Source organism: Panthera onca, chromosome F1 (assembly GCF_046562875.1).
Source record: "Panthera onca isolate mPanOnc1 chromosome F1, mPanOnc1 haplotype 2, whole genome shotgun sequence".
NCBI classification, from domain to species: domain Eukaryota; kingdom Metazoa; phylum Chordata; class Mammalia; order Carnivora; family Felidae; genus Panthera; species Panthera onca.
The window spans coordinates 50,141,391-50,408,743 of record NC_138355.1 but is presented as its reverse complement, the minus strand read 5'-3'; the positions used below and the strand labels follow the sequence as shown (position 1 = coordinate 50,408,743).

The following is a 267,353-nucleotide window of genomic DNA, read 5'->3' as shown; positions in this document are numbered from 1 at the left end:
TTTAGTTGGACTTCAGGCCTAGGGGTTTTTGGAAACACTATTCTCAGACTTTTCTGAAACCTAGAAATGTGCAATTACACCTTCAGTAAAGAAAATTAATAAATATAATCCTTTCAGTGTAAAGAATACTTGTCCATGGAACATGTAATTGCTTTTTATTCATCAGGCTACACGGGATAAGACGAAATCCAAGTCCAGCATTGGCTTCACCTGGTGAAATGAAGATAAAGGACAAAATGTCTTTTGAAGTACAAATAGAGTATTCATTTTTAATTCATGCTTTCTGCAAATACATTATATTTTGAAAGGTTTTCATGCCAGTTGGACTAAGAACAATTCAAGTTTGATCCTGTATCTGTTTTTTGGTTTTTTTTTTTAATACTTACACTAGCAACACTTTGACTTTGTCCTCACAGTTTGTTTTGCTACTTTTCTTTACAGTCTTTTTAGGGGAGAAACTCAGGAATTTTGTTACAGAGTGATACAAAATGAATGATACCAATAATCAGGAAAGAGAAGGCATAGGACTCTGTCACCAATAATTTTCTGAGTATTTACACATTGGTCAAATATTACATTTCTCTATCTCTCAAAATAAAAAAATAAAAATAGTTTAAAAAAGGCACCTGCCTGGGTGGCTCAGTACGTTTATGTCTGGCTCTTGATGTCTGCTCGGGTCATGATCTCACGGTTTGTGGGATTAAACCCTGTGTTGGGTTCTGCACTGACAGTGTGGAGCCTGCTTGGGATTCTCTCTCTCCCTCTCTCTCTGCCCCTCCCTGGCTCACTTTCTCTCTATTTCTCAAAATAAATTAAAAAATTAAAAAATAGTTTAAGTATTGTGTTTATACCCTGATCAGTTATCTTTGTGTTGGTAACTGTATTAGCTTTCTACCACTGTATAACAAATAGCCCCAGGCCTTGTGTTTTCTTTCTTTCTTTCTTTATTTAAAAAAAAATTTTTTTTAACGTTTATTTATTTTTGAGACAGAGACAGAGCATGAACGGGGGAGGGGCAGAGAAAGAGGGAGACACAGATTCGGAAGCAGGCTCCAGGCTCTGAGCCATCAGCCCAGAGCTTGACGCGGGGCTTGAACTCACGGACCGTGAGATCGTGACCTGAGCCAAAGTCGGACGCTTAACCGACTGAGCCATCCAGGCGTCCCCCCAGGCCTCGTGTTTTAAAAGAAATAGTTATCCCACAGTTTCCTTTGATCAAGAGTGGCTTAGCTAGGTGATTCTGGCTTGAGGTTTCTTGTGAGGTTGCAGTTAATATGGAGGTTGGGGCTGCAGACATCTGAAGGCTTTGCAGGGCCTAGAGAGCTGATTCTAAGATACTGATTTGCATGGCTATTGGCAGGAGGCCTTAGTTTCTTGTCAAGTGAATTTCTTTATAGGATTTCTTGAGTATCTTCATGACACAGCTGCTAGCTTCCTCCAAACTGAGTGACCAAGGAAAGCAAGGTGGAGGTCTTAATGTCTTCTATGACCTAGCTTGGGGGTCCCATTCTGTCATTGCTGCAACATTCTATTGGTTACCAATGTCTGTTCTGTGCAAAATGTGGGAAACTATATAAGAGTGTGAACACTAGGAAACAGAGACTGTTGGGGGCCCTTATGGAGGCTGGTCATCACAATAATGAAAACTATTTCTTAAATGTCCTCCTGGAGTTTGTAAATTCCATTAAAACTGTCATCACCACCACTATCACCAGCAAGCATGCTGCTTTATTTTTCCCCAGTTTTATTGAGATATAATTGTCATTTAACATTGTATAACTTTAATATATACAACATAATGATTTGATATATGCACATATTGTGAAATGATTACCACATGAAGTTTACTTAGTATCTGTCACCCTAACATGCTGCTTTAGAGCTTTGCCAAAGATCTGCTCAATCGCTAATCAAGATTGAGACACAGTTAGGTCTTGGAATACAGTTGTTGTCGATAACATCACTTTAGTCACGAAGAGGAATAGTACCTATGAGCTTTTGCTTCCATATGTAACAGAGTGACCTCTAAATCATGAACCTTAGGTCTCATCATGAGTCAGCATTAATGGATGGTAGGACCAGGTAAAGTTGGGGTTCAGCAGAATAGTTAATGGATATTATTTTCAGTAGATTGAATTTGGCAAGGTATCAGTTGCTTTTAGTCAAGAATTTCTCCCCATGAGGATTAAGCCTTTGGTTCATGAAAAATAATCACTCCATACAATCTATAAAAGGCTAGTCTATGAAAAGTATTTATGTACAAAGAGTGTCATAACCCTTTCAAAAGTCTTCCATTTCTCCTCCTTATTTTTGAGGGCTTCCAAAAATGCCATTCCTTATTCAATCATGACTCAATTCTAAGACAAGTTGTACCAAATTGTAAGCTTAGAATTAATGTAGGTTGTGAACTTAACAAGATGCCTTTTGAATGTCCCACTAATGGCTAATAAAGACATGAAGTACATAGAGGAAATTCAAAATAGAATGTGGTGTAGGTCAGTGTTAGACCTCATTCTCTAGTCTCTGTCTAGCAGCTCCTTCCTGTAGCTCCGTGGGGCTTCATTCTGTAAATGTGGGAGTCCATGCCACTAACTGTGGGCATGTATGATCTTTCAAACAGGGTGGATTCCATCCTTCTGGATCCAGGGGAGGAAGTTAATTAACATGAGAGTGTGTGGGGCTGCTTTCTGAGGTCATGGCTAGCCTTTATGTTACTGACCATTAAGGAGTACTCTTTTGAAATTTAGAAAGGAATCTTGGTTATGGTCGTGTCGTAGCTTTTTGTTCTGTCAGAGGACTCAAGTGCTAGTTATATTGGAGAACAGTTTGATTTTACCACCTGAGGAATAAATCAAGAAGAAGGGAAATTTAAAATGGGCTATCTAGGGGGAAAAGCAGGCTTAACTAAATCACTAACACTCCAGTGACTCTGCTTGTATTGATTCTGAAAAGCAGAGCTGCAACTAAATTTGCTTTAACTTCAAATTATTATACAGAAATTCTTACCTGTTTTTATCCCTTTATTGATAAAATAATTCAAATATGCCTCTTAAATTCTAATGGGAAACGGAGCCTCTCTTTGAAGAATTTACTGCCCATCTTGTGGATAGGATATTTGTATAATTCTCAGAAAATGTCACCTTAGTGATTCTTAGAGCATAAGTAGAAAAGTGGCAAACAGGAGCTCTCCCACCTGTACCTGCAGGTAATTTGATCAAGGTCACATATACTAATAGACAAGAAACTGCATGAGTTAAATATTTGTTGAACGAACAGATAAGATCTTTAGAGCAACAGTTGTCTAAAAAAGGCAAATAAGAGATGTGCAAAAATACTTCTAAGTGCTAAAAGATAATTATAAAACTTTATGATAATTTCCCTGAAGAAATAATTTCTTTCAGTTGGAGAAATCTGGGAATGATTCAGATAGTTTGGGCATGTGGAACATTTCTCCTGTAATATTCCATAGCTAAAAGCATTGATACATCCTTGCCCTTTGGAACCCAGGATATTTCCCAAGGTTGGATGAAGTCAATACGGTGAAGTTCAAGGCCTGCAGATTCCAGAGCACTAGTGACAACATCACCAAAAAGGTTAAGATCCAAAGTGGGTAGAAAGGGTCTCAGAGGGTGTGGGGGATGGGAAACAAATTCAGGAAGCTACTTACCTCCCAGCCGTGCCTCATCTGTCAAATGGGTCTAATAACGGTGATGGATGTGAAAGCACCTGGAGTAATGCTGGTCAAATTGCCATGCTTAGTGATGGAATCATGCATAAATTAATAAATAATTGGCTTTCAATCAATGTTGGGAATCTGGAAAGGGTTAAGAGAGTGGAAAAATAGAGAAAACCAAAGGAACACATGCCATTATGAGTGAGAACACGGTTCACAAAGTGAGCCAGTGGAAAGGATCAATAGAAGGTGTGGTCCTTTCAGACTTTTTCTTTCACACATTAGACCTCTTGTGACCTGACTCCTCCTTTTCACTAATGCTTTTCATTCTCTCCATAATTCTTACTGTACATAAATCTGATGCCTGGCTGTACGCACACTCACCTTTAGAAGACTACTTTCCGGCAAGCTGTGACGCATTTGCTTTCCCCATTTGAACTGTCTGCCTACAGAGGGTGTTGTTTTTCCCCAAATCTGTTTATGCCAGTTGCACCTGAAATTATGTAAGTTATTTAAACACAACGTAAACTGATGAAATATAAAGGCAAAAAGATGAGACTGTATTTCCATGAAAATTTAAGTTGAATGATGTGTAGAGATGCAATAAAATTTAATTGCTAAAAAAAGATGGCTCTCCAAGTAGATGTGGGTGAGAGAAACATAAAGAACTGAAAAAAAAAATTGAAACATCCTGCATTTGCATTTGTTTTGTTTGTTTGGTTTTGCATGAGGCAGTATCATGGTGAGGATACAACCATGGACTCTGGAGCCAAGCCTGCCTGAGTTGAAATCCACTTCACCCACTAGGCAGGTGGGCGATACTCAGTGCCTCAGTGGCTTCATCTATAAAAATAGGGATAATAAATAGCCTGTTCATTAGGTTGCTTTGTGGCTGCAATGATATTGTACGCTAACTACTGGAGTTAGGCCAAACTTCACAGGTCAATGGCACAGTTTTTCATAAGACTCCTTCTCTGACTTCAGACACCAGCCATAAGTTCGGGATCCCCAGGCCACCCTCACTTCTGAGTAGCTAGCTACAAATTGAGGATTTCTGCTAAAGTTTCTCTCACGTTTGAGAGTTTGCTAGAATGGCTCACAGAACTCAAGAAAGAGCTACATTTATGACTATGCTTTTATTATAGCAGAAGGATACAAATCAGAATGTGCTGAAGGGAGAGATGCCTAGGGTGAGGTCTGGGAGGAGTCCAAATACAAGGCAGATTCCAAGCATCTTCTCTCTGTGGAGCCCCATTGTGCACATCCATGTGTGACAGTACTCAGCAATATGGCCAACTAGGGAAGCCCACCTGAGCGGCTTTGCTGCCACAGTTTCACTCAGGGTTTCATTACAGAGGCATGACTAAGTAACGGCTGCACTGTTGAACTCAATCTCCAGCTCCTCTCTGCTTCTCAGAGTTTGGAGTACTGTCACCTGGCTCAAAGCCCCAACCCTCTAATCACGTGGTCTTGGTGACATGGCCAGCCCCAGTTCTGAGTCATCTCCTTAGCAGAAACTAATCTGGGGTCCACCATGAATCACCTCATTGCCATTAACTACCAGGGCCCACCGTAAATAATAAGGACATGCCTCTCACTGGGGATAATTCCCAGGATTTGGGAGCTGTTTCCCAAGAACCAGGGACAAAGACCAGCTGAATGCTCTGTCAGACAAGGGCTAAAAGAGTTACTGTCTGAAACACACTTAGAACAGTGCCGACATATGAGAAACACGGTATACGTGTTCACTAAATAATATATTCTCACTCCACTTTGAAGATGCCAAGCCGAAATTCATATGTTCACTGAATATTGATATCTTTTTAACATAGCTATTGGGTATAATAGCACCGGACAAAGGACTTTTGCTGTATTCTTTGTGTTGTTTTCTTTTAGGTCCTTTTCTTTAAATCTGAGAAAGCATCATGGACTCTAATTTTATGCCAATGAACTATCTTGGAAACTATGTACAGTGAAACCTACCCTACTAGATTGGTTGCCAAGAGGTTTGGATTCTAGTCCTTGCTTGTTCTTGATTAGTTGGTTGACTTCAGGAAATCCCCAACCACCTTGAACCTCAGTTTTATCTGGCATTGGTCTACTTGCTTAGGGGTCATTTGGCACTAAATTCTTTCTTGGATGAAAAATACATTTTCCCCCTTATCTCTACATTCTTTCTCTCTCCTGCCTCCTGTCCACCATGTTTTTCTAATTTAAATTTTTTTAAAAAAAATAATGGACTTCATTTAGATCAGATCTAAAACATCATTTTGTGGGAAAGTCAATATTCTGATTCATTTGGTGTTATTACTCATGTTATTAGTATTATGATTATTCAGGTCACTGAAGCCTTCAAGGAAGGAATAGTAATCACAGCATCATTATGATGGTGGTAAATTTTGAAAGAGATGGCGAAAACGCCACGAACAGGTAAAATTTCATGGCTCAAACATGTTTTTATCCTGTTTTCACTGTTTAAAAAAATGGTTTGTCCAAATATTTGTTATTCAGTGCTGACTTAATATAAATTTGTAGCTAGCACTTACTAACTGTAAGATATATGTCAGACTCTATTCCCAAAATAGAGCAAGACAGAAACCTAATATCTGTATCTACATCTATAACTAGATCTATATTTATATCTGTGTCTCTCATCTATTTAGCTATCAGCAGCTAGATAGTTATTAACAGTTATATATATAAAGACCAATGGGATGAACAAAGTATGAAAAATTGTATAAAGCCTGATGATAATGAAAAGATGTTACTTCAGTCACAGACATTTCTATGTTCTTTAAAAAGACATTTATATGTTCTATAAAAAGTTTCTAAGGCATCGGTAGTGAAGTGTGTTTTTATTTTTCCTTCATAAAGAACATAACATTAAAAATATTCGTTACTATCTCAACTTTTTATATCCTTTATATCCAGAGGTTGGTCTTGCAACAAGGTCATACTTGTAGAAGAGCGTTTCTTGCATGGTTCTTGTGAGATAGGAAAGTGTCCCGCAGTCAGATATATTTGGGAAATACTGGAGTACTTTTCACAGTTAAAGAAAAAAGAAGCTCGCATGTCTTGCGAATATTCAAGGTTAAGACATATGCAGCATTTTCCAAATGTATTTACCCATGTAATTCTTTCTCAGTGAAATACTCATTAATGCCACAGGGAATACCAAACAGGGCAAACAAAATCCCAATAAACAAACAAGGAAACAAACAACCCCTCTCCCCAAACATGTCTCAAAGTAGCCCTTAACCAAAGGCAAACAATGTACTTTTGATCTCACACAGAAAGAATTTGACTTCTATTTTCCAAGTAGTCCTTAGTGCATTGGTTATTTTATTACCTGGTTAATACTTTTTAAAAGAGCCATGTAGAATAGATGTTAGTTAGTTTGAAATAATTATAGAAAGCCAAACTATCAGCAGATCTTAACAAGACTGTAATGCTGAATGAGGAAGCAGAAATATAAAAAATGGATATAAACAGGATATATAACAGATGTTCATAGTGTGACTGTGGCATTAAGGAGAACTTAAATTATGTTTATGATCTTTGTATAAGAACACATTTTTTGGCAAGGTATCTGTATAAAAATGATTTTAAAAACCCTTTGTTTAAAATGTTTGTTTTATTGGTAAACTTCTGTTATCTGGAAAATTAATTTATACAAAACATCTCAGTGCCAGGTCGTGGAAGGAAAATGTAGCTATGACTTGAACGAAAAAAGCACTATCATCAGGAAACTGAGTCACTTAGCAATTTTGCTACATTGGATACAGCCTTTAAATTTCTCTGAATCCAAGTTTTCTAAGATGTGAAAGAGCGATGGTGAAGTCCGCTTCCCAGGATTATTGTGAAAATAAAATGAGACCCAATATATGGAATCATCTAGTACTTGCTTACAAAACAGGAGGCTATAATAAAGGTTCTTTAAACATAATTTACTATTGTTATTTGAAATCTAAAAAGCCTCAGAACTGTTTAATTTTCCTCAGTCTTTATGTGTTGATGATCCGGTAGGTTTTGAGTTTTTAGAAAAAGCAAAGTATAGTTAACAGAGCCACACATCGAAGGAGGTGGGGAGCATTTAGCAACTGTTGATAATTTTTGAGAGGCAATTTCACGAGTTGTGAGGGTGGAGGCCAGAGGGCAGGCATGTGAGTATCAACAGGGAATTCCTTCAAGAAGTTAGGCAGAGGGGCACCTGGGTGGCTCAGTCAGTTAAGTGTCTGACTTCAGCTCAGGTCATGATCTCTCAGGTTCGTGAGTTCAAGCCCCACATCAGGCTTGCTGCTGTCAGCACAGAGCCTGCTTCAGATTCTCTGTCCCCCCACCTCTGCCCATCCCCTGCTCATCCTCCTTCTCAAACAAAAGTTGGGCAGAGAAGAGAGGGAGAAGCCTGAAGGGTTTAAGTAAGGAATTTTTTTTTTCTTTTTCCAGATTAGGAGGAGATGATATCCTTAAATTTCTTAAAGGTCAGCAAAATAAAGAGGATGAATGGAAAAGAGTATAGCTATAATAATCAGGTCTGTTTCAAGGGCAGGCTCAATCACTAATTCACAGTGTTACCTTGGGCACTATACTTTGCCCCTCCAGCTCCCTGTGAAATACCTTCCTTGCCTCCTCCGTGGCTTTGGGGTGAAGATCATTCGAAACAAAGCCTATAAAAGTACCTTGAAAGCTACAGGGTATGTTATCATAAAAATTAAAGTATAAAATCTTTTCAGAAGACGGTCTCTCTGTGTCCAAGATACTTACCTTTATGGCGGGCGCTATGAAAATGTTCTTTGGCTGCTTATGAAGGGCACTCTCTCAGAGAAGTGTTTATTGAACTGAATTGCACTAACATGGCAAATACGTTTTTAGATTACTAGGCAAATCACTCCTCCCCATTTATACGCTAAGAGCCCTTCCCTGGCTCTCTTTGGACATTCTACCTCGGATCTTGTTTTCATTACTTACCAACTGCTGTGTGGCCTGTCAGTTCTGTGTTCTTCATCTCACACACTTTAACCATATCTCTCAGCAATTTTCTGTCTGGAAAAATTGCCTGCTCTTTGTTTTCATCGAGGTAAAACGGTAACCACTTAAGGCCCATTTACACAAGGAGGGAAAAAGACTGTTTAGAAACCTAGTGTCAAATATGGCTTTTTCAAACCATGCTGTGTTTTGAACACAGTAGTATCGACAGAGTCAAAAGTTAATTTTTTTTTTTTTTTATTTTGAGTACACAGACTGCGAAAGATCTTCTGGAGTCTGAGCTTTAAACATAACCCCTTAAATTCTGATTGAGTTTATTCTTCAGCTTTCGAATTTATTTTTGGCACAGTATGTACTATGTGGGGCCAAGAAAAAAAGACATTTGCCAAAACTTGTAGATCCCCAATAAGAATGTAAGCACCTTAGAAGGAAAAACTCCACCAAGATTTTCAGTTTGTTCTCTGGAAGATTTATTCCTCAACCAGGCATCATTCTAGACCTGGGGAGTAAAGATGAACAAGGCATTATATTGTTCTTTTTCTTTTAAGTTTATTTATATTTATTTTGAGAGAAAGAGCATGAGCAGGGGAGGGGCAGAGACAGAGAGACAGAGAGAGAGGGAGTGAGAGAATCCCAAGCAGACTCCACACTGTCTTGTGCAGAGCCTGATACGGGGTTTGAACCCATGAACCATGAGACTGTGACCCGAATTTGAGGCAAAATCAAGAGCTGGTCGCTCAACCGACTGAGCCACCCAGGTGCCCCAGCATTATATTGTTCTTAATGAACTTTGGCATTTGGGAAAGTAACCACCATGGGGATGGTGAGTGTTATGTGGGTGTTGTGTATACAGTCTAGTGGGGGCATAAAGGACCATCCCAGAAACCTTGTAGGGGAGCAGAGATGGTCAGTGGTCGGTTGTGAGAATTACATGGTGGCATCGGACACCCTGATTGTCGGATCAGAGGCTTGTAACAAGTTGCCAGCTACCGCCACTGATATAAGTGGGGGAGCCCAGAAGAGGACTTTTTATTTTGTTGTTGGGCTTTAATCTGTATTTATTTTTCCTTACAGCTTGATTGGAGTAAAATTGACATGTAATAAGCTGCACATATCTAGGTATTTTTGGACATATTTATGTACCTGTCCAATCATCACTACCATCAAGGTAACGAACACGCCCACCACCCCGCACATTTCCTCGTGTCCTTTTGTAAGCCTTCCCTTTTGTCCCTTTTTTCTCCCCTTCTCAAGGAACCACAGATCTGCTTTCTGTCACTTTAGATTAGTTTGCATTTTCTAGAATTTCATATAACGAGCATCATACAGTATGCCCTCATTTTTCCGCTGGCTTCTTTCACTCACCATAATTATTTTGATATTCACCCATGTCATTATGTGTGTCAATATTTCATTTTTTAATTTCTTTTTCATCCTTTCTTCCTTCCCTTCCCTTTCCTTTCCTTTCCTTTCCTTTCCTCTTTCCTCCTTTGTTTCTTCTTTTTTATTATTATTTTTTTCCTTAGTAGTTTCACTCTTGGATATGCACACTTTGTTTATCCATTTACTTATTGATGGACATTTGAGTTGTCTCCAGTCTTTGGCTATTGAATCTAAAGTTATTGTGAATATTCCCATACAAGCTTTTATAAGGGCATATACTTTTATTTCTCTTAGGTAAATACCTGGAAGTGGATTCAGAAGATCAAAAGGCATATATAGGCTTAATTTTTTAAAAGAGTTTATTTGTTTTTGAGAGAAAGAGAGAGAGAGAGAGCACGCACGTGCACAAGTGGGGAAGGGGCAGAGAGAGAGGGAGACACAGAATCTGAAGCAGGCTCCAGACTCTGAGCTGTCAGCACAGAGCCCGATGTGAGGCTCAAACCTACAAGCTGTGAGATCATGACTTGAGCTGAAGTTGGTCGCTTAACTGACTGAGCCACCCAGGCGCCCCTAGGCTTAATTTTTAAAGATATTGCCATGTTTTCCAAAGTGGTTCTACCTTTTTACATTCCTACTAGCATGGTATGAGACTTTTAGTTCCTCCATATCTTTGCCAACACTTACTATGGGTTAGTCTTTTTTAAAATTTTAGTCATTCTAATGGACGAGTAGTAGTATCTCATTGTGGTTCTATTTTGCATTTTCTTAATGTCTAGTGATATTGAATATCTTCTTATGTACTAACAGGCATTCATACATCTTCTTTGAAGTGCCTGTTCAGATCTTTTGCCTATTAAAAAGATTAGGTTATTTCTTATTTCTTATTATTGGGCTTTAAGAGGTCTTTATATATTCTGGGATATGTCTTTTATCAGACATATGATTTGCAAATAGTTGTTCCTGGTTTGTGACTTTTCATTGTCGTAATAGTGTCTTTCAAAAGCAGAAGTTTTTTTTTTTTTTTTTTTTTTTTTAGTGTCTATTTATTTTGAGGGAGAGAGTGAGAGAGAGAGTGCGTGCATGAGTGCAAGTTAGGGGAGGGGCAGAGAGCTAGGGAGAGAGAATCCCAAGCAGCCTCCATGATGTCAGCACAGAGCCTGATGTGGGCTCGATCATTAGCCATGAGATCATGAACCAAATTAAAATCAAGAGTTGGAAGCTTAACCAGTAGAGCCACCCAAGTACCCCTCAAAGGGCAAAAGTTTTTAATTTTGACCTAATTGAATTTATCCGTTTGTTCTTTTTTAAAAACAGCTTTATTGAGGTATAATTGACAAAGTTGTACGTATTTAATATGTACAGTTTGATGAGTTTGGACACATGTAAACATCTGCTGATACTATCACCACAATCAAGGTGATAAGACATATTTAACATCTCCTGGAGTTTCCTTGCGTCCTTTTGTTTTATGTTGTTTTGTTTGTGATAAGAACACTTAACGTGACATCTAGCCTCTTAACACATTTTGAAGCTCCCAATGCGTTATCACTGAGTACAGGCAGTGTGTTGTACAACAGATCTCTACAACTTACTCATGTAGCCTCATTGAAACTTTATACCCATTGAATTACAGCTCCCCATTTCACCCTCTTTCCAGTCCCTGGCAACCACTGTTGTAATCTCTGCTTCCATGAGTCTATTTTAGATTCCTCATATAAATGGAATCGTGCAGGTATCTTCTGTGACCAGCTTATTTTGCTTACTCTATGTCCTCCAGGTTCATCCATGTTGTCACAAATGGCAAGATTTCCTTCTTTCTTAAGGCTGAATAATATACCGTTGTATGTATATATTGTATTTTCTCTATCCATTCATTCACCAATGAACATTTAGCTTACTTCCATATCTTGGCTCTTGTGAATAACGTTGCAGGGACCATGGGAATGCAGGTATCTCTTCAAGATACTGATTTCAATAATTTTCGATGAATACCTGGAAGTGGAGTTGCTGGATAAACAAGTTCTATTTTTAAGTTTTTGAGGACGCCTCGTACAGTTATCTATGGCTGCTGCAAGTTTGTTCTTTTAAGGATTATGGTTTTTATGTATGTAAGAAAAAGTTTGCCTAAGCCAAATCACAGGGGTTTTACCTCATCTTGTCTTCTAAAAACTCCGTAGGTTTAGGTTTTAAGTTTAGGTTTGTGATCCATTTTGAATTAGTTTTTATGTTTGTTGAGGTATGGATTGAATTATTTTTTTCCATTAGACATCCGATTGTTTTTTTCCTATTTATTGGAAAAGACCATCCTTTCTCCACGTTCTAACATGGAGAGGGGAGAAGAGACTATAAAATATCCTCCAAACTGAGAAGTCACTTTGAGACTGAAAAATGAAAGAGGCAACTTCGTAGAGTTTACATAGTTTTATTCAGGGTAACTTACTGACAGGGAGGATTGGACAGATGGCAATCCAGACCTGTGCAGCTATTCTCCACAAAGTCCAGACCTTAGTCTATAGATTTTATGGGCTGAAGGGATGCCCAGGAGGGCACTGTAGTGAGATCAAAAGGTTTGTATGCACCTAATTGATGGCTAACATTTAGTTGGATCTTGTGGTGCCCCACCTGTGCATCAGGAAGGGGAAAGACTATGTTCTCTCTAACAGATTCATGCAAGCCTTCCTGCATTCCAGCCCTGGTTGGCATTTCTAAGATACGTATATTAATTTCCAAAGACCCAGAACACGTAGCCCTGAGAGAGGTCCTTGACTGGACAAGAACAAGATGGAAGGCGAAAATGGAGTCAGTGTTGTCAGCATTCCTACACTCCACCTCTGACATCTTTATGGCCACTACAGTCTTTTACATGCCATTCTCCTGTGATGACCCTGGAGCCACATGTCAGGAGGTGACTTGCATCCTGATGCTGCAGTAACAAGACAGCAATGTGACATTAATTAATTAATTAATTAATTAAGACAAAACACTTTGGTTTGAGATTTCAAGCCCCGCATCTGGCTTGCTCCAGTCAGTGCAAAGCCTGCTTTGGATGTTCTGTCCCTCTCTCTCTCTGCCCCTCCTCTGCTTGCACCTGCTCTCTCAAAAATAAACATTTAAAAAATTATTAAGAAAAAAAGGAGGTGAGCCATCTAGTGAACACATCAGCAAAAGAGATCTTCATGTGATCAATATCCTTTTGCATATGAGACTCTAAGTTCAGCATTCTGTAGACCCAGCAGTCAGAGTGATTGTGACTTTCAACATAAGTGGTGGGCCATGACAGGGAGATGGTTACCTGAGGCACCAGGGAGGGACATCATCAGTGTGGGGCCAGGGATAATAAGACAAATGTTTTAAAGGACCAATAGATATGGTAAATCTTCATTTAGTAACAACACAGTAGCTGTTCGGTCTCCATGAACCAATACCACCCTTGGCTTTTCACCATTACTCATTCTGGAGGGATGGAGTGATAACCACTCTAGCTACTTCCTACTGAAAAGGGGCACAGGTCAGGATTTGAGGATGGAAACTGGCTTGCATCCAATAAAAGAGCCATTGTTTTAGAACTCTCATGTATAGTCTTTTTAAAAAAATTTTTTTTTAATGTTTATTTCTTTTTTGAGAGAGAGACAGAGAGAGTGACAGAGCATGAGCAGGGGAGGGACAGAGAGAGAGACGCACAGAATCTGAAGCAGGCTCCAGGCTGTGAGCTGTCAGCACAGAGCCCGACACGGGGCTTGAACCCACGAACTGTGAGATCATGACCTGAGCTGAAGTCAGATGCTTACCCAACTGAGCCACCCAGGCACCCCTAGAACTCTCATATATAGTCTTAGATAGCATCTCATTTCATTTTATAACGAGGTCACTTGGGTTAAACAGTTGTCTCATTTCAGGAGCCAGTCCCACAGGTGAGCTTTCAAAATTGGGCCTATAGGCAGAAAATTAGCCAGATATGCAAGGAAACTAAAAGAATTCAGGATGCAACCCAGTTTTATCGGTAAACAAGACACATTCAAAGACAATTAATTGTAAACAAGAAACATCCAAGTACAATTAATCAGAACTAGAATCTAACACCCATAAAGGTGTGTTACTAAAACCCAATTTTTTTCTCTCTAAAATCACCCTCATTTCCATCCATTTCCAAAGATAGCCAAACTAAAACTAATCTGTTTGTGAGACAAGTCCAGTTTTCACAAACTTGGCCTAATAATTTACATAAGTACAGCAAAAATAGTGGCTGGCCATATAGGTTCTTTTAAATCTGCTTTGCTGGAACTTTCCATAAGGAATTTCAGATTGAGTGTTTAAACAGCCTTTTAAGGCTAAGAACCAAGCAAAACATTCGCCACCAGACTTGCCTATAACACCTATACATGTGGGTTACTTCCTCTCTTCTTGAGGTCCACCAAATATTCTGAGATTCCTGAGCCTGCCAGAAAGTGACCTTCTTTACTCACCTGTTAAGGCTCCTAGGGACTCTGTAAGCAAGGTACCAAGCCAATTTTCCCAAAGGGATTCACGAATTCCAAAAAGTCAACTTTAGCTCCTTAAAGCTATCTGGTCTGAGTCTATGCATATCTCTCTCAAATATGACATTTTAGTCAAAGCCTTGGTAATATGACCAATGTTTCCAATGGTGTCCTGTTATAAGGAGTACAAATTCTTACTGAACACATGCAAGTACTTATAATTGCCATGAGTGTAAAAATGCCCACTGAGGATTTCCAAATTTTGGAGGGATCAGGTAGGGAGAAAAAGATAACTGTTTCCTTAAATCTGGAAGACCAAACCTTAGAGAACCGGTAATGTTTTAAGTAAGAATGATAAAAAACTATAATCATTTTTTTCAATTCATTCAGACTCATGTTAATCATTCTTGCTCTTTTAAATTCAGTTTTTCCATTAGTTCCAGAAATTCTTACTCAGCTTAGTTTTATGATCTTAAGGGTATAAGAAACCTGTATTTGTCGAAAGTTCTTTCCATGAATCTTCTTGAAAACGAAACACATTTTGCAAAAGCATCCGAGCAATAACTGCAAATAACAAAAGACCCAAAAATGGCCATGGTGAAAGCTCTGATGAAAATCCATTGTAGTGCAATTGACACGAACATTTGGTTATTTCTATGACATACAACCCTTCAATAATTAGAATTAGAAGGGATGACATTGTAGCGGGACATATCAAAATCTTAGAATTTTATATCATTTCTGGAATAGTTATAGCATAACTATAATATAACCTAAGATGATATAACCAGAGAAGGTTTATCATCACTTATTTGACATTATTTCCCATGTAACTTAACATACTGAGCCTAATTAGCTGAGAACTTCACTCAGTCATTGTATTTGGGAAAGTTTGTTAAAAATGTCAGAAGGTTTTAAAGCACATGCCTGAGTAGGAGCACAAATCATTATAAAAATTAAAACTCAGTTGCCTAATTAACCAACGTGGCAATAAGAGATTCTTAAGGCAAATACATAGTTGTTAACAAAACTTAGTTTTTTAATATTGGTAAGATTCAGTTTTCTTAAGTATTTGAAGACCTGATAAAAAAGAAATACAGAAACTATTGTTTTGTTTTTTTCTGGGGAAAGAAAAAAATCTTTGTTTACAATTTCTTATCAAGAATAGACCAATAATCTAAGAAAACTTTACCTTAATAGAGAAAAGCCAAATTCCAATCTTATACCAGCGTACTTTTAAATCTCTTTCATTTCAGTCTTCGTCCTGACCATGCATAAAATTCTTTTCCAAAGATTCCTATTTCACAAACTTTCTACAACTTTCTTTTTTATTTAGATTTTGTCCTAAGTTTTCCCTCCAAACAACCAGTCTCATTTTAGGACAAAATTACTTTCTTTTCCCTCAACAAAAATGTATTCCCACCTCTTATCCCTTTCTTACCAAAAACGTATACCTTACTTTCCTTGCATACAGAGTTGTCCCCCTTATTATTTCTAGTAGTCTTCATTACATTTATTAGAATTCTTAATGCTTAGAAACCTTACTTTCTAGTGAAAACTAAGTAGTAAGCAATGGTGAACTGCCTGTTACACCAGAGTTCTTTGGATTGGCAAATTTATAAATATATTTCATAATTTCTAGAAACATGCTTTTTAATAATTTTAATGTTGCTTGTAACTGCTTGCCTTTAAACCACCTAAACAGATCTCTTTTACAAATTAATTTTAGCAATACCATTTGGAGGCAGAAAAATATCTCACACTTACAACACACATATGTGGGTACACACAGAGACAGATGTAAAGACCCTATAGTTGTGGAGAAGATTTCCAAGATTTGTATTTGTCCCTGGAATTAGTCTTGAGGTGACTGTGCTAGAGTTTGGACACAAGAGCCATCTTAGCAGTTTGGTTTTTTTAAAAGCATTCTCCCCACCCCCACCCCCACCCACTTTTTTTGTTTCCTTCAGTGACAGGTGATTGTAGGCTGTGTTTGCAATTCCAGGACCCGACAAGTTGTAGAATTTAAGATGGAGAAAGAATGCAAGTTTTCCTGAAAAGGACTTTGGTTTCTCAAAGCCAATAATTTACAAGCCTTTAAGATAAATAGGGGAGGCTTTGGGATCAGTAAAGGAATCGGTGAACTCTGGATTGCCTCCAGAGTTGCCTTTCTAGCTTTGTAAAATTTTGTAAGATAAGCAAAACTGCTTTCACATCTTCAAAGAACCGGGCTGCAACTCAAATGACATTGTAGATTCATCTACTCATCTGATTCTACTTTCCTCCATTTGCTTCTTCCCCTCGGGTTACATCTTATTTCTTAGTTTCCTGCATGGATAGTATCCTGAAGTGTTTTTGGAAGCTTCAAAATACCAATCAAAATATGCATCCCAGTCAGATTGTTTAGTTTAGAGGCCGGCTTTCTCAAGTTGGGTCCACAAATGCAGGAATTAGGTATTTTAAAGGATCCTCATTTAGGCCACTTGAGAGTTAAAATCATCTGTGGTATAATCCTTTTAAAACCTTTCCTGTGACCTCCTTCACCTGGGGATTTCTAGGCTCAACAGGAACAAACATTTAATCCCACATCGCCTTTTACTGAAGGGGTCTTTCTCAAAACATTTCCCCAGAGTGTTCCTTTAGTCTTTGGATTAACAAAGCGGAGAGCACTGATTATCGTGGGGGAGCCAAAGCTCATTTAGCTGTCGGTCCCTTCAGGTGCTGAACAGAGGGTGTTCCGGTGGCTACTTCACCCCTCAGGTCACGGGGTCAGTGAGCTCAGAGTCACCAGGGGCAAAATGGAATGGTCCTAGTTGAGAACCCAAGGTGACAGTTGTCCAGAGTGAGTAAGCACTGAATGAGGTCTGCTGCCAGCTGCTTTGCTCCCACTCTCAGACCACCCAGGCACACAAACCGCCCACAGGTCTCGCCTGGGTCGCCCAAAGTTATAACCCAACTTAAAGGGTTCGTCATTTGGGGTACATTAAATTGGACATAACCCAAAGGAGTGTTGAAAGCGAAGAACATTTTATTATGTAAGCAGGGAGATAGGGAGATAGGTCTCAAAGCACTCTTTACTCATAATTCTTTTTCTGTGGAGTCTTGTAACGCACAGAGCAAAGGCTGGGGTTACTGTTGCAATAGCTTAATCACTTACCCTTTTCCATTTCCTTTCCCCCACCTTTGGGCTATCCAGCAATCCCTTGGATGTTTTCAGGGAGCTTGCTTACTGGTCTCAAACGCTCAAAGACTTGGCCAACCCTCCTGACATGAAGGTGGCTGGTCAGCTTGGGATTTCCCCCACAGATACTGGGCTTTCCCTGCACAGCCCCCGTTACCCATGCTTATTTCTGTTTCCATCTCCTGCCTGGTTGGCTAATTGTTAGAGAGTGGAAGAGGGGAGGGACTGTGAAGCAGCCTCCAAACTGATAAGACAATTTGAGACTGAAAAAGCAAAGCAGGCAATTCCATACAGTTTACATAGAGTTTTGTTCAGGGTAACTTACTGGCAGGGAGGGTCAGATGGATGTCAATCTGGAGCTGTGCAGCTATTCTCCACTCAGTTTAGACGTCAGTCTACAGATTTTATAGAGCAAGGGGATGCCAGGAGGGCATTGTAGTGAGAACAGAGGGTTCCCATGCCCTTCAAAGGGTTTGCATGATCTTAACTGACAGCTAACATTTAACTCGACCTTACAGTGCTACCTGTTGTGCATCAGGAAGGGGTAAGACTGTGTTATCTCGAACAGATTCACAGATGGCCAAAGCAAGCGTCTCTACATTTCAGCCATGGTTGGCATTTCTAAGGTATGTGTACTCATCTTCAGGGGGCCTGGAGCACATAGCCCCAAGAGAGGTCATCCTGAACAAGATGGTGGCCCAAGGATGCAGTCAGTATTATCTGCACTCCTATATTCCACTTAATTGCCTTTGCAGGTACCTCTGTCAACATTCAGTTGTCCATATATGTGTGCATATATTTCTGGATTTTATAATTAGTTCCTTTCATTTATTTGTCTGTGTTTATGTCATTACCACACTATCTTGATTACTGTAGTTTTCTAAATAGGTCTTGAAATGAGACAATGTTAATCTCCTAACTTTGTTCTTTTTAGAAGTTATTTTGGCTGTTCTAGGTTCTTTACATTTTCATATAAATTCTCAAACCAGTTTGTCAATATCTACAAAAACTTATGCTGAGATTTTGGTTTTGATTGTGATGGGTATACATCCATTTGGGAGAACTGAAATATTAACAATATTGAATGTTCCACCTTGTTACATGGTATATCTCTCTGTTTACCTAGATCCTTAATTCCTCTCAGTGGTGTTGTGTGGGTTTGTTTTTTTTTTTTTAATTTTTATTTATTTATTTTGAGAGAGAGTGAGGGTGGGGGATGGGCAGAGAGAGAGGGAGAAAATTTCAAGCAGGCTCCACATTCAGCATGGAGCCCAATGCAGGGCTCAATCTTACAACCGTGAGATCATGATCTGAGCTGAAACTGAGTCAGATGCTTAACTGACTGAGCCACCCAGGTGCCCTTTGATTCCATCTTTAAAAAGAAGAAGAGTTTTTTTTGTTTTTTTTTTTAATGAACAATTTTAGGTTCATAGCAAAATTGAACAGAAAGTACAGGAGTTCTTATATACTCTCTGTCCTCACATATGCATATTCTTCCTCACCATCAACATCCCACAACCAGAGTGGTACATTTCTTACAACCGATGAACCTATACTATTACATCATAATTACTTACAGTTCACAGTTTATACTAGAGTTCATTATTGTACATTCTATGGATTTTAGCCCATGTATAATGACATTTATTCACCATTATACTATCATATAGTAAGTTTCACTGCCCTACAAATTCCTTATGCTCCACAATTCATCCTTCCCTTCCCTCTAACCCCTGGCAAACATTGATCTTTTCACTGTCTATAAGTTTTGCCCTTTTTAGAATGTCAAATATATTGGAATCATACAGCCAAATCAGTTGACTATATTTGTGTGGGTCTTTCACTTAGTAATTGGCTTCTTTCACTTAGTAGTACATACTTAAGTTTCCTCTATATCTTTTCATGGCTTGATAGCTCATTTCTTTTTAGTGACAACTAATATTTTATTGTCTGGATGTACCTCAGTTTACTTATCTATTCACTTACCAAAGGACATCTTGGTTGCTTCTAAGTTTTGACAATTATGAATAAAGCTGCTATAAACATCTTGACAAAGGTTTTGGTGTGGACATAAGTTTTCAGCTTCTTTGGTTAAATACTAAGGAGCATGATTTCTGAATAATGCTGTAAGAGTGTGTTTAGTTTTGTAAGAAACACAGACTGTCTTCCATTGTGGCCATACCATTTCGCATTCCCACCAGCAGTGAATGAGAGCTCTTGTTGCTCTACATGTTCTCCAGCATTTGTTGTTGTAAGTGTTCTGGATTTTTGCCATTCTAATAGATGGGCAATGTTTTCTTGTTGTTTTAATTTGCAATTCCCTAAAAATGTATCATGTGGAACATCTTTTCATATGCTAATTTCCCATCTGTATATCTTCTTTGGTGAAGCGTCTGTTCAGATCTTTTGCCCATTTAAAAAAAATTTGCTTATTCTTGAGAGAGAGGGAGAGAGCTAAGGTGGGAGAGGGAGCAGCAGAGAGATAGAGAATCCCAAGTGGGCTCCTCATAAGCCCAGTGTAGAGCTCAAAGTCATGAACATTGAAATCATGAACTAAGCCCAAGTCAAGTGTTGGATGCTTAATTGACTGAGCCACCCAGTACCCTTCTTTTGCCCATTTTTTAGTTGAGTTGTTAGTTTTCTATTATGGAGTTTTAAGAGTGCTTTGTGCATCTTGTATAACAGTCCTCTATTAGATATGTGTTTGGCAAACATTTTCCCCAATGTGTGGCTTGTCTTCTTGCTCTCTCTGCAGTATCTTTTGCAGAGCATGTTATTTTATTTTATTTTATTTTATTATTTTATTTTATTTTATTATTTTATTTTATTTGAGAGAGAGAGTAGGGGAGGGGGCAGAGGGAGAGAGAGAGAGAATCTCAAGCAGGCTCCATGCTCTCAGCATGGAGCCCAGGGCAGGTCTCCATCCCACAACCCTGGGATCATGACCTGAGTCGAAATCAAGAGTCAGACACTCAACCAACTGAGCCACTCAGGTGCCCCTACAGAGCATAAGTTTTTAATATTAATAAAGTCCAGCTTATTAATTCTTTCTTTCATGGAGTATGCCTTTAGTGTTATATCTAAAAAAGTCATCACCAAACCCAAGATCCTCTAGATTTTCTCCTATGTTTCTCCTTAGAGTTTTGTATTTTACATTTAGATCTATGAATCATTTTGTATTAATTGTTGTGAAAGGTGGAAGGTCTATATCTATAATCATTTTATGCAAATGGATATCCAGTTGTTCTAGTACCATTTGTTGCAAAGACTATCTTTCCTTCCCTGAATGGCTTTTGGTCCTTAATCAAAACTCAGTTGACTATACTTGTGTGGGTCTGTTTATGCACTCTTCATTTTGCTTAACTCATCTATTTGTCTGTTCTTTTGCCAATACCACACTGTGGGTTATTGTGGGTTTATAGTTAGGTCTTGAAGTGGGGTGGTGTCAGTCTTCTGACTTTGTTCTTCCCTTCAGTGTGGTATTGGCTATTCTGGATCTTTTGTTTCTCCATATAAACTTAGAATCGGTTTGTCAATATCCACAAAATATCTTGCTGAGATTTTGATTGGGGTTGTAGTAAACCCATAGATCAGGTTAGGAAGAACTGATATCTGACAATATTAAGTCCTCCTACACACGAACATGAAATATCTACTTAGTTAGCTCTTCTCTAATTTCTCTCATCAGAGGTATTTATACACAGATTTTGTTTGTATTTTGTTAGATTTATACCTATGTAGTTCATTTTTGGGAGTGCCAACGTAAATGGTATTGTAATTTTAATTTCTAATTCCATTTGTTTATTGCTGGTAATAGGAAAGTTATTGACTTTTGTGTGTTAACTTTGTATCCTGAAACTTTGCTATAGTGACTTATTAGTTCCAGGAATTTTTTTTTTTTGGGTCAGATTTTCTACATAGCTAATCATATCTGCAAACAAAGAGTTTTATTTCTTCCTTTCCAATCTGTATATCTTTTACTTCCTTTTCTTATCTTACTGCATTAGCCAGGACTTACTGTGTGATGTTGAAAAGAAACAGTAAGAGAGGAAATCTTTGCTTTCTTCCTGATTTTAGTGGGAAAGCTTCTAGGTTTTCAACATTAAGTCTGATGTTAGCTATAGGTTTTTTGTAGATTTTCTTTAACAAGGTGAGAAAGTTCCTATCTATTTGTAGTTTGATGAGGGCTGGTACTATAAATAGGTATTGAATTTGTCAGTTTTTTCTGCATCTATTAATACGATCATGTAATTGTTCTTCTTTAACCTGTTGATGTGGATAAAATATATTAATTGATTTTTTCTTTCTTTCCCCCAGCTTTATTGAGGTGTGACTGACAAAAATGGTATATATTCAGGTTGTACAAAATTTTTAATCATGTGATGATTTAATATACATGAGTATTTTTAAATGATTACCACAATCAAATTAATTAACATATCCATCACTTACACAGTGTGTGTGTGTGTGTGTGTGTGTGTGTGTGTGTGTGTGTAGAACATTTAAGATCTACTTTCTTGGAAGATTTCAAGTATATAATACAGTATTATTAACTATAGTCACTATGCCATATGTTATATATCCAGAAAGTATCCATATTGCATAACTATATAACTTTGCATGACTGTATAACTTGCATAACTGCATAAACTTTGTATCTTTTGACCAACACTTTCCCATTTCCCTCACCAGCAGCTCCTAGTAACCACTGTTCTACTCTCTGGTTCAATGAGTCTGCCTTTTTTTTTTTTTTTAGATTCCAAATATAAGTGGAATCATTTGGTATGTGTCTTTCTATATCTAGCTTATTTCACTTAGTGTAGTGTCCTCTATGTTCATTCGTGTTCTCCTAAATGGCAGAATTTTCTTCTTTTTTATGACTAAATAATAATATGTTGTTTTGTGTGTGTGAGTGCACGTGTGCCTCTGTGTGTGTGTGTGTGTGTGTGTGTGTGTGTGTGTGTAAAAGAGAGAGACAGAGAGAGAGAGAGAGAGAGAGAGAGAGAGAGAGAGAGAAACATTTTAAAAATCCATTTATCTACAGATGAACACTTAGGTTGTTTCCATTATCTTGGTTATTATGACTAATGTTGCAGATGAACATGGAGTGCAGATATTTCTTTGAGATATTGATTTCATTTCCTTTGGATATATTCCCAGAAATGGGGTTTTGGATCATACAGTAGTTCTATTTTTATTTTTTGAGAACTTTCCACATTGTTTTCCATAATGCCTGTACCAATTTATATTTCCACCAGCAGTATACAACAGTTTTTCTTCATACCCTTGCCAACACTTGCTGTGTCTTGTCTTTTTGATAACAGCCATCCTAACATTATAAAGTGATACTTCATTGTGGTTTTGATTTGCATTTCCCTGATGATCAGTAATTTTGAACACCTTTTCCTGTACCCATTGGTCATTTGTGTGCCTTCTTTGGAAAAATATGTATTCAGATCATTTGTGTATTTTTAAGTCAGGTTATAGGTTTTTGTTGTTGTTGTGGGTTTTGTTTTTGTTTTTGTTTTTGTTTTGCTTTTGAGTTGTACCAGTTTCTTATATATTTTGTATGTTAACTTCTCATCAGATACATGATTTGCAAATATTTTCTCCCATTATGTTGGTTGACTTTTTGTTTTGCTAATTGTTTCCTTTGCTGTGCAAAGCTCTTCAGTTTCATGTAGTCCCACTCCTTGATTTTTGCATTCATTGTGTGTACTTTTGGTATCATATACATTAATTGATTTTTGAGTGTTGAACTGGCCTTGCATACCTGGCATAAATTTCATTTGGTCATGGGGTATGATGCTATATTTTTAAAATGATAAATTGCAGTTTCTAATTGTTTGTTGGTGGTATATAAAAATACATTAGATTCTTGTGTGTGGATCTTGTGTTTTGATCCTGTTATCTTGCTAACCGGATCTATTAGTTCTAGAACTTTTATGTAGAATCCACTGGATTTTCTATGTAGACAATCATGTCAGTATTGGTGAGTATGCGGCTGAAGACTTGAGGAGGACCCTCTGTAATCTTCAGAGCTCTTTGTGTGCATCTGTCTAGTTTATAGTACTCTACCCTGTGAACTCTAGGGTCTTTGACTTCCCAGGCTTTCAGACCTTTCTTCTTAACTCGGGGGAACTAACTAATGGGCTCTATCTGGGTACCCCAACTTTGTACCTCAGCTTGGAAATGTTTTGCAATAAAGTCATAAGTTTTGTTACCTATCTCTCAGGACCATTGTCGTTCATTGCATAATGTCCCATGTCTTGCAAATCATTGTTTCGTATTTTTTGTCTGTTTTTTGAGTTGGTTTCTTTGTGGGGGGGGGGGCAATGTAAATCTTGTTTCTCTTACTACATCTTGGTCAGAAGCTAAAACTTGAAGACATCTTCCTATATAGGAATGTTTCAATGTGTTTCAATTTTTATTAAAGGAAGCACTATATTTTGTGTTTATGTGCTGTAATTTATTCACTATTTTCTTCTTGAAGGGTATTTCAGTTGTTCCATTTTGTTTTCTTTACAAATGAGATGTAATGCATGTTGTTCTCAATATTATCTGAACTGCACTGAATTTTGCATGAACAATGAATACTTACTGAGATACTTCAAATTGTACATTTATCAGAAACATTGAATGCCTAGTACTTGGCCAGAATTATATTAAACAATGTGTATGATCCTATTGAGAATTCTTATTTAAAGACATTGATACTTAAAAGAATTAGAGCATAAAGTGAAATAACAAGACTATGCAGCCACGTTCAGTTTATCCAGAGTCCTAGGGGAATTAGGTGTTCTGTGTAAACTCCATTTATGGACATCTTTAAGGTTAAAAAATGAGCTAAAAAATTATTTGAACTCAACCTAATCAAAATCCTGAAAACTGTATGATATACTTCCTAACTTTAGCATAAAAAATATATTTAAATAATTTAACCACACCTTGATGATCCAAAATCATCCTTATTAACACAAATGCTTATATGTTGATGTCGAAGATGTGAGACATTGAAATGAATCAGTACTGGCAACTGCTGTCAGGGTTAAGGAAGTAGAATGGTTATGCGTTTTAGCTGACTTCATCATAGAATACATCTTGTCTTCCCAGTACTTTCATAGTGCATATTTTATCTTAGACCTACTATATCAGTTATTAGCACGGTTTGTGTTTGTATCTTTTTATTCTGCTAGATTTTTAGCTCATGGAAGGCAGGAACAACTTGTTCTTCATGTTTTTAAACCCCACAGTTCCTCAGTAAGTATTGGATAGGATTAATTAAATGAGGTATGCAAAGGACTTAGGAAAGTAAGAAATTTCAAACTCTATTTGGATGAATTGGGATATAAATAAATACGTAAGTTGAAACAACAATATTGAAAAGGCTAACAGTCCACTATTATAGCAAGACAAATAGTCTGTATCTTAATCTAAAATTTATCTCTGCACATGTTGAGAGTTTATTAATGTGTATGTGGACCAGCAAGAATACACAAAGAGAGTGAACGATGAATAAATTGGAAAAAGGAACCTCTCCAGTAACTCTAAGGATAAAAAATCTTAACCTTTTTGCTTCTCAGAAGGGAGAGGAAACAAGCTTAGTTTGGGTGTTTTGTGTCTTCTTTCCCATCTAATGCACTGTCATAAGGCCAGTGAGACAGGGAAATTCTTGGGTCTAATATATTAATTAGTTAATTAGTTAGTTGAACAAATGTATATATTGAGCACTTATTATTCAGTTCTCACTTTGCTAGCAAAATTTGGAATCCACTTTTTAGGTGTTTACTAACTAGCCATTATTTTTTATTGTTTATTTCTTCTGAAATAGAATTTTTCTTTGGGGTCAAGAAGACAAACCCTAACAAGGATGAATTGGAAATTAAAACATAAGGCACTTCTCAACGATTTTCCTTTACACTATGAATAATTCTTGCTTTGGCCATATGAAAAGTAAATACAGAAAAAAGATAGCAAGCCTAGTTTGAGAAAGATAACCTTTAGGAAGATTTTGATATGCCTTGACAAAGTTACCATCTGCATTTTAAACTTTCTTCATAATTTATGATTGCTACCCTTGCCCACTTTCCAAGCAAGGTCTGAACTAAGAGGGAAATATTTTCCTTTCTCTTTTTTCTTAACTTATGTGTATTGAAACAGTTGCATTACAAAATTAAAGAGCATAGAGCATAGCCGAATCTCTTTTTTTCCATGGGGATTGCTTACACATCCCAGAGTGTGGTGCGAAGTAGACTATAGGAAAGATGTATTGAAGAAGAAAAACAGCATAGTTAGAAGCATGTTGATATTGGTTCCAAGTTTTTAACCATGTAATTTGGAGAAAAAAAATGATCTTAGAAAAATAATGAAGAACATATTCCTGGCTCATGATGGTTCAACTTACAACTTTTAGACTTTACAATGATGCAAAAGCAACATACGTTCTGTAGAAACCATAAATTTTGAATTTTGATCTTTTCTTGGGCTAGTCATATGTGGTAAAATATTCTCCTATGGCACTGGGCAGCTCTCAGTCAGCCACATGATCATGAGGGTAAAAAACTGATGCAAACATGACAGTTCTGTGCATACACAACATACTGTTTTTCACTTTCACTGTCTTTCACAGTATTCAATAAATTACATCAGACAGTCAACACTTTATTATAAAATAGACTTTGTGTTAGACAATTTTGCCCAACCGTAGGCTAATGTAAGTGTGCCAAACTCATCTAAGGTAGGCTAGGCTAAGCTAGGATGATGGGTAGGTCAGGTGTATTAAATGCATTTTTGACTTATGATGGATTTATTGGAATATTGGGATGTAATCCCTACCATAAATTGAAGTAGATCTGTACTGAATTCAATACTCTTTTTCTGATCTGCTGACTTCTAAATGCAAAAGATTCTATTTTAGGACAAATCCTTCTCTGACAAATTTTTTTCCTGCTACATTTTCGTATGTGGTTAATTTTGTAGATTATCTAAACTGTAACATTTTTCTATTTTACGAACTCACTGAATCAGTTTTGTAACAATTGAATCAAGGCCTGAATGAAAGGATAATAAAAGATAAAGTAGATTATGAATAAGTGCTTCAAATAATGGAAATGGGTTATTTCAACGTGTTCGTTTTTTGCCACAACACACTCGAATGGGTACGTCTGGATGTTGACCTTCTGAAAAAGTTATGGCAATATAAAGCAACGAATACTATGCACAATTATACCGTTGTACCTTTGACTAATGTCTCCCCATTTTCGCCTTCCCAACCCCTGCCCCTGCAATCACCCTTCTATTTTCTGTTTTTATGAGTTTGACTCTTTTACATTCCACATATAGGTTAGGTGAGAACATGATGTATTTTTCTTTTTGTGTCTGTCTTATTTTACTTAGCATAATGTCTTCCAGGTTCATCCATGTTGTCTCATATGGCAGGTTTTCCTTTTTTTTTTTTTTAAGGCTGAATAATAGGCTGAATAATATTCCAGTGTGTGTTTGTGTGTGTGTGTATCACTGTGTGTATCATCGTGTGTGCATATATATATATATATATATATATATATATATGCACATTTATATATCACATTTTTTTTTATTCATTCTGTTGTTGGTCATTTAGGTGGTTTCCATATCTTAGCTTTTGTGAATGATTCTGTAATGAACGTGGGAGTGTAGCTATCTCTTCAAGAAGGCACTATTATTAAATATATTTTCTTGCTAATTAAGAATATTTATGGATTTTGGGGGCACCTGGGTGGCTCAGTCGGTTAAGCATCAGACATCGGCTCCAGTCATGATCTCATAGTTGGTGAGTTCGAGCCCCACGTCAGGCTTTATGCTGATAGCTCAGAGCCTGGATTCTGCTTCAGATTCTGTGTGTCCCTCTCTCTGCCCTTCCCCCATTCACGCTCTGTGTCTCTCAAAAATGAATAAATGTTAAAACATTAAAAAAAAAAGAATATTTGTGGATTTTTAACCCATCATATGATGAGCATCATGGCTAGTATCACCACCATCATCATTTGGTCTTCACTTGTTGGTCATTTGAACTGCCAACCAATGTCAACAGCATCACTGTGGCTCACTTATCAAGTCAATGGAGATCACTGGTTTTAAAATGTTCAGTGGAATCCTGGGGTTCCATGGATGTGCCTCAGGCATCAGCAAAAGGGAGTAGCTAGAGGTTAAGTAGGCAGCCTGGTCCCCTGCCCAGGGTTTGGATCAGAGCAATTTCACATTTATCTGTTTTATATTTTGGGATTCTACAAAAGTCTCCCTTTGAAAAAAGTTTCCTTTTTCCTTTACAAAGAAGATACTTGAAAACTTCTGCTATAAATGCCTTGCTATGTTCTTTTTATCTCTCTTTTCTTAATAAAAATTTATCCATGGGTAAAACTAAAATGAAAATGGAACCAAACACAAAATCAGCACCAAGAACACTATAATGATTCATAATTGCTGTAGTTATTAATGGCATATCATTAATGATGGCTCACTAAGGGATGTGGCAGAGGAAAAATAAATTGCAGGTTATGTCTAATTCTTTCTACCTGCAACTTCAACTATTTCTTCCAATTTTAGAAAGCAGGTAGGAAAGCATGTGAGTGAGAGAGCAGTACTATATACTATAACCTTGACTCTATTTTGATTTAGAAGAGAAAGTAAATCATTTGTATGATTGACATTCTAATTATTACTATTAAAATTATTTCAACACCCCTCATTACTAATGACATCACACTGGTTGAGGATTTTCTAGGGTAAGGAGCTGAGAGCAAGAAGTTACTGCACTGATTTTAAAATATGAAATTTTTGGATTGTAAGGGATACATTCTGTTGAGGACACCCTAGATTTTTGAGGTGTAACAGCTCTTCTTCTGTATTTATTATTCTCTTTTTTTATCATAATATCAACAGAAGATAGTCTACGAAGCAAGAGAGAAAACACCCTTGGAAGATGGCTAGTGAGTTCGCCTCATAGGATTGGTGTGAGATTCTCATGAGGTCCTCTGTGAGTGGTGCTTATAAGGAAACAGTTCTTAGTCTACTGGGATGAAAGGAAGGAGGCATAGCTCAGAGAACCACTGTAGCCAGGAAGAGTGAGGGATAAGTTAATTGAAATGAAACCCAACAGCTTGTTTGTAGTAACATAATCCTCAAAGCACAGTTTTGTGGGAGATTTGGATCTGTGTGGAAAAGTGAGATTTATGAAAGGAATATAATCAAGAGGGTAAAAATCTGTCTTATTACTAGAAATTAGTAGGCCAAGGCTGTGCATGTTCTCTTTAGGAATAATGCATGGTTTTACAGGTGACGTGTTTAAAATAAAACCGTCACAGACTAACTGTCCTAGTGAGCTGTGCCAGCCGTGAGTGTGGGCTAGGCCTGGGGGCAATTACACATGGCACATTGTAAACTGGAGGATGCCTTCAATAACCCGATCCACCTTCCTTTATTTTGATGGTGGGTTGGGTGTAAATGGGATGGATGGGAGCTGGGTATGGAAGGATCCCTAAAGGAAACTATTAAGAGGTGAAAGTGTTGAAGAGAAAAGATGCTTCTAGCCCTCCTTTCTTCACGACCAGGATTTCTGAAAGCTTTCTGGGCTGCTACTTTCAGTGGCACATGCAGAAATCCAAATAACCAATCCAACAAAATTAGATATGGTACCTTATCTGTATCCTTAGAAATCAATACTTGTTCCAAATTATTAAGGGTTGACAAACTAGGAGCCACTAGTATTACTAACAGAGATTCTAAGACTTTATAGGAATTTTGGCTCAGAGTCTGAGGAAAATTGCCTAAGACATGGTTTACTATGTGCCAGGTGTGACTTGAAGGGCGGAAAAGAGCTGACAGCACCAGAAGATCAGAGCATTCAAAGAACATGCTGAAGGAGTGGGGTGAGGCAATATTTGCTGTGTTTGAATCCAGAAAAAAATACCTCCAATTAGATGCGTCATTGCTCTCTCTAATGGCAAAAATTATGGTTCAAGTTGTGTCTCTGCCGTCACACAAACTTAGGGTTGAATTCCTGATTGGTCAGACACTGGTGACCTTGGATAAATTATTTAACCTTACCAAGACTCACTTTCCCTATTTCCTTTTCTTTTCTTTTTTTTTTTTTTAACATTTCTTTCTTCTTCTTCTTCTTCTTCTTCTTCTTCTTCTAATGCTTATTTATTTTTGACAGAGAGAGAAAGCACAAGCAGGGTTGGGTGCAGAGAGAGCAGGAGACACAGAATCCAAAGTAAGCTCCAGGCTTCGAGCTCTGAGCTGTCAGCACAGAGCCTGATGCAGGGCTTGAACTCATGAACTGAGAGATCATAACCTGAGCTGAAGTCAGATGCTTAACTGACTGAGCCACCCAGGCGCCCCTCACTTACCCTATTTTCAAAGTGGCATAATAATGATAATCTTCTCATAAAATGGGATTAAATTAACACTTGCAAAGTTGCTGGTAACTCTTCTTATTCCAATTATTATGAATAACAACCAAATGATATGCAGAATCATATAAAGCAATCACAAAATACAAATGTGACCCCCACCATTATTCTCAGGGGGTTGTGGAGAGGGAGGAAGTGTAAGAGACCACAGGCATGAAGAGGGCTTTCTCTAAAGATAAGCTCTTGTCCCCCTCATCAAGGATACATGTCAAATTTGGGGAAAGTGGTCACATCAGCTTAGATTTAAGACAATTTTAGGTGATGTGAAAAACTAGTAGAGCTAATTGCTGGAGGTCTATTTGCATGAAGTGGGAGGGGGCTTTTAAGAGAGGAAGAATGAAGGGGCAAAGTATGGTTCATCCGACCTAATGCAATGTTTGTCTTTTGCTAGTCAGATTTTGCATTTTACTCTTGAGAGACTGGCTATAGAAACAGACAGTGGCTAAAGCATATATGACAATAGAACTCTGACCCCTGTAGGAAACCTGAATGCCAAACCACAATATCTTTAGCAACCAGTTCTGGAAACCAACACAACCTGTGCAACAGACAGCTCAGAATGGTGAGGACTGAGTAACTGTCAAGTTCCCTGTTTTTGCCTCCACTTCCAACTCAGGACCAGCCAGATAAAGCCAGATACACTCTACCAACCAATCACATAAGATGACCCACTTGCTTTTAATTAGTTGCTTTACCACAGCAACAACCTCCAACCAGAGCATACCTGAAGTCTTCCCTTTTTCCACGACAAAGCTTTCCCACATCCGTGCCTGCTTTTGGGTTTCTACCAAACTCAAGTGATGGGTGCTGGCTTCCTTGTTATAACAAGCTCTGAATAAATATCCTCTGCATTTGGGTTGTTTTCATTTATTACCAATTTCTATAGCATATATGTTTGTTTTCATGAAACAATAATGTTTAACATTAATGTTTGAAATTATTGGTGAGTAAAATGAATGTTTCAGTGTAGCACTATGTTTAACCCTGTACCTCTGAGTGTTCACAAGCCCTGGTTTGAGGATTTTTTTAAATGGTATTATTCAGTGATATATACTAAAAAATCTATATAATTCAACCATTGGAAGGGTTCTCCCAGTCTGTGTTAATATTTTATTTTTTTAATTATATCTTTTTTTTTCTTTTTCTTTTTAAAAAACTCTATCTTTGGAAGTGCAAGAGTTTTTCATTTTGATGAAGTTGAATTTATCAACTTTTTCTTCTCTGGGTTTTATGTTTTGTGTCGTTTCCAAGACATCTTTGCCTAACTCAAGGTCAAAAAGATTTTGTGTTATGTTTTCTTCTGGAAATTTTATAGTTTTAGCTCTTATACTTTGGTCTACGGTCCGTCGAGGGTGATTTTTGTGCATTGTGTGAGGTTAAGGTCTAGGTTTATTTTTTTTGTATATGAGTATATAAGTACTTTTTTGTATATGAGTATTTTTTGTATATGAGTATCCAGGTGTCCCAGCACCATTTGTTGAAAATGTTATTCTTTCTCCTCTTGAATTGCCTTGACACCTGTGTTGAAAATTAATTGACCATAAATATGAGGGTTTATTTCTGGATTTTCTATTCTGTCCCATTGATCTATATATTGCACTGTCTTGATTACTGTAGCTTTATAGTAAGTTTGAAATCAGGTAGTCTAAGTCCTCCAGTGTTTTTTTTTTTTTTTTTTTTTCAAAAATGTTTTGGCTATTCTAGATCCTTTGTACTTCCATATGAATTTTGGAGTCACTTTTGTCTAATTAGCCATAGACCTCCATGCAGCTTAGGAGCTGAGATGAGTCAGGGCTTGGTGGTGCAGGCTGGCAGAGTCCCTTTTCTCTAATTCATTTTAGCAGATACTATGTTGAAGTGAAATATTTCTTCAGTGAAATTCACCAGAAGGTCTTAGAAAGCTATTTCTTTTCTTAATTCTACATTCCCTACTAACATCTTTGATTTTTCTAAAGAATCATTTCTCTTCATTCTCTGAAATGTTCTTTTCTGTTTTATCCTTTAACATGGACATTCTTCAACATCATATAAGCGGGTACATCTGCTAAACTGTATCTCCAAATGTTTCATTGAGAAGAACAGGAAAAAACTAGGATTATCCCCTCACTAAATAGGAATTTATTATTTGTGTAACCTGAAAATGGGAATGTTGAATATAGTGATATATATACCTATACATTAAAACCATAAATAATAAGGACATGCTTCTCACTGGGGATAATTCCCAGGATTTGGCAGCTGTTTCCCAAGAACCAGGGACAAAGACCAGCTGAATGCTCTGTCAGACAAGGGCTAAAAGAGTTACTGTCTGAAACGCACTTAGAACAGTGCTGACATATGAGAAACACGGTATACGTGTTCGCTAAATAAGTAATATATTCTCACTCCACTTTGAAGATGCCAAACCAAAATTCATATGTTTACTGAATATTGATATCTTTTTAACATAGCTATAGGGTATAATAGCACTGGACAAAGGACTTTTGCTGTATTCTTTGTGTTGTTTTCTTTTAGGTCCTTTTCTTTAAATCTGAGAAAGCATCATGGACTCTAATTTTATGCCAATGAACTATCTTGGAAACTATGTACAGTGAAACCTACCCTAACAGATTGGCTGCCAAGAGGTTTGGATTCTAGTCCTCGCTTTGTTCTTGATTAGTTGGTTGACTTCAGGAAATCCCCAACCTCCTTGAACCTCAGTTTTATCTGGCATTGGTCTACTTGCTTAGGGGTCATTTGGCACCAAAATCTTTCTTGGATGAAAAATACATTTTCCCCCTTATCTCTACATTCTTCCTCTCTCCTGCCTCCTGTTCACCATGTTTTTCTGATTTAAATTAAAAAAAATAATGAACTTCATTTAGATCAGATCTAAAAAGTCATCTTATGGGAAAGTCTATACAGTAAAATCCTGGATTGTGAGTAACTTGTTCTGCAAGTGTTCTGCAAGATGAGCAAACATTTCTAGTAAGTTTTAACTTGATAAATGAGTGATGTCTTGCAATACGAGTAGCATGTGATGCCGAATGTCATATGATCACAACTGAGCCAATGGTTTCTCTCTTTCTCTCCCTTGTGCACTGCAGGAGTGTGGGTTATCCTCTCCCATGCTCAGATGCTTGATCTCAGGCCATGGTGTTTGGCAGAAATCAGTGATTTTTCAGAATGTTGGAAGATGCCACAACTGGCACTAGTGTGTTTTTTGTCACTTGAAAGCACCTACGGACGGTCCTTTGCTTTTCTATACAGAGGAACCTTACGAATGCTTTGCTTCATTCTAGGTCAGGCTGCCTGCAGATATAGATCCTTTCCTCTGCTGCCTTATTGCCAGTTACATTAAATAGTATATGAAAAGAATTAATACCCTACTATAGCCAACATCCATGTGAGCATATACAATGGCCTCCATACAGCAAAAGATTCCATTGAGCAATAAATAGCAGTGATTCTGTTAGTGTAGTGAAAGTCGTCCTACACAATAGCCCCCTTCTCTCCTGTCTCTCTTACACCAGCCACGAAGGTTTACAAAGGTAAGTGTAGGTTAATTTGTTTATTTTTCTTTACATTTTGTTCTTTTGTATTTATTTTGTAGTATATTACAGTATTGTCATTATTTTTATATGAATATTTTTGGGTTGTGGAACGAATCATCTGAGTTTCCATTACTTCTTATGGGGAAATTTGCTTTGATATATAAGTGCTTTGGATGACAAGCATGTTTCCGGAACGAGTCATGCTTGCAAACCAAGGTTTACTGTATATTTATTTTTGCAAAGGAAGTAGTGGTAGAAATTATCTTCTGTATAAACATAGATGGTGTTCAGAGTAAAATGGCTCCCTTTATGAAGAAAAGAAATGTATACACAATATAACCATTTATGAATATGGGAGAAAAAGTGATTCTGGGATTGCCTAACAACTCACTAACTAGCTAGTCTTTAAGGCAAGTGGTAAGATATGCCTTTTTGAGCTTACCTATTAGAAGTCTCAATAATGTATAAGAGGCTGACTTTTGTTTTTCTTATATTGCTGCTATTTAAAATATTAACACATGAATTTATTTGTATTGATGTTTCTAACAAAATGCAGAACTTATAAAAGTGGAAAAATTTAAAGCACATTAGCATTAGTAGAGCACCTTAAATGTAGTAAGCATTCAATGAACATTTAGAGCTGATGATATAATAGCATTTATTTTACTTTCCTTTTTTTAGTTTAAAAAATATTACATACATATCAGGGCATATTTTACATAGTATCAATATAAATTTTGTACCAGAAAAAGTAAATGAAAAAGCATTCAAACATTCTACCAAAATGTGTCTATGTATTGTTAGGAGAGCAAAAACAAATAACCTCAGGGTTAAAAAAGCAATTCTAGGAATTTAAAGATACTTTCCTTCAGCAGAAATAAAGTAACCAACTCTCCAAGCATGTTATTTTATTCAATTCAAAGAAGCAAATTCAAAATGTGTGTAAACCAGTCTAGTTGAGTACAAAGTAAGCAGAGTGACTTTATATTTAGTACGTAATTGTCTTGACATCTTTTATTACTTAGTGGGGTATCAGTGCTGATTGAAGGGGACTGGCAGAAGTTCTACGCTTTGAAAAAGTTGAGCAATTTTCATCTAATTGCACTATACATATATATAATATATAATATATTACTGATATATACATATCAGTAATATTAATACTTATCAATTAATAGGGATTTCTTGAGTTTACGTGTAGATATCTATACATTAATAAGTACATATGTAAATGAATGTATTAAGTAGCTAAGTGCTTTCTTAGAATAGTGCTTGACAGATAGTAAGGAGTCAATATGAATTAGTTATTATATGGACGTATTAGTGTTATTGATATATTACTTCACTGTATGTTTATTAAATAACTAGAGGAAATTCCTGCTCTATTAGCTTTATTTATTTATTTACTTATTTATTTTTTATTAAATATAATTTGGTGTCAAATTGGTTTCCATACAACACCCAGTGCTCATCCCAACAGGTGCCTGCTTGTCAGTATGAACTTTTGATGCTGGTATTGCCCATCTCAAAAGAGAGCATGTGGCTGAGAACCGTTAAATGCTGAAAGGTCACCAATTCTCTCAGCACTAAATGTTAATTTTGACATCATCTTGCCAGGGAAAGGAAGAAAGCGATACAGACGACTGAAGTAAAGAACCAGAAAGAATGATCCTGCAAAACTGACGTCTATTTTATATTATCAACTAACTTTTCTTTCTCCTTTGGCTGAAGTTTAGACTCTTTGCTAATTGTGTCGGTTGGCTTTATTGTAAAACAAATCACTTTCTTTTTCATCGTGACTAACAGGGAGTCATGATTTAATATGTGTTAATTACAGGGATACAAGTATTATTCAGCCTATTCCTTTTTATAACAAAAGTGTCGAGTGAAACTGGTAGGCAGCTTCTGACGTGCCTTCCAATGAACTCTACCTCCTGGTATTCACACTTTTGTGTAATCCCTTTGAGTGTGAGCTGGACCTAATGACTTGCTTCTAATAAACAGAACATGGATAAATGGGTTTGGATTGCTAGCATTCTCTTTCTTGAACTCTCTCTTGCTACTGCCATATTGTGAGCTGCTCTGTGGAGACGCCTACGTGGCAAGGAACTGAGGGAAATGTCCAGCTCATGAGACTCGATGCCTGAGTCCAACAACCTGCTGAGATCTGAATCCTGAAACCACGTAAGTGTGCTGGGAAGTGAATCTTTCTTATTAGGTCTTGGGATGACTCAAGTCTTCCTTGAGTGATGCGCAGAGTACTTCCCTAAGACATGCCTGTGTTCTTGGTCCAGAGAAACTGTGAGATAATAGTAAATGCTGTTTTAAGCCCTAACATTTTGGGGTAATGTGTTACACAGTAATACATAACTAAAACAATGGATACACTGAAAAGCCGAATATTTACTCAGTGAATTTGAGTTGTGGAGATATGCAATTTGGTTAATTTGATGCCAATTATTGGAGATATTTATAAAATGTCTCTTAAGAGTTAAAAAGAATTAGGGGTGCCTGGGTGGCTCAGTCAGTTAAGCATCTGAATCTTGATTTTGGCTTAGGTCATGATTTCATGGTTCCTGAGTTTGAGCCCAGTGTTAGACTCTGTGCTGACAGCAGGAGTCTCCTTAGGATCCTCTCTCTCCTTCTCTCCCTGCCCCTCGCTGCTTGCGTGAGCTCTCTCTCAATCTCTCTCTCTCTCTCAAAATAAATAAATGCACTTTAAAAACAGAATTATACAATATTATTACCATACATTATTTTTCTAATAATTTTTCCTCCTCCCATTCCACATCCAGCCTGAGCTACATGATCTATTTATTTCACACATATACCTGTGATATTAGAATATTTCCTTATGCATAATTACTCACTAGCCAAATGACAAAAATAAAGCAATTTGACAAAAATGCTTTGTGTGTAATGGCTCTAGGCCATATCATGTCAAGGAACGTAAAATATAGCATTTATTTGTAATACATTTATTACCCATGAAAAACGTTACTTCCCATGGGGTATTCTTGGCAGAGTGCTTCTTTGAGATGCTCTGCCTGGATTATACCAGTCAGGACGCGTCGCATCATACAAGAGAATGAGGATTGCCCTGTCAAGTGCAGTGCCAGACGGAAATTGTCAAATAAAATTTTCTTCAAGCTTACATGATACACATTTTTCCGTGCTTATCCTCACCCTATGTAATTTGTAATTCAAACGGCATATGGTAGGCAGGCAGAATTTTGAAAACAAATATGATTAAAGATATTGTGTCAGATATATGTGCTGTGAGTTAGCCATATTTTCTTCCTACAACTTTGGGCTAATGTATCCAGACGAGGAAGTATGTAAGGAAAGTCAGGCTGAAGTTTATGGAGTCAACTCACTTTGCCAGACAAACTAGATGAAACTGAGTGGTGTTTGTTCTAGTTTCGCTTTATTCCAGGTCTAACCATGGTTTTTGTGCAGGTTTGACGGCTCTGGTTTGAAGTTTTTCAGTTAAAGTGTTGTAGTTTTCATCTTCTGATGAGTATGGCTGATTCTAAATAATTTAGCTGTTAGCTTAAGGGCAGTTTTGGGATGGTACAGATTCTTTTCTTCTGGGTCTGTATTTAGGGCACTCTAATTAAGCGTTTCAACCCAAAACAGAAGGCAAGCTTAGGTTATTCTGCAGTTTGGCTTACTGGCTGTTTTGATAAAGAGGGTCAGTGGAGGAGGAAGTTGGATTTAAGAAAAAAACATCTAATTTCAATGATCCATATTAGCTTGGGTCCTGTTAACAAAGAAATCAAATTACTTGGTTTTAAATTTCAACTCCTGCTGGATCAGTACAACTGGTCAAAATACAATAGAAAAAAAATTATTCACGAGGATGAGAATTTACCCTAATGATAACTGTTTTGTTGTTCTGTCATTAAATGTTATAAATACTCTGTTAACATTATTGTTATGGACAATTGGATAAACATAGCCTGTTAAGTCATGAGTCAAATTTACTAACTTTCTGGGTATCTGCTGGTCTGTTTAGAGAGAAATAGATCTTGATTATCTGTTATTTGCTCAGATTACTTGTAATCAGCCAGGTGTAGCAAGTATTTCTGCATCCAGACACATGTAATCTTAAGAAAGTCTGCTCTTTGTTCAGACGTTTCTACTGGCGGTTGTTCTCAGGAGCCTTGAAGAAATCATTCTTTTCAACATTACATAAAAGATAAAACACATGCTCTAAGTAAGTTGGCAATGATGGGGGAGAATGGTCGATTATTTTTATATATTTAACTTTAGAGGTATTACCCTATTATAAAGTCACCTAAATAAAAACTCTTTATTCTTTCAAGAATAAAAATAAATCTATAGCATGCTTTCTTGTTTCATAAATTAAGGTGTGGTTTGAAAAATAAAACTCTAAGAAAAAAGTGTGCACAGGATACTGGATTATCTTTCAACTCCTTAGAGGGAAAGAAAAAACATGTCAGTCAGTCAGTCAGTCAGGAAGATTGTCCTGAGGATATTTGCAAAGTCTGTCATAGATATGAATGGTTGGATCAGGGAAAATGCTTCTTTATTAACTTTTGTGTGAGATTGGCTATAATGTCATGGATTAACATTGTTCTATGTATATTAATTTTCAGAGAAATATATTCATTATTACAAAACAATACTTATTTATTATAGAACAAAGTAGAAAATTAATTTGTCTAAGAAAGCTACAATTTCTCCAATCAAATATTAACCTTTAATCCTCTGGTTATTTATTACATACCTTCCAGATAAACACACACGTAATTTTTGAGCCAAGATGGTATTGAGGATTATGCTATTTTGCCCTGATTTTAACTTGCTTTTTAATTAAATATTATTTTGCTAACACATTTCTTTTCAAGGAATATGTGATCATTATCATTCTCGATGGTTGCATTAGTATTTCAGTATATGGATATACCATAATCTGTTTACCCAGTTGACGCTGCTGACCATTACAGTCTCTTGTTAAGGAAACCTGAAATAAACTTCCCTATTCCTTGTCAAATTCTTTCTTTAGGATACATTCCTAAAGGTAGAATTTCAGGATTAATGGTATGCATTTTAAATGTTTTGATATACTCTCAATTTATTTTATCAGCTGAAAATTTCTGATACCTTTAAAGGACATTTTCAGGATCCTTCTTATTTGATCATTTTGCACTTCATAATATAAATAACTCTAATTTCACATGCCAATGTGTGTCTTGGGTGGCCATTAGAGGTCATCTAGGAAACTAAGTATCCCACCTGCAACTCAAATTTTTCAGTCAGGAGTTGACCTTTATGTAAATCAAAGAGAAAAATAATCTTGAGTTCATGCTTGCTAACTCTAATACCATTAAATATTAAAGTCAAATCTCTTTCTTCCACACCACCACCTGCTTTAAGAAAATGACTTCATATTTGTGGAAGACTCAACAGCATTTGATGCTATTTTCTTTGTGTTTGAGAAGTAGGCTGTGGCCTTTTGTTGGGCACGTGTTTCCTTTTCACAATCTTCCTTTGGTATATTTTGCTCTTTTATACTTACTTGAAATAGTTTATGTCAAATAGTGGATCTAAGAAATTTTGGAGTCAAAATGCCTGGTGTAAAGTATTTTGACCCTGTTTTATTAAAAGGGGCAAGTATTTTTACTACTGTATTCTTCCCACCCCTCTATTATGATGTAGGTTATGTATGGATGTGCCAGACTTTGTTTAGCAAATTTGTATTTTTTTGTTAATACATTTTCATCTTGATGGATGAGTCATCATTATTGTCATTCTTGAAGGCTTTGGTTTTACACTTCTTAACCATTAGCACTGGTCTAAGTACGTGAGAATTATTTCTTTCTATGCTCTACTATTCTCTACATAGGGTAAATAAGGCAGAAAAGATTTTAAAAAGCCCCAAAATACACATAGTACAAATTGAAAAAAAATTTGGTCTAAAAATGTTCTATGGTTACTTTGCTGATAAACTGGAGGGGACAAACACCATCTAAATATACGCATGTTCTGGGTAGGGATAGAAGTTTGTGTTGTGAACATTTAGCTAGCTACCCACACATCAAGGAAGTTGTCACACTGATCAGGTGAACCTCCTAATTTCTTCTGTCACCTGTTTTTATTTTATTATCTATATCTATCTCATAGTATATAACACATGCTGTGATATATAAGAGCAATTATATACAATTTCGTTATGGTTACATGTTTGTAACTCACATACGTGTATACCTTTTTTTAAATTAAAGGCTCATCACAGTTTGTGGCAAGCTAAGCTCTTCACCCTCTTTCAGTATATCGTGTTGAAGGAATTCCTTGATAATCTTTTAAAATTTGAAGTCCTGTTAAAACACACACAATAAAATCTCATGATGGAAGCATTCAACTTCTCACTTCCTAATTCATATTCCATTCTACTCCCATCCAATTTTTAAAAACCACAGAGTATCACCTGGCAATAATCTCTTGGAAGTTCTGTCATCATGGAAAAATGCCCTCGGTTTGGGTGGAGGCAGTGATAAAAAGGACATTCAGTTTCAGGGTGCCCAGATAACTGTCTAGCTAAATTAGCTGCTCATTGAAAACCGCTCCTTGTATAATCTCATTTTCTCACCTATGCTTTTGTGCTGACAATGTCACAAATACTATGAGTGTTCTTCAAGGTTCTCAAACTTTTTGTTCTTAGGATCCCTTTAGACTCTTAAAAATTGAGGCCCCAATGCACTTTTGTCTATGTGTTATGTCTAGAGATTTTTTTGTATATTCAAACTTAAAACTGAAGAAATTTTTGAAAGATGTATTGATTATTTAAAAATAACAAACTCTTTACATGGTAACAGAAATAACATTTTAATGAAGACTAATCTTATTTTCTAAAACTAAAAATAAAGAACTTAAGCAAGAAGTCTGGCATTGCTTTATATTTTTGCAAGTTTCTCTAATGTCTGGCTTAATAGAAGACAGCTGGATTCTTCTATCTGCTTCTGCATTCAATCTGTTGTGACATCACAGGTCATATAGCCTCTGGAAAACTTCACTGTATGCTCATGAGAGAATGAGAATAAAAAGGTAAATAATGTTTTCGTATTATTATGAAAATAGTTTTGACCTCACGGTCTCCCTGCAAAGGTCTTGAGGACCCCCAGGAGTTCTCAGATCACACTTTGTGAAACACCGTGCTAGATTATAAAAATATGGGTGCCCTTGTACATCTTTATTGCAGAATAAAAACATTTATGGGAACTACTATTGCAGAGTGGTATTGGAGTGTTACAGGCTAGATTTAAAGAGCAGCTCTGCCGTTGAGTTGCTTTGTTATCTTGGGAGCATTAAACTTCAAAACCTCAGTTTTCTCTCGTGACACACAAGTATAATAATGTTTACCTCAGGGGATTATTTTTAAGGATTGGCATTCCTAGTTACAATCTCTTGCAGTTTTAGTTATTATAAAGTTATTACTGAGAACCTGGTGGACTCCAGGTGGATTGACAAAGACCATTTTCTGGTCTTGCAAAGTGGAGAACCCGGCTCTGTATTGTGTATTGTGGTAAAATCAGAAAACAAATGGCGAAAAGATGTGATATCTGTATATAAGATTAGTGCTGCTGCCAATAGTATTATCCCTGTGTTTGAGTGAAGACACTGACGTCCCCAGAGGTCAGGTCGCTTGGGCAAGGCCAATGCCAACAGAAGTGGAATGGAAATCTGTGAGTTCACCGGTAGAGTCCACATCCCTAACCAGTACATCCACAGCCTCTCTGGGTAGTATTTTGATTGTCATACTCCAAATTAGTCAAATCTGGAGTCTGATTCTTCTGATATTCTGAGTGCGTCTTACATGATGGAAAAGTTATTACAATTTACACCCATCGTTAAGTTAATCATGGGACCATTGCTATAAAATAACAGGTGCCTAATGTGAATTTCTTCTTGTACTCAGTGCTTCATGCAGTTATGGATATTACCGTATTCACGCTAGGTATCATTGCTTTTCTCTGCATCTTGTTTGACTTTGTCAGAATTTCATGTTACTCATTGTGTAGATGTCTTATGATGTTCATTCTATAGAGCTTCTCACCCTTGACTGTGTAAGGAATAATTTTCAGCATGATTACTATCCAACTGAAATGTGTTTTTAAAACTTTCCAAGAAAGAGAACTTTATTACTTTAAATAAAGAGCACTCTCATTTGTTGGATTTCATGAATGAAACATTTCAAACATTTTCTCTTCACTCAATTTAATTAGTCTTTAACTGTACTAGACCATCCAATGTATCAGTGATGTCATTCTTCAAAGCAATTGAAATTAGAGTAATAAGTTTGAGTAGGTTTTCTCCAACACATATTTGATACAAAAATTATGTTCTCATATTTATGTAATAATTATATAGCTGATTCAGATCTCAATGTCAGAGGATAAGATTAATCTTTTCTGATGAGTGTCCTTTCTTTCATCAGTGAAGGAACTTCTGTATAAAGCTGGGCTGCTAATATTCATTGTTTTTCTTGGATAAAACTATGTGGCACAATTTAGGTGATATGTGCAATTTAATTTGTGTTAATAAGGGTCAGCACTGCCATCTGGACTATAAAATAAGGCTGCCTCTTGAGGAAAGAAATGATCTAATTTCTAAACTCATTATAAGAGTTTCCTTTTAACAACATTTATTTAATTATGATACTGAAGGGAAATTTCATTCTCTGCGAGTCACATTAAAAAAATACTTCATAATGTTGGCCCCACTGCTATGAAGTCACATGGTTTCAGCAGTTTGAAGAAAGCTCTGAATGAAGTGTGAGAAGCTAGAGATTGATCTTAGTTCCTGTGTTTGTGGCTCCTATTTCTCTAAAAATTTCTGGCTCTCTTTGCCACCCCATCTCCTGTAAGCATTTTGTTTTTAATCTCTTTTTAACCCTTAACTGTGTAAGTCTTGCCTCTCCAGGGTTTCTCAGAGATCAAAGGCATCAATATCTTTCTTCCTCTATACTAATTCTCTCTCAAGCAGACACCCCCCTACCAGGCTGAGTTTATCAGGCTTCCAGATCATTTGTTGTGTGTTTCCATTTCCCTCTTCTGCACCCTTTCCTGCCCTACTCCCAGGGCATCTCTATCTATGCTAGCTATAAAGAAGAAGATTCCTCTTGTGTCAGATTAAGTTAAAACCCAATTTAATAAGGTAGTTGTTTTTTAAAAAATATTGCAGCTGGAGGTACAATTCATTGTTGTTTGAAACAATAATCCTCCTGATGGCTCCCAAATTAATCAGGTGACATAAAATTTTTTGTTTCAGCTCTCATAACTTGGTAGAATGATTATATATCATTTTCATACTTCTGGGGATTGTTAAACCAAACGTGTTTTTAAATAATTTCAGACATAAGTGATTTTGAATAGAGTAGATCTAAATATTCAGTTTAGAGACACATTGGAAAAACTCCCTCTGATGGTTTGGCTTACATATTGGTGATTGGTTTTAATTCTAATTAATTATTTTAGCCCCAGACTAGATAATAAGGAAGAAAACACAAATTGTAGTAGACAAGAGACAGTGGGGGATTAACAGCATTGTTGGTGTCTTGCAAGGATTGCTCAATTTACACCTGGAAAAATGACTAAGATTTTAAAGATCTGTTTTCCCAGGGATAGCAAGAAGAGCTGCTTTTAAAAGAGCCACATTGAAGGCAGGGATTTTAGGATTTCTCCATTGAAATCCCAGGGGGGATAAAGGGCCCTAAGCACAGTTCTCTAAAAGCTGTAGTGCAGTTACAAAAATCGTGTTTAACACAGAATCCCATGTATGAGGTTCAATGTCTTTAGTGATTACAATTTCAAACTGTTTATACTGTCAGATGAATACATTTTACCATAAGGTGGTATACCACATTTTTCTTTTAGGTTCCCCTTGAACTTGCCCTGATAGCAAAGGTCTATAATAGGAAGGAAATCAGAATCGTCACATAAAGACTGAATGGCTCAAGAAGCAATTGTAGTCAGTGTACTTCCGGATTCATAAACTCTTTTGAGATACAAGGATGTTCCAAGGGGTCCTCTCCTCATCTCCAGTCCAGATTTGTATTGAGAGGATCCTTGAAGGAAACGCTGACTCTTTTTATGGAGGCAGACAGGGGGAATATCTATTGTTTGGTCATCAGGTAATCCACTCTTTCAATCAGCAGCCAGCTAGTGAGCATCCCCTGTCTGCCAGGCATTCTCCTAGTGCTGGAAGATAAAGTAATGCATGACAAACACTATCACCCTCTTCTTTTGGCTTAGTTGAGGTGAATGGCTGCATGATGGAAGAAAGACAATACATTGAAGTAATTTCAACAAGCAGTAAAGGTAGTTTTGAAAGTAAAACAGAGCAACAGGATAGAGATTGACTGAGGAGACTACTTTATTGAGATTTCAGGGAAGGTCTTTTCCTGAGAAGATGATTTTTGATGTAAGACTGGCCTGGAGATAGAATTGAACCTGCATGGATGTGGGGCTTGATTCCAAGCAGAGACAGCAGCATGAGCAAAGGCTCTGTGGCAACAGACAGCTGTGTTTAAAAACAGGCAGTATGGTTGTAGTGCAGGGAGTGAGACTGAATATTGTAGGAGCTGAAGTCACAGAAGAGGGCAGGCCATGTAGAGCCTTGTAGACCATGCTAAGGATTTTATTTTATTCCAAGTAATTGGGGGGGGGGGGGTTAAGCAGGAGACTAATATAATACGATGTATATTTTCTTTAAAAAAATGATTACCCCATCTGCTCTGAGGATTATGGATTGTAGAAAAGACACTGTATTGGCAATTTAATATATTATTTTTAATCTTCATTATGTACTGATGTAGGAGATATTACTATGGTTTTCATATAAAAAATGAAAAAAAAACTTAGAGAGGAAACATGTGCCAATTCACACAGCTTGTAAGTCAGAGAGCCAGGACTTGCAATCCATTCTATTTCTCAAGTCCCTGCTCTTTTTCAAAGATGCACAGTTAAGGGCGCCTGGGTGGCTCAGTCAGGTAAGCATCTGACTTTGGCTCAGGTCATGATCTCCTGGTTCATGTGTTCAAACCCTGCGTCGGGCTTTGTGCTGACAGCTCAGACCCTGGAGCCTGCTTCTGTTCTGTGTCTCCCTCCCTGCTCCTCCTCTGCTTGTGCTGTCTCTCTCTCTCTCAAAAATAAAGAAACATTAAAAAATTAGCAAAAAAGATGCACAGTTAAGATAATAAAGTGAGAAACCACTGAGGAAAATGAATTTGCACAGTTGCTATGTCAGAAAAGTTTTCTAAGTAGAATTATTTTATTGTTGTGTAACATGCATTCGGAAGAAAAGGGCACCATCATCGGTTCACAGCTCAAGGAAGTGTGACAGAATGAACACACCTGTGTCTCCGTCACCTGCTCAGGAAGCTTCTTTGTCCCTCTTCACAGGTGCCAGCACTCCACAAAGGTAACCATTATTCTTATTTCTGGCACCAGAGATTGGTCTTGTCTGGCTTTAAACTTTACATATAGGGAATCATTCTTTGCTGTCGGGCCCTTTTGATCAACACTGTGTTCTCGATTTTCACCTGTGAGGTTGCATATGGCAGCAGTCTGTTCTTTGTTGAATATTATTCCGTTGTATGCATACAGCACAACTTATTCATCCCCCTATACGTGAACATTTGGGTTGTTTCCAGTTTCTGGCTTTTAACAATTTTGTTGCTATGAAAATTCTTGTAGATAGCTTTTGGTGAACATATATATGCGTCTTTGGGGGGATTATAATTAGGAGGAATTTTTCAGGGTTAAGGTGAAGATTCAGCTCTAGTCAAAGGAAAGATGGAGTAGTCTGTACCAGTTCACATGAATCTATTTCACACATCTCTGCTGAATCTGCTGTTCAGTGATGTCACATTAGTACTTAAAACTGGCCATCAGAGGAGTTATACACCATGGATATAGGCAAAGGCTACAAATCAGACCCCCTCACCCTCCCCTGAGAATCCGTTGTTAAACATTTACAGGCACATTACTGGCTTTTTTAGTTATTAGTTATAGTTTCCCAAGTTTGTTTGTTTGTTTCTTTCTTTCTTTCTTTCTTCTTTCTTTCTTTCTTCTTTTCTTTCTTTCTTTCTTTTCTTTTTTTTACCAGTTTACAAATTTATGCTAGCATCAACAATATGAGAGTTCATTTGGTCTACGTTTTCACCAACATTTGCTACCTTGGTTTTAATTTTAGTCATTCTGGTGGGGATGTAGTGGAATTTCATTTTGAGTTTAATTGGTATTTGGAAAAAGTCTATTCAAATTGGCATGCTACCTGCATTTGTGAACCCAGACATAATTTTTTTTAAGAGTTTATTTTTAAGCAATCTCCACACCCAATGTGGGGCTCAAACCCATAACCCTGATATCAAGAGTTTCACCCTCCACTGACTGAGCCAGCCAGGCACCCCCGCAGCCCCCCCCCCCCCCCCCCGCCCAGACATAATTTCTGTGGGCAGATGTTTCTTAGTGGAGACAGGACCAGTTGAACAAATAAAATTACTTACCTAAAACTCACACTATCGAGGAAATTCTTTTTTTCTGTAGAAGGTTAGAAATGCTTCTAAAGTTTAGATGGTTTTTGGTCAATTTAAAAACATTTGAAACTTTATTTAAAACTTTCTCAACACTGCTTTCAATTATAAACTTATCAATTAATTTTGATACCAAATGAAATTTATCAATACCTGTAAATTACAAAATGACATTGTGTAACATCAGCATAAAGGATGAATTTCCTCTCATCTCCTACTTGCGTGGTCCAGTGGGATGACAGAGGGCATGAAGCCACTGTAAACTATTAGCTTTAACACCACATCAGCTTCTTCATGGAGTTTTTTGAGGGAGGGGAGAACTTTCCAGCCTGTATCACTGCTGCAAGCAGCCTTCTAACTGGTGATTTGTGGTGATTGCTCTGGCCGCTCCAGCTTTATCTAAGTTACATGTTCTTTCACATCAGGCAACTGACTGATGGTAGCAGTGATTTGGATTTGAAAAATTAAGAACTCTTTTATACTAAAACAGCATTTGTGATTGTATTTGAAAATGACCTACCTATCCAGTTGGACAAGGCAGGGTAATATGATTTATTTTAAATCTCCTATTATTTCTTTCTTAATTCAACAATGGAAAGTAAATGAAGGGGGTATAGGAATATATAAATACACATTTTAAGAGAACAGACACATTTTGTAAAGCATTGGGGATATTATGCTCATGAAATGATTTGAATGCCACACTGATCTGAAAAGTGGAAGTGCCATGGATGGAAACATGAATATCAAACCTTGATAATATAATAAAAAGAACTGAGGAATAATGTATGGAAAACTGCATGTAGTGATTCTGGGTTTTGCCTCTTTCTGGAGGAGGGACCACCTCTAATTCATCTTTTGTTCTAAGATGTTTCACTTACCACATTATGTTATATAAACAAAATTGCAGGACTATCTGTTAAAAATAACCTCTGCTTTGGGGGCACCTGGGTAGCTCAGTCTGTTAAGTATCCTACTTTGGCTCACTGCATCAGGCTCTGTGCTGACAGCTCAGAGCCTGGAGCCTGGTTTGGATTCTGTGTCTCCCTCTCTCTCTGCCCCTCCCCTGCTCTCTCTTTCAAAATAAATAAATAAACAAACAAACAAACAAATAAATAAATGTTTAAAAAATTGTATAAAAATAACCTCTGCTTTGGACTGGCAGTGCAATATTTGCAAATGTTTGGGTATTTAGAAAAAAGATCAGTTATTTCAATGAAATTCTTAAGGATTTTAAAGCGGATAAGATGTGTCAATAGTTTAAATTGAGAGAGTTTCAGGAGGAAAAGAGTAAGTGAACTGGAAGGAATAGCTCAGAGATTCTGAGGTCATGTGGAGATGAGGGGGGTAGAGGAGAGTGTCAAAGTTTCTGCAGAGAATTTCGCACTTTGACCCGTATCCACACAGTCTCTTTTCCTACCCTGTTTCTGCTCATATCCAGTCTTTTGCTGATGCTCTGGATCCCATCCATGCTTCTCATCAAGTCTTCCTTCCCCCCCCCCGGACCATTCCCAATCCTATTAGCACAAGAACATGCTCTGGTCTTTTCTATATTTGGAAGAAAACCCAAAACCTTCTGAGTCCCCATATTCCCTCCAGCAATCCTCCCATCCTCTGCTCCGCATTCATAGCCGAATTTGAGAGAGAGAGAGAGAGAGAAGTATGAGTGTCTCTTACCTGCTTTCTCTCCTAATCATGCCAGCTTGATTGTGAATCTTACTATTTCACTGCATCTGCTCTGGTTAATGTCACCCATCATACTGCGGTTGTCAACTCCGCTGGACATATTCCTGTCCTCATTTTTCTCTACTTTGTGTCAGCAGCATAGCTCAGAAGGTCCTCATAGTCTGAGCCCTGCCTCTTTCTCCAGCCTCATCCTTTGCCCCTCTCTGTCCACCATGCTCTGCTCACACTTGTCTTCTCTTAGAGCTTTGAACACGTCTAGCTCTTTCCTTCCTTGGAGCCTATGTGCTGCTGGTCTTTGCAGGAGGAAGCTTGTCTCCACCCTTTGCAGACACAGTATCTTATTCTCAGGTCTAAAATTTAATATCACCTTAGAGATGCCTCCTCTAATCATTTTATTCAAGCTTACCTTCTAATTCTTCTCTATCTTAGTCACTTTTCTTTCTATTTGGCACTTACAATGTTTATATAGTTGTATATTTATAGTCACGTGTTTACTTCTTTTTCCTTCATCTCCCTTATTAGAATATAAACTCTATAAGACAGAAACCCTGTCTATGCATTGTTCATGGCAGTATCTTTTTTACCTAGAACGGTGGTAGGTCTTATTTATGAATGAGTAAAAAGGGACCAAATTGATTACGGTTATGTTGATCTTACCATGCTTTAATTCCAATAAATAGGTCTTGGTTTTTTAAATTTTTTTTTTTTTATTTTGAGAGAGAGAGAGAGAGCTTGTGAGAGTGGAGACGATGCTCAGAGGGAGAGAGAATCTTAAGCAGGCTCCATGCTCACTGCAGAGCCCAATGCATGACCACGCCCAGGTCATGATCCCATTCTCAAGCATTCTTTTTAACTTTCATTTTTCATATATATGATACTGCTATAAAGAAATCACCTCCTCATTGAATTTTCATCCAAAAGTTTTAGGTAACATTGAAAAGGCTTTATATTTCACCCCACTTAACTGACTCTGACCACTTGGATTCGATTTAAATTAAGTCAAGGATGCACCTTTGTGCAGTATCGAAGATGCTAAATCCCCCCCACTCTTGGATCTACTCCCCACTCCGTGAGTTTGAAGTTTTGCCTTCCCCCAGAGCTTTAATGTCACATGATTTGGGATACTCTCCTCTTTTTAGCTTTTGCTTCCCAGTATAATTGCAGCCAGAAGTGCAGAGCAATTTGAATGCTTTTGACGGGGTTAGCTTTGGATAATCTTTTATTAATGTAATTAGCTTGGCTTAATTAAGGGTCAAAGCTGAGGGTTCTCCAACCATTGCTATCCTCTACCCCACAGTAAATGTTTTTAGTTTTACTCAGGGTAATTCCATTCCAGGACAGATAAAACCCAGCAGGACATTCTGACCTGGTTCTGTCCCCAGTACACACACACAGATAAACCCCACATCAGATCCAAGGTCCTTGTGTTTTTGACTTGTTCATCTTTTCCAAGTCTGCATTGCACAGAGATTGCTTCTCTCCTGCTTTCATTTTATCCTCTCTCCTTAACCCTCAATTTTCCTCTCTTTTTAAAAAAATACCAGAATCAGTGCATTCTCTTAAAAAAGCTGTTGCTAACTACTTATATGTGCGGGAAGAGAGGCAGCCTCTGACCGTGACATATGGCTTTTCCATATCTCCTCTCCTTTAGCATAGAAATTCCTGCAAAAACAGTTTATCACTTAGAAATTATAGTCGGCAGAGAGAATTAAAGGATAGGAAATAAAAGATGTTCTTCACTGCAAGGGGAAAACTAGGGGTGCTGAGCAAAGGAGGGCACGTGGGGAGGGAGTCCACTGTGAACAAGTGTTCAAGGGCAGTGAATTAACAGGAGGGCTTGGAAGTGATATGCAAGGTGAAAGCACTGCCTCAGGGAAAATCCTGAATATATAACATACTCATCCTTGCAGTTGTCTGTATGTTGGGTTTTACTTCTACCAAATACCTGTGAATGTGTGGATCTCGTCCAACTTCAGTGGAGGGCTTTTTAATTCTACCGAGAGGACACTAATGAATGCACGGTCCTGATGAAATACTCCTTGATTTCATGTCCTTTCCCTTCCAATTCATTTTGAACTGTGACTCCAGGTTTCTTTCTTTCTTTCTTTCTTTCTTTCTTTCTTTCTTTAAAATGTTTATTTGATTTTGAGGGAGAGCAAGTAGGGAAGGGGCAGAGAGAGAGAGAGAGAGAGAGAGGGACAAAGGATCTGAAGTGGGCTCTGCACTGACAGCAGAGAGCCCGATGTGGGGCTTGAACTTGTGAACCCTGAGATCATGACCTGAACGGAAGTCTGATGCTTAACCTACTGAGCCACCCAGGCACCACTTTCCATTTCTTAATACATGCCTTTCACCATGTTTCCTTACGAATCAAGAATCTGTGCCTCCTTATTGCCCATTGTAAACAGTCTAAACATTTCATCCCCTACTTTAACCACATCCAGCATGACTTCCCACTGCTTCTCCACACATGCTCTTTGCTATCTCCCCTTACTCCAGCCTATTTCCTGGCTCTGTATTTTAAAAATTCATTTCTATGGAATACATATATTTTAACAAAAGGAAGACCAGTGCTCCCCTATGGTGAATGATGCAACTATGAATAAGGTATGTTTAATAATGTCATGGTGGGGGTGGGGGAGCCTAAAACAAAAACACAAATAACTATCTTATATAGTTCTTTGATGGGAAAGACTTTCTTTTCTACTTATTATGATGATGATGTAAACTCATAATGTTTACAGTTTCCTATATGACATCAGTGCTTCTTAAACTTTAGTGTGGGTGAAGAATCACCTGGAGAACCTGATAAAGGAGAGATTTGGGGGCCTCTTTTCTAAGTATTCTGAGTCAACACGCATGGATTGGGACTCTAGAATTAGCATTTCTAACAAGTTCCCCGGTGATATTGATGCTGAAGCTTCAGGGATCATACTCCTTTTTTTTAATGTACATTTTTTTATTTAGAGAAGCAGAAAGACCAGAGGGAGGGGTAGAGAGAGAGGAGAGAGAGAGAGACCCCCAAGAAGGCTCTGTGCTGTCAGTGCGGAGTTCGACTTGGGGCGCAATTTCACAAATTGTGAGATCGTGACCTGAGCCAAAATCAAGAATCTGACAGCCAACTGAGCCACCCAGGCACCCCTAAGGGATCACCCTTTGAGTAGTTTTAGTGTATCCAACAGCCCTAAGAGGTGGATAGAATTACTTCTAATATATGAATGGAGAGAATGACACTCAAAGGAGCATAGTTGACTAATCTATGGCCCTATGACTAGTGAATGACAACATTGGGATTTAGGTCCTCCAAGCTGTGATCAAGTGTCATTGGTCTTGTATCCCACTGCCTATGTACAATCTGCACAACTTTGAATGCTTTAACTCAATTCTTATTTCAGCCAGGCAAAAAAGTGAGGACTTTTGCTCGTAATCTTTTATGACACTCAGAGCTCACATCAGTACTTCAGTACTTCTCTGTGGACATCAGTCCCTAGAGCCTGCGGGTCCCTGAAATCCTTTCTGAGTGTCTTCAAGGGAAAAATTATTTTCATAATAATAGTAAAATGCAATTTGCCTTTTTCCTCGGGCGACATTTGCAAGTATGTTGGAAAAGCGACGGTAGGTAAAACCGCTGGCACGTCAACACGAATTGAGGCCGCGGTCCCAAATTGTACTGGTAGTCATTGAGTTTTCATTGCCATACACTCGCAGTTAAAAAATGCCAGTTACACTTCAGAATATCTTTATAAAGAAGTAAAGGTTATTAATTTTATTAAATCTCAGCCTTTGCGTGCACGTCATGTTAACGCTCTGCATGACAAAACAACAGAGTGGTGGTTGTGAGGGGTCGGGGTAAGAGAGGGGGAACGTGGGTGAAAGTGGTCAGAGGATACAGACTTCCAGTTATCAGATGAACATGTTCTGAGATGTAATGTACAGCCTGATGATTGTAGTTAACAAAACCATATTGTCTATTGGAACGTTGCTAAGAAGAGTAGATCTTAAAAGTTCTCAACACACACACACACAAACACACACACACACACAATTTGTAACTATGTGAGGCGATGGATATGTTAACTAACTTTATTGTGGTAATCATTTTGCAATTTATACATATATCAACTCACTACACTGTATATTTTAAACTTACACAATATATTAACATCTCAATAAAACTGGGCAAAAATAAAGTGCTTCGGTTGCATACTGAACTACGATGGCTGTCTTGGAGAAAAACGTGTATATTTGACCTATATGCTGAAAAGCCCCTTTTTTTCATGGAACATCATATTTAGTTGGAACTGTCAGGCAAACTAGGGCTATTCTGATTTATTTGGCAGATATTTTCTTGAAACTCAATGAAGTGAGCCGATCATTTTAAAGAAGCAACTGACATTATTTGTTGCCAGTGAAAAAATTTGAGCTTTCGCACAAAAATTCAAAATTTGGAAAACTTGTATTCACCACCATGAACTAGAGAGTTTCCTAATACCTAAAGACTTTTCTAATGAGAATAATGATCATATTGATGAATGTGATTTTTTGACATTGTATAATGAATGGGTTAGCATTTGGAAGATCTGAATACCTCAGTTGATCAGTGATTTTCAAGTGACTAATCATGTGTGGTTAACAAAAAGTTCCACTCAAAGTGCAAGATAGACCAAAGGCTTTTAATGTAACAGACTACAAAAAGTTCATGGATATGGTTTCTGATTTCACATTTTGGTGTAGAATCAATGAATAACTATAATTATCTGAAAAAACTGTTAAAGCACTCCTTACTTTTCTAACAACATATCTCTGTGAGGCTACTTTTTTTTTCATGTATTTTAACTGAACAGCATATCACAAAAAACTGAATACAGAATCAGATATAAGAAATGAAAGGTCTTCTAACAAGCTAGAAGTTTGAGAGAAATGAAAACGTTCAATAATGCTGCTCCTCTCACTGAAGGTATTTTGGTTTAGAAAACATGACTTTTTAAAAATAAAAATGTGTTATTTATGACAACATTTATTATTGATAAGTGAGTTGATACACAAATGTTTTTTAACATCTGCTTTATTTTCTAATGTAGTCAATATCATTAACTAAAACCTACAGAAATTTTAAGAGTGAAAAGAAGTCCTTAGACCAAAGAGTTTTCAAATTGCTGGCCAAGTCTATGAATTTTGGCAATTGATTACATTCAGTATATTAGTAACATGGAAATAGAAATGTCTTAACTTAAAGAAATTACTTTGATTTAGCCTTTGTGAAAATTAAAAGCAATTCCTAGTTGCAATGATAAGTGTCTGGAATAAATTGTTCTATGTAAAGTATTTTAAATTATTTTTAAATTTGTCTTTTTAATCTAATAATACATACCCATTAGTTAAAAAATAAAATTATATATTAAGCATCCTATCCCAATCTGTACAACCCCTAATTCCCTCTTTTCTGTGAGAGATTCCATTTAGTTCTTATAGTTTCTTTCTTTCTTTCTTTCTTTCTTTCTTTCTTTCTTTCTCTTTCTTTCTTTCTTTCTTTCTTTCTTTCTTTCTTTCTTTCTTTTGTCACCTTCTTTATCAAACACCTCTTATGCGTATCTTCAGAGTCATACAATCTCACTTGTCTCTAGAGAGTTTGTTTTGCCACCTGTGCAGTGACCAGCTCTGTGTGGGCTCCAGAGTCATGACCAAAGTGGCTCTCCACCTCCCGTGCCTCTTGCTTCACATCCAGGGCTTCCCTATTGACACTGAGCTTTGCCTGGCACTTGATGACTATGTTTGTTTAACTCAAAAATATGAAGTGAAACTTTGACCAATAAGATATGGAAGCTTGTGGCTAAATCTTCTCTTTACTCCCACTATAATGGACTGTCTCAAGTCACAGTCATTTATATAGCCTCTCACAGGATGGTCTTGTGAAAAGAAGCCATCAGTAGTGCTTGATATCAAGAGTGGCTGGCTTGGTTTACAACTTGACAGTCACCTTTGATTAGTGCTTCCCCTTTATTCACTTCACTCCCCTCATATCTCTCTCATTCTTCTTCTCTGTCATTGAAGTTTGTAATAAAGGCAGTGTATCAGCCTTTGCCTCAGGCTCTGCTTTCTGGGGATCCCAGGTTAAGGCTCTCCATATTTCCCAATAGTGTGTTTAAACTGTTGTCTCTCAATTTTTCAATTTAAGACATTATCAGTTGACTTTTTTTGTATGTGAAAGATGAGGATTTTGTGCTCTTACATTTCCATTCCCTACCAACCCCATACATTTTTCACTCTCTTTCCCTCCACGTGTTCTGTCACAATTTTTCATTAAATGAACATTCAGTGTTTATGTTATTATAACTGCCTTAATATAATTTATAGATGAGTCACATAGTATACTGTAATATGTTTCTTTTCTTTTCAGTTACTTAATTTTTATGTACCTATCACTAGTTAAACCCCATACCCTCTGACCAAACATTAAAACTTCTTCAATAGAGTCAGACACAACAAGGAATCTATGAGTTTAATGTGTGTGTGTGGTGGGGGAGGGGGATGGGTGTGGTGGTCAGAGTGGGAAAGCTTATCCTTTCTGGAATCCATCTTATTGCTCCATTCAGAACTCGCTGTCTAGGTTTGCTGCCCAGCTGTCACACTGGAGTATCTTTTCACCACCATTATTGGAATTCAGTTCATTTCACTTTTAGTTTTTAGACCTTCTGTTTTCTGCATTTTATGTCTTCCTCTTTGTTGGATTCTTCCCTTGCTTTTGTAGAGCACATTTCTGGTAACTTCCTGAGGAAGTATTTGGGAGGTAAATCTTTTGGGATTGCCCAAGTCTGCAAAATCTGCCTCCTTTTACATGTCAGTAGTTTGCTAGGTATAGGATCCTAGGGTGACCCTTATTTTCTCTTGTGTAGACTTTTTTCCATTGTCTTTCTGTCTTCTTTTTGAGAAATTTTGATGACATTCTGATTCCTGTTTTTTCTTTCTTTCTTCTTCTTCTTCTTCTTCTTCTTCTTCTTCTTCTTGTAAGTGCCTTGTTTTTCTCTCTCTGGAAGCTTTTAGAAACTGCTGTTTATCTCAGGTGATTTGAAATATAGTGATATGCCTTCATGTATGCCAGTTGTGGCTAACTGTCCACCAAAATCCATTCTTCTTTTCTGTGGTATACAGCGGAAGCTGGAAAGCGGATAATAGATGAGGAACCACAGTTTCCAGGTCTTTGTGCAACAGGATGTGGCCATTTAACTAATTCTCACCAATGTAATTAGCAGAAGTGATGTGTACTGTTTTGGGACCAATGCTATTGTGAAACAGGTGTGCTTCCTCTGTATTTCTTTCCCCTTCCACAGACTGGATGCAGATGACAGTGACGAACTAGGGGATGGTAGGGCCACCATATGGAATGATCATGGACACCTGAATTATTGCATGGAAGAGATCTCCTTACCCTCCTTGAGCTCCCATATAATGAGATATAAATTTCTATTGTATTTGAGCCATTACATATATGGCTCAGAAACATAAATGTATATTCAGTTCAAAGCTCTTCTTGGGATACTCACTCAATGTGAAACACAGAGCTCTCCTTTAATCTCCTTGGAAAGTAACATTAAACTTTAAGACATTAAATTCTTCACTTAATCTATAGATTATAGAGCTCATGAGTTGGAAACAAAATGTGTTAATCAGATCCATCACTAAGTAAATCACTTAAATTCTCTGTCAGTTGGAAAAACTTCACACTCTTGGGCCTAGTTTTTCTCCTACCTGACAATTCAAATTAAAGAAGAAAAATGTTGGGTCTGGTGGATTAGAACCCAAAACACGACTGGAAGCCTAAATGCTGTTTTTATATTTTTTTATGTCTTTTCTATGAATTCACATTAAATTATTGAGGCAGAGGCTATGTTACGTACTTCTTTTGTGTACCCTATTGGCTCTTCAGGAATAGTTTTTAAAGTTTTTTTCTGACTAACCAGTATCAGAATCTCCGTCAAAAATGCACATCTATTGAATCAGAGTCTCTGTGGGAGAGCCTTAGAATCAGACTTTTAACAAGCATCCAAAGGTTATTCTTAACACTTTAAAATTTGAAATCTACTGCCTCACAGTGTGCTAAGTAATTTAGACTCTTATGCATCTTTTTAAAATTAAGTAGTTAATACTATAACATATATCATTGAAATTTATTTACTTAAAAAGAGCATTATGACAATAATAATTAGGCTTGATAAGCAGAATTTCCAATGAAGTTTGTATAATGATTTATATAGCCGCAGAGAAAATTGTTCCAAAATTGGGGCAGAACCATTTTATAAGGTGTGAATAATCTTGATGTTTTAGTGTTATCCATTCTTTTTTTTAAGTTTATTTATTTATTTTGAGAGAAAAAGAGAGTGTGAGCAGAGGAAGAGAGAGAGAGAATCCCAAGCAGCCTCTAGGCCATCAGTATAGAGCCCAATGTGGGGCTCAATATCACAAACCATGAGATCATGACCTGATCCGAAATCAAGAGTCGTACGTACACTTAATGGACTGAGCCACCCAGGTGCCTTTAGTGTTGTCCATTCTTAAATTCAAAGTATTCAATATGAACGATCCCAGTCCTCTATTTCCTTTTGGACTATTTCCAATATTTTGCTGGTATTGCTGCTCTGGCTATATGTTGCTGGGTCATAAATCAACCCAGACTTAGTTGTAGAGAAAACAACCATTTTATTATGCTCATAGATTCTAAGAGCAGGACTTTGGATAAGGTAGAGTGAGGTGGATTTAAAGAAAATCCATGACAGAGGCAACTGGAAAGACTCAGAAATGGCTGGGGTTAAGTCATGTGGGTGCTCTTTTACGCACATGTGTGAGCTGACAAGTTTCAGAGCCTGGGCTCAGCTGAGCCTATTGACCAAAGCGCTGGCCTCTCATTGTGCGTTGGGCTTCTATGGCATGGAACTGGGTTCTGAGAGGCAGCATCTCCAAAAGGAGTATGAGGTAAGTACTTCACGAGAACCAGGCAGAAGCTGCATGGCCTTTATGACCCTGACTGCCACTTCTGCCTTCCTGCAGAGTTCAAAACAGCTACAAGTCCACCCCAATCAAGGTGGTGGAGGGCGATATAGACACCATATCTTAATGGGAGTAGTATAAAATAATTTGGGGGCCATGATTTAAAAGTACCACAATTACTGGAGTACCTGGGTGGCTCAGTCGGTTAAGTGACCAACTTCAGCTCTGGTCATGATCTCTGGGTTTGTGAGTTCAAGCCCTGCATCAGGCTCTATGCTGACAGTGCAGAGCCAGCTTGGGATTCTCTCTCTCTCTCCCTCTCCTCTGCTCCTCCCCCATTCACTCTCTTTTTCTCTCAAAATAAATAAATAAACTTAAAATAATAAAAGTATCGCAATTACTAAATTAAGAAGCACTTCTAATCATTTAATTTCTAAACTTCTTTCTTAGCTCTTTGATCTTTATAATTTATAAATGATAATATTTCTCTGCTTTTCTGGTGAAGACAAATATAGCCAAAAATCTATATATCTATAGGTCTTACATGTAAAATCCATATATTCTTATTCACATAGGTAATTTTCACAACCAGTCTATAACATTGGTATTATCATCACCATTTAACAAGTGAAGACACTGATATGTTGAGAGGTTGAGTAGCGTGGCCGGGGTCACACAGCTGGGGAGGTTCTGACTCCAGAGCATAGGCCCTTAACAACTAGTGGGTAGCATTTTCATATTCATGTGAAATCTTCTCAGAGCAAATCCAGGGAAGTTTACATAATCTAAATGTCATTGGCGAGAGCTGAAATAAATTTATAATCACACTCTATCAAATATCCTAAGCCTTTTGAAAAGTTGCTTTTGGCTAAATGATGGCTGGATCATAAACCTTATCATCTTATGAAAGCACTCAGGGGCTACAAATTTTTAAGGTTTTCATTTCCTGTGGAAAAAAGAAAATGTTCTTTGTTGCACTCTGCTGCTGAATTTTGACCAGGGAGTAAAAGACGCCTTTCTCTGTGGAAAAGGGCAAGACACTTCCATTTGTTTTTCCCCGAGGGACTGGCTATTTGGTCTAATTTTTGTGATAAGCTGACTAAGGGTCAGGGAATGTCAAGAGCGCAAAAGGCAGCAGAACCTTGGACAGGAAAAAGGCTGGTATCAGGTGGAGACCATAAATAATAGAATGCCTGCCTGGGAAGGGTCTGACCCAGGAGACATGGAGTTAACTATCTTAAATCAGTTAAAGCTAGACTCGGAATCTACATAACGGGTCAGGTCAAAATTTGGTTAATGAAGCTGAAGTTCAAATCAGAGAAAGAAATTTAAGCTGAGGAAGCTGTAAAAGTCACATTTAGTGAATTAAAAAAGTGAGGATATGCCAACTTGCACCTTGTCCTCACCAAGGCCTGCTTAATAGTTGATGGCAGAAGAGGTAAGACAGGGGGTGGGTGTTCAGTCTGCTAAAGGTTTGCTTACAATTTATAGAAAGAAAAACAATAAAGTCCTAATAAGACGTCTGGAAGCAAGAAAGAACAAGGAAACAGTCACAATCATTTTAAGTTCCTGTTGGGAAATTTAAATTTTCAAATTCCTGTTGGGAAATCGATTTTTATTTCTATGGAGAGAAAATGTGGTAGTCACTTCATCCTTAAGGATATGGGAATGGCTTTTCTTGACATTAGGATATTCCCAAATCCAGGAGTTATATGTTTTCTTACTTCCTACTTTCTGTATGTTGCTTAAATTTTTAGACTCAAATCATAGATCATTATTACCCAAATCCCTTGCCATTCTGAATAATGTAAATAATAAATATTACAAAGCTTCAAGTCAACCAGTAATTTATTTAGCACTACCTCCTCCCCCAGTATCACACTAAATGAAAGGATAACAGATGCGCGACTATGTATATCCTCTCTTTGTCCATGGAAGAAATTCTTAATTGGTCAAGACACACAAAACTTGACCTTGGATCTTTTTCAACATGTGTTTCAGGTGATTATTCACATTTAACCTGAGTTAATACTTGAGGTGAAAACTAAGGTACTATTAAGTGCTAATAGTGGATAGAAAAAAAGTTATCAATTTGGACTAACTTTGGGATAGATCAGACTGACTTAAAGAAATGAAATGTATGGTAATAAGATATCTAATTACAAGTGGAAGCCAACTCTGAACTAGGTATAGCAGATGCCGTTGACAATCTGCCAATGTCTCTTTGGCTACCTGAGTTTTCTTGCAGTTGTGGAAAACTCCCACCCCGTGATAGTTTCCCACCTTAGGTACACCTGCATTCTCCCCTTTCTCTGCCTGAGGGTTTCCTCCAGTGTTACTAGAGCTTACTCACTTGAAAGCTAAACCAGAAAGCTTGAGGGAGCTAACCTTCTGGGAGGCAACCTTCAGTCAATGGTGACAGGAGTGGTAGACACATGCCCCAGACTCCCTGTTCTTTGGTGGGAGGGTCCTGATGTTTGTCTCACAAGGTTTCTCAGAAGGTCTCCAGCAAGACTAAGCCCCTCTTGCTTTTTATTGGCACTTCTCTCTTCCCTGTCTCATGTTCCTAACTTCCTAACATGTCTTCCTGGGTTTACCTTCCAAACAATCTGTCCACCTCTAAGTCTTTATTTCAGGGTCTGCGTTTAGAGGATCCAAAATTAAGATTCCAGGCTAACTAAATATTATAGGAACCATTTTATAAGTGAATAATTTTTATAATCAATATCACTTTTTAATGTATATAGGGGAGTCATTGATATTATTCACTTACTCTCCTTGTGGGAAGATTGTACAACCCTACTCTGTTGAATTTAGGAGTGGCCACAGGACATGCTTTGGCTAATGAATTGTGGGTGGAAGTGGCACCACTTCCTAACAAAGGTTTGTGAGCTAGCTCATGGTTTTCCATATCTCTTTTCCCTCTGCCATAAGGCAGTCAAAGTTCCAGATGAAGCTACTCTATCAGCACTGAGCCCAGGTATGAAGATGACAGATATGAGCAGAGTTTCCACTGAACTATGATGAACATATACAATGAATAAGAAATAGACTTTGTTCTTGTAAATCACAGAGATTTTGGAGTAATTTATTGCCTTAGCATAGCTTAGGTTAAATTGGCTAATAAAGAATTTTTTTTTTAAAATAATGCAGTCCAGTGGTTCTCAATCTTGGTTAATCATAAGATTTACTGGTACATCTTTTCACTTATAGATTTAAACTTATTATAATTCAGTAGGCTTGGGTCAGAAAGTTAAGGGTACTTTGTATTTTAAAATCTCTCCAGATGGTTCTAATGATCTCACTGTTTGAAACACAACCATTTTGCTTAGTTTATTTATTTTTTCATTTTGCTTATTTTAAAGGAGGAGACTGACAGCTTGAAAAGTTGTCTATTCTTTTAAATAATAATTAAAAAATACTATGTGATACAGGTTGGAGTTTGAGTTATTTATAAAATCTTTTCTTCTAAAGAGCAAAAGAGCAAACTTAATTGTATACCTGAATAAAGGCAAAATCTGAATTAGTATTATCCAAATTAATAAAGTTTAATTGTGTGTCATATATAGGCCATCTGGGTTCAAACCTAATCAAAAATTATAAATGCAGCATGTTACTAAAGCCATTAGTAGGCCAGAAAGGCTAAGAGTAGTAGGGTTTTAATAACTGAAAGTAAATTTGTTGCATAGATATGCACATAAAAATAAAATCTTTGTCCTTGCTATTAACAGATTATGGGTCCACAAGGAGAATTTGCCTTGGAGACTGAGAGATCAAGTTAAAGGTGGTTCAAAAGCATCTGATGAAATTTCTAGCATCACACCTTGCAACTATGTACCATTCACTTGTCTGGGTCACTGTATATGTTTAAGCTGTAGAAATTACTTATATAATTTTACTTTTTAAAAACATTTATTTATTTATTTTGAGAGAGAGCATGTGTGTGCACAAACAAGGAAGGGGCTGAAAGAATGGAAGAGAGAATCCCAAGCAGGTTCTGCTCTGTCAGTGCTGAGCCCAATCTCATGAATGGTGAGATCACGACCTGAGCAGAAATTGAGTTGGACGTTTAGCCAACTGAACTACCTGGGCGCCCCAATTCAATTTTACTTTTTACCTCATATGTATTCTGGGGAAGGCATTTTGCTGCTGGTATCATAAATTCCAAGGGGGAGATGGTGGAGGTAAAATATTGGCCCATATATGATGGTAATATAAGGCAGAATATAGTAATTATAAGAAAGGAGCACCCTATATACCAACGTGGGTTGCTCGCTAATCTTCTGCTGCAAGGGAACTTCAGTCTTCAGGGACTCTCACGTCATTGTTCAACTTAGATTTCATAGTCAAGGATATTGTTGAATGTGTGCCATAGGACCCACAGCTGCCTGGGAGTTCTATTCCCATCTTACTTTCTCACTACCACTCATATTAGCTCCTTGCAATCTAGCATTTCATACTACCTTATTTCTCAGACTGACCTCTTCAAAGTTCACCAAGGATTCACACAATTCTTAACCCCTCCAGCTTTTGACACTATTGACAAATCTCATCTTGAAACTTGTTTGTTTTAGATTTTACAGTACTGTGGTATTCATTACATGTCTATCACATATTCGCCTTGTGCTTTAGGGATATAACAATAAGAACTTTCATTTACTGAGCACTTGCTACATTCCAGGGGCTATCTATCTTTCTATCTCTCCATTTATCTACCCAGATATACAAGATATAGATATAAATAAAACTTTATTTATTGATTGATTCAAAACTTACAATGATCCACTGAAGCAGCTATTATCTCCACTTTCCATGTGAGGAAATTGATATTTAGAGAGGTTCAGTTTTATGCATGGTCACACAAATAATTATCAGGGGTAAGACTCAAACCTGTGTTGCATTCTAAACTTGTGCTCTTTAACAACACATCGGGGTCTCAGGATCTCTTACTCTTACAAAGTATTAACAAGAGGTGCCTGGGTGGCTCAGTCAAGCATCCAACTCTTGACTTTTGCTCAAGTCATGATCTCACAGTTTGTGAATTTGAGCCCCACCTTTGGCTTTGTGCTGACAGCACAGAACCTGCTTGGGATCCTCTCTCTCTCCCTCTGGCTCGTGCTCTCTCCCCCACCCTCACTGGCATGCGTGCACATTTTCTCTCTCAAAATAAATAAATAAACTTAAAAATAAAGTATTAACAATCTCAGGGGTTTTGTTTATGTTATATCTTTTTGATACTTATAATAAAGCTTAAAATGAAAATTTAAGAATATTCATTAATTCATTTAAAAATAATAAACCCATTATGCATTGACATATTGTTATGGAAAATAACTCTTCCTAAACAAACACTGTAGTGAAAAAAGTGGCATTGCTTCACATTTTTACAACTCTTCTTAGTGACTGGTTTAATTGAAGATAGTTGGATTCTCCTATCTGTTTCTGCATTCAGTCTGTTTCTGTATGATGTTTTGGTTGAAGTATATGAAGATAGGCTAGCTTCACACAGATATGTAGATGGAAAAGTGAGGAGTAATGTAATAGCATTTTCAGATAATTGTGGATTTCCTCCTTTAATAGTACACAAACATTCAACAAATGGAGGTTTCTTAAAGGTTAGCTGCTATGTGGCATCTGAAACTTCTTGTGCTCTTTTATATTAAAATGCATTGGCCTATTTTGCATTTTGAATGGATCTTTTACCTGTGTGTGAAGCTGGTCCAAGACTTCACTTACACCACTGCCCTTTCTAACATTGCAAAAAAACAAAACAAATTATGAAGCATGAAACTAAACACAAATTTGCTTGAAAACAGCTAGCAAGTTTCTAAAGTAAATTAATGAGAGCTGATGATAAAACTGTAGACAATTTAAGGAAATTTCTGACTTTTTAAAATGATTTATTTAGTTTTGAGAGAGACAGAGAGAGCTCGAGTGTGGGGGGAGGGCAGAGAGGGAGAGAGACAGAGGATCTGAAGTGGCTTCTGTGCTGACAGCGCAAAGTCCACTGTGGGGCTTGAACTCACAGACTATGAGATCATGACCTGACCTGAAGTCAGACGCTTAACCAAGTGAGCCACCTAGGAATCTTGGGAAATTTCTGGTTTTTATGCTTATTAAATCAGATCGTGGACTTGGAACCATCTTGATGGTTCTATGAGGCTGATAACATACTATTTCCTAGATGCTGATGTATTCACTATATTTGGGTTAAACATAAATAGCTGTTCATCTTTTGCCATTAACCATCTAATCTTTATTGCCATTGATAGTTTACAAATGCTTCAGGTCAAGGCTATCGAGTTCTAATTTTATTTTGGCAGCATCTTAAAAATCTAACTTTGCCCATCTATGGCTGCTTTCCACCAAGCCATTCAGCCTAGGTGATAGTTCTCTTCTATAGTTTCTCTCTCTTTCAGAGAATGGAGACTTCTTCATCCTCATTAATACTGTTAAAGCTATTGAAGATAAATGTTTTCCTACAATGGAGCAAATAATTTTTATTTTATTTATTTTTTTAATTAAAAATTTTTAAAAATTCATTTGAGAGAGGGAGAGAACATGAGAGCAGGGGAGAGGGGAAGATGTAGAGAGAGAGAGAGAGAGAGAGAGAGAGAGAGAGAGAGAATCTTAAGCAGGCTCCATGCTCAGGGTGAGCCTGACAGGGGGCTCGATCCCACCACCTTCAGATTACGACCTGAGCAATCAAGAGTTGGATGCTCAGCCGACTGAGCCACCCAGGCATCCCCGATTTTTTTTTAATTTAAATGATATATATGTCATGAGTAAATGTAAATTTGATAAGGGCTGAAGCCCACACATTAATGGATTCCTACCGTAGGGATAAATTTATGACCATTTTTTATATCAGAATATTTTCCACTCTCTAATTGTAAAGAAATTAAAGATATAGTTTTCAGCAAGATATCACATGTATTGACCAAAATATAATAATTGCTCGTGAAGAGGTAAAAGCATGCTACAATTTCTATGATTTGGTTAGTTCTTATATGCCTTATTTTGACTCAAGAGACAAATGTCTGTCATCTTTATGTATTCTTGGGGCTTGACAATGACAAAAGGGGACTGGTTTTATAACTAACTTGCAAAAGTGCATAAAACACAAGACATGTATAGAGTGTTGTTTACCTTTGAAAACATTATGTGTTCAATGTTCTCTCAAATGTGTATATATGTGAATCAAGTCCCTCCTTTCACTGTGAGTTGATCAAATTCATCCCCTCCCATCCACAGTTTTGCTTTCTGCAGTTTCAGTGACCAGGATCAGCCACAGTCCAGAAGCAGTTCATCCTCTTTCTGATGGAGCTTCAGAAGGTCAATAGTAGCCTAATGCTGCATCACAATGCCTACGTCATTTCCTCACTTCATCTCATCATATTTAGATATTTTATCATCTCACATCATCACAAGAAGTACCATATAGTAAGATACTTTGAGAGAGACCACGTTCACATAACTTCTATTACAGTACGTTGTTTTAATTGTTCTATTTTATTATTATTTATTGTGTTTTTATCTCTTACTGTGCCTAATTTATAATTAAACTTTATCGTAGGTATGTAGGCATAGGAAAAAACATAGGATATATAGGGTTCAGGATTACCTGTGGTTTCAGGCATCTACTGATGGGAGTCTCAGGAAGTATCTCCCACCAATAAAGGGGACTACTATGTATGCAAAACTCTCTACTTCTTTGTTCTTTAGCAAGGCACAACTCTGAATATGTTTATAAAAACCTCTCTTGCTGGCCTCTGTGGAATTAGTAAATCATGTTGATAGCAGAAACTTTACATTTTCAAGATACTTCATAAACCTCTCAGTACCCTTGTTTTTTCTTTAGGTGGTAAACCCAGATGGAACCAAATAGGGAGATTTATTTGAACAGAGAATATTGATCTCAGCTTGTCCAAGACTTTTCTTACACCTCTGCCCTTTATGATGTTTCCATGAGCTCTTTGGTGAATGGGATTGCATAGGAGTCCTTGCTTTCATGACTTCAGATGCTTTCTACTGTCATCTTTTTTCTAAGGTTCTTGAGGAGCCTTTAAAGGTGAGAAGGAATGCAGCCCATTGAAGGGGTAACTCCTTCGCCCTTCTGTAGATAGCTAACTTCAGATCCTTTTTAAAGACTGCTCATATCTCACCTCCTCCAGGAAATCTTTTACTGTCATCTCTCCCCTCTTCTGCTGAGCTATGTCCCTCCGGTGGCATCTTTCACCTGTCTCCATGATAGCAAAACACTTACACTGTGGGAAAATACATCATAATTGTCTGTCTTTCTGGATCTTGACAGAGAATTTTCCTTCATTTGTTTATCTCTGGTGCCTGGTGACATGTCTGGTAGTCAGTGATATGATTCAGTGGTGCTAAGGTGATCTCATAGTACCAGTTGAGTAGTCTGTTAAAAGTCATGGCTTAGACTTTGTGTTTTCAGAAAGTTCAGTGAGGTAATGCTGGAGCTGGGCTGAAGGAAAGAAGGAAGGTAAACAGTTTTTTAGTGAACCTAATACTGCCTAAATATTTGTGTAGCAAAGTCTGTGGGGGAAAAATGTTAGTTGCTAGGATAGATGAATTCAATTTCATACTTCAAGGTAAGAATATCTTGGTGGGGCAATGGGGTTATATATTATCCGATACTATTTTCTTACATCAAATGTTCTATTTCAGCTCCATTATATACAGCCTATTTATTATGGTAATAAAGCATAAAAAAATCTCCTTTAGATTGCTATCAGTTTTGGAAGGACTAGGGATGGGGGAGTGGATTTTTCCATTATGTCATGGTAGGAAAGAAGTATATCACATATACTTGAATCTTCAGGCTCATTGAGAGGCTGCTTCCTGGTATTCTTTCACACCCAAGTAAAGAGCTTGTTTGCCACATTTATAATACTATAGTGAAATCTGGGATTTACATTTTCTGCTTTTATAATACACTGTTGGCTTTTAAGAATTATTAAATAAATATAAATTTTAAATATTGACTTCTTGGGAATGAGTACAATAAGAAGCACATAGAAAGTGTCCCATAAATACTTATCAATATTTTTTTTAGAGATTTACCCAGAGCAGACATATGGTAGTTCTTTTTCTCCAATGATTAATGGTAACTTTTTCTTCTTATATACCCATCTCGTCATCCAACACTATCTTAAAACACTGCATTTGGATAAGATCATTTGGAAGATCTACACTTTTAACAGCTTTCTTTTGTTCTGGCTGCTTCATATGGGTTCTTTATTCTTAGAGTAGAATCTCAGGAAATCTGTGGATATAGCTAAGGCTGAAAGACTTTCAAAGAATAATCTTGTCTACATATTGGCAATGAGGAGGAGCTCATCAAAACCAAATTTAATGTGACCAATTCCAAAGAGGTCACTTGATAGTTCTTTTCACTTTGGGTAGGCATAAACCTAGTCCAGGTATTTCCATCTTCATCTCATTGCCTCAGGCAAATTCCTTGATTTGATTTGATCTTTCATAAATATGATATGTCTGTGGAGAAAGGTGAGGGTTGAGGTCTTAAGCAACACACTAGGGTGTTGGGATGTTAAAACTATATACCTCAGACAGTGGTTTGACTTTGAAGAGACTATCATGAAAAGATTGGAAAAGTGGTTGAAATCAATTTAGTTATTCTTTGTTCTGCAGTATAGAATATACAGTTCACAGTACTCTGGTAAAAATATTTTGAAATAAGCAGTTTGTTAGGAGTGTGAATGACACTTAGCACTAAGTCATAAAAAAAAATCTAAAAAAAACCCAACCCAAGAAAAGTCACCCCAATTTAGCCATAAGTCATGTAAGCACTGAGGTGCAACTATTTTAAGAATAGATATGCATACTGAATTTCTTCTCACAGATCCTCTTGTGCATTAAGCTCTGATATCTCATTTTTAGATCTTGTTTAAGCTGGCTTAACACTAATGAGTAAAAGTGCTGAACTAGCTTTGTATGAGTATTCTCATTGTGTATTTCCTAGGGCAGTGCTCTATATGAGATTTTTACAACAAAACGGTTTCCATTTGGGTGCCCACAGAAACAGATTCTGAGACCATTTCCTAATACAAAGTAATTTATTTGAGAAATGTATGAAACACCAGTTTGGAAATGTGGAAGTGAGACAGGGAAGAGAAGGCAGCCAGTGTTAGGTATTATCAAGTCATTTACTACTAATGTCTGCTGGCACTTAATCCCAGAGGAAAATCTGGGAAATGGTATAGAATATACATCCCAGAGATCTCTGACCCCAGGGATGTGGAATATCTCTATCTGCATTGGTCAGCTTGGGCTCTCATAGCAAAATATCATAGACCGGGTGGCTTAAACAAGGGGAATTTGTTTCTCGCAGTTCTGAAGGCTGAGAAGTCCAAGATGAAGGTGCAGGATGATTCAGTTCCCCAGTAAGGACCTGCTTCCTGCCTTGCAGATAGCCACCTTCTCACTGTGTGAGGACAGAGTGTGCTGACAGAGAGAGAGAGAGAGAGAGAGAGATAGTAAGCAAGCTCTCTGGTGTCTCACATAGGGTCACTAATTCCATCATAAGGGCCCCATCCTCATGACATTATCTAAACCTAATTACCTTCTAAAGGTCCCATTTCCAAATATTATCACATTGGTGTTTAAGGATTTAACATATAATTTTGCGTTGGGTTGGTGGGGGTGGGGGGGACACAATTCAGGCATAATAATATCCCTAACTCTCTCTTTCTATCTCTATACATCTCTATCTTTATCTCTATCACATCTACCTACCTACATTGTCTCTCTCTTTCTCCCTCTTTACCTCTCCCTCTTTCTCGAGGGAGCTGTGTATTAATTCTCCACTCCCACCAGTCAGTGGAGGAAGGCTGCTCCAGAGGTTAATTCCAGAGACTCCTGTCTCACTCTTTGCTCAGGCAGAATGGGCTCTCATTAGCTTCAGAGAAAAGCCGTTAGACAATGAGACTCAGACAGGTAGGTGAAAGTTGGCCCACAGACACTGAAAGTGCCAGCGTAAGTTGTTACCCCTGTGGGACTTACTCTGCATTTACTATACTAACTGGTTTCTGAGATGGCATTCTTATGTTACCCATTCAAAGTATGAAACTTAAAGGTTTGTGTTTTAAAATACAAGTAAATGTAAAATGTGCATTTTGTTTCATAATATATTTAGAATTAATTATAAAAATAATGTTAAAAATTACTTATAAGTTGAATAAAGTTAACTTTTTCCTTCAACATAAAAATTCTTTGAAAGAAAAAGAATGTCTTAGCCTGGTTTCCCTTGAAAGCAGAGGCTAAGACAAGTCTTGCCTGTAAGTAGTTTATTTAATTGCAGGAGCCAGAGAGATGTGAAATAAGAAAGGAAAGCTAAAATAAAGGTAAGTTATCAAGTTGGCTATTGGTGTAGGTTGACTGGTGATTATCTCGCTGGGATTTTCTGAGGAATGAAATACCTTTCAAAACTGTCCATGCAGGACTGAGAAATGGAAGTCTTAATCCATCATCTCTATGGTCAATTGTAGTCCCATAGGGACTAACTGTGTTCTCCTCAAGGTAGTACATGCCTGAGCCATGATCAGGTGCAGAAAAGTCCTGGGGCAAGAGCAAGGGGTAAGAAGTACAGGCTAGTGGGTCATTCTTAGGTTACATTTGAGGAAGTTGGTTTCTGGAAGCCTGAAGAGAAATGATTGCTGTAATAGTGGCTGAAATGAGGATGTGTGTGTGTGTGTGTGTGTGTGTGTGTGTGTGTGTGCATGTGTGAGTGGGGGTGGCTAAGAAGATGTGTAATGGTGCACATGAAGTGCCAATACAGTGATGCTTCAGGAACATGAGACTAGGAGTTGGGGACGTTAAAGAGCATGCTCTAGGGTGTTGTGTGGAGTTATTGATACATCATCCCTTTGCCAAGATCCAGGACTCCTTTGCTGAATTCAGATGCTTTCACACTGTGTAGTTTCTGTCAAAAAAAAAGGAGGGGTTCAAATGCATTCTTTCCTTCACAAATACCTATTAATTTTATATTGTTATATAAATTTAATTTGTTAGTCCCTCAAAGTTATTTATTAGAGTTGCAATAATTACGACTATTTGGATTTGTTAATAAAGATTCAAAATATAAAAATCATTTTTCTTTCAAAATATAAATTCTCATTAATATTATGAAAACATATAGGTATATGCTATATAAAACAGAACAGAAAATCTATTTATAAGTAGTCTTCAATTTGAGTCTTTCCGCATCATGCCCACATCTTTCACTATTTGTTGGTAGTGGAGTTCTGCTTTTTCATTATCCACATAAGGAGAGATGATGAAGAGATAGTCTAACCCGAGCTCTGCCAGCAGCTATGCTCCTTCCAATCACAGATTCAGAGGGAACCAGGAGAACCATTTATTAGAGTGAGTATTTAATGTATTTAAAGTAATCAATCCCACATCAGCTGCTATTGTCCATCTTAGTAATCTGTGCAATGGGCAGGCACAATACTGGACCCAGTGGAAATGGAAGGAAAGCCACTGATCAAAGAATGCCTTTTTTTTTCATTACAGAAATTAATAAAATGCACATAAATATACATTTAAATATTTGATTTAATCATTTGGTTTTGTTGCTGTAAATACATTTTGTGTTTCATTACATCAAGCACAGAAGCCTTTTTAAATCAAGATTCTAGAAAGGCTTTCAACTTGTGTGATTTGAAGAAAGATACTGGTACTGTTTTTAGTCATTCCTGATAATTATTTCTATTGAGTTCTAGTGAAGAGAATTAGAAAATATCCCCTTACTTGAGGCTGCTTCAAATCAGAAGGTATATAGGACTTCCTCATCCGTAAAATAGGTGTAATAATTGTGTCTTCGGTTTAATATACATAATGAGATTAGAGCAATACTTGGCACTTAGTAAGCTCTCAGCAAATGTTAGTTATTAATCTTATTATGTTTGTGTACTACAACCTAGGCTATTGAATACTTATCTAAATCTAGGTAGTAAAAACATCCTAACATTCCAAGAAAATAGCAAGCTACATAAAGATGTCATTAACAACACAATAACTGTCTTTAAACCCAAAACTTTAAAATCAAGGATAATGTACAATTGAAAAAACTAATAGGGCAATTCTAGGACATAGCCTCAATAATCCTTCAGCTATTCTCAAAGTGTGTATTCCAAATGAAACTTATCAGGTACCAAATCCTTCATTTATTCAGCAGTTCTTTAGTGAGTTCCTACGATGTGCCCAAGCATTAGATGTAGAAGATTCATCAGTAATTAAGACAGATTCTCTGACATCAGTGACCTTAAACTGTAATGAGAAAGAGAAGACAATGAAAAAATAAGTAAACATAAAAACAAGGTAATTATGGACTGTAATAAGGATTTAAGAAAAACAGAGTGATGATATAGACAGTAGCAGTAAGAGGCCATTCTAGATGGAGATCAGGGAAGCCTTCTCTGAGGTGGTGACATCCATGCCAAACTTTAAAGATAAGAACAAGCCAGTCAAGTCCAATGGTGGGGGCAGAGAGGAAGGACTGGAAGAATTTCAAGTAGAAAGACCAGCAACTGCAAAGGCTTAAAAGTAAGAAAAGGTTTGGTGTGTTCAAGCAATAGTAAGATCATGTACTTGGGCTATGGTGACTAAAGGTGAAAACTGGGTAGAGGGAGGTTGAAGAGGGGCACGAGCGCATGGTTAGGAATTTGGCTTTATTTGGAGAGAAATGGGATGCCATTGGAGGGTTTTAACTGAGAGGTAACATAATCTAACTTATGTTTTAAAATATCTGGCTGTTTTAGGGAGCATGGGTAGTTGCTGTTGTCAGAAGCGAGACGCAACAGAAAAGCAACTCAGAGACTCTGGAAGTGGTCCCAGGGAGAGATGGTGGTGTCTTGCAATATGGTGATAATACAAATGTAGAACAGTGAACTGACTTGAGATGTATTTTGGAGCTGGAACCAACAGGACTTGTAGACAGATTAGAAGGAATGGGGAAAGGAAAAATTCATTGATTCTGGCTTTAATGACTCAGTGGATTGTGGTTCTGTCTCCTGAAATAGGAAAGAGTTGGAGGAAGAGCTATGTTTTTGTGTTGTGAGAGGCCCAATACATGTTCAAGAGGAGTTTTCAAGTAGGCATGGTGAGGTCCAGATTTAGATCTAGGTGTACATTTGGAAGTTGTTACTGTAGATGGGATTTAAAAGTGTGGGACTAAATGTGACCATCAAAGGACGCTGCTGAAAAAATAATTGTAATAAGAACATAAAAAATGAGCAAGGGCTTGGCAACAAAAGTTTTTGGTGACTTAATAGATTGGAAAGTTTGCAGAGAGAATTGAAAATAAGGAAGCAGATATAGATGACTCATTCAAGGAGTTTTGCTGTGGAAAGAAGGAGAAAATGAAAGTGTTTGCCTGGACTGGGGAGTATGTGGTCAAGGGAGTTTTTGTTTTTTTAAGATGGGAGATAGAAAAAATATTTGCATTCTGATGGAAATGATCCAGCAGAAATAGTGGATGGATAGCAGTGCATGAGGAGATTCCTAAAGCTACAAAATCCTTGAGAAGGTGAGAGTGTTGGAGCAAAAGCACATGTGGAAACAATTGTTTTTTAATAGGCATAAAGACACTTTTGAAACTGAAAACAGGAAGCATGTGTAGAGTTGATGGTGGCACTATGATGGAACTCCAATCTGGTAGTTTCTATCTTTTTCAATGACTTTTAAGAAAGATCCTTATCTGAGAGGGTTTGAGAAGAGGTTTGCTGAGAAAATTAGGTAATTTTAGCAAGAGGGGACATGAAGTTATTTGGGAAGGGTTGTAAAGTTGTTGGGAACAGATGACTGATCATTTTAGGTTTGTTATCATGAAGTTAAGGTGAAACCAATAAGCCAGTTTATGATATTTGCTAGCACTAGCTAGCCACTGTGTGGCAGGCAGACAAAAGGAAGAGAGCAAAAAAGAATTGTTTCAGTTAAATACAATAAAGATATGACAAGGAATTTGAGAGAGTTTCCAGGAGTGTGATATAGTCATAGACCATGGGGTCTAACTTGAATGAGAAAGAAAGTGAAGACAGAAAAGACGTGATAAAGTAATGAGGCCATGGATGGAGATCACAGTGATGTAGAAGAATTGATGAAGTGGATGTTTTAGAGGGATTGACCTAGAAGAGAATGATCTGAGTTGACTGTTTTGAGTGGAGATTTTGGTGGTGATGCATTTACAGACAAATGCAAGGTCTCTGTTGTAACAGTAGGAGTGGATGGCTAAGGTGGAAGACGGGCAGATGAAAGTGAGATCAAAGACCTGGTCAATAAATCAGAGTTTTTGATGAGTCATCCACATGGCTGCTGAAATTCCAAGGAATGATGAATGGTGTAGGGATGGAAGGAATGTAGGTAGTCAAATAAAAATGTCTTCAATAAATGAGAGGTCCATATAAGTAGGACCATAGAGGAGAGAAACAAGAAGGTAGGTGGCATAGCATGATGGCATAGCTTCAGAGGAACTGTGGTCTTTAAAAGCTTTTGGAGAAATACATGGTTTAGAAGTAGCAATATGGATCAAAAAGGACACAGAGGTGTTTAGGCTTCTTTCCTGTCCCTGAGACAACCACAGGGAACAATTTCAAATTAGCATATGGGCAAAGGGGCATTCAGAGAAGAGTGTGAGTGAGTTTGTTATAGATCCAGAGTTTCAGAAGGCACAGTGGGTGGGTGAGAAAGGGAGAGGAAGGGGTTAGTTAGGAGATGTAAGATATGCTGTCGGTCTTGTGGACACTGGATGTCTTGGGTTTTAGATAGTGATGGTTCTCTTATGAGACCCTACTGTGGTGATGGAGAACACAAATGTGTCATTGGTCCAACTGTTAGACCTTGATATACCTACAAAGAAAATTTATGTAAAAACCATGCTGTGACACAGAAGACTTTCATACACGTTTGAAAAGTTTGAACTACTACTTGTACTTGTGTGTATCATGAAGTGTTTGAATGGTAAAGTCTTAGGTTATGGCACTTAAGGAATCTCATAGGACTCCTGCTTCTCTCCTGTAGGGGATCAATTTTTAGGTTGAAGTCAACTTGGAAATTTCTCTTCTCACCAAGAGAAGTTGGGTTGAAGCTTAGAGAATGAAATTTTCAAGTTAGAATAGAAAGCACATTTCTAGCAGCTGCTTATAAACTTTTTTTTTTTAAGATTCCATTGTAGAGGGCAAAATATGTCCTTAGAAAACAAGTGGGAGACAACTCTGTTATACTGAGTCTGAATTCTGAGTTTTTGTCGACATAGAGCCTGTATAAGCACTCTCATACAAGAAATTGGCCACATAACTTGCATGGGGAAAGAACAGCATGGGGTCAGGAAACAAAATGGACAATAAGAGAAAGAAGCAAGAGAGGTAAGAGGTTGGGGGCTTCATAAATTCTTAGTGAGGGAGTTTAATATTAGAATCTCATTGTTTATTTACAGGTTTTTTTTTTTTTTGCAATTATGCTAATGCATGTACAATAACCTTTTAAATTTTGATTTCATAATGTTGGGTTCAGTTAATCTCAACCACTTTTTGCTTTTCTTTCCCCCCTAGAGACTCAAGACAAAGAATATCTCCCGATACTGTTAAATATAGATATCTGGACTGAATTGAACTTACATGACAATTGCAGTCAAGATTCTGGAACTCAGAATGGGCAAACCAGGTAAGCCGTGCCAATTTTAGAATGTTGTTTTAATAAGGCTTATTCCTGTCTGGGTCGGCTGCATTTTACATATGCAATCTACTCAGGCTGTGAGTATGAAGAGTTATTGCCATGACAACCAGGACTGACTGACTTGTCTTTCAGAAATGGTAACAATTCAGCATGTTTGTAGATGATACCCGTGGTTCTCAAAGACTTTCTGGAAGGTCAAACAGTTTTGACAATGGTTCTCAGTGATGTAGAAAGACCACTCATAAGGAAAAATGTGAGTTAAGTTCAAGCCATGCCTCTCCATGAGCCAAATGTGGAACTTCAGGCAAATCTATAGAGGCTTCAGTTTCTTCACCCATTTAATAGGAAGTTGGAGGCTAGATTATATAGTCTTTAAGGTTGTTTATAGTTCTAAGTTTCTCTCATCCCCTAGATTTACCTATTATGAGAATATGGAGCTAGATAATTTATCTACTTACTCTGTAATCAAGTCATCATATCTAAACATTTTGTGGACTCTTTCTTTGTCTTACCTTCAGAACCGACAACCTTCTCTCTGGATTTTGATTTAAAAAAGAACAAATTAAAACTCTTGGGGGTTAAAAAAAAAAACAACCTCTTGGGGGTTAAAAATAATCCATGAAGAAGACAATTCTAAAAATTTTTTGAGCAATTGCAGCTGTATTGGTTAGAAAGGATAATTTTTTTCAAGGTAATAGACTTGAGTGGTTCAACTAATTTGATATAAATGTTTACACTGGAATTATTTTAAACATCAAAGCATGTACTTCAACCAGAAATTGATTATTTTGATTATTGTTCACAACAGAAATATGAAGTAACCCTGCGTTGGGAATTTATTCTTTGTTTTTCCTGGTTGTGTGTAGTGGCTGGCAATCCATTTTAGCTATCAATTATATAGCAGCTATCTAACTCCTGATTTTTATGTAATATAAAGCAATATTTCATAACGAATAGTTTTGTCTGTTTGCGTTCAAGTGCCCTATCTTTTCATTATTTGCAAAGCTAGCTGTGACAGTGAGGGAATTTAGTTTCAATAGTCAGATATCCTCTTCATTCCAAAAAATAGATTGATCCACCTTTGATGTTTTTTTCTTCTTCTTCTTCTTCTTTTTTTTTTTTTTAACATTTATTCACTTTTTGAGAGACAGAGACAGAGTGTGATGAGGGCAGGAGCAGAGAGTGAGGGAGACACAGAATCCAAAGCAGGCTCCAGGCTCCAAGCTGTCCGCACAGAGCCCGACTCGGGGCTCAAATTCACGAATGTGAGATCATGACCTGAGCCGAAGTCAGACGCTTAACTGACTTAGCCACCCAGGAGCCCCAACCTTTGATGTTTTCTTGCTCAAAGGACTTTGAAAGAACTTTTCCATAACACTTAGTCATTGACCTTTTTACAATCCCTCCTCCCCTGGCTTCTAATCAGGCTTCCTGGGTAATTGGAATTATCCTTTTCTTGGAGTGAGGGCACACAGTACCAACTTATTTGTTGCTTAATATGGAGACTCAAATATGAACTTGCTTCTTTTGGTCCATATTTCTAGTGTGCCTTTGGCAGATTGGGTTGACTCAGGTTTGTCTTCTTCCTTTTGTCCTTCTTATCTGTTTCTTTCGTCTTAATTTCCTATTTTTCTCTCTCTATTCCCTGCTGTTTCCTTAATCTAATACCTTTTATCAGGTCTTCCATTATTTCCTTTCCATTCCCTTAAATATTCCTGGACTTTCATCTGAATTTATGTGCTTGTCTTTATTCTCATTTTACTTACAAGCTCACACCTTCATAATCACAGCAGGTTTCGTAGGCATGAGACCTGTGCGGTTATATGGGTCCCACACTGAGAGGGCCTCATGCTTGGTGTAATGCTCTGCTGTTACCATCTTGAAATTTTTAATAAGCTTTGAACAAGGACCTCTGCCTGTTCTTTTTGTAATGGGCCCTACAAATTATACAGCTGTTGCTTATTATAGCGATTTTTTTTCCCTTTCTGGTTGGGTAAGTGGTTTTGTTTTAGTTCATCTCTTTTTCATTCCTCATCATATTTTTTTATTTATTGCCTTCCTGTGGTACATCATTTTGACTGCTATTTTAATATAGCCATATTTAGCTCTGTTTATTTCTCACATCCGTCAGGAACATTTAGCATTATATAAAAATAGTATATGGTCAACTTTTGATTGGCCACCCTGACTAAAGGAGAAGGGAATGAGAGAATCAATGAAGATTACAATTCATATAGGGAGTAATCATTTTGGAGAACATTGTGTGGTTTTTCACCTTTCAGGGACATACCTTTTAATTCATGTTTGCTCAGGTTAATTGTTTTGAACTCCCTGAATACATGGTAATTGGTGGTTGGGGAGCCTGCTGAGTGTCATAGGCTAGCTAACCTGAGGTTAAATATCTCCTAATAAAGGAAATTGATTGCTCTTGTATTTTTTTGTTTTTAGACAGGAAAAATGAATTCGTTTTTGGTTTTTACAAGTTTACTTGAAGGGGTTAGTAGGAAGTAAAGGATTTTTTAATAATATTCCAACACCTTTTTTGGTTTTGACAAACCAAAAGGCCAAGTCTTATCTTTTTACCTGGTGGCAGAATGACTCACTTTACTCTGTGATACTGTCTGCCCAGAAGCGTTGAAATAGTAATGAAGTCTGATGTACCCCCAGGTTAGCCTAGCTGTTTAGGTGTTACTTATCTTGGTTTGCTTGCTTTTTTTTTTTTAACTTTATTTATTTATTTTGAGAGAGAGAGAGAGCATGAGCAGGGGTGAGCAGAGAGAGAGAGAGAGAATTGGCACAGAGCCCAACATGGGGCTCAATCTCACAAACCATGAGATCTTGACCTGAGCTGAAATCAAGAGTCCAACACTTAACCAACTGAGCCACTCAGGCTTCCGTGTTTGTCTTTTTCTTTCTTTCTTTCTTTCTTTCTTTCTTTCTTTCTTTCTTTCTTTCTTTCTTCTCAACACCCCTTCTCAAAATCCTTATTAGGTGCCAATCACTGTTTTTACCACTTTAAAAATGCAAACTCATTTAATCCTAGAAATTAGGTACTATTAACTATCCCCTTCCTATAGTTGGAGAAGCAGATGCACAAATTAAGTTATATAACTTTCCCAAAGACACAGTTATTATGCACTAATGTGAGGATTTGAACCCAGGCAATCCATCTAGGTCTCAATGCCATGTTGCTGCATGACCTGTTTAATTTTATCCATTCAGACCCTAAGAGTTGGAAACCTGGGCGATTGATGAAATAAAATCTTATCGTAGTAAAGGACTTCCTAAAAGTCTCTTATTTCTTTAACTTTTCTTCAGATGGCAATATCTACTAACAAGTAAGTGAATGTGTAAAAAAACCCAGGCAGACCTAAATATTAAAAGTGCTTATGACTCTAAAGTAGATATGTCTGAGATACCATTCTGGATCCTACTGAGATGAATACTTGACAGTATATTCCTGGGAACTAACATTACAGAGATGCTTCACTAACTGTCACAATCCCTTTTGGAAACTTGTGATCACAGCTGGTGACATTGCTGACATCTTTTATCTGTTGCCATACTTTTTCTTTTGGCTAGACATTACAGAGTGCGGAGTTAGATGGCCAATCAATGTGCTGCATCAGAATCGATAGATCTCAGTAAGCATTCCATTAGGCCCAGGAGCCTTTCCATTTCTCAGTCCTGTCTAGGTTTTGCACACTCTTTGGTGAAAAAAGAGAGTTTGGGGATTATTTTCTCTACCTGTAGCTTCTCATGGACAAATGCATCCCCTATTATTGTAGAAATCTAGTCAATAAAGCTGTCAGAATTTTAAAAATATTGACAGTAGAGCCAAGTTCAGTGTACTTAACCTCTGTAGTAAGTTCTGGGAGTGAAATATAAGAGAGGGAAATGATATTTATAAGAAAGTGCCTGAAGTTTAAAAATAAGTTAAAAATGTTAGATGATAGAAAAGAATCCCTGGCTTGAAGTTGGAGAGTTTGCTTTTTGGCTTGGTTCTGTCACTAAGAATCGTGGGCAGTTAATGAAATCCCTGAAAAGTGAGAGGACTTAATCTGATATTTTTTTACTGTCCATAACAGCTCCAAATACTAAATTTTTCTGACTTCAAAGAATTTTATTCCCACAAATCCATTTCAATCCTAGGTGGATAGGCACCTATGGAATTTATGTGAGAAATGGCATATGGCTATTGTTATTATGATCTCTATTTTTTCTTTTTTATGCACCTAAATATCTCTTCCTTCTACTTGCCTTCTCACAGTCGGCCCACCTCCCTGCTGATAGCAAGTCATAACCCATATGATAGCTTTGCCTCTATTTCAGAACTTAAGAAAATTTTCTCTGACCTTTTTCTTTGGGCAGATGGGGCTAGAGTGGTTAGCTTTACCTTCTACACATCTTAATTTCTCTCTTAGAATCCTGGAAATCATGCCCACCTTCAATAACACTTTCAGGGGCGCCGGGGTGGTTCAGTCAGTTGAGTCTCCAACTCTTGGTTTTGTCTCAGGTCATGATCTCACAGTTTGTGGGTTCGAGCCCCACATTTGGGATTCTGTCTCCCTCTCTTTCTGCCCCACCCCTGCTCACTTTCTTTCCCTCTCAAGATAAATAAACACTAAAAAAATTAACACTTTCATATGAGTTAGGTTAATGCTAGCAGCTGTAACAGATAAATGTCAAGCCTCAGGTGGCTTTACACAATTTGGGTATTCTTGACCAACTGGTGGCTTTCTTTCAAGTACCTTCCTCTTATCCTGTGGCTCCACCATATTCCATACAAATCTTTCAGGATCAACATTACCCTGCAACAGGACAAAGGAAGGGGAAACATGGATTGTAATTAATGGGAAGTTTTTATTAATATAATCAGGAAATAATGTCCATTGATTTTGTTCATATTCCATTGGCCATGTCCAAAGTGTCTGGGAAATGTGGTCTATCTAGTTCTCTGCCTAGGAAGAAGAGGGAACTGGTTTGATATGCATCTGGTCCAGTGGTTCTCAAATTTTAGTATACATCACCTGGAAGGAGTATAAAAACCAAGTCTGTTGGACTCCAGTCCCCGAGTTTCTCATTCAGGTCTGGAATGGGCCTATGAACGTGCATTTCTAATAAGTTCCCAGGAGATGCTGATGCTGCTGATTCAGGGGCAATGCTTTGGAATCCACTGAACTGATGTATGTTTGCTACACTTATTAACACATAACATAAGGACTATATTTCTTGAGAACTTCCAATCTTTCTTGGAGGGAGAGGAGAGAAAGGTTAGTTGACAGAGAGCCAGAAACTTGGCTTGTAACGAAGTGGGGGCTCCGGAGTACAGGTGACCTGAATTCTGGTTTTGACTCTACTTAGCTGTGTGACCCTTGCAAGTAACTTCATCTTTCTTAACCTTAGTTTCCTGTGTATGAAATGGGAATATAATAATATCAATTCTGCTTAAAACAAGGCACTGTTGAAATCAACTGAGAGAAATAATGCGGTAAAACAATGATCTTAAAAGCGGATCTGAAATCGCCTTTGGGTAAGAATTGTATTTTGTAAGGAAGATATCTTGACAATTCCCTCGGGGGTGGAAGTGTAAGGTCTGAAAGGAGAAAAAAAGAAGTAAAACTGCTCTGAAAGAGAAATGGCTGGGAGTTTGGAACAAGTGAGCACCACAGAGAAGGGAGGGAACCAAGCAGAAGGGGCAGTGGTTTTCCCAAGCACCTTTTTGAACAGGGATAGCTACTGCTCAATTTTCAGTTGTTTGTGTTTCTGGCCGTAAAGCTTCTCTGTCTCCCTAAACTTTCAGGAAAATTGTAGCTGTTTTGTGGGTGGAAATCAGTGAAGAGAAGATGAGTTCTGTGTCTGGCTCGGTTCAGAGCAGAGACAAGAGGATGCCTAAGGTATAGGGGCAAGGCATGAAAGCCAAGAATGTGGAAGCAGGAGCTCCACGCTGGAGTCTGTCACGGACACCTAAGCCCCTGAAAACGTGGAAATGGCTCTATCTACAAAGTTTCATGAAGTTAGCATCTCAGACATTTGTGTAGGAAGGGCCTGGCACGAATGCTACAAATATATGATTAATTATTCTTGGACATGCCAAAGGACAACTCTAATGATGACATTTAGAGTGGTATTGCTTACGTTTTCAAGTATCTTCTTATTCATTCATATATTATTTACATTATTATGCTCTTCATTATACTTTCATCGGGCTTTTAAATTTTATTTTAAGTTTAGGTATGGATGAATTTTCTAAAAACTACAAAATTACCCAAATAGGAAAGATCGAATTTCAAGGTTAGGAAGTTCTTCTGATAATAATTTATGGCCCAAGTACAATGTGATGAAGTAAGGTATTGTGCATGTAGGTATCAACCTTGAGACTACTTTTGCCGAGTGTTGGATCAAAAATGGGGAAAAGCATTTCTAGCTTTAGTTAGAATTGCTCTTAGAATGTATTAATTATTATTTCTAAAAAATGGTATATTGTACGGGCACCTGGGTGACTCAGTTGGTTCAGAGTAGGACTTCTGCTCGGGTCACGGTCTCACGGTTCGTGAATTCGAGCCCCGTGTTGGGCTCTGTGCTGACAGCTCGGAGCCTGGAGCTTGCTTCGGATTCTGTGTCTCCCTCACTCTTTCTGCCTCTCCCCCGCTCACACACTGTCTTATCTGTCTCTCTCAAAAATAAATAAACATTAAAAATTTTTAAAATAAAAGAATGGTGCATTGTATATATTTCTCAGTGTAATGGCTTAATTTGGAGAGCTTCCATCTCATGTAAGATTTTTCATTTCCTTCTGAAATTATAAGAGCCTCTCCCTTAGTTTCTAAGACCATTATAACACCCATAATGGTATAATTTATGAAAGGGTGTATATTTTGCATTTTCACCTTTGAGAGTTATTTTTCCCCAAGCTTCTCCTTTTTGGAGTGTTTGCAAAGCTCTGCAAATGACAAGCGCATCCACAATGCAAAGAATAATCTTTCTGTTGGGCTGTTCCTGGGGTAGTGATTAGCAGTATCTTCACTGAATATTTAGCTTCTTCAAAATTGCTTATCTGTGCTGGGGATCAGTGAAGGATCTGGGTGAGCTGTCACTACTTTACATAATTAAGTTTTTCTCACTGAAAAAAGAAAGTAACAAAATATGGAGTGAAAGAAGCCTAAGGTTGGGCTTTTAAAACATTTTCCTTTATGTTTGTTCCCCATTTAAAATAACCCGAAACAAAAGCAAAATAGTTGAGACTGAGGAGGAATTTTATGCAGATCAGTGAGGCTGACAGCTCACATTTTCTTGCAAAACCCTCAAGAATTTTCCTACGCAGACCCCTCCGCAGTCGGTGATAAACAGTAAATGCCATAAAGAAGACTATTTCCCATTGTTCAGTACTAACTGGTTTGGTGTGTGGGTGAGGGGAAGGACCGGGTAGAGGGACTTCCATTGCAGGGAAGCTGAAGTCAGACAGAGACAGCAACTCAAATGTACTGAAATGATAGATAATTCAAGCTTCTCATATCACTTTAAATTAATACAAAATCATAGCACAGGATTTCTGCTTAATCTCATTTTTACTATGCAGAAAATAAGCGCCAGAATTAGAATGAAATATACTCTTAATGCTTAGATGGGATGTCCAGTCACTGAGAATGTGTGGATGAACACTGACTTTGCTTGCTTAGCTGTGCATAATCCCTATTTGCCTCTCATTGGAGTGGGCTAGTGGGCCCAATGGGATCCCCTCCCTGGTATTTATTGAGCTCACTAATGTCTGGGGGGTGTCTTTCTCTGGTTACTGTAATAGGGAAAATTGCATTTGCTTATCTATCACAAATGAAAATCACCTGGGGAATAGAAAGAGTATTTTCAATTCTGCTACCATTATTTCAGAAGCAATCAAATGCAGAGGAATGAAAGTCAAACATAGAGAAAAACACTGATAGATTGGGCAATCTGCATGGCTCTCTGGGCCCATCATTATTTCAGTGTTCAAGAGGAAAATGCACATTTGAAAGATGGTAAATTCCATCGTATGCAATCAATCATTCATCTCCTATAGCAAAAATAATTGTGGAGGAGATAATAGTTCAGAATTTAACTATGGAGCCACCCCTGCTTCTTTGTTTGTTTGCTTGTTTGTTTCAAAAGATACCAAATGTTCTCTAACATTATGTGGACATTCCTGTCCCATTAGAATATGGCTCCTAGATGATTTTCAAATATTGGTATTCAGTCCCAATCAGCTGCGAATGATGAGGTCAAAGTAAATCCCGCAGCCACAAAGAGCAAGATGCTTGACATTGCCTTTCTTCTAGGACATTTTGCCCTCTTATTCCAGACTTTAAAAATAGGTTATCTGTCTGCATTTTGTGCATTTTTTCTACCTTTATAATCTGAAGGTGATTTTATTAATACAGTAAATCTTGGTTGACTGATACTTTAGGAAGATGCTTTTTCTGGGTAAACTAAAAGCCTGACATGGCTCTTCCTGATGTTCTTAAATATTTTATTAGCAATGTCTCTCCACCCCCTTCCTATTCATAGTCTCCTTCAGTTTAATGATATAAAGCAGGTGGTAGGGTTGTCAAAACTAGGTTTCCATTAGAAACAATCTCTGAGAATGTGGTGTGTTTTCTTCCTTATTTTTCTCATTATTAGGTGTCTCAGACTCAAAAGGCTTATATGGCAGTTTAGTGAAATATACATCCTGCTTGAAACCAATGTTCTGAGAGTTTTCAAGCCATGAAAATCAGATATCATAGATTTTACATTTTTTTTAACTATTCAGAATGTAGATTCTGGGTTTCTTTTTCTTCCCAATTCTAACAAAAAGCCCAATTTGCAACACCACCTCCCTCTCTTCCCCTTCTGGTACTGGATGGAACAGCATAAGTAAGGAAAGAACTTTGTTGTGATGTTGAGGCAAATTTACCCATCAGTCTTGATGTTTGGAGAAAAGCTATTTAGTTACTGACAACTTTTTAAATTATTGGTGGGTCAGAAATTTTATCATTCTTAACTTTCTTTGTAACCCTTTATCCCAAATAAATTGAGGTGGGATATTCAAATTATTATTTAGTAGAGGAAACTAGAAATAGCTTTTCCTGCTTTTAGCTTTTTTTGCAGGAGAGAATTAAAGAAAAGAAGGGGAAAGAAAGGTAGGAAGGTATAATGGGGATATGATACTTCAGGATCCCCTGCCTTGGAATGGGACAGAGAGTTAATAGGAGTGAGGAGAGGGCTATTCACTGCTTTATCTAAGGTGACCTAAAAGTTCCCATTCCCCCTCTTTCAAACCTTTTATTGACTGTAATTATGTACAGAAAAGGGCACATGTTGTTTAAGTACGTAGCCGGATGCATTTTCACAAATGATCACACCATGTAATCAACACCCAGAACAAAAAACAGACTTAACAGCTCCAGAACCACTCCTCATACATTCTTCCGGTTACCACCCCTCACTCCCAAGGGTAACTACCACTCTAACTTCTAACAGCACAGGTTTGCTTTGCTTGATTTTGGTTATTTAATATAAACGGAATAATACCCCATGTACTCTTTAGTCTGGCTTCTTTTACTCAGTATTGTGTCTGTGAGATTCATCCATGTTGTTGCACGGAGCTTTAGCTCACTCATTCACCTGCTACCTTTTAACTATCTTAATTTGATACTATACTTGTGAATAGCCATTTTCTCAGAGAGAGGAGTGTGGTTAATTAAGAGCACGGAATCTGAAACTAGGATGTTTGTGATAAAAACCCAGTTCTTCTATTTGTTAGACATATCATCTCAGGTAAGTTACTCAAGCATTGATTACCTTAATACCTTTACTTGTAAAATGGGGATAATAATACTATCTTCCTTACGGGGTGAGTCCTTAATGAGGTAGATATTAACTTGCAGTAAAATATTTACAGTATTTATCAGAGTGCCTAGCAAAAGGAGACAACATTTGTAGGTCTAGGCTATGGCTAGTTCTCCAAGTCACACTTCATTTTCCTCCTTCTGTGTTGCTTCAATTCTCCACGCACAGAGTGGGGGAATAACATACGCTAACTGACCAAAAGTAGAAAAGAAGTGACTTTGATAGAAATAAAAGACGTTCTTGATATCATTTACCCTTTGATCCCACTCCATAATTTTTAAATTTGTTTTTTTAAGTTTATTTATATTGAGAGAGAGAGAGAAAGAGAAAGGGGCAGAGAGAGAAAGGGAGAAAGAAAATCCCAAGCAGGCTCTGCACTGTCCGTGTGGAGCCCAACACAGGGCTTGAACTCATGAACCGTGAGATCATGACCTGAGCTGAAATCAAGAGTCAGATACTTAACCAACTGAGCCACCCAGGTGCCTCTCCATTAATTTTAGACCTAAGTACCTACATTTAGCTTTCAAAGGTTTATTGTTTAATTAAAAACTCTAATTACTCACTGGAAATCTAATAAATAATAACATTGAGTGTACAGTGATGAAAATTTAATTTGCTACAAAAACTTTTCTAATAAAATGATAGAGAAGTATTAGCTATAAGAAACTTCATAATGTTATGCTTTTATTTACTTCTCTGGCCCATTACTTACAGTTAGCATGAATAAGCTAATACTGCCTTTGCAGTATTTGTGATTTGGAGTCTTTTATGGGAGGGTAGTGGTGGGGAAAAGGTGGTACCACAATCTGAATGATTGGAAGTAACAAAAAAAATTTTCCATCTTTATTTCTCTACACTACTTACCTTCCTCTCCTTCTATTTCCACTTCCTTATGCCCACGTCTAGGAAGAGCTGGGAACAATGGTGCAGTATCATTTAGTGTAAAAAAATACATTAATAAATGCTAAATTATTTATTTCTTCTTCTTTTCTCTCTCTCTTGGTATTTCCTCTACTAGCATCAGACTCAGGAGAGAGAGTCTCATGGACTTGAAAAAGTGTGAAGGCAACTGTAATGCTTTTTCTAAGAAAGACTTTAGAATATGTATACATATTTTATTATTTAAATTGGACATCAAATTTCCTCAGTATATTCCTTGTGTTTTGTTATTCCTAGCAACTTGGACCTACAAAAAAACGATGTTCTAAATGCCATCAGGTATTCTGTTTTCCTAAGAAAGAAGTTCAAGAAAGTTCAGACAAAAATTACACTGTTCTGTTTATTGCCTTAATCTAAAAATTCTTTGTATTTCCCACTTCATTGATATATAGTGTGTGAACCCAGAATTTCTAGAAGATATAGGACACAGATATTATAAAGTTTTAAGGGTAACTATCTTACAGAAAAAATCTTGACCTGGTTCTAAAATCTGATGTTACAGTGTTTCAATATTATAGTTTACCTTGAAATACAAATCACTGAGCATTTTGGTCACAGTAAATAAGTAACTACGTTGGTCTCATGAACTCCTCCTCATGTCACAAGGTAGTAAGTGTGTCTATAGACACACGTGATGGTAGTAAGCTTAGTTTTGAGTAAGTTTATCTATATTGAACAAATTTTCAATATTTGAATAAGTTTCCTGGAAATCAACCCAAGGGTTGGGGGGGGGGGGAATAAAAATACAAATTAACTGTGTCATGTAATTGTATAGAACTCCCATGATCCTAGGGTCCCCTTTAGTATTTAAAAATGAAATTTGATCAGTGATATTAGAAGCATGTTTTGGGGTCATATATTTTTGTTTTTGCTTCACACACTTATACCATTATCCATTCCTTTCAAAGTTTCTCCTCAGCTAATATTTATGTGTATCTGTTTGGGTGGACAAAACAATGTACGGCCTTTCCCACACTAGTGGATTAGCCCTAAGGGAATATCACTGGAGCTATTTCAGAGAAATTAGGGTGGGTGACCCTGGTGTTCCTGGGATGGTCCAATTTGGGCACTGAAAGTCCCATGTCCTGGGAAACCTCTTGGTCTGGGAAAACTGGGATGGTTGGTTACTCTGAGATCTTCTTACCCTCCAACATCTCTACCACTAGCCTGTCACAGAGTCTGAAATGGATCCTTTAGACTGAGTGCTGTGTTTTCAGCAATCTCATGTTAAAATGTAAATATACCAAGATAACTGATTAATATTGGTTTTCATCATTTATTTTTTACCGAGTATATGTTTATCAGCCACATGGCTTCCACTTCAGAGAGCAGAGAGCTGAGCCAGGCAGAAGAGTAATTATTCATAGGGGGGAGAAAAGGAAAAGAACAACCATTTGTTAAGGACCTACTGCATGCTGAGGAGTTTGGTGGGCTCTTAATGGAAACAGAAACAAGGCAATAGCCTCTAAAGTGGATGCGATATTGGGTTGGAGAATGGGAAAGATGAAGAGCGAATCCTCCAAAAGAAGAAAGTCATTACTTGCCTGAGTGAAGATACACCTGTGGTTGAACATAGATCTGCTCATGGGCTCCGCATCTTTCTGACAATATAATTGGCACCCAAAGTTTTAACCTCCAACACTGAAATCCTCATCACTAAAACTGGGATATGATACTTTCCTAATAAGATTCTGTGTTTTGTGAAAATTAAATGATATAAAGCATGTAAAATACTTAGGGTAATGCCTACTACCTAAAAGAGCAGTATATAAATAGAAAGTGTTACTTTTGTTGCTGTTAGTGTATTTGCTCAGGGACACCCTGCTCAAAAAGCTGTGGCTTCTGAGTTGGTGACATTCATGGCCACTTTCAAGAGCATATCATTCCTTTGTCTCTGTGACATCTAGGCTATTTGATGCCTTTGCTGGAAACTGCTGGATTTATTGTTCCATATGTGTGGATATGGGTATACAAATAGGAAAAAAAAAACCTGCACAGCAAAAAGCAATTGGATTTGTTTATAAAGTCATAATCACAGGAGCATTGTTTCTCTTCTATGCCTCATTCTGGGTCCTATTCTATTAAATTTCTCTCAGGCATCAATTCATTGCCTTCAATTTTTATGGGTTTTAAGTCATATAGAAGGTGCTCTATAAATGCGAAATAATAAAGAAGGAGAACAATTTTGGGCATTTCCATGTGTACACTATCAAAAGTACTGCAAAAAAATTCTTCATTTTCCTCCACAAAGCTCTGCCTGAACATTATTTATGGTAGTAGCAAAATAGTCAACATGGAATGAGAATTCGCCCAGCTAAAACATCTGAGTTATTCATAGGTGAACCAATGGCCTAAACTGTCATTACATTTCACGAGCAGCATTCCAGTGATAGAGTCATACAAAATTGAAATTGTAATGAAATGTAACTTTCCATGTATTCATGGATTTAAAGGGAAAAAAAGAATACCATTTCCTCCAATGGGTGTCGATTTAAAGTACAGTTTCCTATTTTTTTGTTTAGGTACCTACTAAAGAGAGTACAGTATCTGTGACAATATGAGAACTTTCTTAATCTACTTTTATTCCCTAAATAAGTATAGATGTGAACACTTGAAATTCATCTTTAAAGTGTTGATATAAATGTAAAGAGCAGAAAATCACACATTGTCAAATATGTGAGGTATAGCAAAGCATAGTCAGTATGATCCCCTCATATTACAAGTGAGAAATTTGCTTTGAGTCTGCATACACAGATGACACATCTAATTTTTTAATTTCAATTCTTTTTCCATTACATTTTTTAAAGGAAAAATCTCAGCAAACCGTATTGTAATAGGTTCTAAGGAGAGAGGGGGGAATAGAGAAGTGCCTTCCAAAATGCTAAAAAGGTCCAATAGTTCTGATAATTTTAAAATGCTGGTAAAATATAGATATAATCAATATTATCAGGATGACCATAAAGAGGATGAGCAAAGTAACTTTTGGAATAGATTCCAAACTGCCTAACAATCACCTTCTATTCAACCCTGGCAAAAATTCTAAGGAAATGATGTATTACATTATTTACCTGGTAAACTATGGGGATACTGATTTTTTTCCCCCTAGAAAACAAAGAAGTAAAAGCAATGATTAATTAAGCCTCATTTATTTCTGGTTACTCACCCTAGTTAGTTTAGAGTTTCTCAGAATGAGGTCTCTAGACCACCAGCATCAAAATCAGTGTAGTGCTTGTTAAAAATGCAGGTTCCTGGGCCATTCTTCAAACCTAGTGGATTGTAGTATCTGAGGGATGGGGCTTGAGAATCAGCCTGTTAGTAACTTCCCCGTATGATTTTGAAGCAATAATACTTTAGAGCTATATCTAAGTATTACTCTTTTATGTCTGATTAATGGTTTGATGAAGTAAAAGACGATCTTATGCATTACTTAGGGTTAGTGCTATTTGAAAAGGTGGCTGTACTAAGTGTTCTTTGCAGGGGATTTTGGGTTCTATTGTTATATGGAATAAATATTTCATTTTATGTGGCAGCATCTGAAAAGCCTACCAAAGAAATTTCTTGGAACACAAAGGTTGAGACTATAAAGTGTGGCACTGTTGAGGTAGTTCTTTTGCATAGACCACTGGGATTTGAATAATGGACATCATGTCTGCTAGAATTTGTAGAATCAATAGGCTTACTCAGAGATGGAAAAATGATGCCATCAAGCAGGAATTGGCAAATTTATTCTGTAAAAGGCCAGATAAATATTTTAGGCTTTATGGGTCATACTATCCTGTTGCAACTACACAACTCCTTTGCCGTAGTATGAACACAGTTATAGATTTACATAAATGAATGAACATGACTATGTTCCAATAAAACTTTATTTACAAAAGTTTTATTCACTGTCTGTATTTGGCCTGTGGACCATACTGTGCTGATCCCTATCAGAGAACATTTAATGTGCAATTCAATCAATACTTATTTATTAAAATTTTTTAAAAATGTTTATTTATTTTACAGAGAGAGAGGGACTGAGCATGAGCAGGGGAGGGGCAGAGAGAGAAGGAGACACAGAATCCAAAGCAGGCTCCAGGCTCTGAGCTGTCAGCACAGAGCCTGATGCGGGGCTCAAACTCACGAACTGTGAGATCATGACCTGAGCCAAAGTTGGACACTCAACTGACTGAGCCACCCAGACACCCCTAATTCAATCAATATTTAAATTAAGAAAGCACAAAGCACAAATATTGAATAAATTTTGATAATCTGTATTTATATGAGAATGTTGATAAAATAGGTAAAATGAAAAATATGGATATGGCATTTCTTTTGCTTTCTGTCCTTATTTGTGATCCATTGTCCTTTTCATGGGTAATAAAACAATTTGATAGGTTCTAAATATAGCCACAGACTGACCTATCATCAAGAGGTGAAGTCTGTTTCCACAATTCTTTAAATTTGACCTGTGATTTGCTCTGTCCCATAGAATGCAGCAGAAGTGATATTTTTCCACTTCCAACCCTAGGCCTTGAGAAGTCGTGAAGCTTCCATTCTCATTCTAGAAATGATGACAGAGAGTGAAAATCCATGTGGATGGGGCGCCCAGCTGCCTCTGCCTTCCCAGCCATCTCAGTTGAGGCCCACACCTGCGAGTGAACCCAGCTGAGAACACAGTAAACACAGCCCAAATTACCAAGTCACAGAACAGTGAGTTGAATCATTGTTCCTGTTTTAAGCTGCTACCTTTCAGTATGTTTTATTAAGCAGCAGTAGATAACAGATACAAATAGGAGCAAGATCATGAGCTGAGTGTGAAAGATGGAGGCTGTGTTTGAAGGTTAAAGAGAAGCCCGAAATGGAGAGGGTTTGAGATGGTGTATCTATGTATCCTGGGGAAATATAGTAGGGCTGCTGGAGAGCATGAGGACTTCATCTGAGGTGAGTGAACTCAAAGTAAGGTCTATTCGAATGGTTATGTGTTTTTTTTTGTTTGTTTGTTTTTTGGTTTTTTTTTTTTTGTTTGTTTTTTTTTGTTTTTGCAGTAATAGTCCAGCTGTGCTGGTTCAGGCAACAAGTGGACAGTTGGATTTAATTGTGTGTGTATGTGCGGTGTGTGTGATGTTTGAGCAGGTGAGCATGATGAAAAGAGAGAGGAAGGTGAGATATGGGTTTATGCAAGGGGGTGATACCAATAATAAACTGGGTACAGAGGAAATGAGGATATAGTGACTGTGAGGCACCTTAAAAGGATCGCTGGATTATGGGACACTTTAGAGTGGTAGCAAAGAACTGTTGGGAGAGTTCTAGAGGTAATGAGCTGGAAAGATAGCAGCTGGTTTCCAGGGAGTACCTAGTTTAAATTAAAACTATGGGAGGGGGGGGATGGTGGTTTTTCAATGAGCCAATTTGGTCCAGCTGAACCACCTTACCTTCTGGCGTGTTTGTATTTAGGGGGATGGTGGGATCAAGGCAACAGTCATCTTGTTTCTATGCTCAAAAACAGGGTGTGTGCTTTGTAGCTCATGTACATTGTTGCCTGTTTGCTGGGTCATCTCATTGCTTTGGGCAGCAGCTAGACTGCCACCACAACACCCCCTGGATTCTCCTTCAGCTTCTCCATCCCTTGGGTCAGGTATGTGTCTCACTCCTTCATGGAGGGCCTCAGTATCTCCAGCAGCAAGGTGCCCAACTTAAGGTTGGAAGTGGTGAGAGACTGAAATGGCTTCCCATCTGTCCTTGTGGGTTCTAATTTGTTTTCTCTCCATTTTTATATTCTTCCTTTTTAACTGCCTGCCCTGTGGACAGTTCTAGCATTGGACATGAAGATAACAGCCTTACCGAAGGTGAGTAACCAGCTCCCATTTCTGTTCTATTTGTTAAATTTTTAGTGGTTCTGTTTCTCTGGTTGTTACAGACAGCTTACGGTTTCAGTTTTTGGTATTGCTCAGTTCTCAGGTATGAACACCTGAGTGGATGGGTAGACAACAGGATCCTTGAAAGAGAGGTCCTGCAACTGAAATGAGCTTTGTGGATATTGAACTCTCTAAGAATTAGGACCAAAATAGTATTGGAAAGAATGGTATGGACCCAGAAGCCAAAATCCTCGAGGACTGAGCAAGCCTCCCTGAGACTGTTTATAGCTGCTGTTAGGAGGTAAAATAGTTGGTGCCATCTGATGGCATAAATGCTCAAGGTGAGAGGGCAAGCACTATGTCACTGATGTAGACTACACACAACCCAGTGTTGGAGGAAACTTACAGTGAAAATGGAAGAGTAAACGTGTTGCCAAGTCCTGCCCCTCTTTTCTGTGAAGTCCCTTTCTCAGCAGATTTAGCACTTCTCTGTTCAGGTTGTACTGAGACTTTAATTATTCGTCTGGAGGGGAATTTGGGATTTACTCCCAGGGTAAGGTGAATCTAGATAATAGAAAGTGAAGCAGGAGAGGTATTAGGTAATTTTGAGACCAGCTGAATCCAATGAGAGGTGTATGCGGGCATCTTGCTTCAAGAGGGTAGGGGACTATCTATCCTAACTTTCCAGTTCCCTGTACGTTAGTCAAGCCCTCTGCACTGTCCTGTGTTTCCCAGTTCCTTACAGGTGCTAATCCTGAGAGCAGTCCCTAGGAAACCTGCATGCACATGTGTTTCTTAGAGAAACTGACTAATTATCCCCTTTTTGAAATACTCCCTTCTCTTTGCTGCTGGGATACCATTCTCTTAAGTCTTGCCCTGCCACACTAGCTGCTCTTAAAATTATTTTCAATTTTTTTTTCCTGGTCTCTCTGGCTTTTAAACATTAGATCTTTTTTTTTTTTTTCCCTGCACTTACGTGAAGTGATCTCATCCTGACTCACAGTTTTAAATACTTTCACATATATATATATATATATATATATATATACACACACACACACACACGGGACTGAAAGAACTTGGATTTCTATGTCAAGGCTAGGAGTCCACTTTGGAGGTTAACCATCATGAATTTAAAATGAGACCAGTTGGCAAGATTATGTATTTTTTTCCCCTAGCCATATGATCAGTTGTCTGATCATACATAGGCATTCATTCACTTATGTATTTGTTCAATAAGTACTTGTCTAGTTTCTTCTTTGTGTCAGGCATTTATCTAGGAAGAAACAACAGGGACCAAAATAGGCTAAAACCCCTGGCTTTGTGTAATTTATTTCTGGCACACAAGTTCCAGTCCTCAAAAGTCCTTATTGGCTAGTGGGTGATACACTAAAATTCCTTGAGTCTTAGTTTTTGAAACTGTTGATTGGAGAGAATAATCATCATCTTCCAGGTGTGCTGGGAAGATTAAATAAGATAAGAAAGTGCTTAGAATCTTGTTCTACACATAGTAGTTCAACAAGTGGTGATCCCTTTTAAGCAATACCTTGGCTCATACCTTGTTACGGTTTTAGAAAGATTTAGTTGCCTCTTACAACTCTGAATTGGGATTTCAAATGTCCTTAACCCATGATATTTATTTCACCGTAATAATAAAAAAGATGAGTTCATTCTATCAGTAAATATTTAATGAGCCCTTACTTTGTGCTGGGCACACAGTAACAGTGCAATTTTTTATTCTCCATTTCTTGCTGCAGGTGGATTGACTAGTAAAGATGCGTTCTACCCTAGAGCATGTTAAAAGAACACCATTCTCGACATTTGATGATTCTTTTTCCTGTAACTGCCCTTGAATAGCCAGTTATGTTGAAAGAGGTTTCTTTTCCTGAACTCTCTGGAATTTACACAATCTGTACTTCAAATCTCAGCCTTATCCTAATCTTCTCCCATCCAGAGCCTAAGATCTTAAAATTCGTATCACTCTCTTTTGAGGTAAAATTTAAAATAACATACAGTTTCACTGTGGTTTCAAATTTCTGGGGTTATTTTCAACTAGTTTTTTGTAATACTAGTTGGTAAACAAACCTAAACTGCTTTTGGGTTAATCCCTTCTCTCCTTTTATTTTTGCTTTTACTTCCTCCTCCTCCTTGCTTCCTTTTGGGGATTTTCCATAGGTCCTTCTCTGTTGTTTTTCATTCCATCCGTTCCTGCCTCCCCAGTGCTGTTTTTCCCTCTTTTCACAAATCTGCTTTTCTACTAAATTTGTTTCCCAATCCCATCTGTTTTCCAGTCAGCTTTCTGTCTTCGACTCTGGGTATCCAGCTCATTCTTGCTCATGTTCTTTACCTGCCCCGTGGCCTACTCTCCTTTTCTTTTCTCTGGTCGCCCTTCCTCTCTGTCCCTCTTTCAATTACTGCTTTTAATTAGGGCTACTGTATTGCAGAGGGATAGGAAAGTATGAAACATGGACACGAAGGAGCCTTGGGTTTTTAAGCTTTAAAGCTTTACTCTTTTATTTATCTTTGTCCTTTGGATCTGAAGAGTCTGCTTCTACTTCTATTTTCCATGGGTGTGAATATCCACCTTCTGCTCCCTTTGCTCTGTGGAAAGGATCTGAGCTAAAGTCTCCAAAGACTTCTTTATTGCCAGAGGTAAAGGTCATTCCTCCTGAAGATCGTGCCACATTTTCAATAGTTCTTCTAGCATCCTCTTAATCTCTGTGCTGTCCTCTTTTTTACCTTGTTTCTTCCTGCCTTGACTCAAACTGTAATTTGAATACTGACAACACCCTTGAGCTATAGGTCAGGATTTCCATATTTATTAACATTTCTGTTTGAAACAGTATGATTTCCTTTTGGTTTAGACCTAATGGCTTCTATAGGTTACTCTTTAGGCTTTGTGTTAATTAGTGAGTACATAATGCATGTAGCTGAAATCTCTAGGACATTTTGCTGGTTTTTGTTTTTGTTTTTTTGGTGACTTTTATGTTGAGTTTGTAACTTATCTTACAGCAAAATGCATGGCAGTGTTAGCTTTAAGGACAGGGCTGGGGCCAGCGTGTAAGCAGAGAAGGAACTGAACTAATGATTCTCTATTGTTTTTTCTTTTCTGATAATCTGGATCCACTTTTTTTTCTCCAGGAGATGAGAAAAGAAGGAAAAGGAAAAAAAGAGAAATAGAAAGATGGACAGGCAGGCGGCTGTAGGAGTTTTTCAATTGTTCAGATGAAGGGGGTAAATAGATTATAAATAGCTAGTCCACATTTTCCTTCCCAATGTGCTACCTCAGTCCCTTAAAAGGATTCTTTTAGTGCCAACCCCTTCTAAGGGCATGTTGGCCCAGAAACCACCACCTTTCATGGAAAAAACATGGTCTCTACAAGTGAGATTAGGGACCAAAATTTAGAGTTTACTAGCTACATAGATAAAAAAAAATAGACTTTAAAATGTCTAATTGCCTAATCATTTGCTGTTAGATAATTGGAAACAGATGCTATAGCTCCAAGGTGGTCCTGTATCTTCCTTATAAAAGTCAGATGAGGGGCGCCTGGGTGGCGCAGTTGGTTAAGCGTCCGACTTCAGCCAGGTCACGATCTCGCGGTCCGTGAGTTCGAGCCCCGCGTCGGGCTCTGTGCTGACAGCTCAGAGCCTGGAGCCTGTTTCAGATTCTGTGTCTCCCTCTCTCTCTGCCCCTCCCCTGTTCATGCTCTGTCTCTCTCTGTCTCAAAAATAAAATAAACGTTAAAAAAAAAACTTTATAAAAGTCAGATGAGACCTGCATCATAGGAGTACCTAGAAAGCAGGTGTATGATCTAGATGAGAAGGGGCTGTGTAGAGATTTTTGTCAGCAAAGTATAAATTTATGACAGCTGATGGGAGATTGTTGATTCTTAAGTAGATTCGAACTGCAGAATTTAAATACTGATAGTTTTGACTACTCAACAATAGAAACCAACATTTAACCAAAGCAATGAAGCAGGGAAGAGGTTAAAAAAAAATCATTAGCTTTCGTTTGGTCCTGGGTTAGCAAACTTCTTTCCCAGCGGGGTAAGCCAGATAGTTAATATTTAAGGCTTTGCAGATCATGTGGTTTCTGTCACAACTACTTAAACAATATGCACATTTGTAGAGTTCTTAGAACATTGTAAATTTCAGATTTTATTATGAGTATTCTGGTGGCAGCTAATACAGGCAAGTTACTCGGTTTAAAAATGAAAAGCCTTCCTAGGGCATTTCTTTACACATTAATTTTTAAAATATGTTGGAAGCTACCTAAATGAATGGGCTGCTCTCTTCAAATTTGGGATTTCCTTGGAAGAGCCATATGGAATAGAATGTGCTCCAAAGAACTTTCTGAATAAATGATTCCTTTTCCTATACCTATCAGAATGTTCCTCTGTAATTGGCTATGTTACTTCAATATTGAAGGCCAAATCAGGAGATTGTACTGTTTCATTTTCATACGAACAATATGGATCATGGTTTTTCATGGCGTCCAGCTGTTCCGGGGGGGCATTTTCTGGTGACTTTTAAAAAGTATACTTGAGTGTTTAACTCTCATGCTTAAAAAATTTTGGGAATAACCTAAAAATGTGATTCACAGATCATGACCCTTAGAATTCTAATCAGGGGCGCCTCGGTGGCCCAGTTGGTTAAATGTCTGATTTCAGCTCAGGTCATGATCTCATGGTTCCACTGTTTGAGCCCCATGTCAGGCTCTATGCTGACAGCTCAGAGCCTGTAACCTACTTCAGATTCTGTGTCTCCCCCTCTCCCCCCTCTCCCCCCTCTCCCCCCTCTCCCCCCTCTCCCCCCTCTCCCCCCTCTCCCCCCTCTCCCCCCTCTCCCCCCTCTCCCCTGCTCCTCCCTCATTTCTGTCTCTCACTGTCTAAAAAAAATAAACAGTAAAAAATTAAAGAATTATAATCAAATTTATTTACCATATGTAGAGTCATTGGTTAAATAGGGAAAATAAGATTTTTAATCTAAATGAATTTGTCAAGAACTCTGCTTTCTAGTGCAGAACAATGCACAGGACTATAAGGGCTACTGTTCTATATGCTAACTAAGATGTAAATTAAAAAAAAAACATGATTTCTCTTAAAAAAAGAAGTGCTACTGTTGGCTAAGGGGAAGGAAACAAATTCAAAATTTTCTAGGACCTACTCAAAAGGTACTGTTTTAAAGATTCTATCTGTGTCTACCTATTTAAATTCTTACTACTGTGTCATACTGGAAAGAAAGTTAAAATGTGTAGTAAAGTTTAACATGGTGCTAATTCCATTTTTCATGTGCTGTTTCCCCCCCAGGGAAAGTCTACCATTTTATGATGAGTCTTCAAAGGCATCCAAACACAGGTACAGTGAAATCACTTCTTACCCCTCCAGCCCCCAGCTAGCCACTACTCCCTCTTCCAACCTGGACTGAGGTCTGGGAATTGTGGCTGGTCAGTGTTCTAGTGATATCTATTTTACTGACTACTACTTTCAGTTCTTGAGCGTTGGCTATTTGTGCTTGCTTTTGTGCATGGGTATAAATGAAGGAGCAGTGAGGGTTGATCTAAGGGAAGGTATGAAGTACTTGGTGTGGCCTCAACTCCCTTTTTAGTTGCTTCTTTCAACTGTTCCTGGAGTGTTTGTCTACCCTCTCCCCTCCCCCACAAAGTCTTGAATTGAAGGACTAATTCTCCTTACCATTGGAGAATGGTAAGGTTTCAAGCTGCTGTTGGAGCAAATTCTGGAAGGGTGTCCTTTCTCAGGCTCTAAATAAATGTGGTCACTTGAGTTGATGTTAATATTGCTTATCAACATGACAGGCAGGAATGTGGTCTTATCTTCAAAGTGGCGTGAAAAGTCCAACCTGTTTTAAGAGTATAGATTTATTAGCTTTTTGACTTTTTTGACTTGTAATATGGTTTTTTGATCATTAGAATTTGTGATATATTCTCATTCAACATACCTCAATGATCACAGGTGAATTATAATAATTACACACAACCTCCTTGATTTAGACTTAGTCTCCTAAACAGAGAAAGTTAGGTCTCAATTGATTCAAATGAGGAAATGGTAATAATGAGTTTTAGAAAAGCATAATGAAGCATCTGCAAAACACTTAGTACAAATAATGGGCTAAATAATAATGTATCTTACCAGTGCTAGGTATAAATTATAAAAAGATTTGACCAAAAAAAACACCCCACAATGTTTTATAGTTTTGTTATCTTAATGGAAACCACTTATAGCAAATGACTACAATTTGCATTTTGGTTCCAATGCTATAAAGTGACTTATCAAGAAGTAAGAATGCATTATTTCTCTTAAATTCAGTTTTTGTATTTGTGTTGTAAGCAGCCCACAAACTTTCAAGCAACAAACGTGCAAGTTGAAGAGAAATCATTTTTTTTTCCTGTAGAAAATCTAAATAATGAACTCTCAAAAATGCAGATATGCCTGCACTCACAAACTTTGCTCCTTTCCCTATGCAGTTTCTCTTCTTCATGGGGCCTAATGATGAAAACTGAAAGAGAACCAGATCTTTTTTACAATGTTAAATGCCAAGGCACATCAATAAATATTAAATAATAAATGCCTAAATGATATTGTACTAGACAGCATTCCATGAGGGAAAAATGATAGGTCAAGCATAGTGCTTGTCCTAAAATAGGTACAGAAGTAAATAACAATACAAGTTAATATAACTTCTAGCTAAAGGCAACAGAGAAGAAATGTCCTTAGGCAATTATAATTTATAATTAATACCCAGTTGAAATCTACAGATAATTTCTTACCAGAATTAAGTCTTGTGGCTGGGTTATTCAGATTTGAATTTCTAGATGTGAGAACCTTATATCCTTGCATTATGTGGAGATACCAGAAGACGAGGTTCGTATTTTTCTGTAAAACAGGCTTCTCTGTTCTGCTGTGTGGCTGAATGACGCTTCTTTTCTTTGTCTTGGTAGATGCAGGAGATGGGCTTTATTCCTTTAAGGCTTCTCATGTTATTTATTTGATGTCAAGGTATTGCAGGAATGCCCACCCTACCCCCACCATTTTATTGCCACTGTGAGCCCCTTGGGCAGGATCAGCACTATTTCCCCAGGGTGCTGCTGTCTTCTGCGGATGCTGGCCTGTGCCCCGCCTGCCATCCCTGGAGGGGCAGCAGGGACCCTCATAGAGGCAGACAGGCCTCCTAGGGGTCAGAGATGGGCAGCTGGCAGCCCGTCCCGTCCCCAGAGGGCCCGCAGTGAAGTGGGACCAGGTAGCAGAGGGGAGGGCAGGGCTACATCGTAGTGAGCCCGCAGTGGTCTTGGCCGTGCGCGAGCACGTCAATGCTGCGGCTGCGCAGGGTGAGCGTCAGCCACGTGACCGGAATGCAGTCGTAGCCCCAGCTCAGCATCCCCGACCAGGAAGGCCTAGAGGTGGAACATGCGCAGAGGGATGCTCACCAGGTACTGGTAAAAGACCGCAGAGGCCGGGAGCACCCCAGTCATGCCACGCATTCGCTGCCGCCTTGGAGCCTGGGCTTGGGAGGTGTCCGATGTGCTTAGTAGCGCTAGTGTGCACGCGGACAGTGCAGTTCTGCCAGATGCAGGTGATAGGCTGGGAGTCCCACCGTTCCTGCGGCTGGAACTCCTTGTTGGTAGTCTGAGCTCGGCCTTGGCCTTCTGGAAGGCGTAGAGAAGAGTCACGGTGAGCCAGATGAGGCGGTCGGGGATTGCCAGCTTCAGGAGACGCTCTGTGATGGGTGAGTAGTCCATATTCTTGAAGGGCTTCATGGAGGGGGAAATGGGCTTTTGTGTCTATTGGGTGGAAGCAGGGCCTGATTTGTCTTTGGAAGATGATACCTGGCTTGCCCCTGGTCCACGTGGCCTGGGTGGGACAGATCTGCCTACAACTCCAGGCCTAAGTCCGTTCAACCTCGATCTTTTGGCAGTATCGGGGAAAAAGTGTGCTCTTTCTGCTGGGCTTGCTGAACTGGTGATCTGTGAGCTTGCAGTTGTCATTAATCTTATTCTCACCTTGTTGGGAAGGTCCACTTAATTGTAGTGGACACCAGCGGAGAGGTGGGAGACGTGTTTCCCAGCATACGGACCTCTAGACTGACCCACTCTTGCACTTGTTAAGTACATAGTGAACAAATTTCTTTTAAAATAATCTGGTGTTTAGGGATAGGGTTTCTGTCACTTGCAATTTATCCATTTTAGAGCTCTTTCTTTAAAGGTTTAAGGTGGAAATTATGCTCTTACTCGATGAATTATTTTGATGCCCTGTGGGAGACAGACATAATCTTAAATCCTAGAATTTATGTGAGTTCAGTGTGAAATTTTAGATAAGCTGAACACTATTTTAGAAATTTTTTCAAACATTTATATATGGAGTAATTGTGAATAGATGTGTTTTGTACTTCCTACTCAGAAGTGGAAATTTTGTTCAAAACTCCTCACACTGTAATTCAATCTAGTTCTATTGGTGAGAAGTATACAAAAATTATTCTAACAAGCTTATAATTTCTAGTTACACATTTCAAATCCTCTTTCTCACCCACCTCATTATATATAAACTATTGTGAGAAAATAATTTTCTCAAGCTTAGCACAGATACTTTAGTATTTCTCTCTCTATATTATGCTGATGTGAATATAAGCACATTAATCCTTTCAAAAGATATTTAAGTTATCTAAACTTGCCTGAAAAGGAACATTTTTCAGGAAATGTTTTAATGTCAAAAATAAGTTCGGTATCTTATTTAACAATAGGCATCAACAATGTAACATTTTTTAGTAAAGAAAGGGAAATAGAGTGACTTTAAAATACCTTCATCTGTCGAGCATTTAACGGAGGTTTGATGACTGAATGTTTTATATAGGATTCTACTGTCGATTTATCTTTGAATTTTCTCAAATGAAAAATCTAACTTCAGAAATGTGACTCAGGTCATCCTGGTTAAGTGGCAAAATGGTTCTGGTAAGCCATTCTGGTAAGGGAGGTAGGGGACAAGTTTTTAGGGTCACACATTGGATTTCTCTCTCTAATTACCGTAATGCAGCCTGTGGTGGTGAATTGGAGGCGGGGTGAGAGGAGACAAAGGGTGAATGAAGTGAAGGCAGCAAAGCTGATCGAGCATTTGAGTACACCGTGTGAGTGCTTATGAACCCATATTGGATTTGGAAACTTAGTTCAAGTGTGCAAGCTTTTACTTGGAAGCCCTGTTTTTATAGAGATGGAAGGGTCACCTGGGTGTCCCAGTCGGTTGAGTGCCTGACTCTTGCTTTCCGCTCAGGTGATGATCCCAGGGTTGTGGGATTGGCCTGTGTGCTAAGGGTGGAGCCTGCTTAAGATTCTCTCTCTCTCCTCTGCCTCTCTCCTGTCCCTCTCTAAAGTAAAGTTTAAAAATGGAAGAATCAGGAGCCTCTAGATTGTTTCCACAGGTGACTTCTAAGAGAAGCTAGGAGCTGGAGCAGCTTGGTTTAATCTTCTGGTGGGAGGCCTTCTAGGGAGACGTGCTGTTGAACCCATCTTGCCTTGGAAGCTGACCTGCTTAGTGTGGTCTAAAGGCTTGCAACCTATTTAGATGGTTACATTACAAATTAGCAAAGAATGAATTAAGTAGATAAGGATACATAATTGTAACCTGGGAGAGATCCCTAGAATGTATTTAAGGTTTTTTTTTTTTTTTTTTTAAGGCATAGGTCTGTTCACTTTTTCTAAACAGACAATTTTAATGATCAGTTACTCCATTGTCGACTTTGTAATGTTAAAGAACTGTAGTGACTATCAAATAAGTTCATCTTCCTTATATATACTGCATATTTACTGCACACAGGTAAAATAACTTTGTAAATAATCATAAACAAGAATTTTGGCTCACATTTTTTTAAGCTGTGTCTGTAAATGAAATATTCTTCTCAACTGGCATAAATGGTCCTTTTCAGAAAACAGCAGTCTTCAGGAATGTTACAGGGTGTGGATCCAAGTTTGTGAAAATGACTTCCAATCTAAAAGTGTTATAAGCGCTTCCTTTATATGGACATTTGGATTATTTTCATGCCTTTCAGATCATTGGCTGAGTTGTGTCATAATGGCAAGAATCTTATCAGAGCAGTGGCTTAGATAGGATAGAAGGAACAATGCATTGCGTGGTTTAAAAAAATCACATGGAGACATTCAGTGTATTCAAGATTTCTTCTTAAGGTTTTAGCATTTCAGCACCTGTTGTGCACTGATTCATATTCTGACAGTCATATTAGGGCCTACATCTTTTTTTTTTTTTTTTTTTCCTGCTTAAAGCCTAAGAAATGGTAGTTACATAGCAAAATTGGAAAGCTAAAATTTTCCACTAAATTGGCAACACTATTGGTTAGATGTGGGATGTAGTGCTCAATATTTACTCTCTGAGGTAGAATTAAGACGATATTGCCAATTTATTTTAATGTCTGTCCTATTTGTGATGAAGCATATATAACTTAGTATTTGGAAAGTGAAATACCATGTGCCTGATGCATAACAAATTCTAAGTTCTTGGCTCTAGCTGATAGCTCCATAATGTTGTTAGAATGTGTTTATCTGAAGGTATTGTTAACAAGTCTAGGGATAGCTATCAGGTACTGGCATTCTCCTTGGAAAACAAATTTGTGGAGCATTTTAGTCTGTGCTGAATGCTGACTCATTTCTGTCTTCTCCCTGACTGGTTGTGGAGGAGCTCAGTAGGGCAGCCAAGTGACCTGCTTTCTAATGGACAGAGCTGAATAGACACTGCAGGAAAACATTTTTAGTGTTGCATGAATGAAAATCCGCCATGAGGTCAGTACACGTCCTTACAGGAAAGATTTCCTGATGTGATCATGCAAATTCAAACTCCTCAGGCATGTCCTCGGTTAGGAACCATATACAGATTTCAGGCCTGAGCTGTAACAAGGGTTACTGTAGGGAAGAAGTACGGGTAGTGAGCATCTCAGAAAAGTGGTTTTGAAACAAAAGCCAATTTCTGTAGTACCTCAAGGGGAATATCTAAGAAGATATGACAAGCTTTTCTGTCTTAGGTAGTGGTAAATGAGCTGTAATCCCTATAAAGTCTTCCCAGAACGTGTATATATTTTAACTTGCCCTGTGTGTGTGCACACATGTGTGTGCATGTCTGAGGATTTGGGGAGATTTTTTTTTTCTTTGTGTAAATACAACCTGACTTCTGAGGAGCTGGGTCTTTTATGTATTACAGATGTGCTGCAGGGCATACCCATTATTCAGGAGAAATTTGCTTCCGATACAGCCATAAAAGTTAAAGGAATTGCAGTATCTGCATGAGATGAGGGGTCTTTTGGGGGCCCTTACTTAGGAATCCTGAGTTACAGAGCTAAGATCTAGGTTGAGCCTTTTTTTCTGTCCTCCAAATTTGCCCTAATTTCTAGGTCTATGTTGTTTTTGTAGTATACAGTGATGCATAGTAAACTTGGAATTCTTAGGGTTGAAAAAGAGGAAAATAGAGATTTAGAGTAAATACGGATAAGAACTTTGGGTGATAGGGTAGAGCAGTTTGAAGGGAGGAGAGGTCTGGAGATTAGACACAGTGTGGAGAGAATGGGGCTCCAGAGAAACATGACCCACAATCAGGTGGCATCCAAGTGGTGGGATTTAAGAGACCTCGCTGGGATAGGAGTGTCAGCAAGAAGTGACCTGGGGCCCAGCAATTGTTGGCATGACAAGAACAGGGTAAGGACTAGTAAAACCCATTTTACCAATTTTCTGTCTGGCCTGAGAAGTGACTTCATCTCTGCAGTCTCTGTTTAGTATGAAATGGTTTTATTTTTCATCCACAGCCCCTGTTTCTATTCAACTGCGTTCCCTTATAAGGGCATCTTGGGATGGTCTGCTTCCCAGTTGTTTTTAGTCTAGTTCTGCCGTTTAGAGCTGGACTTTTTCTTGAGTAGAGAGTACTGCTTAAGAATATAGACTTCTGAGAGCTAGACACTTTTTTTTTTTTTTTTTTTTTTTTTGGCTCATAGCTGTGTGTAAACTAAATCTCTACCCTATTGCATAAGGACACTAATTTCCACCTCCTAAAACTTGAGGATGAAATTAGAACCTGTAAGGCACTTAAGAGTTCCTGGCATATAAATGCTACATGTGCTTGAGACCATTAGTATTGCTATTATAGGATTCAAATCTCCCCGACCCCGTTGCCCCCACCGGCTGGGGGATCTAGGGTGGGGAGGCAATTTGATCTGCTTTTTCTCCAACTTTAGCAGCTAGGAGTTGAGAACAGGTAGTGCCTGGTTAAGAACATAGTAAGAACATAGGTTACCACTCTCACTTCTAGTTGTCATAGTGTGTGTGTGTGTGTGTGTGTGTGTGTGTGTGTGTGTCTGTGTCTGGTGAGGGAGGTATGTAGCATTGTCCTGCTGCTGGTGACCGGTGGGCATCCTCCTTTATTAAACTTTTAATTTAAGTACAGTTGACAAATAATAGTTTCAGATGTACAACATAGTGATTTGACAACTGCACATGTTACGAAGTGCTCATGTTAAGTGTAAAAGTTAAGTTGTCACAGTTAGTACAGTATTGACTATATTCCCTATGGTGTGCTTGTCATCGTTGTGACTTGTAACCAGAAGTTTGTTACTCCTAATCTCCTTCACCTATTTCTGTTATCTCCCTTCTCCCCCTTCCCTGTGGCAACCACCAATTTGTTTGAAGTGTTTGTCTTTTTTTGAATTTTACATTCCATATATAAGTGAAGTTATGTGGTATTTGTCTTGGTCTTACTGATTTCACTTAGTGTAATATCCTCAGGGTCCATCCATGTTGTGAATAATGGCAGGATTTTATTTATTTTTTTTAATGGCTGAGTAATAGCCACTTGTGTATTTATGCCACATCTTTGTCCATTCGTCTACCGATGGACACGGAGGGTGCTTCCATATCTTGGCTATTGCAAATAATGCTACAGTAAATGTAGGGATGCGTGTATCTTTTCAGATTAGTGTCTTTGGTGTTTGGATAAATATACAGAAGTAGAATTGCTGGATTGTATGGTATTTCTGGTTTGAACTTTTTGAGGAAACTATGCTTTTTTTCCATAATGGATGTGCCAGTTCACAGTCCCCCAACAGTGCACAGGGGTTCAGTGGGCATCCTTCTCAAGCATCTTGCCTAACTCCTTCCCACCAACTGTAAGTCTTAAGTGTTTGGAATCTTAAAAATACCACCTTTAGAAAATCTGTCTCAAAAGTCCGAGTCTTCTGTTTTAGACTATGAAGACCACTTTAACTGGAAATAGTCAGAACAGCTCCCATACAGTGCCACTCATGCATGCTGAAGATGTTGGCCTAGGCTTGTTTTTAAAAGGATGATGTCTTCCTTTTAAGCAGAGGACTGCTTCTGAGGGATGGTTAGAAGGTGGGGCAAGGTAACCTCATACTCTCTGGCCAGACAGGACATTACTTAAATTAGCAGGAAAGCAGGTGAGAGAATTCTTGTGAGAAGATCTCCAAAGAACTCTGTGTTCCATGAGAGAATATCTACTTGAAATACCATCTGAGCCCTGAAGCTGCTTCCAGATCATGGTGGTACCAGACAAGAGCCATCATGGACCCTCAAGTTTCCTATCTCCTCCTCCCTTCATGCTAATGTTAGAGAGGCAGAAACCTACAGTTGGTTCTGAATGGTGGAGAAGCAGCCCAAGCCTTGGGAACGGAGGCACTAATTCATCCGTGCCTTTGCTATTGTTGGCTTCTGGCTCAAAGTGGGCAGAGCCAGGCACGTTTGGGAAGAAGCTGATCTTTAAATGAAGTTGGTGGTTTTGATGATTACATGAGACTGGAAAATGCAAATACTGACCTGAGAATATCCCGTGTGTCAGGTGGAACTTCCCTGTTGCTCAGGAGTAATCCAGATAGTTTTGGGTTTTACCTGAGATTTCATTCAGCATTAGGGGGAAGTGAGCAGTTGTAGGAAAGGCTATGCTGGTTTCTATATGGTGGCCCCCTTCGGTGTTCTGTGTGTTCACCATGATGGTTACGTGCCCCTAATTTTTAAGAGTGGTTAAGATGTCGCTGATGTTTTTATTGCTGATAGTTGCAGTGAATCTTAAACATGAGTTTATGAGTGGGATGATTGGCATGTAATTAAAAAGATGCAACTAAACTAAGTCATTGATGACTCTTTGATAAGAGGCAGTAAGATCAAGAATACCTTTTTAGACTTTTGAGGTTTTTCTGAGCTGCTGACATAGTTCTTGGTTTTCCTTAAGCATTTCTTTACCATTTTTGGTCCTTTCTATGCTAGCCCTGGTATTTGAGGGAAACTCTTAGGTTCCCTGGCCAGCAGGGTTCTGTTTTCTGCCAATGAGAAGCATTCTCAAGAGATTTGTAAGACAGAAGACAAACCCATCGTGCTGGCAGTTGCAGCTGATGTGTGCTTCGGCAGATGTTTATATTTAAAATTTCTTCTTCTAATAGGCTGTCTTGCTGGTGTTAGATCCAGGTTTTGTGGAGCTTATACAATTTTGGCAATCTTTAAGAAGAACACAAAAGTATTGGTTAAAAATTACTTACAAAATAGAATGTTGTAACTAACTTGGAGTCAAAATAAAAAACAAGACACAACAGTGCTTATTTGAAATAGGTAAAAGGAATCCCAACAAATATCTATGGCTAGGTATGAAATTCTTGATTCATACTTTAATGCTTCAGGAATCTGTGTGACTTATCCCACTGTCTTCTAAAGTTGAATATTTCTGTGGAAAAGGCTGGCTAGGCTGATTTGGTTATCCTTCTAGGTCACTTGGGCAATGTTTGCTTGGCTGCTCAAATGAGTCTTTGAAGTACACAAACTTCACTAGACTATTCCTGGGATTTGCTGTTCTGGGTTAATTTTCTTTGGAACATGAAGTACTCTTTCAGTATAGCTTCGTTTTTTTTTTTTTTTTTTTTTTTTTTTTTTTTTTTTTTTTTTTTCACTTGAAGACTTTATTTTTTGCTAGGTCTCTAGGTGTTCTTTATTGTTCATTTCCCCCACTTGGGTAGCAAGTTATACATACACTGTTCCTCAATAACTGGCATTTTATTTCTAAATTACTTTAAAATCTTGGATTTATTCTCTCTCACTTTGTATCTCTTTCTGTATTTTCAACTGTTTGTTCTCTGTGATTCTTTTAATTTTGGTTTTCAATCATGGTTCTATGACTTTTCTCACTCCCCTGCCCCCTCAATGTTTTTTAAACTCTGCTAGTCCTGTTTTATCTCTTCATATTTTTCCTCCATTTCTACTGTGAGATCTTTCATCTCTGCATTGTGCTCTTGTTTCATAGAAGTAATTACTTTTCTGAGTTTTAAAAACTCACGGTAGAAGGTTTGGTGACAATTTATTTGCTTCATGGTGAAAGGTTTCCAGTGAGGATTATTTCTTGTTTTTCTTCCTTCCAGTACCTTCCAATAGATCCTGTTTTTCTTTCTTTCTTTCTTTCTTTCTTTCTTTCTTTCTTTCTTTCTTTCTTTCACTTATTTTTGAGAGACTGTGAGACAGAGTGTGAGTGGGGGAGGGGTAGAAAGAGAAGGAAACAGAATCTGAAGCAGGCTCCAGGCTCTGAGCAAGTGGTCAGCACAGAGCTCAACGTGGGGCTCGAACCCATGAGTTGTGAGATAATGACCTGAGATGAAGTTGGATGCTCAACCAACTGAGCCACCCAGGTGCCCCCTGTTTTGCTTTCTTTGATTGCTCATCTTTTGAAACAGGTATTTCCTGGACCAGATGTCGAAGGATGATTAAGTTGGGGATGGGTAAAGATGAAATTTCTTACCTAGCATTTGTGAGTTTGCTCTAAGATGAAATTTCTTCCCTAGCACTTATTGAGTTTGCTTTGACTCAACTTGTCCTAATCAAAGTAAATAGGCAGTTACCAAACTTTTTCACTTTCCAAAGTTTCTTTTTTCTCCTCTGGTGGCCACTGAGTTTTGCAGATAAAGCCCATCTAAGGGGCTCCGTTGTCTGCTGACAGCCATATCCAGTCCAGTGAACCTGCTGGTGCTTACTCATACACCCTCCTCTTCCTTTGCAAAACAAACAAAAAACCAACAAAAACAGATTTTGCACCTCAATGTGTATCCCTTAGCTTCAGGAGGCAGATGGTGATGGCTAGCTTGAGCTCTTTCTCTGCTCTCCATTTCACTTTCTTAAACACTGCTTTACTTGATCACCACTGCTGATGGCAGTCCTTCAGTACAGATTTAAAATTTTGGGTTTTTCTGTGCTCTGGTTACACTGAGCATCAAGTTCATGGTTTTTCTTTTCTCCTTTATTGAAGTGTTACTCAAAGTACAGTTCTCAGACCGTGTGCATTTTAATTACTTGGAATGCTTATTAAAAATTCAGATTACTAGTGTCCTTTCCAAGTCCTGCTAAATCAGAGCCTCTGAGGGTGGCTTCCTAGATTCAAAATCTTTACCCATTATAACTTTTATATACATAGAAATTGACAACCACTCTTGTGGTGAGTGAATCAATACTTAGTTTTAAGGAGTTACTTTTATCCATCTGATAGGATATAAAGTTTTGTGAACTATAATACATTTCATAGTATAATTTCTACACTGTTGTCTTGATATTGCTCTCTACTATATATAACAGAGGTTCATGTGATTGTTTATCTTACAAGTCTGTAAAACTCTGCAGGACTCCAATGGGGGTGTCAGCCTATATACCATGTAAACTTTTATCTTGCTTATTATCTGCAATTAAAGTTTTCTTACGGTCTTAATCCCTGGTGGGTGATGACTTCAAATATAAATATTGGCAGCTGTTAGAGCTATATAACATATTCAGGTCTCTTGAGCACCCATTAAAGAACTTGTAGGACTTACTTGATGCCTATAGAAGTCTTAATTCTCCTTAATTCTCCTTGGATGGCCAGCTTACTGGAGCTATGAAAATGGAGAATCCTTTATTGAGAGTGAAGGGGAGTCTGTAAGTTGCCTTTTACCTCCTTCTGTCCACCATTCCAAACATGACTGTAAGAACTGGGAATTTCAGAAGTAGAGAAGGTGCCTTTTTGGGTTTCAGATGCCTTGATTTTTGTCAGTTTTTTGTGATTTGATGAAATGAAAAGAAATTTGCCATCTTGGAACATAGGTACTTCTTCAGAGATGCGGTAGATGCCCTACATGTATTTTAAAGTAATTTTTAGCTCTTGGGCCAAATTGAGCCTCATAATGGGCTTACTAGCAAATGTGCAGACATTTTTCTTTAAAGGTATTTTAATTTTCTTTCTGGATCTGATGGGTAGAGGGTTTTCTCCTCAGGGTATTATTCCCGTGGATGAATATTGATCTGAATATTAACTCAAAAACCATATAGGGGTCTTTGGAAGGGTGTGTATTAGGTTAAAATCTTAGATACCAGACTCAGTGTTACCCAGGCTGTAGCATAATAAAAAGCTCTTAATTAAAAAAAGGTCTTCCTCCAAATGGTTGTCAGTTTATTTCCTTTTCCTATTGGGACTCACTGTCTCGACTCTTGGTGAATGTAGTCCGTGTGCTGCAGAGTTTCTGGCTTAGCCAAAGTTTTTGCTAACTGGGGAAGGGAACAGGGCAGGACCAAACCTTGCAGATGGAGCAGTTTCCCCTAAAACATCTTTTTAAGTGACATTGTGTTGAAGGTAAATGCTGCTGCCCATTGCCAGCCACTCTTGAGTAGAGCAGTGCAACCCTGACTTACAGATAATGTTTAAGTTAAAACAGAATTTTAGATGGAAAGATTTGGGACAACCATGCCTTGGGCCAAGAAAAGCAATAACTTGAGCAACAGATGGTTCTTTTGCTGATGGCAGTCAGGGTTAGCATTCAAAGAGTAGTTGTTATTGGATTTGTTCTCTTATGCACAAATCACAAAAGGTGAGTAAAATAATGGTGCTCATATTTAGAACCCAGCAATGTCCCAGGCACTAAATCAGCTTTTCGTGTTTCACCATTTACCATCATAGTTGCAACAACCATTTGATATTACCATTCAGATTTCAGTCATGTCAAAACAGACTCAGAGGAGTTAAGTTGCCAAAGGCCACTTAGGTTGTGAGTGGCAGAGCTGTAACTGGAATTCAGGCAGGACCGGAGACCAGGACGCTTTGCGCAAACTACATTGTGCATTTGGACAAATTTGAATGGATCAAAATACACTGAACTCTTTGCAACTTTCTGCATATTGGTCATCTTTGTTTTTCTTTGACAAGAATCCTAATAGAAGCTACGTAATCCATACATGTACGTTTGTAGGAAATCATGGTTAGTAGAGTTCTTACTGTGTGGATAGTAGAAGGATTCTGTCTTAGGATTCAGAAAGACTTGGGAACTGTGCCCTTGGGCAAGTTACTTAACAAACTTCAGTTTTCTGTTCTGTAAAATGGAGGCAATAATAGCAACCTCTTAATACTTTTGGGATGGATTAGAAATAGTATATGTGAATATACTATTTATATACTAACATACTAATATATACTCTAGTATGGTGTATACTAATATATAGACCTATATATTATAATATAGAATATATTATATATTCTATATATATATATATATAGAATATATATATAGAATATATATATATAATATAGAATATACTAATATATACTCTAGTATGGTGACTGGAGTTAAGATGCAGTAAGAGTTAAAGTGGAGTGAGGTATTGATATATGTTGAGGATACATTTGTTGAACACTTGGCTGCCGTGCTCATTATTGACAATGATGGTTGAGCTTAATAGTCTGTATTGATCCCTGTGATCACGCTGTAAATATTCCCAAGCAAATCAGTTGGGTATGGTAACAGTTCAAGTATTCTTGTAAGTCAGTCATAATTTTAATAGAACAATTTAGATGGCTGTAGATACTTAGATTTTATAAGAATTCAGGTAACTTTATAATAATTAAACTTGGTCAGTTTCAGGAAGAAATTAGTTTCATTAAATTTTTTTGAACATTTCAAGTAGGCATAAAAGTCACTTTAATATAAAGAACAACACCTACTCATCAACGAGATTTATCTGGTCAAGATTTTACATTTTACGTACTTTTTTTTTTTTTTAACATTTGAAGTATGTTAAGGAAAATTCCAGACATGTTATTCACTCCTAGGTCTTTAAAAATGAATCTAAGGACATTTAATTACATACCCTGAGGATATTCTAGTATACCTAACAAAGCTAGCAATAACTCCTTGGTAATGCTGAATACCCAGTCCATAACCAAATTGTTACAGTGGTCCCAAAGGTGAGGGAAATAATGGCTTCACTTAAATTCCATGAGTTTCATTTAGTTAAATCCCTGAAGTCTTCTTATTGATCTAGAGTAGACCCTTTTAGACCCCCCTTTCATGGCATTGATTTGTATAGAAAATGGGTCCATTGTCTTGCAGAATATTCCACAGTCTGGATTTGTCTCTACTTCCTTGTTTAACTTTTTCCTGTTTGTTACAAGTGTAAATTAGCTGTAGACTAGGGACTTGATTATACCTATGTTCATTTTGTGGCCAAGAATATTCAAACATGTTACAGAGTGTTTCACAAAGAGGCTACAATGTCTTGGTTGGTCTGTTTTTAGTGATGCCGAAATGGAGTAATTCCAGGTGCTGACAGCCTTCTGTTGATGGGGACTGTCTGATAATTTATTAGGGGTTACAAGGTGGTATATTCCTATCATTCCTTTTTAAAAAAAAATTATTGAGATATAATTGACATATAAACTGCACACATCTAAAGTGTACAATTTGAAAAGTTTGACCTAGGTACATCCATGAAACCATCACAAGCAAGAAAATGAACCTAATCCTCACCCTTTGGTTTCCTTGTGCCTTTCTATACTCCTTCCTTTGGTCCCTCTCTGTTCTGCCCTCATTCCCAGATAAGCACTGATCTACTTGCTTTCACTATAGATTAATTTTTACCTTCCCTGTTTTCTTCTAATGCCCGTCCTCATGAAGTGAAAGAATACTTGTTTGCAAATAATAATCTTAAAAGTTTTTTGTAAATCAGCATAATTCTAAAAGTTAATAAAATTTTCCACTTTGTTACATGTGAAAAACACATTGAGCTTCCTGTTAATTGGGTAATGTGTGACTGACGTAGCCATCAGTGGAAGAATTAAATGGTTCCAGAGCTTCCCAGAACTTCTTCATTAACATTTCCTCAAGTTATTTGACTAACATTTCTTTTCTCCCATATAATGTTTACAGATCCACAGGATCTGAAAGATAATAACAGGACAGGGATTTATTCATTTCCCTTTATTGTGTTAACTACCCAGGCTTGGCTGCTTACATTACAATAAAATATACAGGATAATTGCTGGCATCCACACAAAGCATTTTTCCTCTTTATTGAAACTGTAAGCAGAGTAAATTGTTCTTTCCCTTCCAGTTCTCAGATTTCAATTCATTCTTAACTACCTAATGAAGAGCAGAGTATAGTGTGTCTTCTTTCTTCTTTATTTGGCAAGCAGTTGAACTGTGGAGAGTAAAGCTACCTGATTCAGCAGGACCAGTGACTTTCAGGCAGCTCATGTAGATTGGTGTCTGTCTTTCCAGGGTGGCGCACTTGGTGAAAGGCAAATAAAATGCTACGAATACTGGAAAAGATGTGACAGTGAAATAGGAAACAATTTCAAAATGAGTGCAACATGAATATGACCCCTTAGTTGTATAACTTTCCCAAGACTCTGCTTATAGACCAAAGCAATTAGAATAGCCAATGAAAAAGCTGTGGGTACATCAGTGAATTCTTTCCAACCCTCAGCATGTGTGGCTCAACTACCAACAGCTGTGAGACCTGCACAGGCTAAATCGCCGCAGTGAACAGCAAGAAGTGAAAAGGCAACAGTGCTAACACACTTGTGTACTTTGTGTGATTAGATAGATCACACAGCGACTATCTAGCTCTGGTAATGCTTTGTTTTGTTTTTGTCTTCGTCTATTTTGTTAATATCATTTATCAACTTCCTTTTGGTATTTATCTAGTACATCCTTCATTCTTAGATTTTTAATATTTTACGTGTCTGTTTTAGAGATGATATATGAATAAAGCATATGACTGGACTCAGGGCCGCTGCTTGGTGTGATCCCATATGGGCACACTGGACATGACCAAAGTTCTGATTTGTTGGCAAATGCATTTCGACTAGTCAGTGCCTATACCACACCAATTATTATTAAATAGTTGCATTATCATTTATAGCTGGATTCCATTTTTAATGCAATGATAATCTTTGTCCTTCAACTAGAGTGCTAAATCCATTTATATTCATTGTGGTTAAATAGGATTTCATTTTATACCACCTTATGTGGTTTCTGTATCTTTCTCCTCTCTGCTTTTTTCTTTATTTTTTGCCCGATTGAATTAGTGTCCTTAATCTCATTCCATGTTCTTGCTGTGATTTTTAAGGAACTTTGATTTTGTGTCTATCTTAAAGGGGCTTTCTTAATTATCTTAGCATGCATATTTAGTCTAAGTTACCATTTTTGAATCCAGGACTCTCAGATCACCCTCTACCAACATGACACTTATTTCCCACAATATTGTACTTGTATCTTGACCCACTGCCCCCAGATTAAAACACTAACGATAGTAAGATCTACATAGCCAGTAGTAGTGTCTCTAGCCTCCCATATTTCCGACTTCATCGGCTTACTTTTTCTTACACTTTAAATGTTCGGTCTGGAATCCTATTCCGTCTTTACTTGGAAGATTTTTTTTTTCTTGCCAACCACTTTTAAGATCTTTTTTCTGTAGTGCTCTTCAGTTTTACTGTTGTGTATCTAGAGACTGATCTTTTTAACTCTCTGGCACTTATTGTTAATATGAGTATTTGTATTAAGGGTCTTAGAAAACTGAGGCAACATCTTCATATAGTGACTCTTCTCCATTGTATTTACTTTCTTAAACTCCGGTTAAGTGAAATTATTCATCTGCCTCTTAATCACTTTTGTATTATCTTTGAGTTACTTTTTGTATAATCTCTTCAGATTTTTTTTCTAGTTTACTGTTTTCTCTTCATCGTGTTTAATCTTTTTGATACATCCACTGAGTTCTAAATTACATCTAGAGTTCCTATTTTTGTTCTTTAAAAATTTGCTTGGATATACTTTATGGCCTCTTAATCCTTTTTCATATCTACAGGATTCTTTTGTACATAACATATTACATATGATTTTATAATCAGATTTTTTTTCTGAACTGATGTTGCTGAAAGTTGTGTCTTGTAGACTTTGATTTCTGGTGTTTCGTTTCTTTTAATGTTTGTTTTTGAAAGAGAGCGATGGAGTGTGAGCGGGGGAGGGGCAGAGAGTGAGAGGGAGACCCAGAATGTGAAGCAGGCTGTCAGCACAGAGCTGGTTGCGGGGCTTGAGCTCACAAACCGTGAGATCATGACCTGAGCCAGAGTTGGACGTTTAACTGACTGAGCCACCCAGGTACCCCACTTCATTTTTTGACTTTGGTCTGTAAGTTGCTTTTCTCAGATGTTTGCTAGAGTAATGGTTAGAGCCATGAGGTGATGTCCAGTGCTCCAGAGAGGATGTGCATTTGCTACTGCCAGTCAGCTGTAGCCGCTACATACTTAGGACCACTTTCAACTAAGCGCCCGTATTTTGGGCAATACAGATACAGTGAATTCAAGTTGCAGACCATTGTGAACACCAGTAAAACTCAAAGGAGGCTTTTCCTCGATGAAACTGCAGATTTTATTTTGAATGCCTTGTAGTAGACTGGATAATAACGTATACTCCAAAATGTCCTTGTCTTCATCCCTGGGACCTATGAATGATACCTTATGTGGCAGAAGGGAATTAGCAGATGTAAACCTGTTAAGGATATTGAGATGAGGGACGCCTGACTAGCCCAGTCGGTTAAGTGTCTTACTTTGGCTCAGCTCATCATCTCCCAGTTTATGGGTTCGAGCCCCGCGTTGGGCTCTGTGCTGACAGTTCAGAGCGTGGAGCCTGTTTTGGATTCTGTGTCTTCCTCTCTCTCTGCCCCTCCCCTGCTTGTGCTGTCTCAAAAATGAATAACCATTAACAAAAAATTTAAAAAGGATATTGAGATGAAAAGATTATCCTAGATTATTAAGATGGGTCCAATGTAAACACAAAGCTATCTATACGAGAGACACAGGAGGAATCAGAGCTAGAAAGCTAGAATGGTGCTAGAAATAGGAGATTGGGGTGATGTGAGAAAGGGACCATAACCCAAGAAATATGGTAAGTGTCTAGAAGTTGGAAAAGATAAGGAAGCTTGTTCTTCTCCCTTGAAACCTTCAGAAGGAACTCAGCCGTGGCAACACCTTGACTTTACATTTGAGACTTCCACACTTTTAAAATACTCAACTTGTCTCATAAGCAACTAAGTGTGTTGGTATCTTGTTACAGCAGTAATAGAAAACAAATTATACCTCTTGTCATTAATTTTTGTGACCTTGCAATGAGGGATGAGTGACCTTTTGGTATTCAACTTTTCCAGATAGTCTTTAAAGTTACTCTGGGTGAGCCCCAGGCTTGGATTTCCCTTGTGGTGTCCTGTGCAGCCATCAGCAGGAAGTTGTAGGGTCCAGAGCTTAGCAGAACCTTTATGGTAGAAAGTGGCTTTGATACTCACTTCCTAGTTACATTTTATTTTTGGTAACTGAGGATTTGTACCCCTTTCTGCCCACTCAGCAATGCTTTTTGCAAAATGTGTTTTAAATATTTTATCCAGCCTTTTAGCTGTTGCAATTAGGTGGGTTTTTCAGGGTATGTAGTCTGTCAGAATGCCGGAAATAGAAATTTAGGGAGACTTTTATAATTACTTTAAAAAATCATCCCCCCCCCCCCCCCACTTGCCCTTAAGGCAGGATACCCACGATTCATTTGAGATCTTCCTCCCTGGCCTTCTGGAGCCTGGAATTTATAAAGTCAGAATTTCTCAGTGAGCCTCTATCTAGGAAGAGTGAGAACCTAAAAACTAATGACTTATATCATGGGCTCGTTAGAGACTGTTTTTCTCAACAATTCATTATCTGCTACTCGCAAAATATTTCCTGGGATGGAAGAATTTGGCAGCCACGTTGCACTTGAGTAAATGATTATTGAGACTGACCCTGTTTATTCACATGTATCATGGTTATTTGGAGGGTAGTTTTTAAAAGCTTCTGGTTTCTTTTTTATCTTTTAAATGCAAAAGAGTCTGCAGTAGGGACCTGAATTGCACCTGCTGTTGTACCTCGCAGCTTTTTCTTTTTCATTGTGTGTGTTCTCTGCTAATTTATATAGGACTCTTCTATGTCTAAATCTGTCGGGGCAGGTGGGGGGGGGGGGGGAAGAAACCTTGGAAATCATCTAAGGAGATGTGAGGCAGGGATGGGGATGAGGAGCAGCAAATAAATCAGGTAGATTGTTTTTCTAATCCCACCTTGAATCATCTCCATTAGTAAGGAGAACTTGGTTTCTTTTCATATTTAACTTCTCTTAAAGCCAAGCATAACACTACTGAGAGTTAGGTTTCAAACATTTGTTTTTCTTTTTTCCCATAATAGTATCAGTTTGGTAATGGTATTTAATAAGGTCACTGTGGTTGAGTCACAGATAATTTTTTTTTTAAATGCATTATAAGAATGTCAAGACAGGCCACTAAAATACTTGAGAAATGGAAGATGAAACCTATTAATACTGAGAGTGCAAATGTTCCCATTTTTTTAATACAAATGGCAAAAGCCAGATGTGCGGTGGTATTAGATTGCACAGTTTAGTGACCTAAATTAGGAACATGGAGACAATAGAAATGAATATACTCAGATGACCTTGGTGAACTCTAAGGGAATTTCTCTGGGAATTTAGGTGATTAGAAGACATGTTAAAATGTGTATATATCAGTGAAATTTGGAGTAAATTCGAGGTTATAGCTTATGCTTCATAATCGTGGGGGATAGTGACTACATTTTCAACTTACTGTATATTGAAGTATTTTGAAGAAAAAATCATTGCTGTAGCACCTATGTATAGCTCTTTAAAACACTATGATTAATGACTTTTAATCTTGTTCCACGTTGAATATAAACAATTACATAAAAATTTTGGTTTTCAAAGGCATAAGTTAGGATTTAAGCTCACTGAGTGAGAACCCTTAATGGAAGAAATTAGTTGTCTGTATTTTCTATTTATTTATACTTAGTTTTTAGGTTTATTTCTCAAGTAGCTCTATTCCTCGTATTTCACAATGCTGAACACAATACTCCTAGTTTTTTTACTGCTGGTTAAAAAAAAGTTTCAGTTGTCATGTTATTCAGGTTTTGAGGCAATCACAACTGAAGGCAATAGTCAGGAAAAGGCTTTAGATAATTTGTGTAATTATTTTACTATTTTTTGTATTCCCTCCTTACTACCGTTTAAGTTTTAGTTATTTCTGAGCTAGTTTTGTGCACTGAACCAAATATATTTTTCTGGAGCTGGTGCAGCTAATTCTGAACTACAGTTCAGATGTAAGATGAATTACAGTTGAATTGTTCCTTCTGACCTGCATTACTACTTGGTGAATTTCAGCTAATGGTAACTTTCTGAAGATAGTGCTGATTCCCACCCTCACTATCTCAGTGAATCCGAGTAACTGAGAAAGAGAGCACCTTAACCAAACTTGCCTTACCTAGTCTTTTGGCTTACCCAGGGTTTGTTTTTCCATAGGGCACTGTTTGATGCCCTTAGATGCTGACCCCTTAAAATTAGTGCAGTGTAACAGTATATTTACTTTTCATAACCGTGCTTTCATATTTAACAAGAGTCAGTTTTAAGTGAAATTCCTGAATTTCTAGGCTAAAGAGAGGTTATTTTTTTAAAGAGAAAAACCTATGACTTACAGAGGAAATACAATTGTTCTAGCATTGGGCTTTGCTTTCTTATCTACAACGTGGGGAAAAAAAAAACACCTACAGAGTGTTGAAAGGAGAGGCCTGGAATTCAAGAGTCTTACATACTCCTAAGGTAGCACGGATCTAAAGGGTAAATGAATGTGACCTTTTTGCACATACAGGGATTTAGAAGTACCACGAATCCTAAAGAAAATACATGGGGTTGTAATTTAATCAAATGATGATTCAGAAGAACTTTCAAGATAGAGGAAGAGAGGAAAGCATTGTGAACGAGGACTCTGGCTAAACATATGATTGAATCTAAATTGGGCATTTGAAATAGAGGTGTTAACATGAGAATTCTTGAAATATCTAAGCTTATACTCTAAGGGAAAGAGTATAAGATTCTAGTTAAAAAAAAAAAACAACAAAAAACTCTGCTGAGCTATCAGCACAGAGCCTGTTGCAGGACTCTAACTCCCAAACTGTGAGATCATTACCTGAGCTGAAGTCGGACTCTTAACCAACTGAGCCACCCAGGCACCCCATCACTAAATATTTTTAAAGCACTATATAGTTTGAGACATTGAGGCAGACAAGTTCACTGTTTCATGGTATATAAATCCTCGTAGGAAACAGACCTATTGACAGGGAAATTAGAAAAATTGAGTATTAAGTACTCTGAAGGAGATAAATCAGGGTAATCATAAAGTATTTGAGAATTGCGGGTAGCTGCTTTTAGAAAGGAATAGTTAGGGAGTGCTTCTTTAAAGGCAATGACTTCTGATCTGAGACTTGAATGACCAGGAGGAAAGAGAACATGCTGGGAAAAGGATCATCTGGTTCTGATGCCCTTATCTTCCAACTATAAACTTCATACCTATCTTGATCTTGATGGTTGCTGTAACCTGTGGGTAGCTGGGTTTAGTTATGACTTGGACTCTCAGAGTACTTGTGCAGAATTCTTTCCAATGGACCAAACTTATTCTTGGAGTTGTAAAGCTATTGCATATGGGGAGCTTGGAATTTCATGGTTTCCCTGATCTTAAGAGGTCAGGAAGGATTATGGGATGGGCTGTCTTTCTTGCCTCTTGAGACTGGAGTGTAGGAGACCAAAGAGCATGAAAGACTCTTAGCAGAGGACTGAGCCTGCTTTTATACCTCAGGTCCAATGGGGAATTCTTTCACCCTCTTCTGCTTGCAGGTTTTCTGTTTTCTAGGATACTTAAAAAAACAAAACAAAACAAACTTGTCAGTGAGCCATTGGAGAAATAATTATCCAAAGGAGACTCAGAAGCCAGAAACATAAGTGGAACAATCACGTGGTTGGTGTTCATAGTTGTTGAAGGACATGATTAAAACTTGAATTAAACACTTCAGATTCAAATACAGTGGGGACAAACACTTTTTGGATCTAAAGCCATAATTTTTCCATCTATATCCTTTAGTTACACCTCTAATAAACGGGAAGGTAAATTTCAGCAAACACATCAAAGCCCAGAGGAAAAATAAAGTGAGCATTTCCATGAGGAGTTGTAACCTGGATTAGCAGTTCTAGGGGATAAAAATAAAAGAAGCAATAATTAAATAAGGGACTAAAACTTTCACAGACAGAACAGATATCTTAGAATCAGACGGAGATATAACTTCTCATATGTAATACTGGAAGTCAGAAAAGCATAGAATAAGGTTTACAAATGACAGAGTAGGGGGCTTTATCAACAAGTTTAGACTCAGCCAAGGAATCCTTCACCTGTTAAGGAAAAAGAAAGCTACGGGGAACTGTGGAAGGTGTCAGAGTGTTTGTGTCAATCAGGACTGTCTTGTCTAAACTGTGCTACCAATCTCCAGATCTCCCAGGCTTAACACAAAAGCTTATTTCACATTCTTGCTATACATCTTGCATGGGTTAGTATGAGTCTCTGCATAGGGACTCAGGCTAATGGAGGATCTGTTTTAATGCATGCTTTCATGATCACCGTAGTAATAGGAAAGGAGTGATCCTGAAAGAAACCTATTACTTCCTGTTACATCTTATTGGTCAAAGCCAGTCATGTGGCCATGACTCACTTCTGAGGGAACAGGGAAGTGTAATTCTATGATGTGTCTGGGAGGAAGAAAATCCGAATATTTTTGAAAAAGCATTAATGGCTACCACCATAATCACCCATGTATTGTGTCTGAGGCAAATAAAAGTTGAATCAAATGTATCCATAGACCTCAAGTTGAAGAAAAAGATGATGAAAGTCAGCAGTGCATGTTAGGTGTCTGCTTATGTGTGTGCACATGCATGTAGTTTTGTTTGTAAGTTAAATGTAAATGGGTGACGAAAACCATAATTGCTTAAAAAATTACTGAGATTAAAGAGGCATTCTAGTGGAAATTTTAATAAGCACAAACTACCTCTGCAAAAACCTAGTGTGTGGGAGTGAGGGCAGGAAATAAAGAATTTCAAAGCACGTAGGAGAAAATGAGGGAAAGAAAGGAGTCATTTTATTAAAGTAGGGAAGTGAGGATGGGAAAAATGGACCTTGTGTGGGCACAATGTATACATTGCATAATGGAGGAAAGAGTTGATGTTTCAAGTAATTATGGACTTCCATGTATTTGATGGATGCAGAGTAAATAGTCACCAAAATAAAGCCAAGATTTCTGAAAAGGAAAAGGCTAGAATTATCAGCCGTCTGATCAAACCAGAAAAAAAAAATGAAGGGAAGGAAAAAGATGAAATAATACTAAAAATAAACCTGAAATGGAAGCATAAAACATTTCACATGTGGCAATACATGTGAATGGATCAAATTTTCCTGTGAGCTATGGTTGTAAGAGCTCAAAACTGTGCTATTTACAATCCACTCCCCCACCCCCATTGGTAGTTTAACAGTAAATAGGGAAAGAGTGCCGGGCATTTTCAAACTGAAAGACACTGATAATGCTAATAATAAGTGTAAAACCTACGATTAAAAGCATTAAAAACTGACATTATAAAATGACAAAAGGCAAAATGTAGAATGAAATTTTTATTTATACGACATTGGTAGAAACGTAAGGCAAATTCTTAAAGTCCATAAATTGTGAGGAGGAAAAAAGCCAGAGGGGAGAGGAAGCTGGCGATAATGCAGATACTGCTCCAGGGGTAGCTGCTGATTCTGGATTGTTCATAAATTACATGTATGACAAGAAGCAAATTGGAGGTTCATACAGGATAGGAGTACATCAAGATACAGGTGGAACCCACAAAAGGTGACATCAGTTAACTAGGAATGAAAAATATCTGACCCACAGAGGGAAATAGTAAAGGGATGACTTTTTTTTTTTCTCTCAGCTTTGGTTCTGAATGAAAAAAAAGTCACTTCTGCAGATTCCTAACTAAAAGCCAGCCCTTGCAAGAGTATGGGGTCAAAGTTTACTCTGTTGCTCAAAAAAGTCTGAACCTGGAAGCTTAGCTTAAAGTGGGACTGGGCTGTAATAAGTTAGAAATGAAGCATCTTAGTTTCTATACTACTTGGAAGTTGATATATTATTCTGCCACAGATTTTTTTTTTTTTATATAGATACTCTGAAGGGAAAAATAAAGACTCTGGATCAGAAAAAAGATCACTCACAAAACATCTTAGCACTGGTTTTCTAAGCCATGATTTCCACAGGGGGACATGATAATAGCCTGATACTGCCCTGCAACACTGGAGGACCTCAATCAGGAGACTGGAAGCTTATGTAGGATGGCTGGCACATCGGCCCATTCTTTTCTAGGTAGAGAGAGAGGAAGGGGTTAGAGGGATAGGGGGACCTTTACTCTTAAATGTAAGCAAATGGCTCTGGAGGAGATAAATCTCTAGATGTTTCTGGAACAATACAGTATCTGTAGCTTGCAAGACATGTTTGCTATTCTGTTATCCTTCAATAAAGTGTACCAGCGTTGCATCAGAAAGCCCAGACCCTGCAGAAATGTGGGAATACTCATGGAAAATTTTCTTGAAATGGACTGGTTATGCTCTGATGTGTATAGGAAAAACAAAACATTTCTTGAGGAATGCACTTCAAACCCAAACCTCAGGAATATTCAGTGATGATTTTCCAAATAAGATGAATTTGTAATCAATTATGGAAGTACAGAGGAGATACAAACTGTCACCAATTAGCCCCAACAACAAACTATGAATGACAACCACAACGTTTGCAGATAATAGAATTCATATACATGCAGTATAAACTGTGAATGTCTAACATTTAAAGAAACAAAATAGATTTAAGATCAAAGAATAAGAAGCTATCAAACAATGACCAGATGGAAAGATAGCCATGTAGAGTTTATGAGAAACTTCAATAATGGAAATGAAAATTTTACTGGATAGTTTAAACAGAAGTTTAGACATAATTGAAAGATTTAATCACAAATAGAATTGCCAGCAGAGAGACAAAGCGATGGGAAATCTAACTTCTACAAAAGAGAAGTTAGTGTATTAACAAATGCAGAAGGAACAAATGAGAACAGGAGCAACAAAATATTAGACAAACTAATGACGACATTTTTCTAGAATTGCTGAAAGATACCTTTTCTGAGACTCACAAATGGGGAAGGAAGTAGATCTGTAAAACTAGACATTGTGCAGAAAAACTACAGAGCAGCCACAGGGAGAAATAAGGGGCTTGGCTTGGCTTGGCTTGGCTTTGCTGTTGCAGAGTACAAAAATAGCTTCAAAGGGAAGAGGAAAAAAAGATAAATCAGTAAGCAAACCACTTTCCAGGAGCAAGGGCAAAATATTTTAAAGAAATAAAATTGGATGTCTGTACCAATTTTTAGCATATCTAACACTTGTACTTCAGAAAGAAACATAATTACTGCAGAAGCAAGCATCAGGAACACAAAAAGGAATGCCTAGGAAAGAAATCTGTAACTAAATGGTAAATATAAACAAACACTGACTGTATAAGGTAAACATGCTTGATTTTTGTGAGTATTAAAAACTAGAATTAGAATATGGACAGAAATAACCTATTGGGTAAAGAGGTAGACCAGAGCTAAAAGTTATAAAACATTTAAAGGTTGGCATACCATGTAAGAAAATGGATAAAAAAAGTCTAAATTCGTAAAAGTAACCCGTGGTTACTGAATTATTTTAGGGCAACTCTGAGAGAACAGAAACATAATAAAAATTAATAGAAAAATGAATTGAAAGGCATAACTCAAGCTAAAAGATGACAGGAAATGCAAAAAAAAAAAAACAAAAAAAAAACCCCAGCAAAAGAACATCAAATAAAAAGCATGATGTTAGAAATCCATTTTTAGTAATAACCATATGTATAATTCCTTATTTGAAGGACAAAAGTTGGACTAGATTTAACATTTTTTTTAATGTTTGTTTATTTTTGAAGGAAAGAGCATGAGTAGGGGAAGAGCAGAGAGAGGGAGACACAGAATCCGAAGCAGGCTCTGGGCTCTGATCTGTCAGCACAGAATCCAATGCGGGGCTCGAACTTACAAACTTGTGAGATCATGAGCTGAGCTGAAGTCAAGACACTTAGCCGACTGAACCACCCAGGCGGGCCTGACATTTGGCTAGATTTGAAAGTAACTCCAGTAGAGCTCTTGTTGACAAAGCTGAAACGTTGGGGTACAGAAAGGTTTGAAGTAAAAGGAATGGAGAAAGATAGTAATTAAAGCTGCTGTAGTTATTCAAATATAACAATACAGCCTTTAAAATATTAGAGATACAGGAACATATTTCATATTGATGAAGGATTAAAATTCATAGAAGATCTAACTCTAAATGTATCTACAGTTAATAGCTTTAAAATATGAAAAGCAAAAATTGACAGCAGGAAGAAAATGATTTTGACCATGATAGTGGGAGACTCTAATAAAACCATTTCAGTAATTGTTAAGCAGACGGTCTATCAGGATATAAAATATTGGAACAATGCAATTAACAATATTGATCTGGTAGATGTATATGGAACACTGCACAAAACAATTGAATACATATACTCAAACACACAGGAAACACATAAAATGACCATTTAGGAGGCCTTGTGCCATCGATATATTTCAAATGATTGAGACTACAGAGACCGCAGTCTCTGACCACGATGTAATTAATTTAAAATGGCTAACATAAAGATAACTAAAAACTTCCATGGCAGAGAATGCTAATTATTTCCCCCGTATCCAGTCCCCCTTCTTAGTCTGTGAGTAGAACTCACTGAGCCAGGAACATGGTGGTTCTGCCTGCCTTGCAACTGGGTCTGGAGATTGCTTTCAGGTTGAGGTGCTTGGTGCAACTTTGTGGGGACCTGATTTAGAAAGGAAATGGGTTTAAGAAAATTCTTCCCTGTCCATGGGCTGGAATGTAGATGGAGGTTAGTGAAGCAATTTTCCTTTGCAAAAGACGGCAGCACCCTAGGGGCTGGGATAGCACAATAGACAGACTCCTCCAGCAGAGCAGTCCCTACAGGCTGGCTTACCCACCTACCTCTGAAAGGAGAATCCACTTTTTTTTTTTTTTTTTTTTTTTAGCTTATTTATATTTAGGTTATGGTATAGCAGCTTAGTTTATGTCATAATTCAAGTTGGCACATATATGGAAACTAAACAAACCACATTTCTAAACAATTCATAAATTGGAGAAATTCTAATGGAAACTAGACTATACATAGGAGTAAAAAGTCAGGAAGAAAATAGGTATACTTTCCTGAGTGTGTGGGATGCCACTAAACCAGTCTTTAAAGTCTTTATAGTCTTCAGTGCCTGTGCAATAGAAAAGAGAGGCTGAAATGGAGTAAATCCTCCTCCTCGGATCACCTCAGTTGTCTCAGTCTGACACATTGTGCTGGACATGGCAGTATGTGGATACCCTTTTCATGTTGCTGGGACTCTGGCTTTTTTTTTTTTTTTTTTTTTTTTTTTTGAGCTGCCTTGGATGTTTTCCTTGCTCAGCTTCACCTTATGATTTTAGCACTGGATTGTTTACAATGGGAAGGGAAGGGGAAGGAAGGAACAGGAGAAGGAAGAGCAGTGAACCCAACTCTGTCTTCCTTCATCTCCCCTCCCTACCCCCCCCCCCTCCCCGGGCCAAATAAACTCTTAGCAAAGTCTGACAAAGATGCTAGAAAATAGGAAAACTGTAGGCCAGCCCCTCAAACACAGATGCAAGATACCTAAATGAAATATTAGAACTTGAATCAAAATGCTATTTTAACAGGATAGATAAATAGATCGTGACCAAGTTGGGTTTATTTTAGGAATTCAATATTCACTTGGTATTAGAAAATGAAGTCTGTGTAATGCATCATGTTTATAGAATAAATGACAAAAATCATATAATCCCAATGGATACAGGAATAGCATTTGTCATAGTTAAAAGTTGTCAGAGTAAAAAGTTAAACTAAGAATAGAAGTGAGCTAACTTACCCTATGACCCAGGAATTACCAATTGCACTACTAGGTATTTATCCAAAGGATACAAGAATGCTGATTCTAAGGGGCACATGCACCCCAGTGTTGATAGCAGCACTATTGACAATAGCCCAAGTATGGAAAGAGCCCCAAATGTCCATCAACGGATGATTGGATAAAGAAGGTGTGGTGTATATACACACAATGGAATACTACTTGGCGATCAAAAAGAATGAAATCTAGCCATTTGCAACAATGTGGATGGAACTGGAGGATATTATCCTAAGCAAAATAAGTCAGAGGAAGACCAATATCATGATTTCACTCCTACATGGAATTAAAAAACACAAACAAATGAACATAGGGAAAGGGAAGCAAAAATAAAATACAGAGAGGGAGACAAACCATAAGAGACTCTTAAATACAGATAACAAATTAAGGGTTGCTGGTAGGGTGTTAGGTGTGGGGATGGGCTAAATGGGTGATGGCCGTTAAGGAGGGCACTTGTTGTGATGAACACTAGGTGTTTTATATATATATATATATATATATATATATATATATATATATATATATATATATGATGAATCACTAAATTCTATTCCTGAAATCATTATTACACTGTATGTTAACAACTTGGATTTAATTACAAAAAAATGAACTACCTTAATCTAATAAGACTACAAAAATTCTATAGTGTACCAAACACACGAAAAGATGTTCAACATCACTAATCATCAGGAAGATGCAAACAAAAATCAGAATGAGATCACCTCACATCTGTCATAATGGCTAAAATCAAAACCACAGGAAGTAACAGGTATTGGCAAGGATGTAGAGAAAAAGGAATTCTTATACATTGTTGGTGGGAAGGCAAGCTGGTGCAGCTACTGTGTAAAACAGTATGGAAGTTGCTCAAGTTAGAATTCCTATATCATCCAGTAACTTCACTATGATCTGGTAATTTCACTATAGGGTATTTACCCAAAGAAACACTTATTGAAAAATATACATGCGTCCCTATGTTTATTGCCAAGATTTTTTATTTACAATGGCCAATATAGGGAAGAAACGCCAGTGTCCATAATATGAGTAGATGAAGATGTGGTATATATACAACGGAATGTTACTCAGCCATACAAAGGATGAAATCTTGCCGTTTGCTACAACATGGATGTATCTAGAGGGTATGCTAAGTGAAATAAGTCAGAGAAAGACAAATATACGATTTCACTTCCGTGGAATAGAAGAACCAAATGAACAAAGAACAAAAACCACTCTGAAATAGAACAAACTGGTGGTTGGCAGAGATGAGGTGGGTGGGGGAAAGGGTGAAACAGGTGAAGGGGATTAAGAGTACACTTCTTGTGAGAAACAGGGAGTAATGTATAGAACTGTGGAATCATAGTTTCAGGTATGCAGTGTAATACTGTATGTTAATTATAACTGAATGAAGAAATTTAATAGACACGATTAGCTGGAAGAGCAATGTCAAATACGTTTTCTCTGAATTCAAGCATGAGACAAGAATGTCTCTTGTCACCATTTGTGTACATCATTATATGGGAAGTCCTAATCAGTGACCAAAATAAGAGAAGTCAGAAAAGTAGGCAGGAGCCAGGATATATTTTCTAAGTATCTGATTTTTAATGTCTTTAAACATATTTATACCACTTAATTTTTGTGTGTGTAAGATATCGCAAATCCTTTAGAGGAATAAGGTAGATGGAGGAAATTAAAGATGGCTACAAGTTCTTTGTTTTTACTCTTAAGAGTCCACTTCCTCTACCCTGGAATCTGGGCTGGCCTTAGTGACTTCCTTGACCAGAATATGATAGAAGTGACAGACTGGGACTTTTGAGCCTGGGTCATAAGAAACCTTGCCAGTTTGGCTTGTGCCTCCTGGACCGCTGTCTCTGGAAGCCCCAGCCACAGCATAAAAGTCCTTCTGTTGAAGGCCCCTGAGACCTTCAGTACTGGAGAGGACACGGAAGTACTCAGGTTAATGGTCCAAACTGAGCCAAGTCTAATTATCTGTGTCAAGGTGTCAGACATGAGAGTGAAGCCATCTTAGACTGTCTTGATCAGCCCCATCACCCTGCTGAATTCTGTTGAGTAACTTTTGTTGGTTTCCCATGGAACCAACTGCTGATCTGAGCTTTGCCTGAATTCTGCACCCGCAGGACAATGAGATAAAAGATTAAGTCACTAATTTCTGTAATAATTCATTTCACAACAAAAGATAACCAGAATAGGTGTAACAAATAGTGCAAAAAAAAATATAGCTTCTAAATAGATACATGGGCACTTTCTCTTTTAATTTTATTGTGCCTTTCCTCTTAGTTCTTTGTGAATTCCTATATATTTTTTTAAATTCACGTTTACTCAGCTGTATTGAATTTTATTGTATCAGTGTGGCAGACTTAAAATAATTCTTCCAGAATGACGGTGTGTTTCTATTTAAATATTTTCCCCGGAAAAGGTTTCAACCTAGAGTTTAATAAGTGTTCCTTGATTAAACTCACTCATTGTTCATTTCTTCAGATGCTAGGTTAGACTGAACAGAAAGACGACATAAGCATGATAATGATTTCTTACGTTAGAAATGATTTAAATTAGTTCATCTGTAGGATCCACTAAGGCTGTGCTTGTTAAGATAAATGGGTCTCTAATTATGTGTTTAGTATCCTAGACAGTATGCATTGACCTCTCTGTCAGATAATTTAGCTGAGTATGTTGTTCAGACATTTCCCTTAAAATACGGAGTATCCAAGTTAAGAAGTAAAGCATGATAGATTTTGAAGCTTGGTAAGATAAACAATGTTTATTTAATTTATTCTTTAAAATATTCAGATTAGCTGAAACATGAAAAATGACTTTCTATGACAGTGCTGGGACTTATCAGATGGAAATACTCAAAGTTCTTGGAATAAAGTCCAGTTTGATTATAATTATAGATGTCTTTGGACGGAAAGCTCCTTTAGAGGTTTTGTATATACAGCCTGGTATAGCAAAAAAAGTCCAAGTCTGAGGGTCCAGGTGCCTTGGGCTTTAGTCTTTCTCTTCTCCATGTTATTTGGCTTTCCCCACCTTCCCTGGTTTTAGTTTTATCATCTATCAAATGAAGAGGGTTAGGTTAGCATCAAAAAAAAAAAAATTGCTAGACCTGGAAGGAAGCTGAGGAGCCATCTAGTTTAACTTCATTTTATAGGTAAGGAAATAGAATGCACTGTCTCTTGTAATAGAAACATCTTAACTTTTTTATTAAAAATTGTAAAAATGGTGGACCTATAATATCACTCTACCAAAAAACTTATCAAAAATAAGTTTATGCCTACAAATGTATGTGTACATTAAAACAGTAAAGAGCCTTCATGTTTATAATCTAAATATTAGAACTAATGAGGGTGCTTGGGTGGCTCAGTTGGTTAAGCATCCGAGTTTGGCTCAGGTCATGATCTCAGAGTGTCGGGGTCTGTGCTGACAGCTTAGAGCCTGGAGCCTGCTTTGGATTCTGTGTCTCCCCCTCTATTTTTTTTCCCTTTCTCCCACTTGTACTCTGTCTCTCAAAAAATATTTAAAAAAATACTAGAACTAATCAGGATAGTCTTGGTATATATTTAATCAGTTTCTTAGCTGAATCTCTTTTAGAAATTATACCATTTGTCTATTTAAACAATTCCCCCTAAATTGTCGTATTTTTAGTTTTGTCATAAAATTGAGTTGCATTTTAAAGATAATAGATTTTATAGATGGTCGATACCTTCATTTGTCCCTTCTATAGATCTTACTTTCAGTTGGGTAGCTTCTCTCCATAGGTGTTGGGTAACCTGAGAATAAATACTGCTAACTGAAGATATTCTCAATTAGATTTTTATAGTAATAGTGATTACTTTAGCCCAAATATTTTTACTAGTAAGGTCTTTTTGCCTTCAAAATATTTATATATTTATATATATTTATTTTTTCCTTATAAATATTTTCACAAGGCATATAGTTCTTTTAAAAATTTAGCTCTATATGATTAAAAAGTTGTTCCAAATTTAAATACCGTAGAATTTAAAATATAATAGCTTTCTGTAGGTGCAGATATCAAAATTTGAAAAAGTATGTTCATTGAAAGATTCCTCCTATAGCGTGAGATAATTTGAAGCACAATTTGTAAATTTCTAAGTTAAACCTTGCTCTCTATTTGAGCTCTTATTTTTTTCAGCCCTTCCTTAATTTCATAGGGCCAATCTAAATTCTTACTGTAAGATTTGTTTTTGATAATGAAAATTAACTAAAAGCTTCAAAAGCTGAAATTTCTTGATGCTCCATTTACTAGTACTTTGATTAAATATTTGCAACTGATTTAAAGAAAATCTAACTGAAAATATAGATGACTGGGAAAAAAGTCACTGTTGGATATATCATTTAATGTACAAATTAGTTCTTTAGTGGTATAATTATTACTAAAACCTGGTTGACGATGGTCAGCAAAAGAGAGAAAGCATGTACTGCCCTGAACTATATTTTTGTGTTTAACATAGGTGATACTAAAAACATTTTGAGTTTCAGTATGTCTATCTTCAGAGTCAGCCAACTTTTTCTGTAAAGAGCTAGATACAGTGTCTTAGACCCAGTGGGCCATATGGTCTCTGTTGCAATTATTCAGCTTTGTCACCATAGCAGGACAGCAGCCATAGACCACAGTAACCAAACAGGTGTGGTTGCATGTATTAGTTTCCTAGGACTGCTCTAACAAGGTACCACCGACTGACTAGCTTAAACCAACAAATTTGTTCCCTCACATTCTTGGAGGCTGTATGTCCTAAATCAAGATGCTGGCAATGTTGGTTCCTTCTGTAGTTTCTGAGGGAGAATCTGTTCTTTCTCCTAGCTTCTGGTGGTTGGCAATATTTGGCATTCCTTGACTTGTGGTAGCATAACTACTCCGATCTCTCTCTATCATATGGTGTTCTCCCTGTGTGTCTACCTTGGTATCTCTGGGACTGTGTTCAAATTTCCTTCTTAGAAAGATACCAGTTATTTGTTTAGGGCTCACCCTAGTCCATTGTGACCTTATTTTTGACTTGATCTGCAAAGATCTCCTTTCTAAATAAGTCCACATTCATAGGTGCTTTTGGATTAAGACTTGAGCATATGTTATTTTGGGGAGGGGGCACACAATTCAATCAACTACACTCCAGTAAACTTTTATTTACAAAATTAGATGAAAGTACAGTTTTGGCCTGTAGCCCGTAGTTAGCCTTGCTCTAACTGAACTTTAAATATAGTAGTTTAAATGTTCACATCTATAGATTTTATCCTGGTTGGTAGACTATTTATAAATGATCTATACATTACAGCTAGTTTCAGGTATATTTCTGTTCATAAGTTTCTCAATTTAGTAGTGTTTATTATAACGTGTTTCCACTAAAATTTGTTTTCACGTTATCATGGCAAAAAATACTTGCGCATGTATTCACCAACTTTTAAGTGAATTTCAATAGCATTCATAATTTCAAATGTTTTATCTTTTTTTTTTTAATTTTTTTTTCAACGTTTTTTTATTTATTTTTGGGACAGAGAGAGACAGAGCATGAACGGGGGAGGGGCAGAGAGAGAGGGAGACACAGAATCGGAAACAGGCTCCAGGCTCCGAGCCATCAGCCCAGAGCCTGACGCGGGGCTCGAACTCACGGACCGCGAGATCGTGACCTGGCTGAAGTCGGAAGCTTAACCGACTGCGCCACCCAGGCGCCCCTCAAATGTTTTATCTTTTATGGAATGAATCACTAAAAGATTTTCTTACATTGTTTGAATTGGATTAAGAACTTGAACCATGAGTAGAGTCAATTTTTTAATTTGTAAAATTTTTTTAAGGTTTGTTTTTCAGAGATAGAGTGTGAGCGGGGCGGTGGCGGGGGGTGGGGGGGAGAGGGAGACACAGAATCCTAAACGGGCTCCAGGCTCTGAGCTGTCAGCACAGAGCCTGACACGGGGCTGAACTCATGGACGGTGAGATCATGACCTGAGCTGAAGTCGGACACTTAACCGACTGAGCCACCCAGGTGCCCCATGATTTTTAATATTTTGTATTAGGGTGATACATTTGTACCAACTGATACAACGGTATTGATAACTGTCACGAACTGTAGCATATGGTTTACATTAAGGTTCACTTTTTGGGTTGTATGATTCTTTGGGTTTTGACCTCTACATAGCGATATGTATTCACCATTGCTGTCTCTTGCAGGATAGTTTCATCATCCTAAAGATCTCTGGTTCTTAGTCTTTTCTTTCCTTCCCGCTGTTTACCGATTTTTAAAAACCATCTAATGATCTTGATGTAAGACTGGCATCATTCAGTGGTTTACATTATTCTTCTAGTGGAACTAAAACATGAGTAGCTACTGTTTCAGTGTTATTTTTGCACAAGAAAACTTGGAATTGAAAATAAGGAAAATTTATATTAAAAGAACAGCATTTGACCTAAATGAAAAATCATGCTTCTCAGAGTGATATCTAAACTCATCTTGTGTAGCTGAATGTGTTAAGTTATAACCTCTGGTCACAGCTTTATTGAAATAGTTATTAACTTTTGAAGTTGACACTGGTTCTTCACATTTGTCTTCTGAGTTTTCTAAGGTTAGTATTATAGCCCTTGTGGGGGACAATAAATGCTGATATTTTATGTATATTACTCTTGATAACTAGTCTTAACAAATGGAAATTTAATAGTAAACTTGTATTAACCGTGTACTTTTTAAAAAATAATTGAGGCTGAAAAGATTAACTGAAGAAAAGCTACCAAACAAAAGAAGCAGTCCTACATTTATACTACACAGTAAATAATAAAACCACATAGCAAGAGCATATTCAGGTTGCATTTTTTGTTTATATTTCATTTCAATTCTAGTACAGTTAACACACAGTGTTATATTAGTTCAAGGTATACATTATATTGATTGAACAATTCCCTATATTACCCAGTGCTCATCACAAGTGCCCTCCTTAGTCCCCATCACCTTTTCCCACCATCCCTCCACCTGTCTCCCCTCTGGTAACCATCACATTCTCTATAGTTGATAGTATGTTTTTTTAGCTTCTTTTTTCCCCTTGTTTGCCTGTTAAATTCCAAATATGAGTGAAATAATACAGTATTTTTCTTTCTCTGACCTATTTTGCTTAGATCTAGATCCATCCATGTTGTTGCAAGTGGCAGGATTTCATTCTTATGGCTGAATAATACTCCATTGGGTATATATACCACATTTCTTTATCCATTCGTCAATCAAAGAACACTGGGGCTGCTTCCATAATTTGGTTATTGTAAGTAAAGCTGCTATAAATATGGAGGTGCTTGAGCTAGTGTATTTGTATTTTTTTTGGGTAAATAACCAGTAGTGTGACTGCTGAATTGTTGGGATAATTTTTAGCTTTTTGAGGAGACTCCCCACTGTTTTCTACAGTGGCTGTACCAATTTGCATTCTCATCAACAGGGCATGAGGGTTCCTATTTTTCCATATCCTCACCAACACTTGTTTCTTGGTTTTGATTTTAGCTATTCTGACAGGCGTAGGGTGATAGCTCCTTATAGTTTTGATTTGTATTTCTCTGATGATTGATGTTGAGCATCCTTTCATTGTCTGTTGGCCATCTGCGTGTAGTGTTTGGAGAACTGTCTTTCTTCCCACTTTTAGCTTATTTGGTTTTTGGGTTTTGTTTGGGTGTTCAGTTTTAGGAGTTCTTTATATATTTTTATCCTAACCTTTTATTGGCCAGGTCATTTGAATATACCTTCTTCCATTCAGTAGGTAGCCTTTTAGTTTTGTTTCCTTTGCTGTGCAGATGCTGCTTATTTTAATGTAGTCCTAATAGTTTATTTTTGCTTTTATTTCCCTTGGCACAGGAGACCTATCTTAGAAGTATGTTGCTATGATCAATGTCAAAAATTACTGCCTGTGCTCTTCTCTAGTATTTTTATAGCTTTAGGTCTCAAATTTAGGTCTTTTATCTATTTTGAATTTATTTTTGTGCATGGTGTAAGAAAGTGGTCCAATTTCACTCTTTTGCTTGTTGCTGTCTAGTTTTCCCAACACCATTTGTTGAAGAGACGGTCTTTTTCTCATTGCATGTTCTTTATTTGTCAAAGATTAATTGACCTTAAAGTTAATAGGTTTATATCTGGGTTTTCTAGTCTGTTCGATTGATGTATGTGTTGGTTTTTGTGCCAGTACCATACTGTCTTGATGATTACAGCTTCAAGCCTGGATTGTGATCCCTCCAGCTTTGCTTTCCTTTAAGATTGCTTTGGCAATTGGTATCTTTTGTGGTTCATACACATCTTAGGATTGTTCTAGTTTTGTGAAAAATGGTATTGGTATTTTGGTAGGGATTGCACTGAAGCTGTAGACTGCTTTGGGCAATATAGATATTTTCACAACATTCTTCCAAGGCATGAGCCTGAAATGTCTTTCCATTGGTGTCATCTTCAATTTTGTTCATCAGTATTCCATAGTTTTTAGAGTGTGGGTCTTTAACCTCTTCAGTTAGGTTTATTTCTAGGTGTCTTATTATTTTTGGTGCAATTGTAGTTGGATTATTTTCTTAATTTCTCTTCAGCTTCAGGATGCATTTTTTACACTCTGTACTGGATTGCTTAGTCTCTATTTCTCATATACTTGTTAATGCATTTCTGGCCTGTTGGTAGCTGCCTGATTTCCTGCAAAATAAACATGGTCTGTGGTGTGGACCACATCTCACCTGGGTAGTACAAGTGGCTAGCAGGAGCAGCAGCATCAAATACTTCTCCCTCCTACCACTAGAGGAAGGTGGCTGTTCCTGGCTTCTCTTGGCTGTTCACATATATTTTTTTTTTATATTATTAATATTGGCAAGGGCCTTGCTTGCAGACCTTGAAATGGAAAAGTTAGTTATGATGCATCTAAAAGGAGTCAAGAGAGGCAGCTGGGTGTCTCAGTCGGTGAAGCATCCAACTCTTGATCTCAGCTCAGGTCTTGATCTCAGGGTCGTGAGTTCAAGCCCTGCATTGGGCCTCTGTGCTGGGTGTAGAGCTTAAAAAAAGAAAAGCCAAGAAAAGGGTTGGGTTACCTCTGTTTATCTTTCAGATTTTATGAAACTGCATGTTATTGTGTGAACACTGTTGTGCATCTCACACACTATCAGACAAGACCACGGTAGGAATGGCATGTACAAAGTACAGTTTGCCAAACCCTTTGAGAAAAGCTTATTTTAATGCAACTATTAATATTTCACTTAAAAATCCTAAATAAAGTCTAAGCTTCCAGTATGGAGAACAGCAGGCATAAATTGGGGGTACCTGGGATGTATGATCATCCTTAGTATAATTTCATGCAGTAAAGATAGACTTTGAGCATCTTAAGTCTAGCAGAGGTCATTTATTTCTGTAAAGTGTACTTTTGGGCTTCATTTATATATGTTATCTCCTTTGATATTTAATTTTCCCTGAATTAATTTGCTTAAAAAATTTCCCTACTTTGTCCCTCCTTTGGAACATGTTTAGCTTGAAGCAGGTTAAAGAAAACTGCTTTCTTCTGAAGAATACTGCATACTTCATTCCCTGGAGGAATTTATTTTATTTTTATTTTTTATGCTTATTTTATTTTGAAAGAGAGAGCATGAGAAGGGGAGGGGCAGAGAGAGAGAGGGAGACAGAGAATCTGAAGCAGGCTCCAGGCTCTGAGCTGCCAGCACAAAATCCAACACGGGGCTTGAACCCAAGAACTGTGAGATGATGACCTAACCCAAAGTTGGCGCTCAACCAACTGAGCCACCCAGGTGCCCCTTTCTATTTATTTATTTACTTTTAATTTTTTTATGCATTCCCTGGAGGAATTGAAAAGCTATCTTCCTGAGCTAGTGGCTCTCAAACCCTGGTTTGTATAAGAATCACCTACTGTGCTTATTAAAACTGTAAATTCCTGAACTTTACTGGTGGTAGAAATTAAAAGTTGAATTACATTTGGGGCATTTTAAAGCTATTGACTTCTTGGCTACCTACTCCTTTTTTTATTTTTTATTTTATGATTTTCAAATACATTTCTTCCATGCAACAAATAGTATTTGTATCAAGCAGTATTTAGGCATACCTGATAAATAGGTAATGTCCCTCAAAAAGGCAGGGGTCTCAGAATAAAAATAAGTAGTAAGTGGTTAGTGTGTTACCAAGAAGAAATCTAGTAAGGGGGAAGTGGTACATATTTTGAGTTTATTTTAAAATTTGTTTCAGGCACCTGAATGTGATTAAGAGAAGGATATATAGACACCATAAAAAATAGTAATAGGCAGAGAGAATATATTAAATGTGTACAACGCTAACCTTTCTGATCTTTTAAATGCATATTTCAGATAATCAGAAATTTTCTTTTTTCGGAGCTCACTAAACTTTGCCTGAGTACAATGATTTTTCAGTTTCTTAGGAGTTTGTTCTTCAGAAAAGATTTAATTAAACTTTTTTTATAGCAATCACATAATGATAGCAAACCTAGCTGGCTAACATATCAGTGATTCAGTAAAATTGAAAAACTTAAGTAACTGAGGATACTCCATTGATTAAAAAATCACTTATTTTCATCAGTCTTTATTTTTTTTTTTTTTACCATTTCTATTTTTAATTTTTATTCATTTTTGTTCCTTTTTTTAAATATAAATTTTAGTTACCATACAGTGTAATACTGGTTTCAGGAGCAGAATTCAGTGATTCATCACTTATATACGGCACTCAGTGTTCATCACCAGTGCCCTCCTTAGTACCTGTCACCTATCTAGCTCATCCCCCACCCACCTTCTCTCCAGCAACCCATAGTTCTGTATAGTTAAGCCTCTTGTGGTTTGTTTCCCTCTCTTCTCCCCCTCCCCACCTTCCCATATGTTCATCTGTTTTGTTTCTTAAATTCTATATGTGAGTGAAATCATATGGTATTTGTCTTGCTCTGATTTATTTCACTTAGCATGAAACATTCTAGTTCTATCCATGTCACTGCAAATGGCAATATTTTATTCTTTTGATGGGTGAGTAATATTCCATTGTATACATATATCACATCTTCTTTATCCATTCATCACTTGATGGACATTTGGGCTCTCTCCATAGTTTGGCTATTGTTGTTAATGCTGCTATAAACATTGGGGTGCATGTATCCCTTCAATCTGTATTTTTGTATTCTTTGGGTAAAAACCTAATAATGCGATTGGTGGATCGTGAGGTAGTTCTATTTTTAGTTTCTTGAGGAACCTCCTTACTGTTCTCCAGAATGGTTGCACTAGTTTGCATTCTTACCAACAGTGAAAGAGGGTTCCCCTTTCTCTGCATCCTCACCAACACCTGTTGTTTCTTGTGCTGTTAATTTTACATATTCTGACAGGTGTGAGGTGGCATCTCATCATGCTTTGATTTGTATTTCTCTGACAGTGATGTTGAGCATCTTTTTATGTGTGAGTTAGCCATCTGGATGTCTTCTTTGGAAAACTGTATGCATGTCTTCTGCCCATTTCTTAACTGGATTATTATTATTTGCTGTTGAGTTTGATAAGTTCTTCATAGGTTTTGGATACTAACCCTTTATCTGATAGGTCATTTGCAAATATTTTCTCCAATTCTGTAGGCTGCCTTTTAGTTTTGTTGATTGTTTCCTTCACTGTGCAGAAGCTTTTTATCTTTATGAAGTCCTAGTGTTTGGAGACATGTCTAGTTAGAAGTTGATATGGCCAAGATCAGAGAGGTTGCTGCCTGTGGGATCTCCTCTAGGATTTTAATGGTTTCCTATCTCACATTCGGGTTATTCATCCATTTTGAATTTATTTTTGTGTATGGTATAAGAAAGTGGTCCAGTTTCATTCTTCTGCATATCACAATCCAGTTTCCTCAACACCACTGGTTGAAGAGACTTTTTTCCATTGGATATTCTTTCCTGCTTTGTCAAAGACGGGTTGACCATATAGTTGTGGATTCATTTCTGGGCTTTTTATTCTGTTCCATTGATCTATGTGTTAGTTTTTGTCCCAGTTTAATACTGTCTTGATGACTACAGCTTTGTAATATAGCTGGAAATGCAGAATCATGATGCCTCCAGTTTTGATTTCTTTTTTTGTTTTTCAGGATTGCTTTGGGTATTGAAGATCTTTTGTGATTCCATACAAATTTTAGGATTGTTTGTTCGAGCTCTGTGAAAAATGCTGGTGATAAATTAATAGGGATTGCATAATGAGTAGATTGCTTTGGGTAGTATGGGTATTTTAATGATGTTTATTTTTCCTTTTCATGAGCCTGGAATGGTTTTCCATTTCTTTGTGTCCTCTTTAATTTCTTTTATAATTGTTCTATACTTTTCAGAGTATAGATCTTTTACCTCTTCAGTTAGGTTTATTCCTAGGTATGTTATGATTTTTGGTGCAATTGCAAATGGGACCGATTCCTTGATTTCTTTTTCTGCTGCTTTGTTACTGATGTATAGAAATGGAACAGATTTCTGCACATTGATTTTGTATCCTGTGACTTTGTCAGATTCATATGTTCTATCAATTTTTTCGTGGTCTTTTGGGTTTTCTACATAGAGTATCATGTCATAGATAGATTTCTACATAGAGTATCATATCATAGTGAAAGTTGTATTTCTTCCTTGCTGATTTGGATGCCTTTCATTTCTTTTTGTTGTCTTATTGCTGAGGCTAAGACTTCCAGTACTGTGTTAAATACTAATGGTGAAAGTGGATGTCCTTCTTGTTCCTGACAGTAGGGGAAAGGCCGTTTTTCCCTATTGAGGATATTAGCTGTGGGTCTTTCATATATGGCTTTTATGATGTTGAGGTATGTTCTGTCTATCCCTACTTTTTATCAAGAATGGATGCTATATTTTGTCAAGTGCTTTTTCTGCATCTATTGACAGGATCCTGTAGCTCATACCCTGTCTTTTATTAATGTGGTATATTATGTTGATTTATGAGTATTGAACCAGCCCTGCAGCACAGGAATAAATCCCATTTGATCATGGTGAATAATTCGTTTAATGTACTGTTGAATTCGATTTGCTAATATCTTGTTGAGAATTTTTGCATATCCATATTCATTAGGGATATGGGCCTGTAATTCCCCTTTTTAATGGGGGCTTTGTCTGTTTTGAGTATCAAGGTAACGCTGGCTTCATAGGGTGAGTTTGGAAGTTTTCCTTCTACTTCTTTCTTTCTTTCTTTCTTTCTTCTTCTTCTTCTTCTTCTTCTTCTTTTTTTTTTTTTTTTGGAACAGTTTGAGAAAAATAGGTATTAACTCTTTTTTAAATGTCTGGTAGAATTCCCCTGGGAAGCCATCTAGCCCAGGACTCTTGTTGATTTTTGAGATTTTTGATGATTGATTCAATTTCTTTGCTGCTTATGGGTCTGTTCAAATACTCTATTTCTTCCTGTTTCAATTTTGGTAGTTCATCAGTTTCTAGAAATTTATCCATTTCTTCCACATTGCCCTGTTTGGCATATAATTTTTCATAGTATTCTCTTGCAGTTGTTCATATTTACATGGTGGTGTTTATGGTATCTCATCTTTCATTTGTGATTTTTGTCTATTTGGGTCCTTTTTCTTTTTGATAAGTCTGGCTAGGTGTTCATCAGTTTTGTTAATTCTTTCAAAGAACCAGGTCCTGGTTTTGTTGACGTGTTCTATTTTTTGTTTGTTTCTATATCATTTATTCTTCTCTAATCTTTATTTCCCTTCTTCTGCTGGATTTAGGCTTTATTTGCTGTTATCTTTAGCTCCTCTAGGTGTAAGGTTAGGTTGTGTATTCAGGACCTTTCTTGTTTCTTGAGATAGGCCTGAATTGCAACGTACTTCCCTCTTAGGACTGCCTTTGTTATATACCAAAGGTTATGGACCGTTGTGTATTCATTATCATTTGCTTGCATGCTTTTTTTTTTTAACTTTTTAAATTTCCTGGTGAATCCATTTATTCTTTACTAGGATGTTCTTTAACCTCCATGTATTTGAGGGCTTTCCAAATGTTTTCTTATTTATTTAGTTTTTCAAATTTTTTCTTATGGTTGACTTCAAATTTCATTGCATTGTGATTTGAAAATATGCATGATATGATCTTGATCTTTGTGTTCTTGTTGAGGACTGATTTGTGAGCCAATATGTGATCTGTTCTGGAGAATGTTCCATATGCACTCAAAAATGTTAGGATGAAATGTTCTTTAGGATGAAATGTTTTGAATGTATCTATTAAGTCCATTTGGGTCCAGTATGTCATTCAAAGCCATTGTTTCCTTGTTGATTTTCTGCTTAGATGCACTATCCATTGTTGTAAATGGAGTGTTATTTATTATTTTCTGAGAGTTTGTTATTAATTTATATATTTGGATTCTTCCAAATATATACTTACAGTTGTTGGGTACTTGTAAATACTTAGAATTGTTAGATCTTGTTGGATAGACCGCTTGATGATATAATGCCCTTCTTTATTTCTTGTTACAGTCTTTGTTTTAAAATCTCTGATTCTCAGGTGGATTTGCTATAGTGGAGATGTGCCTGGAGGGCACAGTGGGGCAGGGCTTGGTGTAATGGCTCCATTGTCCAGTTGTTGGCACTATTTAGCTCACAGGGGCAATCAGTATTGGTGAGTTAATGGTGAAAATGACTTCACCTCGCTCTCTAGTCTCCAGAGTGGGAAGTTCCTCAAAAATGTGCAATGTCCTCAAAAATGTGCAATCAGTCACCTCTCCTGTGTGCCCTGTGTCTGTCAGCTCCCCTCTTTCCCCTGTCTGTGTTTTAGCTGTCCACCTACCAGGTGGCGCCTCTCTTCAGTTTTCTCAGGCGTGGCTGTGTTTCAAAACCTCACACTTCTGAGACCACTGCAGTTAGGACCGCAGTGATCTTCTGGGGAAGGATCTCCCCATACTGTGGCCAGGGCCAGCTTGTCCCAGGAAATGGTTGTGCCACTGTGCAGTGGCAGTGGCTCAGAGTTTATGGTAAATTGCAATACACAGCGGGTACCAGGGTTTGCTGCCCTCAGCAGACGTCTTTGTACCTGTATGGGTGAACATTGTGGCTTGATGGTGTCCACTGGGGTCTTTTGTCCCCAGAGAGGCTGTATCACCCCTGCCAAATGTCCTCCAAGCAGGGGAACCACTTCTCCCCATTTGACCCAGGAGAGCCTCACGAAGTCCTCCCTACTCCTGGGGCTCTTCCCTGCTTCCTTGTCGGAGCACCACCAGGGGCTGACCTCTGAAAACTTCAGGCTCTGTGCTCTTCTGTTCATTTAAAAAAAAATGGTGCTATTGAAACCCTCACTTTCCCCCACTGTCAGTGTTTTGAGGGAGCAGTTTCCTTGTGCAGTTCCTTGTGTGTATTTTCACTCTGTCTCTGCCTGCTTTCAAAGAGCTGTGCTTTCTTGTGCAAACCCAATGCACTGCTCTCCTCTCTCCCTCTGTCTCCTGTCCATGAAAATGGCTTCCTCTCCACTGTGGCTCTTCTCTCCCCTGATTCACCTATCCTCACCACATACCTGTTGCATTCTCTCCCTCAAATTTGGTAGATTGTTCTCTTAATCCTCTGATCAGTTTCTTAGGTATTCAAAATGGTTTGCTGTTCTAGCTGTGTTTGAGGAACAGCATAAGCCCACAGTCCTCTTACTACTCTGGCATTTTAACTCCTCTAAAATAGATACCATTTTACTTCTAGTAAAGTGTAAATTGGAAATGGCATAGTACATTTCCATGCAATATAATATATATAATAATATATATTATAGTACATTTACATTTAGTACATATAGTACATAATACATTTCCATGCAATATATATAATAATAATATATAATAACCCATGCAATATAATACTATAAAATTATCCATTTTAGGAACCACTTCTCATTGCAGTGTCTTTTTTGGAAAATCAAAGTCCTATTTTTTTGTTTTTCCATGTCACTTTTCCCTCGAACATAGTCTGATGGCACAGCTCATGAAAACAGCATGAATTAGTTAACTGTACCATGGTAATGAAGCAAAGACTTGTTATGTAGTTTACTTGTGACTGCCAACCTAGACAATGCATGCCACTTTACCATGTAAGTAGCCTCAGTTGAAAGCATGGAAGGAGTAGTACAAATGCATGGTCACTCCTGAAATAGCTTCAATTTTATCTTTCTGTTGAATCAGCAGCTTTGATCACTTTTGATAAAGGTAAAAAAATAACTTTCATCCTACAGATTTAGTTTTTACTTGGTATTTTTAAGCTCCTAAAACATATTAGTGGGACTTGAGAACAAGATGCCAGAATAAAAACTGCAAGTAATAGGGTTGAGAACAGTACATGCCAACAGTTCCTTGAAAGATCCTAATTAAGTGGTATCTATTGGATGCAGCAGGGACTTGGGGATGTATTGACCAGATACATCAGTGGCCTAGTTGAGCCTAATTTGGAGATCACTTTTGGAAAAGCGCTAAGGCAGCCAGCCTCTTTCTAAGTGAGATTCTTTCTACCACTTGGTGTAGTCAGTACAGGCAGATCTGCATAGGAAGTGGAAAAATGTTTCTAGCAGTGAAGGTTTTCACAGTAGAGAACTGAATGGACCCAAAGAGTAAATAGGAATTGTATTTTCCCAGTCAGAGCATCGACTCAAGACCTGTGGGTGCCATTTGGTCCTGTCCTTAGGTCAACCAGTGTAGACTGTCACAAAGGAAGCACAGTTATCTGTGCACATCTTTTCTCTTGCACTAGAGGTGTGGTAGGATATTACTTTCCCTGTGGTTACTTCTAGTCATCCCATGGCACTTCTTCCATTAGCACATCTTGATTATAATTTCTGCATGGCTTCAGAGGAAGACCTCTACTTTGGAAAGCAGAGAAAAGGCTCCATAGCCCCAAATCTGGACTCTAGAGGGACTTACAGGATAGAAAAACTAAATTAGTACCAGAGCTTCATGCTGCTGGGACAAAGTAAATATTTTTCTGTTTGGGGTATGGAGACGAGAACAGGACATGAAGCGAGGAGCCCTTAAACTTTAGTGGCTCTTAAAAAAATGACCTTATGCTCTGTAACTTAATAAGAGGAAGTGACGGAACCCTAGAAGGTTTGCAGAGTTCCCAAAGCAATGGGGACTTAAGCTCCTGTGCCCCAAGAGAGCTCAGGGAGGTATAAAGAACCAGTTCCATAGTGCCCAGCATGAGTTGGGGGCAGAAGAGGGATCACCCATGACTGAGACTTACATGGAAGAAGCAAAGAGAGTCCCCAGACCTGGAAAAGTCTTGGGGACCAAGACCAAAACAAGAATGTCTCAGACTCTCCAGAACAAAACTTTGATGTCCCTCAACAAAGACTTGGAATTAAATAGAAGCTAGGTGAAAATGTTATAGTTGTGGGAAAACAATGAATTGAGGTTAAGTGAGGGGAGCTCAGTGTAGAAATGAGTGAGTCATTGGTCACCTGAGATTGTGGATTGAGATTTGTTTCTGCTATAGCTGTTTAATTTCCTCATGGCAAAAAAGTCTTTCCCATATCCATCTTCATACCATCTAGAATATTTTCACCTACTTAATAGGGTTTTATTTAGCACTTGCTAAGCGCTAAGGAAATTGGAATTCGTTCTTGCCCTCAAGGAACTCCCTGTTAGACTGCAGGCTCTGTAAGACATACACATGGGCAAATAACTGCAATACAGTGTGATAGGCACAATAATATCTGCTCAAGGAGTAAAGGTGGCACTAAAAGGTGGTGATTTACTCTGTGGGTGGAAGAGAAGTCAGGGAATACTTCAGAGAAGGTAGCTTTAAGAATCCTTTAAGGATGGGGGTGCCTGGATGGCTCAGTCAGTTGAGTGTCCAACTTCGGCTTGGGTCATGATCTCACCGTTCATGAGTTCGAGCCCCACGTCAGGTTCTGTGCTGACAGCTCAGAGCCTGGAGCCTGCTTCAGATTCTGTGTCCCCCTCTCTCTCCACTCCACCCCTGCTTGTGCTGTCTCTCTGTCTTTCAAAAATGAATAAACATAAAAAAAATTAAAAAAAAAAAAAAAAGAATCCTTTAAGGATGAATAGGAACTTGCCAAATAGTTGAATAGAGAAAAGGTTTTTCAGGAATGAGAAACCTTGAAAAAGGTGCAGAGTAATGAATTCTTTTTTTTTTTAAATCTTTTTTCCTGAACAGAATGGAAACAAAAATTACTGTTCTAAGCATAATGAGTTTACTTCCTTATTTGACCTTATGCTGTGGGATGGTGGTGAGACCCCAAGGAAATAATGTTTGTAAAACTCATCAGAAATGCCACAAAGTACAAAGTCGTGGTATTATTTATTTAATAAAACCTTAATAAATTTCAGTAGTGTCATTTGTCCTCTAGATTTTTTTGTCCTTTAGATTTTGTGCTTTGTCACCTTCTTATCCCTCTGTTTTTTTAAATGCCACCTTTGCAATCTAAAATTTTCCTAGTTATTCTGCCACTGAAATGAAATTGTCCTGTCATTTACAAAATGTTTAATAGTGTTCAAGATTGATGGAGAAAAAGTTTTTGATTTCTATGCTAATAGTTGGTACACAGATACACATTCTCTTAGTTTTTAAATAGGTTTTGGAGAATTTCAAATGGCAGATAATTACATTGTGTGCCCATTTTAATGCTGGAACATTGGATCAGTCAACATTTACTTTGAACATTAGAATAAATCTGTAATGGCAAAGTCGATAGCAGTTCTTCCCAAAACAAAAGACCTAAGTGTGTGCCTAGTAATAGCACTTGTAGAAAAATGAGTATTAATGCATTATTTAAATGAGAATTTAGGGGCCCCGGGTGGCTCAGTTGGTTAAACGTCAGACTCTTGATCTTGGCTTGGGTCATGAGTTCAAGCCCCACATAGGGCTCTGTGCTGCCAGCACAGAGCTTACTTGGGATTCTGTCTCGCTTGAGTGCTTTCTCCCTCTCTGCCCTTCCCGCGTGTTCTCTCAAAATAAACTTAAAAAAAAAAAAGAGGAATTTAGTCTGTGTTTTAAAACTAAAACTGTTGAAAGACTCCTTTCTTTGGCACATCATCTTATTTGTTTCCTAGAAGACTTAAAAATGCCTGTTTCCTATTATACCCTGTTTTTGCTTCTCTTTCATCAAATTTGTCTGAGTTGCTAAAACTAAAATTAACATGGAAGAGGGCATAAAAGACAAATACTCAAGGTAGACATGGGCAATAAACCAATAGCTCACTTTGAGGAAGGATTTGACTTTCTCTTGCTTTTTATTAGATTTTCACAAATACAACTCAAGCTTAGCACTTAGAACTTGGAAAGCCAGGAATTTGAAGATCTCCATGAATAAGGATAAAAACATAAGGAACTGCCCATGAGAATTTAGGAACACCTAGAATGACTTACACAATCCCAAGTTTGGTAGCAAATATATTTTTATACAGTCCCCCCCAAAAGTCAAATATTTGTAGATGTACTAGAAATACTGAATCAAAACAGTTTGGCTGAATACAGACTTTAACATATAACATTTCTAATTTTATGAGAAACCTTTAAAATATGCTAGATTCTTACTGGTAGATGTATAGCTCTTTGGATACTTTGAGTATTGGGCTTTTTAAAGTCGTGAATCGAAGCTTTTCTTACTACTGGGAAACAGTTTGGCATATCATTAGGAAGGAAGGTAGACTTTGCTTATTTACCCACTCATGCTTCCAACCTGTCAGCATTCAGTGCTGAACATACAGGTTTCACGCAAGGTTTTATTGTAAGTCCTTACCAGTGGCAGTAATGAAAAGCATGGGGTCTGGAGACAGATTGATAGATGTTGTAGTTCCAGCTCTACTATTTAGCATCTGTGTGACCTTGTATGTGGTATTAATGTTTACCTTTTTCTTTGTCTGTAAAATGGAGAGAGTAATACTACCTACCTACTTTATATGGTTGTAAACATGGAATGATACCACTTGTACTCAAGAAGCCAGAGTTTGAATTTCACTTAATCTTTGTCAATTTTTTCATTAGTAACATGGGCTAATACACTTGTGTTATGTATTTCACTGTATTATAAAGATAGAAGGTACAATATATTAATTCACTTTGTAAACCCTGCTGCCCTGGAATGAGAGGCTCTACTGCCTCATATTCATGGTCTAGATAACTATCATATAGACCTGAGATGTGGAAGATGATCCATAGATTTTTTTTGTGTGTGACTCATCAATGAATAGGGTTTTTCCCAGAAGCTTATTGCCAGATGAAATAAGCATTTAAAGGGTTAGCCCAGTGTTGGATTCTTGGTAAAATATTCAGTATATGGGAGTTGTTGCTGTATTATGGCTATTGTGTGATGTAAATGTAAAATAACAGTAATGTAGTCAAGAATTTTTTTCATCTTAAAAAGGCTCCAAATATGCAACAACATATGGAAGCATTTTAGTTTTAGAATTGGAGAGCACATTGTGCCCCTTTAGCATTATCACATCCTGCCTTATATTTTTCTTGGGTGCCCGTGACATTCTCCTCCCTTTCCTAGCCTCAGGTTTAGGCTTCCTGACATTCTCCTCCCCTTCCCCAGCCTCAGGTTTTAGGCTTCTATATTCTGAATGTTTAGGGGGCTTAATATGTCTGTCTGAAGTCCCTACGTTTTTCCCCAGGAAGCTTGGTTAAGATTTAGTACTTCCCTCTAAATAAGGCTTGGCCTTCAGTAAGAGCCAAAGCACTCAATTTTTCTAGAGAAGTTTACAGTCAGTGCTATGTGGAAAAAGACATAGGGCCTAGGACTGAGTTTTAGAAAATTTCCTCAGTAAATCCGAGGTGTGAAGCAGAGTCATCAGCAAATATTCAGAGAAATAGTAGAAAGATTAGAGAAACAACGTAGTGTTATCTAAATTAAAGATCAATGTTTGAGAAAGGGGAAGTAAAAAATAGTATATGAAACAGCTGGCATTTGGGTTTAGTTTGGAAAAAGTGGCTAACATTAGAAAGCCTCCTTGTGAAGGCGATAGTGGAAGCTTCAGGTGCAGGGGTTAAAAGTGGTGACGAGGTGGATGCTGCATGGTTAGATCCAAGGCTGAAAGTAGTTTCACTGAGAAAAAGAATGAAATAGACCAACAGCTGAAAAAAACAGAAGGCCCGAATGAAGATGATCTTTCAGTGTGTCGTCCATTTGTATTTAATGATCGTTTAAATTTTCAAGAGCGAAACCAGACATTTTAATTCTGCAATTACTTAACTATGTTTGCTGGCAGTTTGTTTGCCAGCACACTGCTAATTATAGTTTTCATTGGTGAAAGTGGTTGTTAATATAGTTAATGAGTAACCTGTTAGAAGTAAATGGAGCTCATTGGCCTTTGCCTTTGGATACGACCATCAAACAAGTCATTAACTATTGCCAATGACTAATTTCTTAGAAATCACTACTTGTTTCACAGCATCAGAAGGGATGCTCCCTGGATCTTCAGTGAGTAAACAGTACACAAAACAGGTTACTAAATAGAATGGGATTATACCTGTGAGTCTACAATGCAGAATGAGATTTTGGAGGAACACTTCGATCCATTGACAGGTTGATGCGAACCCATCAGTAGGTCACAGGTTTTTGTAGTAGTTAGTGCTGTCATTCATAAAGCAAAGACTGCCTTAGAGCCAGTACGGACAGAAAGCAACTTGAGACTGCTGAGTGGTGGCGGTATCTACTGTTTACCCGAGAAGAGGTGAAAGAATCTTCTCAAACACAGTGTTGTGCTATGCTGAATTTTTGTAACTCAAAAACACAGCTGTGGCTGTCCCAAGAGCACCTCTTATTTTTGAGGCAATGGCAATAAAAGAGAAGCACCATATGATGCGTCAGGTTAAGGGTTGTTTTGATAGTTTCTGGGGATGATGATTTGAGTGTTTTCTTCCTTAATTTTTTTGCCTTAAAAGAACCCAATAGTTCCAACAGTCTAGGTTTTTCAGGTATTTAGGGAACTCTAAGGCATAACAGGGGGTCCTCAAAGTCTTTTCCATCAGGCTGATGGAAATTGACATCAGGCATTTCCTCCTGATCATACTGCACATCTCAGTAAAACACTGTTGTGTTTTGCTTTTGTCTGGGATTTTGTTAATCTGTGTTAATCAGGGCTCTACTGGTTAAACTTGCTATTAAGTGAAGATCCATTTATTTATATTTTAACATATTCACAATGAAGTGTTTTACAGCATGTGGTAAGAAGTTAACAAAAATACACTGAATGAAAAAGTTGGGGGCTATTGCCAGAATTTCTCTACTAATGTCATGGCTTCTTACTTATGCTGGAAATTGGCGATTTTTCTTAACCCAAACAGCTTGATGCATGGAATTGTTTAAATTGCCTGATTATCTCTATTGACACAGGATGGGGCTTGAGGAACCAGTCTTTTCCAGGCCAGCTGCCCCTCCCGGTTTTACCTGCAGCCTTGCTGTGTGAGTTTGTGCTGAAGCTGCTAGGGGAGAAAAGGTTTCCTTAGGGAGACGCACTTTAGACAGTGTGAATAATTGGGGTTTTATTTACTGCTGAGGAATAAACACATGCTGGCATTTTTATTACTGTTCTGGGACTTGTATGCATCATTTTCCATGATTGCTGTTGCCCAGCCGGGTTGCTACTTGGGCAATCTGGCAGAGAGAAAATGTTATCTCGTTGCAGATTCTCTTTTTAATTATCAGGGATTTGGAATTCCAATCCAAGAGATTAAAGTTGAGCAAATAAATTTTAAAAATGCATAACACAAATAAAACCTCCAAAAGTCAGTTCCTAGTTCTATTTTTAAGAGTTTTCAAAATCCAGATCACTTCAAGGTCATTTCTATAAGGCAACAATGATAATCTTTGATCATGGGAAAAATCTATGGGCTTGATCTGATTTTCCTTTTTTTTCCTAAGGTTATTAAGATGAAAATGTTAATATGTTTTTGGATTCTAATTATCATTGAAACCAGAGAAATTTGGGGACATGAATGCCCACTAGCACTTTTATCCATGGGCCATGGGTATTAAATTTTTTCATATCTTGCTAATTATCAGAGGTAAAAATGCATACTACATTTGTTGAAAAGACCATGTACTGCATGTCTTTAAAAAGTACAGCACTTTATTAACCCTTACAGATTTTTCACGATTTTTGCCATATGAAATGGCAGAAAATTGAAGTGGAAATGATATAATTATGAGTTATGTGTTGCTTATAATAGCTCTAGGTCACATTTTCTTCATGCAGATTAAAATACAGAAGTTCACTGGTAAACACTGAGTTTTAAAATTAGAACCTTTCATGTTTCTGTGGACAGTTCCTCTTCTATTAATTAAAAATGGACATTTCCTAGAATCTTGCTTTTTTCTGAAGCTTAATACCTCTCCAGGTATATACATATCAGTAGTAATCAAATATTTTTGGGTAAATGGAAAGATTAAAAGCATCATGAGATCCTACAGTTGGGGTTAAAATACTTGTATTCCATCCCTTGATTTTATTTATCAATTGTGTGAGTTTAGTGATGTCTTACAACTGCTCAGAGCTTCAGTTTCCCCATATATAAAATGAAGGGATTGGACTAAATAGTATCCAGGATTGTTTCCAGAGCTACCTCTCTGTGATTGTATTTTTTGGTTGTTAACAGTTGTTCACTGGAAGCCTGGGCTGTTGTTTTGTGAGGAATGGTTAAGTGTGTGCCACCAGAACCAGACTGCCTGGGTTTGAATCCTGCCCCTGCCACATAGTAGCTACTTATACGGGAGCAAGTTATTTGTCAGTTTCTTTACTTGAGCAAAACCGAGACAGAGATAGGATGTACCTCACAGATTTGTCAAAGGATTAAGTGAGTCAGTTTATGCAAAGACTTAAAACAATGCCTGGTACGTAGTCACACTTCATATCACTGTCGTGATGATAAAGTGTAAATCAACTTTTAAGTACTTGATCCAGAAACCATACGAGGTGTTTCAGATAAAAAGGCATTTAATGAAGAAGTGTTTGAATAAGATTCAGGATGGGAGCACTGGCTCAAGCCTTCCTGAGTAGCTGCAATCCAGAGATCAGGAGACTGCTGCCATGCTGTCGTCACCACTGAGGCCACGTCTGCACATGAGATGTTGAGTTTGGATGACTCTGTGGCCTTGCTTTTAGCAGAAGCAGTAGCGAAGCAGTAGCAGGAGAAGGATCTCTGACTCAGGCGTTCAAAATTTCATATGAGCGTGTCACATTGGTGGAGTTTAATCTGTATCCAGAACTCTGGCTACAGAAGTGTCTGGGGAATGTAGCCTTTCCTTTTCGGCCCCTGCTGTATACGAATACTGTAGTAGGCAGCGATGAGTGCTGGGTGTCTGTCAGCTCTATCTTGCTCCAGCACTAACAACCACAGTTTCTTATCAGAGGCCCCCGATTGCTATTTTTAAGAATGAATTCTCCCCAAGATCTATTATATCCTTAATCCTGAGTCTAACTGTATGAGCAGTGTTAGTATTCTTATCCTCCATTTAGAGAAGAAAACAGGCCTAAAGCTGTTCAGTAACTTGCCCGAGCTAAAATGGTAGAACCTAGGCGATCTGACTCTAGATCCTGGGCCTGTCTACTGCGTTGTATGTTTTATGGTTGTACCTTCACATTCTCCAAGGACTGAAGGAATGAGCCCCATTCAGTTCAGCTTTACATATCACACCAGATAACTTGAAAACTAGAAATGCTTTTAGTGAAAATGTTTGACATTCTTGAGGGTTTTAAACCAGATGTCCGCAAACCATACTGCTGAATAAGATGGTTCTGGGCAGGCGCAGGGGGAATGAACACTGCATTAAAAAGGATCTAAATAATATACATGTCTAGTACTGTAGGTCAATTAAATCCTTTTGATCATGTCCCAAATAAGCAAAGGCTGGTTATGGAAGATGTGCTGCTAACAACTGACAAATGACATCTCACTGTGGGCCATTCTAGTACGTTTCTTCCTATGAAACAGAAGCATCTTTTGGATTTTCCCAATGTTCTAACATAATTCTGTTTCCTAGAATTCCAGAAGAGATTATAATTTAATATTCTACTTAGGAAAAAACATTGAACATGGGTTCTTAGATACATTGTCAGATGTTTCTTCGTTAGAGTGCATACTATGTTTTAGGTACTGTTCTATGAGTTGGCAATGCATTTAATGAAAAAATGCCAGGTTCTAGTGATAGCCTGTTCTATGAGGAAGACAAGAGATATGTAAATAAGTGAACAAACAGCATGCTTTAGAGATTTTAAAACTAAGAGGAAAAAAAATTGGGATTGACAACCTCAAACATCATTTGAGGTTGGTGCTGGCAGGCTTCTCTGGGAATTGATGTTTGAATGGAGAGCAGAGTGACAAGAGGAGTGGGAAAGAGTGATAAAATCAGGGGAAGAAAAGAAAATACAGAGGCCAGATATGGGGATGACCTTGGTGTGTTTGAAGGCAAAGTAGTTGACTGTGGACAGAGGGTAGTGAGTAAGCAGGGGGAATGGTATGGATTAAAGTTAGTGAGTTAGGCTCTGATCATATAGGACCTTGTGAGTGAAGTAATACATTTTGATTTGACTCTACTTGAATCGGAAACTGTATTAGATTATAATGGGGGGAATGGTATAACCCAATTTTTGCTTTATAAAGATCATTTGGCTATAGTGTGGAGAATGGCCCTTTGGAAGGCAAGCGTGAAAACCAAACTCACCAGGAGGCTGTTAGTTTAACTGAGGAATGATGTCTTGAATTAAAATTGAAGCAGTGGAGATGGCAAGAATTGGCCCTATTGTGGGGTTAGTTTTAGTGGAACTGACATGATGTTCTGGTTAGATGGGTTTGGGGTATGAGGGGGGGGGAAAGGAATTAAGGATGACTGCTGGGTTTTAGCTTGAGCCACGGGGTGGATAATGGTGTCATTTACTTAGATGGGAAAGACCATGGAAAGAGACTTTTGGGGAGAAAATCAAGAATTTTCTTTTAGATACAATAGTTGTGAGGAGTGTTGTTACATGTTCAAGTGGAGATAGGGAGTCGTTGCATATTGGAGTCTGGATCTTAGGGGAACGATTGAGGCTAAATATTTGGACCTAGAGATCATAAAAAATATGGGTGCTTTTTGAAGCTACGAGATGTCATAAGATGGTCTAGGAAGATTAATAAGAGAAAGATAAGAGGGCCAAGAAGAAAATGTTATATAATTTGGCAGGGGAGGAGTTAGCAAAGAAAACTGGGAAGTAGAAACCAGTTGACTAGGAGGAAATGTGGAAATATTTAGTGACACAAATGCATAGAGAATACAGGGATAACAGAATCAACCAGTTGTGTCCAATGCTGCAGAACACCTAATAAGAGGACAACTGACCTACAGAATTAACAAAAGGAAAACAGATCATTAGTTACCTTCCTTAAAAAGAATGGTTTTCAAATAATGGTGAGGGCAGAAGCTCAGTTGGAGTAAGTTGTATAGACAGTGGGAAATGAGTTTTTCCTTCTGTGACATGGTGATATTCTACCCCAACATGTGTGGAGAAATACAAGTAGGAGTTCCTTAAGAGGCCAGAAAACGTGTGGCTCCAGCTTTTGACTCCCAGGCATGGTTTGAGGCTACTCCTGCATGATCTTCTTGTGTTTTGAAATAAGACTGGGCATTAGAATTTCTACCAGCAAACCTATTGTTAAATACAGAAGAGTGGTGAAACAACCTCATTCTACTATCTTATACTATGTTTAAGCTGATTTGGTTAATAGAAAGCCATACTATTTTTAGCATAATTGAGCATTATATCAGGGGCAAGTTCAGGAGAGAGTAAGTAGACAGTGAATGCCCTGGTTTATAAGTAGCTGATGGAAAATTTGACTAATTTACAAAAATGAAGTTCTTTCTTCAAATATCAAGCAGTTCATTGAATTGTGTTGGCATTCCTGGACACTAATGCACATAATGAGAGAATATACTCCATTATACATGACATCTGGACTGGGAACAAAAACAGAATGTCAGAAGATATAGTAAAGGTTATGATAATGGTTACAGCCAATCTGGCTGACAATGCTGTGTGTTCTTTTGACTGCCTGTGGGTGAGCAAGACAATCCTTTGAAACCAAATAAACACATTAACACAAGACTAGCGATCTTTTGAGACAATGCCAACTTATAAATGTCCTGTGTGGACTCCTCTCCAGGGTTGTGAATTTAGGGAAGGTATATTTTGGGATATGTCACTAAATTCACTGAAATGTAGGACTTTCTTTCTTCTTCCCTATGGAGACAAGTTGGAAATGTTGTTTAAGGGTTAGTAGCTTATGCCAAGATGTGGATGTTGACGTCCTAGTTGTTTCCTGACTCCCCTTCTGTGAGCATATGTTCAGCTTGGCTTCTCTGCGTTGTCTGGAGGAGGCTTCCAGACTGATTCTGGGCAGAGCTAGGCACTTGCTGAAGAGCACCTGATCCCACTTCATTTCTCTGTATCCTGGCTTACTGCCCCAGTCACCAGTGGGAAGCTGGCAACTTGAGTTTGGCCCTTTCTGTAAAGAGAGGTACCACAGTTACTGCCCGTATGAGATTGTGTTTGTGGATTACAAAAGAAGGCATTTTGACTTGGTTTGCTAATATTTGGGAAATAGATGCCCTAAATGTTCCGTCATCAAAACGATCACTGGATGACAATTAAAGATGACATAATGCACGGAAAAACATTGTGTCAGCTCTAAGGCACATGCTACACAATTAGTTGTTATAAATATTAGTGTCTTGAAGGATAAGGATATTTACTGTATTCATAAAACAGTTACTAACAGATACAAAGGAGCTAATTGATAGTAATCCAATAATACTAGGGGACTTAAACAGCTCACAGCAATGGACAAATCATCCAATCCCACAAAATCAACAAGGAAACAGTGGCTTTAAATGACACACTGAACCAGATGGATTTAATAGATATACTCAGAACATTCCATCCTAAAACAGAATACACGTTCTTTTCAAGTGTACATGTAACATTCTCCACAACAGAGGGGCTATTTGGCCACAAGACAAGTCCCAACAAATTCAAAAAGATCAAGGTCGTACCATGCATCTTTTCTGATGACCATGCTATGAAACTAGAAATCAACCACAAGAAAATACCTGGAAAGAGCACAAATACATGGATGTTAAATAACATGCCAATGAACAATAAATGGGCCAACCAAGAAATCAAAGAAATTGAAAATTGCATGGAGAAAAAGTGAAAAAGCTAACACAATGGTTCCATGTCTTTGGGATGCAGCAAAAGTGGTTTTAAGAGGTAAGTTTATAGCAATACAGGTTTAGTTCAAGAACCAAGAAAAATCTCAACCTAACCTTAAACCTAGAGGGGCTGGAAAAAGAACAAATAAAACACCAAATCAACAGAAGGAAGGCAATAATAAAGAATTAGAGCAGAAATAAATGGTCCAGAAACAAAAAAAAAAAAAAACCCCAAAACAATATAACAGATCAAAGAAGGCAGTTGGTTCTTTGAAAATATCAACAAAATAGATAACCCTCTAGCAGACTCACCTCCCTCCCTAACAAAAAGAAAATCATGAATAAGAGGAGAAATAACACCGACACCACAGAAATACAAAGGATAATGTGAAAAATTATCTGTCAAATTCAGCAACCTAGAAAACAGGGACAAATTCCTAGAAACAACCTACCAAAGTGGAAGCAGGAAGAAATAGAAAACCCGAACAGGCTGATTATCAGCAGTGAAATTGAATCAGTAATCAAAACTCCCATCAAACAAAAGCCCAGGACTAGACAGCTTCACAAGTGAATTCTACCAAACACTTAAAGAAGAGTCATTATCTATTCCTCTTAAACTATTCCAAAAAAAGACACCTTTGAGGTTTCTACGAGGCCAGAATGATTCTGATTTCAAAACTAAATAAGGACACTACAAAAAAAGAGAACTACAGGCCAATATCCCTGAACACAGATGTGAAAATCCTTAACAAAATATTAGCAAAACCCAACAATTATATTAAAAAAAATCATCCACCATGATCAAGTAAGACTTATTGCCAGTATGCAAGGGTGGTTCAATACTCACAAATCAATCAACATGATATGTCAAATTAACAAGAAAGGATAAAAATGATATCTTTTCAATAGATGCAGAAAAAGCCTTTGACAAAGTACAACATCAATCACAATTAAAAACTCTCAACAGCGGTGCCTGGGTGGTTCAGTTAAGCATTCTACTCCTGATTTTGCCCTCTTTCATGATTTCATGGTTGTGAGATGAGCCCTGAGTTGGGCTCTGCCCTGTGTGTGTAGCCTGCTTAAGATTCTGTCTCCCTCTCGCCCTTACCTGCTGCCCTCCTCCCTCCCTCTCTCCCTCTCTCTGTCTCTCAAAAAACAAAAACCCTCAACAGAGTAGGTTCAGAGGGAACATACCTCAACATAAAGTCCTTATATGAAAATGCACAGATAACATGATACTCAGTGGAGAAAAACTGAGAGCTTTTTCCCTTAGGTCAGGGCCAAGACCAAGATGTCTACTCTTACACTTTTATTCAACATAGTGCTGGAAGTCCTAGCATGTCCTAGATATGTGCTCTGAAAACTATAAAACACAGATGAAAGAAATTGAGGATGACACAAACAAATGGAAAGACATTCCATGCTCATGGATTGGAAGAACAAATATCGTTCAAGTGTCTGTCTTACCCAAAGCAATCTACACATTTAACCTACACATACAGATTGTAGCAATCTACAATCCCTATTAAAATACAACCAGGATTTTTCACAGAGCTAAAACAATCCTAAAATTTATATGGAATCACAGAAATCACCAGTAGCCAAAGCAATCTTGAAAAAGAAGAGCAAAACTGGAGGTTTCAGAATTTCATACTTCAATTTCTATTACAAAGCTACAGTAATCAAAGTACTATGGTACTGGCACAAAAACAGACACCTAGATCAATGGAACAGAATAGAAAGCCCAGAAATAAAGATTAATTGACCACGTAATTGTGTTTAACAAAGGAAGCAAGATAAGCAATGGGAAAAATCTCTCCAACAAATGGTGTTTGGAAAACTGGAACATTTTCTTAAACTATACACAAGTACAATCAAAATGTATTGAGGACTTAAATGTGAGGCCTGAAACTATAAAGATCTTAGGAAACAGCACAGGCAGTAATTTCTCTGACATCTGTCATAGCAACATCCTTTTAGATGAGTCTCCTGAGACCAGGTAAACAAAAGCAAAAATAAACGATTGGGACTGCATCAAAATAAAGTTTCTGCACAGCAAAGGAAGAAACCAACAAAACTCAGAGACAACCTACAGAATGGGAGAAGAATGAGATACTGATAAAGGGTTAGTATCCAAAATAGATAAAGAACTTACACAATTCCCAAAAACCCATTCCAAATAATCCAGTTAAATGGGCAGAAGACATGAACAGACATTTTTTTCAAAGAAGACATACACATGGCCAACAGACACATGAAATGATGCTCAACATCACTCATTAGGGAAATGTAAATCAAAACCACAATGCAATATCACTGTATAATTGTCAGAATGGCTAAAATAAAAAAACACAAACACAAGTATTGGTGAAGATGTGGAAAAAAAATCCCTCTTGCACTGTTGGTGGGAATGCAAACTGGCACAGCCAGTGTGGAAGACAATATAGAGGCTTCTCAAAATGTTAATAGAGCTGCGTTATTAACCAGTGATTGTACTAATGACTTTATCCAAAGAATATGAAATCAGTAATTTGAAGGGATACAGGCACCCCTACGTTTACTGCAGCATTATTTACAATAACCAAACTGTGGTAGCAGCCTAAGTGTACACTGAAAAATGTATGAAGATGTGGCATATACATATATATATATATGTATATATATATATGAATATTATTTGACCATAAAAAAGAAATTTGCAACAACATGGATGGATACAGAGAATATAATGCTAAGTGAAATAATCCAGTTGGAGAAAGACAAATATGACTTCACTCGTGGGAAATTTAAGAAACAAATGAGAAAAGGAAAAAGACAAACCAAAAAAGACTCTTAACTATAGAGAACAGAAGATCACCATTGTGGAGGTGGGTTGAGAAGGATGGGTAAACCAAGTGAAGGGGGTTAAGAGTATACTTACCTTGATGAGTACTGAGTAATTTGTGGACTTGTTGAATCACTATATTGTATCCCTAAAATTAATACAACACTATATATTAACTATACGGGAATTAAGAATATATATACATAATTTTTTCAGTGTAGAAAAAGGATTAAAATTACTCAAATGTTTCAAGTCTAGGAAGGCAATGTGAATGTTGGATCAGTTATAGCACTTAGGAGTAGTTGGCCCTGTAGAAAACTAGGGATTGCACACTCACTGATGGATGGTCAGTTAGGGTAGAGGAACAACATTAATAAAGACTCTTGCCCTGTGAAGAGACCGAGATAGAGCCTGCTAACTGCCAGCCAGTGACATAATATCCTAGAGCAATGGAATTTTCCAGGTGGAAGGAACCTTTGAAATTATGTTACTCATTTCACCAATAAAAAAAATGGAAGTCAGGTGTCGCTTGACCTTTCCTAAAATCACACAGGTACTAAGAGTTAGAGTTGGGACTAGAACTCAAATGCCAGGTGTCTTTGGTAATAAGTAGTCAGGCATGTAGGCTGAGGAAGCCAAAGACCTGGGGGAGGTGGGGTTGCTAAGCAGGCACCATTACTTAAACTGTGGTTAAAAAAAAAGTGTAGTATAGTACATGTTTTTTTTTTTCTTTCTTGGAAGGTTATGATCATTCATTAAGACACATTCATTTTTTTAAGACGTGACCATAAAGTTTTTTGAACCAACAATTTCTGGTATTAAATAATGTCACAGGAGGTTATATTCATGGTATTTATAACTTGTAAAAATCAGTAGAATGTGTAGGGAATAGGGAGAATTTACACATGCAGGAGACTGAGTATATAGACAGTACAGCTATTTACTAACACTGAATTTTCATTTACAAAGAAATATACCAAATGAATTATTTGTAGCCATACAGCATGGACATTCCAAGTTACAGGGAAAATATGAGCAATTTTTAGACAATATAGTTTAAGCAGGAATGTTACTCTTAAAAAACTAGAACATTCAGGGGCACCTGGGTGGCTCAGTCGATTAAATGTCCAACTCTTGGTTTCAGCTCCGGTCATGATCTCACGGTTTGTGGGATTGAGCCCCGTGCCAGGCTCTGTGATGACAATGTGGAGCCTGCTTGGGATTCTCTCTCTCTCCCTCTGCTCCTCCCCAGCTCATGCATATGTGTGCTGGCTTGCTCTCTCAAAATAAATAAACCTAAAAAAGTAGGTCTTTAGAAATAAACTTTTAAAGAAAGAGAACATTCAGATTGCCGTTTAGTGTCAATTGGTAAAAATCACTTTGGAAAATAGTTTTGCATTTCTTAAAAATATTGAGTACCCAGCCTAAGATGCAACACTAAAGCTTGGTGAAATTTAGACATATTTATCTGGAGACCCTTCTATCAATTTTTAATAGCAACGTTATCCTTAGGAACAAAAGAAGTGCAGACAAGCCAAATGTGCATCTAACTTTACGGTAAGTAAATTGTGTGGTATTCATATAGTAGAGTAATACATAGTGTGAGAACACATGAACTTATTGCTCTGTATGTCAGTGAGGATGAAGCAAGTAAGCTGCAGGAAAAATATGTATAAAATCATCTTTATAAAATTGAAAAAGCAGTCAAAACTTGTCGATAAAGTCATGGGAGTTTAAACTATTAAGGAAAAAATATGGCAGTGATTAGCATACAAAGGAAAATGACTATGGGGAAAGGGAGGAGGTAGAGGCAATTGGGTAAATGAACACAAAGGGTTTAAAATTATTGATGCTATTCTATTTTAAGATAGTGGTGGGTTCAATGTTCTTGATGTTGTGTATAAGTGATGAACCACTAAATTCTACACCCGAAACTAATATTACTGTATGTTAACTAATTTAAAGAACAACTTGAAAGTCTTAAAAATTAAAGTGTTTGTCTCTTATGTAAATTTTACATGTAAAATTAAGTGTAAAAACTAAAACAATTGAGGGGCATCTGACTTTTGATTTTGGTTGGGGTCATGATCTCACAGTTCATGGGTTTGAGCCCTGCATTGGGCTCCATGCTGACGTTGTGGAGCCTGTTGGGGCTTCTCTGTCTCCCTCTCTCTGCCTCTCCCCTACTCCCACACTCTGTTTCTCTCTCAAAATAAAGCAACAAACTTAAAAAAAAGAGGATTAAACATTAAAACAAAGAAACATTTGATAATATTTGAGTAATTATTGGATGATTTTTTTGCTTTCCTTTTTGAAAGATAGCTGTGTATTCTATAACAAGAATTATGTATATATTAAAAATTTTCATTGTGATAAAAAATGCGAAGTTTAGTTTCTAAGTATATAATTCAGTAGTGTTAAGCATGTTTAAATTGTTGTGCAACCAGTTTCCAGCATATTTTCATAGTATAAAACTACCTGTGAAACAGCAATACTCATCCCCAACCCCCCAGCCTCCTGGAGCCACCATTCTACATTCTGCTTCTCTGAATTCGACTACCCTAGGTACCTCATACAAATGGAATCCTATGTTATTGGTTGTTTTGTGATGGGCTTATTTCACTTAGCAAGACAGCCTCAAGGTTTATCCATGTTGTATCATTTGTCAGAATTTCCTTCATTTTTAAGGCTAAATAATATTCCCTTGTATGTGCATACCATATTTTTGTTCATTTTTGGACACTTGGGTTGCTTCCACCTTTTGGCTACTATGAACCTGTCTCTTTGAGATTTTGCTTTCAGTTTTTTTTTTTTTGTTGGATATATATACCCAGAAGTAGAATTGCTACATTGTAGGATAATTCCACTTTTAATTTTTGTGGGGCTGCCATATTGTTTTTCACAGCAGCTGTGATATTGTACATTCCTGCCAACTGTGCTCAAAGGTTCCAATCACTATACATCCTTGCCAACTTATTTTTTTTTCATAGTCATTCTAATGGGTATGAGGTGGTAGGTATCTTGTTGTGGTTTGATTTACATTTCCCTAATGATTACTGATGTTATGTTTCTTTTCATGTCCTTATTGGCTGTTTGTATATCATCTTTGGAGAAATGTCTATTCAACTCCTTGGCTGTTTGTTTTAATTATTTGTGATGTTAAGTTATAGGCGTATCTTAAATTCTGTATATTAACTGCTTATCAGATACAAAATTTGCAAATATTTTCTACCATTCTATAAGTTGCCTATTTACTCTGTTGCTTTTGTCATGTGATGCAGAGTTGTTACTTTTGATGTAGTCCCACCTGATTCTTCTTTATTTTGTTGCCTGTGCTTTTGATATCACATCCAGGAAGTTCTTGTTCAATTTCATGTCATAAAACTTTTCCCCTGAGGGTTTTTTTTTTTTTTTAAGGAGGTTTATAGTTTGAGGTCTTATGTTTAAGTATTTGATCCATTTTGTGTTTATTTGTGTGTATAGTGCAACATAAGGTCCAACTTTATTCTTTTGCCTGGAAATACCCAGTTTTCTCAAGATCGTTTGTTGAAGAGACTGCCCTTTCCCTTCTGACTGGTCATAGTACTTGTTTCAAAACTCATTTGGAGGTTAAAATTTATCTTTTGTCAATTACTTTGCAGATTTTATTGAGCTATTTTTGAGTTTCCACTTTAGTTTTTAAGGAGTTGGCTTTCAATCTCATTTTTTTATTATTTGTTTTTGGTTGCTTTGAAGACCTTTTTATTCTCTCAAGTTCACCATAACAAGTCCAGGTGTGATTTCTTTGTTGACCTGGCTTGAGATTTTGGGGGATACCTAAACCTAAGGATGGGTGTCTTTCATTAGTTCCCCATCAGTATTTCTTCAGTTAGGCTTCATTTCTTTTTAGAATCTTCTTCTGGAAATCTGAATAGATCTGTATTATATCTTGAGACTGAACTTCATGTTGCCTAGCTCCTTAGACCTCTGTATTTTTCCTCCTTGTGTCTCTTGGTGTTACCTTCTGCATTTAGTTTTGAGCTCTTCCAGTTCATTAACTGTCTTCTATTCTGTGTCACGTAAGTTATTTTAACCCATCTACTGAACTTCTGATATTAGATTTTTCATTTCTGCTTAGAGCTTTTCTACTCTACCAAATCATGTTTTTGATGGTTTTATCATATTTTTAATGCCTTTGTAAAATTGATTATTTATATTTTATATTGTCTGATAATTTAAACACCTGCAGTGTTTTTGGGCCTGATTAGTTGTTTGTTGTAGGAGTTGCACTCATATAAGACTGTTTCCTGTTGCGAGTTTCCACTTTGATTGTGAGTTTGTGATGGCTGAGTCTTTTATCTCTGGGAATTGTCTGGGTTAGAGGTAATTTCTCCAGAGAGGATTTGTGTGTGCCTCTTTGAAGTATCTAGAGGCACCACAATTTGGGCTAGTTTAACCTAATTTTCTATTTGAGGTTTTTCAGACCATAAAAATGATGTAAATTCTAATCCTGCATCCGTTATGAAGTTAGCCTTACTAGTTTTCAGGTGAGACCTCTTCTCTCTGTCCATGGCCTATGCTTGGTCAGGCAGTTTTCTAAGTCGTCTTTCTTTGTGGGTACTTTTATTTGTATAGTTCTCCCCATTTTGGGGGGGGTACAAGCCTTTTGAACAATTGTGATCTGACTTGTCATCTTTTGGGTACTTTTAGTTTTTTCTTTTTCTTTTCTTTTTTCCAGTTTCATGTTGAGTAAATTAAAAGCAAGTGATCTACAGATGGTTTTGGAGAGCCATTGGGTTCAGCACTTGGTTTTCCTTTTGGATTTATTCTCATTTTTGGCCTCTGACGACTTTTCCATTTTTCTTTCTAGATCAGATGAATATAAAAAGATACTTTAAAATATATCCTATTAAAGGTGTTCAGTTGAAGGAGATCTAGTCCGTTATAATGCTGGATATAGAATTCTTACTTGGCTTAATATTTAAAATTCATACGAGTGTATGTTTCTATTATAATTAGAATCATAGATAATTTAACATGACAAATTTATTCAGGTAGAATAGATTGCATCCCCGTGTTCATTTTTGATTAAATGGGTAATTTAAAAAAAGTTTGATGCAACTTAAAAAAACATTTTTTAAGTTTATTTATTTTAAGAGAGAGTGCTTGCAAGCAGGAGAGGAGCAGAGAGAGAAGGAGAGAGAGCAAGCAGGCTCTGTACTGTCAGCACAGAGCCAGATATAGGGCTTGATCTCACAAACTCTGAGATCATGACCTGAGCCAAAATCAAGATCCTCAACCAACTGAGCCACCCAGGTGCCCCTGGAATGTTTTCTTTGTCTTTTGTTTTTGTTTTTGTTTGTTTTTGTTTGTTTTGCATTCATATTAGTTGCTGTAATAGATGAACACTAAAAGCTCAGTGTGTTAAAAATAGCTGAAATTTATTTAAGTAAATTTCCTTGTTGGTAGTGGAAAGAGGGTGGTAATTTGTTGGAGAATTCAGAGACCTAGGCTGACAGAATCATTGACAGTTTTAAGTTTTAGTTCATAATTTTCAGGTGGCAGAGTGGGAGAATTACCGTCAAAGTTTTTTTTTTTTTCTCCTGGCCAGGAGTGGAAGCTGTGTACATCATCCCTGCGGATAGCCTGTTGCCGGCAGCTCAGTTACAAGGCTCATCCTAGGGGAGCTGGAAATGTAGCTCTTGAGTACATGCGAACCTTGAATAGGAGCCTGAATCTTTGGTAGACAGTCTGTCTATGCTACAGTCCTCTTCTCTGGCTACCAAGTACCTGTATGCACACTTCTCCTCACACACTTCTTCCCCTTGTCCAAAAGAGAAAGCCCGAAATCTGTTTGTCATGCATCCAGCTCAAACTTTGGGAGCCGTTTGAGACATGTAGTCTTCTCTGTCAGGTCCACTTGACTTCCTGTGGTCTGGGAGCCTATGCAGCAAAAGATAAGTTGGTGTTTCTGGGAGTTCTTTAGATGTGGAAGGCCTTACACGAATCTCCTGAATTGGTCTGTCTGTTGTACTGTGTCTAGTCTGACCTCTCCTATTTCCCCATAGTTGTCTGTAACCTCTTCTTTCATGTTAAAAAAAAAAAAAAAGGACTTTTACCCTACTCACTTTTGCTCTCCACCCTTTTGGTGCTAGGAATATTCAGCACTTTCTTTGAAGTAAGTTAAACATTGATTTCTTCCATATCGTGGGGTCCCTCAGCAGGGTGGCTTGCATCCCTGAAGTGTTTGTATTTGGTGGGACAACTTTTTTTTGCTTCAGTCTCTTTTATTTACCTGAGTGCACACCTCCTGTGAGTATGGTTGAGTCAGGATGGGTTCCAGTTCCAGCCACTACTCTGTGCTTGAAGTTGCATTCCCCTCTGCCTCTGGCCATGTTGCCGTCTTTGGCTTATGATTCCAGAGTTCTTACTTATCGAGATCCTTTCCCATGTGGCTCATCTCCTTTAAAGCTCCCAGCCCTTGCCACATACGTCAAATGGATCAGAAACTTACTTACGGACATGCTTAAAATCTTGCCTCTCCACGGTCCCTCACGTGCTACCCCATGCAAAGCAAGGTGACAAAAACAGAACCAAACACCCAGTTGTTTTTGGGAAGAGAGATTACCTAGTCTCCTGTGCAGAATATCTCAGTCTTGGCTTTTACCCAGATAGGATTAACTGAATATTTATTCATTGCTTCACTATATTTTATGTTGGTGATAGGGGATATTTATTAGAATTATGTCTATTAAGCTAAAATGTCCCAAGTGAATATCTGGAGCGCTGAGAAAGAAGGAAAATGAGAATGGCGTTTGGGGGAAAAAAACTATCAAATCAGTTAATTTTTCCCTGTCCATAGAATATTGTCTCTCTGTGTTGTAACCAAAAACAGGCATACGGCATGTGGCGCAGGTAGGCCAGCAGCTGTGATACTTGCCTGGGAGCATAGCTTTGAAGTGAAAGTAGCACTGTTGTAGATAAGATGAAAAATTTGGCCCCACATGGAAACAAACCTTAACTTAGGAAAATAAAAACCAGATCATTTAGGATTTAAAGATTGCATTGTGTTCTGTTTGCTGCCCCTTGTGCTGAAGAGTCTCCTGGATAAGTTTATAAACTTCAGCCCCTCTTGGGCCTTTGTAAGGTCAGAAGCATGTTGAGCATTTTAGGAATGCCACCTGGAGCTTTTGTATTCCAGGACATGTCTGCAGGAAAAGAGCCTGTCTCAGTGATTACTTGCTTTTATTTTTGGAACCACCTCTTTTCCTGTCATCTCTCTCCTCTTCTTCCATAATACTATAAAGATGGCAGATAGGCAAGACGCAGAACTGAGTTTGCGGGAGAAAAAAGGCTAATCTTTACTCCGCCTAAGGGAATTGCTAAGCAATCAGAAGTTAGCTAATGAGCACAAATAGACCATCTATTCTTGAAGATGCGATGAAGAAAAACACCTAAAATAAACTCTGGAGGAGGAGGAGAGAAGTGTAAGATTCACACATCCCCGTGCTCTTCATTTCCAAAATGTTGAGGGAAAAGTGAGGGATTACTTGAAAAATTAGAGTTTGAATAAATTATTTTGATGAAAGGAGGCAGTTGATTAAATGAAATAGGTCAAAATACTGAATAGTTCAGAAAGACAAGAGGATGTGCTTTGTATGAATGTCCCAATATCTGGAACTTAAAAAACTGTTGGAGATGCCATTTTAAAACTTCTAAAGAAAACGGTTACGAGAGAAAAATCTTAAATGCTAAGCCAAAAAACTAAAATTCAGACACCTGATGACAATCGGTGTTAAGTGGTTTGGAAGAAGATAAATCAAGGTCAACAATTGATAAATTTGAAGTGAAACCTTTAAACCTTTGAAAATCTATCAGTATTTGGGGTATTATAGCATTGATAGCAGCCATTTATCTAAATCTTGAAAGAAATGGTGTTACAGACTCTTTCTCACCTTTCCAGATCACTTAAGGGGAAGAACTCCTGCTGGCTGCCTAGCTCCTAGGGTCTCCTCCGTTCTGAAAAATTGGGAAAGATGATCAGTGAAATAGGAAAGTACAGGGAGCAGAGGAGGCCGGATGCATTGACACCCATGATGTGGGAGCAGGGAACCAGAACCCTGTAGGGCAGGTGAGTAGCAGTCCTGTAGAAAGGAGAGGAAAAGAGCATTTTACAAGTGTGACTATGAGTTTAAAATTGGAATCTCTTTCAAGTACTTTGAGGTGCTTAAGTAAGTATTGGGATCCATTTTTGCATTTACTTCTGTCTGTTTCTTTAAGCAGAGTGGCTCTTGAGCTCCATGGAATTCTCCCCGTGTTTAGGTTAGAATTAAGTACTAATCCCTATGATGGACTTCAGTAATGAGGATCTTTGACAGCAGTGCCATGACTTTTGTAAGAATTCATCATTAAAACACGAGTACTCGGAATGTCTAATGATAATTTCAAAATGTCTTTTTTTCTGATTCTCCTGGCCATAAACGTGGTTAAGTGAGGTTAAGTGAATTGGCTTTTGTAATGATTTGTTGGACAGTGAATAGAGTGTAGGAGATGATTGTTTTTTGCATATTTTTCAGTACCTTAGTACACTCGTGTGATGAATTCTGTAGCCCGTTGGGGTATTGAAGACACATGGATGGAGTGAAGTTGGGAATATGACTATTAAAATTCTGTTAAAGTATTTTCTGGTTTCTGAAGGCCTCTACGATCTATATTTCTTAGGCACTGAAAATTATGCCACTTGAGCAATTCTTTGGGAATGTCTGGGCATCAGTCCAGGCACCTGCAGGGCTGGCTTATGCAAAACAGAGAAACGCAGGCAGTTTCTCTTTGGCGCTTTTCAGTTTGGTGTCCCTGGTTTCATGCTGTGCCTCAACCATCAAGGAGTATCCTGCCATTTTTATGTTGTCTTTAGTGCACGTTAGGGGTGAGTGAATGTGACCCTGTAGGTAGAAGTTTTTTGGATAGGACAACTTGAAAGATTAGGAAGTTTTTCATAAGAAACATCGTTCATTCTTTCACCTGTCTATTCGTTTCTTCATTCAATTCCTGTATAATGACCAGGCAGTAATGAGTTCTCACTTCGCACATCCCAGGAACTTTGCTAGGCATTTCACATGTATCGTAAGCTCATGTAACTTTGACAACAACTGAGACAGGAACTATATTTCTCACTCCCAGGTGAGTTAACAGGTGGGCATATTACGCAGCTTTCCCAACGCTCCTCAGTTAAGCGGTTGACCCAGGGCTGGACAGACCATCTGACTCCAGGGCTGCCTACTTCTCTGTACTTGGTATTTTTCAGTGTGATGCCAGGAGAAGCAAAATTTCCTCCAAAGGTGTAATTGAACTCACTTTTATTATGAGTGCCTGTCTTATATTTGACACACTATTCCAAAGTCACTTTTTGGGGTGCGGGACCAGGAGTCAGGAAAAGATTAACTATGTCACCAGTGACCCCTTAATGGTAAAGGTAGAGAAGTTTGCTTTGGAGGGTGCTTTATGCAGAACTGAAGGACTTGACATAATCCTCACTTTTTTATCTGCTTCTCAGTTTTTCTAAAATAATTATTAGTGACACCGGATGAAAAGTTCAATGTTCAGAGTTGTCTTATACAGATATGTTAAAATACCTAGTTTTAAATTCTCGTAAATATTCTGAAATCAATATTTCTCAGATGTTTATGAAACAAATTATTAAAAAAGGTGCAGTTAGATCAAAGTCTGACTGAAGGTTCAAATGCACTAGAGTATATTTCAGTGTTGAACCTTCTGCCTCATTTTCCAGAAAAAAAAAACATGCAGAAGTGTTTAGAAGACTTTTTATGAAACTCTTTGACTTGACAGTCTTACCCAAGAAAGACATTGGCGTGATGCACCTGGCAGACAGCAGTGTCTCTCAGCCCTGGCTATGTATTTTAGTCATTTGAAGAATTAAAAAAAACCCAAAAAACTATTAACCCATCCACTAAGTTTCTGATTTAGTTGGTCTTTGGTAGAGCCCTCACATTATAAATTTTTACAAACACTGCATGGGATACTAATATGTTGAATACTACTGGATTAGGGTTAAAATGATTTCATTTCTCTGTCACCTTTCACGTCTTTCTGCCCTTAGAACTATATATTAGTTGATGAAAACTTATTTTAAAAAAGAATTCAGGAAATAAACACCCAATAGAGATGACTTATAAATGATCAATAATCCTATGCTTTGTTCATTTCTAATATTCGAGGAATAGCTAAACGGCGTTAGAATAAAAATCAAATTACAGCACAGCTGTGTTAATTATGAAAACAGATTTAAGCTTTAGTCTTTCTCATTTGAGTACCTTATTTTGAGTAGGCTTTTGTGTTTTCTCCCTTACCCTCCCTGTTTCTCTCTCCCATTCATTTCCCCTCCATTTAACATGTTATTGGTATACAGAAGCTAGACGTGGCTGTGGCTTCCTCAAGGTCTTTCACAGGTGCCAAGAGACATACTTTGCATTTCTTATCTGTAGTAAGGCACGGTGTGAGGAATAAGGAAGATTAAAAACAAACTTTCCTGATACGTACCTTCACTTTTGGATTTAATCTGTGCCTGAAGATATTTTGACCTAAATTACTAAATATATTAGAGTTTCAGAAAAGGCAGCTACTCAGGTTGATTCTTAGCAAGTGCAAATTGAACTCCATGGAATATGGAACGGGAGAAATTATTTACAATCTACTCAGTTGCCAACCCTCCCTTTGGGCTGAAAAATACATACATTTGTATTCCTGTTATAGTCTATTGTGCTCTTGTATCTTTCCCCATCCCTTAGGACAAGGAGAGAGTTGGAAGGAAAGAAAGAGATGCTTGGTAAGCTCCCCAGTTCCAGGCAGAATGAATAATGGGAATAGAATGCATGTTTAGCTCAACCGCCCTCCTTAAGTGGCACATAAATAAATCGTATACAATAATGGATTTTTATGGTGCAATTATTTTCATTTGGAAGTGTAGTTACATGGATATACAGTATCTAAAAACGCAGCGTATTTCCCTTTTTTCCAGTAAACAATATTATCGCTTACAGAAAAGCAACTAGACTCAGAATGATTATTGTGTAGAGGCTGAGAATATGATTTGAAACAACAGTTTTTGTCAGTAAGAACTGTTAAAAAAATTTTAGTGATTAGTTATATCATGAACTTTTCCATCTGAACGACCAAGAAAATTAGTAACTTGCTCCCAAAAATATCAGAATCCTTGAAAAAATTTCAGCCTTGTTTTTAATAGGGTCTTCAAAATGAAACTGATATGCATGGAGGTATTACTTGTCCTTTTTAATGTTTAATAATGAACAATAATGTTTAATAATCGATCTATTTCATAATAGCCTTTGGTATTGAAGGATTTCATAATTGGTGTCGCATAACACTGGACTATCATGTTTCTATAAGTGGTTATGATACTCTACAGCTAATGTTTACTGTTAAAATGACAGTTGGAAGTCTCAAAGATCATGAACCAGTGCATTGGATTTTTAATTTTGAGTGGAATCGATAATAAACTGGTTACTGTTTTGGTAGAAGAGTTTGCTTTTGGAAGTGATATTTTCAACCTGGTTTGAAAATTGCTGTCAAAGCCATTATTCTTCACCTAATGAGAGGCTTTCCTGGAGTCTTAATGAATCTAGCCATTTTCCAGTGCAGTGTTCAATACTGACTTGTGGACCGTGCTGTTCCAGACCTGAGTTGAAATTCATCAATGTCTGTCTTGTTGGTAAAATCATTAGGAAGCAATGCATTATTGAAGAGTTTTTCCCACACACAGGGCTTGGAATTACTATTGATAACAAGTGTTGCTAATGTTTTCCCGCAAAATAGCCGTAGTGAAAAGTCATGGATCTAAAGCTTGAAGCAGTTTTGAGAGTGTGGGGTGGAATGTGTAACTACTTGTGGTGGGAGTGAAGTCTGAGTGGTGGCTCCTTTGCCCGTTTCCGGGGATCACATAGGAGTTGGACCAGGAAACATATCATTTACAGATAAGATATTATAATATTGAATTTCTTTTTCACAAAAGAACTTGGTAGTGTTAAAGGCTTTTCATTTAGATGCGCTATTCTCCTGTCTTTACTGAAGACAACCAGGTCCAGAGGCCAGTGGATAAATAGAGCCCTTCAGTTGTTGAGCTTGATGTCTGTTGATTTTATGAGCACCTGGTAAAGAAAAGCAACATAGCTATAAAAAAGTACAGCTTCAGATATTATGTTGTGTTTTCCTAAGATACAAAATTACTCTTTGTGCTGTCTCTGGCTTTTATACATTTGCCCTGATCTTTCCAAAGCTGCTGTTTTGGCAATCAACATTTTCATGGTTGTAGATTTAAGATTTTTATATTTTCATGTGGGATTCTACTGTGATGGTGAAGGATTTTATTCAGTTGATTAGCTGTATTCAGCACTGATATATTTACTATTTAATTGGCTTTAACCATACCCCAAACACACGTACCCTGAAAATGATTGAGTTAGCTGACCCAGGAGCAGTGCACACAAAACAGACATTTAAATAAAGCCTTTGCTTATTAATTACTAAATTCCCTCTGAGTAAATTGGGACCTCATTTATAATTAGCAGGCGTTGTAACAACCTAAATGTTTGCTTGGAGGAGTCTAATGGAAGAACGTATTGAGTTCCTATAGCACATCAGGAGTTGCAATTAGAAAGCTAGAGGTATGGTGAAATAAGCGACTGGCCCAGTGGCAGTTTGCAGAAGGCTGGACTTTTTTATGGCTTAGATGTTTTCACACTCCTTTTTCAAAAGTAGAATTTTAAGTAACTGATGTTATTTATTTATTATTATCATTATTATTTAGCATTTCTATATGTCAGATTCTATCTAGCACTTTACGTATATAAACTAATTTGATTTGGACAATAACCTTAGGGTAGGTAACTAGGATTTACCCTCTTTTTTTTTTTTTTTTTTTTTAAGAGACAGTGAGTGCAAGTTGGAGGAGTGGGGAGGAGACAGAGAGAATATGAATCTCAAGCAGGCCCCACACTCATTGCGGAGCCCAACTTGGGAGCCCAACTCGATGACCTGAACCAAAATCAAGGGTTGGAGGCTAAACTGACTGAGCCACCCACGTGCCCCTAACATTACTCTCTTTTAAAGAAAGAGGATTGTTGTGTTTTGTTTTTATACAAATTGCTTTTATGCAGAGTAGGAGGTGGGGCACCATGGGGCAAGATTTTATCCATGTCCACAATTGGGTTCCAGATATATTTGAGGGGGAGTAAGGAACTGGGCAGGATTTGAAACCTGGCAATTGGGCCACAGAGTCCTCACCCTTCACCTTATACATTGTAGTGTTACTCTAGGGTTCTAGGTTTGGGAGGGGCCTGAGAAATTCAATGTAAATATAGAAACTGGTATGTGAACCTGCAATTGAAACAAAAAACGAAATAACTATAGTTTCTGGCAAAACAGACTAGAATTCAGGTCTCCTGATGCTTAATGTATGGGTGGGACAGGCTGGGGACGCAGCTCTCCACTGTGCCTCGTGTGTGGCTGCATCTAAGTGAAGCCTGTTGACGTGGAAGGTAACACCTTGGTACCATGCCTGCCTCTGCCACTGCCCGGTTTGGTGACCTAGGTTGGTGTAGCCTCTTTGGGACTTGATTCCTTCTTCCTTGAACAAAAAGTTAACCAAAATGATCTCTTAGCTCCCTTTATATTTTATTTTTAGGACTTTAATTTTTTAAAGCATTTTTAGGTTCACAGCAAAATTGAGAGGAAGGTAAAGAAATTTCCCATATGCCCCAGTGCCATACATGGATCTCTAAGCTTTTACACTTCTAAAACTCCATGATACAAATGAATTTTTCTAAAATTTTTTGGACCTTTTTCCTTAAGTTCTAATCTGTAATGAGATGACCATTTATGTAGAAGAGGACATTAAAGTTTTCTACTGGTGGGTAATTTTGATAAATGGAGTCCATGTAGGGTAGAAATAAAGACTGTAAAATCTTTTCCTCAGCTGATGCACAGTATCAAAGTCTAGTGTAACAAAGGAAAACTACAAATCCTAAATAGAAAATGCATTGATTTTAAACCTACCCTTTTAGAATGAGATTTCAACATAAATTACCTTAAAATATTAGTACAACATAGCAGATGCCTTATGTTAACATACAGAAACTCTTTCCCCTTATCCTGCTTTAATTTGTTTCTCCATAGCCCCTCTCAGTACCTGAGAATAGATTACATTCTTGTGTATATACTCGTTCCTAGTCTGTACCCCGCTGGAGTGAGTTCTGTGATGACGACTTGCTTTGCTCATGTGGTAGGCATGTGATGAAGACCATAAGCCCACATGCTTTTTTGGTAAAGGGCCAGATGATAGTTTCGTCTCCATAGGTCATACGGTCTCTGCTGCAACTACGTGGCTCTGATGTAGTGTGAGAGCAGATTCAGAGAATGCTTAAGTATGCGTTCCAACAAAGGTTTGTTTACACAGGCAGGTGGTGGGCTGGATTTGGCCATCAGGTCCTAGATAGCTAACCCCTGATCCTAAAGCAGGTCTGCCCTATGATAGAAGTTCAGTAGCTATTCATTGATTAAATTAATAAAACAGTAGCCATGTTATAAACATTTCAAGAATTTTAATGCTTCTCCGTGGATCTTTATACCCTTCTGAGCTACAGCTCCCGCCCTGGAAGGCCTATTCCTCCTTGACACATTATTTTCTACAAGACTTCATTTATGTAACATTTGGCTTTGTGGACACCTGCTAAGGTTGGATCAGCTTCCTATTTGCCTTCAATAAGTGTCCTTTCTCTTGTTTTCCTGTCCTATCTTAAAGCCTGTCTTTTTATGAACAGTCTCTTATTGATTTCTTTTCTCTGACATTTCCACCTTCTCAGCTTGTACTGTTGCCCCAAGAATCATGTTCCTGGCTTACGTGATTTCTTGAGCGTAGAATTTTGAACTTGGAAACTATTGTATATACCTCCGTGATTCAAATAAATTTAGAGAAAGAAATTCTTCAAGGTTCTGATTTAGGCTTTATTTTGCTCTTAAAAGGGTTGTTAAAGTTGCACTTTCTTGTTGGGGAAGTGGGAAGGAAAAAGAAAGATAGTTTACAATTAATAGGTACTTTAGGAAACTTTAAATTTTTTTTTAAATTAAAATTAGGCAGGACACCTGGGTGGCTCAGGCAGTTAAGCGGCTGACTTCGGCTCAGGTCATGATCTCGCGGTCCGTGAGTTCGAGCCCTGCATCGGGCTCTGTGCTGACCGCTCAGAGCCTGGAGCCTGTTTCAGATTCTGTGTCTCCCTCTCTCTGACCCTCCCCCGTTCATGCTCTGTCTCTCTCTGTCTCAAAAATAAATAAACGTTAAAAAAAAATTTAAAAAAATTAGGCAAAGAATGAAAGAGATAGAAATCCAAGAATTTTCTATACTGCTTTTTATTCTAGATTTTTGGGTTCTTTATAGATTTTAGTTGACCAGAAACTTAAAATTGAGTTGTTGTAGATACTGGATCTGTGAGGTTTTTTTTTTTTTTTTTTCCACCTACTTGGAAGTTAATAAGTTAGTCTGTTACTATTTCCTTGATGCTGGCAAGAAATAGAATACTACCAGGTCAGAGGGCTTGATTGCTTGTGATGCAGCAAGCAACAGGATCAACGGCATATTTTTTGTTTTAATTTATTTTTATTTTGAGACAGAGACAGCATGAGCAGGGGAGGGAGAGAGAGAGAGGGAAAGAGAGAATCCCAAGCAGGCCCTGCACTGCCAGCACAGAGCTTGATGCGGGGCTGGAACCCACAAACCCGTGAGATCATGACCTGAGCCGAAACCGAGAGTCAGATGCTTAACCAGCTGAGCCACCTAGGTGCACCAATCCACAGCATATTTGTAGCGGATCACCTTGACCCTAGGTCCTATGGAAGTGACATAATATCGATCAGCCATATGCTAAGCACACAGTGGTTTTGCATTGTGGCTGAGGAACACTGGGGAATCCACTGCTTCTAATATCAAAGAGTAAACAAAACCTTTGTTTGATGGAGGTAATTTCATTTGTTAAGGTTATTCATGGTGGACACAATGCTGAAAATTGGACTGGAAAAGAGGGATCAGTGCCTTGGATTCTTGGTACATCCAGCATCACATGTAGGAGAACCACAGGCTTATTTTACATAACAGTAGGGGAGTTATTCAAAGCAAGAAGTTCCAGGAGTCCTATTTGGAGCAGCACAAGCTACTGGTCAATTCCTAGACAAGAAATAAAGATAAGTAAAGACAGGTCTGTCAGATGATGGGGCATCTTAGGGGGTCCTGTGGGCTTCACCAAACCCCAGATGGTTATTCTTAGAGATGATTTCCACAGAGAGTGAATATTGGCATATTTCATCTGATTATCTCTTTTCTCTTAGACCCCAAAGTTTAAAACATACATACCCAGTTAAAAATAGATCATGTCTGACTACATAGGGATTTACATAGAAAGTGAATATTGGAAATTTCATAGTGTAGGTGCTCTACTATTCTTAATTCCATGGCTATTTAGTCTTGTAATCCTGAAACTTGTACCAAAGTTTCCTATTAAAACACTTGGTTCTTTCATTTTTTTGGAATGTTGTCAATTTGAAACTCTCCTAAAACTCTGGCTCTGAGGTGAAAGGAGTCTGAAACACTGGTAAATGATTAGAGTTTAGATGTAATGCATTTAAACTTAACGACTGCAGAAATTGGTGTGGAGCTTGTAAACCGGATTTTCTTAGTATTGTTAATACTATCGTATATCAATTGCCATTGCTCAGTCTGAATTCAACCTGCTTTACTAGACGAAAAATGAAGGAAAGCTGTTTGTATTTTTGATTCTTCCTCTGATATTATAATATGGGCATAAAGTCATAAGAAAGGTAATGGAAATCTCACATTTCTTTTTTTAATAAAGAGGAACAAAGCAACTGACATAAGAGTTAAGGTAAAAATATTTGGAAATGTACACATAAAAGAATGGCTGGGCAACAGTTCTTTTGGACAGGAGCATTTTAATGGAATCATTTTTCATGTTGGTTGAATAGAAATGGTAACAAGTATGGATTTTGAAATGCTAAGTATACATCAAAAGGAAAACTGTATTTGGTTATTCAAATTTAAAATTTTGATGATTACTAGGCACGAGTCTTCTCTCACACTACTAAGCAGTGTTTAGATATCCTTTTCTGTGTTCTCCACATACTCACAATAGATTTATAGAGTTGGTCTGATAGAATATACTGGGTTCCCTTTCATACTGGCCACACCAGTCTTTTGTAATTTTAACAGACGTTATTGGACCCCCTGCAATATGGAATGCATTTTTTTTCTGTTAAGAGTTTATGAACAAGAGTGAGAATATACATGCATGTAATACAAGATGAATACAAAGCATATTCAGATAATAGAGAGCTGTAGGAATACTTAAGTCCAGGAAGTTGATTGATGTGACCCATTGCATTAAGGACGCATATAAAGAGAAATATTGTCTTGGTCAAAACACTTGATAAAGACTAATACTGCGCAGTGAAGGACTTTTTAAACCTCCAAGTCACCACCTCTAAGGCACACGGTGATTAATTTGATACCCACATTAAGGTTTTTTTTTTTTTTTCTTTCGCAAAGGTTACCACATACCTTATTTGTGTTACTTGCCTATTAATTGTGTAACTGCAAAGCCTAATATTAAGAAGCAGTTACCATCTGGAGTATAACTAACCCCTGCATGTTGACAAGAGAAGGAAGTCCAAAAGGTATAGACCGAAGTTACAAAAGAGCAGAAACCAAAGGGCTAGTGGGCATGTAAGGATGCTCAATTTCAAGTAATCAAAGAAATGAGTATTTAAGCAACAAATATCCCTTCTTTACGAGTCATCAAACTTTTTCTTATAGATTCAGGTAATATTTTAAGCTTGGCAGGCCTTCCTAGATTTGTCAAAATTACTTAGCTCTGTCATCATAGTATGGAAGAACTGTAAATAATACGTAAATGAACAGGCATGACTGTGTTCCAATAAAACTTTACAAAAACAGGTGGCTTACCCACAGGCCATAGTCGGCAACCCTTTTCACTGCCAACCGTTAGAAGGATAGACCCTGTCACGTTTTTCAGGGATGTGGAGATAATGAAATAATCACACAGTATTGGTAGGAATACAGATTGATGTGGCAACCAGGTATTACCTGTTTTAATATTACCTTGTATTAACTACTGTGTCTCACTAAATACCCTACAACTGAGTCTTTTGCTTTTGGGTAAATATTCCAGACATTCTTTCAAAAGTCCATAGGCGGCATCTTTGAGACTGGTGAGAACCGACAACAGTCAATTTTATGGGGGGGGGGGCGGTGGATGGCTAAAATGTGGTAGATACACTTTATGGAGAACCAGGTGGGTGCTCTATAGTGGACTAGATGAACAGATAGCTGCATGGATGGAGTTAAAAACAGTAGTGCATGAAAGGTAAAAACAGAAGGGAATACAAAGCAGAACTGCATTTATGTAAATTAAAATCTCTGTGCACTGCGTGAAAACTTGGAATTTCCAGATTGTGAACAAACAGAAGTGCAGGTCTTTACACATTGGAATGCTTCCTGTGTAGCAGGAGAGTGGGGAAAAGGGAATCAAAGGGAACTAACAAAACAAAGGTCTCGTTTTGGACCCATGGTGATAGGGTGCCATGAACTCGGGAAAGCAATAAATTCAGCTCTGCAGTGGAGAGAAATGGGATTGGAAAATGGTTGAAGGAGGCAATCTAAGCGGGATGAGTCGATTTGAACCTATGATAGTTTACCATCAAAAAGGCTGGCTTAACCCTAATGCGAACAGTTTAGCTCCCTCAGCAGCTCCTCCTGCTGAAGGGCAAGGCCAGCATTTCTTCTCCAGGATCTTCCCTATCTGAACTGATGCTACTGGAAACCTTCCCTGGCTCTGCTTCTGGTTCATGCCCCCAAACCCTGCCCTTAGCAACTGGCTCCTTCTGGTTAGTCTGGCTCCTTCTGGTTAGTTCAAGGGCCTTTGTTTTAGGACCTGCCTTTGGTGCTTTGCCTGTGGCACCTTTGCGGTTGACATTTGTCATTACCTACAATACTGTTTAGTTCCTGCTCATTCTGTTCCAGAGCTGCAGGTCAGCGATAGTCACTCCCATCCCAGCTGGTGCCTCAAACTAGAGGCACCCGTGAGAGGAGATGTAAGAGATTCCAGGTTTAAGTAGCAAAAAGCACATCTCCTTGTATTAATTAATGGAGGCTGCAGATAAATGTCCATTGGCTTCTCCAGGCCAATCCATAAGAGGTGACTTTTCTAAAATAAATGGATGAAATAAATGCAGGCCATAAGATCAGAGATCCTTAGAAATTTTACTTGAAACTTTAAACTTTTAATATAGATACACTATACTTCCAATTTTTCACTTAGAGAAGTTTATGTATATATAATTCAGTGTTTCAGAGTATGAAAGGCCTCATCCTTGCCAATCCACATACTTTCTATTTCAGAGTCCGTAAATAACATTTCTTTATATATAGAACAGGGGAAAATGACTGCTTCCTAATCTTTTTGGAGTTATTAAGAGTAGAACAGAAAATAGTATTTCTGAAATGCTTTAAGTATTACCCTATTTGAAGCAGATGAGATTTGGGACTTTCTTCACATACCTGCCTGGATAATTGTATATCCTATCGCAAGACAGCCTATATTTGATGGTAAAAATTTACAAAGATAAAATGGATGCTACTTTATTTAATGTAGGATCTTCATTTTTATAAAAGGGCTTAGCACAATGTATTTTTAAAATATTTTGTCTTAAGAGAATCTGATTTTAAGAGTGAATCTGTTGAGTTTCCCACATATATGTATTTTAAAAATGAAGTAGCTAGTTTTTCAAATGCATCTTAAACATAGTACACTTTGTACGTACCTACAAATCCTTCCTCATCTTTTAAGAGTATTTTTCTCAAGTTTGCTCCCTGTGGGAATGACTCACCACTGAGTAACTTCAGCTTACATTCCGATTTCCTGCTGGTTATAATAATACAAATGGCCTGTTCGGTAAAAAAACAAAAAACCAACCAAACAAAAAAAACCCATAAAAAGACGACTTTTTCATAATCTTCAATGGTTTAGCCCTAGCTTTTCTAATTCCGTTCAGCCACTGGAGTCATAACCATATTTCATTCTCCCGCGTTCCAACCATAAATGCCTTCATTGCACTAATGTCCATTAGTGTCACCGCTCATCTGGACCACCTGGTGGTAGGTGGTTGCACAATGGAATTTACGTACATTTGTCTTGGTTGCACAAACCTCTGGTTAACAATCTTGTTCTGGCCTTGGTACTGTGATCAGCAAGTTTCCTCTCTTAATGATAATCCATTTTCAGTGTCCGCGCTTTGAGTGCTTTACTTTTTGTGGATATGCTTTGCAGGTATCCCTCCTTCATTACTACTAGATTTTTCTCAGCCTCCTGATTGTGTCGGCATTGGCTTTTTGGCGAGTGTGAGGAAAAGTTTGATTTGTCCTGATGGAATGGCTGGGTATGGATTGCTTTTTATTTTTTTCTTTTTCTTAGAAAAGTAATCATCTTTCTTCCTTGTGACAAAAGAGATCTGACAGTCTACAATTGTCAACTTATTCAAACTGTGTAAAATGTATGAAAGGATGAAAAATCATGGGTTGTGTTGGGGGAACTGTTCTGGCTCTGAATCCAGTGTATTTCCATGAGGTTAAAGAAAAAACACTTTGCAATTTTGATTGGAAGGGACTGCACTTGTCACCTGGGTCTTTAGAAGAATATGTTTTATAAAAATGAGTAAACATATCCTGAGTAGTATAAACTGACTTGACTCTAGTAAATCAAGCAAAAATACTGACTCTTGGATTTTTTTTTATTTCATTCTTTCAGAAACCTAGTTCTCTAGATTTAAAGGGATTCACGATTGTTTCAAAGGGGGGTCTGGGCTAGTAAAGGTCTCTTGGGCAACTGGAATGTGAAGCCTCTGAGTAGGTGATGTGAATCAGCGAGAGGTTTTTCCTTTCAGTTTCAGTGCTGTGGATCGAAAAAAGCCTTGCTTACATGAATGCAAGGGGAGTAAGAAATTGGTTCTGAACCCTATTTTAGTCAAAAACTTCAGGACAACAGCTGTTAACTTGTTTCGTTGCCGTGTTAAATAAGAATGAAGCACAATACGAGGTAAGGACCTTGAAGGCACTTCAATGTTTGTTGACAGAATACCAGAGAACTTTGCTACTGCTAGGAAGTAGAGCCAGACCACAGCTGCTTACTTTGGGTGGCTGGCATCTCTTGATGGGGCTGCAGTATCGGCTGTTACAATAGCAGCTGTCGGGCCTCACGTAGCTTCTAAGTTTAGCAGGATCACACATGAAACTTCTGCTATAACTCGGATATGCAGAAAAATGTAGTCCTTGGTTTTATGTATAAACAACCTGATTTAAAGCTTAGTGTGATCTGGTAAGAATTCCTTTTGGGTATTACCCACTCTTTCTTGGATACGAATGCTCATTCTGGGGGCTGCTGGGCGGCTCAGTCGGTTGTCATGATCTCACAGTTTGTGTGTTCGAGCCCCGCATCGGGCTTTGTGCTGACAGCTCAGAGCCTGGAGCGTACTTCAGATTCTGTGTGTGTCCCTCTCTCTGCCCATCCCCCACTGGTGCTCTGTCTCTGTCTGCCTCTCAAAAATAAAGAAACGTAATAAGAAAAAATAACAAAAAATGCTCATTCTGTGAGTTTCAGTAGAGATATATGAGGGAAGGGGATATGCCTATGCAGTATCACACTGGGGCAGAAGAATTGGAGCCCATGGGGAAAATGTCTTTGCTTTCTTCTGGTATCTGGGACAATACCACTTACCTACTTGGGCTCTTTTCTTTGCAGCCACTTGTAGATGAAATCTGAGTCTGATGTAACCATCAGTGTGGTCTCTTTCAGATTAATTTGTTAGGTACAGGTCTCTGTTTGCATGTCCTTCAGCCCACTGGTCTTGCCTTTTTCTAATCCAGTCCAGACTGTGCAGGGGGCTGTTTTGCTTGGCTACTCTTCCTCAATTCAGAATCCAGTACATAGAGAGAAGGCATTGGAGGAAGTGGTCCTCAGTGCTTCTGCTTGTATGATGACATAGGCCCCCACTGTGCTTGCTGCCTTGTATCCTACTCGAGGTTAGGGAGGGGCTGCTCTGCCTGCCATGTTCCCCACCTTCCATTATTGCGAGTTCTGACTGCTTATTTTACTTTCCTCCCTTCTGTTTCTGTATTCTCTGCCTCCTAACTCTCAGGGACAGAATTAGTGACCGACTATCCTGATTGTGCTTGGAACTGAGGGGTTTCCCTGGACATAGGATTTTCAGTATTAAAACCTGGAAAGTCCCAGACCAATTGGGATGAATTGGTCACTCTTCTTCTCAACTCCAATCTATTGAATAATTCTTAGTAGTAAAACAGAGATGTTTTCTGTGCAGGTAGAACTCTATGGTCTAAATCTTTCCACCTTGTTAATGAAATTCTGATGAGGGAGCTAAAGGAATATAGCAAATCTTCAAGATTCGCTTCAAAATGCTATTTATAAAAGTTCAAAGCCATATACATAGTCTCACTCTTGTAGAACTCTGTTGCCATCCCAGAAGGATATCTGGAGCCAACTACAGCAAAGATGACACATTTAGAAAAATTAAGGAAAGAAGCATGAAAACTAACATTATATGAAAAATCTCCTTTCAGGATTACAATAAGGCTGTCCACAAACTAACTGAAGCACTGGATTTCAAAGTGAATTCTTCTGATAGTAAAGTTTTAGCAGAGGCCTTTCATAAGTTGTTTTTTTTTCTTTTTTTAAGTTTATTTTGAGAGTACATGCAGGTGAGCGGGGGAGGGGCAGAGAGAGAATCCCAAGCAAGATCTGAGTTGTCAGCACATGGGGCTCAATCTCACAAACTGTGCAGTCATGACCTGAGTGAAATCAAGAACTGGGTGCTTGACTGAACCACCCAGGAGCCCCTGATTTGGCTTTGACTGAGCAATATGTGCATATATATGTAGGTATTTTACATGTGTATGTACATGTATGTATTTATATATAAATAGAAGGCTTTATTAAAATTCAACATGACTACAGAAAGAGACTAGAGAGGAAGGGGAGAATTGAAATTCAGACAGTTCCAGAGGACAGTCTGCATTCTCATGATTTGGTGTTGCAAAGATAAATTACCTCTGAGTTAAGTGGGCAATATGAATGCTGCAAATATCACCCATAAGGCCATCTGCTGGATGAGGGCACTCCAGTGGCAAGAAGCTTACGTGGTAGACCACTTCTGGTGAAGATTGAGGAGGGAGATACAGGACCATCCTTGGGTGGTCTGTGGAATTATACAGAAGAGCTATGTCTATGGAATTACACACAAAAAGACCCTCTAGTGTTCCTAAATAAATGAATAAGTTCCTAAAAAACAATTTTAACGTACACCCTCCAAATAGTGTGTTTCTTAAAATAATACCAACTGGCACAAAGGAGGTTTTCCAGTGTGATACATTTCTTGATTGGTGTTTTATATAAATTCTCTTGCCAGAGGTTGTAAACAAATCAGTCATCTCATTCATAACTCTTTACATTTTAAATTACTGCATGTGAACAGAGACCATCTCTCTCCTTATTTTTTAATCTCCAGTGCCTGGCGTGTTTATTGGTGCATGGGTCATAGTCAGTAAATACTTTTAGAATGACTATTGACGTCATTTGTAACCTGAAAGAATATTTTTCTATCATGCATACAAAGCAAAAATCTGAAACAAATGGAGAATGAAGTGTGTAATTGTTCCTTGAAGAAATATTTCCATTTCATTGTCTTTGTTATCCCCGGTCTGTGGAAGAGTTTACATCATGAGCAAGGTTTCAATATATACTTACTGTATGAGTGAAACAAATATATCCATGGATTACAAATATTTGTAGTTATCTGTGGTAGATAGAATAATGGTCCCCTAAAGATGCCTACCTCCTAAAACCTGGAACCTGAGGACATGTTACCTTTACCTGGCAAGAGGAAATTGAAGTAGCAAATGGAATTAAGGTTGTATGCTAATCAGCTGACCTTAAAATAGGAAGATGTTCCTGGATTATCCAGATGGCTCCAGTATAATCAGAAGTGTCCTTAAATGTGAAAGAGGGAAATAGAAGAGTCCATCTCAGAGCGATGTGATGTGAGAAAGTAAGAAAGCTGTTGCTAATTTGAAGTTGGAAAGGGGCCACAAGCAATGGAATGTGGGTAGCCTGTAGAATCTGGAAAAGACCAGGATATTGACTCTTCCCTGAAGCCTCCAGAAGGACTGCAGACCTGTGGACACCTTGATTTTAACTAAGACCCATTTTGGACTTCTGACATTCAGAATTATAACATAATGAACATGTGTTTTCAGCCACAAAGTTTGTAGTAATTTGTTACAGCAGCAATGGGAAAGTAATATATGATCAAACAGTAAATTTATCATTGTTTTCATTGTTGTTATAATATTTTAAGGTAGAGCTAAAACACTCCTATTAGTAAAATGCCATTTTTATATTGTATTTCACATTAGATTTCATATAAGAAAGGTGTCCTTTTTTTAAGGTTAAAAGTACAATTTTTATATAAACAAGGCTCAATAGAACTAGCTGATGAAGATTTTAAGAGTGTTTTCTCTTTACTAGTCAACTTGGGTATTCTTAAAATAACTTTATAAAATGTTTCTCTTGTTAAGAGATTAACTACCAGAATAATGTTCATTGTTAAATATATTGTCAAACAAAAAGATGCTCTCAAACTATAAAACCTTTCTTGTCCACATATACCATTAATATATTTGTGTATACCCATCTAGTTTTGTGAAATGTTTATTATAACTGTTTCTTCCAAATTGTAATTATAGTATAAGTATGATTTTACCTGATACCAAACACTTCATAAATATTTTTCATATTATTAAACATATTCTCTCTGACACACTTTTTTAAATGTTTATTTTGAGAGAGAATGAACAAGAGGGGGAGGGGATGACAGAGGGAGAGAGAGAATCCCAATCTCATGAACTGTGAGATCATGGCCTGAGCTGAAACCGGGAGTTGAACACTTAATCAACTGAGCCACCCAGGCAACCCTCTATAATATACTTTTTTTCTGACATTTAAAAAATTATTTGCACCTGGGTGGCTAAGTCGGTTAAGTGTCGGACTTTGGCTTAGGTCATGATCTTGTGGGTCTTGAGTTCAAGCCCCGTTTTGGGTTCTGTGCTGACACCTCAGAGCCTTGGATGTAGCTGCTTCAAATTCTGTCTGTCTGTCTCTCTCTCTGCTCTTTCCCTGCTCTCCCTCCCTCCCTCCCTCTCTCTCAAATATTAAAAAAAAAAGTTATTCCTAGTATAGGTGTACAGTACAGTGACTCAAGAATGTGGTATAGAACTAAAAAATTCTATACATTATTCAGTGCTCATGATGATCAATGTACTCTTAATTTCCCCACATATTTCACCCATTCTCTGCCTACCTTCCCTCTGGTAACCACCAGTTCTCTATATTTTAAGAGTCTGTCTTTTTTACTTCCTTTGTTACTTAAATTCCATGTGTGAGTGAAATTATATGGTATTTGTCTTTCTCTGACTGGATTATTTTGCTTAGCATTATACACTCTAGATCCATCCATGTTGTTGTAAATGGCAAGATTTCACTCTTTTTTATGGCTGAAGAATAATCCATTATATGTATACATACCACTTCTTTATGTCCTTCATTTATCCATGGACACTTGGGCTGCTTTCATAGTTTGCCTATTGTAAATAATGCTGTAGTAAACATAGGGGTGCATGTATCCCTTTGAATTAGTGATTTTGTGTTCTTTGGATAAATACTGTAGTGCAATTACTGGATCATAGGGTACTTGTATTTTCAGTTTTTTGAGGAACCTCCATACTGTCTTCTGCAGTGGTTGCACCAGTGGTGCATTCCCACCAAAAATGCACGAGGGTTCCTTTTTCTCCATATTTTCACCAATACTTGTTTCCTGAGTTTTTGATTTTAGCCATTGGATATAAGGTGATAACTAATTGTGGTTTTCATTTTCATTTCCTTTATAAATGATTTTGAGCACCATTTCATGTATCTGTTGGCCATCTGTATGTCTTTGGAGAAATGTCTGTTCTTTCTTTAGCCCATTTTTTAATTAGAATATTTTTTTTCTGGATGTTGAGTTGTATCTGTTCTTTATGTATTTTGGATACTAACCCTTCATTGGATATGTCATTTGCAAACATCTCCCATTCAGTAAGTTGCCTTTTAGTTTTGTTGATTGTTTCCTTTGCTGTGCAGAATCTTTTTTGGGTGTAGTCCCAGTAGTTCATTTTTGCTTTTCTTTCCCTTGGCTCGGGAGACATACTAGAAAGATGTTGCTACAAGCAGTGTCAGAGAAATTACTTCCTATGCTCTCTTATAGGTTTTTATGGTTTTGGGTCTCATTTTTAGGTCTTTATTCTACTTTGAATTTATTTTTGTGTATTGTGTAAGACAGTGTATTGTGTATTGGTCTGGTTTCATTCTTTCACATGTTGCTGTCTAGTTTTCCCAATACCATTTGTTGAAGAGCCTGTCTTTTTTTCCATTGCCTGTTCTTTTCTCTTGTCAAAGATTGACCATATAATTTTTGGTTTCTTTCTGGCTTTCCATTCTGTTCTCTTGATCTGTGTGTCTGTTTTTGTGCCAATTCCATATTGTTTCAATGACTGCAGCTTTGTAATATAACTTGAAGTCCGGAATGGTGGTGCCTCCAGTTTTGTTTTTGTTTTTCAAGATTTCTTTGGCTATTGGTGTCTTTTGTGGTTGCATACAAATTTTAGGATTGTTCTAGTTCTGTGAAAAATTATTTTGGTATTTTGATAGGGATTGCATGCAGTGCATAGATTGCTTTGGGAAGTGTAGGCAACGACATTTTGACAATATTTGTTCTTCCAACCCATGAGTGTGGAGTGTCTTTCCATTTCTTTGTGTCCTTTTCTATTTCTTTCATCAGTGTTTTGTAGTTTTGAGAGTATATGTCTTTCACCTCTTTGGTTAAGTTTATTCCTAGGTATTTTATTATTTTTAGTGCAGTGATAAATGGGATTGTTTACTTAATTTGTCTTTATGCTTCATTATTAGTGAATAGAAATACAATGGGTTTCTGCACATGGATTTTCTATCCTACAACTGTACTGAATCCATTTATAAGCTCTAGTAGTTTTTTGGTGACCTATTCTGAGTTTTCTGTATATACTGTCATGTCATCTGCAAGTAGTGAAAATTTTACTCTCTTCTGATTGCTTTTGTTAAGATTTCCAGTTCTGTGTTGAATAAAAGTGATGAGAGTGGACATCCTTGTCTTGGTCCTGATCTTAGGTAGAAAGCGCTGGTTTCCCCATTGAGTATGTTAGCTGGGGTTTTCATGTAAAGCCTTCACTATGTTGAGGTATGTTCCCTCTGTACCTACTGTGTTGAGGGTTTTTATCATGAATGGATGTTGTATTTTGTCAAATGCTTTTGTTGCATCTATTGAAATGATCATGCAGTTTTTATCCTTTCTCATGTTGATGTGATGTATCACATTGATCAATTTGCAAATATTGAACTACCTTTGCATCCCAGAAATAAATCCCACTTGATGGTTTTGAATGGTTTAAAAATTTTTTTGTTAATGTTTATTTTTGAAGGAAAGAGAGACAGAATGTGAGTGGGGGAGGGGCAGAGAGGGAGGGAGACACAGAATCTGAAGCAGACTCCAGGCTCTAAGCTGCCAGCACAGAGCCCGACTTGGGGCCCAAACTCACAAACTGCGAAATCATGACCTGAGCCGAAGTTGTGATCCCTGTGGTATTAGCGAACCAGTATAGGGCTTCCTTGGCCTTGAGTGTAGTCATTATAGGCATTTGCCAGAGATGCGGGAGCACTAAACTGTAGGGTGCTTTTCCTTTGTTGTCCCTGAGAAGCTTTGTCGGTGGGAGGAGCCTGAAGTGAGACTAGCGTCTGCCCCCGGTCTACTGCTGGGGCTGCAGTCTGAATCCTGCCTGTGTTTAATCCCCTCTTACCAGCACAGGAGTCATTTGGAGTTAGGCTAGCCCCTGTGGGTGCTGCTTCCACACTGCCAGACTTGTGGCCTTGGTTTGAATGGGCTCTGGCCAAGAGTGTATTAGAAAGCAGGACACATGGTACTTATGAGGTTTGCACACCAGCAGAGAGGTTGTGCTTCTGAATCAGCCCAGGTGTGCAATTTTAACAAGGCAGGTCTTTCACAGGTGGGGGCCTGCTACCCCTAGGACTGAGGCCTCACAAAGTGTACCTGTTGGGAAGGTTTGTTTTGGTCTTAGTGGGAGGGTACCTTCGGTACCAGGACTGAAGAAAGCCTGACTTAGAAAGGGCAGATCTGTGGAAGCCTAGCACTAGGGAGGGGTTTGGTGTAAGTCAGGGAGGGTCAGCCCTGTGCTGGTTTCCATAGGTGGCCTTGTGTTTATGTGGTGGGCTGGGGGAGGGAGATGGCACCTACCAGCCTCTTTGTTCTTGGGGAGTCTCCCAGCAATCTCTGTCCCTCTGAAATGAGTAAACTATTCTTCCTCCTTATGCCCAGGTGTTTGTCAAAATGGGGCTTCTGTGCTGTATCTTTGAGAGCTGTTTCTTGTGCTATCTCTTTGAGGGCCTGGACTGAGCTGCTTCTTGGCTACCTGGCTCTTCCAGAGCTGAGACTGCTGTTACTTAAAGTTCCAGTTTTTAAGTCCCACTCGTTGTAAGAACTCAAGAAATTCAGCCCCTTTGGTTTTCAAAGCAAATGATATGGAGAGTCATCTTTCCTGTGTGGGCTCACTGGTGTGAGACTGTTTCTCTTTCTTCCTCGGGTTCCTGTGGATAGACCCATGGGGTCCATTTAGCTCCTCACCATGTCTCTGCCTGTCTTACCCTCTTCATGTGGCCTCTTTTCCACATTTAATTGTAGAGTTTGTTCTGACAGTCTTCCAGTAATTTTCTTGGTTATTTATACTGATGTGAGCATTAGCTAGTTGTACCCATGGGCATAAGGTAAGATTAGGGTCCTCCTACTTGGCCATCTTCCCAGCCTTCTGTAAATATTAATAAGGTTTTATCTTTGCTTTTTTTTCTTTGGTGAATTGTCCATTTTGTGTTCGGATAGTTGGCAACTTATTAATTTATTTTAGCTCTTTACATACCAAGTGTGTTAACATTATTTCATATTTTGTCAGTATGTTTTGCCTCTCAACTTTGATTTTTTTTTTTTTTTTTTTTTTTTGGGAAATGAAGCTTTGTACTCTTATATAGCCAAATCTATCAATCTTGTTTTTAAAGATTCTTCCTTGGTAATCTTAAGTAGAAAGAAACTGCTTATCCAATATATGGTAAATATTTGCCAAATTTTATTTAGTATTTTGTTTTTATTTTTATTTTAGTTTATTTTTTAAAATATTATTTTGAGAGAGAGTGTGTTTGTGAGTGGAAGAGGGGCAGAGAGAGAGGGAGAGGAGGAGGAAGAGGGAGAGGGAGGGAGGGGAGGGGAGAGAGAGAATCCCAAGCAGGTTCTGTGTTGTCAGCACAGATCCCGACTTGGAGCTCAATCCCATGAACTGTGAGATCCTGACCTGAGCCAAAATCAAGAGTCGGATGCTTAACCATCCAGGTTAATAACCCCAATTTTTATTTTGTTGGTAAATCAAATGTTTGTATACATTCTTAACTGAAGATGTAGATGTAGTTTTTTTCCCCATCTAATTAAATAAGTGTGAATTTATTAATTTATATATTCAGATTTACAATGCTAGTTTCATATCACAATGCCCTATGATTTCTTTTATGTACCAGGATCATCTCCTTATTAGGCTCTTTATTTCATTTGTTTGTCCCTTAGGCTAGTATTTTTATTCTACTCCTAAATAGTATTTTGAAAAGTTTTATAGACCCTTGAAAAGAAGTATACTCAGTGCTTATAGGGCTCAAAATTAGACCTCTTAAAGATAAGTGTCTATTAAGTCATCCTTATTAGTTATAGTTTTCTAATTCTCTGCATCCTTACTTTTTCTGACCCCGTGGTCTTTGCCTGAGGATGGCATGTCCATGCTTCTGTCTGCTTTTTAAAAGCATTTGCTTTATGTAGTTCACTGTTAGGGTGTCTGATAAGTAGCCATTCAGGCCAAATCATTTTTATAGATTGCATTTGTATTAATATAAAACAACCCTCTTTATGACAGAAGATAGCTTTGCCTTGAATTTGACTCTTTCTGATATAGGTATGGTCATACATTTTATTGTTCCACCTAATATATCTTTGACTTTCCTCTTGCTTTTCATTTTCTGTGTATTTTTGTCTTCAGTTGCTGCTCGTGAGTGATATTGTTGTTTACACATTTTTTTTAAATGGCCTAATTTTTGTGTGTGTATGTTGTCTTCTCTATTTTATGTTCTTAAAATAATAATATGGCACCTTTTTTGGCCTTTTGTTAGACTGTACTTGCTTACCAGCCGGTGAGACTATAAGTCAGTAGCATAATATACAGTCCTAGCAAATAAGAACTCTCCCGTATACGTTAGGTCACAGTATTTCCTGGGCAGAAACCTTATTTCTGAGCCTTTTAGTTAAAAAGCTAGACCTATGACAACCCGTATCTCTACCTCGAGAGCAGTTTTATGTTTACGGTCCTTAGTCCTATGCCACTGTCAGAGGCATCCAACGAGTGCGTCTCTACTGGATTGGGGTGCGGTCTTCACTTTCCTCCTTACTGTCTTTTTCTGATACTTAACAATTTAGTACAGAGGAAGCTACAGTTTGCAATGTGCATTTCGACCCCTTTCCTCCTGTGTGGGGTCTTGGTACATGACAAACACTTCATCCCAGGATGCATCAACCATGGTTAGCACCCAATACTTCCTGACTTACTGATTTCTCAAGGGTAAAGTTATGAATTTTAAGTGAAGTGAAAAATAATGCCTTGGAGCCCCTTTCTCTGGTTGTCTGAAAAATCTGTATACATGGGTACAAAGATGCAGTACCAAGCCTAGGTGTTGGCTTTGAGTGTGTACTTGCAATAACGTCTTTATGCTGTAGAGCGTGCATTGGAGTTAGCTACTGACAATTTCCATTATAGCTTTCCAGATTTCATAATTAGATAATCTTGGGGGGTATTTCAACAACAGGTGTGCTTTCACTCGTTCCTAAAACAATTATTTAGTGTATGAAACGACACTTTTTCTGAATCTTTAAATGTATTTTACTAAATAATTCCTAACCAAGCCTCATCGAAAACTGGCACTTGGCCCTTCTCACGTTACCACTATACCTGGATGATTAGAAGAGTGGTCTCCCCATATTTTCTTCTCTCCCTAGTGAAGCTTGCCTTGTTTACAGCTGCCAAGTTAATGTTCTTCTAAAATTCTTGTGGCTTTTACTCCGTGCATCCACCCCAGTTTGGCATGGAAGGCTGCCATCATTTGATTTCAGCCTTTTCCTATGATGCTTTTCTGTTGTACCAGATTGTACTACTATCTGTGCTGTGACATTCCTGTTTTCTACTCCCATGTCTTCACGCCTTGTTCTCTAGCTGGAATGTAGTTCTTTTTCTGTTGCTGCCAGCTGTAAAAATGCCTTTCTGGTCTTCTCTGCTGATCTTAGCAGAACCTACAGAACCTGATTTCTCGGTTGCACACAGACCATTTTCAACTTTGCTGTTCTATAGCGCTCTGTTCTTGTGTATCTTGTGTTATTACTTGTGTATCTTGTGTATCTTGTGTTATTACTTGTTTACTCCGCTGTTTTCATCCAACATCTCTATTCCCTCTCTATTCCCTAACTGCCTGGTACCACTTTATAAGTAATTTGTTAGGTTGAAATTGGGACACTTGAAAAGTTTGACCAACTGTGACCATTAATTGCTGTGTGGTTTCAGTAGTCACTTAGCCCCTGTGTGCTTCTGTGTGATGCCATAAAAAATGGAAGTGAAAATGGAGCTCACCTGTCTACTCTTCAAGGGTATGATTTTTGCTCTTTGACAGTTTTTCATCAAAATGTTAAAATGAATTCTCCCCCTTCTACCCCATTAGCTACTGTCTGGTAACCTTTCTACATCCTAGGGTGGATTTTCTCATTGTTCCATTTTCCTTTTGTGCCCTGAATTAGCATCATTGCAGCATAAGAGCTTGTAAATCTCTTTTGGGATTTTGATCCAGTAAAGCTTATGGACCTTCTAAGATCTTATTTTAGACATGGAAGAAATGAATTGTCTAGTCATTAAATTTGAAATTTTTATGTGAAAAGTCAAAGAATTTGTATAAGTACTAACATTAGAAATCCTCTTTCCCCGATTCCAGGTATGTGGAAACACTGTAGTGGAGATTTTACAAAAAGCCCTCTCCAGGGCCTGGGGGATGAGCTGATACTCTGGGGTTGCCTGTTTCCATCCCCATAGCACACGACAAACTGTTCTCCACGTTTTAGTGCTTGAATCACTTCACGTTTTTCCTTTACGTTCCCTTCACTCATCCTCTGAGGAGACCCTTTATTCAGATTTTTTCTTCCTTTTTTGAAACTTCTGCATGCTTTTTATATTTTCTCCTAGTGCCCACGTTATTTTTCGTTTTTCTTTTTAGGTGCAGCCGAAGACTCTTCGCAGAATTTCAGAAGTTCTCAATTCCAATGTTCGCATTAAAGAAAAAATGATAGAGCAAGTGCTTTGATGTATAAATCTTGCTGTTTTCTCTTTGGTACCCTCCCATCCTTTCTATGGGTTTTAGAGCCTACTTTCACATTAAGATTTGAGTGTTGGCTATGTGTGTATTATTTTATCAAAATTCAAACTGATACCTATTTAATCCCTAAATGGTGGATCTATAGTAACAAACAATACATGTTAATAATTATTTTCATTGTTTTGTTAGTGATGGCTGCTCAACATCAATGTGCATCACTTTAGAAGATTTGATAAATTAGATGGGTTTCTAATTAGATAGCCTCTCCTCAGTGGATTGATTCTCTCTGATGGGAAGTGAAGATAGAGAACAGCAATGTTTGTTGTGGCAGATATTTTAAGTGCTTCCTACATGTTATCTTAGTTCATGCCAGATGACATTTTTCAGATAAGAACATGGAAGCAAAGTGGTTGGGATATTCTTTTTATAACTGCTTGGAGAGAGTTGGATACAATATAAAAGGGGAAATCTACAGGAGACTGTATTGTATCAAATCTTTTTCTCAAGTTTATATACCTATAGTGGTAGGCCAGACATAATTATTTTAGGAAGTCCTTGACATTGTTTCCAAATTGTCTATTTTGCTTTGTTCATCACTATTGCCTAATAAATGGAGGTCAAGAAAGTGAAACTCCACTCACTTGACGTCTCAAATCATTCTTCTTTGGTCTAGTGGTTGCTTTTCTGTTGATGTAAACATACGAAAGTTGAGAAATCTAGACCACAGCCTGTCTTCTTTCAGACTGAGTCTTTTGGTTTAGTGTGTCCTCAGTGTGGCGACAACTCCCACTAAAATTCTCCAGGGGTGTTTTATCTGTATTCCTGGATGGCCCCTGATTTGTACTGGGCTGGAGTCTTGGTGGTCATTGGTGAAGAGTCTCTTAAAATGAATAAGCAGATTGTTAAAGCACAAAGAACACAGGTTTAGAAAGTTCCATCATCTCTTTTGCTCTATAATTAAGGGTGAAAGAAAAATTCAGTCTAGATATTCCTTGAAATGGTGATAGGACTGTATCAGCTTCTATAGATGGAAAATTAGCTTCTGTTCTTCACTGTTGACCTTGAAAGGTAAGGGAGATGAGAACTAGTATTAAATGAATGACTTTCTTGCCAGCCCCAGGGGCAGTGGGCTCTGTGATAATTGTCTTGAAGCAGGGATCTGAGTCAGGTAAGTCTGAGTCTGTCCTAGTCTGACCTGTTCTTTGCCTGACCTTAGTTTTGGGACTCTACAAAGCATCAAGAAGCTGGGGTTGCAGGTAATCCTAATTTTGGTTCATTACCTGGCAGGTAGGAGAGAGGGTGGTAGTGTGGTGGGAGAAACAAATACACAGATATTTCTCCTCCCTTATCTCCTGATAATAAGTTACTATTTCTAGGAATGTGTGTTTTTTTCAGTACTTCCAAAATTTTTTTGCAGAATATCATTTATAATATCATTAAAAATATTTTAGCTAATGTCCTCTTTTCATTTCCAATTTTTATTTGTACCTTTTTTTTCTGGAAGATTCTATGGTCTTGATTTGAGTGCTTAACTCATTAATTCAGCCTTTTATGGGATATAAACAGTAAGGATTTTTAAAATTTCCTTGAGCTCTGTTTTAGCTGCATCCCCCAAATTTTGATATGTAGAATTTTGTGATTCTGTTTTAAATTGTTTTCTAAATATCTTTCTCAGTCAAGTTGGGCTTCCCTAAGAAAACACTACAGACTGGTGATTTAACCGAAATTTGGTCCTGGTTCTGGAGGCTGGAAGTCTGAGATAAGGGTGTCAGCGTGGTTGATTTCTGATGAGGGCTGCCTTCCTGCTGTATTATGTTATTAGGTATATGTATGTTTAGAATTGTATCTTCCTGATTGTTTGAGCAATTATAATTATACATGCATTTTGGAATTTAGTAATGCTTTTTTAAAGTATATTTGCTATTCACTTAGATACATGAGCTAATTTGGTTTACGTATCTAGTCTTTTTCCATTCTAACAGTTTATTGGTCCTTCACTTTCCAATTTTTTGTCTTTTTTTTTTTTTTTTTTTTTTACCATGTTTCAATTACTTTTTTATTTCCATTTCTTCCCAGTGGTATTTATTTATATCTTCTATTCCTATTCTTAAAATATGTACCTGAGAAATCAGTACACTTAATAATTTAAAGTCAGACTTAAATCAATATGTCTTATCTCCCAATAAAGGGCCTTTAATTCAGATCTCTTTGCTCCTGATGTATATCCTGTTTTGGTCTATGTTATTTCCGTTTTGTTTTCCTTTTAACCCCACTCATCAGGCATTGCTACTGTTGTGTTACTCAGACGATATTGTTATGTAGATTTATCCACACATCACTTCCTTTTTCTTCATTCTTTATTACATTTCAGACCCCGGGTATAAGGTTTATGTTCCATGCCCCCATCCTTCCTGTGATGGATGTGTTAGAGTCTCTTGGTACAGAACTTTATCAGGGTGATGTTCTGAAATACAGCACCTTCATCCTCTGTGGCCTCCTTGTTTCTTGATAAGATTTTGTTTTCTTGGGTAAACTGAAAACACATGTATTTTCTTCTTGCTAGTTTCTCAAATTTTTTAAAATGTGGTTTCCTTAAATGAGCAATGGAGGAGTTGACATTGACCTACAGAAAAACTTTGACATTAAACAGTTCTCAATCTAAAAGTATTTCACCGTTACCTTTTTCCACCTTAATTTCCTGACAGCATTCTGCTTATGACCTAATTACAAAATCTACTCCTAGGTAATGTCTTGAAGTGGTTCGATAACCTGTCCTAGCATGTCAGAAAATATTAAGTAATTTCAAAACATGGAGGTTTAAAAAAATTGAGAAAGAAGCTATTTTGGCTTCTTAATACCTATGAGAGAAGCTTTTAAAATGCTTTGGATTTGTCTTTGTGCAAAAGTCCTGTTAAAAATGATGAAATAATGGCTAGACCAAAGTCAGTAAGAGCTAACCACAAATGATGAACAGGAATAACTGCTTTTAATTGAGGTGGCATAGCTAAATTGGCATTTTTGTACTCATTTGTATTCTTCAGACGTTTGACAGAGTACTACGGCCAACTGTAGGCCTTTTGGGCAGATATGATGCTTACTTTTACCAGGGTTGTACACTGGATTACTATCTCCGCAGATATTCCAACAGTGATGATACTCACCTAGTTTGCCTTTTTCACCACCAGAATTGTGCAATTTTGTTTTGTGGTTCATTGTGGTCTTCTAAATAGAGCAGCAGTATGAAGAACAGTAACTTTGTAACTGTAAAGATAACAAGATGTGACTTGAGAATGTTACATCCTGTATCATACACTACATACTTCACTGAATCATAGACACACCCACACGTGCATGTACACATGAAATTGGCAAACTTGAAATGATGTCCAACATGTTTCTGGTGTTAATTTTTAACATCTCTTCACCAGAGAATTGGTGTTACTTTTGGCAACTATGTCTCAGGGAGCTGTCATCATTCTCGTCCATTTCATATTCTCTCTGATCTTCCTTCTATATTAGCTTCTGCTGTAGTTCAGAGTGTGGCTTTTTAATACCAGATATTTCTTTTTTTTTTTAATTTTTTTTTTTTAACGTTTATTTATTTTTCAGACAGAGAGAGAGACAGCATGAACGGGGGAGGGGCAGAGAGAGAGGGAAACACAGAATCGGAAGCAGGCTCCAGGCTCTGAGCCATCAGCCCAGAGCCCGACGCGGGGCTCGAACCCGCGGACCGCGAGATCGTGACCTGAGCCGAAGTCGGACGCTTAACCGACTGAGCCACCCAGGCGCCCTAATACCAGATATTTCTTAATTCTCCACTTGGTTGGCTGAAACCAAATTATAAGACAACAGTGTCCTTCCTTTGTTTCTGAGGCGGTGCTCTGCTGAAGGGTGGCTCTGTTTCCCCCAGGTGGCTTCCCTCTTTCTGGGGGGTGATGGTGGTAGATTCTCCTTGAGTGCTTTTACCCCCCAGTTAGTTGCTATGACACAAACCCAAGAGTCCTCCTCTTGCCTCCTATGACCAAGTAGGTGATTATATCTCTCTAATTTTAGATTCCCAAATGCTTGTTAACTTATCCACTCTTATTTGTTCTATCATTGTTCTTAGTGCTGTGGTTCCCAGAACCCCGGATACAAGGGAATGATGATTTTAGAGTGAGCTATTCAAAATGCAGTTCTGACCTTCTCATTCCCTGGCTTACTGTTAGAACACCTCTTGAGAAGGACCTATTAAAAAGCAGAAACTCACCATGACTCAGCCCCTGCTTTATTTCTCTAGTGTTTTCTGTTTTTCCTGTCTTGACCAACCTTTGCATTTTATGCTGTAGTGCTTCTAAAATGGTTTTCACCATCTATCAAGCTGCCTTTAATCATGCAATGTTTTCTGTTGGGAATGTCCTTTATGCCCTTTTCCATCTAATTCCTATTCATCTCTGTAGTCTCAGTTTCTGTATCTTCATCCCTATGAAACCTCCACCTGGAGGCTCCAGACTTCACACTGAGTTAAGTAGCCCTGTGTGTTCCAGGAGCACGCGGGATTGTATGCATAATGTTGAAATGATAGACTTACAGGTCTTTCCCTCCCTCCACACAACATGCTTTTCTGGCTTGAGGAGTCTCTCTTATTCACTTGTGTATATCCAGCCTTTCACATAGTATGTGCATTAAAAATAGCTAAATATGTAATTTCTTACATAGATCTAAATTGAATCTTATAAAAGACTCCCAATATCATCCAATAGGATCTTCAAATTTATTCACAGGATAACTTCAAAAGATGAAAATTTGCTCCCACTGAGGATATTAAATAGAATATGCTGTACGTTTTGAAGGCAATGCGAAAGGGCAATTTTAAAGAATTTTGAATATGGCTTGCATTGTGAAAATAAACCTTGTATCTCCCCCAGATGACCAATTTCAAGAAGTAAACAGCCATTTAGATGTGTTTGTTAAAAAACCTAACAATTTTATGTTTTATCGTTCCTCTTTTTTTATAGTTGTACCAACACTTGAGTCTAAGGAAGTGTGATTTGGCAATGTAAGGCTCCAGTGGAATGAGGCCAAACAGGGAGGAAAGGGTAACTTAAATTATTTAAAGATCAGTGAATTATGATCATAATAAAAACCATGAGTTTCCCTGAGGTTGTCATCAGGTCTAACATCCATTCTGTGCTTTGTCTTTTGTTCTGTCTTAAATCCTTTCCTTCTGCGTTGTGTCTTTGGTTGTGTCTTAATGTCTTTTTTCCCCCCTGCTGGTGTGTGTGTGTGTGTGTGTGTGTGTGTGTGTGTGTGTGTGTGTCACTTTATCTCCTGCATTTGAGCAGGTGTGACATCCCCTACACCATTTAGGAAGACAGGGTTGTGTTTAAGAGGACAGGCACAGCTGAAGCATGTTATTAAGTGAAGACTAAAAACTAGTAAGAATGTAAATCATCCAACAAATTGTTCATCATTAATTCTTGATGCCAGTTTGAGGTAGGAAAATAAAAATCTTTACCTCCTACCAAGTGCACTGTGAAAATTCTCAAATTTATTTTGATAGATCTATGTTGCAGTAAATCACACAGGACCACAACTCTTATAAATTAAACAAAAGCGTTACTGAAGACGGACTTAACAATAATAGGAGATACACTTAGTTTTCTTTTATGTTTTATGGTAGTACATAAATTTGCTGGTAAGAGACCTGGTTCTCAGTTATCTAAAGAAAGGAAACAGAAGATATTTGGCCAAAGTAAAGTTCTAAAAAACCTATTTTCACGGACTTCTAGATAAATCCTTGCTTGTATGAGAAGATTCTGGTTGCTTCCTGAAGATTTGTAGGTTTCCAGTGACATTCTACAGCTGAGGGTTTAGTGGGGGAACTGTTCCATTAAGGCATAACTTTCCTGAGGTAAAACGATACACACTGAGTTGAGAAGATACGGGAGTATGTGTGGGGGTGTGTGTGTATGTGATTTTCTGTCCCTTTCTAAGGGGACCAATGAACTTGCTGAGGCTATTGCAGTATGACACTAAGTGATTGGAATTGGGGGGTGGGGTGGAATCAGTTAACTGGTTATTTCCTATAGCCCAAACAGTTCTTTTTTTTTTTTTTTTTTTTTACCTGAACCTTGATCTAGTTGCACTGATTAGACTTGTTAATGGAAGTTCTTGTACAAAACACCCATTGTATATCATGGAGAGTATAGAATCACAAGAACGGTATATAGTATATAGTAGAGAGTATAGAAACCAAGAACTCATGAGTTTCCTTAGTGTAAAGACAGGTCACTGGGTGGACTTTGGTAGGATAGAACCTCTCACTGACTTTAAGCCTGCTGGAGAAGTGCTGGTGCCTCAGTTTTCTTAAACACAAACATCATTGATTTGATATTCAGAGGATTTTTAATCTGTGTGGTGTTCAGTTCAGAGTCTTTAATGAGAACTCGTCTCATATGAGAAATCTAAAGTGGAAACAGACTAACTGTATCACAAATTTTATCCTGCAGTGAAAGGAAAGCTCATGTACATAAAGGGAAAGCCTATCTTTTTTTGGTCTCCGTTGTTGTTGCCTGGCAGAGAGGAGTGGAAGAGGTCGTGTAGCAGTCAATGAACAAAATCATCTGTTATTTAAAAATTTTTTTCAATCTTTATTTTTGAGAGAGAGAGAGAGAGAGTGAGCGAGTGTGAGCAGAGGAGGGGTAGAGAGAGAGGTAGACACAGAATCTGAAGCAGGCTCCAGGCTCAGAGCTGTCAGCACGGAGCCTGATGTGGGGCTCGAACCCACAGACCACAAGATCATGATCTGAGCTGAAGTTGGACGATTAACTGACAGAGCCATACAGGCGCCCCAATCATCTGTTATTTTAAATGTAGGAGGATTATGAGACAAATTGTGCCTTACATGAATGGCTTCCCCACGCCCCCCACCCCCACCCCTGCACTGTAATTACTATCTGGATGTTTGACCAACATTTCTTGAGTTTATTTTGGGGATTGAATACAACAGCAATGCAAACCTGCAACCACTGTGTAGTGCCCAGAGACCAAATTTTGTGTGGAAATAATGCACAACAGGGAAATAAAGCTGAGTGAGTGGGATGAAATCCTCTTTTCAGAAAAGTAATCTTTAACTTATTAAAGTTTTTAAACTCCTAAGTTTTTGATGAGCTTGTTTTAAAATCTATGGGGGGAAAATTAACAGCCTAAAATGCTGACAGCATTAAAAAAACAGCAAGAAACACTTGATTCCTCAAAGACTCCTTCCCTCACCCCTCAAATAGTTTGATTTTCCTATTTATCTTCTTTGTATTTTGATAAAAAAGAAGAGAACCCTTTGAGAGGACAATTTTGAGGTCTTAATCCATACTTCTTTCCAGTTTATCTTTTACATTCAAAATAAACACACCTTTAAAAGAATCCTTTTTGGTACTAGAGAGCTAAATGCTAAGCTTAGGTATCAGCAGCTAATTAGCTTCACATCTAGGGGGGATTGTCAATGAACTCCATCTCCTGAATATTTATTGAAGGATTTGTGAAGAATAAGCTATTTTCAGAAAACTGGAGCCTATTGCCAGTCAGTTGAATGGGAGGAGACATGTACACGGCCCATCACAAACCTGACTTAGAGATTCAAACAATAAAATTCAGTCTCTGCATCGTAGTGAGAGCACACCATCTCTGTCTCATGTTGAATGTTGTTCATTTCAACATCTTAACTGACTTCTCTTTTTGAAGAAATTGGACAACATGCTCTGGAAATCCTGTGCCAGTTCTGGTGTTCTTGAATCACACTATGGCTTTTGTCACCTTCTTTGCTGTTGTTCTGTGCCATCTTGGGCTAGGAAAGTGTGCCATTGTGTCTTAGAGAACCCTCAAAATGGGTGAACTGCTACACATAATCTGTAATTTTGGTGTGGTGGGACTGTGTGGTCTGTTACGGACCTTGTTAATGCCTAGAGTTTCTATACTGCCCTCCACCTCTACCCCTGCCTTTGCCAAGGCCACTGCTGGTATCTCCATAGCCTCCTGCACACTTCCCGCTGCTGCTTTGCCAACAAAATTGCCACCTGTTCCAGCACAACCAGTTGCACCAAGGCTGTCATAGCGTCTGATGCCAGCTGCCTTCAGTAGTGATGTTGCCAATGCTGTTCTGTCCTCAGAGGGGTCTCTCACCTTTTTTTATTTTAGCAGAAAGACCCAAGTCAAAATCACCATGAAAACCAACCTAGAACATACTTGTTCCCTGGGGACTCACGTAGCTCTAATAGCGTACTTTGTATTTTCCTGATCTGGGAGCTGAGAATTCAGAGGATCTTGACATCTTAGATTTTCCATAATCCTCTTATTGGGCCATGTCCTGCTTCCTCACCAGTCTGAGGAAAATTGGTGAGTACCGAGAAGAGATACCCAGAGGCACAACCTTACCATCAGTTGAATTCGATTAATCCCGAGTAAGCTCGAGATTCAAGTTTACTGGTGAGGAAAACAGAGTCCTTGATATTCCTCCTGCTGATTAGGGTGCAGGAAGAGAAGCACAAGAATAGGTAACATCAGTGTGTACAGCAGGGGATCAGGGACTACATGCTCGAGCAAAACCAGGAATTCTTGGGGATTGTTTTTTTGGGAGATAAGTGGGAAAATTTTAAACTCAAGCCCAAGTTTCTAACTTACAGAATTGATGGAGATCTCAACAGTAGTAGAAAACCAGAAAGAGGAGTACGTTAAGAGAATGTGCATTTAAACCTGCTAATTTTTTGTTTTCCATGGGATATAAGGATAAATATATCTTGGAGGAATCAGGAAATTCTTGGGGAGGCTAGGTTACATATGCATCTTTGGGGAAAAATTAGAAGTGATAGAATGGGCAAGACTCTCAGGAAGGATAAGGTGATAAAATATGAGGAGAGAAAGAGGGACTTAGATTTGTATGGAAGAAGGATGAAACCATGGGTAGAAAAATAAGAATGACAGAGGTAAAGTTGAGATAGTAATGCCATGGAAATGATTGGGGGGAGAGTGTTTTAGGAAGAAAGGAATGATGATCAGATCATGTGTAGACATCAAGAATAATAGCTGGTATGAAAACTGTTATTTGATAATTAATGTCCCATTTCTTAGAGTTAGTTCATTAGAGTGCTGATAACCAAACCTCTATTACAGTAAAGAGCCAAGTTGATAATAAGGCAAACAGAGTGCACCCACATGTATTATGCAAGGTTTTAAAAATGTTTTATGGGATTTTTTTTTCTCAAGAGTGTGTTAAGGTTATAATCACACAATTGTGCAAAGATGCAGGGAGAAAAATGTTGACTGCAGCGTTGTTGACAATAGTGGACAATTGGACAAGTGGTTAAAAAACAATTAGTTTAACCAATACCAGAGATTTGGTTAAATACTCTATACCGTCAAATAAAATAGAACCATTTTAATGGTGACGAAGATTTTCTTTAATTCATATGGAAAATACTTGTCAGTGAGACCTACGTTTACAGTTTATGATCAATGTTTATTAAAGATATTATGTGTTGGTGAATACCTTTAAATGTTGGTTATTACTGGGTGGTGAGATAATACAGTTTTCTCTTTAACTTTCTATTTTGTAATTTTTAAGTAACCATGGTTACTATTGTAATAAAAACATGTGAATGGATGTGAGACAATAGCCCGAAGAGAGATCAGTGACTAAATGAATTCAAGATGGAGAGGATTTGGGGCTTGGGAAATTGGGCACAGATCTAGTCAAGAAGAAAAAGGAAATGTGAGGGAGAAACACAAAGATGAAGAGGAATAACTTGATGAAGCAAGATTCTGGAAAAATGTGCAGAGGGCAGGGCTCAGGTTGGATTTAATTCCAGAAAGGAGGAAAATTTCTTCCAAAGTTCAAGGAAAAGGAGATCAGCTGACTAAAAATGTGGAAACATTTTTATTTTGACATGGACAGATGAAAAATTGAGATAGCACACGTGAGATGGACTGTCTAAAATTTTTAAGATGAAGTTCTGAGCTAACGGTAAGAGGATATGGAGACTTGAAAGAAATCAAGATCCTTTGGGATGCAGAATCACCATAGAGAAGCAGTGACGGAGGAAAAATGTGTGTATGGCTGCCATTGGACAGCCTGAATTTCCAGTATAAAATTTTAATGCCTTTAGGTGTTAATAGAGTTAAAGCCAGTCTTCTCCTCTATGTCAGCTTTAGAGTCCAGAAAAGTGAAGGACTACTTCTGCGCTAATCACAAGTGATACTGAGCTGCTATTGATGCAAACACTGTTTGGGAATAAAAAAAAATACGTTGACAAAGCTAGATGAAAGCATAGATACTCTTAATCAAGTACAGAAACTGTGTCATCACAGAATACATTTTTTAAGAACATAGACATATCATTCCTGATAGTAGGTATTTTATTAGGCTACTAAGTTCTTGGGATCTTCAGCTTTTACAACCAAACTTGCTTGGCTGGGTTTCCTAGTTTTGCTTCCCACATCCTTGCAACGTTTCATTAGCTTGAATTGGGGGGTGGCTTTGTCTCTTGACTTTGGAAGAATTGGTAGGAAGGGGTTTCTCCTGCCTCCCTTAATGGGATTCAGGTTAGGAACGTCACTCAAGGGCATTTTCAATATTTTTGAATTCTGTGGGGGAAAATTAACCTGGTTTAAATATATCGATAGGCAGTTAATCAGCTGTTGGCACACGTTTTCATTTCCTGTCAGTTTATAACACACAGACTGTTCTTAGAAGAAGTGCTGCATTGTAGAAGAGCTAAGACTGATAGTCCGAAGTCCATTCTGTGTTGTAAATGGAAAGGGGGCAGAGCAGGAAGCATAAAGATTAAAGGGAAGATGGAATGACTTTTTTCATCCTGTCAAATGACTGTTTATATTGGGCAATACTGCAGGCTTGTAGGTTCAGCTTGGAAGTTCTTCAAATCAGAGAAGCCATTTAATACATAATAGAGAACTGTACCGGCAAGTCATTTATAAAAATGAAAACATTTCCTATCTGCTTTTTCACAGAACACGTTTCTCACTTCTGAGACATGGCTGTTTTTTGCTCAGATCAAGGAAATACGAACTACTGGAGCTCCATGTTCAATGAATTAAAGACGTTAGACATGTCTATTTAGTTTGTTTTGATATATACATTTGGTTATAAACATTCAATTAAACATGCATTTATTTGTATCTGACAATCATTGACCCCTGATTACATACTCAGTTGGTGAGATGATACACTAAATTGAAAAGTCTGATAGCTTTAAATCATAAAGACTTCTAGATCCTGCTCCTGGCAACCGTTTTGGGCTGAAAGGACAAAATAAGTTTTTACGCACAGAGCTCCTTTATTTTAATCGAATCCATTACTAAAGGCGTTACAATAACAGTTCTTGTTTTAAGTTTGATCATTTGATACCCAGGGTAAATTGACTTTCTCAAGGTCAAGAATGAGTTTGAGTAACTAGAATAAGCATTTCCTTTCTGGATGGCAGCTTGGTCTGTTGTGACGTCTTCTGATACTTTGTGCTAACTCTGCATTTTTTAGGACTTGGGCTTGTCTGAGGGTAACAGTGAAAGAAAAAGGAACAGGAGGCAATCAGGTGCTGCTACATGTAAGGATGTTAAGACTGGGGGTGAGAGAGGGCATAGCTTCAGTGTCTGCTTAAGTTAGTTTCTCTGAAGTTCACTTTTTTTTCTATCTGTAAAACAGGGTACCACAATAATTTCCTGTTAAGATTTTGTCATTTCATTTACCTCTCCTTTTCCCTCACCCTTCTCATACATGCACATATACATATAAGTCTTTCTAAGAAGTTATTAGGAAAAATAGTTTGCATAACTGTAGAACAGCTGCTATTAAATGGTGAGGTCTTTGGTTGAGTGCCATATTAAAGCACTGAGTGAATTCAATCTTTTCTTAACGTCAAGACCACCAGAAGACTATTCCGCCCCCCCCCCCCCTTTTGGTGGTGACTTACACAGTAGCATTGTAAATGCAAGCTCTGTGGTAGGCAAATTGATTCTGAAAATACAATTCTTTTACTAAATGTTCTTCCAGCTTGTTTTATAAATTTACTTAGTTGGAATAGGAAAACAACTTTTTTTGTCGTTGTTGATTTACAATGATTTCTTCGATCTCTGCGTTTATGCTTGAGAGATACTTTTTTTTTTCCTTAGCGAAGGGGCATCAAATATTTTTTAATCAACAGATTCATTCATTCATTCAATATAGGTATAATACCTCTTCTTTCAGGCACGTGTTAAACATTCAGATTTAAGATTTCAATGGCAAGGCAGTTGTGTAAACATGAAATGACTGTGCCCCCATAGTCATAGCCATAATGAACCTATGAAAGGGCTGTTTAAACTAAAGAGTATATTGAATGACTCAGTCTGAGGAGTTTGAGAAGGATTCATGGATGAGTTGACATTTGGCTGAATTAAAGAATGAGCAAAATTTAGTCAGGAGTGGTGGGAATAATTTTTGAAAGAGTATAGTTTTAAAAAGCACAATATATTCAGTAATGCCAAATAATTTTTTTGTGATGTATAGGGTAAAATGAGATTACTGAAATGGATGAGAGTAGTAGGGCTATGGGTATAAATTACACTTAGTGAAAATTTTAAATTAAGTAGCAATTTATAAGGTACCATATAATTAGGTTTAGTTTCTTGGTTCCCCTGAAAACAGTAGACTTAAGTGTTTTTGGACTTTGATCTAGGACCTGACAAAAATAAAGATCTGTTGACGATCAAATAGTATGTGTGTTTTATTTTGATTGGCCTTAGTTGGCAAATTTGGGGTGTGGGGTGTACCTGTAAAGATTTATTAATTCATTGGGTATATTTGGTACTCTAAATTATATAGATCAGGCCACTAGGATGGGACTCTAGGCTCTGCCACTTACTGTGTGACCAAGACTAGTCATTTAACTTCTCTGAGGGCTTACTTCTCTGAGTAAGCAAGCAAAACCAATAATGTTTTGCTTGCTTACTTTGACTCTTGAAGTGTTCTTTACTTGAATCCATCCAGTGGATCGCATGGGCTGGTGAAAGCTAATGATGGCCATCTCTCTTCAGCTTCATGTTTAGTGATGTTCTAGTGGTAGCTTGAAATTGGACACAGTGGGAATATTTACATTACAGAAATGATTAAACGCTATACATCAGATACACCTCATTTATAAATGGAAAGCTGGTTTATATTCATACTACTCGTCCATTTTTGCATTGTCTGGCCTACAAATCAACGTTTAACTCTTACAATACAAGAAGACAAAAGAAAATGGACTCAAATTCTTTACTCTGTTTATGGCAGTGTTGTAGCCTACAAGTGCCGATTTGGATCTAACTTGAATTTTTCTTTACATGCCATTGATTTTTCAAAAAACAGTTCTAAGGCAAAGGTTTTCTTCTCTCATATGAAGGGATTTGTGTGTGCCTGTGCTGTTTAAACCAGGGATTATTCATTTGCATGCAAGAGAAATTCACTGCATCTTGCTTAAATGAAAGGGATATTTTTTTGTTTAAAAAAAGGTAAACCAGGAAAATCAAGAATATCCAAAACAGGGATGTGGGTTGTAGTGATGCAGGTATAAATGATACTTGTAGCTTTAATTTATACCACATCCTTGGAACTGGAAAGCTATTCTTCCCGCCTTGCTTCTTCCCCCACCCCACCAAAGGATAGGTTTTCTAGTCTGCTTTTCTATTGATATCTGTACCATTCTTTTGTATTTCCTTGTTTGTTGGCTTTCTGTACTTACTCATCAGAAGAGATATGACCCCAAATACTATTTCATTCTTTAATACTCATGTCTCTACCATAAGTAACCACTCTGTGTCTTAAGTAGGTTTAAATGCTTAAAATTTTTTTTAGTGTTTATTTTTGAGAGAGAGTGTGAGCAGGGGAGGGGCAGAGAGAGAGGGAGACACAGAATCTGAAGCAGACTCCAGGCTCAGAGCTGTCAGCACAGAGCCTGATGCGGGGCTCAAACTCACAGACCATGAGATCATGACCCAGGCTGAAGTCGGACCCTTAACCAATGGAGCCACCCTGGTGCCCCATAAATTGAGAGAGAATGGACTCAGTGCAGCTTGTGGCTATGACCTCCTTGGGCCACAGTCCCACACCTGGTTCGCTGTGTCATGGCCACCAGACGGGGGGGTCCTGAAATACTCCTATATCTAAGCTCTCTCGGCAAGTCCTGTAGGTGGGGGCTGATTCTGGAGTAGGGGCAGTGGCTTAGGCAGATACCCCCAAACTTGTTTAGTAAAATTTTAGCTAAATGATACGTTCTCGTATCCTAATTTGATTAGGATCTGAAATCCTAATTTCTCTTCTGAGAGTACACTAATAGATGAATGTGTTACATTTATTTCTATATTTAGCAACCCATCCAAATAGGAAAAGTAACTGATAATGCTTTGCATTCTTCCCAACATATCAAATTATTATGATTTACTTGATTGTCATCACACATCGGAAATGTTTTCCTTTATTGTTTTCAAAGTGCTTTTTATATTCTAGAATTACAAAGTGACCTAATTAACTGAAAAACTATATAATCAGCTTTTTAAAACTCCATAAAGGGAAACATAAGCATAGTAACCTAAGAAATAATGAAGTATAAATTAATAATACAGAGCAGTGGGAAACATACCTAATAAATAGTATTAGTTCAAAAATAGAAATTTCATGTTTCCTGTACTAGCACATAATTTTTCAAATAATATTTCTTTCTTGCGGATAGAGATCTAGTTTGGATTTATTTCTCTGCTGAAATAAATGTGAAAAACTGCCAAAATGCTCTAAAGTTTTTCACCTTGGTTTTCATCACTGAGACTGTAAAAATATCATTTTCTTTTCCTAAAGGAGCTTTTGAGGCAAAGCACCACAATATGGCCATTTTTAGAAGACCACATTTCAGAAGGTTGGCCAGAGAAGGTTGGTGACCTGAGGCAAATATTTCAATATATGGCTTTCTTTCAAATTATATTTATATGGGTCTCATCATTGTTTTACTTCAGACTAAGTGGCTTTTTAATCATCGGGTTTTTAAAATAAAGAAAAAACACAAACACTTCAAAGTGTTGAAAATGGTGGTGTTTCTGGAGAAGGGAGGTCTTGAAGACAGCCAGCTGCTGGTGCGCCAGGGGCCAGGCTCAGTAGCAGAGAGCGAGTGTGTGGCTTGTAGAATCTCAGAAATGTGGAGGTGGCCCAGAGGCAAAGCAAGGGTCTGGCACAGGCTTATGCTCTTCCGTCATTTGGTTTCGTGTTGTGTTACCTCTAATCTCACGCTTCCTGTCATCTTTAAAAGTTACTCCATTCCATTAGGAGCAGATGAGTTTCATATGCAAGAGTCTCCTCCCTTCCCTCTGCAGGGAAACACAAAGTGATTGCGATGGCATTTGACTTGCATGCTTTCCTACTGAGAGAGAAGGTTTTTGAGCATGGCATTTAGAGAGAGAGGAGGACAAAGTAGGATAAGCTATGCCAGAAAGAGCGGTGAAGCAGATCTAATATTTCTCCAAGGGAATGTTTTCATGTATTTTCCAGAGGTGGAGTTTAGCTTGGGTGACACAGGCGGTTGCCTCGAGTGCTTGGCTCTCTCCTCCTGCTGCCTTGCAGGGAATGCTGTGTTCCAGGTGCTGAAGGAGAGGCTCTTCCTCTGGCTGGGGGGCTGGTGGGGGGAGAGGGGAGCGTTGTGTACCCAGTGGCTGCTGATGGGAGCAGATAGGAGTTTGAGCCCAAGAGACATTTCTTTTCATATTTGTTTCTTGTTACCAGCTTTAAGGAAGTTACAGATCTATATATAAAAATCTTTGCTGAAAGCCCAGAATTGCTACCTCTGTGAGCAAACCGTGAAAGTGGGGCTTGAGTGTTAGGGGGGAGGAAAGAGAAAGATGCTCAGAATTAAAGTTTTCCTTCTCTCTCTCTCTCTCTCTCTCTTTGCTTTTTCAGGAAAGGGAATGAATTAGAAGTGGCTTTCAATTTTTCTTCATCAGAAGTACTGAAAACATTAAAAACCCCTTAGAAACTGGACTGTAATTCTTATTTCTCCATCTCAAGTTACGTGCACAATACACAGGACATGTGGCGATAAACAAGGCACACATGCTGGAGGAACTTAGAATCTACCAGAAACATGGGCTTAACGCCATAGTGTAAGTGAAGATTATAGGATGAGGTGTTGGGAGGGGGAGAGGATGCAGCCACAGCATTTAGTGGGTGGTCCTTTGCCTCCTGTAGAGTCCGAGAAAGCCTCTCTGAGTAAGTGGTATTGGAGCTGAGAGGAGGAGTGGGGCGGGGGGGGGGGGGGGGCGGTGGGGGGCAGGCGTTAGGTGAAAGGAGAGCCTTGGGTCAGAGGGAGCCATGTGTGAAATTTGGGAGCAAGGCGATGTGGTGCACTCAGAATCTTTGGCATTTAGCCCATTAAGGAAATAGCAGGAGAGGTGACAGAAGCCGACTGAGGTCCCATTAAGAGGTTTGGATTTTATCCCAGGGACAATGGGGAGCTTCTGAAGGGATTTAATCAGGGGTACATGATGACTGAATTTTTTAGAATATCATTCTGTTTACTGTATGGGGAATGCCTGGAATGAGTCGGAAAGGCTTTACAGTGGCTGAGAGTTAAAAAACAGGGGTCTGTGGCTCTGATGGAAGTGAGGAGGCAGACAGATTATAGAGAGGTATTTATAGGCGTAATTCACAAGATTCGGTGCAAAAGATGGGGAAGAGGGAGGCTTCTTCCAAATTTGCTGGCTGGCCCCAAACCTGCTGAGGGCAAATGATGTGGGTTGCCGTCTTTTTCTTGGTATTGCCTCTGTCTGGAATGCTTAGAACATTTTATACGTTTCTTTATTTTTATTATAGAAATGAATGACTAATGGCCTAGTGCTCTTTGGGACTTCCCATGTCCTCATATCTCACCTGTATCATCCCCACTGGTGGGCCTGTTTAGAGATAAGACTTCTCTAGTCCTGCTTCCTTCAGTAACTCGCTCAAGTTCATTTAATGGGTCAGTGCTGGAGCTGGGACTGAAGCTCAGATCTCCTTGATTACAAAGGTTTTGCCTTTGTAAGCACAAAAAATGTACTCAGAGCCCATTACATGACACAATCCCTGACAGGTATCTGTATTCATCATCTCCTCTGGCCCTCTTAGTCGCCTTATGAGGTGGATATTGCTGTGTTCCCCAATTTACAGATAAGGCAAAATTGGCTCCAAGAATGGAAAATTATTGCCCATGTTTCTATAGGATAAGGAGATGAATTGTGCTTTCCAGACTCCATAACTGAGTCTTTTAACAGTTATCTATTTAGTCAATTGTAAAGTGCCCAATGAAGGAAAGTCCTGTTTTACATCCAGTTAGAGCTGTGGTTCTTCTCATTTCAACATCTATATAATCTAGCACAGTGCATCTTAAACATAGAGAAGAACATACGGGTGAGATTTTGTCCACAGGGCTATTATGTGCATGTTCGAGTACGTAAGAGTGTTTATTCTAGAGGCAGCTGAGTGGAATTTTAAAGTTTCCTTTTAGAGGGCAATCTCCATTTTGTACTTAGGGAAATCTCTTGATAACCTCTATGTACTGATGACACTGAGTAAGTATTTAGAAGGAATCTGCTGATAAAACCAAATTGAGATACTTGAAGTAAACGTGAGTATATTTAGCTCACAGGGTAATGAAACATTTCATGGGAACTGTAATTCTGTGGCTATGACTTGCTTGAGCCTAGTGAGCTCCGTTGTTTGAGAGTGAATTGCTTGCATCACAACTGTTGGCGGTACCCATGTGCTTCTCCAGGGTACGTGCCTGACGCTCCTCAGGAACTCTGACAGAGTTGGGGAGCTTGGGCTCTGATCCTGCTCATGGTCCTAGGGTCCTCCCTCAAAATCTAGCTTCTACAATGGGAGAGCGATGAGAGAGGAAACAAGTTTATGCAGAATATAGTTTCTCCTTGTGCTGTAGCCTCCTTCTCTAATTTACTCACCTATTCTCTTTATCTTACCACCACCTTTTTGAATTTTTATGAAATGATCGCCTTAGCCTGTGGTTCTGGCAAAGAGACCTACAGTTGCCAGCAAATAACTTTGCAAGGTCCATTCATCCTTCCTGCTGGACATGAGTGGTTTACTAAATGGCACCTTAGTGTCTAATTTTCCTAAATACCTAGTTTACAGCAAGAGAGACCAGGAGCAGAAATTTTCACCTGATCCTGTCCTGTACTCCATTTCAACTTCGTGGTCGGTGAATATTGTCGTGTTCTGTTGTTGCCAATGAAGGAAGATGTTGATGCAGATCGCTAACATCACAAGAAAAACCATGCAGTTGAATTAGTTTATAGATGCACACTGCCATCAGGAATCATGGCAGAGATGTGTGAAAGGATTAAAAACTGTGGCCCTGACCCAGCAGAGTGATGGGGAGGGTCTTGAAGGATTGATGGTCAGAGTTTTATGGGGAGTGAGTTTATAGGAGAATTTTTTTCTCTGCCTGCATTTCGTTCCCCACGACATCATGGGAAGATAGATGCCATTCTTATGTACTGTAGACATTAATGGGGAAATGACCTATTACTCTTTGACAAAAATGCTATTGTGGTGATCTAATCTGATGATGGTATCATGTTAAAGTTTTGATTTTTGAGCTACTGGTAACCAAACTGCAGGGTTTCTTGCCTATGTAACTAAAATAGTTTGCAAAAAGATAACGGGTTGCAATTGCTTGAAAAATGGGGCACGGGAAGAAGTGAAGTATATCCTAGGCAGTCAATTTCTGTATGACTTTTGGTTAGTTTCTAGAATTCCCAAGAGCAATTTATATAATAGAAAGAACTCACTCATGTGTCGTTTTGGCATAGGTTTTGACCACACCATGATTTGAAAAAACAGACCATGAGCTGGGCCTAACCTAAACTACAAATTATTTTGTAAAAACACATTCTCAATTTCTCAATCTCTCAATCTCTCTCTCTCTCTCTCTCTCTCTCTCCATCCCCCCCACCCCCTTTCCACTCATAATACTCCCAGTACGTCTCTACACACTGTTAATTTGGCTACAAACTAAAAATATACACTAAAGCAGATTAAAAATTTACCTTGCTATTACATTCAGATGATTGCTTTTATTTCTGAATCTTATCACAGGTTCTATTTCTTTACAGGGTTTTTTCTTACTCCATTGGATGCTTTTTTTAAAGTCTTTCATGTCAGTCTGTAGCTCCCTCTGTCTTATCTGTAGGTCTGTCACGAGAATCTTCCCATAAGTTTGTTTCCATTCTGTCACATACCCTGACTGTGCTATATCTGGCACATACACAGGCACCCGTGTGTGCACAATAGTAGCTGCTGCTATTAGAGGCTGTGGTGATAGAATGTGCTATGTCGACATAGGACGATCATGACTAGACCAGTATTCTTTGGCCCTTCTTCCCCTGGTCCTCATTCTATTTTCTCTTACTCTTGGGTTAGGGAAGCAGATTATCAACCCCTTAGTGAGCCCATAGGGAATGCCAGATATGAACTAGGAATGTCTCCTGCCTCCTTCATCTTAGCACAAATGAAGGGGGATGTAGGATGAACACTTGAAAGGAAAGAACATTTAAATGTCAATATATTTTCCATCTCCTTTTAATTATCCCCCTCCTTTCTCCTTCTCCATCTGTCTTTAACACATAAACAGGCATGCTCATTTAAAGTGTTATTTCAATCTAGAGGTACTTTTTAGGAATATGGAAAATTGCTGAAGGAAGAGAAAAACATTAGCAAACCCACATTCTGATTAACGTTGCAAATGATACGAGTTGCTCTTCTTTTGAAAGTGGAAGTGACAATCTCAAGTGTGAACCAGAGTTAGATGCTCATATGATCCTCTTACTTCCTTCTCTTTTAGGGAGAGAATATCAGAAGAAAAAAGGGGAAATTATGAAAGTAAATATAGTAGCATGCAAAATCTACACCTGCCAGATATTCAAATCTTAACGGTTCATCAACTTAATAACTTCTGCATCTTAAAGGAAGCAGCAGAACTTAGTCTGAATGTGTGTAGAGTGTTAGCCCAACTTTATAAATCTAAGAAAATACTCTTCAGGGGCGCCTGGCTGGCTCAGTAGGTAGAGCTCACGACTCTTGATCTACGAGTTGTGAGTCTGAGTCCCATGTCAGTTGTGGAGCCTAGTTATAAACAAAAAACGACAAAACTTCTCATACATATATACAATAGTTTTTCACTCTTTGAAGTTATTAACTAATATTAAAAATTTTTAAATGCTATAAAAACAGGCTTGTTTTATTATTGGTATCTACAGCCTAACACAATGTGTGTACATTTGGAAAAAGAAAAAAAGAAACCAGGAGGCATATTATAATACATTGATATATATTGTTTCTTGTAGAAGAGTTCCATATATAATGGTATATTTTCAAAGGTTGCTTTTAATTCTCATTGGAAACTTTTTTTCCTTGAATTATCAACACACTTTGCGAATTTTAGTTGGGACTTAAATCTGGGAAAGAAATGCTCTTTTTCAAGTATTGCGGGAATCAATTTCTGAGGCACATGATAATTATGATTTGTTACATATTAGTGCTCAACAAGAGTTTACTTTGACAGAATGAATTTAGCCAAAATCTTGAGTACCATCATCAACAGAGATACCTTCCCTCCCGCAGGTAAAATGTTGATTTGTATATTGTTGTTTTGCTGAGCCTTCTGAATACGGGGATTAGATATACACTAGGAAGGGAAAGCGAATTTCCTAATTGCCCTGAATGTGCAATAAGCATCAAGTACAGGGAGAAAAAACATGAATCAAGCATTAAGCCATTAAACTGTACCTAATAGGCATTTATTCAATGGGCCTTATGAATGCGAGTTGTGCCCCATTTAAAATCTAACTGAAATGATTGCACATTTCATTAGTGGAGATAATTACCAATTTGTTCCTTCCCAAAAAATCATGTATGTATGAAAAACACTGTTAGAAGGTAAACAGTATTACCTTCAGAATAGAGAGTGAAGATAGCCTATTTAAGTGGGGTGAGTAGAGGAACAGATTTTTTTTTCCTTTTTCTTTTTAGGATGGAGATCAGAAAAATAATTTCTGATTTTATTTCAGAATTCAGTGTATAGTGATTCATTCTTTATCACTTTCCATTGTGTTCAATATCCATTTCTTAATATTGAGAACAAAACTTATACTTAAATGTCAAAAGACTTATAAATATGAACTTACAGTATCTTCTTTTACACAGATATATTCTGTCTTCCATCCCTAAATAACTGGTTGGGTAACGAGGAGAAAGACCCGTGTTCTTATTCAAGTTCTGTAACTAACCAGCTATGTGACTTAGACAAATAACTGAACCCTTTCAGGGTCAATCGCTTTTTCTGTAAATTAAGAGTACCGAAATAGATGCTTTCTAGACTCTTGCATAGAAATATCATTCTGTTGTAAAAACACTAATTCTGAGCTCCTGCATGATCAGATATATTCATTGCCTGGTACTTTCTTGTGCAAATGGCTTTATATTGATTTCCAAAATAGATGACCTGTTAATTTTTTTTTTATAATTGGGGGTTCGCATTAATTTGCATTTGGCCTTTTTGACGGCTTAAGGTGATTATTTCCTTGCCCCCCAAATAATGAACTGATATTTATCAAATTCCTTTTACATGCCAGGCATAGTACTGTGTTTCAAGGTACAATGCTGAGCAATACTGTGAACCTTCCCTCCTACTGCTCACTCACACTCTAGGAAAGAGAGAGGTGTTAATGAAGTGTAACCCCATCATTAACCCCTATGATGGCTGGAAATCCTGCCTATTTTGTCCATCAACAGAAACCAGCAAAGCCAAAAATATACAATAAATAATTTTAAAAATCCCACAAAACCTTTTTTGTAAATAATCAGAAATGCCCTCAGAGTCCAGGAAATGGTGCATATATTTCCATGTTCTTGGCTTTTTTGCCTGGTGCTTAAGCAAGAAGTGGAGTTTTTGCTTCAACTAAGTCCCAAGTCCCCTTTCCTGCCTCTCTGTCTCAAATCTGTAAGAAAAAAGTACTATTCTGTTTGGCATCGTCAATTGTGTGTGTGTGTGTGTGTGTGTGTGTGTGTATGTATGGTTTCCATAAAAACAACTGAGACTTGTCAGTATGAGTAACTTCTATAACACATATTTTTGTGTTTTTATTAAAGACAATATTCTCTCTGGGGGTAGCTAATAGGGACATTTCAGAGGTGCTTGAGGGTGAGGGAGGGGAGCTTTTGAGGTCATTGGAATAACCCTAATAATAAATGTGCAATAACAACTTAAAATATTAAATAATCTGAAATTCTTCTTCTTTTTTTTTTTTTTTTTTTGAAAACTTTCAGAGAAGACTTTCTGGAAGAAGAGACCTAAATAATTGGGGAATTGGAAACTGATAAGGCATGTAAAAGAAAAGAAGTTGGGGGAGCAGGGTGGGGGGTGGAGAGACAGACGTATATTCCTGGGATTTCGAAGGAAATCTTGGTAATTTTGATGTAATAAAAATATGTACTGGAGCAGATGAATTTACTATTCTAAAAACTTCTTTGTCGGTTCCACATACATAGAGATGGGTGGGAGAATATGCACAAGGAAGGATATACATGACTCCACTACTGCCTTGTGTGTAATAATCCTAAATCTGAAGCTATTACCAGAAAGTCAAAAGGATTAACAGTAAAGGAAAAGGCCAGTGTCCTTTTGGGTTATGGAAGCTTCAGTTTTAAAACTGTGCTTTTTGCATTTAAAGTATCTTTAAGTTCTAATTGAATATTGTACGTTCACAGATATTAAAAATACTTTAAGTATTACCCAATTAAAACGAATGTGTATGAAATTATGAATTCTAATAGCAAATTTCACCCTTTTTTCCTGGTCCTGTGTTAGCTTATTTTCCATCTCTAAATCCATTTTCACATTTTGCATCCTTGGGGCACATGGAGAATGTTTACTTTATATTTGGATTCTTATGTTCTACCCAATTCTATTTTTTATAGCTCAGTTTCTATGATCCTCAATGTTTACTTTTACAATTTTACATTTGAGACTACCATATGAATTAAGACCCCTGTATGAGGTTAAAAAACCTGTCCCCCACCATGATTTTTTTTTTTTACTAATTGCCTTAAAATTTTTTAAGCCACATTTGATTGCATTTTTAAGTATTTTGTGTCTATAATCAATAGCTGATGCAATCAATGAACAGTACTTAATTATGCTAGTTTCTTTAGTAGTGCATTTATTCCTGTGTTTCTGTAACTTCTGGGATCAGACCTTTCACATGAAACAGTGTAATCGAGCCACTTTCTGGGCATAATGTGGTGATATGGAAGAGGTTCTCTGAGAACATAGGAAGACCTACCTTTTAAAATATGTTGGTGAGAGTTAGATTCTGAAAACACCTGCACATTATTATTAAAAAGTCTTCTGGAAGAGATGAATTTGGAGCAGTACTTGGCCCAGCTAGAGCCTAGGAACAAGAAAGACTTGGGAAAACTTTAGTAAAAGTAATAAAATGGGAAAAAAAAACTAAAGTGGCAAATTCAATGACTTAATATAGTTCAGTTCTTGTGATGATTTTCTTCTAAAGCATTTCATCAAGATTGAAGAAGTAGAATTAAATGTTTACATGCTTGGATAAATTATTTAATAAAAAAATAAGGCCTTAACAGTCTTTAATCTTATATATTATCTTGAGAAACTAAGTAATGGCAAATCCTTAATTTGTATTTTCAAATTTTGTACTGAAGGAAACTGAAACCTGGAAATACTGTGCCTTCCATAAAATCAAAAAAGAATAATTTTGGAATTCAGAAAAATTACAGAATCAATATCCCAGACCAATTTCTAAAGTTGAAGTTGGTCTTTCTATGTTAAAAACCCAAGGTACGAGGTGAAATACTTTGCAAAACATGCTAATAAATGGCAAACCAGATAGAAGAATTAAATTGTTTACATGTCAAATGCTTGTGGAATCTAATGCTTCTCAAGTTGCTTCAGCTCCTGGGAACGGTGCAGGCGGACCCCTCATAAATAGGGAGGCATGACCTAATTGCTAGTGTCCTTTACCTAGGATAGTATCTGGCATATAGAAAGTATTCAGTAAATATCTGTGTTGAATAAATCAAAGTACCATCTAGGTTCTATCTCATTCCTTCTCTTGCCTGCTTTTAAAACTGTGTATGCTTTGAGTGAGAATTCCAAAGTGATTTGAGGTATTTGTCAAATGGCACCCACCTAGATTTTCTGTTTCAGAGCATTTTATGGCTTTTCTAAATGAAAATAATTAGGTGGGAGGTATAAAATACTATTAGCTGAAGTATAATGGAGTGCTTTTAATGGAGACACTGTACTAAATACTGGGACTGGTCGTATGTGGGAGGAACTCAAAGTTCTCAACCTCTTGGAACTCCAGGAATATGGACAATGAATGCACACTAATAGTGAAATGATTATTATGACAGAAGTGTTTTGCAAGCCAATGATGGGAAGGTTTGAATGTGTTACTTAGAAATCTCTTGGTCTTCCCTTTAGATATTATTACCTAATGGGAGTAGTTTTCAAACATTTTTTTAAGTCGCCCATTTTTTAAAAAGTATCTTGACAACCTATATGCTCCTTCTTCCTTTATAAGTTGACATGTTAACTTTTCCATTATAAATGTAAATAGTTGCAAAGGATGAAATTTTCAGTGTACTGTCAGGAGAGACCTTTAAAAATATTGCATCACTCCTTTGTATATCCAGTGTTACCTAAATGCACAGATACTTTGATTTCCATCTTGAGCCATTAAAAAAAGAAGCGAACAAGAATTTCCTTAAAAATCAGACATATTTTTCCCTTTTTCTACTTTGAGTTCATAAACTTTGTAATATTTATGTCCTGTAGTATGTCTTAAAAGTCTTTTATCACCTCAAATTTAATTAGAAAATTCCTTTGACTTAATTGATAAAAATTTAAACTGTTTGAAGTTATGGTTGCAATTGTCATTAGTACACAATTGATCAAAAGAACACAGATACAAATTTAGAGGATTCATTAAATAAATAAAAAAAAAAACAACCTTAAATGCATGTTTTACTGAAATGAATGAATGTAGTATGTTCAATTAGCTCATAAATCTTTAGTTGAACATTAGTTATTGCTAGATGCGGGGGAGCTCAGAAGCAACTTTAATTCTGGTTTTCATTTTTAAGGATATGAGTCCTAAGGAACCATGGAAACAGAAGTTTGTCTATAGCAGTGGCACTCACTGCTGTGGCACTTTTTCAAGTTAAATGACCATGTGATATTTATTTTGGACATTTATCAGCAAAACATGTTTATCAGCCAACAGCACTGCTTGGGATTGGATCCTCTAATCGTATTAAAAGCAAAACATTTGGACATACCTGACTTGTAGGAAGATATTACCTGTTATTAAAGCTATTCATTTTCTTCATAATCAACATCAAAATTTTAATATTTCCTCTTGGTGGGTGCCTCAGATACTTGTTACACACTAGGATGATGTTATTCCTTTCTTTTGTAAAATAGAAAAAGAGATTGTGAAAAAGGAAATAAGAAAGTCCAGTGTGAATGATGCTTTTTATTTCAGGGGGTGTGTGGGCAAATCAGTTTTAGAAAAGAGTACATACAGTTTAGGCAGGCTTGAAAGTTGATTTCCTTAAAACTGACCATTTCCCCCTACTACTTGGAAAGTCCACATGTGCCCCCAGGGCATTTGTAGCCCATTTTAAAGGCAACTGCATTAAGGTATCAAGAAAAAGGATAACTGAATTCTATTACAGACAACTAGTAATAAAATATCAGGTATTGGCTCAGTCTTTTATTTGTGTCACCAATCCATTATATTTAATGTTAGAACTTGAAGTATCAGGCATATTTCACTTCTTTATGAATGCCCCCTTGTGCCTTTTATAAGAAGCAAAATATTTTCAATGGATCAATAGAATACATGGCAAATATAATACATATCCAAAGGCATTATAGTTATAAATTCAATAAATGTGCAGTGAACACACTGGGATCATTTTGTGGCTCTAAATTAAACAGCTCCATTTATAAGATGAAGACTGCTATAAAATTGTATTTCCTATAGGAAAAGAATTATAAGATTCTATGAGTTCAGATATGAAAGCTGGAATAAAATGGAATATGCTTTTACCTCTTGAGAGGTCTCATGGATATTGCAACGTCTTACAGAGAAAAGGAAACATCTTTAGATGTTAAAAGCATTTCATATTGAAGGAATAGTGATTAAATGCAATTAATCTATACTAGTATCTCTAATAATGGTCTAGTATTCTACCTTCCTATAAAGAAGAGGATCAGAAATGAATTTAATCCTCAGTAAATTTATATATGGACTTAACACAGTTCTTAGTACTTATCTTTGAATATACGTGTGTTCATTTATCTGAGCCTCAGTTTTCTCATCTGTCAAACGCGACAGATGATTTCTAACCTCCCTAGTAGCTTGACCTATATCAGTCTATGATATTATGGAAATTTATACTTCAAATAGTAATGGAAGAGATTTGTGGCTGATTTTTTATGTCTCTGGATTCAGAACCCAAACTCCTCACTATAGTCCACTATAGAAAAAATCCAAGTGAGACCAAAGCTTTTTCTTGGATTTACTAAATATTTGGTGACAGCTACCTTCATCTCTGTTTATAGTTTGGTTTAATTTATGAGTATGACCAAAAGCTTCATAATTACTTTGTCTTAAATGCAAATAAAAATCTATCCATAATGCTAGGATTTGATATGAAGTGGGAGTAGATAATTAAATTTAGTTCAGGGGAGTGAGATGGTGTGTGCATTTGTGTGTGTGTGTGTGTGTGTGTGTGTGTGTGTGTGTGTCTCATGAAAAATATGAGTTGTGTGTCAGTCTGGGCATGTCTCAATGTGATATTTCAAAAGGGCTCTTACCTTAAGGCTTTGAGGAGCTTCCCCATTCTAAGGAACAAACAGTTATATATGTGTTCTTTAAATAAGGCACCGTTTTCAAGGGAAGGGGAATTTTTCAATGTACAGATATCTTTCCGAGATTGTCTACTATCTCAGTCCTGTGGATTCATAACAGAGGCCACTGAACAGGATCTTGAAATAAAAACATTAGTAAAACCTAAATGGACTGTTTCATTGGAAGCACTTTTCATCATTTTGGTGGAAGACATTGGAACCCTAGAAGAAGGCATCTATGGTTTTCGCCTTCCTCTTCATGGCCTTCCTCTTCATGGCCTTCCTCTTCATGGCCTTCCTCTTCATGACCTTCTTTTAAAAAACTTTTACTGTTTATTTATTTTTGAGAGAGATGGAGAGAGATGGAGAGAGGGAGCATGAGCCAGGGATGGGCAGAGAGAGGGGGAGACACAGAATCTGAAGCAGGCTCCAGGCTCTAAGCTGTCAGCATAGCTGACACACAGAACCCAACATGGGGTTTGAACCCATAAAACCAGGAGATCATGACCTGAGCTGAGGTCAGATGCTTAACCACCTGATCTTCATGACCTTCTTGATGACCTGTCAACATTGTGGTGAAATCATCACGTTTAAGGTGATCTTCAAGTGAGAATGGTCACTTTTGACATGGCCTTTGCAGCAGCCATCATGGTAGATAACTGTGCTTTCCTTTCTTATCAGAGATTAGCTAGAAACCCACTCAGACCCATGTCAGATTTGCGATAGGAACTCCCAGAGAGCTTAGAGAAGACATTTGAGAGACTGCATCTTTCACAGACTGTCAAACTAGACAGATACTGTTTTCTATTGATGTTTTTCTGATTCAGGTGATTGTCCTTCTCCTGGCATGGCCCAAACTGCTATAAAATTGTTGTTTAGCAAACTGAGGGTTGATGGGGGGTGGGAAGGAGGGGGGGTGGGTGATGGGTATTGAGGAGGGCACCTTTTGGGATGAGCACTGGGTGTTGTATGGAAACCAATTTGACAATAAACTTCATATATTGAAAAAAAATAAAATTGTTGTTTAGGGTACACTTGTGTAGTGATAGAAAGCTATAAAAATAGAGCCAAAGGTTACAAGTTTTCTTAATGTAGGTGAAGGATACAACTTAATGCACAGAATTAGCACCATTCTTAGCTGATGGCAAGCTTTATTACTTTCAAACCCTCCCCAAAGTAGATACTGGATCCTGTTGGGGTCTCAAGGAAGCTCTTTGTGTCCTCTCCTTAAGGATATTAAATCCTCTTTACCCCTCCCAATTTCTTGGAGATTTTGGCCATGTACCTGATTGACTTCCAGCTGTAAGGAACTTGTAAGAGTCCAGGCTTTTCCCTGAGTGCCTCTTGAGGGATTCAGATGTCATTTTCCTAATATGTCTTTGCTTAGCAGGTGGTGGTGTCAAATGTACTAGAGATATATTCTCAAAAGACTGATTTTCTCATTTCTGTAGAATTCTATGTTCCTAGCATTTGATTTTCTGGGAGCTATTAATACACAGTGAACTCTTGAACAACATGGCAGCTCAGGGCACTACTACCCTGCACAGCTAAAAATCCATGTATGGGGTGCCTAGGTGGCTCAGTCAATGAGCATGCAACTCTTGATCTTGGGGTCATGAGTTCAAGCCCCACATTGGGGTGTGGAGCTTACTGAAAAAGATCCACATATAACTTTGGATTTCCCAAGAATTGAATAGCTTGTTGGTCAGAAGGCTTACCTATAACATAAACAGTCAGTTAACACGCATTTTGCGTGTTACGTGGATTATATGTTGTATTCCTACAATAAAGTTAAGCTAGAAAAAAGTATTAAGAAAATCATGAAGAGAAAATAACACTTGCAGTATTATACTGTATTTATATATTTAAAAAAAACCCTGTGTGTTCAAACCTGTGTTGTCAACTTTACAAAGTTGGGGGATTGCAGGACAGAAAATAGAATGTAACAAAAACAATCTAATTATTACAAATGTATGAAACAATTTTACTGAAGTATGTGAGGGGAAAAAAAGCATGGACCTAAGTAACTCTAGCCTGGAAGACAAAGGCAAAAGGAACTGTACGTAAGCACTGTATGCTGGTTGATAAAGTTGTCTCTGGTGGGTGTGTAGGTGAGCTATTCTTACACTGCTATACATGTGTAGGGGAGTTGGATAGTTGAATAAATGTATGGCAGAACATGGGATCTGGTTTTCTTGCTGTTGTAGTGGAAGGTTACAGATAAAGACAGGAGGATGAAATGGTCTATGTGTTAATGGATAGGAGTTGGAAAATTAGTATGTACCTGTGTTTTAACATATGTACATGTAGTTACATGTAGATACATGTATAGATACATGTATTTGGGATAGTGTGCATATATGTCCTTGTTTTGACAATTAAGAGAGCCTGGAAACAATGACATTTCAGTGGCAACCAGCACACTTAGTGTTCAGATCTTGGTTTTTAATACCATTTTCTAGTAAGTGGAACCAGGGTTCCTGGGAAGAATGTCTAATTCTAAGACTGGGATAAGCAGTCGAAGTAAGATGAACCTGAAGCATCTTTTAGTGCCAGGATGGTAAGGAAGTTCCCCGGAAAACCCCACAGTGATGAGAGTATGTGAAAGTACACAGGGGATAGTTGAAAGAGCTCCCAGTGGCCAAAGCTGGAACAACTTAGCCATCAAAATAAAGTATTATTGGAGAAGAATCCAAAGTACAAAATAAATACCCATGAGTCCACATTGATATATAAGAATAAATAAATGGAGGAGAAGGGACAAGGCAGAATTCCAAATAATTTATGTAGACAATCTACCTTCAAGGAGGTGGCATATAACTTCCAACTCAAACATGGGCTGAACAAATTAACCTTTGTGAAGAATACAGTATGCAAAGGAGGGAAAAAGGAGTAACTTTGTAGTGGAGAACCCTAACATCACTACCTCATCTAGATGATCAAGATTAATGTTAAATCGCGTGATAGCATTTACCCTTGATATATAAGAATGGCACTGCTCTGTGGTCTTCCCCAGAACTATAATTTCGGTTGAATTATGTGAAAGACATTAGACAAACCTCAGTAAATGAAGATACTGAAAAATATCTGATCACTAGTACCCTAAATCTTTAAAGTCATCAAAAATAAGGGAAGTCTGAGACACTGTTACAGCCATAAGAAGCCTAAGGAGACACGGTTTCTAAATGTGTTATGCTATCCTAGATAGGGTCCTGGAACAGAAGAAGTTAAGGACAAAACCAAGGAAATTTGAATAAAGTATGAACTTTAGTTAATGTATCACTATTGTGTGTCAATTTTGACAAATATGCTGTACTAATATGTTAATAATACAAGGTAGGTGGGGGATATAGGAGACTCCTGTATTTTTGTAATTTGGGAGGAAATCTAAAACTATTTTAAAAGAAGTTTATTAGGCTAAAAATCACCTGCATTATTCAGTGTTCTTTGGAAATACAAGCTTTATTTGTATTAAAACTTAGCCATATTTATCACAAGTGTTCTTTAAAATTTTTTTTAAAATGTTTATTTTTGAGAGACAAGCATGAGTGGGGGAGGGGCAGAGAGAGAGGGAGACAGAGAATCTGAAGCAGGTTTCAGGCTCTGAGCTGTCAGCACAGAGCCCGACATGGGGCTCAAACTCATGCGAAATCATGACCTGAGCTGAAGTCCAATGCTTAACCCACTGAGCCACCCAGGCACCCCTATGACAAGTACTAAGTTAACCAAATATCTACAAGTGGGTTAGAGGAAGGTTGCCACTGGATCAAAACATGGTGTTCCACCCCCTCCCCCCACCCCCCATCCAGGTAGAGGGAGCATATAAGTTTAATAGAAGCACATTTGTGTTACAAATAAGTGCTGTGCTGTTAATCTCCTTAAGGATAATAGAGTTGATAGGCATGTTCAATAGAGTGTACGGATGCCTATTGTCTGGGTGTCACCATGTTCATTTGTAGGAGGTCTAGCGTATAGCGGGTGCAAGAGAAACAGAGATTCAAGATTTCAGGAAATGACTTCGAATGCCTATGGTAACTAGCTTTGCTCTCTCACTGGTTCTGACAGAGCTTTCTGGTGGAAACTTCAAGGATTAGGTAAAGTGAATGGCTTTGTTCTTCACCCAGAGCAGATTCCCTTTCATTTGTTTTATTATTTAAACTATTTGCTCTTCCTTTTGCTCTGGTATTCTCATTTTATTCCTTTTACAATTGCCCCACAGTTCTTAAATATTCCCTTGTTTCTTTCTTTGTTCTCCTTGCATTTCAGTTTTGGAAACTTCTATTTATATAACTTCAGACTCACTGATTCCCCCCCCCCCCCCCCTTGGCCATGCCCAGTCTGTTAATGAGACCAGGGAAACCATTCTTCACTTTTGTTAGTATTTTTGAGTTCTACCATTCTATTAAAGTTTCCCTCTCTGTGCTTACATTACCTGTCTGTTGTTAGATGTCTGCTTTTTCCATTAGAGCTTTTAACATCTCCATCGGTTATGATTCCAAGCTCTTGGCCATATGTGAGTCAGGTTCTGATACTTCCTTTGTTTTTCCAGAGTGTGTTTTTTGCCTTATTTCTTGTTAGAGAGCAGGCAATGAAGGGTTGGGTAAAAGCAACTCATATACATACTCTTTTAGTGTGAGGTTTAGGTTTATCTGGTTAGGAATTAGGCTCTGTTTGCTGTGGCTAAGGTGTCAAAGGCTCAGATTTGAGTTAGAGTCTTTGTTTTTGTCTTCACTGCTGTCTTTGAATTTTTCTAAAGACTTTTTAAATAGGGTCTGGGGCTGGTTCTTTTAGCTTTAATCTCTGTGATCACATCTGAGCCCTTAGTGATGAGTAAGGGGGGAGAGGAACCATTTTATATGATTAGGTCTCAGTCTTTCAGTGACCTTGAGTTCTGTCTTTCCCTTTTCCTACATGTAACGGTACTGTGGGCTTAAGATGGATATTGCCTTGATCCCATGTGGAAGGCTAGAGGGAGCTGGAATTGGAAATTTTCCTTCCCCAAGGTTGGTTAGACTCTGGCAAGAAGTAGGCATTGTTAAGGAGAACAGAGCTCTGGGTGTATTTCAAAACGGTAATTTTCCTTCCTCAGACCAGAGCAGGAAGGGAATTTTTCTGTAGTTTTCAGTGAGAACCTCAGGAAAGTGTGGGGACTCCCCAAACTAGGCCTCCTCAGAATGTTTAACTCTCAAACTAAGCCACACTGAGCCTCCAAGAACCAATGCTTCAAACATAGTTCAAAGTGTCCCCATGGATATTGGCTCCAGCTGTGGGCTTCTGCCTCTGGGCTTCTGTTGCCAGTAAGCTGTGATTCTCTGTATATGCCTGTGGTTTCAGTTTTGGGGCAGCACTTTGCCCTGTGACCTTAATTCTCTGGTAGATCTAAGAAAAGCTGTTCATTTTCAAGGTGGTTTGTTTTTTTTCCCCTCCCCCCCCCCTTTTTTTTTCTTGTGAGGATGGACATGACATTTTCCAAGTTTCTCTGCATTTGGGCCACCAACTGGAAGAATCATTTGTATTAGATATTCAGGGATTTTTTGGGGGGTTTGCTTCCGGTACAATTTTGCTTGAAATTGAAGATGTCAGTGCTAAAATTTAATGCATGAAGAATCTCTCTGAAACTTTGTGCTAGGTCTATCCTAGTCTTGATCCAGTGGGTGTGGTCTATCTTTATGGCGGCAGCTGTAATTTTGGTGAGCAGTGAAGGAACTCTGTCTTAGGTCATTTACCAGAGATAAATCTTTGGCTTTAAATAGGTTTTAAATATTAAATTTGAGTGCCTATGTATGTAGTGGCAATACCTGAACAACAGCTAAAGTAATTATCATGTTATCAAGAAAGCAAATTTGCAATTGTTTAGTATATGTAGCAGTAAAATTAATACAACAGCAGTTGTCAGATAATTTGAGCAGTGAATTTATAGGAGTAATTTTAATTTACATCCAGCATTGCAGGAAATTCTTAGCAATTTATATTTGATTAGGCTTAGGAAACAACATGGACCACATCCTCTGGAATTTTTTGTAGTAGCAACAATGAACAATTAAAACCCAAAAGAAAGGGCTAAGAATTTGATGCAGTATATTTGTCTTGTGAGAGTTAAACCCAGTGAATTACTTGGTAATAATTTAAAAATACAATGATAAAATTTTTACTTGTCTGTTATATAATTGTAGCAAATTAATTTGTCCTTGATGAGGGAATTATGAGGTTTTGTGCCTTAGACGTCCCTGTGTCTCCCAAGTCAGTGACGCAGATGTCTCTTTTTCAGATGTTTTTCTATTCAGGACACAATTACTTCTGTCTTGAAATAGGAATTATCTTTTAATGAACTCAATTTAAATTTCTTTTCCCTACTTTTGTGTTCATCTCCTTGAATAACAATCTCAGAAAATATTAACTTGTATTATTTCACAGTTGCATCCCCAACACTATCTTAATGTAATCTTGCCATATTTATTCTGCTATTTATTGGTTTGCACTCTTCTTCCTCAAGTCCTCATATGCAAGTGTAATGAAAAAGCTCTGTTTACTCTCTTTTTTAGATCATTAATGAATGTTAAGAACTGGCTCAACACCAATCCCTGGGCACTACCGTTGATAGGATCCTTATGTGACAGACTGGTATTTATCATTCATGCCCCATTGTTTGCGTTCCTCTTGACAGTTTGCAGTCTGTTCAGGAGCTGTCCTATCAAACTCAGTTTGAATGGATTTTTAAAGCTTTGGGAAGTACTGTATCAAATGTTTTATTGAAATCTAACACCAAGGGTATCTATTTTGTAGCCCATAGTCATTAATTAAAAAACATTAACCAATCACATCAATCTAGACTAACATCTAGAATCACATCCTTACGGACTAACGTTTCCTGTTCCTTTCTGACTGTTGGTAGGAGGGGACAGATACATCATTTTAGTGTTCTGTTTATTGCAGATAGTCCATAAAGTAAGATGGTTTATGTGAAACCTTCCAGGTGATTAGTTACAGAAAAGTTACCGTAAATGAATGAGAGAATCCCTAAAAATCCTCTGTCCTTTGCTTAGCTTTATACCCTCATTAACTTGCCCCCTGCCCAGCAACCACACTGACCAAATTTTTAATAAACAATTTAGATCAGGGTTTATTTATTAAAAAATTTTTTTTTAACATTTATTTATTTTTGAGACAGAGAGAGATAGAGCATGAATGGGGGAGGGGCAGAGAGAGAGGGAGACACAGAATCGGAAGCAGGCTCCAGGCTCTGAGCCATCAGCCCAGAGCCTGACGCGGGGCTTGAACTCACGGACCGCGAGATCGTGACCTGAGCTGAAGTCGGACGCTCAACCGACTGAGCCACCCAGGCACCCCTAGATCAGGGTTTATTTAGCACATTACATCCTAAATCTATCCATGCCTATTCATGTGCATGTGGTCAATGGCTGCTTTCTTCCTATGATTGCAGAATTGAATGGTTTTATGCCAGGGACCCTATACCCCCAAAGCCTAAAATACTTATCATCTGTCTTATTACAGAAAAAAATGTGGATTCTTGATTTAGATTATGATTAATAGTAATGATAATGCTTATTATAAATTGCCACCAGTAAGAGAAAATTGTGGATAACAGTAGATCTGGGATGTGTAATTGGAGAACAGACTGCCTAGGCTGCTGTGATGTGTATCCTTTCATGGGATAGTATTTCTGAGGTCATACAGCACTACTGAACTATAGAATCTATGATAGCGAATAGATTCAGATTTACTAACATTGTCGAATTCTGGAACAAATCCGAAGTCCAACTCCTGAAACGGCACAAATAGAATGTCATGGCTGTCAGATGAAATGGTACATATAATACATGTCACAGGAAATGGAAGACGTAGGTGTAGGTGGACATCCAAGTATATACATATGCCAGATAAACTCTCATACCTTCAGTCTCCCATCCATCCATCCATCCATCCATCCATCCATCCATATGTATGTACGTATGTAAGTACATACATAAACTCTCATACATTCAGTCATTTGAAAAACATTTAATTGTCTGTTAGATTCCAGCCACTGGAGCCTAACAGACAGGGAGAATCTTAAGCAGACTACATGCTCAGCGTGGAGTGTGATGTAGCCCCGATATCATGATTGTGAGATCATGACCTGAGCCGAAATGAAGAGTTGGTCGCTGATGCTTAACTGTCTGAGCTACCCAGGCACCTCTGTACTGTTTTATACAAGATGATCATAAAGAATCTTGAAGGAGAAAGGAAGCCAAACAGGTGTATTTGTGAAGAGCATTGGAGTTAGAGGTAAAAGAAAGTGTAAATGTCCTGAGGTAGTGGTGGGTTTGACATGTTGGGTGACCAGTAGGAGGACTGTGAGATCTAAGGAATGAATAAAGGAGATGGTGGCCAGTAACAAAGTTTCATTGGCTACTGTAAAACTCTGGAATTTTCTCTGAGAAGGAAACCATGAGAAGGTTTTAAGTTGAGAGATGACCCTATCTGACTTGAGTTTTATTAGGACTGTGGCTGCTCTGTGGAAAATGACCACAGGGCCTATTGGGGAAGTGGGAAACCAATTAGGAGATAATTACAATAGTTTGGTTCCTTTTACTCCCTGCTACCATACCAAATGGTGATTTGGTGGCAAGCTGCAAAGGTGGAGGTGGGGAGTGAGCGTTCTGAAAGTATTTTCAAGATAATATCCTCTAGACTTTCTGATAGATTTGATGTAGAATATGACAGACGAGTCATGGATCTTGCCAGAGTTTTTGCTCTGAATACTGGATGAAGGAAGTGCCATTTACTGGGGGTGGAAGAGACTGTGGGAGGGGGCAGGGTGAGGGGCAGAATCAAAAACTTATTTTTTTTACTCTGACACATAAATTTTGACCAAGAAAGCTGTCCTGTTTTTGTCAGTGAGGTAGCACAGTAGACAGATTCACCTGGGATTGAACAATGCTATCAACCATTTGCAAGATCTAAATCATAGAGTCAGGATATCGTGACTCATTATGGGAATTATTAAGTATTTTTATAAGGGGCAAAGATAAGACCATCTTTAAAAAGTGAAAATACATGAACATTAGTAACCATCTGTCAAAATGTAGCTTTTTTTTGGGAGACTGTATTATTATGGAAGTCTTTGTATCCCAAAAGATTGCTTTTTTGTGTGTTAGCATTTCAGGTGAAACTTACACACTTACACAATTACACTTACACAATTCAGTGTAATAATGCTTATATTTTTGGTGAGTGCATTTGGCTATTTTTAAACATTGATAATTGGCAGAGTGGTGGATTCAAGTCTGCTTTAGATTCTTTCCTCCTAGAATCTGCAGTCAAGAAGGAAAGTGTGGAGGAGACTTGACTTCTGGTGAGTCCCTCTTCTTCCTTCAAAGTAAGACTCTCTCTTCTTGGCTCCCTTAGGTTAAAAGGGTCCAAAGAACACACATACAAGTTTTTGTTATATGTCCCTCATTCCCAGATATTACTTTTATAGATTAGAACCAAGATTGCTCATATGCACTTTATTATTATTTTTAATAGCTTATTAAGGTATAATTTATATACAAAAATTACAGTATTTAATGTATATAATTTGAGTTTGGACAAACACCCATGATGCCATCATCACAGTGAAGGTAATAGACATAAGTAACACCACCCAAAATTACCTTGTGTTCTTTTTGTTGTTGTTGTAGAAACACTTAACATAATATCTACCCTCTTACCAAATCTTTAAATGCACAATATTGTTAACTATAGGCTGTATGTTCAATACAGCAAATCTCTAGAACATATTCATGTAACATAACAAACTATTGAAGGTTAATTTTTGACCTTGAAGTCCCTGGATACACTTGAATGTAAATAAAGCATAAGAAGACTAAAGGCCTTGATTAAAAAAAAAAAAAAAAAAAAACACACCACTCAGTCTTGTTTTAATGAAACAGTAGTATATTTCCATTTTGGAAAATAACTGTTTTTAGGAAAGACACATCAACTTGTATATACTGTCTTTGAACCAGACAAAACTCAGTTGGGGGCTGCCTGAGCAGCACACAGAAGCAATGACTCTGAGTCAAGGCTCTCAGGTCATTGTCAGCCCTGCTGCTAACTCGCTTTGTCATGTTTGGCAAGTCACTTCCCCTCTCTGAACTTTAGTTTGCTCATCATTGGCTCAGGGAATAATTGGGTTTTAATAAGTAGTCAAATTATATGACCCCTAATATTCTCTCCATTTCTAGAGTACTGTCTTTTCATAATAGTGCTTTGACACAGGACAAAACTGTGCTGTCCCGTGCATCCCTAAGTCTCAATATAAGTGGCTGTTCTGGAAGAATTCCCCAGGAGAAATGGTTTTACACAAGGAAAAACCTAATTCAAAACTGGCATAACCACCTTACACTGATGGCAAATCAGAAGTGTTATATATGTATGCATAAGGCACCTGTGTAGATAATGATTTCTCAGGAAGACTTTTGTTTGTTTTTTGATTATCATTTATTTATCTTTTTTGTAAATTACAGGTCATAGAAAATCTACTTCCTCTGTCTTAATATACTCTCTTAATAGGTATTTAACTTTGAAATTTGTAAACTTTCTGTGTGAAAGATAGTGAACAGAGTTTCTGGGCAATTTAATAACTGGTTTATGGAGAATAATGCTGTGTTTATTGTCTAAATTTAGAAATAAGAATAGAGATTCAGTATGAAGAGGTTTGGATTGAGTCTGGCTATAAGTAAAGCCAGTGTGCATAAATGAGAGGGCATGGCATGATTACCCCTCTGCAAATACTTTGTACCCGCCTCCGCACTTGGATGATTTTTCATATATGTTGGTGACATTACAGAAATAGGGCATTGTCCTGAGAAAGACTCCGTTGAATCATACTTGGATTTCCAGAGAGTTGAAGAGCTAGGTTGTTTTGGATGTTGGCTCTGTTCTAGACTTTTATCCTCTGCATATTAACATGGATGGGTTTGGGAAGTTAGCTTTTACCTTGTATACTTTGTAGAGAGGAAAAAAAGGATGAGATTTGAGAGGAGTAGTAATGGATTGCATGGGGTGGTGGAAGAGGAATGTAATGGTGCGTGCACCTGAGGAGGTCAGGATCCGTTGATCAGATGCTCATATAAGGTGTACTAAAAATGGAGAGGGATTGAGAAGCATGTATGTGTACATGTTGAGAACTTTGCTTACTTTACATCTTTGACTACTACATTCCTGACATTGCAATTCCCCTAAACTATTATTTATTCATTCTCCTTAAGAAAATGAGAGTACTCACTTTTTTTTAAGCAGGTTTTGTTTGACATGGGAAAATATATCAAGTGAAATTGACATTGAGAAAAACATTTTCTGATTTTTAAAGGAATTTAGAAAGAGAAATATTACTATACTTAATACTATAAAAGGGCTAATTCTGACTGAATTAGTTTATAATTTTTATACAATAAAAATACCAAAAGAGTTTTTGAAGGGAAGTAACCAAGCTAATTAAATTGTTCATATGGAAAATGAAGTATGGGATGGGACATATTCACACAGGGATTAATGCAATATTAGAATGATGTACAGTGAGGTACTTGCAATACACTGATGAGTCAGAGCGGCCTAGTGCTTGGTTGGATGTGTGAGCCCTGGAGATAGATTGCCTCGATCTGTGTCCTGCCTTTGCCATTCATTACTGGCTGTGGGATCTTGGGGAAATTATTTAGTATTTCTGGGTTTTGTCTTACTTGTTTAATCTAACTATTAAAATAGTGTTTATCTCATAGAATTGATTTAGAGATTAAATGAGTTAACACCTGCAAAGTGTTTAAAGCAACGTGAAGTAGCAGTATTACCACCTTCATCAGCACCCCACTAATTGGAATAGAAGAGAAAGTCCAGATATAGACCTAAATATATAGGAGAACTGGCATGTAATATGGGTCTATTGAATCAATAAGGGAAGTGTTATAATGGTGTTAAGAAAATTGACCAGCTATCAGGGAAACAAATTGTAGAAACTCCCTCCTTAAAAGAAAAATAACTAATAGGCCAATTATTTGAATAAAAAATGAAGACCTAGTTCCTTACAAAGTGAAATGTACGCTTACATATGACTAAGAAATTCAAATTCTATGTATTTTCCAAAGATACATAAAAAGACACTTCCACACAAGGACCTGTACACATATATTCATAGCTTTATCCTCCATAGCCCAAGTAGGAAACAATACAAATGTCCAACAACAGGTGAATGGATGAACTAGTTATGATCTATCCACGCTGTGAAATACTACTCAGCACTAAAGAGAATGAACTACAAAACCTATAATACAGACGAATTTTGAAAACACTATGCTAAATGAAATAAGCCACTGTAAAGACTATATACGGTATGAGTCCATTTATAGGAAAATCTAGAAAAGGCAAAGTAGAGTGAGTGAAAGTAGATCTGTTGTTGGGAGCCAGGAATGGAGGGGGGAGACTGAATGCATAAAAGGCACTTCTGGTGATAATAGAAATATTTTACGTATTGGTTGTGGTGGTTATATGCTTGCAAGCATTTGTCAAAATTCATCCAAGTGGAAACTTAAAATGGGTGAATTATATGTAAATTACTCTGCCATCAAACTGATTGTATTCAAATTAAGCCTTAAAGATAATGGCAATTTTATTTATTTTTATTATTATTATTATTTTTTAACGTTTATTTATTTTTCAGACAGAGAGAGACACAGCATGAATGGGGGAGGGGCAGAGAGAGAGGGAGACACAGAATAGGGAGCAAGCTCCAGGCTCTGAGCCATCAGCCCAGAGCCCTACGCGGGGCTCGAACTCGCGGACCGCGAGATCGTGACCTGAGCTGAAGTCGGACGCTTAACCGACTGAGCCACCCAGGCGCCCCGATAATGGCAATTTTAAAACATGTCTCCAATATTGCTATACACTCCTCCTATCAAAAGGTGGAATCTGTATTCTTCCCCTTGAATCTGGGCTCTTACTGACTGGTACAGTATGACCTAAACCCTGGAGCTTGCATTTTTTCTCTTTTGAGATGCTAATGTTTTGGAACTCAGCCTCTGACCTAAGAGGAAGTACAAGTCACATGGAAAGGTCTCAGTCAACAGGTAGAACCAACTGTCAGATAACATGAGTGAAGAGACTTTTGAGAGGACTCAAGTTCAAGGCATTGTCTGATTGGAATCATAGAAGAGGTCCTAGGTGAGAACTATCCCATGAGGTAAATCTCCAGAGTCATGAGGATTTTTCACAGAGCTAGGACAATCAATCCTAAAATTTGTGGATCCAGAAAAGACCTCGAATAGTCAAAGCAATCTTGAAAAAGAAAATCAAAGCAGGAGTCATCACAATCCTGAACTTCAAGCTGCTTGCAAAGCTATAGCAATCAAGACAGTATGGTACTGGCACAGGAATAGACCCATAGGTCAAAGGAAGAATAGAGGACCCAGAAATGAACCCACAAATGTATGGCCAACAAATCTTTGACAAAGCAGGAAAGAATATCCAATGGAATAAAGACAGCCTCTTTAGCAAATGGTGCTGGGAAAACTGTACAGCAACATGCAGAAAAATGAACCTGGACCACTTTCTTACACCATACACAAAAATAAGCTCAAAATGGATGAATGACCTAAATGTAAGACAGGAAACCATCAAAATCCTTGAGGAGAAAGCAGGCAAAAACCTCTCTGACCTCGGCTGCAGCAACTTCTCACTCAACATGTCTCCAAAGGCAAGGGAAACAAAAGCAAAAATGAACTATTGGGACCTCATCAAAATAGAAAGCTTCTGTACAGCAAAGGAAACAATCAGCAAAACTAAAAGGCAACCGACAGAATGGGAGAAGATATTTGCAAATGGCATATCAGATAAAGGGCTAGTATCCAAAATCTATAAAGAACTTATCAAACTCAACACCCATAAAACAAATAATCCAGTGAAGAAATGGGCAAAAGCCATGAATAGATACTTTTCCAAAGAAGGGATCCAGATGGCCAACAGGCACATGAAAAAATGCTCCACATCACTCATCAGCCGGGAAATACAAATCAAAACCACCATGAGATACCACCTCACACTTGTCAGAATGGCCAACATTAACAACTCACACAACAACAGATATTGATGAGGATGTGGAGAAAAAGGATCTCTTTTGTACTGCTGGTGGGAATACAAACTGGTATAGCCACTCTGGAAAACAGTATGGAGGTTCCTCAAAAATTAAAATTGGAACTGCCCTATGACCCAGAAATTGCATTACTAGGTATCTATCCAAGGGATACAGGTGTCCTGTTTTGAAGGGGCACATGCACCCTAATGTTTATAGCAATGCTATCAACAATAGCCAAAGTATGAAAGAGCCCAAATGTCCATCGATGGATGAATGGATAAAGAAGGTGTGTGTGTATGTGTGTGTGTGTGTGTGTGTGTGTGTGTGCGCGTGCGCACGCACACACACATACATGTTGGCCTGGTGTATACACACACATACACACACACACACACACACACACACACACACACACACACTGGAATATTACTTGGCAATCAAAAAGAATGAAATCTTGCCATTTGCAACTACATGGATGGAACTACAGGGTATTATGCTAAGTGAAATTAGAGAAAGACAAATATCATATGACTCCACTCCTATGAAGACTTTAAGATATGAAACCAATGAACTTAGGGAAAACAAATAATATAAAAACAGGGAGGGGGACAAAACATAAGAGACTCTTAAAAATATAGAGAACATACAGAGGGTTGCTGGAGGGGTAGTGGGAGGGGAGGGATGGGCTAAATGGGTAAGAGGCTTTAAGGAATCTACCCCTGAAATTGTTGCACGATATGCTAACTAACTTGGATGTAAATTAAAAAATAAATAAACTGAAAAAATAAAAGAATGACATTTGTTTTAAGAAGCTATGTTTTGGGGTCATTTATTATGCAGCATCAAGTAACTAGAACAGAAAATCTGGAAGAAAACAGGATATTAACATTTATAAATGGGAGAAGTTTTTCTGTGCATGGTACAAAATGTATAAGCTATCAGAAAAATAAATACATTAATAAAAACTAAATTATTCTACAGTAAAGAAAGTATCAAAATTAAAGGACAAAGTGGGAAAATGTCACACATACATTGCAGTGGTACTTGTTTTACTGTATCATGAATATTTACAGATCAAGAAAAACTAGCAACACTAGAAAACAGACCTAGAACATAGGTGAAAAATGAAAAGATAAATCAAGCTTACAGCAAAGATGGTCATACTCCCACTAGGAGAAATACAAGTCAGTGTTGCAGCACAATACCATTTTATGTGTAAAATTGGTGGAGATAACAAAGATTATCCAAATTATTAGGGTACTTAAATAAGTTCTTCAGTATATTTCTGATGAGTGTGTAAATCAGCTCAACCTGTTTGGAGGGCAATTTAATCCTATCATAATTTAAAATGCAGAGTCATTTTGTGTTAGGTAAATAATAGTGGTTTCACTAAATAAATCTTTATTTTTAATTGGTGTCAGGATTTGCTCGGAGATTTTGTGCCAGGTAGTCAGTCGTTCAGGGATCTAGGCTCCCTCCATGTAGATTCTTTGTAGTACTGTGGGACTTGAAGGCTTTCACTGGATTGTCTGAACCTGGCTGCTAGAAGATGGACTTGAGAGTGTGTGTGTGTGTGTGTGTGTGTGTGTGTGTGTGTGTGTGAAGGACTGTGGAGGAGAGTTTGTCTAGGCCTGGCAATGGCATATGTTTGTGTGTGTGAGTGTATGTATGTGTGTGTGAGTGTATGTATGTGTGCGTGCTTATATTGGTTAAATGGTCCTGGTATGATACTGGTAGTTAGGGTGGTATAGAAAGATTCACTGAAAATGATCAATTAAACTTGGGAAGTGAACTTATTTTCATTTCAACATTACACAAAGCTTTTTATTTTTTTCAGCCAACTCTGTCAGACCTTCTCTCTGGATTGCTTCTACATTATCAAGGCAATTTTTAAAAGGTGTCCTTAGTGTCAGAAATCTGCTTCAACTATTTCTGTAATTTGGAAGCTGTGCATTTTTAAATAAAAAAGGAACAGTAAGATATTACTTTCATTTGTGTTAGAAGAAATGAGAAGGAAAAAAATCACAAATAATTTAAGAATATGTATTAATATTTCAGGCCAACATCTTTCATGGAATAGAAACTACTTGTACATTTCTGGTACTTCATGTTTCTCAATATGCATGGAAAAGATACATTGAGATGTATTTGCATAATTTATTTTTTGATCATTGTTAGTAAAACATATTTTGATATCTGTCTTCTAAAAATCCTCTTTTATAATAAGACTCAATAGGCATACATTGAGTTTTTTGTATTTATTTGAATCAAAAGCTAAAATTGGTAGCATGACAGGTTTGAAAAAATTACATCTTCCCAATTATATTAAAAAAGGCAATCAGGAAAAGTGGATCTGAAGCATCCTTAGTCAAACATAATTAGGTGCAGTGGTATAAAATACTTCTTGCTGCTCTCTTTAGTAATACCTGTGTTCTAGTTAAACAGGCTTTCACCTAGCTCCACACTGCCACATGTGCTCCTCTTTGTGACTCTGAATATGAATGTTCTTCCTCACATTTTGTACCAGAAAAATAGAACTTACTAGCCAGTGGTCAACTGTTAAACTAAATAGAAGAGGATTTTACTAATAACATCTTATAAAATGTCAAAACATATACTATTATTTTTCTCTTGCTCATACAGAACTTCTGTTTGTCATTTTCCTTTAGATCTTGTGGCTCCTTCCCTCATAGTTCCACCCTGACCCCATGGAATGCTGGATTATTCTCTTCACCTTCTTGGTCTGCCATTGGCATCCCAGATTGTCTTCAGTCAGATCACATGGGTTATGATTAAGGTATGCAACTTGACAAAAAAATTTTCTTTTACCTTTGAAATATTAATGAGAAACCAGTTCTACACATTACATAAAACCAGAAAATAGCGATTCCTAATTAAGATAGTTAATAATTATGCAGTCTTCTGTAGCAGGATATGAGTGTACTGAGTTGTCACGTACCAAGGGAAGAACCAGAATTGAGGAAATCGAGAAATTGAGGTAAGAAATCATAAATAGAAAAGATTGTAAGGATGGGCAGAGCAAGGTGTAAACTTTAGTCTGTTCATAAGGTTAGCACAACTGAGAAGCCAGCAGAGTAATAGGACCATGAAGGGTGATGATAAAATTTTTTGCCAAAGCAGGACATTATTGAGTGAAAGGGGGTGCTCTTGATAAGCGTGCCACAATTATAGACCTAAATTAAGACATTCTGAGGCAAACCAGCTCCCGATGAACATATGGTCACCATAAATTAGGTTGGTGCTGAAAAAACTTGACAACAGCAAGAATCCATTTTACCTTAAGCCTAAGGTCATGGGAAATATTTCAGAGCAAAGTGGAGAAGAGAAACAAGAAAGCAAGTGTAGCCAGTTTTAAGCATTATTAGGGCAGTGTCATGTGTACCCAGAGTTCCATCTCTCAGAAGAACTTCGTGAAATGGAACACAATGTATATCTCAGAAATAATCTACCTATTAGATGAAGGAATTGGATATTTACACACCGATTCTTGAGTCTCTGAGGACAGCTCCTGGTAGTGAATTCTTCCAGGTCATGGAGGTTCTGAGAAATAAAAAGCCTGCAGGCACAGACAAGCCAGATGTCTAGGAGAGGATTATGGGTGCAAGGGTCCCACGTCAGCTACATATTTTATGCTCTAAAATTAAGTGCCCATGGTGGCTAGTTTCAGTTTGGGAAAAATAACATACTCTAGATAAAATGATAGCTTTTTTTTTGGTTTATTTTGAGAGAGAGTATGAGTGGGGGAGGGAGAGAAAAAGAGGGAGAAAGAATCTCAAGCAGGTTCCACACTGTTAGCACACAGCCCACCATGGAGCTCAAACTTTAGAACCATGAAATCATGACCTGAGCCTAAACAAAGAGTCGGACACTTAACCAACTGAACCACTGGGTGCCCTTGAAATGATAGTTTCTCATCATTTCTGATTGATCTGTATCTGTGGGAGGAAATTGTGTTAAATGGTGCTTGTTCTGTAGTATTACTCCAGAAATCAGTCCCCGTTTGAGGAGAGCTTCAAGTGGACTGATAAACATTTGAAAATATTGCAAAGGAGTTTTAAATTGACATCTCCTAATTTCATCACTAAATGTGAGGCAGTTTTCTCAGGTGATTCTTTAGAGTTTTGAAAGCAGTTGTACACTATTTTTAGTTAGAATCAATGGTTAGGGATTGTATTGGAAGAAAACATGCCAACTGTCTTAAAATTCTCATACTTTGAAGGTACTACATGAGAGGTGGTTTGGGAAACTATTCTAGAGCATATCCAAACTGATAATTTAATTCTGAGGCTACTGTGATGATGATATGTATATGCATATATACATGTTCAAACCCATCAACTTGTATCCATTAAATACTTGCAGTTTTTTATATGGGCATACTTTGGAGATCTTGCAGGTTCAAGACTACCACAGTAAAGCGAATATTGCAGTAAAGCAAGTCAAATGAATTTTTTGGTTTCTTAGTGCATATAGGTTATATTTATACTATACTGTAATCAATATAGTGTGCAACAGCATTATGTCTAAAAAAATGTACATACCTTAATTAAAAGTTCTTCATTGCTAAAAGATCCTAAACATATTTGAGCTTTCAGTGAGTTGTTGTCTTTTTGCTTGTGGGAGGGTCTTGCCCCAATGTTGATGACTGCTGACTTAGTGTGGTGGGTGGTTGCTAAAGGTTGGAGTGGCCATGACAATTTTTTAAAATATGAAAAAAGAAGTTTGCCATGTCAATTGACTCTTGGTTTCATGAATAATTTCTCAGCAGTGATGATGTTTGATAACACTTTACCTACAGTAGAACTTCTTTGGATACTGGAATCATCCTACAACCTGCTGTGCTTTAGCAACTAAATTTATATAATCTTCTAAATCCTTTGTTGTCATTTCAAGAATCTTCGCATCATCTTCACCAGAAGTAGAGTCCATCTTAAGAAACCACTCTCTTTGCCCGTGTGTTAGAAGCAACTCCACCTCCGTGAAACTTGACTATGAGATTGCAGGAGTTCAGTGTCCTCTTCAGGCTTCACTTCGGGTTCTAGTTCTCTTGCCGTTTCTACCACACCTGCACTTATTTCTCCACTGATGTCTTGAACCCCTCCAAGTCATTCATGAATGTTAGAATCCACTTTTCCCAAACTCCTGTTAATGTTATTTTGGCCTCTTCCTGTGAATCATGACTGTTCTTAATGACATCTAGAATGCTGAATCCTTTCCAGAAGGTTTCAATTTACTTTGCTTAGATCCATCAGAGGAATCACTATATATGGCAGCTGTCACCTTACAAAGTGTATTTCTTAAATAATATTTGTAAGTTGAAATTTCTCCTTGATCCATGGGCTGCAGAATGGATGTTGTATTAGCAGGCATGAAAACAATATTAATCTTGTCCATCTCTATTAGAACTCTTGGGTAACCAGGTATGTTGTTAACAAGAAGTAATATTTTGATAGGAATCTTTTTTTTTTCCTGAGTAGTAGGTCTCAACAGTGGGCATAAAATATTCAGTAAACCGTGTTGTAAACAGTTGTGCAATCACCTAGGTTCTGTTTTTCTATGTAAAGAGCACAGGCAGAGTAAATTCGGCATAATTCTGAAGGGCCCTAGAATGTTTAGAATGGTAAATGAGTAGTGCTTCAAGTTAAGGTCACCAGCTGCATTAGCCACTAACAAGAGAGCCAGCCTGTCTTTTGAAGCTATGAGGCCAGGCATTGACTTCTCTTCTCCAGCTAGAAAAGTCCTAGATGGCATCTTCTTCTAATGGAAGACAGCTTGGTCTACATTGATAATCTGTTCTTCAGTGTAACCACCTACCTTAATTAGCTAGATCTTCTTGATAACTTGTTCTAGCTTCTATGTTAGCACTTACTGCTCTGCCTTGCACTTTTATGTGATAGAGGTGGCTGCTTCAATCTCATGACCCAACCCCTGCTAGCTTCAAACTTTTTTTGCAGCTTCCTCATCTCAGCCTTTATAGAATTAAAGGGAGTTAGTAGTTTGCTCTGGATTAGGCTTTGGCTTAAGGGAATGTTGTGGCTGGCTTGATCTTCTTTCCAGACCTTGAAAACTTTTTGCATATCAGCAGTAGGTATTTCACTTTCTTATTTGTGTGTTCACTGGAGTAGCACTTCTAATTTTCTTCAAGAACTTTTCCTTTGTGTTCACAACTTGGTTAACTGTTTGGCACAAGAGGCCTAGCTTTCAGCCTGCCTTGGCTTTTGACGTGCCTTCCTCACTAAGCTTTATCATTTCTAGCTTTTAATTTAATATGGGAGACCAGTGACTCTTCCTTCCACTTGAACACTTAGAGGTTATTATGGGTAATTAATTGGCCTTATTTCAATATTGTTGTATGTTAGGGAGTACGGACAGCTGAAGGAGAGGGAGAGACACTGTGGAAAGGCCCGTCCGTGGAGCAATTAGAACACATACAACATGTATCAGTTAAGTTAGCTGTCTCACGTGGGTGTGGTTTGTGGCTCCTCACAACGATTAAAGTAGTAACACAAAGATGACTGATCACAGATCACCATAACAAACCTGCTAATAATGAAATTGTGAAATGCTGAGAGACCGACCCAAATGTGACAGAGAGACACCAAGTGAGCAAGTGCCTTTGAAAAATGGTGCTGATGGACTTGCTCAACACAGGGTTGCCACAAACCTTAGGTTTCCAAAAAACATGCAGATCTGTGAAGTGTGAAGCAAAGCACCATAAAATAAGGTGTGCTTATCTATCAGTTACACCTCAATGACATAGTCAACAAATGAAGTAGTTTGGCAGTTGTATTTACTGTAGAAATAGATTTTGAGCAGAATTTTTCAGATGGCCATCTCTAGTATGATATTTAATGTTAACATTTTCTAGACTATTTTTCTAGTAAAATTACTAGATTAAAATATTCCATTGAGTACAATAAGTAAGGCTGGAAATTTTGTTCTTCAGCTATTTTTTTAAGCTTTTATATTTGGAAAGAGAGAGAATCCCAAGCAGGCTCTGTGCTGTCACTGTGGAGCCTGACACGGGGCTCGAAGTCACAAACCGTGAGATCATGACCAGAGCCGAAATTAAGATTCGTGCCCCTGGTTTTCTTTTTTTAAAACCTATATCTTTAGTGCCAGGACAGTGGCTTGGGCCTTAGGATGAAGGACAGCTTTGGTCAGGGGGGCCTGGGGTCAGGGACCTACCCTGGTACAGTGAGAATATGAATTAGGGGAAGACCTTGTTGCTGGAACAGAGAATCCAGACTTGCAAATAGAGCCTGATATTTAAAGAATATGGAGAAGGTAATATGGAAAATGTAACTGTACAGATAAAAGTCAGTACCAGACACCTGCGGCGAAGGTAGAATATCTAACGTGTGGAGAACCAGATCTGTTGTTCACAGTCGGTACGACTCCAAGCCTTAGCTAGAATTCACTTGGTCTCTTGGACAGGGCATAGAGTTGAGAATAAATGATAAGAGCAACTCAAAGTCTAGTTGTGAAGAAAGCGATTCTTTGGAGCTAGGAAGAAGATAGCATCCCAGGGAGCCATTCCTGGAAACTGATTGTGGGCTCAGTAATTTGGCAGAGACCTAATGGCCAGGATTGGGACGCTTGGAAATGTCAGGAAACAGCAGCAAGATGAGTTGATGTCGAGTCATCTGAGACCTCTTAGTACCTGGAGCCTGAGGGTAGAGCTAAGTCTGCCTCTGTGCATTAAATGTTCCAGCTGAGTCTAGAAGAGAAATACAACAGCAGGGGACGAGACACATCAGTATAGTTTTAGAATAATGGCTTAAAACAGTGTTTCCCAAGGATGTTTCATGGATCACTATTTTTAAGACATTGTTTCTGCAGTGAGAGCTTCATTCCTGTAAGTGCTACTAGTCTTTTCCCCTTCATGAAGAAACACACTGCACATTCACATGTTAAAAACTCTGAGACTTCCAGTTGTAAAGAAAGATTTTTTTCCATCTAACACCCATTGCATGGAACCAGACTGCTGTGTAATAAGTGTTGAGGGTGGCTGGATTAGATAACTCTCAGCAGCAGTAGTCACTGAAGGCTAGAAGTAACTTTGTAAAACTTTGTGAAAGGGGTAGAAACACTCCATCAATTGCATCTTGAAGAAACTGCGATTTGGTAAGAGTCTGCTGAGAAAAACAGAATTTGGTTCAAAATAGCTTTTGACTATATTGTTAAGAAAAGACAGAGGCTGTCAAGACAAAAAGGGCCTAGGGCATCCTTGCTTTATTCTTTTGTTAAGAGAAGTCCGGAAAGAGAAGATACCAGGTTGATTGCATTGGTGTGGCTCTAACTAGGAGATGAATAGGAGTGGAAGAAGGCATATGTGTAAGGTGCTTCTGTTTCAACATTTACAGTCATAAGCCTGAACACCTGAAGGAAACAGTAATCAAAATGGAGCCTGTGTTGCAGGTGACGATTGGGACAGTTGGAGGCTCAGATTGGAGGAGATGCTCTGTTAGTGGCATTTATAAGACAGTAATAATGCCTTTAAAATTGGATATTACAGGGGCACCTGGGTGGCTCAGTCGGTTAACCATTGGGCTTCGGCTCAGGTCATGATCCTGCAGTCCGTGGGTTCAAGCCCTGCTTCTGAGTTGTCAGCTCAGAGCCTGGAACCTGCTTCAGATTGTGTCTCCCTCTCTCCGTCCCTCCCCCACTTGTGCTGTTTCTCTCTCTCTCTCTTTCAAAACTAAATAAACATTAAAAAAATTGGATATTACATATTGAACTAATAGGTCTCTAGCAAGAGCCTATGTTAAATTTATAGGCTGTTGCTATTAAAATATTGTGATCAATGTTTTCCAGAAACATACAACTAAAAGAATTGTTTCTGATTCATGGGATCATTGGTGTACCATGTGAGACATAAACTGTGTTCATTTTGACTCAAGGTTCATTCTGCTTCAGTTTATCTGACTTTCATCAAAAATAAGAAGATAGACACCTTCGAAATTTTATAGTTGATCAAGAAACCACCACAGATGTATGCCTTATATATTAGGTAGATACTTATATTTGTGACATCTCCATCTTTGTATATTTATTTACAAACTGAATGATGATAAAATTTAGAAGAAGACTTTGTATTTATATTCCATAATGATTTTGCCTTATTTATGTAAATATCTATTGTCAGTACATTAATACAGTATTTATATCTTTGCCTGATTTTCATAAAGGCGTTTGTGAGTATACATGTGGAATATGTGTGTGTGTGGAATATGTGTGTTATATGCTGTGTGTATCAATCAGATGTTAAGGTGTGTATGTATGTATTTTACCAGGGAATTTATAGATTTTTATAATGTTAAACTAGAAAAGAAGCATCTGATTCACCTAATTGGAGGCTCTTCTTTTTTTTTTCCCCCAATGAGGAGCACTACATTGGCACACATATTTAAAATTAGATTAACCATTAAATGAACTCAGAAGCTGCTCCTTTATGCAGTATTGTTTCAGAAATCTTAATGGGAGAAAATAGTTGACTTTTGTGCTAGTTTCTGAGCTGTAATTTAAGGAAAGTATTCCATAACTCAGAAGTCATCTTTGCTTTAAATACACTTTCAAAATGTATTAAAATGAATATCTCAAAATCTTAGGACTAAATGCTTCCAAGGTTTTCAGCATTCATAATGTCTTTTTTTTTTTTTTTTTTTTTTAAATTTTTTTTTTCAACGTTTTTTATTTATTTTTGGGACAGAGAGAGACAGAGCATGAACGGGGGAGGGGCAGAGAGAGAGGGAGACACAGAATCGGAAACAGGCTCCAGGCTCCGAGCCATCGGCCCAGAGCCTGACGCGGGGCTCGAACTCACGGACCGCGAGATCGTGACCTGGCTGAAGTCGGAGGCTTAACCGACTGCGCCACCCAGGCGCCCCCATAATGTCTTTTATATGCTTCCATTCTTTATGTCCTTCCATTTTTCATTGTAAATAGACAAACTAGACCATGCTACTACTGTAGAATAAGATGAAGGGATCTTGGAACCATAAAATATCTTTACGAATTTTAAAGCTTTCACCAAATGTTAATTAACTGAACCTCCTACCAGCCCTGTGAGTAGTCACAGTAAGTATATCATAATACCCATTTTATGGGGAGTGAAATTGAATGAACAATTGGAAGAAAACAGATCTAGTACGTGGCTTCTTTGGCTGTGTGTATTTTCACAAATACAAGGAATACAACTGTACTTATCTACTGCACTGAATTCCAAGTTTGTACCTTTTGCATAAATTAAAATGCTTTTATAACTTATGTTCAAAAATTTACATTTTATTAAATTTTGGTGGAGCTCATATTCGTAAAACAATAAGCGTGATAATGTAGAAATTATAAAGCAACAGTTTCTGCTTTCAGAGAGTTTAGTCTGAGGGCACAGGATGAAGGTAGTTTTGACTAACGTTGAGAAGATGCAACAAGTAAAACACAGGGCAGAAGATGGATTGCAGTGAGGTAGGAAATGTATTCACCAGGCAGTCAGAATAGCAGATAAAATAAATAGATGTCCTGTGAACGACACAGGTTTGAACTGTATGAGTCCACTTATACATGGACTTTTTTTTTCCTAAATATAATACAGGACTATAAATGTGTTTTCTCTTAGGATTTTCTTAACATTGCCTTTGCTCTACCTTACTTTATTCTAAGAATACCGTATATAATACATACATCACACAAAGTATGTTAATACTGTTAGCAGTATGTGTTACAGTCAACGGTAGACTATTAGGAAAAGATTTTGGGGAGTCAGAAGTTGTACATGAATTTTAAACTGCACATGGGGAGAGGTTGGCATCCCTAACCCCCTTGTTCAAAGGTCAAGTATACTTCTTAGGAAATTGGGCAGACGGGAGGTTTGGATGTTAGATGTGGCAGTCTTTGAAGGTGGTTAGATGTGAGTAGCAAAGTGTTAGGAAAGAGGAAATCAGAGTCAGGGGATATAACAGGGTTGGTTTAAAGGAAAAAGAGCTAGATGGAGAGCAAAAGGGTGCTCCTGATGAGGGAGGAGAAGGAGGGGGAAGAGAGTCAAAGGTTAAGGAAGAAGCAAGAGTGGGGTGGGGTAGGGAGAGAGATACCTACTATGATGTGGTTTAAATTTTTGAAGAGAGGGTTTTATTTTATTTATTTAATTTAATGTTATTTATTTAATTTAATTTTATTTTTTTAATTTGGAGAGAGGATTTTAGAATTTTTTCATTTGTGTTGTGTTATATAATTTCCTCCTCATTCCTGCTTCAAGAAAGATCACTTCCCTCACCTTTGTTGTTGGGTTAGAGGGGGGTCTGTTGATGTTTTTGATGGCTCTGACACCGTTCCTGCTGAGACGGGCTTTTCGTGAGTTCAATTGTGAACACTTTATGAATGTGTTAACTAAGAAAGCCCAGGAAGCTTGCTTGTGAAGTTTCAGGCTGGAAATTAGATTTTTCTCAAGCCTCTAAAGTCTCCCCAAATTTTAAGCAATGCAAGACTTCTGAAATGGGCGGGGAAGAGGCTGAAAGTCATACTTCAGTAGTTGAGGTTTTTTTTATTACCCTGGGAAGGGGATTACAGCTGTTCAAGTCAATTAAGCAAACATTAGAACACCTGATGGAAGTCTCCGTAGGAAATGAGACAGACTTGTGGAAAGTATAATATAGGCAGAATAGGACGGGGGAGGAGAGTTTTAGTTAGAATACCTCCCTGAAATGTAATAGAGGAAGGAAGTCTCAGAGTTGGAAAAATTCCAGAAATTTAGTGAGAGTCTCCAGTGTGTCCCATCACTGTGATTTTATGCCCACAAAGACATAGAGAGCTTTCATTATGTGCCAGAATGCCTGCGTATAAAACAACATAGTTATTGAGAATTGGGTGAGGGATAAGCATGGAATTGAGAATGCAGACGTGATTACAGTGTGACGGGGTCATTAATGGAGGGCAAGATAGTCATGTTTCTTTTCCCTACTTTAGGATTCCAGGGACTCAGCTTTGAGCTTGGGTTGTGTCAGTGGCTATTGATTGGATGTAGGAAAGGAGATGGAGGAAGAGAGAGAGAACCCAAAGGTAATTCTGATATTTTTTTGAGCATTACAAATGAAGATAATAGTGTCACCATTTAGAAAACATGGAAGAGAGGTATAGGAACAGTTTTGCTGAGGAATTATGATTTTGAGATTGAACAGATTGCTTTTGAAATTCTGGTTGGCCTTCAAAGAAGAACTTTCTAGCAAGTAGAATTTGGAAATCACTAAAATGGTTCAACCTAGAAACCTTGTAAGTGAGATACTTGGAGCTAGCTATCAGATAAAATCAATAGGGGAGGGACTGAAAGATCCAAATGGAGCAGACCTATCACAAGAATCTTGGGAGAAGCGGCCTCATGGCCGGGCCGAGAAAGAGCTGCCACTGAGAAGAGTTGTTTAGAGGTAAGAGGAAAGTCAGGTGAGGTCAGTGGCCAATAAAGAAAATAAATATTGAGGAATGTGAGACGGGTAGATGTAACACCTACCCTCTCTCCAAGCGAAGTAATTCAAAGGAAGTCTATTTTGTTCCTGTACTCAGCTTGAAGTCAAGAATCTTTTGGAGATAGGGTCTGCTCCTTCAGGTCAAGATGTTACTCCTTGTAGTCTAGCCACCTGCGAACTCATAACCAAGTTGTCTCATTTCCTCACCCTCATCCAGTGGTGGAGCAGGGACAGGATAACCATATTGAAAACTCCCATTTGAGGAAAACAATGAGAGATATATAGCATTCATTTGTCCATTGCGATGATGAAATTCTGCCAGGCAGGCATCATGAAGTTCCTCTCTCCTGGCTGAGGTAAAGAATCCAATTAGATCATGATTCTTCTTTTTGGAGTTGGAAAGTTTAGGGAGGAGGAAGTAAAATAGTCATTATTCACAGGAGAGACAGTTGTGTGTGTAGAAAGTTTGAAAGAATCTGCAAAGCGGTATAATTAACAGATGGATTTAGCAAAATTGTTAGAAATGAGATTATACATAAAAGTATATTTCTGTATACCAGCAAAAAACCAATTACAGCTGGAAAGATTTTTTAAAAAAAATTACATTCAATAACATAACTCAAATACTTAGACCTAAAACTAATGAAACCACAACATTCATGAGTAAAATTAAAGACTTAAGCAAATGGAGGGAAATACTATGTTTATAGATTAGAAGACTATTGTGAATTTGTCAATCCTTCATAAATTGATGTATAGATTTAATGAAATTATAATAAAAATCCCTGCAGGAGGTGTGTGTGTGTGTGTGTGTGTGTGTGTGTGTGTGTGTAAACACTGGCAAGCTTATTCTATAATTTTATGAAAATTCAAAGTACAGGAATAGACAAGTATTTAAAAGAAGAATAAAGCCAAATCAAGTCATTACAAAATCTTTTGTAATCAGGATAATACAATTTTATAAAGATATATAAACCAACGGAACAGAATAGAAAGCCTAAAAGATAACCATGTACATGGACTTGATTTAGGAAAAAAGCAGCACTGATGTGTGGTAAAAGAAAGAATGATCTTTTCAATGAATGGTGCTAGATGTAATTATCCATATGAAACAACATTGTGAAATATATTAACATGGTCATGTCTTGTAATAGTTGTTTGTTCTCTGTACTGTCGAAGATGTCACCATATGAATAGATCTGAAGTGATTTATCCATTTCACTCTTAATGGGCATTTGGGTCATTTTCAGTTTAAATAGTGCTACTATAAACACAATCCTACCTATCAGGAGTATACACTTGTGAAGAAAACTGGCTCATACAGCATGCAAATGTTGGGCTGTGAGAGGATGCAAGTTTTCTAAGGTGATCATAGCAATTTACAAAAGCACAGGAGTATTTGTCCACATCTTTGCTAACACTTGATGTGTTATTTTTTTTTGTTGAACGTGTAGTACTGTAACATTGTAGTTTTAATCTGTGTTTTCCTGAAGACTAAGGAAGTTGTGTGCCTTGTCATATGTTTATTGACTCTGTGGTTATCCTCTTTTGTAAAATGCTTAAAGATTTTGCCCCATGTTTCTATTGAGTTTACAGTTTCTTAGTGATTTCTGGGAGAATTTTATATATTCTGGATAAGAATTCTTTGTCTGTTATATGTATTACAAATATCTCCTCCTCCTTTTCTCCCCACTCCCTTAAAAGTGTCCTTTGCTAACAAGCAATTTTTAAAATTTTAACATAGTCCAATTTTTTAACTTTTACTTCATAGGTTGTTGGGGTGTTTTTTGCCTTCTATTTAAGAAATCTTTTCCAATGAAAAAGTCATAAAGATAACCTGATGTCCTCCTTTTATTATACATTTCATCTATAGATCTACAATCTGTAACTGGTTTTCATGGTTGTGTGTACCTCACAATGTAATATTGAGGGAAATAAGCCAGGTACAAAAAAGTAAATGTTACATACCTTTGAATTAAAAACAAAAATAGGCCAAGTTGATAGTGGTAGGTTTGGGATACTGGTTACTCGTGAGAGAAAGAGGGACTGAGCAGGAGGCACCTGGAAGACTCAATTGGTTAAGCAATCCTACTCTTGATTTTGGCTCAGGTCATGATCCCACGGTTTGTGGAATTGAGCCCCTGTTGGGCTTTCCGCTGACAACATGGAGCCTGCTTGGGATACATTCATCCTCTCTCCTTCCCTCCGTCTCTCTGTCTCTCTCTCTCTCAAAATATTAAAAGAGGGACTAAGCAGGAATACAGAAGAGAAGCTGGAGGGATTGAGGTTGCAAGGTCTGGTTCTGCTGGGTTGCTTGGGATACTAGTTACTGTTGATCTGTGTTCTGATTACTTACTTGGGTTTGATTTGTGAAAATCCATCGATCGCTATACTTATAGGTAACTTTATGTTTTCTTCAAAAAAGTTATTATGTGATTTCCCACAAGTTAAATGTAGCAGATGGAGAAAACTTCACATAGGAAAACAAAAATAGCCTGATTAGCTTTTTAAAATACTAGTAGGAAACATGAATTCATATCCATGCATTCACGGCATACTAAAATTGAACAAATGTGATTGTTTTCTCTCTGACTGTGGGGATGTTTAGTAACATTTATATGTAAATAATTGGACACAAAAATGGGAGGGGAGAGGGGAAGAAGATGTCTCTGCTATGGAAAGACACAGCACGAAGGTGGCCATCCACGAGTCAGGAAGAACACTTTTACCAGAACTGGACCATTACTGGCACCCTGATCTCAGACTTCTGGCCTCCTTCTTCTGTGAGAAATACATTTCTGTTGTTTAAACCACCCAGTCTATAGGATTGTGTTATGGCAGCCTGAACTGACTAGGACACATTTTACTAAAAGATTTCATGGAAACACTAGTTGGTGAATTGGTTAGATATGGGAGATTAAAATGTGAATTAAAATTTCCTGTGGGCGGTGAGTGGAGTCAATTGAAAATTTGCCTCAAATTTAAAACCTTTAAGTGGCAGCATTGATTCAATTCACTACCTCCTTGAGGACATAGTTGTGCCGCTCATTAGATGCTGCCAAGTTACCATAAAGCCATATTTACTGAGGTTACTTGTAATAATCCTGTGATATTATTGGTGTCTAATTTACTTATTCATCTTCAGGACCTATGGGATTCCTGGGTTTATGCCTAGGAACTCAGTCTGTGTAGGTCCTTGGCTGTCCTCAATGTAGCAAGGGAGGTGCTTGTGGGAATTCATTTGGAGGGGGTATCACTAAGTGCCCTAGGTGCTTGCATTCAGAATGCATCAGGATGGCTTGCCAACTTCCATCTATATCATTGTGTCTCCTTGAGGCCATTTGTGCTTTCCAAAGCCGTAGGAGACTTTGTGCACAAGGCTCCTTCCTCAGATCAGACAAAAATGGCTTGGCAAGTAATGAAAAGGATTAGCTTACTTCTTTAATAAAACTCTAGTGGTGGTGAACAAGTACTTTATTTTTTCTTTTTTTTTTTTAATTTTTTTTTTATTTTTTAATATATGAAATTTACTGTCAAATTGGTTTCCATACAACACCCAGTGCTCATCCCAAAAGGTGCCCTCCTCAATACCCATCACCCACCCTGCCCTCCCTCCCACCCTGCCCTCCCTCCCACCCCCCATCAACCCTCAGTTTGTTCTCAGTTTTTAACAGTCTCTTATGCTTTGGCTCTCTCCCACTCTAACCTCTTTTTTTTTTTTTTTTTTTTTCCTTCCCCTCCCCCATGGGTTTCTGTTATGTTTCTCAGGATCCACCTAAGAGTGAAACCATATGGTATCTGTCTTTCTCTGTATGGCTTATTTCACTTAGCATCACACTCTCCAGTTCCATCCATGTTGCTACAAAAGGCCATATTTCATTTTTTCTCATTGCCACGTAGTATTCCATTGTGTATATAAACCACAATTTCTTTATCCATTCATCAGTTGATGGACATTTCGGCTCTTTCCATAATTTGGCTATTGTTGAGAGTGCCGCTATAAACATTGGGGTACAGGTGCCCCTATGCATCAGTACTCCTGTATCCCTTGGATAAATTCCTAGCAGTGCTATTGCTGGGTCATAGGGTAGGTCTATTTTTAATTTTCTGAGGAACCTCCACACTGCTTTCCAGAGCGGCTGCACCAATTTGCATTCCCACCAACAGTGCAAGAGGGTTCCTGTTTCTCCACATCCTCTCCAGCATCTATAGTCTCCTGATTTCTTCATTTTGGCCACTCTGACTGGCGTGAGGTGGTATCTGAGTGTGGTTTTGATTTGTATTTCCCTGATAAGGAGCGACGTTGAACATCTTTTCATGTGCCTGTTGGCCATCCGGATGTCTTCTTTAGAGAAGTGTCTATTCATGTTTTCTGCCCATTTCTTCACTGGGTTATTTGTTTTTCGGGTGTGGAGTTTGATGAGCTCTTTATAGATTTTGGATACTTGCCCTTTGTCCGATGTGTCACTTGCAAATATCTTTTCCCATTCCGTTGGTTGCCTTTTAGTTTTGTTGGTTGTTTCCTTTGCTGTGCAGAAGCTTTTTATCTTCATAAGGTCCCAGTAATTCACTTTTGCTTTTAATTCCCTTGCCTTTGGGGATGTGCCGAGTAAGAGATTGCTACGGCTGAGGTCAGAGAGGTCTTTTCCTGCTTTCTCCTCTAAGGTTTTGATGGTTTCCTGTCTCACATTCAGGTCCTTTATCCATTTTGAGTTTATTTTTGTGAATGGTGTGAGAAAGTGGTCTAGTTTCAACCTTCTGCATGTTGCTGTCCAGTTCTCCCAGCACCATTTGTTAAAGAGACTGTCTTTTTTCCATTGGATGTGGTGAACAAGTACTTTAACAGTGCTGTTCCTTAATAGTTACATTAGGTATTTCTCTCTTAAAAATGTTCAGAATCTTAACCATAAACTGTTCTCTAGAGATGCAAATTGCCTGGGGTGTTCAACCGCCAATTGGGTTTGAAGCTGTTTGCAGCTGCAAGGGAGCATTAAAACAGAATAAATCTGATCATCTCTGCTTCTACTGAGGATTGGCCAGGATGCTGTGGTACCAGCATGTCTTCTAGGGAGCAGATAACGCAGTGTAAGTCTAGAGATCTATTTTTGTCTGCTGACCTCCAGCGCTCTCAGCTCTCCTGTTACTTTACTAGAAGGGTTGGGAATCAGCCATCGTGACTTAACACCCAGGGACTGAGTCAAGCTTATTACTCTTTTATTAGGCTTTTCACTGAAGAGAGGAAGTAAAACATTTTCAGAAGAAAACTTTATTTTGTTGGGATCCCATTAATATCTAATGGTGATTGGACACTGTGTGCATCAGGCACTGTTTTAAATCGTAGGTAAATTATCCTCTAAATCCTAAATGTTGGTTGGTATTATTTCATCTTCACAGACGAGAGGTTGAAATGGAGGGGTTAGGAGCTGGCTGTGTGGTATAGCTAATAAGTGGCAGACGTGGGATTTCCATGTAGGAAATCTGTCTCCCCACATGATCCATGTCATGGGTGCTGCCTTTGGATGGTGCCATGGTCCTCTGATCCTCTATAACAGAGCTTTGATTTTTTTTCCCCCATGCATTTCCTCTTATACATTTTAGAGGAAGTTTACTTTATCCCCACGCTTGAGAGTGGTGAGTACTTCCGGGCTCAAGCCAGTCATCATTGGCCCCATTTTCTTTGCTAGCAATTGTTTAAAGCACTGGTCAATAAAACAGGAGGGTTACCTTGCTCTAGAGTTCCTACAGAAGGTTTTTGCAGTGGTGAGAAGTGCCCATTCTTCTTTTGAATTTAATCGTGTCTGCATTTTTAGATTAAAATTACCATGGTATACTTGGTTTACTAGGGGAAGTTGCCTGAGGATCAAAGCTAACCCACTAAGCGAGGCAGAATGGGAATCTGAGTACCTGGTTGGATGACATCATTAAGCTACTGAATTAACCAGTCATGGAGCTACCCCGCTTCTGGTTTCTTTGTTGTTTGAAGTAATAAAATCCCTTTTTATTTAAATCACTTAGAGTTGTAGTTCATTTGTTAAGTAAAGCCTTCTGGTTCAGTATTCCAGTACTATTTTTTAAGGTGTCAGCTTGGAGCTCTGCTTCCCCATCTGTATCTCTTTACAAATTGTGGATAAGATTAATAACATAGTAATAATAATGTTTATTGAACTCCTTTTAAGCACAGAACTGTGCTAACTGCTTTGCATGTTTCAATTTAATAGGCTTGCAAAAGCCTGGATATGTGTCTGGCATCTAGTTGATGGGGAATATAGTTTTCTCTCCTTTCTTACCCACTCATTAATGGATTTGGTGCCATGGAGAGAAAAAACGTGTGACATGTCCTTGTTTTTGAGAGTTAATGTAGGTAGAAGGGAGCTGGTTTGGGAGTCTATTTACAAGAAATCACATTATCTTTAGAAAGAATAATTAACTATAATATAACAAGCTAATTTGAGGAGGATTGGGAAATAAGGTTGGGAAGTAGGGGACTCAATAATGGAAGGTCTTGAAAACTGGGCAGAGTAGGTAGGACGTGACACATTACAAACTAGGGTCTATTGGAAGTTTTTGATGCAGAATGGGAAATAATATGAAAAAGTAAGGAAGATAAGTCATTGTGAAGAGAAAGACTGAAGTTACATAAGTTGATCAGGAAGCTATTGCAATGAAATCTGGGTAGAAAGTGGTAAAGTCTGGATTATATTTCACTCAAGTCCCATTAATTCAGATCTCAGAAAGCCTCAATTTAAAAGATGAATTTTATATTTTAGTGCAAGGCCTATTGATGTTCACAATAATTAGCTGAGAGAATTCAGGATACTTGAATGATTTCTGGATCATAGGGATAGATGAATTAATGTTCAGTCCTGCTTTGAAATTATTTAAATTAAAAAAGTCTCTCTCTCTCTCTCTCTCTCTCTCTCTCTCTCTCTCTCTATATATATATATATATATATATATAAATTAACCCATTTAGTCTTTATAACAGCTATTAACTATATTATTAAAACAGGAGTGCTTTCTTCCCTATTGTTGTGGACAAATGGGGAGTAATTTCAGTATATTTAGAGATTAAGTGGTGTCTGTTTACTAATTTTAGAAAATCTAGTGGTAACTTAAAAGAATATTTTCAGGCTTTTGTTAAGTAAAGATTTTTTTAGTGGATCTGTATATTCTGTATCAGAGAAGAAAACAGGCCCATATATTTCAGATGACATTTTTTTCTGGTTAGTGGGAAGTAGAATTGTGAAGAGAAAGTACCCAGGAAAAAAGCTATCTGTGTCAGATAACAACCGAGTGGTTTAAAAGAACAAGCCCTAGCAAATCATAGACTGAAACAACAGAAAAGAAACAAGAAAGAGATAATGACGTGCCGCAGAACAGAAGAGGCAAAGACCAAGGCTGGGCAACTCATTACAAGTACAGACATAAAACCTCGAATGAATACAAGGTCAAAAACAGAATTGTCACTTAGGACCTCAATTTCAGGAAACAAATCATATGTGGCCTAGACGTTGTCATGAAAGGTTATTTCTTGCCCTCTAATCAGATTTTTTATTGTATTTTTGATTGATTGTCTAGGATGTACAAAACAACAATAGGAAACCAGGCAAAATTACTGGTCACATATTTAAATGGGGGTCTGAGCATTTTGAAACACGGGTAACCAGAAGATAAAGATTTATAAAAACATCGAGTTCCCTGCCACATGCCATTGTAACCAGAGTTTTAAAAATTATGCAGTACAAAAAAATTCACATATTAATAGAAAACCAGGCACGTTTTTTTTTTCTTATGTCTTTTCTAAGGAAATGTTAAATTATATCCAGCTCTTTTGGTGCCCAGATTTTCAGAGTGAACCCTTCAAATTGCCAAAATGAATGTTGAGGTTAGTAACAATTTCCATAACATTTTATTTTATTTTATTTTGGAAGTGTCCCAAAGTTTAGGTGGCTTTTCATGACATTCACATGTTAAGCATTGTTTGAGTATAATATCAACCAACTAAATTCTAGTTCATTGTGTAAATTATTTATTATGAGCCCTTTGCATGTGACATGCAGGTTGGATATTGCCATGTCCTTTCGGAGTTTACAGGGAGGAGAGATTGTTGACAAAGCCATAGAGACATTAGCTAGGCATAGATGTTGTGGGTGGTGGGGGACATTGATGTTTAAGACAAAACCCACTGGTGAGTAGAAATTGTCAGTTGACCAGGAAGAGAGTCTCTGGGTAGATGAAACTCTCTGTGTAAGAGAGAAGAGAAAGCACAGGCTTTCCCAGAAGTATAAACCTAATTTAGGAAGAGGTTTTCAGGTGAAGAGATAAATGGGTAAAGATGGAGCTGGATAAGTAAGAATTGCTCTTCTTCCACTTGGTAAGAAGATGGTAAACGTCCTCCACCAATACGGGTACTTTAAGGATATTTGACAAGATGGGCCAGCAAAAAGAGCCAGAGTGAATTTCTTTTTTGTTTTTCATTAGACTAATTACCTGATTTCCTTTAGGCGGGTCTTGATTTCTGCTAATCCGTGGGCCCAGGAGACAGAGCTTTTGCTCTACTCTAGTACCTACTTCCATAGTATATTTCCTTTTTCTAGCAAATTGAGAAGCCTCATGCCAAGACTCAATTTCTAATAAGAAATTTATTGTTCTCTAAGGAAAACACTTGGGGGAGAGAAGCATTATATTAAAAAGAATGGATATACTTTCTCATTTTGAAACATACTTATGAGCCTCAAGAGGCAAAGCAGAAATTCCCCAGAAGAGAACTGCTGAAGTGAGGAGGAATGAAGACTGGGCTCTTTCTCTCAGCAGGTAACCTCATTAATGTGCTGTCTGTGGAATGGAGTGAAGGTTGACATTTTGTTTTAAATACTTTCCTTCCAAGGGGTTTCATTTTATTATATGGTTCATTTAGGGCTTCCCAGCTTCGCCCAGAGAGATCCTGAAGGACAGTATATCTTCTGGAGTCAGAGTGAGGCAGTCATCATAACTATACAAATACAGTTATATCTCATAGGCTCTAGTGTTGAAAACATTTGCAGTTCTAGGATAGTGACTTGAGTTTGGCATGTACCTTGTGCCAGATGGAATTTGGTAATTGGGAAGATAGTATTGGTTTTGAATCAACAGCAACAAACTTGGTCTGTAAATCTGGTTTTAGGTACTTACCTATGTGCTTGAAAAAGTAAAATACACAGTATAGAGTTGAAAGCTTTAAAAGACCTCAATCTGAGTTCTAGTTGTGTGGGTCATAAGCTACATGATCTTGTAAAAATGTATCTGAGTTTCCAATTCCTTAATTCTAAAATGGGGATAATTTAGAAAATTGCTGCTTATTATAGCACTTACTATGTGCTTACTTCTATTTTAAGTGCTTTATAAATATTAACTCGTGTGACTGTCCTAACAAAGCTGTGAGTAGAGACTATTTCAGCTGCTCTGATGTTGGTAATGCCACTGCAAGGATTTAGTGAGGATGGAGTAAGAAATAAGTGTTTCTACTCATCCTTCATTTATTGCTTAACCAAAAGTGTACAACTAGTTGATGTGAGAGGGCTTACCAGGAATGTGAGCTATTGTTTCCTGAGATAGCTTGCTGATTCATATCCTGGCCTGCTGCTTCCTCCTCATGAGATGAGAAATACATTTCTGGACTAGACCCTGGCCTGAGAATCTAGCTTATTAGCTCTTGAATGAACAAGATTTTAAGGTAGGAAGGAAATGGCTTTACTTATACACAGGGTTCTGAAGAGAGAGATTAGTGTCATTCTGGATGGTATCATGATAGCATGTGGATGTATTAGATTCGAGTTGTTGCCTGAATATGTAGTCGATGTCCTCCCTTGATCTGGCAATCCCTTCTTTGGGTGGCCTACTAACTTAAGTAGAATGTGTAAAGAAGATGAAAAGTAATTTACGGTAGCTCACATACAAATAAAAGATCAGTTCCTTAAAACAGATAGGAAAATCAAAAGAAAACATGAATAGGTCTTTAGATTTATGCATTGAGTTAGCCAGAATAGGCTCCCCCTGAGAAAAAAATCTTAAAATTTCAGTGACCTAACACAACAAAAACTTACTTCTCACTCCCACGGTGGTTTGGCATGACCTTTTCAGGCAGCTCTTCTCCAAACAGTAACTCAGAGATTGGTTCCTTCCATCTTGTGGCCCTGTACTCGGCTAGGTCCTTGGACGAAAGAGAATGGAGGGTTGTATGTGGGGAGTGTTTTTTTTAGGCCATACCTACCAATGACTCACATTGTTCAGCTTATGTTTCATTCACCAGAACCTGGTCAACATGAGACATTTAACAGAGATTGGGAAATGTAACCAAGCTGTGTCAAGGAGGAAAAGAGAAATGGTTGGGGGGCAACTAGTTAGTCTTTCCTAGGAAACTAAGCTAAATAAGCAAGGAACAAAGGTTTGCTTAACTTCTCTGGTAGATTGTAGTTTTGTCCCAATGGTTTATTTGATGCTTGCCTCTGAGAGATTACACATTATCCCTTATTCCATATAACTTGCAGTGTCCCCTACTGTAGAAGGCATATATTTTTTTCTCTCCATTGAAATCAAACTTGGCTATGCTACTTGTTTGGCCAATGAGATGCAAATTATACTACCTTCTAGCAGAAGCTTAATGAACCATTGTGTGTTTGGCTCTTTGCTGTTTCTCTGTACCATAAAAACAACAACATGTCTCACACATATTTGATAGCCTGTCCATCAGCCTGTGTTCTGGAATGAGAATACCTTTAGAGCAGAGCCAAACAGCTGAGTAGAGTTGATAGGAGTTGGAGTGGCTATGGACAGCCCACAGTTGCCATCATGTTGGGCTGTGGTAGGGTCAGTGTTCGTCATTAAAAGTCACTGACATTTAGGAGTTGTTACCTCAGCAAAGCTGACTAAAAGTCTTCATCAGGCACATGTGTAATTCCATTTTAGGGAAGATCAAAAGTTGGTGCCGAGTTTATAAGTGAGATATGTAAACAGAAGTTCTTTTTTTTTAGAGCTGACTCTAATAATTGACAGTAATTTGTACTGTATGATTTGAGGTGTATATAAGGCCTTCCACTTTCCAAATATTAAATCAAGTAGTCATGTTGTTTTCTGTCTGCTTTTTTAAATGTGTAACTGAAATAAAACTTCCAGCAATAAGATCACTAAGGAGTTAGAAAAACAGCACATTGCTTTTATGTTCAAATGGTCACTCAAAATGAGTATACGTTATTGGGGAAAGTGAGAGAAGTTTTTGAAAGGGGAGTGAGTAGAGACAGTTTTCCATTAACTTACTAGCACATACTAAAAATTGATGTAAAATTTGACACCTTGTGATAGTGAAGACAAAATTTTGAGCAAGTGGAACACAAAATATTTATATTTCTTTTTCTTTTTTTTTTTTTTTTAATTTTGGAGAGAGAAAGTGTGAGCCAGGGAGAAGAGCAGAGGGAGATAGAGAATCTCAAGGAAGCTCTGTACTGACTATGGCTCAGTGTGGGGCTTGATCCTACAACCCTGGGATCATGACCTGGGCTGAAATCAAGAGTTCGATGCTCAACCAACTGAGCCACCAAAAAGTCCATAAAATGGTTCTATTTTAATTGCAGGTGAAGATTAGGAATTATTGAGGGACTGGTGAAGCTAGGTAGAGCTGTGAGGATCACTGAGCAGCAGGAATGATACAAGGACAGTAGGTGAAGGGCAGTGAGTAAGTCAAAAGACTGTGTGGGGTATCAGAGGAGCACTTTATCCATAGTTAATCCTATTCACTCTTGTTGGAAGATAAAACAAATAGTTTGACTTATACAGTGGTAAAACTTGTATAAAAATTCAGTAAATTCATTGGCTGTTGGTTATATAAAGGAAATCATTACTAGAGATGATTTGGTCACCGTTACTAAACTTAAAATGATAGGTTACATGCTAGAATACAAACTGATGTTTTACTAGCACATTTGCTATTAGGATGATAGTGTAGTTACAAGTTTGGGCTTGGACTTAGATGGGGCATGCGGTTTTGTTGAGCAGTAGGTCATCTTAAAGGCAACACCTTTGTTTTGAATGGGATAGGGTTTTGATGTTGGTTTGGCATTAGGTTGGACTCTTTGTGGTGAAAGAGGTAGGATTCTTACAGTGGTTGCAAAGAACAGAAAATTCACCTTGAACTGGCTTAAACAATAAAGGAAAATTGTTGGTCCTTTCACTGTAATCCCTGGAGCCAAGTCAGGTTTCAGACATGGTTTAATATTAGGCTTTGGCTCAGGTTTTTCTGATTGTCTCAGCTCTGTCTTTTGTCATGTGTCTGCTTTAATCTCAGACTGATATCCCTCATGCTTGCATTGTGACTGCCAGCAATAATCAGGGCTACATGCTTTGCCTTGCACATTCAGGAGGAGAAAGGTGATTGCTCCCTATACTTAGTATCAAGATTCTTGGATTTGACCCTGCTTGTTTCAACCTGAACTTGCCTCTGTGTCCAGGGGAAACCCATATTTTTCCATCAGCTTTTGCTCATTTCTGAAGCAACCACTGTGATTAAATGAATGAGATTGTATTCCTTGACTTCTATCATCCAAACTACATGGTTCCCACACACTGAGGACCTCCTTTTCCTTAAAAAAAATCGTAGGTAGAGGGCATGGGGAGATGGGTCTTGGGCAAACAACAGATCATTGTCCTGTGTGATGACATGGGCTCTGTCACTGACTAAAACTTTCAGGCTGATTGAGGGAAATAGAACAGCTCAAGGCTTTCATGTTAAATGGATATGCTTTTTGGCCTCATTTTTTCACATATTAGTATGTGAAGTTGGATAACTTTTATGGTTCCTAGGAACCTCAGTTTTTCTATTTCTAAAAAAGAAATCTGTATTTCCTTGACTCCTGGACACTGTATTAAGTCTACTTAACAATTGTAAGATGCATCTCAATTTCAGAAAATGCAAAATATCTTGTAACAAAGATGAATCTCAGATCTGGGGGTATATTAATGATAATTCTTGACATCGAAGTTTGTTGTTAAAAAATTACAGAATATGGGGCATCTGGGTGGCTCAGTTGGTTAACCTTCAGACTCTTGATTCCAGCTCAGATCATGATTCTCATGGTTTGTGAGTTAGAGTCCCGCATTGGACCATGTGCTGACTGTGCGGAGCCTGCTTGTGATTCTCTTTCCCTTTCTCTCTGTCCCTCCTTCTCTCTCCCTCTCAAGATAAATAAACGAAAAAAAATACTAAAAAATTACAGAGTAACATTATGAAGGCAAAATAATAATTCATCATTATCTTGAACTTGGTTAGTTGTTTTGGTGGAAGTTTATCTTGGTTTTAGTCGTAAATTTTTCTCAAATTAGACTTAAATCTTTGGGTAAACACTTCTGTGTTTTTGCTAAAATGAACAACATGGATTAGACAGTCTCTTCTGTCTCTTGCCCCAATTTTTTATAGCCGTGGACGCTGGCATTGACCCACATTCCTAGAACTAATGTGAAATTTAAGCAGCCTCTGAGAATTCAGGGGCAAATGGTTGAGTGACTGGGTGAATGGCCTTTTCCTTCTAAATTATGCTTAGTGTTGGCCCACAGACCTGTGAAAGCCAAATCACCCCTGTCCGGTTTGCAGTATTGCTGGCATCAGGCAGCTCACCTTTTAACAAACCAACGTGGAAAACTTCCGGCGCATCTGCCGCTCTAATTTATACGTTAGAGGATAGGGCTGACTGGAAAGGCCATGGAAATGACTAAATTTATTCCCATTTGTTCAATTACAGTGTCTCTTTCAGAAAAGTAGATCTGTTGTTGAAGATTTTGAGTATTCGCCCTCTTTTCTGGAAGAGGCATATGTTGGCCATAAAACTAGCAAGATGAAAGTAGTTAACACTTTGAAAACATCCATAAATTAGCATCTAAACAGTTTTTCTCAAGAAATAGAAGTTGAAAATGCTGTGTATCAGAGACTGCTCTGAGGAGTTTGTTTTTCTGTTCATCGCCAAACGTGAAGTGGGTAGACGGAAAACTTGTGTACTTCTTCTAATCTTTGCTCATCCCATTCTGCTTGAGTTGGATGACTGTCTTCCTGCTAAAATTGAGATAACTCTTGCTATTTCTCCATTTTCTTCCTTCCTTCCTTCCTTCCTTCCATTCCCCTCTTTATAATGAGCCCTGTTCTCCAACCATGTAAACTTGCAGTAAGTTAGGTACTTTTGGAAATAGAATTAATGCTTTCAGACACGCAGTCTCCCAGCAAGTGTAAAAAAGCAGCAGTTTGTCGAGGATGATGTCTGATACAACTTCATAAATGACCCACATAACTTCTGAAGAGTTAATTCTTCTGGGAAGAAAGAGGGGAAACAAAATCTTTGCCCGAAATGACTGTATCAGACCAGTGCTTGCCATTTTTCACAAGTTAATGCATTTCGTAAGAATACTATAAGATAAGTGGAATTGTCCCTGATTCTGGGTGAAGAAATGTAGTTTCAGATGGGGTAATTAAATTCATGGTCAACAAGTCAAAAATTACAAATATGCATATTTGGCTACAAAGCTGATTATCTTTCTTTGTTAATGCACTGTGATAATCTGGATTTTTAATTTTATGAAACTTTGTTGATCATTGTAGCAACACTTATAAATATTGACTCTGTGTCAAGCATTATGCCATTATTACTTTTACAGCATTTTATTGACTTCTATAATAAACCCTTCATATTAGTGTATTTATTTTGGAGGTGGAGAAGCAGGGCTGGCAAGGATTGCATTTTGTATTCACCAGTGTCTCCATATTGTAGCCAGAGGTTTTTGGGTTTTTTTTTTTTTGTTTTTTTTTTTTTAAACTAAATGAAAATCTGATCATGTCACTCTCCTGGATAAAACCTTTCAGTGGCTACCTCTTCCTACTGGGCATTGTGTCTTCTGATCCGGATGCGTCTCCAACCCCATCTGGCTTCTCTTTTCCCCTGTTCTCTGCACGACAGCTATCCTGGTCTTAATGGGGGCTCCCTCTGCCAAGAAGGTTCCTGTCCTCATCACTTGGTTCACCATTTTACCAGGTTAACTCATATTCACTCTTCAGCTCTCATAACACTGTTAGAGAATCTTTTAGATCCAACGTGGGATTAGGATCATCTACCTCTGTAACATTATTCACATTATATAACAGTATCTTAATTTTTGTGACTTTTTTTTTTTTGGATTATTATAAAATCGATGAAGACCAGGTCTTGAAATTCAATGATTGTACTCCATTTGAGCAACATGTCCCAACTGAGAATATGGAAAGGTTCTTTGGGGAAACTGTAGAACTTCATGTTAAAACATTGGCTGTTCACTTTAAAGCCTGAAACCAGGTGTAAGAAAGAAATACATTGGAAGAAGAATATATTGGTGGAATGAGACTAGAGAAGGGCCTCTAAATTAATGGTAAAGGGGGGAAAGTTTGACTATTAAGTAAGAGAGTTAGATGTTGGTATAGGTTGCTCTACATTCACCTCCAAACCTCTGGGAGAAGATGATTGATCTCTTCAGGTCATGGGGATTGAGAAAAGAGGAGAGTATTAGAGCTTACATTATGCCATGGTTACCTAGGAAACTGTAAGTATGGTAGAAAAAGACTTCTACCACTCTAGGTGGAAAGAGCAGGATAGAGATGACTATATGGAGTAGCTAGGCAGATGGGACTGAAGGCAGCTTTAGGATACCCTAGTAGGGGACAAAGAACACTTAAATATTATTTCATGTGCCTAGGGAGGCATGGATATGATACTTAGAGCTGGTGGTCCGAGGAAGGTTCACAGGCATGACACAAGGATACAGGCATAGATGGAAACATGGGTTGGGTAAGTGGAGCCCAGGTGGTGGACAGACCATCCTCTGTGGATTCTTGCATGGGAGAATGCAGGCACCTGAATGGTAGATGTGGATATGAGTACAACCGTGACAGTGTGATTGAACATACCGTGATGGAATGATCATACATCTCAGTGATGAAAGGCCAGGATAGATCAAAACTAAGAAGTGGGTATACCACACTGACCCCATACCAGCCCTCCTCCCTCCCATCCACACCTCCTTCCCCCCAGGAAGAGCAGGAGAAGGAAGACCTCAAGCTTACTGAGTTTAAACTTCAGGTAATAAAACAGCCAGATTTATCTGGATGTGACTAGAGAAAGTTTCCTTCTCTCTGGGGAAATGAAAAGTCAGGAAGAAATTAAGTTCAGTTATAGGAAAGAAAAATATAATTTTGCCCACCGAGTTTGTAATTTGTGAGAAATTGTACCTCCTGAAACTCTGTTGTATTTTTTCTTTTTCAAACATATTTTACAATAATCAAATGGCCACACATTTTAGGCTGTGCAAAATCAACATGGCTAAAACATGCTCTGCCCTTCTTGAAATCCCAAAGGAAATGTCCTTTGCTTCCCAGAGTCAGTTAATCCTGTGGTGGTGATTGTCTTCTTCCATTATACCAATAAGACAATGGGTACTGCATAATTCATGTGAAGCAAGTTATTTAGCCCCCAAAAGTAAATTGCTCACAGTAAAGTAGAAACAGTGCTTTTTATTATTTTTCCATATAACCTGGTATTATTGCATTGAAGATAAACTGCCTCAAATTCCAATTTACCAAACCAGAATACTCTAATAAAAGCAAGATCTGTCAGTTGGCCAGATTTAGCCTTTTCATTACTTTGAATCACTGGCAAATACAAAATTTTCTAATATAGTAATATTTTCATTTCACATTCTGTTCTGAACTGTGACTGGGGAAAAGTACAAGACCTCTAGATCTAATTTTGCCATTTGGAATGTTGTCCATTTTGTTGTTTATCAGGTTTTTTTTTTTTTTTTTTTTTTTTTTTGTTTCCTCAAAACATGAATGACCTTTTAAGAGCACAGTCTGTATTTTTGATATTTTGTTGAATGTTCTCTGAATATTTCTCTACTTCAAAGGATATTTTCTGATGTTGTCAAAATAGGCATAGTATTTTTCATGCCAGAAAAGAATTGATTTTATTTCATTTAATTACTTACCAATTTTAAATAATCACATATTATTAAAAGAAAATAGTTTTCTTTATTTTCCTCTTCTTAATTTCATTTGGTATTTGAGAGTGACTTAGGATTCTCTTGCCTGTTGTACTTTGGAGGGGAGGCAGAGAGGAGTATATAAAGTGGTTTTAATAAACATTAAAGTACGATAGGGTAAATTTCCCTCTCTAACTAGCAATGAGGAAACACTGTAATATAGCATTAATAAATAATAAAGGACCTTTAAGTTCAAAAATTAAATGTTTCTTAAGCAATGCTACCTTTGAGCCTGAGTTACTTGCCTTAAGAGTCTCAGTTGATCAAGTTAAAAGTATAATTTCCAAATACTGATTGTCCAGATGCACTGCCAGATCACACGTGTTGGCTCTTCAAGATCAATCTGGATTTTTATTTCATGCAAATGACTGAAGAGACCTAATGCAGTGAATTAAAAATTACTTACTGGGGCGCCTGGGTGGCTCAGTCGGTTAAGTGTCCGACTTCGGCTCAGGTCATGATCTTGTGGTTCACGAGTTCGAGTGCATTGGGCTCTGTGCTGACAGCTCCGAGCCTGGAGCCTGCTTCCGATTCTGTGTCTCCCTCTCTCTCTGACCCTCCCCCCATTCATGCTCTGTCTCTCTCTGTCTCAAAAATAAATAAACATTAAAAAAAATTAAAAAAAAAAATCACTTACTGTTAAGTTGTGCCCGGTTTTGGCCTCTGATGAAAGAGAGCCATAGGCAAGCTCAACTGAGATCAACTAGATGTTTTGCCGTTGTTGTTGTTGTTGTTGTTGTTGTTGTTTTACTTTTAATTTTTTCACTGTAGTTGATAGACCATGTTTATTTTCTGTTTAAAAGTGCTTGATTCAGGGTGCCTCGGTGGCTCGGCTGGCTAAGTGATGACTCTGGATTTTGGCTCAGTCATGATCTCACGGTTCATGGGATCGAGTGCCATGTCGGGCCTGCGCTTACAGCGCAGAGCCTGCTTGGGATCCTCTCTGTCTCCCTCTGTCTCTGCCCCTCCCCCACCGGTACGCACATGCCTTCTCTCTCTTAAAGTAAATAAGTAAAACATTTAAAAGGGCTTGATTGAAGCAATTAGGCTAATTCTAACATTTCTCATTTAATTTAATGATGGCTACATTATTAAGATGTATCTTATAAGTAATTCAAGGTGTAAGGGAGTAGCATCTTAGGTGGGACTATATAGCAGTGTCAGTTAATCCTTAAAAATCCTTTATATCCCAAATTTATATCAGTCCAGACATCTTTTTTTTTTATTTTTTTTTTTAAGGTTTTATTTATTTTTGAGACAGAGACAGAGCATGAACGGGGGAGGGGCAGAGAGAGAGGGAGACACAGAATCGGAAGCAGGCTCCAGGCTCTGAGCCATCAGCCCAGAGCACGACGCAGGGCTCGAACTCACGGACCGCGAGATCGTGACCTGAGCTGAAGTCGGACGATTACCCAACTGAGCCACCCAGGCGCCCCCAGACATCTTTCTTGTATTCCAGTGTCCTGTGACCATTGCCTGCATGTCCACCTAGAAATATAATAGACATATCAGTCATAATATTGTATATTTCAAACCAAATCCTTAATCTCCCTCTCCCCAAGTCTCTACCTGAGCCTTCTAAACTCAATGGTGGCAATTCCTTTTTTATTTTAAGTTGCTCGTATCGGAAAGCTGAAGTCATCCTTGGGTTTTGTCTTTTTCTCATACTTCATATACTTAGTCAAAATATCTTGGTGGCTTAATCTTCAAAATAAGTCTAGAATCTAACCTGTCTTTATCACCTCTACTGTTACCACCCTGGTAGCATCCTTTCTCACCAGAGTTATTGCAACAGTCTATTGTTTTCCTGGTGCCACTCCTCCATCCCTTCAGTCTGTTCTCAACATTGTAGTTGGAGTTACCTTTCTTTTAAATTTTTAAAAAAAAATTTTTTTTCAACATTTTTTTATTTATTTTTGGGACAGAGAGAGACAGAACATGAACGGGGGAGGGGCAGAGAGAGAGGGAGACACAGAATCGGAAACAGGCTCCAGGCTCCGAGCCATCAGCCCAGAGCCTGACGCGGGGCTCGAACTCACGGACCGCGAGATCGTGACCTGGCTGAAGTCGGACGCTTAACCGACTGCGCCACCCAGGCGCCCCATCTTTTAAATTTTTTTAAATGTTTAGGAGAGAGAGCATGCTCAAGTGAGCACACAAGCGGGGGAGGGGCAAAGAGAGAGGGAGACAGAGTCTGAAGCAGGCTCCAGGCTCTGAGCTGTCAGCACAGAGCCCCACGTGGAGCTTGAACCCACGAAACCCGACATCATGACTTGAGCTGAGGTCAGATGCTTAACTGACTGAGCTACCCAGTTGCCCCTAGAGTTATCTTTTTAAAACAAGTTCCATCATTTCATTCCTCTATCCAAGTCTCCAGTGCCTCCTTGATTCACTTGAAACAGCTTACAGTGAATTACAAGACCCTACATGACTCAGAAGATGAGAGGGGGAAAAAGGAGTATACCATCATTGACATGAGATCTTGAGGACTATGGGATGTGAGTTGGACAGGGAGAGATGCAGAGGAGAGTCAGATTTCAGCTAGGACAAGTTGAAAGAAACTGTACACCTGCCATGGAATAGCAAGTAATGTCAGTGTGAAGGAGCATGCAAATCAAGGCCTACCTCTGAAAGAAGGTGCTGTTTTACTACTCAAATTAGAAAGTTTAATTAAATTTGAGTTTAATTATGGAAGAATTCATAGTTTATGCTGGCATGTTGAGTATAGATCATATAGTAAATCAGAGGATTAAAATTCTTTGGAGGTGATACTTTATTCTCCCTTGAGTTCAAAGAGACCATGACCTTTCACTCTATAACAGTCTTCTATTCAGGTTGCAGAAGATAACTTTAGGGGCTTTATGAAGCCTATTTAATTTCTGTCCCTTTTATCATCCACATACTAAACTGAATCACCATTCAGGACACATATCTGCATTAAACAAAATCACTATACAACCTCAGTACTTTGGAAATGCCACCTTATTGGTTGATGTAATTAATCAAAGGGATATTTTTGTATTAAGACTCTTGAGGGAAAACATTCCAAAAATTAAAAATATATATAGGGATGCTTCAGTGGCTCAGTCGGTTAAGCATCCTACTTTGGCTCAGGTCATGATCTTATGGTTCGTGAGTTCAAGCCCTGTGTTGGGCTCTGTGTTGACAGCTTGGAGCCTGGAGCCTGCTTTGGATTCTGTCTCTCTCTCCCTCCCTCCCTCCCTCCCTCCCTTCCTTCCTCCACTGTGCGTGTGCACTCTCTCTCTTTCTCTTAAAAATAAACATTAAAAAATTAAAAAACCTATCTAGCTATAAGTAGGGTAAATAGATTACATTTAACATTGGCAGTAGTACATTGGTATTTGGGAAGAATAGTCTTTTTCCATATTCTAATGCTTTTGTGCATTAAGGAAAAAATTATTTTTTTGTTTCCTCATCAGAAACCTGTTTTGTATGGAAACTAATCAATCCATGAATTTTCCATAAATGGCACCAAGTTATTTAAAATTTGAGTCCATAAAATGTGCACTGGCCACAGGAAATTTTACATTAAAATAAGTGAAATGTTTCAATTAATAATGAGTTAATTTACTTTACACATAGTTTATATATGCCAGTAAATCAAAAATTTATTTAATATCTGTAGTTTCAATGGCTAATCTGAATAACTATGTAGGAAAAGTTGCAATATTTGTTTCATATAACTGTTGAGTACTACTGTTTGTGGTGAACAACTTAAGGTGGTTTTAGAATACTGAAATGTATTAATCTCCAAACGTTTTCCTTTGAAAAGATCTGGTGTCAACTATTTAGAACTAAGTTATATATGCAGGCATTCGTTAAGCCTAGATTTCCAGTTTTATAAACATATTTCAGAAAGGAAAAGAGTATTTTTAGAGTACTTTTCCTGCTATGAAAAATAGTCCAAACAGATAAAGTAATGGGTGAATAATGAAAAGCTCTGGAATGAATTTCCTAAAAGCAGAAATTGACAACAAAATAATTGGATCAATGAGTATAAGCATCCTGGTTAAAAAAAAATTACAATAGAGCATATACTTTAAGTGTTGGGTAACGATACTGAGATGGTTATAATGACACAGTCAGGCTGTGTCATTATTATCAGATGCTAGGTATAAACTAGGTTAGCTGGCATTAGAGGTGCAGTATATGAAACTACTGGATCACATTGTGACTAAATTAGAATATTGGTCTTTTTTTTTTTTTTTCTTAATGTCTTACTTATTTTTGAGAGAGTGCTAGCGGGGGGGGGGAGAGGTGCAGAGAGACTAGGACAGAGGATCCAAAGCAGGTCCTGAGCTGACAGCAGTGATCTTGATGCAGGGCTAGAGCTCACGAACTGGGAGATCGTGACCTGAGCCAAAGTCAGATGCTCAGCCAACTGAGCCACCCAGGCGCCCTGGAACCTTGGTCCTCTTAACATAATCTAATTATAAATAATTTCATAATCAGCCAAATGTTATTGCAAGTTATCCCCCAAATAGTATGTTTCTGTGTTTGGGATTATAGCATATAGAGAGCTGGTGGTGAATTATAGTACTAATTGACCTAAGTGAAATCAATTTAGCTTTTTAATTATGGACTGTAGAACACATGCAGAACCCCCTCCTCTAGTCTTGTAAAAGCATCACTAATTAATGTGGTGATGCTCAATTGTTTAACATACCTTGTGTCTCACTTCCCAGCCTACTTACAATTAGGTGGGGTTATTTCACTCATTTTGGACATTAGCCTATAGATGGAAGTGGCGCCAAATCAGAGAAGATTAGTATCCAAACCATCCGGCCTCTTTTTGGCACAGGTGGGAGGAAGCTGTGTAATCCAGGTGGTGTAATTACGGGTTCCTGGAATCTGTGTCTGCCTGGGTCCCAGGTCATGCAACCTCTTCTTCTCTTTGGGTATTAGGGTCCATCCTAAGGTGAACACAATTTATAATAATAAGTGCTGGTAAATTTTAACTAGTAAAAACACACATATTCATAACTACTTTGCAAACTCCTCACCAGTCCATAGGGGATTGTTTATGCAAAGGCATGGAGTCATGAAGTGGCATGAGTTGGAGGGGAATTTCTCCTACATTTGGATTGGCCATAGCACATACACTGTGAAGAAAGGGGAAGTAGAAGTTGAGGTCATAGGGGTAACTGCAGATCCTGCCACACTTAAAGCTTTTGCTTCTGTCATGTAATGTTTGCAGTGGGGGGCTCACTGAGAGGAATTAACATGAGTTATAGGTTTCCTGGTTGGATTCTTTATGCTTATATTTGTAGTAAAGTCAAGGGAGCCTACATCATCCGAGCTCTTACATAATGTTAACCAGGTGGGTAAGAGCCTCAAAATATTAAGCCCTCATTTATTAGTCATGATCATGGTCCATAAGTACTATTCAGCCAACTTTCTACATGACCCCTGACTCCCAAGTACAATAGCTAATGATCTTCGTAGGCCAAAAGGTTGCATTTTCACACAAGTCAAGTATTCCTTTAAGAGCAGTAATTCTCAACCTGGATTAGACAGGAGAAGTGCCCAGGGGCTGTAAAACATCCTGACTACCTAAGCCACACCCAAGGCTAATGAAATCAGAATCTCTAGGAGACGACCCAGACATCTGTATTTTGTAAAGTTAACAGATAAAAAGTGGTCGATTTCCACTGTAGTAATAATTTCCTACTGGTTTTTGGGTATGTAACATGTTGTTATTTCTAATGACTGTTTCCTTGTATGATTTAACTGCCTTTTTATTAGTGTTACTTGAAAAGAAGAAATGTAGTACCTCTGGGGAAATCTTAGAAATTCTGGATCTCCTTAATGTTTCAAGAGCTGGATTAGAATTTTCCCAGGTTTTGATCCATTAATTTATTTCCTCAAGGCCTTAGCTAGACAAGGAAAGTGTCATGTGGGAGCTGACATTCAGATAAAATCACTACATGTGTTTGTTGAAGGTAATTATTGAAGCAAACACAGTTGACATTATTCCAGTGTACCAGGTGCGGGATATATGTGTGTACAAATGTGTGTGTCTTGGGAACAGCAGTACATCTTCGGTGTATTAAAAAGTTTGTAAAGAAAAATACTTGATATTTACATACTGAAAGAAGAATTTTCTTAAAGCTTTTGCTTCTTTACGAAGTCCTTGTGGTGCCTGGATATTGTGGGCACAAATGAATTCCATCCTTTGCTCTTAAATAAATTCACATACCAGGTATACATACGAACACCTATTTATAGCTCTGTAGCATGTCGGACTGTGCATATGCTAATAATTTTCTGAAGTAATCAGCTCCGTGAGCTATTGACCTGGGATATGTTCTTATTTGTAAACATTCCCTAAACGGGGAACACTTTCAGCGATTAAGTGATAGATCTTTGCAGACAGACTGGTTGGTTTTGAATCCCAGCCAATACCATCCACTAATTTTATGATTTGGGGAAATTTACTAAATATCCTCATGTCTTGATTTCTTTATCCGTAAAGTTGGGGAAAATTGTAGTAGCATTTATTTCTTAGTACTGTTGTGAGGCATGAATGAGAGGGCCTGGCACACAGATAATGCCAAAAAATATGTGTTGTTATTCTGAAACAATTAGAAGTACAGGATGAGATGGCATGTTCCTAATATACATAACTTCCAGTTAAAAACCATTAAGTGAGGAAACCACATATGGAAAAAGAGGATACATAGGTTATATCTGTGCTAAGAATGCATTTGTTTTATCCACACATTGATCCTGAAGCTTCATGCAGTTTTGTTTCTTCTCATGGTTTTCACACTATTAGAAATCCTACCAAATGTTCTCTGTTGGCTCCCCGAAACTGCTTCTCTGCCTGCTCGATCAGTTTCTGGATTGCTGCATTGGTGCAGCTATGGTTATTTCCAGTTGAGAATCCATGGCATAGTCCGTTGACCCGGGTCGTGTTACTTATTTTTCTGTTACTGCAGTTACATGTCTGTTCATCCCTACTAAGACTGTAGGGAGGTTAGAGGGTATATATTAATTTCACAGAGGAACCTGTTCCTTCCTTTCTCCCTGGTCTCTGTGAAATGGGGTCTTGATTGTGGATTCCTGCAGATTTATCTACATAGGTAATTGATGGAAAGGAAAGAAGGAGTCCACCATATGTCTGCTTTCTCCTGCCTTTTATTCAAAGTTTACCACTTTTAAAATTGACATGCCTCATTCTTTTATGAACCTACTGGTGACTAAGTGTACAGAGAGAGAGGATGCCTTTAAATGAGACCTTTAGATACGCAAATATCACAATTCAGTGAAATGAACCTCCAAGGAAAGTGGGGACACCACGGCAATTGAAGAAATCTGGGGCTAAGAGATAGAAGGCACTAATATCAAGCTGGTCTAATATCCAGCTGACTCATATCCTGGTCACCTACTAAGACCCTAACACTTTAGGTAAAAAGACCATTGTGCTGCAATATTATGTTCACATTTTTAAAAGCCTCTAAGTCAATGAGCAGAACTTTAAAATTAGTGTTTTCTGGAATTATTAAAAAATAGATCTGTAAGGACTTAAACTAATAATAGAAAAGCCACAGTGTGCCAGAGGGGCAGAGTCTGTAAAACAATCCAACTAGGACACTAGGTTTGAAATTTTTTTTTCTTCTAATCATAACCATTTAATGTGCCATCAGCTGTAAAAAGTCATCTACTAATCTGGTCATTTGATACTAAGAATTAGGGTAATGTTGGCAGCTTTAGCAGAATTATAAATAGGCCACATATCTGCTAATGGTTATTTTATATCAGCATTGCATTTATAATTTTAGTCAATTAGAGCTCTTTTGTTACTTGCTCACAGAAAGTAAAAGGAACATATCAAACAGATTAATTATGGCTAAGTCAAGGTTGTTTCATTTAAACTCCATGAGAATTTCTTCTGATACAGAAGTTATACAGCAAGTTGAGACAGCCTCTCAGTGTGATGCTTTAGCAACAGTCATCCTAGTAAAGAGAAATCATAGTTGGTTTTAACTGGAAAAATTCTGTCATTTAAAACTTGTTTTAATACTCTGGTTAAAAAAAAAGAATGTCAAATGGGGGTGTGAAAAAGATGCTTAATGTCATGGTATCTAAAAGCTGATATTTTAATTTAGCTTGTATCCTCTGTATCTTATAATCAATTTCCATGAACATTCTCACAAGGATAGAGTTCTCAGATTACTCTTCATCTTATCATATGATTATTAATCACGTTTTAAACACCGCATAAATCCCAGCGTGGAAAATGGTTGCGTGTTATCAGTTGCATGTGGAGGCCTGAAGAGCTGCAGAATGGTTCAAGATCTCTGCCATTTTGTTGCTGCCACCTGTGTTTGCTTTTCGTTACATTTAATTACTGTCAGCAAATAGAAAGGGACTGTGAAACAAGTAATACATCACTGGGAAACAATTCTCCGTGGGCGTCTCACATTTCTTCATGCCTCGTGAGGCACTGACATCCTTTGTTCTGGACTATCTTTTCATATTTCTGTAGTCAGCAGCCTTAGGAGATGCATACAGCGTCTCCTCCTGGTGCAAAGGATAGTCATTCTCAGTGTCTGTTATGAATGGTTCACTAACGTCAGTGCTGTGAATACAACCCACTGGGTGAACACATGTCACCTGAGCCCCTTTGTATTGCTCTGTTGGAATTGGAACTTGGGGAAATAGCGCAAATGCTGACATTCTGGCTACTGCTATTGCAGTGATAAGCTGTCTCTTGTCTTTGACCCAGGCGTCTTCTATCCTACCAGCAACCATGGAACTATGACAGGCTAACTCCATAGCTTTAACGTCGAATAAAATCTCAGACCTTTCACAATTCCTGATGATTCCAAAACCCTCTTCTTAGATCTTCTAATATTACTCAGTTGATACTATTTTAAGTGTCTCTTTCATATTCCTTAATATAGGATTTGGGATTAGCCAGCTGTCCCCACTGAACCTAATTTACTCATCTGCAAAATGTAGATAATTATACCTATCTTTTGGTCTATTTAGAGATTTAAATAATATATGTAAGAAAAGTGTATAAATCAGTAGAGGGCTTTTAGTAATTCCCGTTATTCATTCTGTGGCTCACATTGTTTTGTATAGTGATCACTGACGTGTTAAAATATTTTATTATAATCTGTCATCAGGAGACTCTAAAGCATCCTTGTGAAGTTAGAAAATTGGGGCAGAAATTTTTTTCTTTTGGTTTCAGTTAGAAAATGGACCCAGAGAAATGTTAAATCCTTCCATAGTTTCACAGGCTTTAGGACTCCGGTCTCTTAGGAAATGGTCACAATTAATGCATGGAAATCCATGGATGTTTTTGTCCATGAATCATAATTTCCAAAATATTTTTATAAAGCAGATCATTGCATTGTAGTTGTTGAAAATTTTCTTTAAAAAAACCCAAAAATTCTAAACAAAAAAATAA

The 267,353-nt window shown here is 37.8% G+C and overlaps 2 long non-coding RNA genes across 2 annotated transcripts; both read left to right on the top strand.

Annotated features, from left to right (window-relative positions):
• The first annotated feature begins 50,110 nt into the window (after positions 1–50,110).
• LOC144614824 (uncharacterized) lies at positions 50,111–59,992 on the top strand. The gene is made up of 3 exons (XR_013553048.2): positions 50,111–52,885; positions 55,078–55,221; positions 57,486–59,992. It is a non-coding gene; the product is annotated as an uncharacterized LOC144614824 (long non-coding RNA).
• Positions 59,993–88,385: 28,393 nt separating this feature from the next.
• Positions 88,386–232,899, top strand: LOC132686500 (uncharacterized). The gene is made up of 4 exons (XR_013553018.2): positions 88,386–89,349; positions 90,217–90,254; positions 231,026–231,153; positions 231,288–232,899. It is a non-coding gene; the product is annotated as an uncharacterized LOC132686500 (long non-coding RNA).
• The last annotated feature ends 34,454 nt before the right edge of the window (positions 232,900–267,353 follow it).